The sequence below is a fragment of the Neovison vison genome, chromosome 8 (genome assembly GCF_020171115.1).
Source record: "Neovison vison isolate M4711 chromosome 8, ASM_NN_V1, whole genome shotgun sequence".
In the NCBI taxonomy this organism is placed as follows: Eukaryota; Metazoa; Chordata; class Mammalia; order Carnivora; family Mustelidae; genus Neogale; species Neogale vison.
The window spans coordinates 105952893-106241250 of NC_058098.1; the positions used below are offsets into that span (position 1 = coordinate 105952893).

At 43.7% G+C, this 288358-nt stretch overlaps 3 gene segments (V, D, J or C); 2 read left to right on the forward strand and 1 right to left on the reverse strand.

Annotated features, from left to right (window-relative positions):
- Window positions 1-32414: 32414 nt before the first annotated feature.
- Window positions 32415-221712, reverse strand: LOC122915504. The segment is given in 4 exon segments: window positions 32415-32936; window positions 35819-35856; window positions 220942-221251; window positions 221622-221712. Coding segments are annotated over 4 exon segments (723 nt in total).
- LOC122915508 lies at window positions 60627-61373 on the forward strand. The segment is given in 2 exon segments: window positions 60627-60718; window positions 60925-61373. Coding segments are annotated over 2 exon segments (483 nt in total).
- On the forward strand, window positions 208739-213924 carry LOC122915509. The segment is given in 3 exon segments: window positions 208739-208838; window positions 209046-209389; window positions 213865-213924. Coding segments are annotated over 3 exon segments (417 nt in total).
- Window positions 221713-288358: the final 66646 nt, after the last annotated feature.

A 288358-nucleotide genomic window follows, 5' to 3' on the forward strand; every position in this document is an offset into this window, starting at 1 on the left:
TCTACCACACTGTTTTGTCGTTAGTTTTTGTTGTGATAATGCACAATCCTCAGATACATATTTTAAGATGAGGTTTACAAAAGTCTGGCGAGTGGAGCAGTGTGGTGTATAGTGACTCAGAGTGTAAACTGTCAGGGAGAAGATGGGGTTCTTCCAGACGCCTGTCGTGGGAAGCAGTTGGCCAGAAACACTTGCCAGTACTGCCAAAGCACTGCTGTGAAATGTGAAATACTTTTAAATAATTGTTTTTGTTGTTAATATTTTTCCTGTTTCTTTGTTATTACTTGCATGGTTCATCGTCAGAAGTTGTCATTTCCTTACATTGTTTGAGAGTTGAAATAAAACAGTATGGTGCCGTTTTGATTCTGAGTCTTTACTGTTTGCAGTAGTTTTGCAGTAAAATAGAGATCAGTTTTGTACACCAGTTTACACTGGATCATTGACAAGGAGTGGAACTTACTCGAGAAATCTTGAGCCAAAGACTAGGTAAATATTTCCTTTATAATAGGGCTGGCTTAATGTCGGTTTTATTCCAGAGACTTTTGTCAAACAAAATGTATTTTCTTTGTTAATGGAAGATAACTCAGCTGAACAAGTCACCAGTTATCCCCAAGAGATGTATTAGTCTGACTGTTAGTCCCCGAAGCTAGTGAGCATTAAGCAGGTTCCTTGTATTCCCTCTTTATTCTCACTAATCTCCAGATTGTGTCCCCAGTGGGTATTATGCCATCCAGAAGGCCTCAGAGATGGGGAGAGGGAAGGCTATCATCAGCCCAGTGTTCATTCTGGATGGGACTGGAGTTCATGCCAAGAGCCTTCATATCCCCTGTTCCGGCCTGCACGGGCGGTCCTTGCGGTCAGCACGCCCTGGGGTCGCAGCCTTGGACTGTAGCCTCCATCCCTGCTAATCCAGGGGCCCAAATGAAAGGCAACAGCACTTTAAGGAGGCTCTCTGTTTCTTGCCAAGTTCCTTTTCTTTTTCTTCGCTCTCAAGTACTCTTTAAAAATGTTGCCTCACACTGTGTTAGGAAACCTGTTGTTAGGAGCACTTTGTTTTTGAGCCTTTTCTGGTCTAGATGATAGGTAAGCTCTGCACGAGACAGGTGCTAGATCCTAGCCAAGAGAACTTGATAGAACTAATATTTGAGATCCTTTCAAGCTCTTATGGCGTGGGTTTATGTTCAGGGATAAAGATAAACAACAGAGCTAAACTGGGTTTCTGAAAAACACCTGCACACTCCACATCACATGGACATTCTCAGTGGCTTTCAGGGGCGTTCACACCTGTGGCCAGAAAGCAGCCCCTGTGAGTGCTGACGTGAGGTTCTCCTTCTCGCGAAAAAACCCCTGCTATGCTTGAGACACACATACAGACATTTATTCTAGAGGTAAATTCTGATTGAAGGTTCTTCAATGAAATTGTTACCAAATGTGATCTTGCAGGTGATAGATGGAAGAAAATTGCAGGCACCTAGTGGATCGGGCACAGGGCAGGCCGCTGCTCATCTGGTGTTTTCGAAAGGTTATGGCCGAGTTAAACAGTCACGCTTCTGGGAGGCATCAAAGGGGGAAAATCAGATGCATTTGAATAAGATCGACTCAATTTTGGTTTCCGCTAGAGCTCAAAGTTTTGATTCATTTATCAGCCTTTCTCTGAGTTCCCATCACATGCCAATTCTAGCGGGCGCTCGTGGGAGGGAGGGGACAGGTGCTTAACATCCCTCTCGTGCTCTAGATGCTTCCACTGTGGCGGATGAGACAGGTTGACAGGAATGGTGGCGTGGAGCAGTGATGTGAAGGAATTGTCAGCATAGTGGGAAGAGGTGGGCCAGCAGGCGGGAAAAGTGGTTAGGTAACTGGCGACAGACTCGTTCCTGTTACAGCACTTGGACCCGTGTTATTCTGGGCCTTTGCCTTCATATCTTACAGCCACTCATGGTGTTTGTTCTCTTAATCTGCAGAGTGAGAAACAAGTTCGGTTTAAGTAACTTGTTCAGGTCAGACACTGGGAAGGAGGCCAGGCTTCACTGGCTCTGGGCCTTACTCCTTACTATCAGGATTCTAGATAGTTCGCATTCCTTAATTCTTGTGTCCATCATTTACAACTTGTTAAATTACTGAAGGTAATGAAATTGTGTGTGTGCGTGTGTGTCTGTGTGTCTGTCTGTCTGTGTAAGCTTATAGGTAATCCTGTAAGATTAATTTATGGTTTTGGATGAGCTACCTTTAATGGCAGCAACAAAATACACCAACCTAGAGTGAGCCATGGGAAAGGGCACTTCGGGGATGTCATCTTCTTCTGCCATGACTGACCTCTTCCCCGGTACTTGTTTCCTTTTCTCCTTCTCAGGCCTGGGGACGTAGGTAGGCACAGTGGCAACCTGAGGCTTGGCTCACTTGGGAATGGGTGCTGTTCGTGGGTAAGAACTGTGAGTTCCCTTTAGCCAGAAAGACTCTTCAGGAATGCGTAGTTGAACAGAGTTGGTTTTATTGACCCATTGCATGAGGGAAGTCACATGCCGTGTGTGGCTGTGGGGTGTCTCAGTCAGAGGGTGTTAAGGCTTTGGGGATTTGGGCTTGTGTCTGGTGCTTTGGAGGAAGGGCCAGGGAAGCAGGGCTCTGCTCTGGATTGGACTGAATTGGAAGCAGGAGAATTCTGTGATTGGGTAAGAAGAATGGAGTGAGGCTAAATCGGCTTTGTAAAGAAGCCACAGTCACTCAGCCAGAATATGGGGATGTCTGGTCCTTTTGGTGATTTGGATGCTGCTCACGTTTTGTCTGTGTTGGCATGTAATCATGGAGTCATCCGGTTTTTTGTTTTCATCCGCTATAGTCCCAGAGTGCCCATGTCCAGTGGAGTTGTGTGAAATTGTTGATGTCCCACGGGAGAACACCCCGCTGGCGGGTTCTATGAGCTAGGCCAGCTCATAGCTACACCAAGGCCTGACTATAGCTAGTACAAGGCTACACTTCTCTTTCTTAGGATACGCTCACCCCAGGACCCAGGAGGCCTGTGCATTCTATAACCAACTGTTTTCTCTGATTAAAAAGTATTAAGCACGGGGTGCCTGGGTGGCTCAGTTGGTTAAGCAGCTGCCTTCGGCTCAGGTCATGATCCCAGCGTCCTGGGATCGAGTCCCACATCGGGCTCCTTGCTCGGCAGGGAGCCTGCTTCTCCCTCTGCCTCTGCCTGCCATTCTGTCTACCTGTGCTCGCTCTCTCTCCCCCTCTCTCTCTGACAAATAAATAAAATCTTAAAAAAAAAAAAAAGTATTAAGCACTTGTTGTGTGTATTGGACTCTGGGACAAAGGAGTCAGGCCTCAGATACCCATGATGTAGCTCCAGCCTTCAAAGACCTCACTGGTGCCATGACAACCACTTCTCAGAACTCTTCTCAAATGCCCGTTTGCTCGCTTCCTCTCACACCTAGCAGCTGAGGCAGACCTATTTCGGGTTGCGTCAGCCTTCACTCTCCACTAACCCGCTAATCAGATGATGTTTTTGACATAGGTTCAGTGCCTTTGCTTTTTTAGTAACCACTTTATATCACAGGACAGCAAAACACTCCAATATAGCCTAGCATTCAAATGTGCCCAGATTGACTCTGCAGGTAAACATCCGTGATGGTACTTTGAGAAGGGGGAAGTGTGTGTGAATGTGGGAAGTCGGGGGTGTGGTGGTGGAGCGGGATGGAGAGGTCTTCCCTGGAAAGGCAATTCCCGTGTTCTGTGGACAGCACGGTATGCACACTGATGAACGGAATAAATTTAGCACTGAAGCCCATTCCCTAAGTCGGGTTGCTGAGAAGCATCTCTCGCAGCAGCGGGAGAGGATACAGCTCCATCTCTGGGAACTGGAGCCCTGGCAGCATCTAGGTCAGCTTTGCCCAGTGACAGTAAGACCACTTAGTGTCTCCCTGGTGACAGAACTACATTTGAGGGAGATCCCAGATTCCGGTGTATCCCAGTTCAGAGTTGTATTCATCCTTGTTTTATTTCAGAAGCTGTTGTGGTGGGTTGGGCCAGGCTGCAGTCACTGATGAGTTCTGAAGGTTCTAGAGCTCCGATCTGATTTTTGCTGCACTTGGCCCATGTTCTTCTGTGCCAGTGGTGCTGCCCCCAATTTCTTGGTGAATCTGCATCAGGTATTCACAAGGTAAGGGCCCACAGGGAACCGGCATCTGGAGCAGCATAGATGTTATGGTCAGGAACACCACTGCCCAATGGAAATGTGAGCCACATACGGAGTTTTAAACGTTCTAGTAGCGACACTAAAGAGGTACAAAGAGACAGATGAGATTAATTTCAGTAAAGTCCTTTATTTGACCCAACGTATCTAAAATATTAACTGTTTCAACATGTAATCAATATTTGACATTTTGTTCCAAGTCTTCAAAATACAGTATGCATTTTACTTTACATCCCATTTTGGACTAGTCACTTCTCAAGTGTTCCATGGCTGCACTGGTGAATTACTTAACTGTTGGTGAGCATGGTTCTAGAACTCCAGATAACTCTGGTGTTGTCCTTGTTCTGGCTTTCTGAAGCCTCCTTTGATTTCTTGGAACAAGCTGAGAACCTCCTGTGGCCTTGGAGATTTCTTAGAGCCCACAGAGTTGAGTCACATGGAGGGCTTCCTGGCGAGGGAGCCCCAGTTTGAACTGAGACCATCTGTACTTCGTCTATGCTTCTTACCTTGTCAGTGGCCTTAACTCCAGGAAAGAGAACACCATTCTTTCAGCTTCTAAGTTAAATGATTGTTTTAGTTGTGTTGTACTACTTTTTCTGAGATACTCACCAACCTCAGTTTAGAATTTCAGTCTGCCACTTACTAGCTTTTGGAGAAGTTATTTTACCTCTCAGCCTTGATTTCCTCGGAGTAAAATGGGCATAATAATGTTATCTCTTAGGATTGTTTTGAGGATTAATAGAGCTAATTCATGCTAAGTGCTTAGAACAGTTATAGGCCCATAACACACTTAATTAATGTCAAATTGTTGTTAGACTACTGTGGATTTAATATTTCTAGGTTCCTTGCCAAAAATAATGTGGGGGCACAGTGGTTGGGAAAACCATGAGCTAGATCACAGGTACATGGAAGTTCACTACTTTCTACTTTTATATGTATGCTATTTTCCATAACATTTTTTCTTTCTTTCTTTTTTTTTTTTTAAAGATTTATTTATTTATTTATTTGACAGACAAAGATCACAAATAGGCAGAGAGGCAGGCAGAAAAAGGAGGAAGGAGGCTCCCTGCAGAGCAGAGAGCCCAAAGCGGGGCTCGATCCCAGGACCCTGGGATCATGACCCGAGCCAAAGGCAGAGGCTTTAACCCACCGAGCCACTCAGGCGCCCCACATTTTTTCTTAAAATGGCTTGCCAACTCTTGTTCTGGAGTTTGCTGGAAAAATAAAATTGTTGCAAAAATTTTATATGTCCCAATGAAATGCCATATAGGTTCACTTGAGATAAGTGTATGTGTGTGTGTGTTCTGTTTGGAAAGTCAGGGAAACACTGGTACCGTAGGTGGTCATTTAGCTGAATCTTAAAAAAAAAAAATTTTTTTAAAGAATTTATTTATTTGACAGAGAGAGATCACAAGTAGGCAGAGAGGCAGGCAGAGAGAGAGAGAGAGGAGGAAGCAGGCTCCCCGCCGAGCAGAGAGCCCGATGCGGGACTCGATCCCAGGACCCTGGGATCATGACCTGAGCCAAAGGCAGTGGCTTAACCCACTGAGCCACTCAGGTGCCCCTGAATCTTAAAAAAAATTTTTTTTTTAAAGATTTTATTTATTTATTTGACAGAAATCACAAGTAGATGGAGAGGCGGGCAGAGAGAGAGAGGGAAGCAGGCTCCCTGCTGAGCAGAGAGCCTGATGCGGGACTTGATCCCAGGACACTGAGATCATGACCTGAGCCGAAGGCAGCGGCTCAACCCACTGAGCCACCCAGGCGCCCAATCTTAAACATTTTTAAGTTAAAAATTTTTTTCAGCCTTAGTGAGATAGAAGTTCCATTTATAAATACCCATTTAAAGTGTATAAGTCAGTGTTTTTAGTATATTCACAGTTGTGCAGCCATCACAACCAATTCTACAACATTTTTATCACCAAAGAGAAATCCCGTGTCCATTAGCAGGTACTCCCAATTTTCCCTCCCTGTACCTCCCACTCCCACTCCCAACCCTAGGCAACCATGAAATCACTTCTGTCTCTATCGATGTCCACTCTTCTGGATATTTCATGTAAATGGAATCTTACATGATCTTGTGTCTTGCTGCTTTTATTTGGCATAATGTTTTCAAGGTTCACCCATATTGTAGCATGGATCACTACTTCATTCTTTCATTGCTGAATGATGTTCCACTGTATGGCTAGACCACATTTTATTTATCCATTCACCAAATGCTGCTGTGAAGAATCATTCAGGTTTCTGTATGGACATTTTCATTGTCTTCTGTCTTTTTATTGTTGTTTTGGTCTTCCTTTACTATCTTCTTTTGATTTAAATAGATAATTTTAACATAATTTTTAAAATTCCTCTGGTCTTCTTTTGTTTGTTTCTTTTACTGTATATAGTTTACTGACTTTCTCAGTTGTTGTTCTAGTTGCAGAATCTTGAAGGAAGAGCAGAAGCCCAGCAGGCTAGAGGTGGTGGCCAGGGGAAGAGTGAGTTGGAAGGAGGCATCCTATGAAGTGGGAACAGAATGTGGGAAGACAAGGGTTATCAAGGACCTGGTGGGTACAGATAACTTCCAGGAGCTGTGTGTGGCTCACCAGGAATGCTACCTCCAGGGAGGTGTTGAGAGAAGAATGGGAGGTAGGGGACATATACTGATGGGCCATGTTCACAACAACCAAAGACTTGGGCCTTAATCCTATAGTGGGGTTTTTTAGGTAGTGGATATCAGAGTCCTTGCTGGCTTCAGAGAGGAAGGTGGGACGGATGAGTAAGAGTCCAGCCAGGGATATCAGTTATGACTCTATAAGAAGTTGTTCTGGGGAGTTTCCCAGTTTACTGGGAAAGATTTTCTTTAAGTCTGATGAAATGTTTTCTTTCCAGTGTCAGGGCACAGCAAGTCTGGGTTTGGAGAGATGCTTCCACTGCCAGGAAGCATCCTCTCCTGTGGGCATTTTGTCCCAGGCATTGGGCAGTGTCCGTAGTTACTGGAGGGCAGGAACTTTGAAACTTCCTAAATCCAGTTAACCTGAAAGTGTTTCCATCAAAGTGATCCATTGTTTAAGAATCCTACAAATACCATAAGATATAAAATGGAAGTAAGTAATATAAATTCTTTGGAAGGAGACACAATTATCAATATCTGTAGAGAAAAATCAGTATTTAAAAGCAAATAAAAAAGGTAGATACAGAGTTTAACAGATCTTTTTGGATTTTCCTATCATCTGAACCCCCTATTTCTATTTGGGGAATTCCTCACCGTTGAAACTTGCTGTGGACATATCCCTACCCCCCCACCCCCACCACTTAAGTGGAAATGTCCATTCTTCCCGCTCCCTGGCAGCCAGGGCATGGACCACGGCCTTGATAATGGGCTGTTCCTGCCCAGGTTTTGCATGTAAAGACAGCGTCTCAGTTATCTATCACTGCATAACAAACTACCACAAAACTCAGCTACTTAAAAAACCACCACCATTCATTTGCACACAGTCCTTTAAGTTGATTACAGCTTGGTGGAGATGTCCCATCTCTGCTGCACATGGCTTTAGCTGGGGCAGTTTGACTGAAGCTGAACTGTCTGGGGAATGCCTGGGCCTCTCACTCGCCATGGGATGTCTTGGGCTTCCTAACAACATGGCGGCTGGATTCTTGGAAGGGGCATTCTTGTGGAAGCTGCAAGGCTTCCTCAGAAATTGTACAATGTCAGTCTCACTTTTATTGCCTAGAGCGAGTCGAAATGCCAGCCCAGATTCAAAGAGGTGGAGAAATAGATTCCACTTCTTTTTTTTTTTTTTTTTTAAATATTTTATTTATTTATTTGACAGAGAGAGAGAGAGATCACAAGTAGGCAGAGGCAGGCAGAGAGAGAGGTGGAAGCAGGCTCCCTGCCGAGCAGAGAGTCCGATATAGGGCTCGATCCCAGGACTCTGGGATCATGACCTGAGCCGAAGGCAGAGGCTTTAACCCACTGAGCCACCCAGGCGCCCCTAGATTCCACTTCTTGAAGAGGGAAGGAATTGATGCAGAGTATGCAAGTTGTCACAGGGAATGACAAAGATACAAGAGCAGTTAAATGTTCATTCTGCTAGTAGCATCTGGAATTCGGTGGTGGGTGGCAGCAGTGCCAAGAACAACACTCAGGATAGCAGCATCAACACTAGCATTTATTCAGACTGTTTTAGGATAGGTTCTTGGTTGTATTTCCAGTTTACGAAGTTCCCTTGCTTCTATTTTTTGAACCTAATTTTCCAGCCTTCCCATCCATTTTGTAGCCACATGATACATTTTCAATAAACCCAATTTCTGCTTACTTCAGTCAGAGCCAACTCCTGTTGTTAGCATCTAAGAACACCGACTGACGCCCTAGTTGATAAGAGAATCACTAAGAACTATGTAGTAAAACAGATAATTTACAGAAGAATACACACAATTAATAAACACCTGAAAAATGTTCTGCCTCATTAACAATAAAAACAAAACACATCTAAAGTAAAACAGTAACAAGATGACTTTTTTTTAAATCTAGGAAATTATCAAATAAAGTTAATGTGATCAGATGTGTCTGGTGGCTTAGTCATTAAGCATCTGCCTTCGGCTCAGGTCATGATCCCAGGATCCTGAGATTGAGCCCCACATCGGGCTCCCTGCTCAGTGGGAAGCCTGTTTCTCCCTTTCTCACTCCCCCTGCTTGTGTTCCCTCTCTTGCTATGTCTCTCTCTGTCAAATAAATAAATAAAATCTTTAAGATAAAATAAAATAAATGTGATCAGATTTGCCAGTGGCATAGTGAGATTAACTCTTTTAGACCTCTGCTGGGTTGTAACTTTTCTTCCTGGGGATTGTTTGGGTAATATTTATCAAGAACCTTTAAATGAATCATTCCTTTTAAATCCTCCAAGAATCTAGTCGAAGCAAACACTTAGAAATGTAGATATAAATGTTGCATAAGGATTTCCATACAATGTTACATTTTAGCAGACAGTGGAAACTCAAATGTTGCAAGTCCACTCTGGTATGATGTAATATATTATGCAGCCATTAAGAAAGGTTTGTAAAGAACTAAAGATACAGTAGAACTTCTTTAGAATAATACTGGGTGATAAACTAACCCCAAATTATTATTATTTTTTTTCAATTTATTTATTTTCAGAAAAACATTATTTTTTCACCACACCCAGTGCTCCATGCAAGCCGTGCCCTCTATAGTACCCAAATTATTATTTTTTAAAGATTTTATTTATTTATTTGACACAGAGAGAGAGAGATCACAAGTAGGCAGAGAGGCAGGCAGAGAGAGAGAGGGAAGCAGGCTCCCTGCTGAGCAGAGAGCCTGATGCAGGGCTTGATCCCAGGACCCTGAGATCATGATCTGAGCTGAAGGCAGAGGCTTTAACACACTGAGCCACCCAGGTGCCCCTTAGCCCAAAATTATTGATGTGATATATAAGTCAGGATCTAACTGAGAATGTAAACCAGTCAGTATTTCGAACAAAAGGAATTTGTTAGAGGAAATGCTTCACAGGTGATGGAAAGGCAGAGAAGCCAGTCATTATGTAGAAGCAACCAGAATGAGCAACAGCAGGAGGTCACCTCATCCCCAGAGCTGGAGAAGGTGGTGTTACCAGAAGTTGGGCAGTTGGTGGAACCATAGAGGAGATAGAGCCCCTACTGGAAAGTTCCTCCTCAAACCAGAGGGAGGGACAGATATCTTGGCTTATGCCTTCTTCTCACTTTCCAGTCTTTTACCAGTGCCTCCTATTAGCCAAGTCTAGCCAGAAGGCAGTGGGCAGTGGAGCCAAGGACAGGGAACGGATCAGAGGGTAGATGGGCAATGACTCTGCTATACAGCATGATCTCGACCAGATACAAATTGTGTGTATTATATGTTGTTAAAAGTAGTTATTTTTGCTGATGGGATTACATAAGATTTATTTTCATATGTTCTTCTGTATATTCTCTAGAACCCAAGCAATATTAATAAAATAAAAAATGGCAAGTGTGTGTGTGGGAGATGCCAAATAACATTTTTTTTTAAAGTTTTTATTTTATTTATTTGACAGAGATTACAAATAGGCAGAGAGGCAGGCAGGGGGTTGGCGGGGGGGCAGGGGGCGGGGGAGTAGGCTCCCCGCTGAGCAGAGAACCCTACATGGATGGGGCTTGATCCCAGGACCCTGAGATCATGACCTGAGCGGAAGGCAGAGGCTTAACCCACTGAGCTACCCAGGCGCTCCGCCAAATAACATTTTTATGAAAATAAAAAGTATGTAAGTATGGGTCTGATACAAACAACAGAATTGTAGACATTGGGTCTCTTTCATTAAGCTCCAGACTTTTGTTGGGTCCTTCCAAGGGTTGGGTGGTCTCCCTCGGCGCGGGCCAGCAGGGGGCGCTCCATCCCAGCACAACAAGGCTTCCCTGGTTGAGACTGACAAACTGGGATTTCCACGACATTGCTAAGGGGACCATTGCCCTGTTGGCTGGCGAGGGCCCCCGGAGGTTTGCCTCTGCCAGTCTGTCTCAGAGCTGCCTCTTCTCATTAAAGGCTATTGGGAGGACTTGTGAGAAAGCCAGCCACGACCAGAACTCGTGGATCCTTCCTGTCCCTTTGGAGTGTTTCATGTGTGTCCATTGAACCTTGAGTCTTACTGTACTGGTTATGCGTACACGGAGGAACCAGGGGTCACTGGGTAGAGCTCTCAGCCCTAAGTGTCGTATATAAATAAATGCACCATGAAACCATGTTGGCTTTTTCCTGAGTGCCTCAAATTCATGAGTGCAAGACTCCACATTTTACAGTTTCTGCTGTTTCTGCAAGCCGTCTTGCCTAACGTGACCCACTCTCAGATATCATTCTGGGCCACTTAACCAGCAAAATGCCAGGAGTCGTGAAAGCTGCATTTTTCAGGACATTTCTTTGCAGTTAGATTGTGTGTCCCCACTGTTGGGTACTTCTGCTCTCTCCTCTTTGTCTGCTATCCTGGGTACACTTGGGTTTCCCAGCACTGAAGGTGCAGGCTGAGCGGGGCTGGAATTCCTGCCTCCCTGAGCTTCCTCCAGGATTTGTTTAGGCCCATAGTTTTTGCGGGACATCTCTGCACAGCCTTCAACAGTCACGGGAGATAATTTGAGGGAATGGGGAAGCTTTCCTAGGGAAAAATGGGTCTGACTTTGAGTCGTGGACATTGCAAAAATGTCATGGGGCTCTGATAAGGTGCCCAGAGCCCCGTGAGCAGCTGTCCTGGTCCCTTGACACTAGGGCCCCCACAGTGAATGCTTTCAACCTGCTGCTTGTGCAGAAACTGTGGGGGTAAGAGCTGGGTCCTGGAGTGCCCCCAGGACTGCGATGGTTTCTGGGTTGTATACCCATCACAGTTTGCTCTGTGTGTGTGTGTGTGTGTATGTGTGGTGTATTGTTGGAAAATCCAAGAGAGGCCTGGTGAAGTGGAGAAATAATTCCATGTAATTCTGGATAGTGTGTCCTTTCCTTCCCTCCCTCTCTGGGAGCATATGCTTTTATTTATTTAACCTCCCTCCCATAACTACAGAACGCTTTATAACTTTATGCTTTTCTGTTTTGGGAAATGAGATAAAACCTCTTAAAGGAAAAGATTGCTTTGGTGAAATGTAAGTAAAGAGAGTATGTAAGAAAAACACAGATACGAGGGGTAAGAGAGGGTAACAGATGTGATTTCAGTTGTAAAAATGAGCATATTTTCATCAATGTAAATTGTTTCAGGCATGAAAAATTGAGTCTCTGATTAAGTATCAACGTAGGCTGATAATGTTTGCAAGTGTTGGTCTTGGAAATTCTCAAGGTACTTTGCAGAGCCGAGGGTTGTGCTCTCTGGGTTGCTGGCTCAGATCAGCTTCTTTCTACTAAGTACAGTTTTCTTGAGTTTTATTTAATGCTTTCTTATTTTTTATTGAGCTACAATTTACATAGAGTAGAAGTCACCACAGTGCATTCTTGTTTCTAAAATAGATCACTATTTTATAAGATGTGAGTGTAGTGAGTTTTATATTTCTGTTTAAACATTTTGGGGAGAGAAGAGGAATCCTTTTTCTAAGTAACCTTACAGATTATGTGTTTAATTGTACCCATGTGGCAAGTACTCAGTATTTATAAATTCATTTCATGGGGCAAAATATATTTTTTGTGTTTTCTTTTCTGTAGGAACCCCACTGGATCATGTCTAATTCTCTATCAGAGTGTAAAGTAATGGCAGAGAGTAAATGATCCAAAATATTTATCCTAATAAAAGACTGGATTCTAGAGCTTATTTTTCTGTATAATTTTCTATAATTAAAATAACCTCTACTTTTATAATATGAATTTTATAGTAAGGACAATATTTATTTATTTATTTACTTACTTAATAGTAAGGATAATTTCAAATGAATCCTCAGATTTTTTGTTTTAGAAGTAATTCAAGGGATGCCTGGGTGGCTCAGTGAGTTAAGCCTCTGCCTTCAGCTCAGGTCATGATCTCAGGGTCTGGGAATCCAGTCCCGCATCAGGCTCTCTGCTCAGCAGGGAGCCTGCTTCCACCTCTCTCTCTGCCTGCCTCTCTGCCTACTTGTCATCTCTCTCTTTCTGTGTCAAATAAATAAATAAAATCTTTTAAAAAAAAAAGAAGTAAGTCAAGGGGTGCCCAGGTGGCTCAGTGGGTTAAAGCCTCTGCTTTTGGCTCGGGTCGTGATCCCAGGGTCTTGGGATCAAGCCCTATATCGGGCTCTCTGCTCAGCAGGGAGCCTGCTTCCTCCTCCCCTCTCTCTCTGCCTGCCTCTCTGCCTACTTGTGATCTCTATCTGTCAAATAAATAAATAAAATCTTAAAAAAAAAAAAAGTAAGTCAAGAATTATTTTTCTCTACAAGGAGAGTTTGTACCATGTCTAGCTTGATACATCTTTTCTAACATACCCGCATTTGGTTTCAGTCCATTTTTATTAAAAAACCTACATTAGAGCTAAAATACTTGATTAAGAATTTCTTAATCTAGGGGATATGGAGTGGTAAAGAGAGAATTACTTCCTATGATTATTCCTCATATTATTTGAAGATTTTACCAAGTACACTTACTACTGTTCCAAAAATAAAATGGAAAAGCTTTCAGCAGTCAAGGCAGTAAAATATTTTGATCCACTCTAGTGTTTTCATTTCTGTAACTCTTCCCCTTTTAAATACTTTCAAGAATGGAACCGGACAAATGGATGTGAGCAACTGGAGAAAAGCACCTTGATTAGATAAAGCATGGATCTGTCCCCAAATATGCCCCTTTGAATTTATTTAAGACAGCTGGTCTTCAGTCCAGAACAGCGAAACAAATGTATTTCAATGGTTCACATGTCAGTTGGCAACAAAAGATAATTTAAGATTCTGAGAAGTATTTGCTAAGTGGTAAAATTTTACCTTTGCGATCTGTTCACACTGTTGGGAAGTGGTTAGTTTTTAATATTCGTCTGGCTAAGCAACAGAACTTTACTTTGGGTGTTGGGGAGGGTCTCCACGGCTGCGGAATGATCTGACCAGGGTCTGGCACAGAGCCGGCACTCGGGAGGGGTTGGTTGAATCTGAATCTGAAAATAAGACAATGGTTTAATTCTGACTTCGTCCACGCAGCAAGTTGTTGGCAACTTGTTTCCTGCCTTTTTCTGTTCCTGAATATTACTTATGGGAAAAAAATGATATTCTTAAAAAAATTTCCAAGGAAGAGAATTCAAGTCTTGCACTTTAATACTGTAGTCTTAGCATTTTTGTTGTCCCCCACATCTTTGTTCATAAGCACGTAATTTTTTACATGAAGCTAATTGTAGGGTGTGTGGAATCCCTTGACAAATGCCTCATTGAGTTTTCCATGTTGCCACACAGACCTGAGAAGCCTCCTCCCAAATGAGTATAATTTAGCTCATTGGGTTGGCTTTCCATTATTTCCTTCACCATTTCTCCTATTGTTGAGCATGTGGGATTTTCCCAATGTTTGGTTTTTAGACTTACAATTATCGAGTTAAAGGGAGTGGAATTTCTGTGGCTTTTGCTATGTGTTACTAAATTCCTCTTCAAAAGTTTATACCAATTTATAGTGCTAATCGAGGGGTTTCACAAGTGTTATTTTTCAACCATGGGAAGGTTGTTTTACAGTTTATTTCCACACCTCTGTATCCCTCCCCTACCCAGCCAGCCAAAAAGAGAGTATCAAGGTGAGGGAGGAAATACATACATATATGCATACATGTATGTTTACTGTGAATGACCAAGCTTCACATACTAAATTCTACAGTATTATCTCATTGAGGAATACAGAAACAACTTAGCTCCAGGTCTCAAGACTGGCATTAGTTCCTCTTTGGTAGCCTGATTGTGTTAAGTTTTTGTCACAAACCCTGCATAGTAAAATGGAAACTTCGACTTTCTGTTTCTGACCGTGATTGCAGGTGTCTATCTAGAATGAGGGAGTGGAGGGAAATTGCTTGCACCAGTCCAGTTACCCAACATGGAGTCCGTAAGGAGAGCAGCCCTGTGAGCCCATCGCACGCCGACAAAACAGTTTCATTTCACATCGCTGATGAGGGCAAAAAGGTGCCCCATGTTGCTTTTCATGAAATGAAATTCAGCTTTAGCCCTGGAAGTTGTTCAGAAGGTTGCATACAGTAAGTTTCCCAAGAGTTTCCTTAAACGTTGTGTGACCACTACTCAACATGGTGTAGAGCATAAACCGATGTTTTTAATCCTCTATTTGATTTTAGATGGCAGAGACTCATTTTAGATGGGAGAAATGACTCAGTCAGCATCACGTAGGAGCAGAGCCAGAGCCAAGTGTAAGTCTGCTTTCAAATCCAATGTCATTTTACTAGGTTTTATTTCCATTTTAGACCACTTGAGTCTTGTTTTATTTTAATTAATTAGAGAAAGAGGGTGAGCAAGCATGAGCAGGGAGAGGGACAGAGGCAGAGGGAGAGAGACAAGCAGACTCCAGCTGAGCGGGGAGCCTGTTGCAGGGCTTGATCCTAGGACCCTGAGATCATGACCTGAGCTGAAGTCAGACATCCAACCAACTGAGCCACCCAGGTGCCCCAATCCACTTGACTATTTTAAAACATACCATTTGTGGTTAGACGTCTGTCTCCCAATTAAAATCTGCAGCACAGGGGTGCCTGGGTGGCTCAGTGGGTTGATCCTCTGCCTTCGGCTCAGGTCATGGTCTCAGGGTCCTGGGATCGAGCCCCGCATCGGGCTCTCTGCTTGGCAGGGGGCCTGCTTCCTCCTCTCTGCCTGTGTCTCTGCCTACTTGTGATCTCTGTCTGTCAAATAAATAAATAAAGAAAATCTTAAAAAAAAAATCCTCAGCACAGATGAAGGATAGACTAGATCAGTTGCCTTGGTGATTTTGTGCAGTGTTGACACTCAAACTAGAATACTTAGGGATTTCTAGATTTAATTTGTCCTTTCTTTGGACTATATTGTTTGTATAATCTGGATAATCTTTTAATCTTGCTCTTAGATTCTGCTGGTGTATTCTTAACATCTGTGTGGGTGAACACATGTTTTAGCAGTAAGCTCCTGAAGGTCTGTGGAGGCCTGGCACAAGGTGCACACATCTGGGGAGTCATAGGTTAATCTACATGGGGGGCCCAGTCTCTGGCAGCATATGATCTTAATTTCTCTGTGGCCAATCATCTTCTTTAGGGCCCGTATCTCTTTATATGCCTTTTCATTTGGTGAAACTTTAACAGTGTTCTCAAATGAATTTTGCTGGCCTCTTTTCATATTAAAGTGGCCATTTCCACATTGTGGATAGCAAGTAAGATTCAAAGAAAGGATCTTAAAAATTCTTTGAATTGCCATGTAGAAATCATAGCATTTTAGATCTGGAAGGGACCTCTCAGTGACTCAGTGCAACCCCTCACCTTAGGGACTGGGAGACTGAGGCCTGGTGACATGCTCAAGATTGTTAGCAAGGTGATGGCCTAGGAGGGACTCCAGTCTGCTGCTTTCAAAGACTCACAGCAAGCATCAGATGTTTGCTCTTCTACAAAAAGGGGAGCAGACAAAAGGAAAAATGCTCTAGGTCAGAAATCAGAGGCAAATAATAACTGCAGAGCTCCCTATAATTGTAAAGTCCTTTGTAGTTTATAAAGCTCTTATAGATGCAGAAGTATGAAAACATAAAATGAAATTTAGTTGACATTTTATGAAATATATTCTTAATTTGCCAACAGTTTGCCCCCTTTTCATACTTTAGTAACTTGCCATGAAGTTCTGAAGTGACTTCTGAATCATTAAAGAAAGAAAATTGCTAAAGAAAGGAAACCAGATCTACTGGCTTTATTCTACTCTAGCCATAATCTTTTAAAATCTATTCCATTTATTTTAATTAGAGTAACCCATTCCATAAGTGGGGCAGTAAACAGGGAATTTTCTGAGGTCACAACAAATTTTGGCAATTTCCTTGTTGGTATTTTTATTTTATCTTTTTCTAAAGAAATATGTTTTGTGGATTTTTAAAAAAGATTTTATTTATTTATTTGACAGAGCAAGTGAGCACAAGCAGGGGTAATGGCAGAGGGAGAGGGAGAAGCAGGCTCCACAATAAGCTGAGAGCCCGATGTGGGACTGAATCCCATGACCCTGAGCCAAAGGCAGACGCTCAACCAACTGAACCACCCAGGCATCCCATTTTGTGGATTTTGATAACTGCACACAACAGATTTTAAATCATCAAGTAGAGCAAGAGCAAGGTGGTCTGATGACATGGTTTAAACTAAAACTCACAGCATCCTTTGCACTTGAATGGCAGGTTCTTGGTGAGAGGAGGGTGCTACAGAGTGGCCTCTGTATCCTCACGGGGGATCCAAGGACAGGAATGATTGCTCATGTTCCAGAATGAAGAACTGGCAGTGGAGGGTTTTGAAAAATTAGTTAAAGCAATGTTTTCATATAGTTGGATAAAAATAACAAGAGTAGTTACCTTTACTTGGGCCCTTACTGGTGCTTTCACATTGTCATGGTCCTTACAATAACCTCCAAAGAGGTGCTATGTTATCTGAAAATTTCAGATGAGGGACGCCTGGGTGGCTCAGTTGGTTGGGCGGCTGCTTTCGGCTTGGGTCATGATCCTGGCGTTCTGGGATCGAGACCCACATTGGGCTCCTTGCTCAGCGGGGGACCTGCTTCTCTCTCTGTCTCTTCCTGCCATTCTGTCTGCATGTGCTTGCTCTCTCTCTCTCTCTCTGACAAATAAATAAATAAAATCTTAAAAAAAAAAAGATGAAAATTTCAGATGAAGAGATTGAAGTTTTGATGGTATTAGTTAGTCTCAAGGCCAGTCAAGTAAGTGGCAGAGGTGGATTCAAAGTCATGTCTACTTAGCTCTGAAGTCCATAATCTTATTATACTCAAGAAACTATGACTAAGTTTTTTCTGCTTTTTTTTTGTCAATTGATTCCAAATCAAATGATTTTCTTTTTTTGGACATGCTGAATAGGGAGTGTGCGCTTTTAACTCTTCTGCCTCTAACCTATGGCTGGACTGGACCTTTTCTTCCTTTATATTCCTCCTGCTTAATTAGCACAGAGGTGGCGGTGGAGGAATTCAGTGAGTCAGAGTATTAAACATTCCCTATCACCAACTTTGCCTTATTTTTCTACTTGGTGTTATGGGGACAACTCTGTAGTAATTGAATTCCCAGATTTAGGAGGAGATGCCCCCCACCTCTACGGGGTATGAATCAACAACATTTGGTTCCTCCACTGTGGCTGAAGCAACCTGTGACGTGGACCCTCATGCCAGCCCCGGAGTGAGAAAACCTTGTTTTCATTTCTTCTTTTGCCAAGCCCATCTGGATAGAGCAGGTGCAGGGGTGGGTTCTTAAAATAGAAGCCTGTGTTCCATGTGACGTGGCACTATGGAAGCCCCCTTGCTTCTTCACCTGTTGTTCAGATTGATGACATGATGAAGATCTGTCCCCTCATCATGGCATCTGCCAGACTTCTGTGGGACCTTTTATTTGTCAGTTGACCTCTCTACTTTCTTTACTTGGAAAATACAGGACTTGTTCTTGTCACCTCAACTAGTGCCCTTCCGAAGCTTTGATATTCTGTATCCATGTTTCTGATTAGAGCTCAGGTCTTTGAATTCACCATTTCTGTCTTATTTTGTTCTCCCAACAATATTATTCTAGCAGGAGTAGCTGGGCCTAAAAATGATTCTTGATGGTTAAAATACATCATCTCACCATCTTGACAATCCATTTACTTTCTATCAGCAACCCTCTCTAAAGAGGTGTCACATACCACTTAAGAGCTTGAATGGGTTTCCATGTATGTGTCTGGGATCACAGGAAACAGTGCGTGATTTGATTTAACATCAGGAAAGTTTATTTTCATGGTAGCTGTTCTTCTTTTTTGGGTTAAGAATTAAAGATTCCTCTCAAAGTTCTAAATCTTAAGAGACTAAATTTTAAGAAATTGGTATTTATAAAACTCCTCTGGTTTTTTTCTGAAAGTCAAACCAATCCTTGAGTCTTAGTTTTTTTTTTTTTTTTTTTTTTTTTTGTAAAGTAGGAATAATATCTCCTTCATGGGTTTGTGAGAATTAGCTGACCAAAGGATGGGGCACTGCTTGGCAAGCATCTCACACATACTAGACATTCAGAAAATGTTTGTTCACCCAGGATCATGAGTTCATTTTTTTTCTCTTCATGAGTGCTAGCTACTGATTAGCCTTGAGCCTGAAAAATCGGCCCTCTGATCTCAAGGAGCTAGCCGTGTTTTAATGAGACAAAACAAATACGTATAACACAATTAGAGAACTGCTCAAGTCAAGACATGACCAGTTGCTTCCTGGGGACAGAGTACCTAGAGACAAGGTATCCGTAGCTGGGTAGGCACATTCTCTTAGTGATGGTCTGTGAGTCCAGTTTTCAAGGAAAGTGGTATACCAGCATAGCTGGCCATCCTAAGGAAGAGTCAAGACCAAAGGTTATGGGGTCCAACAATGGGGAAAAGGCTAAGAAAATTATGTATTGTCAATAAGAGAGAATGATGCATATCATTCAAAGTGATCACTGTGACCAATATTGCACTGTGTGTTAACTAACTAAAATTTGTATTAAAAACGAAGAAAGTCATAAGGAAGAGAACATGCATATATAGTACCGTACTATATTTATATAAAAAAATTTCATATATATGTGGATCTGCATATTTCAAACCTGTGTTGTTCAAGGGTCAATTTGTACTTCTGGTGAGAATGTAAATCAGGACAGCCACTTTAGAGGATGATTAGACAACATTTGGTGAACAATATACATTCTTTATGACTTAGCAATCCTACTCGATCATATTCCATAAGGAAGTCATAAGATTTTTCACTGCCAAAATTATGGAACAATAGAAATATGGAGGTGTACCTGGGTGGCTCAGTTGGTAGAGCATGTGTCTCTTGATCTCAGAGTTGTTGAGTTCAAGCCCCACACTGGCCATAGAGTCTACTTTTAAAAATTGTGGAAATAGCCCAAAAGTCTGTTGACAGGAGAATGGTGTGGCACAGATTGTAAGTTGCCCTCTACTCCTGGGATCCATTTCCCATCCTTTTAAGACCTCTGATTTTTAATTAGATGCATAGCCACTCTGCATAAAATCTTTTTCTCAGTCTCTTGTTCAGCTAGATGTGGCCATCTGACTAAATTTTGTCCAGTTAGTTATAAGCAGAAGCTATGGGTTTAATTTCTCCTTTCCCCTTGTTTTTCTCTGTGGCTGGAAAATGTAGCTGATGGCTGGGGCTGGAGCAGCCATCTTGGCCTGTGAGGTGACTAGAGGAAATGAAGTCACTTACAGCAGAACAATAAGAAAAAGCCTGGATTCCTGTCACTATGGAGTGCCATCCCAGTTCTGGGCCACTCATCTCTGGGCTTTTACATGACAGGGAAATAAATGATCATATTGAAAAAAGAAAAACCAAAGTGGTCAATATGACATCTAAGTAGAAAAGAGAAGTGCTGTGAAATAGCGAGCAAGAGAAATTAGACACAAAATTGTGACCGTGTGGGTTACTCCATAGCTTTGTATGAAGATACATAACTATTAGACAAGAATATAATGTGAGGAATAAAAATAATAGATGTGTTAGATTATAAATTTATGGATGAATTTCAAAAACATTCCTTTTAGTAAGGATTTCACTTTTAACAGTTGACACAGACCAACTATTTTGAATAATTTCCTTCTGAATAATGTTTTGGATTGAATATCATATTAGTCCCTCGGTGAAGTTTCCATCCTTCTCTGGAGCAGGACTTCCTCTGTGATATTCATTGTGATCTCTGTCTTGAGTAGTTTGATTTTTTTTTAAAGAGAAAAAAGTACAACAAATCCAGTAAATCATGGAGTCCTCTTCCATTTACATTTCTGTAGATCTTCCTTCTCAAATTCCCTGCAACTTGATATTGAACCCAAAGGAAGGGAAAGGGCTTGGGATCTCTGATTTTGAGCTTCAGGGATTTGGCCTGCTATTTATCTACAAAATACCTGGTTTTCCCAAGCATCAGCCAGCCTTATTAGAGGCACATGTCCCTTCAAGAAAAACCAGTATACCAATAGTCAACTTGGCAAATGGGTAATTCAGGTAGGGATTTACATTTTATTTTGGCAGATGGACCCTTCATTTTCAAAATAATTCTACATGAATGCCCCTCAAAAATGTATTGACTTTTCAGGAACACATTGATTTTATGCAGTGACTTACCCTGTAGATAGTGTGTATACTTAGACTGGCTCTTCCATAGAATGAGTGAGTGGGTTCTTCTTGTGAAGGGGAAGAATCTGAGGAGATACAACACAGCTCTGACCTTCAGTGGTCTTCCAGCTTTCAATTCGATTTAGGTCACATCATTTCAACCCTGTGCAAACCAACCCAGGGCAAGCTAGTCCAATCTAACCAGTCCAGAAAGCATGTTGGTGTTTGTGTCAGTGAATCTAAGGATCGTCATCTACCTCCCCACCAACCCTGCCCCAAATTAGAAGTTAACAAAGTGGCATGGCTTAGATTGTCCTTCTAGTCTTTCTTGCACCACAGTGAAGCCTGGGGCCCTTTCCCACTCACTTCGTGTGCCAACTTCTCAAGTTCCCCTTGCCTACATTTGGTTGAGAATGTAGGCTGGAGGAAGGGAACTGGACAGTGAGCCTCGACACCTGGCTTCTAGTCCTGTCTCAACTTCAACTACTAAGAACATTGAGTATGTCAGTCAACCTCGCAAAGACTTAATCTCCTAACTTATTAAAATAAAGAGGATAGTCTGACTTTTCTGGTACTTTTTCTAGTTCTTGTAGTCCATGAATTCACCTTCAGTTCTTTTATCCAAACTTCTTGGTTAATTCAAACCAAATTCCATCCAGTCTGATACTTTTAGTTGGCACTTCTCAAAGCATCAGTGTCCAGTTTGGTGCTATTCTAATTTTTCTTTATTTGGACCCATTTTTGGGGGACAAGGATTATGTTTTTTTTCTATAGAGTTCTTGATGATTGGGCTTGTGATATTCATATCCTTGTATCTCCTCATGGTGACTCGAACTCTTGGAACCATTGTTGAAACAATATCTTCTTGGTGATTCTCTCATTTCTTTTAGGGTCTTTCTCATGTCTGTAACACATTCCTAACTCAAAAATAAGAAGTTATCAAAATTTAAAATACATTCTAGAAGTTTTATGGATTTTTTTTAAGAGTTAATGTTGGAAATAATTTCACATACACACATTTCTTTAAAAGATGTATTCTTGGGCACCTGCGTGGCTCAGTGTGTTGGGCCTCTGCCTTTGGCTCAGGTTGTGATCTCAGGGTCCTGGAATTGAGCCCTGTGTCAGGCTCTCTGCTCAGTAGGGAGCCTGCTTCTCCCCCTCTCTGCCTGCCTCTCTGTCTACTTGTGTTCTCTGTCTGTCAAATAAATAAGTAAAATCTTAAAAAAATGCATTCTTTTAACTAAATGAGGTTGTTTGATAAATGTGTCTGGACAGAAACACAGAATAATCCTTTACTGTTATGAAAGAGCAATCATTGTAAGTCATTCAGTCCAAATAAGCAGTTCTTTTCTTCAGCTCAGTGACTTCTTGCCTCTAGTCAGAGCACTGTACCCGAAAGTGGACTTATTCTTTCCACTCTGAGTAGAAGCACCCATTGTGAGCAGCCATCACTGAAGTGAGAATGGCTGTGGTGCTGGGTAGGGAATGGTGTTGGTGCAATTGGATTAGATTACCTGGGATCATAAGAAATGAAACTTCATTTGTAGCTGGCTGGCCTCAGAAGGTGCAGTCTCCTATACTCACATGCGATATGTTTGGGACTGAAGGCAATGTAGAGCAGGCATGCTGTACAAGGACACCAAAAGAATAAGAGGACCATCCTTGAAAATCATGGTTGGAAAGTGGATCACAAGCACCACAGGACCTTTCAGGAAGACCTGGGTCATCAGATCCAGTGGTGTGGTTCCAGGCAGATGGTTATGTGGAGGAAAAAGAGCAGTGTGCTTGAAATCAGAGGGCTGATAAGAAGAGTTGGCTTTTCCACTTGGGCAAGTTTCTCATTCTTTCTGGTCCTGTTTTTTCATCTGTAAATTGGGGTAGTAATGTCACACTCTGTGAGCTGGCATACCCAAATAAACAAAAACAACCAGACACACAGGAAAACAACCCCTATAATAGTTCTATAGATGTACATCAATCATCAACAATTCATTATTCATTCGCTCACTTCCTTTCACAACAAATGCTTGAATAACCACAGCACGGTTCTTTGTGCTAAACACTGCAACAAATAAGCAATTGTATAAAGACTATGGGGTAAAAATTCTAGCTCATGTCCTCAGTAAATAGTAAATGAATCATAAACTGAAGCATGGAAATAAAGAGTGATTTTGTACAGGTCTTCCAGCTGCTATTATGATTCTCAAATGTTGTTTTGGTGCACAGTTTCCAAGGAAAACATTGTTAGTTTCTTTATAATGCACAAAAGGCCCTGACTTTAAGGAGCTTAACTTTTGATGGGAAATAAAGACAGAAATACTTGGAAGTTTACGCAAATCAAACACATAAATGATAGATGGTACATACTCTGGCTGAAATCATCAGATTACCTCATTATTCACAGATGGTCTTTTAGAGGAGGTGGAATTTCTTTAGATCGGCTGGAAATAGAACAAATTTCATTAATTTTCAGACATACCTTCAGACACATAGCTAACAAGAGTTACGTGATTAATGGATTTGATGGTCTTACATTTAACATGTGACTCATTATTTTGGAGTATGTCGTGAATCTGACAACATGGATGAAAAGTTATTTGCAGCTGTCATATCAGGTGTGGTAAAAACATAAACTTTAGAAACTTGTTCAGTTTTACTTATAAACTCTTACTACAGAATACAGTAAGTGAGAAAATTATATTCCTCTTTCTTATGTTAATTATTAGGGGTTACTTTATTTTTAGGCAATGATGCATATTAAAAACCAAGTTGAGGTTGAGGGTGGAGAGAGCCAGTGGCAGGGGTGAGAGACGCTATAGTCCAAGGTGTGTATCTGGGGGCAGGTGTGTGTTGGGGTGCGGGCAGTGAGGGTTGGGTTGTGTCATTTTCCACACATGTCTATTTGCTTCTCCTGTTCTAAGAAGTTTGTCTTTTTCCCACCATCAGTTTAGGGGACACTGTCTGTGTCTTAAGGCATTTACAGTCTTAGAAGAGCGGGGAAAGTGTAGGAAGGAGAAGACACGCTAACATGAGGGCAGGAAGTCTTGGACCCATCTGGCCCTGTGGCTGATGTGGCTCTCTTCACTAGTGTTGCCATCCGAGGAAAGCATTCCATCTCTAGGTGGCTGTTCTGGGTAGTATAGTCAGTGGAGACTCACCGGAACGATATCGTCTAGCAATGAGTGCAGACCCGCTGAGTGCAGACCTGCTGAGCAGTCTCTCAACACACAGCAGTTCTCAGGAGCCCATGGTCCCAGGCCTCAGGAGCAAGACCTCTGATTAGATCTCTACAAAGCCTACCCCATTTCTCTATTTCTGTCTTCTCTTTCTTGTTATTTGCATATCTATTATCTTTTTATTTATTTATTTGTATTTCTTATTTTTTCCATCTCTATTATCTTTTGTCTTTCTTCCAGCTCTCTTCATTATCCTTTTCCCTCTAACCCTCTTATAAATGTACTTTCATAAACACACTATGGCATTAAATCACAAACATTGATTTGCTAAATAAAACGTTGCACATGCGCGCGCATGCACACACACACACATACACACTCTATTTTCTATTTCTTGAAAAAAGAGAAGGCAGAGAATGAAAAAAACCTCTCCAAAATGTAGAAGTCCAGAGCAGATTACAGTTGACCTTTGAACAACATGGGTTCAAACTGTGTGGTCCACTTATATGCAGATTTTTGGGGATGAATACAGTACAGTGCTGTAAATGTACTTTCACTTGTGCTTTTCTTAAGAATACAGTATATAATACATATAGTATACAAAATAGGTGTTAATAAGCTGTTCATGTTATCAGTAAGACTTCTGGTCAACAGTAGGCTATTAGTAGTTAAGTTTTCTAGGAGTTTAAAGTTAGACTTTTCGGAGTAGATTTTTGACTCTGTGGATGTTGGTGTCCATAGCCCTTCATGTTGTTCAAGTGTCAACTCTATTTTTTTGGATCAGTGATCTTCAATCCAGAATTTTCTCATGTCTATATTATTGTCTTTGGTGGACAACAAAAGAAAATATATTTTGGAAACCCATATGTGGAGCTTTGAGTCTGTGGAGAGTACAGTGAAAATTGAATGGGAGTAGATAGGAAGTTCTTCTCATATTATCCAGGCCCAGGGAACAGATCTGAGCATCTGTTTGGGGATGAGGCTCTTGAAGTTATCAAGGTGAGTGTTTTAAGTCATGCTGATGCCCCAGGGGACAGGGGCTTCTGTGTTCTCCTCTTCCTTGTGTACCTTCCACCATCCACCAGCACACAGACCAGGTACTCACAAATGTCTATAGAATGAAAGAATCCCAGAATACCTGTGGGATCAGAAGTTGCAAGAGACTGGGTCAAATATATTCTGATTCCCAAGTTATTTATCTTTGTGTTTTCTTATTCTCCTCTATTTATAGTTTTTTCTTTGATATTTGTCTTTTTGCACAGTAAAGGGTAACAAACCAGTTCCAGGTAGTAGAGGACTTCGGTAAATGGGCTGTTACCTGCCTGCTCTTGAACCAAGTGGGTAAGAAGGCAGGTCTCAGTTGGCATGTAGTCCAAGAAGAGTTTATGATGTCTAAGATCCCAGAGACTTCTTTCCCATAAGGATATGAGACACATGCTCAGCTCACTCTTCTTGCAGCTGGGAAGACTGCTGAATGATTGGTTCCCTTGAAATTGTATGCTGACGACAGGAGAGCACATTTCCTCTCTTCCAGTATGGAACATTGGTCTTTGGGAATTGCACCTCCCACCTGAATCCTACAAAACTTCAGCATTCCACTATGGTACTAGGCAAGCTTGGGGTAAATACACTGAACTGAACTTGATCCTTCAGCCTGTGGGTGCAATACTGTATCAACAAATAGTTCATTCACTTTGTGCCTTAGTTCCTCCATCTTTCAGATGGAGAGATTTTCCTTGCCTTGACATGTCAAATAAGTAAAGAGGAACAGAAAGGTTTTGATGTATTATTGCAAAACTGGAGGAAATGAAGGTTTCAGGCCAAATTGAAAAAGGCTTCCTTGTGGAATGACTGCAAGGAAAAAACCCATTGAGCTCAGCTATAGAATCCAATAATCTATTAATAATTGAGAAGAAAAAGAGGTCAGATTGAGCACATACTCTGCTCAATACTCTGTGGCACGCATTGTGCTAAGTGGGTTATGGACAGTGTTTCATTTAACCAACTGAGCCACCGAGGTGCTCAGGACAGTGTTTCATGTAATATTCACAGTGATGCTGAGACAGAGGTTTTACTACTGTTATTTTATTATAAAGGACGAGAGACTGAGAGGGTCTTACTTCCAACATAAGTTATACGTGATGAGTCCCCATGTCAGAGCTCACTGCTGCAAGCTGTGGCTTCCCGGGTAGAGGGCTGGAGCAATGGAGTGATTTATGAGGACACCCTTGGTGTCAGTAAGTCCACGGTTGGCTAATATTTGGGCAGGGGAGGGGGTGAAGGTATAAACCTTCCTTGACCTCCAGCATGTGTTATGTGTGCTTCCTCTGTGGTTCCATAAAGCTCTGAGACACCCCACAATTCATCCATTGCTCTGTGTTGTAATTTCTGCTAACTTGGGCTGGGACCTCCTTGACGCTGAGGGCTCTCTCTTATTCAGTGTGTTATCTGCAGAACATAGTACAGAGCCAGGTACATGAAGACGCTAATCAGTATCTGTGAATGAATGAAGGTGGGCATCCATATATCCAATCAGATAAACAAGTTTTTTCTGTAGTAGTTAGGGTTGGTTGCATGGTGTAGAGGGTGAACGACTAACACTGTCAACTTGGGTAAAGACCAGTGGATGGGTAATGGATGTGTAGATGGGTATATGCATGGGTAGAAAGGGGATCTGGTAGAAAAGAGTGCTTCTGCCATGGGTGCCAGGAAGTTTACTGAAATATGTTCTGAAATGTTGCTATGACTCATCCCTATTTTTTCCAGGCCTCCTATCCCTTAGATGCCCAAACTGTTCAACATGAATCTTTCTTGCTGCCCTCAAACACTTCCAGGACCTCTGTGGACCTCATAAAGAACCTGGTTGCTCACAATATCTCTCTTAAATGCAGCTTGTGTGGGTCCTATCACCATGTCACACCTCTGAGAGGGTGTTGCTTATTCTGGGTTGACGTTTTCCCAGGGGAGAATCCTAGCACTAGAGATGGGGCAGTGGGTTTAGGTGGAAAGATATCAAGCAAAGTTAGGGTCATTGTTACTTCCAGCCCTGTACTGGACACAGACTTGGCCAGGTGGTGTAAGGATCCAGGTGCAGCAGGCTGTAGGAACTACTGGAAGGGTGTGGAGGGCACCACCCAGCCTGTTGGAGGAGGATGGGAGTGAAACCAACAGATGTGCTCAAGGTTCTAATTTCAGTTCCCCAAAAGGTCTTCTCCTTGACCAAAGCAGTGTGACCGTTGCTATGACAGTTGCTATCTTGGTCTCTGGGACTCTCCCTCAAAAGGTGGCATTACTTTTTTAATCTTCTTAGGCCAGTCACCATGAAACTCGATACTAACCCACCTGCCGTGGGGATGGGCAGGGGGGCATGGCTGGGGCCTGAGCACTGTGATGGTCGAAGGTGCTGGAGTACTAAGAAGGACCTTTGGTTAATGAGTTATTTTTCCAAACTAGACCAATATTCCCAGTTGTCTTAGGCTTAGCAGACTCTCCATTTTTACTGAGCGTCATGGATTTGTCTCCTGAAATGTCCATATTAGCTCATTGTTGCATCTGATAACAGATGGGAAGAACTCTGGCCTTGAATCTCAGTCTGTCTCCAGGTGACCAGGCCATGCCATCCAACCTCTGCTCTTCAGTCTCCTGACCTGACTTCTGAGTTCTTTCCTCACTTAGAGACTCTTTGCCCCTGAGAATAGCAATTATGAAGGGACCACAGGGCTTTTGATCAGGCTGCCTGAGTTTAAGTCCTGATTTTTGGGATTTACTGATTGTGTGACCTTGGACACAGTATTTACATTTAGTCTTAGTTTCCTTATACTGTAGACTAGCTGCGGGGTTGTTGGAGGATTTAGTGACATGAACTCTGTAAGTGTAGACACATTGTATGCATTGCTATTATTATAGAGTAAAAGCAAGATACAAGCTGGCATGTGTTGAGCCAAAGGAGTATTCCAGAAGGTCTCTTTGTAGTTACTGTTTCCCATCTTGACCATCCATATTTTATTATGGTGTTGTAGGTTCGAGGTTGTTCTTTATCTGTTCTTTTGAGCCCATGGGAAAAATAAAAGCTTGTATATTTTCTTGAGAAAGACTCACAGAGACTGAAGACCTTTGTTCACCATCCAGTCCAATCTTTTTGTTAGTTTTAGAGTTGATTGAGGCCTATTACTGTGACAAATCGGTATTATTGAAAACCTAGACAGAACCTGCCATGTGTAAACTATGAAAAAGATGTGGTGGCTTGGGCATGATAACCCTGGTTTAAGTTACGGTTCTACCTCTTATGAGCTCTGTAATTTTAAGCATGCTACATAATCTTTCTTAGGCTCTTTCCTTATCCATGAGGCAAGGTGAAAAAAATACCTAGTGCACGGGGTGAGAATCAAGGTCATCATACAGATGACAGTACCCTAGCAAATGGCAGTACCCTCCTCTCCTCTGCTTCCTCTGCTCCATTGCCCCTGTCCTCATCATCATCCCTTTTCTTCCTCTCTGCAGAGAATGTTGCTGGCTTCAAGGACACAGAAGGTTCCAGAGTTAGGAGGCAGAACCTTCTCTTAAGAGACAAATAACCACATAGTAGGGATAGTAAGAGCTATTCAAATCCTGAGAAGAGATTGGTAGGTAAATGAAAGGATAAAAAGGCTGAGAGGAGCTAAGGGGAGAGACAGGATGGGTCTGTGGGGGGTCTTTCCCATGCCATCGTGACTAAGAATTCGGGGAAGGGGTTGGCATGTGGAGCCTAGGGGAGAGGAAGTGGCAGATGGTAAGCAGACTCCCTTGTGAACTTCATTCTTCTCCATCTTCTCTTAGTTTCCTCTGCCCAGAGCCTTTACTTGGGTACTTCGGTCCACAAAGTCTTCCTGAATTGCTAAACCTCTACAATCTAAATTCTACACATTTATTGGAGAAGTCATGAACAATTCTCAGCATGATTGAGAACCTCTCTGGTTAGTGTGCATGGACACGCCCTTCTCTTCTGTCCCTGGGTGAACCAGCCCTGTTCCCAGCAAGGAGCAGCACTTCCGCCTGTGCTCCACCCACCCCATCTCACCTACTCAAGGACATTGCTCCAGCGTTTTTCTCTTGTCTTTCTAGCAGCACGAGATTTTTCCTTTCTGCTCCTTAGCATTCAAACAGGCTGTCATTTCTCTTCCCCCTCCAGACACTGCCTCTTCCCAACTCTTTCCTCCAAAGCATTAGCCATGCACACTGCTTCCGATTTCTTCCCTCCCATTTTCCTTTGAACCCATTCTGATGTGACTTTTGCCTTTCCCATTCTATAGACGTTGCTTTTATTGAGTTCGCTAATGACCTCCACCATCTCTAAATCCAAAGGTCCATTTTTGTTCCAGTTGACACAGTTGACAACTGATCAGTTTCTCCTCCATGTAATGTTAACCTCTCTTGGATTCCAGGACAACACTGCTCTCCTGATTTTCCTCCTTCTCTGGCCAGTCTTTTTCAGTCTTCTTTCTTGGTTTTTCCTAATCTCACCAAGTTCTTAATGTTAGAGAGCCTCCCAGCTCAGTGCTTGGATTTCTCTAACCCCTTGCTTGTCAGGTATTCTTTCACAGTCTGATGGCCTTTAACACCATCTGTATGGTGATGATCCTACATTTATGCCTCAAGTACTGACTTCTCTCTCCCACATTACAGGGTCTTTTAAAAAATTAAAAAAAAAATAAATAGACAGACAGAGATCACAAGTAGGCAGAGAGGCAGGCAGAGACAAAGGGAGAAGCAGACTCCCTGCTGAGCAGATAGCCTGATTAGGGACTTGATCCCAGGACCCTGAGATCATGACCTGAGCTGAAGGCAGCGGCTTAACCCACTGAGCCACCCAGGCGCCCCCACATTACATGGTCTTATACCCAGTTGTCCACCTGTCATCTCTTCTTGGTTGTCTGATATGCATCTCAGACTTAGCCCCTCCAAAATGGAGCTTCCAAAGCTTCTGTAGTCAAGTCAGTGTCTATTGGTATAAGGATGGATGGACAGTAGGTCATGGAATGGAGTTGAAATCTTAGAAATAGACCCAACTTTGATTTTCAACAAAGGTAGCAAAGCACTCCAACTGGGGGAAGGGAAGTCTTTGGGGTTAAAATAATTATGACTGGAGAATAAGTTGAAGGAGTCCCTTGAAAGAAATCAAATAGTAGCCAAATGGAGGTACTCTTATGATGGTGACTAATGCTTGCACCGCCCTTAGTATACACTAGCCTGGGTGTTTAGCACTTCATTTGAATTTTATTTAATTTTTACAGGTCTTACAACTAAGACCTTCAGATGAGAAAACTGAGGCACAAAAGTCAAGTAACTTTCTGTTATGACTTGTGAGCATGTTTTCCCAGGAGATTATAGATGAATGATGCTGTGGGAAAATAGCATAATAATTTGTCCATTGCATCTGGCCGGGCTCCTGGTGATGGCTGACTTGGGCCCTAGTGCTAACTCACCTGTGCTCGCCCCATGAGGAGAGAGCATGGAGCCGCTGGCTTCTGTCCTTGAGATGCCTTCAGGTCCTCCAGTGGCCACTCTGACCACCCATTTAGTTCACTAGAACATTATGTCCCACCTTGTTCACTTTTATAATAACCCTCCTCCTCCTCCCTACCCACCCCAGCACAGTTTCCTAGGCTGAATGGCACCTTCTGGGAAGACGAAAAGAGAAGAGACCTCAGGAAGATGGCGTGTTTGACCCTTTGTTCTGTGCAGCACCATGAAGACTGGAAGGCAGAATTGTATAGTTTTCCAGAGAGCAGAGTTGGGGAGGTGGGGATCTGTTCCCAGGCCCACCACTGACCCACTGTGGGACTTGCCCTTAGCCTCTCTTCTCTGTAAATTGGGTATAAGATATTTCTTGATGTAAACTTATTTTGAAGTATAACATATAATATATAAAATATACAGAATATATATGTACAGAACAGTGCACAGATTGTAATATAATTGTACAGCCTGACAAATTTCCACAAAGTGGCACACTTTGGCTCTTACTTAACCAAGTTCCAGCAGCCCCTTCTAGTCTAGTCTCCTGCTAGGCACTACCTCAACCCACGCTCAAACGTAATCCCCATACCAATTTCTAATTGTATTTTTAAGTGGTTTTGAACTTTATATAAATGAAAATATATAGAATATATCTTCTGTGTTTGGTTTCTTTTGCTTATTTATTTATTATTATTATTATTTTATTATGTTCAGTTAGACATTATATAGTACATCATAAGGTTTTGATGTAGTGTTCGGTGATTCATTAGTTGCATGTAACACCCAGTGCTCATCCCAACACATGCCCTCCTTAATACCCATCACCCGGTTACCTCAACTCCCCACCCCCTCCCTCTGTAACCCTCAGTTTGTTTCCTGGAGTCCAGAGTCGCCCATGGTTTGTCTTCCTCTCCGATTTCTTCCCATTCAGGTTTACCTCCCTTCCCTGTAGTCCTCTGCTCTATTCTTTTGCTTATTGTCATGTTTGTGGGACTCATCTATGCCAGTGGGTATAGTTATAATTTAAAAAATCTCCCTCTGTAATAGTTTTTCAGTGTGTAAACACACTACAGCTTAGTGACCCATTCTGTTATTGGTCAGCATGTGGATTATTTCTTTTATAAATGAGGCTGCTCTGGAAGTTTTTACATGGGTTTTTTTGGTGGACAGAGACACAGTCACCTAGGAGTGGGATGGCTAGTTATACTGTATGGAACTCTCGCAGCCTTCTAGAACTTGCCCAACATTTTTAATGAACATTTTTAACTTTGCAGTGTAGTGAGACTCAAGTTTGTATAAAGTGCTCAGTGTGGTCTTTGGCTGATAGAGACTTATTCTATTAAGTTGAAGGGCCATAATGGAATTTAACTTTTCCTTATTGCTTGTTCATTTAGACCATTTTCATAGTCTTGTGATTTTATGTAATGTGACAGTGAATGATCTTGAGACATGTTTCTTTCTTTTGAAAAATTTGCTTTTGGTAAATTCTCCTGGTAAGTTCAGTTGGATCAAAAAATATGTTACTGTAAGGACTGTCACCCTTCAAAGGCCGCAGAGAGCCTCTGGAGAAGGGTAAAATGAGAAAGCAGGCCATTTATACCATGGCCCAGGGGAGTGGGATGTGAAGACAGGTGGCTTATAGCTTTCGCAGAGGAGTGTCTTGTCGAAGGCTGTATAGGGTAGGGTAGAATGGGGGATGAGGACTTTTATAAATGATGCCGTATTTTATAGCAACTCAATATTTAGTTTCTTAGAAGATGAACTGGGTAATTGGGAAAAAAACCCCCACCAATGTATAACAACCATTAAATCAAGAAGAACAGGGAAATCACAGGTGCAAAGATTCACTTTATTTATTCGTTCCCCCCAAATATTATTAGCATGGTTAAAGCCAAAGGGGGAGGTAGTAAGGTGGGGAGAGGGGTCTGCAACAGGGGTGGGTCTCTGATGGAGAGGACCAGAGGCCTGACAGGGAGGGCATGGAGCTGGGACTGAGGGATAGGTGGTGGGTGCTGCTAGGCCACTCATTGGCACTCGCTCCTTTGGAAGCTCTTGACAAGAGGGGAGGACAGGCTCTTGTGAGTGACCTCACAGGAGTACGTCTCATGACTTAGGTACTCCGTACTGGGAATCGTCAAGGTGCTGCTGAGGCTGTAGGTGCTGTCCTTGCTGTCTTGTTCTGTGACACTTTCCAGGATGCCTGTGTTTTTGGTAACACCATCAACCATCCATTTGACAGTGACTTCTTTGGGGTAGAAGCCATTCAGCAAGCACACGACAGAGGCACTGCCGGTATGTAACTGGTCCTGAGATGGTTGGAACAAAAAGACGGATGGCTGGGCATCATTCCCTAATGAAGGAAGCACAAAGAATGGTCTCTGAGTAACAGGGAAGTTATCCATTTGTGTCTGTTGTTAGTGGGCAGTCCCAGAGCCTGGAAGGGACAGACGGAGCAGCTTATCCTGGGTAGCCATGAGGGACGCCAGGAAGCAGACATATCATCTCCACCATCTTCAGTTTTTCTCTAGATGCTGCCTCTTAAGAAAGTTTTAAATTGTTTTGTTTGAATCTTTGCAGCCATTTTGAGGGCTTTTTGCTTTTCTGACCTCACCTTTCTGACTTCACCTTATTGCCTCCTGCAGTAAACATGAATGGTTCAGGTAGAGACGCAAAGGCCATTTCATCTGAGCCCCTCAGAATTGAGAAGTGAGAACAGGTCTTGGACACCCTCAGACACAGATCATTTCCCCCATGCCTCTCCCAGAAGTGTGCAGCGAGAGAAAGCTGCCACGGCCCTCCTTGGGTTTTCTCTGAGGGTGTTAGGGCCAGACCCACCCTGTAGAGTGGCTCCAAGCCCTGAGTCTGTGACTGGGTCGTTGCCGTCTGTGATGAGGCCGGCAACTCTCCTGCCTCTCATAGACGCCTTGAAGGAAGGCAGAGCCCCGGGCTGAAGGCTGTCATCATGTGGGGAGATAACAGACCAGACCAGGGGGGTCAACGGTAACTTTGGCCACCTGTCTACAAGGAACCGGCTAGCTTCAGTTCTGACCGTGAGCAGCTGCCAGATGGCCTCCTGGAAATCCCCGCTGTGGGCGCTCAGGCCCTCTAGTTGGAGAGCAAGAGCTACAGTAACACAGCCAGAAGCTTCGGTGGAAGAACTCTGCCGATAAGTGTGAGCAGCTTTGTGTAAAGTTAACCTTCATTAACCAAGCACTTCAACATAAGATGCTATAAACTTTTTATATGTTGATTTTTTTTCTCTTTTAACCTTCATTACTGATTTTTTTTTTCAGAGAATTTTATAAAATAGCATTGGCAGCAAAATAATATGCATTCTAGAAAAAAAGGAGGGACATATTCTATGAAAATACTCCTATCTGGGTGAATCCTTGACACCTTGAAAATATCCATCCTGCATTTAAATATTAAACAATTAGTACATTTGACATGGAAATTCTAATAAGACATTTTATTTGCTTTCCATGGAATTTAAAATTTTGTAAAAGAGTTTTTAAAAGGCTCTAAGACAGTTTTAAAACAGTTTCAAATACTTACTTAGTTTAAATAGTTCTAAAGGAGTTTTCAGAGTTTTAAAACAGCCCTAAAATGTCCTATTTAATTGTAGCAGACCAAAAATAATCTTTCTTATGCATCACTTCTGAAATCAGCTGAAGTAAACAATAATTACTAAATTACTAAACAACAATAACTAAACTTTTTAGAAGATACGGGATTAAAATATCCAGATTAATTTTCTATCACAGAAGGAAGGTATTAGGAAATATGTTTATATTAAGTTTTTATTAATGGCATTTGTGTATGATTAGATATTTTGTACAATAAAAATATAATCCTTCCTAAGCTATTACACTTTTGAAAATTAAAAACATGTCACAAATTTATCTTTTCTCTAATGGTGGTTTAATGTGACCTCAGTAAAAAGTTGATAGGTCAAATCCAGAGTGGCCAGATGGCCTTAAATTAAATTTTTGCTGGTAGGGATTTTGCCCTGAAGGAGTTACATATATTTCTTTCTTTTAGATTGCACTTTTGTCATTTAAATACATTTGATGAGAGGAGATTGAAAGGGTTACATGTCATTGAAAAAAATAGTAGCTTTAAGTTTTTTACAAAAAAATTTCATTATGAATGATATAGTAAAGAATGTGAATTTTGGTTCTGAAATCTCTGATAAATCAGATTTCTCCCTATTTTTTCTATGTGAGCTCAGAGCCCACCACGTTTCTATTCTCTTCTGTTAGTGCCTTGACTTGTATCACTGTGTTGGAAAAGCCGCCACAGTGTAGTGGAAGAGGCCGTGGCACTTAGCTTGTAGGCGCACTGCCACAAGGGCTCTGTGGCCAGGTCACAAAAGTCATTCAGTCATGACAGAAGACCACCACGATGCCTACAGACCACGCAAGTCATGCCGTGGCCTCTTCGGTGGTATTAAAAGATGGCCAGGTAGTAACGAGGGAAATAAAAGATAATAAAAAAAAATACTAAAAACTATTTAGTATTTTTCTACAAGTCCATGGGCATTTAAAACATGCAATTATTTTATTTTCCTTCATTTAAACGAATTTCTTAAAAACCGATTTTGGCGACCACCATCTTTTCACCATATATAATAAGAAATCATTTCATCGTTAGTCTAAGGTAGAAATTGGATTTTTAAAAAGGCGGTATCTCTCAAGATATAGAATCTCTGTAGAATTTCTGAATATTGGCAATTTATCACTCATTTTAGACTCTAAAGAGGACACTGCTGTTGGTTCTCAAACTGTATGTATCTTCTACACAGCAAACAAGTGTACTTTTCTAACTTCTTACTGACTTTTCATGCATTCTATTGATTTAATTGTTATCTTATAAAATAACTTATCAGAGGAGAGAAAATAGACTAAGAAATTGCTCTTCTGTATTACACATAACGAGCAAAAATCAACATAACATTTGGCAAAACTCAACAAAAATTTTGCTTTTTCTCTTGGGTGCCAAAGATTCTTTTTCTTACTATGCTAATTTTTCCCTTTTGAATCTTACAATTTAGATTAAATTAATCTTTTTGTCCACAAATCCATTTCTGCAGCTGAGTTTAACTTTGGAAATGATGATAAATTTGAAATGGTCTCATGTACTCATCTGCACAAATTTCAACCTTAAGCCTCTGAAAGTAAGTACTGGCATTTAGACCTAAATTTCAAAAAGCAATAGAGAAAAACTACTTACGTTTAATCTCCAGACGTGTCCCTGGGCCAAAGCTGTCCCACTGTATTCGTTTAATTACCTTCCCCTCAGCAAAAACCTCTATTTGCTGCTAAGCTCATTAGGTTGATGGATAGAGCAAAAATCTGGCAATTTAGATGCCATGTCAACTAACTAGCTCCTCACTCTTTGTTGAGACAAATTGATTTTCAGTACCTTACTCATCTGATTTTCGGAAGAATCCCACTCTCTTTGGAATTGGCCTCAACTCACACCGCACACATGAAAACCCCCAGATTTCACAACTCAACAAGGAAAAGGACTAGAAAAGCGTACTTACGTTTGAGCTCCACCTTGGTCCCCTGGCCGAACGTGAGCCACATTGAGGGCTCTGATGCTTACCCCTTATCAAAAACCTCCTTCTGACACCCATCATAGAAGAAAGGCCAATGCAGAGAAAAATCTAGCTCTTTCTCTCCCATTCTCCCCCGCAAAACCAATTTTCATCACAATCTCAACAGTTTGCTTGGCTGAAAAGTTGGCTATTTTCTAGTTTTCTGCTATTTTACTTTTGGGTCACCAGGAACAGCACATTTTACCAAAATGTCACAAACTTGAACAAATGATGCAACAGGACAAAAACCTCACAAAGAATTGAGGAAAAATGTACTTACGTTTGATGTCTAGTCTGGTCCCTTGGCCGAAAGTGAACCACAGTGATTTCCCTTAACCTCCCTCTGTACAAAAACCCGCCGTGAAATGGTAGCAAGCCTCTCTCCCCTGTTACCCTATTTTGATTTGGAAATCTTAAAAATGAGTCCTCAGCTAGCCTCCAGTAGAACAATTTTCCCTCCCCTGTACCTAATCTGGGAATGAAATTTGTTTTATCCCTGATTTGTAACTAATTAAAAACACATGAAAAGGAAAAAAAAAAAAGCAACAAAACAATTAGAAACAGTGAAGAACCAGTTGAAAAAAATACTTACGTTTTATCTCCAGCTTGGTCCCCTGGCTGAACGTGTACACACAATAATTCCTCCTAACTTCCCTCCTATACAAAAACTGAGTTTCGTTTTCTGACAATCATGCAAGGCTCTCTTTAGAATATGTAATTGTGTTTGCCAATAAATTTCAGAAACTATCACTTAGATGAGTTATTCTCACTCACTCACTGAATTTTGTTTTTCATAGAAAAACACGCAACCAATTTTTTGCAACCAATTTTTCAACCAATTTCAATTTTTCAACCAATTTCAAAAACACAAAACCAAATTTTTGTTTACAGATTTTATCTTTGCCCCAGAGGATGTCAGGGCCTGGTTTCAAAGAGTCAGCTTCTATAGATCCCTTCCCCGGGCATGAGAACCACAAGATACAGACAACTGAGGAAGGAAGGTTTGGATTTTACTCACGTTTGATTTCCACCTTGGTCCCTGCGCCGAACGTCCACCACAGTGACAGCTCCCCATGGTGTCCCTGTACAAAAACCCTTCTCACTGAAGGGGAACCGAGCCCTCGGTCAGCTGCTGAAGCTTCACACTTTTCCCAGCAGTTGTGGAAAGCCTAGGGCTTCCCTGACAGAGAGTGTTTCCTTAGGTGAGATCTAAAATCCTAGAAAAGGATATATTTACTTATGTCTGTGGTCTGATGGTCCCTTTCTTTAGCAATATACCATATCTGGACTGTTTCTTATCTGTCTATCTATCTATCTATTGGAAAGTAGGCTGAATGGAAATTACAAAGAAAAAAAGCAAGTTTTAAAAATTGAACTCTTTTATGCCTTCTCCTGGGGGTGAGGGAGCTGTTGCAGATGATAAACTTCATACAATGTAATTATGGGATTCTAATTTTTCTCAGTTAAGAATAATTAAAGAATGTTTTCCTATTTGAACCTCTCCTTTGCCATGATGTTGTTTCAAAAAAGGCAGACTAAATGTATATCAGATCAAGGCCCATGATTTAAAGGTATTTTGGTATTAAGCTAGAGATGACCCATGAAACTAAAACAAAGATTAATAGAGATTTTATTTATTTTAGGGTAAGATGCGAGCTGGGGGTGGGGAGAGGGGAGAAGGGCAGAGGTGCCGGGAGACGGAACACTTCTTGCTGAGCTTGGTGTGTGGAGCCCGGTGCGGAGCTTGATCCAGTGACCTCAAGACCCTGAGACCAAGCCCTGAGCTGAAATCAAGAGTCAGACACCCAACTGACTGAGCCACCTAGGTTCCCCTAAAACAAAGATCAATAGAGTAGAAAGTGAACTTTACTTAGTTGGTCATCTGTTGTTCACCATGTTCAATGAGCTGAACCAAGAACCTACTGTCTTTGGAGCTTCCAGGGAATCATGCCATGCCATGGTGTTTCCATAGTAACCCCATCAAGGACACTGAAGATCTCATTTTGTTTGAAGTGCAGCTCTACTTGTTGTAGTCCTGTTTCCCATTTAACCTTTCATCCCCACCTCAGCATACATGTCTCTTACCATCTTCAATTCCTCACCGTTCTTCTGTGGCTTCCAGCTCTTATAAAACTCTCTCTCTGCTTGGAAACACCTTTGCTCATCTGCATTAGCTTGTGAACAATGAATTCCTTCAAAACTCAACTCAAGAGACCTTCTCTTCTGCTAGGAGATAATCATCTCCTAGCAGAGCACAGAGGCAGATCTAGAAGACCTAATTGTTCTTGTCTGCTCTCAGATTCTTTCTACCTTACTGGATTTTTGAAATTGATGTTTCATTTTCTTGTATTAGGAAGACCCAGGCTGTATCTTTACTTGGCAAATGTTCAACAAACATTTGCAGAATGAAGGAGGAAAAAAACACCTAACAATGAATAGTTGAAAATCAATAATGGACCAGAGCTAATAAATTATAATAGATTAAGGACTAATACTGACCATTGCAACAGTGAGTTTTACAAGAGAAATCCTAGGTAGGTTTTTTTGATTCTGTCACTGAGAGCTTTGCTATTGTCTTTAATAGCAAAATTAGCAGCAGATCTCCCCAGATGATGAGGAAAGAGAGGACTCTTGGAGGTAGAGAGGAGAGTAACTGGCAAGTGGACATTTAATGTGCAAAATAGTTGACTGAGGACATAGTCAACATAGATCCTAAAAAAGATAGAGTGATACTCTCTGCAGACATACAAGCAATACCAGTCATTGTACTTGACATTTATGGAGTGTTTAGAAAGTGTCCGACTTTGTACATAAATCATCACGTTTAATTATCCCCCCAAATCTAGGAATTCAAAACTGGTATTTTTCCTATTCTGTAGATGAGGAAAGTTGAGTGCAGAGACTTTAAGTAACTTCACCATAGCAGTGAGTGGTAGAGCTGGGCTTTGATATCAGAGCTCATGCATTTCATTGACCCTGGGAGTAGAAACACCCAATGCAAGCAGCATGGATGGCAGAAAACCTTGGAGTGGGGGAAGGAAAAAGAAACTCCATAGCCTGTCCTAGGTTGGAAATGAGTAGATGAGTGTGCTCAAATGTGTATACAAGACTGCTCATAGAAATGTTGGTTAAAAATTGAAGAAATGGAAAATAACTGTAATCTTCATCAATGAGAATTTAATTAAACTAATTATGTTAGAGCTTTGTGATGGGACACTAAACAACCAAAGAGGATGAAGTAGGTTTCTATATGGTCACAAGGAAGGTGTTCATGAAAATATGGGCCATGGAATGGTTTATTTTGTATGATATTCTCATTCTGTTTTAATGGTTATATATATATATATATGGATAGAAAAACAGGGTAATTCCTGAAAGAAATACAATGAGCCATACTCAGTAGTTATCTGCTGGGCTTACAGAGGTGTGTTGTTCGGGAAGAGGAGAGCAGTGACACTTTCTCCCCTTTTGAATATTGTAGATTATCTTGTTTTTAGTAATTAGGTGAATACACTAATTTTGTGGTTTTTCAGGATGCAGATGCTTTTAATTAAATTTTGTGGTTTTTCAGGTTTTTTGATGCAGAAAGACTGTATAAATTTTGATAAAGAATAAACTGACTTTGCCTACTAGAATTCTCAGTATTCTTGTACAATGTATAAATATTATTTTAAGTGATATACACATTAAATGATATTCCACTGTAGAACCTAATTGCTAATTGTCAATTACACTTTTTCCTATAATATTTAGATTGAGAATGCAAAAAATGTTGTTTTCCTGGTTCTGTGTAGGAGACATTCTTACAAACATAGGAGACATATGGGTGACATAGGGGCTGGAAAATGGGAATGATAAAGATGACATGGCTCTATAAGGGATTATGTTCCTCAATGAATAATGTGAAATTGTGAAATTGATATCGAATGTGAAATTGGGATTCAGTGTGAAGAGTACAACTGAATGATTGTACTAAGAGGGTATTTGCTACTAATCGAAAGTGCTTATAAGAACCATTGTGGCAAAAACTATTTTATTGATCACATACAGTAGTGATTGATAAGAATGGCTGTTGTGATGTTGGAGCATAATGGGCATCACTGAGAAATGGTTGAGACCTTGATATGTGTATGGTTCATTATTTGAAGGCAAAGCTCGTCTTTGAAGCATCTGTGACTTTCTGTCAGGATCTACAGTTCTACAAAATGTCCGTGATGGACCTTGACAATACTGATTTTACTGAGGAAAGGCAAAGTGCCAATAAGCTAATCTGAGAGGTTCTTGGGTTTGTATATAAGAGTGATAGAAATAGAAATTTTGGGGCAGTATTCCAACAAACTCATCAATGAAGCTATTCCCCATTTGGCTCCCAAGAAAGTTAGATTCTTAGAATAAATTCTAAACTGCTTGTGGAAGAGAGAGAGAGGAGGGGATAGAGAGTGACAATGAGAGAGACACCAAATGCCCACCTGTAAGTCATCCTGAAAACTATTGGTAAACTATCTTATCAGTGTTCTTCACATCTGACATTTCAAGAAGCACCATTTTTGCTTTTCTTTTGGCATAATTAGCCAGCCTATTTGGAGTGGTCTACCTTACTTGAAGCAGCAACATATAGTAAGTCAACTAGCTTGTCAGGGACACATGGCATAATTTTGCTCTTTGCAAGACTTAATTAAGGGATGGTGGCTTCCTTACCTGGCTCTGGAATATTTGTGTCTGATAATCCATCTTGAAGTCTGTGGTTCAGTATTTTTTTCTAACTCATCAGTCACAGTAGAGTCCAAGGCAGGTGATTCTTTTTACTTCGGCTTGACTCCTCTGTAGGTTGTAATGGCTGTCATTTGTACTTGATTTATACTGATATCCCACAAGATGAAGACAAAATTCCGGAGTCCACATTCAGTGGTGCCTAGAACTTGATCGATTGCCAGTCTTCCAGCTAGAGTGCCACAGACAGACATCTGTCCTGAATTCCTAAGGGGTAAAGCTGTCCCCATAACCAAGAGGGAGAGAGGCAGAGGAGGTCACTTGAGAAATTGCTCCTTCCATGCAGCTTTGGAGCTGTGTCTGTTTCCACTCATCTCTGAAGAAAGAGGAGCTGAGAGAAGCAAAGTCCTTTGCCCAAACATGTGCACGTGTTTGTGCCATAAATATGACCCAAGATTTTGGACCTCCTCTGGAAAATGTCGGTGCTCGTGTTTTCAAGAAGACATTCAGGCTACAGATATTCTCTGACTTCCTAGAGTGAAAGAGAAAACATCAATAACAGTGCTTGGGTGTATTACCCTTGGAGAGGCTCAGCCACCCAGATTTACATATCGAGTGTTGTGGTTTCTGGTTGATTATACACAAGTGATGAGTCCTTGAACTCTGCTCTGGAGTTCCCTGTCCCCCTTTGTTTGTCCCCTTGACCCTAGCCCCGTGTCCTCTCTCATCCTGCTACTGAGAAATGCATCCTGGCAAACTACTGTGAATGGGCTAGCTCTGGATGCAGTTGTGAAATTGATGAATTCAGGCTTGAATTCATTAGGTGCTTCATACTTTCTTTTTTCTTCTCTGTTGTCAAATCTTCAGGTTCCTTATGGGCAGTCTGTTCTTCTCCCTCGTGGCTCAGGATGTGGTGTGGTATGCAACTGATGAATCACTCAGTTCTACCTCTGAAACTAATAATACAATATATGTTAATTAAATTGAATTTAAACAAAAAATAAAAAAAATAGGATTAAACTAGGCTGGCTCTTGACTCTACCTCCCATCCTAATAAGCATATACATTTAAGGGATATTAGTCTGGTGCTGGTAAAAGAGGAAGCACAGATCACTCCCTTCTCCATTGTTCTCCCTCTCGCTCCTGACCCCAGTGTCCTGATTATCCTGGCTGATACCTAGAGTTCTAAACAAGACAGAAGGATGGGAAGAGGGCAGGCCTACAGCAAAACAAATACACACAAATATCAACATGGAAACCCAACTGATTGTAACAAGGAATAATTGGACTTTTATTTTTAATATTTATTTATTTATTTATTTATAGGCTCCCTGCTCAGCAGGGACTGATGCCGGACTCGGTCCTGGGACTCCAGGATCATGACCTGAGCAGTCGTTTAACCAACTGAGCCACCCAGGTGCCCCAATAATTAGACTTTAAATTAAATATAATGCATCTGTCCACCACTCACTCAAAATCCCCCTTGTAATGACAGAAGAAATAAAAAAATGAGAATAAATTTATTTTGTTGTTGCAGAATCATGAAGGGGACTATTAGAAAAAAAGACATTTGTGGAAAAATCACAAAGATTTAAATTTTTTTTTAAAGATTTAAATTTTGAGATTGAATTGATGCAGAAACTGAAATCTAGTATCTTCCATCCCATTGCAAAAATAGGAGGGGTCCTTGACACAGCCAGTACTAATCTTCCTCACAAAGCCCCGGAAAACGCATACTTCTGAGTTATCAGAGCCTTGGTCTGGGGGTGGGATGGGTATGCCTCCCAAGGGGAGCTAACACCTGGGCTGCCTCCACTGAGCTTGCTTGCATTCACCTTTCAGGCCATGGGGATAGTGATGGAAAAATCCAAAGCAATGGGATAAAAGAAATCTTCCAGGTCACTAGAGGAAAAAGAGAAATGGACATCAGGAAAAGCAAATAAAAAAATCAAGAGGAAAGTATTTGATAAATAGAAATATAAAATAAGATGGTGGGGTGCCTGGGTGGCTTAGTGGGTAAAAGCCTCTGCCTTCGGCCCAGGTCATGATCTTAGGGTCCTGGGATTGAGCCCTGCATTGGCTCTCTGCTCGGCAGGGAGCCTGCTTCCCCCTCTCTCCCTACCTGCCTCTCTGCCTACTTGTGATCTCTGTCAAATAAATAAATAAAATCTTAAAAAAAAATAAAAAAAAATAAGATGGAAAGACTAAGTTCAAATAGAACAGTCACAGACTATAATAAATGCTAAGTTATGCAGAATTTGTAAATGAGGCGAAAAGATGACTATTGACAAAGATTCTCTCCTTGACCAGACTCTGCTCGGGCTCCTCTGAGCTCTCTTCTCAAGTGGGCTCAGAATTTTGTGTTCATCTTTGCATGGTCCAATTTTAGCAAGAATCCTGCTAAGTCAGTTTAACTAGAATCCCCCTTGTTGAAATCTGATCGCAGTCAACATCTGACGGGCTTCCTCAGCCTTCCCTGTCAGGAGACATCTGATCACCCTGGCTTGCTTTCAGCAAGAATCCTGTTAGGTCAGTTTAACCAGATCCTCCCTTAAAAGGGGTGTTTTCTCTTAGTCATTTTCTATCCACTGACCCCCACATTGCTCCCTGGCTATGACTTCCCCCTTCTCCTTGTGTTGGAGGGAGGTCCAATCTCTCCCTTCCACTGCAGAACCTCATTGCGTGGGTCCTCCCACTTTATCCTATGATCCTACTAGGTCTGCCTTTTCTTCAACTCATGTCTTGAGTAATTGTTCTTTAACACTATGTATCCTTTCAGGGTTATTTAACTTTCTAGGGAAATAAAGTTTTTTTCTTTTCTAAATACAACTGATTAATTACAACTGATTAAAAACTAGATCTCAAAAGGTTGGATCAGAGAAAATGGATGGCATGAAAATGATAAATTATTTTTGTCTGAGAGCTCTAATGCTTACAGTCTTACTGCTGTGTAAGACATTAACCAGTTTTGCATCTTATTTAGTGATCTTATTCTGTCATTGAAAGGGACGTGTGTGTCTGTGTGTGTGTCTAGACATGTCTTCCTTTGAGCCAGCTTTATCATCTGGTTTTGTCATTAATAAGTTAAGTGAATCTTTGACTCGTGTTCATAATATATATGCATGAAAACTATCTTAATTTTTTAAAAAATCTTATACCTTAAAAATATAAATGGAAAAATTTCACAATAGAAAGGCAAAGAAGAGTGATGAAAACACGCAAATCCAGTCATATGCAGTTTACCTGAGATGGAGCTCAAACAAATACATAAAATGATTGGAGCAACAAATGCAAAAGAGGAAGACATGTCGGACAAGTGCTGACAGAAGGAGGATCAATATGAGATACTGAATTAGGGGTGCCTGGATGGCTCAGTGGGTTAAGCCTCTGCCTTTGGCTCAGGTCATGATCCCAGGGTCCTGGAATCGAGCTCCACATTGGGCTCTCTGCTGAGTGGGGAGCCTGCTTCTCTGTCTCCCTCTGCCTGCTTCTCTGCCTACTTGTGATCTCTCTCTGTGTTAAATAAATAAATAAATAAAATCTTAAAAAAAAAAAAAAGAAAAAACCCCACTGAATTAGAGGAAAGAGTATTTTCAGGGACAAAATTAAACTTGGTAAGTGATACTTAAAATATGATCAATGATACGACCAAAGATCCTAGACTGTGGAAATGTATTTGCATCAGATTGATTTGTTTTTGTGAATATCTTCTGGGAGTCATGGGATCAAGGAGGTGGGTATGGTGACTGCCAGTTTGCCTAAGCAGAGGAGATGGGTGGGTCTTGGGACTCAAGGAGGGCCTGTCCCTGGGGACTCAGGGATCAGTAGGGGCTGAGAGAGAGGCTTTGGTTGTGGTGGTAGTTGGAGAGGTGGGGAGGGTGAGATCATACCTGACATCATGTTGTCACTGGAAGGGCTGTGCCTCCAAACCTCTAATTATGCTCACACCCATATATAAGTGTTCATCTAGTAGGAATAGTCTGGTCAGGTTGCTGTTGCAAAAGTGAATGAAATGCTTTCAGTCTGTGTCCATTTCCTCAAGATTCAGCAAACAGGGAAGTTTGTTGAGCCTAGCTTGGGTCAGGGTCTCACACCTGGGCTAGGAAAGGGGAGGCATCATGACATTCTCACCTGATTGTATCCAGTCAGAAAGGAGAAATTCCTCAAGAGGGGAGGCCCATGTGCTCTTAGAAAAGGTGGGGATGCAGTTAGGAGAGGGAATGTCCATTGTTCTTTGTTCCTTCTGTGTATTTTGAACCCAAAGCTGGTGAATTACAATATTTTTATTATAGATGAGTTCTTACTCACCATTGTGCTTTCAGTGACTAAAATATGTCTGGCATCCAGACACACTTACATACCTATGGAATAAATGAATGAAATGAACAAGATTGTTCAGGAGTCAGGGGAGTTTTCTCTTTGCTTTGGTGCCCTCTAGCCCTTGGTAGTTTCTGAAACCTTGGAAACTGATGGTGGTGCCTCAAACTGGGATTGTCTTCATGACAGCTGTCCCCGAAACCCTGTTAGAATGGAGTATTATGCCTCCATCAGAAAGGATGAATACCCAACTTTTGTATCAACATGGGCGGGACTGGAAGAGATTATGCGGAGTAAAATAAGTCAAGGAGAGAGAGTCAATTATCATATGGTTTCGCTTATTTGTGGAGCATAAGGAAGAACATGGAGGACATGGGGAGATGGAGAGGAGAAGGGAGTTGAGGGAAATTGGAGAGGGAGATGAGCCATGAGAGACTGTGGACTCTGAAAAACAAACTGAGGGTTTTGAAGGGGTAGGGGGTCGGAGGTTGGGTGAGCCTGGTGGTAGATATTGTGGAGAGCACATATGGCATGGAGCACTGGGTGTGGTGCATAAACAATGAATTCTGGAGCACTGAAAAGAAATTTAAAAAATAAATAAAAATAAAAAAAAGAACGAATAGAAAATAGACTTGGTGCTTCCTTGGAGGGGTTTTGTAGGTCATGGACTGTTGGAACTGGAAGAGACAAACTACGTCTAGCTCCATTCATAACAAATGGGAGAAAAGTGGGTCTCTAAAAGAGGAAGAGATTCACTCAGGGCTTACATAGGTAGGGAAGGACTGGGATGGGGGAAGAACCAGACATCTTGCCTCCCATTTAAAGCACCCCCCATTATATTTCCTGAGGCGCTTGACAAAATATTTGCAGACCAGGAAAATTCTCTGCATGGTTGCCATCTGGTCCAAGTTGGAGGGGACTTTTTAATCCATTTTCTGAAATCCAGTGAAAGAATGAAAAATGACCTCGTGCAACACAGATGTAGGTTTCTTTTTTCAGCATGACAGCTGCTCTAGGGGTCAATCAGGATACCAAACATCATTTTTAAAGCTGGAAAGAGCTCTTAACTATTTGACTTTTATAACTAAGGAAACCAAGGTGCCCTTAATGATACCAAAGTTGCAGGCATACAGTCAAGGTCTAAACCTTTGCCTTCCAAGAACCAGTTCAGTGATTTTGGCTAAATGTGGCTGATTCAGCCAGTCTGCAGAATGCTTCCAGTTGGTACGAGAATAATCATTAGGATGGTAAGTGTATTAATTAAGGGCAATAATAGCTACTCTAATGGATATGGTCACAAGCTTGAGCAATTTAATGTATTAGAAATTTATTTTTCCCTTGCATAAAGTTCTGACAGCAGAAGGTAGGGTTCACTTTCACACTGTCCCTTAGAGACTCAGGCTGACAAAGACCATCTTCAGCCCAAGGTTTCCATTGTGAGTTGCAAGACTACAGATTACGAAAGAAAAAATCAATCTCAGAGTCACTGTCACTGAATTGGGCTGGATCCAGACTGATGTGGAAGCTTGGGGGATGAGGAGCTTTATACATATAAAGTTCTCCATTGCCACCAAGGAGTTGATGGCCATTTAAGGAGAGGGTGAAAATTGAGTGAACGCAAACTTTCCGAGTGGGTTACGCAATTACTTTGCTAATGTGGTATTTACCATACTTCCTACATCCTGCGTTATTTTATGGGATTTCATGATAAGATTCTAATCTGTCTGCTAGGGGAATGAGCAACTTTGGTAAGTGACCTCTTCAGGCAAGTGACCTCAGCCAGGTGGTTTGGTATCTCCACTGTGCCTTGATATTGAGTATTCAATGATTGCTCTTTGAATTGAATTTGATAAATGTGTGTATTTGAGAATATATCACATTGAAGAATTTAATTAGGAAAAAATGAGAATTTTTAATGGATTTATCAACAAATGTCTTTTCCTTCCTTTCTTCAGCCCTCCTTTTTTCTCTTTTCTCTCTTTTTTCTCTTCTCTCTCTCTCTCTCTTATTCCCCTCTATTCTCTCTCTCTCTCTCTTTTTTCTCTCTTTTTCTCCCTCCCTCCCTCTCTTTCTTTAAAAAAAAAAAAAACTCCAGGCTGGTATCAGCTGTTCGGTGTTATGCCAATGGCAGTAACATAATATGAGCTCATGAGATATGACAAAAGTTATGACGATATGTGTCAATCCCTGAAGAAGGTGGAGAATCAGATATCTGGTGAAATATTTTCCAGATGGATTTGGAGTCTCTCCTGCTCAGTGTCATATGAACTTCATTCCAAAAGGTGCCACAGCCCATTTATATATCCCAGAGCAGTAAGACAGTGACTAAGGTGGGAGACAGGTTGTAGTATTGAGACTTACATGGAATAATCACACAGAAAGATGATAAATACAGAAAGTCCTTCCTTCTAGATGGATCTTTTCTATTCTAGCCTGAGAGATTACTGCTGAGTATTATAAGTCTTCCCACACAACTTGGACTTGACTCCTCATAATGTTGGCTTCGGGACAGTTGATCGGAGTAAAGAGGGTTGTCTAGCTGTTGTGCAGGTGCTGCATGTGGCTCATAGCCACATGCTCCAGTGAGGTTATCCCTGCTCAAGCAGAGGGAGGAAAGTTCTGGAGATCAACACTTTCAATCTAGCACTTTCCTCTGGAGATCAACACAAAGGATAATCTATACGGAAATGGCAATAGGCTCTTGGATGCATAGACTAGGAAGAAAAGTGCATTTTACTCCTAAAGTCAGAAACCAAATGGAACTGATGAAGAAATGTCCAGGATCAGATGGATTCATTGGTGAGTTTGACCACACAATTAAAGAAGAATCGATATCCAGTGTTTCCCAACTCTTTCAAAAAATAGGAGGGACTATTTTCAAACTCATTTTGAGGCCAGCAATGCCATAATACAAAAACCAGACAAACACTGCAAGAAAAGGAAATTACAGGCCAGTATCCTTGATGAATACAGATAGGGAAATCCTCAACAACCTATTAGTAAACCGAATTTCACAATATATGAAAAGCATCATGCACCAAGGCCACATGGGATTTATTCTAGCTTCTTGCTTGGAAAAGAAAGAGTAAAATTGTCTCTGTTTGCAGATGACATGGTCTTAGACAAGAAAACGCTGAAGACTCCACCAAAATACTCTTAGAGCTAATAAATGAATCTGGTAAAGTTGCTGGAAACAAAGTCAATATACAAAAGTCAGTTGTGTTTCTTTTTTTTTTTTTTCAGTTGTGTTTCTATACATTCATAATGATCTATCAGAAAGAGAAATTGAGAGAATGGTCTCATTTATAGTTGCATCAAGACGAATCAATAAAATCCAGAACTATGAGAGGATACCTTTCTGGTGTTTGAGTCAGCCGCTATGTGGCGCTTGTTATGAAAGCCCTGGGACACTCATCCTGGTGGCGAGACCATGAGGGGACTGTGGGACCTGAAGAATGACAGAAAACTGCCTGGCTTTTCTTTTTGTCTTGTAAACCACAGACCAGGCGCTGGAGCAGTTTGCAAACCAGAAACACAAATGGAGATAGATGGCTGCCAACTCTCCTGACAGAAGAGCGAGGAGAAGGGCAACCTAGAAACAGAAGACATTTAGGCAATGACCGCAGAGTCAGTCTAATGTCACAGAAAGGACTGTAGTGCCACCTTTGCCTGTGCCAGTAAAGGCCAGTGGGGAGCCTAGCTGGCTACTCTTACCAGGCCAAAAGGGCGTGCCCGATCGCCTGTGGGGGTGGTGTCTGAGAGGTCTTAGTGGGGAGCCAGGACTTTCCTCCCTCCTATGTAGTGAGGCGGCAAGGATGTCCATGCCCCAGTGTGAGCAGAAAGCACATGGGGGGTGGGGGGCTCTGGAGCCTCAACAAGGCACTCCTCCCCCTTTGTGTTAGTCCATTCTTCCTTGGGCTGCTCTAACACAATACCATAGATGGGGCGGGCGGTTTATTTTATTTTTATTTTTTTCAAAAAATTTATTTATTTATTTGTCAGAGAGAGAGAGAGAGTGAGAGCGAGAGCGAGCACAAGCAGGGGGAGCAGCATGCAGAGGGAGAGAGAGCAGCAGGCTCCCCACTGAGCAGGGAGCCTGATCCAGGACTGGATCCTCAGCCTGGGATCATGACCTGAGCTGAAGGCAGACACCTAATGTGCTGAGCCAGCCAGAGGTCCCAAGGTGGACAGTTTATAAATAACGGAAATTTAGTTCTCACAGTTCTGGAGGCTTGGAAGTCTGAGATCAAGGTCCTGGCAGATTCAGTGTCTGATGAGGTCCTACTTCTTCCTTGGCTGTGGTTTCGCTGTGCCCTCATGTGGTAGAAAAGGGATGGGAGCTCTCTGATTCTTCTCTTATAAGGGCACTAATCCCATTCTTGGGAGCTCTGCCCTTATGATGTAATCACACCCAAAGGCCTCCCTCCAAATACAGTCACCTTGGGCATTAGGTTTTCAACATAAGAATTTGTGGGTCGAGGAAGGGGATGGAGAGGAACCTGAGTCCTGGGGCAGCAGTTCCATCCCTGAACCCCTGCTCCAGGTTCTGTGTGGAAAAAAAACACTCCATCATGTCATCAGGCTTCTCTGGTTAGATTCCAACCATGGGTGGTCAGATGAAATTTCAGCTGTTACAACTTTCCTTTTTTTTTTTTTTGGAGATTTAATTTTCTTTTTTTTTTTTTAAATTGTGTTATATTAGTCACCATAAGATACATAGTCACCATAAAAATTAGTTTTTGATGCAGTATTCCAAGATTCATTGTTTATGCACCACACCCAGTGCTCCGTGCAATAGGTGCCCTCCTTAATACCCACCACTAGGCTCACCCATCCCCCACCTCCTCCCCTCTAAAACCCTCAGTTTGTTTCTTGGAGTCCACAGTCTCTCATGGTTCTTCTTCCCCTCCGATTTCACCCCCTTCATTTTTTCTTTCCTTCTCCTAATGTCCTCCGTGTTATTCCTTATGCTCCACAAGTAAGTGAAACCATAATGATAATTGACTTTCTCTGCTTGACTTACCTCACTTACCATAATCTCCTCCAGTCCTATCCATGTTGATACAAAAGTTGGGTAATCATCCTTTCTGATGGAGGCAAAATACTCCATTGTATATAAGGACCACATCTTCTTTATCCATTTGTCTGTTGAAGGGCATTTTGGCTCTTTCCACAGTTTGGCTACTGGGGACATTGCTGCTATATACATACCCCATATGTACATTGGGGTACAGATGGCCCTTCTTTTCACTACATCTGTATCTTTGGGGTAAATACTCAGCAGGGCAATTGCTGGGTCATAGGGTAGCTCTACTTTTAATTAACTTTCTAATATTTTCCTTGCATTGAGGATTGTAAGTGAGTTTCATCTCTACCTTTCTTTATGTTGAGTCTTTGATTTTGGTTTCAAGATTATCCTAGTCTCATGACATGCTTTATATTTCTAAATAATGGTGGTATTCCCTCTTTTACTATTTCCTGGGTATTTTTTTTAAAATACAGAGGGTTTGTTTGTTTATTTTAGGTTTTGGCAAAACTTAATTAACCATACATTTATCTGGATCTGGACCTTGATTTAAGCAGAGTTACTGTGACGGCAGTGTTTAGAGACAAACAAGAAAGTTTGAATAAAAACTGGCAATCAGGTAATATTAGATTTACTTTTAGTTTTGTACCATAGTAGCATAGTAGTTATTTTAAAAAGTCTTTATCAGTTAGCAATGTACTAAAATTCTTGACTTTGAAATACTCCTGTGTGTGTGTGTGTGTGTGTGTCTGTGTGTGTATGAACCCACGTGCACGGGTGTGTGTGCATGCGGGGGTGTATGTGATCTATCTTTTTATATGGTTGGCCATTTCAATAGACATTAAAAATGAAACTAAATAGAAAGAACTGTGTCACATTGTGGACTGACTCACCAAAGCCAGGGTGCAGTGGTGAAGTTCTGCCCGTAGATGGCAGTGTTGTGTAAGCCAACAAGTCTACATTCATCTGATGGGTCTTTCAGAGATCACTGTTTCTAAGTAGAAAGTATTTCTAGTATTAAAAGCCAGGCCAGATTTTATTGCTTTTAGACAAAAAGTCATGGAAATATTAGAAAAGCAAAAAAGTCAGGTATAGAACAATCATAAATGATTTTTAAAAGACGTGATTTATAAGTATTTAGAAGTCTTACAGAGAATTTAGGTAGAACAATAAAATAAAACTCCCTCTAAATATATTACCCCTATATAAACATTTGGTCTCTTTGTCTCTCTCTATTTCTTTCCTTCTTTCTATTTCCACCTCTATTTCTCCATCTCATCTACCTATCTGTATTTTTAACATACGTATTTTTTTACTTAGCATAATTGTATTGTATGTATTATATATAAAAATATATAAACATTTTTATATATGCACTTTTACCAATGCACTTTTGGGTTTGATATTTTTAAGTTCTATTTATTTATTTTAGAGAGAGAGAGAGCGCGCGCACAAGCAGAAGGGGCAGAGGGAGAGGGAGAGAATCTCAAGTAGGCTCTGTGCTCAGCACAGAGCCAGACGGTGGGCTCTATTTCAAGACCCTGAGATCATGACCTGAGTCAAAACCAAGAGTCAGATGCTTTACCAACTGTATGGCTCAGGTGCCTCTTTTGGACCTTGATTTTAGAAAAGTATATCATAAAGACCATCATTATAGTTGGTATAGTTCTATCTATAGAAAGATTAAGAGATTTTTTGACTCAAACAATAAGCTGTGTTCCTCAACCAATACCATTGTATTTTAACTTAAATTGACTTAAGTTATCTAAAATTGTTTTAAGGAGATGCTGTAGAATATGATGTATAGAAATAACACAGTCCCTGTCACTAGGCCAACTTGGGTTAGAATCCTTTCTTTTTTTTTTTTTTTTTAAAAGATTTTATTTATTTATTTATTTGAGAGAGAGACAGTGAGAGAGAGCATGAGCGAGGAGAAGGTCAGAGAGCGAAGCAGACTCCCCATGGAGCTGGGAGCCTGATGTGGGACTCGATCCCGGGACTCCAGGATCACGCCCTGAGCCGAAGGCAGTCGTCCAACCAACTGCGCCACCCAGGCGTCCCAAGAATCCTTTCTTACGTGATTATGGACATACTCTTTTTTTTTTTTTTGAGCTCCAATTTTGTTATTTTAAAAGTTCTTGTAATATGAGCGTTTTTGTGAAGTAATAAAATCTAAAATAAGACCGTCAATGTAAAAAAGCTAGTTTCCTTTCTCAGCAGGTCAAGATGACTCTAGAATCTGTGCACAAGTTACTCTATTTATACCTTGCTCCTTCTTCCCAAAATATTTGGGTTTAATTAAAAATTTGTAATGAAGTTAGAAAAATAAGAACAAAAAGGGTAGAAACCATATTGAGATAACCATAAAGATAAAACAGGTGTTTAATGATCCAAAAAGACAAGAAAAAAAGATTGGATTTCATTAAAAGTACAGTTCTGCTCTTCTAAAGACACAGGTATGGAAATGCGAAGATAAGCTGCCTGCTGAGAAACCAGTCATTAACCATAAATGTGAGGGAGAAATTGTATGCAGAATGTACAAAGAACTCTCATGGTCAACAGGAAGAAAACAAACCCGCCAACAAAAGCTGGACCAAAAATTCTGGGCAGTTTCCTATAAGCTTAAGTCTATACCCACCTTGTGACTGTAGTCCATTACTGGCTCTCTAAGCAAAATGCAATCCTAGGTTCACACGGAAACCTGGACCCAAATATCTACAGCAACTTCATTTGTAGGAGTAAACAAGGAAACAGCTCAATGTCTCTAAATTGGTAGCTGGATAGGCAAACTGAACGCAGCAGTAAAGAGAATATCCTATTGATGACACATGAAGAGCTGGGGGAATCTCAGTGCCTTCTACTAAGTGAAAGAAACCAGACTCGAAAGCCTGCACCCCATATGGTTCTGCTTCCGTGACATTCTGGAAGCGGTAAACTTCCAGCGGTAGACGACCAGAAAACAGATCAGCAGTTGACTGGGGCTGGGGAGAGGGAGGGTTGACTACAGAGGGACTCAGAGGAACTTTTAAGGGTGATCGGTCTGTTCTCTGTCTTGAACATGGTTGTGGTTACATAGCTGTGCGCTTGCCAAAATTCATAGAACCATGCACTGAAAAAGGTGTCTAGTTCTACTGTATGTAAACTCTATGTCGGTAAATGCCATTAAAATATGCATGATTGTGCATAAAAGCTGATGCTGAGTTTCTTGGAAGCCAATAAAAAAGAAGGAAATGGTCCAACTTACATGCTTCTATCTACAAAACAAATTTCCAGTTTTCAGTGTGACTCAATGTGTTCTAGTATCTAAGTTGAAGACAATTTCTCTCTTGGTGACATAGCATAGGAGTTGCACAATGTATAATATTCTAAATAACTCCATAGAAAAATAAATAAATAAATAAATAAATAACTTCATAGGAATTACAAAAGTGGAATGCATATGACTATTTCCTGTATAGCTGTTCACTGTATATAGAGGACATGAGGTGGTAAGGTTGGTGTGTGGCCTGGGAATCTGGTGCACTATCCACCCAGGGACCTTAGAGGGATTTTTTCTTGGTGAATGCCCCAGAGCCAAGGGGCCACCCCTTAGCCTTGCTTGCTTATAATCTCCTGCTGTTGTTTCAGCCCAGGATGGATTCATCCTCATGCCAGCCCAAAGGCCAATTTATTCATTTATGACCAAAACCCTAACCTTCCAGTAACCCCGATGGTGACACCTCTGGCCAACAATGGCCTGCTGGTCATTCCCAGCAGGAGGAGGCATGGTGAATTGGCATATCAACACAGAGATTTGATGAGAACACTGTATTTTCTGAGCTGACTGTGATCCTGCGTAAGCCTTAGACTTCTGAAACGTAGGAATAATACCTCTTGTTTAAAAGGTGCTGTGAGGAGTAAATAAAATAGTATATCTGAATTACTTAGCATAGTGCCTGGGCATGTAATAAGTTCTTAGCACATACTGATTTTTTTAAAAAAATTTTTAAATTTATTTATTTATTTATTTTACAGACAGAGATCACAAGTAGGCAGGCAGAGACAGAGAGAGGGGGAAGCAGGCCCCCTGCCAAGCAGAGGGCCCAACACGGGGCTCGATTCCAGGACCCTGGGACCATGACCCGAGCCGAAGGCAGAGGCCTCAACCCACTGAGCCACCCAGGCGCCCTGCACATACTGATTTTCACTGCTTAGCCTCACTTCCAGCAAATTTGCAGATAGGTGGTTGAACAATAGGTCTTTTGTATTATTCTCCTTTGTAACCAGAGTAATCTTTAAAAATGGGGGGGGGTAACTAGATGTAATTATTCCCATTTAAAACTCTTCAAAGATTTCACATTGTGGTCTCTAACTGCATGTTCTCCTAGGCCTATACCGGTGTTCTCATTTTTGGCCACCAGGGTCAGAATCTTCTGCGGAACTTTAAAAACTACTGATGACTGTTTTTCACCCTGAGAGATGCTGATGAAATTGCTCTGGGTGGTGACTGAGCATCAGGACTTTCTTGAACTCTCTAGGTGATTCCAGTGCAGTATGATCTGACCTCTCTCTACTGTCTAACTGCCTGTCTTCCCGCGCCTCCTCCCCTTCCTCTCCAACCACCAGGTTTCCTTTCCGATCTGTGTGTTGAGTTATTTCTCCCTTAGGAGGACCTAGTGCTTCCTCACTGAGCCAGATGCTACCAGCCCTTCCATGCCAACCCCAGATTCCATCTGTTAGGTCAGAACATGGCGTCCTCTTTTATATAGGGAATCTGGAAATTTGGATGGCTGGGATTTGAACAGTTAGGATCTTCTGTCACTGGTTGTACTTGGAAACTTGTGCGTCATTAGGTATCAGTCATAATAGTCACAGGGCTAATCTGGTCTTCGCAGTGAGGATGTGTAAGTCTATGGTATTCAAAATTCATCTAGCTCTTTGGAGCCCTTTATGCAGGATCGGGACCAGAGTAAGGCAGGTGAGGCACCAGCTTCAGGCACAAAATTTAAGGAGGTACCAAAAAAAAAAAAGAAAACCCTTCAGTAATTCGAATAAATAACATTTTAATGCAATGTTTAAAAGTCAAAATTTATGCAAAAAATCCACGATGAAAAAAAATACCAGAATTGAGAGGAAAGACTGGATCTATCTTGTGAATACAGAAATATCGATGGGGACTGTTTTATTTTGTGGCTGTAGTGTACTAGAGAGAAGTTGATTCTGCGTGCTTTCTTGGGTTATTTCTTAAACTAGGGTGATAGGGATTTCCAGAAGGGTAGAATTTGTGAAGAATATGTTTTGCAGTAAAACGCAAATGGACCACTTGTGGGAAGGGATGCAAAATTTCTATGAAAGATGAAAAGAAAGACTGAAAACTGAGGAAATGTTCCCTAGGAAACTTTTAGGGTGAGTCCTCAGAATCCTGGAAGATCCCCATTTTATTTATTCTGCCACTAGGTGGGGTCAGTGAGTGGGGTGATGTGATGTGGTCATAGAGCTTGTCATTAAAAAACATAGAGTACAAGACATTTGAATTGGAATAACGTGCAGATTAGCTTGTGGCTGTACTTGGTTGCAAATGGGAGGGGGACTTGAAATAATGGAAAGAACCTAAAGTCTGATGAACTTCGTATATGACCTTACGCAAAGCTTTCTTGGCCAAGCACCTAGTGAAAATGAAAATGCCGGGACAGAGGAAGTGTAAGGTTATTTCTAGGTTTAATATTCTGAGATATTTTAGGGGCACCTGGGTGGCTCAGTCGGTTAATCGCCTGACTCTGATTTCGGCTCAGGTCATAATCTTAGGGTCTGGAGATCAAGCCCTGCGTTGGACTTCCACTCAGTGCGTAGCCTGCTTGAGATTCTCTCTCCTTCTCCCTGTCTCTGCCCCTCCCTCGCCACTCATGATCTCTCTTTCTCTCTCTCCCTATTAAAAAAAAAAAAAAAAATTCTGAGATATTTTGAAAGACAAAGGCTCCTGAGCAATCTTCCTCTAATATGTAATGCATGAATACGACCAGCAGAGGGCAGCAAGTGCCCGCAACTCTCCACCACCCTCTGCCCTGTCTAGTTTTTTTCAAGTTGTAATCTTCCAAACTTTCCACCCGCCCAGGGAGGAGTTGTGGTCCTATAAGGGACACTGTGTTCAATTAATCACCTGGGTGGCTCAGTGGGATAAAGCCTCTGCCTTCAGCTCAGTTCATGGTCTTGGGATCCCGGGATGGAGCCCCACACTGGGCTCTCTGCTCAGCGGGGAGCCTGCCTCCCCAACTCTCTCTGCCTGCTTTTCTGCCTATTTGTGATCTCTGTCTGTCAAATAAATAAATAAAATCTTTGGAAAAAAAAAAGCCTGTCCTGAAAGAGATTCTCCTTTTCTTTTTTTAAGTTTTGTTTTGTTTTTACATCTGCAAAGTAAAAAGACATTTTTAAGACATTTTCTTGGCTCTGGGGTTTCACTCTCTCTTGGTTTGGCTCCTATCTCACTGGCCACTCTTCTCTGTCTCTTGTCGGTTCCTGCTCATCTCCCTCACCTCTCCACATTACCTGACAGGGCCTGGTCCCTGTTCCTCTACTTACCCTCATGGCCTCGTGACCTCACACTGGGTCTGAATTCGCATCCATATCCCCGACTGGTTCCCTGAGCTCCAGACTCTCATATCCACTTGCCCAAGGCACATCACCATCTGGAGTGCTAAGAGCACAAAATCCAGTATGTCCAAATCAAAGTCCTGATTTCTGTCTCCTCCCCCAAAGTTGCTTTTCCTCACCTTTCCCAACCTCAGTAAATGACATTTCAAATTTCTTCTTGCTCAGGTCTTTCATTTTTCTGTCACATGTCACATCCCGTATGTCATCAAAATGTATTTGTTCGACAGTTACAATATGAGCAGAATCTAACCACTCTTCCTACGGCCATGCCAGGGTCTCCTGACTAGATTACCAAGAAAGTGGACATGTCCTGGGCTGGATGCAAGTAAAAATGGATGTTAAAATTCGACTTTTTTGGCATTTGCTTTGTAAGATGCCCCAGATATCTATAATAATAAGGTAAGTATCAAGTGGGTGAGTTTCTTACATTCCCTGACTCTGAATTGCTTCATGTACCCATGGAATCCAACTGCTTCTGCTGTTCTCACCTTCTTTCCCTGACCTTGCTACTTCAGGCATCCTGAGGTGGCTGCTGAAAGGCCCTGTTTGTCTGGGGTCTCATGCTTCTCCCCTTGGCAAGCTCGATCTATGTGCCCATATGCCCTGGTGTGACTGTGGAATTTTGTGGACTGCTGGTACGATTTTCCCCACTTCTTGTTTTTTACCAAATCAATGAAGATAATAGTGAGTGTCCTAGACTCCAAGATCTTCGAAGTAAAGCATTTGTATTACACATATAGAAATTTTGATTTAAAATCTGCACTAAAATACATTCGCTCGTTCTAGAAGAGCCACTGTGCTAGTTCTAGTCATAGTTTGAGTCTATGCCTTCTTTTGTAATCCAGGCCAGACCCACTACTTCTGAGGATTCATAAATTATTCAGAAGATTATCAAAGAATAGGCACAGCTTCACGTATAAAATTGATTGGTGACCAGTTAATATGCTGGGACATCGTGTAGTAGGTAAACTTCTTCTGCATCCCCCCCTCCCTCAATGCAGAAGGGAGACATGGCGTCTCATTGGGTGGGGGAGTCATCGGGGAACCAAATCTGCCAGATTATTGACTTCAGAGATGAAAAGCCTCGTGGAGAGGCGATAGGGGAGAGGATTTCAAGCAATATTAAAAAGAGCCAATTCGATGGGCTGGCATGATTCCTTGTCCACTGGGGTTAACTATTCCAGTTTTCCTAAGAATGAGGGTTTCTCAGGGGCTGGGATTTCCGTATTAAATTCGAGAAAGTTCTGTGAAAACCGGGACACTTGGTCTTTGTACGAGTCTGTGCTCTTGTGGGGGAGGCCGAGGTTCAGGGAAGGAGAAAGAGACGGAAGTGAAGACAATCAGTTCTCTGTGACCCATAGAGAGCTTTGAGAAAGGAAGAGAAATAGTAAGAATGGTCCATTGAGAGGACTTGGAGGGGAGATAGAAATGAGTGTCATGTTTGGAATTTTTACAGTCTTCAGTGGTGGGACATGAGTTGCATGAAGAGTGTTATCAGTCCGTGTCCTCCAGAGAAACAGAACTAGTAAGTACGCATGGAGAGAGAAATTTTGAGATTTGGGTGTGTGGGGACTGGCAAATCCAAAATTGGCGGGCAGGCTGGAAATTCAGGTTAGGGTTGATATTGCAGTCTGGAGGTCGAAATCTGTATGTTGGCAGCTCGGGCCCAATTTCTGTGTTGCCTCTTGAAGAGGAATTGCTTCTCCTTTGGGAAACCTCAATCTTGGTTCTTAAAGCCTTCAACTGATTGGATGAGACCCCCCCACACACACCTTGTGGAGGTGTTCGGTATAGATAAATGTTTTTGTCATTTGTCCCGCATCACTGACCACCTGGGCCTGCATATACACAGGTGGGCTAAGGAATGTTATTTGTGACACTGGAGCTGTGTGAATGACCTTAAGAGCCAACTGTTTAAAATATATTGTCTGGTCTCCAGGAACAGCCCTTCTGTTGTGGACGTCAATAGCTATAGCCTTGTCTCCCATTCCCTCCTGCTCCAGGCAGGGCTGCCCCCCCCGCCATGGGACAAACATGCGTCATGTTTGTCACATAAAAATGACAATGTGGACATTGTCAATGTGGACATTGTGGAGCAAGCTCTTGCTCCTAACTGCACGTAGGTGAACAAATGTTTAATTTCAAACCCTATTATTTGCCCTATAAATATGGCCGTTGTGGGAATGGTCCATTGGAAGTGTCCCCTGAGGAGAGGACGCTCCGCCCAGGCCTCTCAGTCAGGACTCCGGCCTTTGTCTCCACCAGGCTTCCCAGCAGCTGAGGTGGGGTGTCGTAAGTATCCAGTATGAGGCAAAGTGGCCTTATTCTCATTTTTGCCTACTATTCTCTTCCTGTATGTGTAGATTCCTTTCCTCTTCTGTTTCTATTTTTTTCCCTGTAATAATAATAATAAAAACGTTTTCTTTCCTTTTTGAAGCAAAACAGGGCTGTGGTGAGTCTTTTCTGCAGCACGGGTGACTCTGTGTTGTGATAAGGGCTACTGATGTAGATGTTCATCACATTAAAAAATACCTTGGCAGCAACATCTAAATGGGCATTGACCACTCCACTGGGCGTCCTAGCCTACTTACGTTGACACATAAAATTAACCATCATCAGAGGTAAATGGAGGGGTGGAGTGACGGGTGAATCGACCCTTTGTGAGGGTGAGGTGTGGATCCCCAGGCAGAGTCTACTTGATACAGGCTCCGTCTGGGTTTAGGAAATGGCTCATGTCACGAAGCAGTGCAGCAGCCACGGCGACCCACGGAACAGCCAGGGTGCCACCTGACAGAGGAAGCCTCAGGCATCTGCCCCACTCAGAAAAAAGATGGCAGAAGTTCTGTAGCTGGACTTGCAGTGCGCCCGAAGCCTCCACAGCCTCTGCCCTCCTCACTGGGACTGCATGTCTTAAGGGAATCCCACCCCGGCCCCCTTCCCTCTGCTTAAGATGAAACAGTAGGAGGAGGAACAGGTGCAGCAAGTTTATATGGTGCCCAAGCAACCCTGCGCTGACTTCTCAAACCACTGGAGGGAACTGAATTTTCTTGAAGACACCTAGATTTCATTCATTGGTTAATTCAACACAAAACAGAAATATTGAACTGAAAAGACAGAATAACTGAAAATCAGGATTCAGTCTTCCCTTAGGTCCAATGAGGATCCCACATGTCTCCCCAAGGGCGGAAATTCTGGGCCTGTCTTCCATCTCTTCCATCTCCCTGGCCCTTGCACAGCTCTGGGACCCAAGCTCAAGTGTTTGCCATGTCCTTACCCATCTGCAGGAGAAAATGGCTTCAGAGCTCGATGTTCCCCTGTCAGAGATTTTATAAAAAGCTGGGCCCAAAGTTCTCCACTTTATTTTTATGTCTTCCAATTCTTTTGCCCCTCCTGCCTCCCATTATTTGTTTCCCAGCATATTTTGTTATTTTACCAGGGTTATTGATATGAAGAGCCAAGTTCATCATTTCTGGACACTGAACCCATTTAAAGATATTTTTAAATTGATAATGGAAGCTCTTCACTCGATCTTGTAGCAGTTTGTCACTTTAGAACTAAGTTGTTCTCAGAGCTTCTGAGTTGACTTTTGTGTGTTCCTGACATACAACTCTATTTTGGACTTATTGTTGGCTCCTTACATTTCCACTGGGTACTTTCACAACCCACTGCTTATGAGATTTGCTTCTGTTCCCCCTGACTGCTTTGCATAAGCCCCTCCAGGCCCAGACCAGAGGCTCAGGCTGTATAAAAGGGGCCTTTGTTACATGAGTTGAGCTGTGTCAGGCAGGCAGGGGGAGCAAGATGGCATCACAGAGGCCGGTCCTCCTCTGCTTGTTGCTGTGGGTCTCAGGTGAGAAGCTGAAAAGTGCCACAGTCCTTCTGGACTAGTGTCATTTTAAATAATTTTTTAAGATATATAATGAGAAACACTAGTTATTTCCAAAATAGACCCAATGATGTACTGCCATGTGGTACCATTAGGAAGCCCGTTTGCAATGACATATTTCAGCATGACTGGGATAAAGTGTGTCTGTATCACCATTTTTCTGATTGCAGGTTCCCATGGGGACGTCACAATGACTCAGTCTCCAGGCTCCTTGGCTGTGTCTCCAGGTCAGCGGGTCACCATGAACTGCAGAGCCAGTCAGAGTGTGAGCAACTATGTAGCCTGGTACCAGCAGAAACCTGGGCAGGTTCCCAGGGTCCTCATCTATCGTGCGTCCAACAGGGCCACGGGCATTCCAGACCGGTTCAGCGGCAGTGGGTCTGGGACAGACTTCACCCTCACCATCAGCAACCTCCAGGCCGAAGATGTGGGAAACTATTACTGCCAGCATCATTATAGCTCTCCGCCCACAGTGCTTCAGCCCCGAACACAAACCTGCTGCCCGGGACCATGGGTCAGTGAGGCTTTGCTGCACCAGCTGCTTCCTCCCCGCTCAGCCCTGAACATGTGCGTTCCCCTTTGCCTGAGAAGTCACTTCTCCTGACTTACTCCTTGCAGGGCTTGTAAGATCCCAGCAGAAAATGAAGGGAGTGGACTTCTCCTGCATCTCCCCATACCACCTTTTTTTTTTTTTTTTTAAAAAGATTTTATTTATTCATTTGCCAAAGAGAAGGAGGGAGCACAAGCAAGGGAAGCAGGCTCCCTTCTGAGCAGGGAGCCCAATGCGAGACTCCATCCCAGGATGCTGGGATCATGACCTGAGCTGAAGGCAGCCACTTAACTGACTGAGCCACCCAAGCATCCCACCTGCCTCCCTTTTGTGGGAGGTTAATGAAGACAAATGCTGTGAAGATGTCTTAGGGATGCTGCCGGGAGTTTTTGTGCCCCAGGTAGCTGGATGTTTCCCAGCGTCCCATGGCAGGAGTGAGCCAGGAAGGTCTGTCTTTGGCCTCTGACCAAGGGCCGTGAACTTCACATCCTGCGGGTCAGTTCTCCCTTCCTGCTCCTCTTGGACTCTGGGACATTTCTCTTTTATTTCCTCATTCTCTTTTCTTCACCCTCCCTCACCCTCCCACACTGAACCTTCCCAGGATGGAACCTTTGAGCTCTCCTATTCAGAGTCTCCCACGTGGAAGGAATTGTCCCTCTCGCTTTTTCCTTCCATGGGCCCTGTTTCCCAGCCTTCCTGGGCAGTGTCCTGCACATCCATTTCTGCTCCAGCTCCTTTCCTACCTCCTTCTCTCCTCCATTTCTCCCAAGTGTACTCATTCTCACAAAGGCAATTCTCTCATTTTTTTCTTTTTGATTTTATCTATCTATTTATTGCTGATGAGGAGGGGCTGAGAGAGATGGCAAGACTTTCAGGCAGACACCCTGTTGAGTCGGACCTGACGCCCGCTGTGTCTCACACGCCTGAGATCATGACCTGAGCTGAAACCAAGAGTCAGACACTCAACAGGCTGAGCCACCCAGGTGCTCTGGTTCCCTCACTCTTCAACCCTGTCACTTTAGGAACACGGGATGCTGTGCCTCAACACATTTTTCACCACTTGTCACCTTTTCCTTTAAAGTCGTCCCTTGGGCATTTGGGTCCAGGACCCCAGGACCATGGCCCGAGCTGAAGGCAGAGACTCAACAGACTGAGCCACCCAGGCGCCCCTGAGATCCCGAGATGCTCAGCATTGTAATGGTGGAGAGCTGGTCATGATTTTCTGATGGCGCACCCAAGGCATGGCCATGGACTGATCAAGATTGGGTGGGGAAGAGACGATTGGAGGAGGGTCAGCCAAACAACTGAGAGAGCAGGTATTGGAAGGTCATATACCGAATACACTGAAACCACCAGGAATTGTGACAGGTGGTGAGAGGCTCTAGGAAGCGGGAACTAAAATATTCCAGAAACCAGGAGAGACTTTGGGGCTGGTGTTTGTCTGCAATAAGGAATGATACTAGGAAGGAATGATACTAGGGTGGTGTAGTCTACTTATCATGATTTCAAACACCGTTCTTCCACTTTATGGGCAGGCCTAGAAGTCTAAAAGTGGCTGAAGGGGGCGACAGAAGCTCGGTGAGCAGGCTGCTAGGGAAACACAGAAACTCAGGGTGCTTTGAGAAGAGACAGGGTGGGGGCTGCTGTGCATGTCAGTGGTTTGGTGAGTAAGCGTCGGGGGAGAAGGTGTCCAGGTGGTGAGTCCTTTATCTCTCCCATCTTCCATATTTTTTGTTTGCCATCCTCGTATAATCTGCCTTTGCTGTTCTTTCCAAATGTAAGATGTTTTCTAGTGACAAAAGGAGCCTGCTCTTTGCTCCTGGTTTTGCACTAGAAGATTTTTTTTTAATATTAAAAATATGTTGGGAAAAGAATAATGTGCATTGGTTCCAGCACAAGGATAGACTGAGATATAGTGTTGTCTCCTTCCTGAGCTGTTTTTTTCTGGATAAAATTTGAATGGCAAAGTCAGAAAATAGGAATGCTCAGCAGATGGAGACTACAAACATCTGGTGGAGAGGAGGTTCTGCATGGGGACGGCTGTTGGAGGCAATGGGAAGCAAGGTAGGAACCTGAGTGGAGAAGGCCAGACTGTGGCTGTCATGACTAGCATGAGGGCTGAAGTCTGATGTGGGGTCCTGTCATTATGATGGTACATCCTGATGTTGTAAGACCGAAGTCAGCCATATTGTCTTCAGCTTGCAGACTGCGGATGGTATGAGTCAAGCCTGTCCTAGAGCCGCTGCCTCTGAAGGGGCGGGCACCCCCATTAACTCAGGTGGAAGGGAGGTAAATGAGGGCCTTTAACCCCTGCTGGTGCAGGCCAAGCAGTGCTTCCTGGCCGGGTTCTCACTGGTCCTGCAGCTGATGGAGACTCTCTCCTGGGGAACCACCAGGCACCTGGCAGCTTGGGAGAGTGTCATGTGCTCACCGGAAGCTGCCATCAAAAGCACACTGGGCTGATGCGGAGATGCTGTGTTTCTGTTAGAGCCAGAGTGGGCCTCCCAAGGTGAGGCCAGACCCTAAACAAGCCTGTGCAGTTGGTGGCATTCATTTCCTGTCCCCTCCCAATACCACTCTTCTCAGGGAGCACGAGGGTCCCCCTGGGGACATTTTCTCGCCTGCATCGTAAGAGCAGGAGCCTGAGGAACTGGCACCTTCAGGCTGCCCTCACCCTCCCAAGGCTGCTCATACCTTCTCTGTGGAAAAGACCCAGTGAGCAGCATCAGGCCTGTGGTGGAGGCAGTAGGGGTGGGAGGTTGATGCAAATCCCCGTGGAGGACGAAGGCAGAGCTGACAGAGTCCAAGGTCGTGGTGGTACCTGGTGGTGCTGCCTGCCGGCCACTCCCTTGGACCCCCTGCCATTGCCTGGCCCTCGCCCTGACAGATGACAACCAACTAGAATGATCCGTTAGGCGATGGTAAGTCACATGTTGCTCAGCCTGCTCCTGTCTGGGAAAAGTCACTGGGAGCCACTTGGGAGGGCATTTTGTAGAAGATGAAGAATTAGTTCATGAGAAATTGTTGAGGTGATAGAGGATGTGCTCTTGCCCTGCGAGCTGGGATTCACACAGGTTTGTCTTCTGGGCTTTGTCATGGTTCCTTCACACCACACGTCAATGTTAGAGGCAGGGTGAATGTGAGTTGGGCACAGGGGCTTCTCGACTCTGAGCGGGAATGACTGCTCTGCCTGGGAGGGCTTCAGGAAGACAGGACATTGGTTTCCAGGACTGAGCAGATAGAACCCCGTGCTTTTTCACACTCAGGCAAGTTCCTTGATTAGTGTCTGTTCCCAGCCTTCACCAAGGTTCCATGCTCAGCCCTCTCACACTTTCCAGGTCCTGAGGACATGTCAGGACTTCATTTGAAGGCCTTTTACTCAGTGGGGCTGACTTCCTCTCCCCATCGGAGCCAGGCCACCCTGGTTCACTCTTTTATAATCCCACAGCTTTCTCTTCCTGACCATAATCACAATTTGAAATAAATTCTGTGTTAATTCTAGGGATTAAGAGTGTTCCTGAAATAACCTATATCTTCACAGTGGGACAGCCCAGGGTACTCCCCAATGTGTCATCAGACTAGAAGGCAAAGTTTTAAGAAACTGGTCCCCCAATCCCTTGGGACATGCTTGTGCTATACATGGAAATTTCTTTTGACCCCAAGTCCCACAGGGCGTTCTGAGAGCACATGCCGCTTTGGGCAAAACCTCAAGCTCTTCTGAGCTGATTTGCATGTTGTGTCATTAGAAAAAACCCAGGCTGCTCTCAACATCCTTAAAAGCAGCAGTCAGGGCCTCCGAGGAGCAACCTCTGGTCCAGCTCTCCAAGATGGGGTCTGGGGCTCCCCTGCTGTGGATCCTTTGCTCTGGGCTCTGGTGAGAGGGGGGCACACAGAGAAATGGTGGGCAAACTCACTGTGGCTTTGATACTTTTGGTGTTTCTGGGTTCTTGGTGGCTGGAATTCAAGCATTTGGCGTGGGGTTCCAGTTGTCCAGGTCCCTTCCATTTTTCGGTTCCTCATAATGTTGTTCATGACCCTGACTACAAGGTCATCAGTGCTGTGGGTCTCCACTGGGATGCTCTCAGCACCTCTGTCAAATTTGTTGCGTTTCTCATTCTAGGCTGCACTGGGGACATTGTGCTGACCCAGTCTCCAGACTCTTTGACTATGTCTCCAGGGCAGAGGGCCACCATCTCTTGCAAGACCTGTCAGAAAGTCAGTGACATTTTGGACATTACACACTGTATTACATGGTATCAACAAAAATCAGGACAGCGTCCAAGAATCCTGATTTGTAAAGCATCTAGTGGAGTGTGTGGGGTCCCGGTCCGGTTCAATGGCGGTGGGTCTGGGACGGAATTCAGTCTCACGACTGGTCCGGTGGAGAATGGGGATGCTGCCAGTTATTACTGCCAGCAGAGCAAGGAGACTCCTCCCACGGTGCTCTCGTGTAAACAAAAGCCTCCACAGGTGGCTGCTCAGTGAGTCTCCATCCCTCAGGTGTTTCTCCTTATGACCCAGGGTCTCTGGGTGGTTTGGGTAAAAGGGTCAGACTATGAGAGAGGAGGATCTCGGACTGACATGTGTCTGTGTGTTTGTGTTTTCCACAGAACCTGTTTTATAATTTAATGATCATATGACTACAGGGCTCACATAGTCACCCTCCATGTTGTTCAGAAATGAAGAACTGGATGTAGTTATCTGTGCTCCTTTGATTCAGGTTTCTCTATCTCTGCGTATTTCTCAAAATGACTTCTTCTGTCCTAGATTATTTACTTGTCTTTTTCACCTTGTCTGATTATCATGTCCTTTTTCTATGAAACCCATCATGTATCTGGCCAAGGTCTTCTCTTGTCTTCCTTTTCTGTCTTCTAGAACATTACAGGTAGAGTGAACTCCAGAAGCCTGTGAGTATGCAGTGACAAGGATGAAAGGGACAGTTTTCACATCCAATTCCACCCCTACCTTGGCCTCCCTTGGGCTTCTGTATCCTCCCCAGGGGGAGCTGGGAAAACTGACAAATAGTGTCCTGTAACATGTCAGGGTCCTGAGATTCCCGTTAGTTTCTAAGCTTGTAACACTGTATCACCACATAGGAATTTTACTGTCCTATTCCTTCTTTACTGCCCCACGAAAAGTTAGCACTAACTTAGTGGCTAAAACACACATTGATCATCACATAGTGTCTAGGTGTCAGTCTTCTAGGCAGGGTTTAGCTGGGTTCTCTTCTTGAGGTCTTCCAGGATGAAACCAAGGTGTTGGCCCGACTCCCTTCTCATCCAGAGTCTTGAAGAATTTGTTTCCAAGGTCTTCTCAGGTTGTGGGAAGAATTCTTTTCTTTGTGACTATGTACTAAAGGTCCTGACCTTTGGTGCTGCAGGCCGGAGGTCACCTCAGTGTCCTAGAGGCCACTCAAAGTTCCTGACGTGTGAGATCCTTACTAATCATAGCAGCAAGGGGAAATTCATCCGCAAGGGAGAGATCTTAGTTCCTCCCTTAAGGGCTTCGTCCTGATTTAGTGAGGTCCAGCCAGCATAATCTCCATTTTAATTAACTGAGATTCAACTGATTTGGGATGGTAGTTGCATCTGTCAAATCCCTTCCGCTCTGCAAATCGCATGGGCTCGAAGGAAGTTGAGCTCTGCCCACAGTGAATGGGAGGGCATGAACCCTGGGCTGTAGGTGTCATGGCCCCCCCCACCCAAGTTGTGTCTGCTACAACTGTCACACTTACTTAAGGCTTTTTTGTTTGCTTATTTCCATTTTCTTTCTCCCAAGAGTCCCTAGTGCTGAGGACATCAAATAAAAAAATCTCCCCAGGTAATAGATCATGAAGAGCATGGGACCCACACCTCAAAACCATGTTTCAATTCTAGCTTCTCATATTTCTCCTATTGCTTCCCAGCTGAAGAAATAGCCAATGTTTCTCTCAGCTTTGTGTTTAATTTGTAATAAATTGATAAACAAATAATATTAGACATGTAATTTGAAAAATGCCTGAATTAGGAAAGAAAGAACCATCTCCTAGGAATCGCTTAAGCTCCTACCCTAAGAATCTAGAAAATAAAGAGCAAACAAAATCCAAGCAGGTAGAATGAAGGAAATATAGAAACTGGAGTGGAAATCAATGGAATTTGTATTTTAGCCCCTCAAAACTTAGGATCCTTTTAAAACCAGCATGGGGTAGAGAGCTAAATGTATTGTGCTAATGAGCCGAGGGCTGTGTATCATCCAGTTTCAGAGGGAAAGGTAAATGTTTTAGCTCAGCCTTATAGGTGGGTGGAGGGCGGTTCTCTTCTCTAGAGGGAGCCAGGGTCTGTCATTCGTTGAACATCCTTGCATATATCTAGGCTCCAGATCACACACTGGGGTTCTAGTTTCCCTCACTTTGGGGGTTCAGAGGTCTTTACAAAGACCTTAATGTATGGACAAGGGCTCAGTTCAGGATCGGCCAGGGGAAGAGAGGGCACTCCTGTGGGGGTTGGGATTTGCTGATGTAAATTATGTTCACCAGATTCTTAGCACAGAAGAAATTCACCTCCGACACTGCCCCTTTCTTTGGTAATGGGGTTGAATTAAGCTGTCTGGACAGGAAAGTGTAAGTGATGCCCTGGTCCAGAGGTCCACATGCCTCCCAGAAGCCCTTGAGAACCTTCCCTCTCCTCTGCCAGCCTAACTTCTTCAGGTGGAAGGATCACATCTAAGCCAGGACTCCCTCACCCACGAGCTGCTGATTTGCTTCTTCCTTAGCAACCACAAAACCCTCTGCATTGGATGTGGGTGGGAACTCTTAACTTGTCTTAGCATCAGAAGCCCTGGAGGCCTAAGGTGCAGCCTATTACTGTTGCCAGCAGGGGGCAGCCACCCACCCACAGTGTTGGAGACAGCAACAAAAACTCCAGCTGTGTGCCCTGCTGTGCTCCCTTGCATACCCTGAAGGTCATGGTCTCTGCTTCTTAGTCTGGGAGACCTCACTGTGGTCCTCTGTGGTGCCTGGGCATGGCTGACTGTAGAAGATGCTTGACCTTCAGAGGGAAAAGGAGGAACAGCGTCTGAGTCTCAATGGGCTCCGTTTTGGTGGCAGCCTGGGTCGTGAAGGGAAAGGTGCAGGTGTGATGCCATTCCTCCAGAGTATTACTCTTGTTTTGTTTTTGTTTGTCTGTTTAAGATTTTTATTTATTTATCTGCCAGAGAGAGAGCACAAGTAGGCAGAGGGCCAGGCAGAGGGAGAAGCGGTCTCCCCGCTGAGCAGAGAGCCAGACATGGGGCTTGATTCTAGGACCCTGGGATCATGACCTGAGTTGAAAGTGAACACTTAACTGACTGAACCACCCAGGTGCCCACCCCCCACTTAGGTCATTCTTATAACAAAGTTACTTTCTGCACTACCCCATAAGGCTTTATTTGCTAACGGGATTGGGTTAAACCTGTCTGGACAGGTACCTATAAATAATGCCCTGGACCAGATGTATACACATCACAAAAGCACTGAGAACCTTCCCTCTACTATGCCTGCCTAACTTAGACAAATGGAAGGACCGCAGGGACTTATAAGCCAGGACCTCCTCACTCACACCCTGCTGATTTGTATCTTACTCTGGAACAAATAATCCAAAAATTTATATGGAACCAGAGAAGAGCCCCAATAGCCAAAGGAATGTTGTAAAAGAAGAGCAAAGCTGGAGGCATCACAATTCCAGACTTCAAGCTCTATGTCTTCATCAAGACAGTATGGTACTGGCACAAAAACAGACCCATAGACCCACAGACCCACGGAACAGAATAGAGAAAGCAGAAGTAGACCCTCAACTCTATGGTTAACTAATCTTTGACAAAGTATGAAAGAATACCCAATGGAAAAAATGTAAATCTCTTCAACAAATGATGTTGGGAAAATTGGACATCTTCATGCAGAAGAATGAATCTGGGCCAGTTTCTTAGACTGTACACTAAAATAGACTCAAAGTGGGTGAAAGACCTCAATGTGAGACAGGAATCCATCAAAGTCCTAGAGGAGAACACAGGCAGCAACCTCTGTGACCTAGGCCACAGCAACTTCTTGCTGAATGTTTCTCCAAAGGCCAGGGAAACAAATACAAGAAATGAAGTATTGGGACTTCATTGGGATTAAAAAGATTTATGTTAGAAAAAAGTAGTGGTAGAAATACAAAATAGAGAACCATGAGAAAACAGTTATAGCCTACATTGCACCATTATTGTGCTAGTCAAGGTTGGACAACCAGCTATCCAGAAAAATAAAAGTTCAGAAAGAAGAAATATTTATTTATTTATTTAATATTTTTTAAAGTATAGGGAATTGAGTCAGTGATATTGTAATAGTACTGTATAGTGACAGATGTGGCCATAGAATAATGTATAAACTTGTTGAATCACTATGTTGTATAGATGAAATAATATAGGCCTGTGTGCCAATGAGGCTAAAACAAAAAACGAGGAAACATTTAAAATCTGTGATCCAAACATCTTCCATAAGAATCCAAAGAATAAGAAGTTCTGGTTCATGGTCGGTGTTCCAGGAGGTTTCTGAATTCACCTCCTCCTTTGGACACATGGAGCCTACAGCTGCACATGGGACAATTCCTACTGTGAGACATCCAGAAACTAGCTGAGGGACTCCTACACATTGGGTTAAAGTGGTCATACCCACATTGAAACACGTGTACAATGCTGGGACACATTCTTGCCATAAAGTCCACCTCCAACAAAACAGTATACCATTGGAAGGAAACTTGTAAACCCCAGTTTCTCCCTGAAGAGCAAAGGGTTTGGACTCAACTTCTAGTGCCCCAACTTGGCAAAACTTCCACCTGAGGAACCGGCCCCCAAACACCTCGATCTGGAAGCCAGCAGGACATGCACAAAGACGCCCCCAAGACACTAGTAAACAAAGTAACAGGGAGCAGTCAGAATGGCCCATCTCCCAGTCTTACCCTCAAAGAAGCCTATTTTCAGATCTTAAAGACTCCTGCCTAACAGTTAGGCTTCCAATTCAGAGCACATCTATGGACTGACTGCATTCCTCCCTGGAAATTGAGGAAGCCTGTGTTTGCAATCTGCATTCTCTCTCTGCCCAGCTCTAGGTCCCTGGTGTCTCCCTGGAAAGAGCTTGTGCACTTGTCTGGTGCCCCGGCAGCCCTTGACCACCTGGCTCTGTTGGCTAGCAGGGCTCAAGTTCTCAGACCTACAGGTCTAGAGCAAATAGAGACAAATAAGTATTTGCAGAAATAACACTTGCGTGTTAGAACTGGCAAAGTAATACTGGCAGTACACTTGCAAATATTACAATAAGCTCATGATAAACTTCCAAAAACATGAGCTTGCAAAAATAATATTTGTGTATTATAATTTTAAATAATACAGTAAATTTTTATAATAAATGGTAAGACTTTATTAATTTGATATCTTGACTGAGTATAAGATTTTTCTGGATTGATTTTCTGTAATTTCATTTATTATGGCATCAAAATTTGTATTTTTAGCAAAATCGATTTCCTTATGTATTTGAAAATAACGCTGTCTTTTGGCAAATACAAGACCTCAAATAATATTCGATAATTGTTTTTATTTATTTCTTTTCAGCATAACAGAATTCACTGTTTATGCACCACACCCAGTGCTCCATGCAACACGTGCCCTCCATAATACCCACTACCTGGCTCCCCCAACCTCCCACCCCCCGCCCCTTCAAAACCCTCAGATTGTTTTTCAGAGTCCACAGTCTCTCATGGTTCATCTCCCCTTCCAATTTCCCCCAACTCCCTTCTCCTCTCCATCTCCCTGTCCTCCATATTATTTGCTATGCTCCACAAATAAGTGAAACCATATGATAATTGACTCTCTCTGCTTGACTGATTTCACTCAGCATAATCTCTTCCAGTCCCGTCCATGTTGCTACAAAAGTTGGGTATTCATCCTTTCTGATGGAGGCATAATACTCCATAATGTATATGGACCACATCTTCCTTATCCATTCGTCCATTGAAGTGCATCTTGGTTCTTTCCACTGTTTGGCAACCATGGCCATTGCTTCTATAAATATTGGGGTACAGATGGCCCTTTTTTCACTACATCTGTATCTTTGGGGTAAATACCCAGTAGTGCAATTGCAGGGTGATAGGGAAGCTCTATTTTTAATTTCTTAAGGAATCACCACACTGTTCTCCAAAGTGGTTGCACCAACTTGCATTCCCACCAACAGTGTAAGAGGGTTCCCCTTTCTCCACATCCTCTCCAACACACGTTGTTTACTGTCTTGCTAATTTTGTCCATTCTAACTGGTGTAAGGTGGTATCTCAATGGTTTAATTTGGTTTTAATTTTAATTTTAATGGTTTTAATTTGAATCTCCCTGATGGCTAGTGATGATGAACATTTTTTCATGTGTCTGATAGCTATTTGTATGTCTTCATTGGAGAAGTGTCTGTTCATGTCTTCTGCCCATTTTTGGACATGATTATCTGTTTTGTGTGTGTTGATTTTGAGAAGTTCTTTATAGATCCTGGATATCAACCTTTTGCAAATATCTTCTCCCATTCCGTGGGCTGCCTCTTTGTTTTGTTGACTGTTTCCTTTGCTGTGCAGAAGCTTTTGATCTTGATGAAGTCGCAAAAGTTCATTTTCATTTTTGTTTCCTTTGCCTTTGGAGACATATCTTGAAAGAAGTTGTTGTGGCTAATATCGAAGAGGTTACTGCCTATGTTCTCTAGGATTCTAATGGATTCCTGTCTCACATTGAGGTTTTTTTTTTTTTAATCAATTTTGAGTGTATCTTTGTGTACAGTGTAAGAGAATGGTCGAGTTTCATTCTTCTACATATAGCTGTCCAATTTTCCCAGCACCATTTATTGAAGAGACTGCCTTTTTTCCACTGTATATTTCCACTGTATATTTTTTCCTGTCAAAGATTATTTGACTCTAGTGTTGAGGGTCCATACCTAGACTCTCTACTCTGTTCCACTGGTCTATGTGTCTGTTTTTAGGCCAGTACCATGCTGTTTTGGTGTAGTAAAGCTTGTAGTAAAGTAAAGCTTTACTTTACTTTACTACAAGTAAAGCTTGTAGTAAAGCTTTGCAGTAAAGCTTGAAATCAGGTAACGTGATGACCCCAGTATTGCTTTTCTTTTTCAATATTTCCTTAGCAATTTGGGGTCTCTTCTGATTCCATACAAACTTTAGAATTATTTTCTCCAGCTCTTTGAAAAATACTGGTGGAATTTTGATTGGAATGGCATTAAAAGTGTAGATTTCTCTAGGCAGTATAGACATTTTAACAATGTTTATTCTTCTGATCCAAGAGCATGGAATGGTCTTCCATCATTTTGTGTCTTCTTCAGTTTCTTTCATAAGTGCTCTGTAGTTCCTCAAGTACAGATCCTTTACCTCTTTGGTTAGTTTTATTCCCAGATATCTTATGGTTCTTGGTGCTATAGTAAATGGAATCAATTCTCTAATTTCCCTTTCTGTGTTTTCATTGTTAGTGTATAAGAAAGCCACTGATTTCTGTACATTGACTTTGTATCCTGCCACGTTGCTGAATTGCTATAAGAGTTCTAGTAGTTTGGGGGTGGAGTCTTTTGGGTTTTCCATATAAAGTATCATGTCATCTGTGAAGAGAGAGAGTTTGACTTCTTCATTGCCAATTTGAATAGCTTTTATTTTTCTTTGTTGTCTGATTGCTATTGCTAGGGCTTCTAATACTATGTTGAACAAGAGTGGTGAGAGTGGGCATCCTTGTCATGTTCCTGATCTCAACGGGAAGGCTGCGAGCTTTTTCCCATTGAGGGTGATATTTGTTGTGGGTCTTTCATAGATAGATTTTATGAAGTTCAGGAATGTTCCCTCTATCCCTATACTTTGAAGCGTTTTAATCAGGAACGGATGTTGGATTTTGTCAAATGCTTTTTCTGCATTAATTAAGAGGACCATGTGGTTCTTCTCTCTTCTTTTATTGATTTGTTCTATCACATTGATTGATTTGCGAATGTTGAACCATCCTTGTAACCCAGGTATGAATCCCACCTGGTCGTGGTGGATAATCTTTTTAATGTGCTGTTGGATCCTATTTGCTACGATCTTGTTGAGAATCTTAGCATCCATATTCATCAGTGATATTGGTCTGACATTCTCCTTTTTGGGGTGGTCTTTGCCTGGTTTGGGGATCAGTGTAATGCTGGCTTCATAAAAAGAGTCAGGAAGTTTTCTTTCTGCTTCAATTTTTTGAAACAGCTTCAAGAGAATAGGTGTTATTTCTTCTTTGAAAGTTTGTTAGAATTCTCCGGGGAATCTGTCAGGTCTTGGGCTCTTGTTTTTTGGGAGGTTTTTGATCACTGCTTCAATCTCGTTACTAGATATCGGTCTATTCAGGTTGTCAATTTCTTCCTGGTTGAATTTTGGGAGTTTATAGTTTTCCAGGAATGCATCCATTTTATCTAGGTTGCTTAACTTATTGGCATATAACTGTTGAGAATAACTTCTGATGATTGTTTCTATTTCCTTGGTGTTAGTTGTGATCTCTCCCTTTCATTCATAATTTTATTGATTTGAGCTTTCTCTCGTCTCTTTTGGATTAGTGTGTCCAATGGTTTATAGATCTTATTGATTTTTCAAAAAAAAACTGCTTCTAGTTTCATTGATATATTCTACTGTATCTCTGGTTTCTATCTCATTGATCTCTGCTCTAATATTGATTATTTCACTTCTTGCTTGTGGAGTTGGCTTAATTTGTTGTTTATTCTCCAGTTCTTTAATGTGTAGAGACAGCTGGTGTATTCTGGATTTTTCAATTTTTTTGAGGAAGGCTTGGATGGCTATGTATTTCCCCCTTAGGACTGCCTTTGCTGTATTCCATAGGTTTTGGACCGAAGTGTCTTCATTCTCATTGTTTTCCATGAATTGTTTAAGTTCTTCTTTGATCTCCTGGTTGATCCAAGCATTCTTTTTTTTTTTTTTAAGATTTTATTTACTTGACAGAGAGAAATCATAAGTAGATGGAGAGGCAGGCAGAGAGAGAGAGGGAAGCAGGCTCCCTGCCGAGCAGAGAGCCCAATGCAGGACTCGATCCCAGGACCCTGAGATCATGACCTGAGCCAAAGGCAGCGGCTCAAGCATTCTTAAGCAAGGTGGTCTTTAGCTTCCAGGTGTCTGAATTCTGTCTGAACTTTTCCTTGTGATTGAGCTCCAGTTTCAAAGCATTGTGATCTGAGAATATGCAGGGAATCATTTCAGTCTTTTGGTATCGATTGAGTCCTGATTTGTGACCCAGTATGTGGTCTATTCTTGAGAAGGTTCCACCTGCACTTGAGAAGAATGAGTATTCTGTTGTTTTAGGGTGGAATGTTCTGTATATATCTATGAGGTCCATCTGGTCCAATGTATTATTCAATGCTCTTTTTCTTTATTGATTTTCTGCTTCGATGATCTATTTCTGAGAGAGGCATGCTAAGATCTCCTACTATTAATGTATTCATATCAAAATGACTCTTTATCTTGATTAATAGCTTTATGTAATTGGCTGCTCCCATATTGGGAGCATAGATATTTACAATTGTTAGATCATCTTGGTGGATAGTCCCTTTAAGAATGATGTAGTGTCTGGGTGGCTCAGTGGGTTAAGCCGCTGCCTTCGGCTCGGGTCATGATCTCAGGGTCCTGGGGTCGAGTCCCACATCGGGCTCTCTGCTCAGCGGGGAGCCTGCTTCCTCCTCTCTCTCTCTGCCTGCCTCTCTGCCTACTTGTGATCTCTCTCTGTCAAATAAATAAATAAAATCTTTAAAAAAAAAAAGAATGATGTAGTGTCCTTCTGTATCTTTGACTATAGTCTTTAGTTTAAAATCTAATTTATCTGATATGAGAATCGCTACCCCGGCCTTCTTTTGAGGCCCATTGGCATGAAAGATGCTTCTCCATTCCTTCACTTTCAGTCTGGGTGTATCTTTAGGTTCAAAATGGGTCTCTTGTAGACAACATATGGATGGGTCCTGTCGTCTTATCCAATCTGCAACCCTGTGTCATCTTATGGGTGCATTTAGGCCATTCACATTGAAAATGATTATTGATTGATACGTTTTTATTGACATCGTGTTACCTTTGAAGTCTTCCTTTCTGTAGATTGTCTCTATATTTCTGTTCAATAATAATCCTAGGATTTTTCCTCTTTTTTAGAACCCCCCTTAATATTTCCTGCAGTGTCGGTTTGGTGGTTGCATAGTCTTTCAAGCCTTGCTGGTCTTGGAAACTCTTTATCTCTCCATCCATTTTGAATGTCAGTCTTGCTGGATAAAGTATTCTTGGCTGCATGTCCTTCTCATTTAATGCCCTGGATATATCTTGCCAGCCCTTTCTGGCTTGCCAGGTCTCTGTGAATAGGTCTGAGGTTATTCTGATGGGCTTTCCTCTGTAAGTAAGGAGCCTCTTTGTCCTAGCAGTTTTCAAGAGATTGTATTTAAAAATTATGATTCCTCAATTTGACCATAAGGTGCCTTGATTTTTTTTGGAATCTATAATATTGGGTGGAGACTGTTCAGCCTCTAGTACATGAACGCTGGTTCGATTTGTGAGATTGGGAACATTTTCATGAAGAACTTGTTCCACTATATCTTCTAGACTTTTTTTCTTTCTCCTCCCCTTCAGGGATTCCAATAATTCTGACATTGGCATGTTATGTCATCATTTATTTCTCTGATTCTGTTTTCATGGCTTCTAAGCTGTTTGTTCCAGGCTTACTCCTGATCCTTTCTCTCTATCTGTTTGTCTTCCAGATCACTAATTCTATCTTCTGTCTCAGTTCACCTAGCTTTTAGAGAATTTAGATTAGATTGGAACTCATTGAGAGCATTGTGAACACCATCCCTGGTGGCTTTCAGTTCTGCCCTAATCAATTCCATTTGGTCATCCATGGGTTTCTCCAACCTAGCTATTGCCTGGATAATTATTAGCCTGAATTCTCTTTCTGACATATTGTCTGTGTTGATAGCCATTAGTTCTGTTGCAGAAGGCCCATCCTCTGTATTTTTCTTCTGTTGGGCATTCCTCCTCCTAGTCATTTGATCAGAGATGACTGAACAGATGTAGCTGGATGTATCGACTGTGGCGCAGTCACAGTGCACCCTGGAATGCTTCTGAGAAATCAGGATTCCCCACCCACACGAGAGAAAAAAGAAAAGAAAAAGAAAAAAAGAGAGAGAGAGAGAGAGGAAAAAACAGGGAAGATAAAAGAGAAGGTTCAGCCCAAATAGGCCCCAAGGTAAGATTTATGAAGGATACAAACAAAAACAGACAAACAAAAAGACTGATAAAAGTATATGACAAGAGAATATATATATATTCTATATATATATATATATATATATATATATATATATGCAAACAAAGGAAGAACCTCGTCAAAAAGAACCCCAAGTATAAGATTTATATACTATCAGGACAAACACAAAAACACAGAAACACTGGCGGACGAGAAAGATGGGAGAGTGGTGATAAATTCTCAGTGTGGGTGAGGAAGGTTGTTTTGATTGTTGCTGGATGTATCTTGATATCTTTGTTAAAGGATTCAACTTTCTTAAAGGGGGATTAAAAATTGGTTTACCTATAGGGGTAGCATTGTTTGGGGAAAGGGGATTACCTTGAAGTTTAACTCTATATGAATATTAGAAAATAAAAATTAAAAAGGAATAAACTAGACTAAACTAAAGTAAAATTTAAAAAAAATTAAAAAAACAGAAATGCAAAAGAAAAACACAGGTGTATGTATCAAAAAGTTCAGGTTAGAAGGTTATTATGGAATTTGATGTACTGGACATCACACTGTGATGGTAAATAGGTTAATAAATTATCTATATATAAAAAATAATGAACTAGAATAGTGGGAACGAGTTAAAAATAAAAGTTGTCCTATGAAGTATTGGTGGTTGTTCTCTTATAGTCTTTTTTTTTTTTTTTTTTCTTTCCTGGTTGGTTTACTGGGGGAGGGGCCTGCCACGTGGGTTTTCAGTCAATGATGTTCCCTGAGTTAAGTCCTCTTCCCCCCTCAAGGGGATGGGCTCTGAGGAAACCATTTTTTTTTTTTTTCAGGTTTTGTTCTTTGGAGGTTTTTATGTTGGTTCACTTTTTTTTCTCTCGCCCTGACCACTTTTGATGGTTTTTGTAGGTTTAGAGGAAAGAAAACTGCACCCTGACCTCCCTCTCAGAGAGAAGTCTCAGTCTGGTCCCCTGTGGGTGCTGCAGAGCCCATATAAATTCCCCCTTTGCCGCTGGCAGAGCAGGTTCCAAGTTGTGGTCCCAGGGGACGCAGGATCTTCTGCTTGTACCCAAAACCATGACCACCAGAGAGGTTCCAAGCAGCGATTGTGCACTGAGGTTTTCCTGCTGGCCTGGGCTGGGAGTGCCTGATCTTTCTGGGTCTAAAAGCGCTGGGCTTGCGTGCACCTCTCTCAGGGGAGGGTTTGGGTCGTGCGCACATCTCAGGCTCTGATAGCAGGGCGTGGGTCCGAGAGTACCAGGCTGGGCCTTCGCACACCTCTCTCAGGGGAGGGTGAGGGGCACACGCATCTCAGGCTCTGTAGCACAGCTCAGCGTTCTGCTGTCTGGCAAGGATCCCAGCCCTGGCCCAGGAGCCGGACCCCACGCAATCTTGGGCACGCTGCAGCTCAGGGACCAAGACCTGGTTTCTCTGCTGCACTCTCTCTGGCTCAGTACCAGGGGAGGCTGTCCTGGGTCTGGGGACTTAAGACCCTGTCCCTAGCCACCCCGATTCCCATACCCACCCTCCCCACCGTGATCCTTTGCTCTTTTTGAGTGCTTTCAACCAGTCTCCAAGTTAATGCTGGTCCCCAGATGCAGGGCACTCTCGTATTAGGGGTATTACTTTCCAATCGGTCACCTCAGGTGGATCCCAACCCCCTTTTGCTTATCTTCCAATCAGTCCAATGTTCCCATTCCACTTTACCTGCCCACTGGCATCTTCTGCCCCCGTAGAGATCCAGATGTGTATAATTCTGATCTCAGGCTGATTTCATGGGTGCCTGGAGTTCTTTGGTAGGTAATAAGCTCACTTTAGGGTACAGGTTGAAATGGCACCCCTCCTACTTCCCCATCATCTTGTCTCCCCGAGTCCACTTGTTAATGTTCTGACTGGTCCGGCAGGTGATGATGACTCCTTTTTTTGGAGCCATGGACAGGATGGCAGGAGACTGGATCAGCACATTTTCTCCATGGGAGGCTGAAACCATACAGCAAACATTAGAAGAGTCTCAGGATATGTACATGGAAGTCACCAGTATCTAGTTAGGTAGGACAGAGAATACTACTTCTTTTTAAAATAAGCCAAATTCATCTGTGGAAAGATTCCCAATGAAGAAAGAAAATCAGGATGGAAAATCATAACCCCACTTTGACCTGCTTTGTCCAAATATTCTCACCTGGAACCCAGAGGGGCAGAAGGCCAAGGACTGTGATGGAGTCACCATCTTGCTGCTTTCAGTGGGTCCAGTGCGTTCATGCCACACACCCAGAGACCCTGTTATTAGACTTTGAGAGGCAGAAACACTTCAGAACTAAGAGGAAGAAGATATGCAAACTATGGGGCATTCGTATTGCTTAAATACTCAAAAATTAAGTTTGTCAGAAGAATCCCCCACTGGGTCTCATTCTTTGCTGGGTGTGTTAAGTCTCCCTCTTCTGGGCATGTGGAGGTTTTGAAAGCGCTTACCCCATGCTGGGCCAACTACAGGGTCTACCAGCAGGGGGCATGGCATACGATGTAATGCAGTCCTCTGGTGGACTTTGCTTTCACTGGCAGTGAAGAACGGGTCACATCCTCAGTCGTGGCCCAGAGCTACCTTAACCCACTGCTCTCTGCTCCAGCGTGTGGTATAACCATTCCCAGAGCATCCCGCCAAGCCATACACTATCAATTACATCCTGTTAATTGCACACGATGAGCGAGAAATGGTGAGGACTTCGCTAACTTGCAAAAACACATTTGCTCCAATAGTGGGATGCAAACCCTACAAAAATTCATGTGCCCCCCCCCCCGGTGGCTATGTAGGGGGTTCAGATATCAGAGAAATGAGGCACATCCTCTCCAAGGTAAAGGACAAGTGCTTGCATCTTGTACCTCCAACCACTGAGCTTGAAGCACAGTATCTTGTTGAGTGTCGAGTGTTGAGTGTTGAGACAACACATTACACGCTTGGGTAAGCTACACCATTCCGTTTATCAGCTAATTTTGAAGTCACCAGTGTAGAGTGGACACAGAGTCTGGTGGGACTCTGTATCAGACTTAGGTCTCGATGCGAGTGGCCCTATCATGTGGGCCCTAGGACTTCTCCTATGATTTGGTGGTACGTGCATCTGTGTCAGAAGGACGTTGTGGACACTCTGGCAAGCCCAGATGAAGACTCATCTTCATCTTGGCCCTTCTCAAGAGCAACCTCTTCACTGTTCAACAAGTAGTTCCCAGCATAGCACAGGCCCCGGTAGACCTGTCCACGGAACGTCAGTTAACTGTGTGACAGAGCTGTTTGTCCTAAACCAGAAATGTCAGACACACCAGATTTGGTGGAGCCCAGCAGCAGACAATTTCAGAAAGGAGATAGTATTTTCTTTAGTATTGGACCCAGGCAGATTCAGCAGGCACACTTAATTTATGGGACAAGAGTTTCAGATCACCACAATACTACCACTCTTGCCCAAACACCCCTGCATGAGCTCCTATTTTCAGCCTCATGAGGATTTATACTTAATCCATTTTCTTATTTCTGTATTCTTGATGCCCCAGCCACAAGGAACCTTCTGTCCCAAAATTAACTAATTCCCAGAAGGAGTAAAAGACATGCCCAAGGGCATACATTTGATATGCAAACCAGACAACCCTGAGTTCAAATCCTACTCTTTCCCTCTCAATGAGAGGTGCAATCTGTGACATTTCCCTCTAACCAAATCCTCCTGGCTACCAGAGGACAAGGGGCGCACCTATAGTCTGCAGCCTGCTGAAATTTTCGAACTCTCCAATCCTATGTGTGAGTAGCTTGTTGACTTTGCTTCTCCATTCTTCTCATGAAATACACAGTAAAAAATACAGGCCAGCAGTACTTCTCTCTGCCTGTGCGTCTCACCTTGGTACTGCCTGTGTCGCCGTGGGACATGCAGTGTGCTCTGTTCCCAGGGGACTATGCATATAATAAAAACTTCTTATTGCATTGTAATAGCTCTCCTGTCTTTGTTTCTTAGCACAACTCATTAAAGACACAGGACCTGCCAACCAGCAAATAGTGAGAAAGGACTCCAGGATCAGCCTTGGTTCGAATCATATGTTGATGTAAGTTAAACTGAACAGCTCCCATACCATTCTGTAATGAAATAAGATTTTTTTTAGTAGGTGCTCAAAGAGCACAAATGGTCATTGACTTAATGTGGCTGGGGAAGTGGCCTGAAGTAAGGACATGGATGCGCTATGGCGTGACTGGCTAAGAAAGGTCTGGAAGGAAGAGAGTGGAAGGATAAAGGAGGAAAGATCAGAGGCAGAATTATGCACTCCATATCCTCTTCCTCCATATCCTTTATAACCTTTGGTATTTTTTTTATAAATAGATACTGAATTTTATTAAATACTTTTTCTGCATCTGTTGAGACAATCCTATGATTTTTACCCTTAAGTTTGTTAATGTGACATTCATGCTGATTGATTTATTGATATTAAAGGATCCTTGCATCTCTGGAATAAATCCTACTTGATCATGGTGTATGATCCTTTAAATATATTGTTGAATTTGGTTTGCTAACATTTGGTGGAGGATTTTTGCATCTATGTTCATCAGGAATATGGCCTCCAGGCAGGCCTGGCACCCCAGAATGGGATCTGGGAGGGGAGGCAGATGCACATAGCTTAGGCTGCTTGAAAATACAGAAACATGATCATGTGGACATGCAACTTGCTCCAAACTGCACATAGGTGAACAAATGTTTCATTTCAAACCCTGTTATTTGCCTTATAAGTATGGTCCTGTGGGGATTCCACTGCAAGTGTCCCCTGAGGGGAGGAAGCTCCACCCAGGCCTCTCGGTCGGGACTATATCCTGTCTGTCTCCGGGCTTTCCCAGCTGGTGAGGTGGGGTGTTGTAAGTACCTCATATGAGGAGAAGTGGCCTTATTCTCATTCCTGCCTACTATTCCCTTCCTGTATGTGCATATTCCTTTCCTCTTCTGTTTCTATTAGATTTTCTATAATAATAATAAAGTTTTCTTTCCTTTTTGAAGTTGAAACAGGGCTGTGGTGAATCTTTTGTGCAGCATAGGGATGAGGGCTACTGATGTAAATGTTCATCACTCTAAAAAATACCTTGGCAGCAACATCTAAACTGGCATTGACCACTCCACTAGGCGCCCTAGCCTACTTCCCTTGACACATAAAATTAACCATCATCTAGAGCAAATTCAGGAGCAGAGCGATGGGAGAATCGACCCTTTGTGAGGGGGAGGTGTGGATCCCCAGGCAGGGGTACTTGATATAGGCTCTGTCTGGGTTCAGGAAATGGCTCATGTCAGGAAGCAGTGCAGCAGCCACGGGACCCATGGAACAGCCAGAGTGCCACCTGTCAGAGGAAGACTCAGGCATGTGCCCCACTCAGAGGAAAGATGGCTGAAGTGTTGAGGTTGGACTTGCAGTGAGCCCGAAGCCTCCACAGACTGCCCTCCTCACCAGGACTGCACGCTCGTTGTTTTAGAGAACCCCACCCCTGCCCCCTTACTTCTGTTTGAGAAGGAACGCAGAATGAGGGACAGATGCAGGACATTTATATGGTGCCCAAGCAACCCTGCCCTGACTTCTCAAACCCCTGGAGGGAACTGAATTTTCTTGAAGGCACCTAGATTTCATTCATTGGTTAATTCAACATGAAACAGAAATATTGAACTGAAAAGATGGAATAACTGAAAATCAGGATTCAGACTTCTCCTAGGTCCAATGAGGGTCCCACATGTCTCTCGAGTGAGGAAATTCTGGGCCTGTTTTCCATCTATTCCATCTCTCTGGCCCTTGCACAGTTCCAGGACCGAGGTCAAGTATTTGCCACATCCTCACTCATCTGCAGGAGAAAATGGCTTCAGAGCTTGATGTTCTGAAGTCAGAGGTTTTATAAAAAGTTTGGCCCAAAGTTCTCCATTTTCTTTTTGTGACTTCCAATTCTCTTGCCTCTTCCTGCCTCCCATTATTTGTTTTCCAGCAAATTTTGTTATTTTACCATGGTTATTGATATGAAGAGTCAAGTAAATCTTTTCTGGAAATTGAACCCATTTAAAGACATTTTTCAATTGAAAAAGGAAGCTTTTCATTTGATCTTGTAGCACATTGTCATTTTAGAACTCCTAAGATGTTCCCAGAGCTTCTGAGTTGACTTTTGTGTGTTCCTGTCATACAACTCTATTTTGGAGTTATTTTTGGCTCCTTACATTTCCACTGGGTACTTTCACAACTCACTGCTTATGAGATTTGCTTCTGTTCCCCCAGACTGCTTTGCATAAGCCCCTCCAGGGCCAGACCAGCGGCTCAGGCTGTATAAAAGGGGCCTTTACTATGTGAGCTGAGCTGTGTCGGGCAGGCAGGGGCAGAAAGATGGCGTCACAGAGGCAGGTCCTCCTATCCTTGTTGCTGTGGGTCTCAGGTGAGATGCTGCAAAGTGCCATAGTCCTTCTGGAGTAATGTCATTTTAAACAACTTTCTAAGATACATAATGAGAAACACTCGTTATTTCCAAAATAGACCCAACGATGTACTGCCATGTGGTACCATTAGGAAGCACGTTTGCAATGACATATTTCAGTGTGACTGGGATAAAGTGTGTCTGTATCACCATTTTTCTGATTGCAGGTGCCCATGGGGACATCACGATGACTCAGTCTCCAGGCTCGTTGGCTGTGTCTCCAGGTCAGCGGGTCACCATGAACTGCAGAGCCAGTCAGGGTGTTTATAGCAATGTAGCCTGGTACCAGCAGAAACCTGGTCAGGCTCCCAGGCTCCTCATCTATGCTGCATCCAGCAGGGCCATGGGCATCCCAGACCGGTTCAGTGGCAGTGGGTCTGGGACAGACTTCACCCTCACCATCAGCAACCTCCAGACTGAAGATGTGGGAAACTACTACTGCCAGCAGGTTTATAGCTCTCCACCCACAGTGCTTCAGCCTCGAACAGAAACCTGCTCCCCGGGGCTGAGGGTCAGGGAGAATTTGCTGCATCAGCTGCTTCCTCCCCACTCAGCCCTGAACATGTGAATTCCCTTATCTGCCTGAGAAGTCACTTCTCCTGACATACTCCTTGCAGAGCTTGTAAGGCCCACCAGAAAATGAAAAGAGCTGACTTTTCCTGCATCCTCCAACCTTTTAAAAAGGATTTTATTTATTCATTTGCCAGAGAGAGGGAGAGCACAAGCGGGGGGAGCAGGAGGCAGAGGGAGAAGCAGGCTCCCTTCTGAGCAGGGAGCCCAATGCAGGACTCTTTCCCAGGATGCTGGGATTATGACCTGAGCTGAAGGCAGCCATTTAACCAATTGAACCACCCAGGCATCCCTCCTGCATCCCTTTTTGTGGGAGGTTAGTGAAGACAAATGCTGTGAAGATGTCTTAGGGATTTTGTTGGGAGATTTTGTGCCCCAGGAAGCTGCGTTTTTCCCAGGGTCCCATGGCAGGAGTGAGCCAGGAAGGTCTGTCTTTTGCCTCTGACAAAGGGCTGTGAACTTTCCACCTGGCAGATCAGTTCTCCCTTTCTGCTCCTCTTGGACTCTGGGACATTTCTCTTTTATTTCCTTATTCTCTTTTCTTCACCCTCCATTACCCTCCCACTCTGAACCTTTCCAGGATGGAACCTTTGAGCTCTCCTATTCAGAATCTCCCACGTGGAAGGTAGTGTCCCTCTCACTTTTTCCTTCCATGGGCCCTGTTTCCCAGCCTTCCTGGGCAGTGTCCTGGACATTCATTTCTGCTCCAGCTCCTTTCCTACCTCCCTTCTCTCTCTTCTCCTTTTCTCCCAGTTGTACTCATTCTCACAATGGCAATTCTCTTATTATTTTTTAATTAAGATTTTATCTATCTATTTATTTCTGGGGAGGAGTGGCCCAGGGCGATGGAGAGAATCTCAGGCAGACACCCTGTTGAGTTGGGAACCTGTCACCTGCTCCATCTCACATGCCTGAGATCATGACCTGAGCCGAAACCAAGAGTCGGACCCTCAACAGACTGAGCCACCAGGAGCTCTGATGCCTTCGTCTTCAGTCCTATCACTTTAGGAACACGGGATGCTGTGCCTCAGCACCTTTTTCCAACCTTATCACCTTTTTCTTTAAAGTCGTCGTTTGGGCATTCAGGTGTAATCTCAGGACTGAAGGAAATCATGGCTCTAAGTGTGACATAACTTGAGTCCCTTGGAAAACATTTCATGAACATGTCCAATTCTGTGTGGAAATGGAGAATTTCTGAGCATCTTATTATTTCGTCACCTTCTTCTGAAATGCATGGGTTGATGCACTTTAGCTCAGGAATGACCACAGCAAACCTGGTCAGTGTGCTCCAAATGCCGTACTCCAAATTACGTACAAAACAGCTTCTCTTAAAAATTAGAAATCTACTTCAAGGATTGCTATTAATGGATCCATTTTTCTCATCCAAGTATGTTTTCCGAGGGATTCCTCTGTGACCAGAGCAAAGACATGTGGTTTCACCCCAGGTGGGAGAACCAGGCGATAATCAATGGCATCAGTAAACTTTTACTACATTTTGTTGGAGGGGCTATAAAGAAAAGTAAAGAGAGAAAGTAAATAAAAGCTTGCCGAGTACGCATGACCAGAAACTTAAAATCAGATGATGTATTCATTAGCTAGTGTCATGTGATAAATCACCCTCAAAATAAAGTGGCTTAAAATGGTAACATGTTTGTTGCTGTCATGTTTATTGGTTGGCTGCGCAGTTCTGTTAATATGGGCCCAGGCTTGATTGATCTTGATTGATCTTGGCTGGCTTGCTCCTGTGCTTAAAGTTGTCAGACTGATGCTCCTGATGTAGAAAGGCTCACATTTCTTTCCTCTCTTTCACATTTCTGTTGGGGGTGCTGACCATCTTAACCTAGGAAATAGGAAATGGCATACTTAACTTTAAGTGAGGATGGAGGAGAAGCTGTTAGAACCTGAAGAAGGAAAGAGAAAGAGTGAAGACTGACGAGACCAGGGAAGTGAAGTATGATTGTGGGGCAGAGTGAAGGGCCTCAGGAGGTGAGTGGTCATGAATCAAAGTTGGAGCCGTGGGGATTGCTGTTTGTTTTCCTCCAGCAGGTATGGGGAGGTTTGGGACTTTGTACATGAAATGAAACAATGGAAGGCTGAGGAAGATCTTGCGTATAGGGAGTTGTTATAAAGAAGAATTATGGAATTCAGCTGAGAAAGGAGGGAAATGAGACTATGAAGGGCTTAAAGACAAGAAAATATAGGAAGGCCAATAGATTCACTAAAAGTTAATTTTCAGAAAACAGTAAAATTATGACTCTCATCAAGAGATAGTAATGATGAACAGGAGTTGATTTATTTTACTCATATGCTATGAGGGAACTAGGAAGATGTAACTGGTTCAAAGGAAAAGTCAAAGACACAGATATATATGGAGTAAAGGAATGAACTGCAGAGAGAGGCTGGTTCTCCAAGGTGAGGTAAGATGTCAGTTAAGTCACTACCAGACAATACAGAATCATCCATCTTTCACTTACCAACAGTTTCTAAAGAGTTGCAAGATAGCTCAAAGACAATGACCAGGGTTGGACCCTGATTATCTGGAAAGGTAGGTACGCTACAGAGATGCCAAAATTTCTATGGAAACACAACATACATTTTTCCTATAGATTTTAGGTCTTACTGTAATGAAAGCCAGAAATTATTGTTGGTGGCATACCCAGTGGATTGCGCTGCAGAGTTCTTAGAATGGGTCAAGGCTGAGATACTCAACATTTTTAAAAAACCTTTACTTATTTATTTATTTATTTATTTGAGAGAGAGAGAGAGAGACTGAGCGAGCATACCTGTGCTCATGAGCAGGGGGAGATGCAAAGGGAGAGAGAGAAGCAGACTCCCCGCTGAGCAGGGCTCCATCCCAGGACCCCGGGATCATGGCCTGAGCTGAAGGCAGAGGCTCAACTGACTGAGCCACCCAGGTGCCCCCGAGATGCTCAGCATTGTATTGTTGGAGAACTTGTCATGATTTTCTGATGGTGCACCTAAGGCATGGCCACAAGAGTGACTGATCAAGATTGGGTGGGGAAGACACAATTGAGGAGAATCAGCCAAACAACTGAGAGAGCAGGTAATGGAAGGTCATATACTGAAACCACCGGGAACTGTGACAGGCCATGAGAGGCTCTAGGAGGCGGGAGCTAAAATATTCCAGAAACCAGGAGAGACTTTGGGGCTGGTGTTTGTCTGCTGTAGGGGTGATCCTAGAGTGGCATAGTCTACCTATTTTGATTTCAAACACTGTTCTTCCACTTTTTAGGCAGGCCTAGAAGTCTAGAAGAGGCAGAAGGGGGCGACAGAAGCTCAGTGAGCAGGCTGCCAGGGAAACACAGAAGCTCAGCGCACTTTCAGAAGAGACAGGGTCTACTGTGCATCTCAGTGGTTTGGAGGGCGAGTGTTGAGGGAGAAGGTGTCCAGGTGGTGAGTTTTATCTCTCCTGTGTTCCATATTTTTTGTTTGCCTCACTCTTATAATCTGTTTTGCTGTTCTTTCCAAATTTAAAATGTTTTCTAGTGACTAAAGCAGCCTGCTCTTTGCTCCTGGTTTTGCACTAGAAGTCTTTTTTTTTTTATAATGTTAAAAATACGTTGGGGAAAAAATGATGTGCATTGGTTCCAGCACAAGGATAGACCGAGATCTAGTGTTTTCTCCTTTATGATATTTTTTCTCTGGATTAAAATTTGAATACTAAAGTCAGGACATCGATCTGGAAGCCAGATTTCTACATATTTCTACATCTTTCTACATATAAATGAAATCATATGATGTTTGCCTTTCTCTGGACTTATCGCACCTCACAATACCCTATTGGTCCATCCATGTTGTGCCAAATGGCTAAATTTCATTCTTTATGGCTGAGTAAAATTTCATTGTATATACGGACATCGTCTTTACAGGATTAGGAGCTTATACCTGATATGGGTTTACAAGTCTGGGAGCTTGAAGAAAAAGTTTACTAATCATTCTCAGCCATATTTCCTTTGAGGTTAGTGTGTATAGAATGTTATCAAAAGAATACAGCACAAAGACAGTTAGTGTAACTGGGAAAGAAGAAATTCAAAGAGTGGGAAAATAAGCAATAATAAATCATGAACAATATCAAATATTATCCTACTGAAAATATCACAAACTTTGTTAGCTCAAAAATGTATGTAATTGTGTTGCCACAAATATGCCTCAGGTTTCTGACCCTCAGGCTGAGTAATTGTTCCCAACCCCTACACACAAGCCAGGAGTGTCAGGTTAAGGTTCATGGCAGCTCTGCCTGCCAGCTCACTGCTCAGCCCACAGGATGATCATGTCCCTTCCACAGCTGGTTGTGCCCCGCTGAGACTGTTGCTGCCAAGGGGCCAGGACTCGGTCCAGAGCACTCAGCTGCATGTTACTGCCCTGAGTTCCCCAGCACCTGCCTCTGATGCCAGCTCAGAGCCTCTGCTGTGCCCGCTCCCTGCTCAGGCAACACACGTGCCCAGTGGGGACCACCAAACAGAGAGGTTTGTGTTCGGGCCTGAACCACTGTGGGAGGAGCATGTGTATCTTGCCCACAGTAATAAACTCCCATATCGTCAGCCTCCACCCTGCTGATTCTCAGGGTGAAATCTGTCCCTGATCCGCTGCCACTGAACCTGTCTGGGACTCCAGTGAAACGGTTGGAAACCTTGTAGATCAGGCACTGTGGGGACTGGCCTGGCTTCTGCAGGTACCAGTGCAAATAGGTGTTTCCATCACTGTGTACGAGGCTCTGACTGGCCCTGCAGGAGATGGAGGCCGGCTCTCCGGGGGTGACGGACAGCGAGAGTGGAGTCTGTGTCAGCATGACCTCCCCACTGGATCCTACAACAATGAAAGATAAGTACAGGTTATGGAGAAACATTATGAGCCATTATTATGAATTAAGATTTCATTTATATTAGGCTAAATCTTATTTTGTGATTGGATTCCTACAGTAAATATATCCAGTTTCCATGGATAACCCGAGAATTGCAGGGCACTGAGTGGCCACAATTTTTTTTTTTCAGCATCTCACTAAAACATTGTTCTTTGTTCCCTTTAATTTCTCATAATTTTCACGGATTTCAAAACTAAATTCCCCTCTTAGAGGGCAATCTCACCCCTAGACAGAGCACAGAGAGGGAGTAACAGCACCCAGTCAGCTCACCCTCCCCACTGCAATCTCCCATTTCCTCCCTCCTCTGCTCTTACCTGGGACCCAGAGCATCAGCAGCCCCAGGAGCTGAGAAGGGAACCTCATTTTGAGATTCTGAACTGATGAGTCCTAGTAAGTAAACACAAGGTCAGAGCTGACCTTTATGTCCGGCTTCCAAGGTAAGGTCCTCCCCAGGATACAATATGCAAATCCCCTGGTGGGTGTGGCAGAGTGGAAAGGGCCAAAGGCAGGGCGCAGGTCCCTCTCCTGGGAGAGCAGTAACTTCTGTGTTTTGAGGAAGCATAACAGAGACAAATTCCCTACTGCCTTCATGGGAAGCAGGATCTCCCTGTGATAACTGGAATCTGTGGCAGGACACAGTGCTCATACCCCTTCCTTCTGAGAAAGCTCCAGAGAGACCCTGATGATACAGGCAGGTGTGTCCAGAGTCCATTCTTGGAAGTGAATGGCCATCCTGCTTGGATTCCTGTGAGCTAAGGACCAGGAGGAAACAGGTCCCAGTCCTTCTCCTGCTGATTGACCGGCAATCTCCAGATCCCAGGATGAACTGGAGATGGTTCAGAAGTCTCTGGGATTTGGTGCTTTCAGGTTAATGGTTTAAAACAATTCAGTTATGATTTAAAATGAATTAAACTCATCCTGGACTTCCTGTATTATACTCCATGTGAAGATGAATGTAAAAAACCTACAGGGGTAGGAAGGAATCTCTCACATGCAAGTAGGGATCTCATAGTCCTGGGGAAGAGAATAGGGACAAAGACAGAATTTATGCTTTTGGCAGTGAGGATGCCCTTTGTGGTAACCATTTGTTACAATCTGGTGAGTATCGATCATACTTCTCTCTCTCTCCCGACAAAGAACACACAGAGAGACATTCAGACGAGTAGATACACACACATACTCCATAACAATAAAGAAATTTCTTAGAGAAGCACTTCAAAGAGGATGGGACAGAAGAATGTTTCATTTTGTAATGTTTCCTTTACATTATCTTTTTCCTATGATGCACAGAAGACCCCTTCCCATATAGAGGCTTCCTCATGATGTGTAAACAGCTGCTATCAGGGGTTCTGGTTCCCTGTTAGCTCTGTGTGAGAAGTTGTGTCTCTCCCTTGGGTTTTATGCTTGGCATCCACAGCCATGACTCTGTAGTTCAAGAAGAGATTCTGTAGGTGAGAATAGCAAGAACTGGGTAACCATTTGAATGTCTAGAGGTCACCTATACCTATGACAGACATTTCCTGGGGTCTTTGTTGAATCACAGTCACTGTGGAGTAGGGTGCAGGGTCAGAGCTGCTTGGGGCATCAGTTTACAAAGTGCAGGGACATAACCTGACAATTCTGCGTGTGTCAGCCTGATGGAGGTGTTAGTCAGTTGATTGTGAGAATTGTATCTACATGTATGTATATTGTACATATATATACATATGGACATACATTCACATATATATGAATGAACTTCAGATTTAATCACATTTGATAAGTCTGAATGATCTACACAATTTGTCACTATTACTCAAAGTAATCTCAGTTAGATGTTTCTACAATGGGGTGTATTTTACACCTTTAATTCAAATATTTTTAAGAACATTTCATTGTTTTGTACCTTCTTATGAATGGATTTCCAAGTATTCCTTTTTATGCCATTGTGTTTAATAAAAGCTGTCAATTTCTTTGTGAAGATGTGTAAAAATTGTACTAGTGTGATTTTACACACCATTTTAACAAACCAGTAAAAACTCAGTGGCTTGTCATACTAAGCATTTGTGTCTATAGTCATGGACGTTCATGTTGACAGTAATTTGGATAATGCACACAGGGTTCAGCTCTGAGGTTCTTGTGCAGGGAGATGAATGGTTCTCCAGCCAAGGACAGTGGTTGACCTGGGGCCAGGACAGAGTGTGGTGACTCCCATGGCACATCATTCTCATGGCAAGCTGTAGGAGGGTACAGAAGCCAGAAAACTAGCAAATCTAAGTCCAGTTATCCTGCCAGATCTGCATATAATTTTGATTTATTCTTACTGTGGTCTTTGTAATTCTTGAATTTCTACAAATCACTAATTCTATTTAATTTTTCAGATACACGGTCATGTTGTTTCCAAATATTTGTATTTTTCAATATTTTCAGTCTACAAAGAAGTTTGTAATCTAATTTTGTATGAATTAGAAAGTTAAATTGGAGGGGTTTTCAATGTGTGGCTTTAATTGAACAGGTAGCTTTCAATAGAAATGTCTTTAATGAGGGGGGACAAGATGGCGGGGTACTAGGAAGAGGCGTCTTTTCAGCTGGTACCCCAAAGTGAGCTGATTACCTACCAAAGAACTCTGATCACCCATGAAATCAGCCTGAGATCAGAATTATACACGTCTGGATCTCTACAGGGGCAGAAGACGCCAGTGAGCAGGTAAAGCGGAATGGGAACAGCGGACTGATATCGGAAGATAAACAAAAGGGGGAGGGAGCCACCAGAGGCGACCGGTGCAAAAGTAATACCCCAATACGAGCGAGAGTGCCCTGCGTCTGGGGACCAGCATTAACTCGGAGACTGGTTGAAAGCACTCCAAAAGAGCAAAGGATCGCGGGGGCAAACTGTGGGAATCGGGGCGGCTAGGGACAGGGGCTTGAGTCCCCGGTCCCAGACGGCCTCCCCGGCGCGGAGGCAGAGAGAGTGCGGCGGAGAAACCGGCTCCTGGTCCCTAAGCCGCCAGCGTGCCCCAGAGCGCGGGGTTCCGGCTCCTGTGAGGGGATGGGAGCCGGTCTGCAGAACGCGCGCTAGCCCTACCACAAAGCTTGAGATGCGCGTGCACGTCGCTCCAGCTCTCCTGGGTTTCTAAGGCCCTGGGGCGCTTCTTGACCCGGGCCATTGTTTCAAAGTCTAAGCCTCGCGCCCCGCGAAACTCTTCCCCGGACAGAGGCGCGCAAAAGCCCAGCCTGCGGCTTACGGACCAGCGCCCCGTTCTCAGTGCCCCAGACACGCGCCCGACCCACAGCCGCCTCTGAAAAGAGGTGCGCGCAAGCCGGGCACTCACAGCCCCGGCCGGCGGCAAAATCTCAGTGTGCGATCGCTGCTTGGAACCTCTCTGGCGGTCAGGAGCTCCCAGACAGCCGCCACTGCCTTGGCTTTGGGGACGAGCAAAAGATCCTGCGCCCCCAGGGTCTTTAACTTGGAACCTGCACTGCCAGCATCCAAGGGGGAATTTATTCAGCTTCTGCACCCAGACTGAGGCTTCTGAGACGGAGATCAGGAAGTGTTCCAGGGTGCACCTTGACTGCACCAGAGTTGATACATCCAGCTACATCTGTTCAGTCTTCTCCCACCAAAATGACTAGGAGGAGGAATGCCCAACAGAAGAAAAATACAGAGGATGGACCTTCCGCAACAGAGCTAACGGCTATCAACATAGACAATATGTCGGAAAGAGAATTCAGGCTAACAATTATCCAGGCAATAGCTAGGTTGGAGAAAGCCATGGATGACCAAACAGAATTGATTAGAGCCGAACTGAAAGCGACCAGACAGGATGTTCACAATGTTAGGGCGGAGCTTAAAGCTACCAGGGAGGAGGTCCACAATGCTCTCAATGAGTTCCAATCCAATCTAAACTCTCTCAAAGCTAGGGTAACTGAGACAGAAGATAGAATTAGTGATCTGGAAGACAAACAGATAGAGAGAAAGGATCAGGAGGAAGCCTGGAACAAACAGCTTAGATCCCACGAAAGCAGAATTAGGGAAATAAGTGATGCCATGAAGCGTTCCAACGTCAGAATTATTGGAATTCCTGAAGGGGAGGAGAAAGAAAGAAGTCTAGAAGATGTCGTGGAACAAGTCCTTCATGAAAACTTTCCGAATCTCGCGAATGAAACCAGCGTTCATGTACTAGAGGCTGAACGGTCTCCACCCAAGATTATACACTCCAAAAAAACATCACGACACCTGATAGTCAAATTGAGAAATTATAATTGTAGGTATAATCTCTTGAAAGCTGCCAGGGCAAAGAGGCTCCTTACTTACAGAGGGAAGCCCATCAGAATAACGTCAGACCTGTCCACAGAGACCTGGCAAGCCAGAAGAGGCTGGCAAGATATATTCAGGGCACTAAATGAGAAGAACATGCAGCCAAGAATACTTTATCCAGCAAGACTGACATTCAAAATGGATGGAGAGATAAAGAGTTTCCAAGACCGGCAAGACTTAAAAGACTATGCAACCACCAAGCCGATACTGCAGGAAATATTAAGGGGGGTTCTATAAAAGAGGAAAAATCCCAAGAATAGCATTGAACAGAAATATAGAGACAGTCTACAGAAAGAAAGACTTCAAAGGTAACTCGATGTCAATAAAAACGTATCTATCAATAATCACTCTCAATGTGAATGGCCTCAATGCACCCATAAAACGGCACAGGGTTGCAGATTGGATAAAACGACAGGACCCATCCATATGCTGTCTACAAGAGACCCATTTTGAACCTAAAGATACACGCAGACTGAAAGTGAAGGGGTGGAGAAGCATCTTTCATGCCAATGGGACTCAAAAGAAGGCTGGGGTAGCGATTCTCATATCAGATAAATTAGACTTCAAACTAAAGACTGTAGTCAGAGATACAGAAGGACACTACATAATCCTTAAAGGGACTATCCACCAAGATGATCTAACAATTGTAAATATCTATGCTCCCAATATGGGAGCAGCCAATTACTTAAGAAAACTGTTAATCAAGATAAAGAGTCATATTGATATGAATACACTAATCGTAGGTGATCTTAACACGCCTCTTTCAGAATTAGACAGATCATCGAAGCAGAAAATCAATAAAGAAACAAGAGCATTGAACGACACATTGGACCAGATGGACCTCATAGATATATACAGAACATTCCACCCTAAAACAGCAGAATACTCATTCTTCTCAAGTGCACACGGAACCTTCTCCAGAATAGACCACATACTGGGTCACAAATCAGGACTCAGCCGATACCAAAAGACTGAGATTATTCCCTGCATATTCTCAGATCACAATGCTTTGAAACTGGAGCTCAATCACAAGGAAAAGTTCCGAAGGAACTCAAACACCTGGAAGCTAAAGACCACCTTGCTTAAGAATGCTTGGATCAACCAGGAGATCAAAGAAGAACTGAAACAATTCATGGAAACCAATGAGAATGAAGACACTTCGGTCCAAAACCTATGGGATACAGCAAAGGCGGTCCTAAGGGGAAAATATATAGCCATCCAAGCCTTGCTCAAAAAAAATTGAAAAATCCAGAACACACCAGCTGTCTCTACACCTTAAAGAACTGGAGGATCAACAACAAATCAAACCAACTCCACACATAAGAAGGGAAATCATCAAGATTAGAGCTGAGATCAATGAGGGAGAAACCAGAGATACAGTAGAACGTATCAATGAAACTAGAAGCTGGTTTTTTGAAAGAATCAATAAGATCGATAAGCCACTGGCTACACTAATCCAAAAGAAAAGAGAGAAATCCCAAATTCATAAAATTATGAATGAAAGGGGAGAGATCACAACTAACACCAAGGAAGTAGAAACAATCATCAGAAGTTACTACGAACAGTTATATGCCAATAAGCTTAGCAACCTTGATGAAATGGATGCATTCCTGGAAAAATATAAACTACCAAAATTGAACCAGGAAGAAATCGACAACCTGAATAGACCGATATCTAATAACGAGATTGAAGCAGTGATCAAAAATCTCCCAAAAAACAAGAGCCCAGGACCTGACGGATTCCCTGGGGAATTCTACCAAACCTTCCAAGAAGAAATAACACCTATTCTCCTGAAGCTGTTTCAAAAAATTGAAGCAGAAGGAAAACTTCCAGACTCTTTCTATGAAGCCAGCATTACCCTGATCCCCAAACCAGGCAAGGACCATACCAAAAAGGAGAATTTCAGACCAATATCACTGATGAATATGGATGCTAAGATTCTCAACAAGATCCTAGCCAACAGGATCCAACAACACATTAAAAAGATTATCCACCATGATCAGGTGGGATTCATCCCTGGGCTACAAGGATGGTTCAACATTCGTAAATCAATCAATGTGATACAACAAATTAATAGGAGAAGAGAGAAGAACCACATGGTCCTCTCAATTGATGCAGAAAAAGCATTTGACAAAATCCAACATCCGTTCCTGATTAAAACGCTTCAAAGTATAGGGATAGAGGGAACATTCCTGAACCTCATCAAATCTATCTATGAAAGACCCACAGCAAATATCATCCTCAATGGGAAAAAGCTTGCAGCCTTCCCGTTGAGATCAGGAACAAGACAAGGATGCCCACTTTCACCACTCTTGTTCAACATAGTATTAGAAGTCCTAGCAACAGCAATCAGACAACAGAGAGAAATAAAAGGTATCCAAATTGGTAATGAAGAAGTCAAACTCTCTCTCTTCGCAGATGACATGATTCTTTATATGGAAAACCCAAAAGACTCCACCCCCAAACTACTAGAACTCATACAGCAATTCAGCAGCGTGGCAGGATACAAAGTCAATGTGCAGAAATCAGTGGCTTTCTTATACACTAACAAGGAAAATACAGAAAGGGAAATTAGAGAATCGATTCCATTTACTATAGCACCAAGAACCATAAGATACCTGGGAATAAACCTAACTAAAGAGGTAAAGGATCTATACTTGAGGAACTATAGAACACTCATGAAAGAAATTGAAGAAGACACAAAAAGATGGAAGACCATTCCATGCTCTTGGATCGGAAGAATAAACATCGTTAAAATGTCTATACTTCCTAGAGCAATCTATACTTTTAATGCCATTCCGATCAAAATTCCACCGGCATTCTTCAAAGAGCTGGAGCAAATAATCCAAAAATTTGTATGGAATCAGAAGAGACCCCGAATCGCTAAGGAAACGTTGAAAAACAAAAATAAAGCTGGCGGCATCACCTTACCTGATTTCAAGCTTTATTACAAAGCTGTGATCACCAAGACAGCATGGTACTGGCATAAAAACAGACACATAGACCAGTGGAACAGAGTAGAGAGCCCTGATATGGACCCTCAACTCTATGGTCAATTAATCTTCGACAAAACAGGAAAAAATATACAGTGGAAAAAAGACAGTCTCTTCAATAAATGGTGCTGGGAAAACTGGACAGCTATATGTAGAAGAATGAAACTCGACCATTCTCTTACACCGTACACAAAGATCAACTCAAAATGGATAAAAGACCTCAACGTGAGACAGGAATCTATCAGAATCTTAGAGGAGAACATAGGCAGTAATCTCTTCGATATCAGCCACAGCAACTTCTTTCAAGATACGTCTCCAAAGGCAAAGGAAACAAAAGCGAAAATAGACTTCTGGGACTTCATCAAAATCAAAAGCTTCTGCACAGCAAAGGAAACAGTCAAAAAAACAAAGAGGCAACCCACGGAATGGGAGAAGATATTTGCAAATGACAGTACAGACAAAAGGTTGATATCCAGGATCTATAATGAACTCCTCAAACTCAACCCACACGAAACAGACAAACACATCAAAAAATGGGCAGAAGATATGAACAGACACTTCTCCAATCAAGAAATACAAATGGCTATCAGACACATGAAAAAATGCTCATCATCATTAGCCCTCAGGGAGATTCAAATTAAAACCACATTGAGATATCACCTTACACCAGTTAGAATGGCCAAAATTAACAAAACAGGAAACAACATGTGTTGGAGAGGATGTGGAGAAAGGGGAACCCTCTTACACTGTTGGTGGGAATGCAAGTTGGTGCAGCCTCTTTGGAGAACAGTGTGGAGATTCCTCAAGAAATTAAAAATAGAGCTTCCCTACGACCCTGCAATTGCACTCCTGGGTATTTACCCCAAAGATACAGATGTCGTGAAAAGAAGGGCCATCTGTACCCCAATGTTTATAGCAGCAATGGCCACAGTCGCCAAACTATGGAAAGAACCAAGATGCCCTTCAACGGATGAATGGATAAGGAAGATGTGGTCCATATACACTATGGAGTATTATGCCTCCATCAGAAAGGACGAATATCCAACTTTTGTAGCAACATGGACGGGACTGGAAGAGATTATGCTGAGTGAAATCAGTCAAGCAGAGAGAGTCAATTATCATATGGTTTCACTCATTTGTGGAGCATAACCAATAGCATGGAGGACAAGGGGCGTTAGAGAGTAGTAGGGAATTTGGGTAAATTGGAAGGGGAGGTGAACCATGAGAGACTATGGACTCTGAAAAACAGTCTGAGGGGTTTGAAGTGGCGGGGGGGTGGGAGGTTGGGGTACCAGGTGGTGGGTATTATAGAGGGCACAGCTTGCATGGAGCACTGGGTGTGGTGAAAAAATAATGAATACTGTTTTTCTGAAAATAAATAAATTGGGAAGAAAAAAAAAAAAAAAAAAAAGAAATGTCTTTAATGAAAATAGAAAATTAAAGAGAGCCTACTTTAGGATAAGTAAAAATGCTGCACAACAGAGCATCTTAAAGCTTACACAGCTCCCTGCCATCTTGTTAAAATGGAGAGCCATGTGAGTAGGTGTCAGGTGGAGACGGCTATTTTGCATTTGTCACAAGCCTTCAGCGTTGTTGATGATGTTCTCATTAACATAGAATTTAAAACAGCAAGGTATTCCTATACTAAGAAAAAACAATGCTTCATCCACATTTAGTTTTTTTTTTTGATCATGGAAGTCATTCATTGTCAAGTTATTTCTATGTACATGACACAATTTCCTCATTCTTCTGTGCCCTCAGTCACTTAACAAAATCTCCTTGTTATGAATTCAGCCTAATGATGGTAGCTAGAAGCATATTCAAACATATTCTGTGGCCTTCCCCTAACTGGCCAACTTCTGAGAGGTAAAAACAGTGACCATCCCAGGCTGTCTTCGGTCAGATTCCCGTCACCACCCTCACTTCTGGAAGCACATTTCCCAGAGCCTCCTTTCCTCTATGGTTCCCTAGGGAGTTGCTCATGAGGCACCTTACCCTAGATCTGGAGGTCAGAAGAGGAGGATTCAATGCCTTCCGTCAGCACCTGCAGGCAGGTGAGTGATAATTGAGGGACCAGAGGATCACCTGGGGACGGGTTGCAGTGGCTAGAGCATCAACCACTTCATCCCTGGCCCTCCTAGACAGGCCTGAGGACCACATGGTTAGGCAGCCTGTATCTCCAATGGTATAAATTCTCTGACTTATGGGGGATCACTGAGGAATCAATGTTTCTAGTGTCTATCTCTCTTATTATATCCCCAGGCCTTTGAAAGAGTGATCTTTAAACATTACATCCTTATAGGAAGCAATTCCTGCTTGGAATATCTAGAGTGGCCTCTCTTTTGCTGCATAAAACCCAACTGATGCCTTGACCCACACTCCTTGGGTGTAATGATCTGGGGGAAAGGGAGTCAGTCAGGAGGCCAAGGATCCTCCTTGCCCTTCTCCCAAAGCCCCAGTGACCTCCAAAGTGGGGCTGCCTCTGACAAACTGAGCAGGTGCAGGCATCGGAGGAGCAGCGGGGGCAGCCCCGCCCCTCACATCTGCTGTCCTGGTGGTTTATGCTCTGACCTGTAACACTGTGGGTGGGTAGCTGTTAGACTGCAGGCAGTAGTAGGTCCCAGCATCTTCAGGCTCCAGGCTGCTGATGGTGAGGGTGATTCTGTCCCAGACCCACTGCTGCTGAACCACGATGGGACCCCAGTTTCCAACTTGGATGCTGCATAGATCAGGAGCTTAGGAGCTCTCCCTGGCTCCTGCTGATACCAGGCTAACCACTTGTTAATGTTCTGACTGGCCCAGCAGGTGATGGTGACTCCTTCTTTTGGAGCCATGGACAGGATGGCAGGAGACTGGGTCAGCACAACCTCACCACGGGAGGCTGAAACCACACAGGAAACATCAGCAGCATCTCAGGATATGTACATGGAAGTCACCAGTATCTAGTTAGGTAGGACAGAGGATACTACTTATTTTTAAAATAAGCCAAATTCATCTGTGGAAAGATTCCCAATGAAGAAAGAAAATTGGGGATGGAAAATCATACCCCACTTTAACCTGCTTTGTCCAAATATTCTCACTGTAACCCAGAGGAGCAAAAGGCCAAGAACTGTGTAGGAGTTACCATCTTGCTGCTTTTGATGGGTCCAGTGTGTTCATGCCACATACCCAGAGACTCTGGTATAAGATTCTGAGAGGTGGAAACACTTCAGATCTAAGAGGATGAAAATATGCAAATTATGGGGCATTTGTATTGCCTAAGTACTCAAAAATTAAGTTTGTCAAAAGAATCTCCCCACTGGTCCCCATTCTTCTCTGGGTGTATTAAGTCTCCCTCTTCTGGCCAGGTGGAGGTTTTGAAAGCCCTTACCCCATGCTGGGCCAACTACAAGGTCTACCAGCAGGGGGCATGGCATGTGATATAATGTAGTCCTCTGGTGGAATTCCCTTTCACAGGCAGTGAAGAGGGGGTCACATCCTCTGTCTTGGCCCAGCGCTCTGTTAACTCCCTGCTCTCTGCTACAGTGTGTTGTATAAACATCCCCCAGAGCAAGCCGCCAGGCCATACTCTATCAATTACATTCTGTTAATTGCACACCATGAATGAGAAATGGTGAGAACTTCCCTAACTTGCAAAAATACAAGTGCTCCAACAGTGGGATACAAACCCTACAAAAATTCATGTGGTCCCCTTCCCTGGTGGCTATGTCGGGGGTCCAGATATCTGAAGAATGTGGGTACATCCTCTCTGAGGTAAAGGACAAGTACTTGTAACTTGTATCTCTGACCACTGAGGTTAAAGCACAGCACCTTGTTGGTAAAGGACAAGTACTTGAATCTTGTACCTCTGACCACTGAGGGTGAAACACAGCACCTTGTTGAGTGTTGAGACAACACAATCCAAACTTGGATAAGCCACACCATTCTGTTTTTCAGCTAGTTTTGGAGTCACTAGTATAGAGTGGGTGCAGAGCCAGGAGGGACTCTGTATTGGGTTTAGATCACGATGGAAGTGGCCCTATCGCGTGGGCCCTATGACCTCTCCTACTGTTGGTTTTATGTGCGTCTGTGTCCAGGAAGGACGTTGTGGACACTCTGGCAAGACCAGATGAAGCCTAGCCTTCCGGGTTCTTCGGCAAGACTTGGCCCTTCTCAAAAGCAACCTATTCACTCTTCAACAAGTAGTTCCCAGCATAGCTTAGGCCCCAGTAGACCTGTCCACAGCACATCAATTAACTGTGTGACAGAGCTGTTCTTCCTAAACCAGAAGTGCCACGCCAGATTGTAAGAATTGGTGGAGACCAGCAGCAGTCAACCTCAGAAAGAAGAAAGTATTTTCTTTACTACTGGACCCAAGCAGATTCAGCAGGCACACTTAATTTATGGGACAAAAATTTCAGATCACCATAATACTCACCACTTTTGCTCAAACACCCCTGCACAAGCTCCTATTTTCAGCCTCATGAGACTTTGTATCTAATGCATTTTCTTATTTCTTATTTTCTTATTTCTGCATTCTTACTGCTCCAGCCAGGAAGGGACGGTCTCTTCCAAAATTCCTTAATTCTCAGAGGCAGTAAAAGACTTGCCCAAGGACATATGCTTGATATGCAAACCAGACAATCCTGAGCCCCAATCCTTACTCTCTTCCTTTCAATGAGACCAGCAATCTGTGACATCTCCCTCTACCCACATCCCCCTGGGTACCAGAGGACAAGGGGCACAGCTATAGTCTGCAGCCTGCTGAAATTTTCAAACTCTCCAATCTTATGTCTAAGTAGCTTGTTGACTTTGCTTCTCCATTACTTCTCATGAAATATGCAGTAAAAAATATAGGCCAGCATTATTTCTCTCTGTCTGCTCTTTTCACCTCAGTACTACCCGCATGGTCGCTTGGCATGCTGTGTGTTCTGTTTCCAGGGGAATATGCGTATAACAAAAACTTTTTACTGCATAGTAATAGCTTCCTTGTCTTTGTTTCCTAAGACATCTGATTAAAGACACAGGGCCTGCCAACCAGCTAATAGCAGAGAAAGGACTCCAGGTTCTGCCCAGGTTGGCATCATATGTTGATGTAAGTTAAACTGGACAGCTCCCATACCATCCCGCAATGAAATAAGATGTTTTTTAGGTAGATGCTCAAAGAGCAGAAATGGTCATTGACTTAATGTGGCTGGGGAAGTGGCCTGAAGTAATAATATGGATGCCCTATGGGGTGGCTGGCTAGGAAGGGTCTGGAAGGAGAAGAGTGGAAGGATAAAGGAGGAAAGATCAGTCACAAGAAATTACCCAGTCTAAACCAAAAAGAGAAACTAAGCTAAAAACAAAACAAAACAAAACAAAACCCCCAATTCAAAAATCAACAATAACAAAACCCACAGTATCTGGGATACATGGGACCAAACAAAAGATCTAACGATTGTGCCACTGAAATCCTAGAAAGAGTGGGGAGAGAGGATGGAGATGAAAAATATTTTGATCAAGTAATTGCTGAAAATTTTCACATTTACCAGACACCCAACAGCATAAACCTGAAGAAATATATGTCAAGACACATCGAATTATCATTTCTGAGCACTAAAGAAATAGGAAGAATAGTATAGGATGAAAGAGAAAAATCACACCTCCTCAGAGAGGAATACACCTTGAATGACAGAGGATTTCTATTCAGAAACCATGGGGGCCAGAAGGAAATGATGTCAACGTTTTTTTTTTTTTAGTTGTTGTTGTTGTTCTAGATAGAATTGACAAATAACATTGTGTAAGTTTAAGTTTTACATAATGTGATAATTTGATCTACGTTTATATTGTGAAATGGTTACCAACATAAGGAGAGTTAGTGCAACCGTCACTTCACATAATTATCCTTTTTGTTTTACTTATTTACTTTTCTGTGGTGAGAACATTGATGGTCTAGTCTCTTAGTAACCTTCCAGTACAATATAATACTGTTACCTACAGTCACCATGCTGTACATGAGATCAGCAGAAATTATGTCATATGCAGAAGTTTGTACCCTGTGATCAAATCTCTCCTACCTACCTCACCACCCAGCCCCTGGCAACCACAAATCTAGTCTCTGTTTCTATGTATTTGGCTTTTTCAGATTCCACATGGAAGTGAAATCATACATAATGGCTTTCTCTGTCTTCTTATTTCACTTAGCATATAACTTTCACGTTTCATCCATGTTGTCTCAAATGGCAAGATTCCCTTCCCTTTCACGGCTGAGTAGTATTTCATTGTGTGCGTACACATGTATAGCACAGCTTCTTTATCCATTTATCCATCAGTGGACACTTAGGTTGTTTCCATATCGTGGCTGTTTTAAATAATGCTGCAATGGACTCAGTGGTGCATATATATTTTAAAATACCCAGTAGTGGAATAGCTGGATCATAGGGTAGCTCTACTGTTAAGTTTTTGAGGAACTCCATACTGTTTTCCATAGTGACTGCACCAATTTACATCCCCAACAACAACACATGAGGGCATTTCTCCTTATCCACTCCATATCCTCTTTCTTCATATCCTCTATAACCCTTGGTATTTCTTGGGTTTCTTTTTTTTTTTTTTTTGTTAGTAGGTACTGAATTTTGCATCTGCTAAGACAATCTTATGATTTTTACCCTTAATTTTGTTAATGTGATATATCATGCTGATTGATTTATGGATACTCAACGATCCTTGAGTCTCTGGAATAAATCCTTCTTGATCATGCTGTATGATCCTTTTAATGTATTGTTGAATTTGGTTTGCTAATATTTTGTAGAGGATTTTTCATCTATGTTCATCAGGGATATGGCCCTTCTGTTCTGGACGCCAAGAGCAACAGCCTCACCTCCCATCCCCTTCTTCTCCAGGCTGGGCTGGCCCCCAGAATGGGATCTGGGAGGGGAGGCAGATGCACATAACTCGGGCTCCTTGAAATTACAGAAACAGGATAATGTGGACATGCAGCTTGCTCCAAACTGTACCTAGGTGAATAAATGTTTTATTTCAAACTCTATTATTTGCCCTGTAAATATGGCCCTTGTGGGGATGGTCCACTGGAAGTGTTCCCTGAGAGGAGGACGCTCCACCCAGGCCTCTCAGTCAGGACTCGGGCATGTCTGTCTCCACGGGGCTTCCCCAGCTGCTGAGGTGGGGTGTTGTAAGTACCCGCTACGAGGTAAAGTGGCCTTATACTCATTTGTTGCATACTATTCCCTTCCTGTATGTGTAGATTCCTTTCCTCTTCTGTTTCTATTGGTTGTTCTATATTAATAATAAAGTCTTCTTTCCTTTTTGAAGTTGAAACAGGGCTGTGGTGAATCTTCTGTGCAGCACAGAAGGAGACTCTGTGTAATCACAAGGGCTACTGATGCAGATGTTCATCACACTAAAAAATACCTTGGCAAGAACATCTAAATGGGCACTGACCACTCCACTTGGCACCCTAGCTTACTTAAGTTGACACATAAAACTAACCACCATCAGAGGCAAATTGAGGGGCCGAGAGATGGGCAAACAGACTCTTTGTGAGGGTGAGGTGTGTATCCCCAGGTAGGGTTTACTTGATACAGGCTCTACCTGGGTTTAGGAAAAGGCTGCATCAGGCAGGCAAGGGCAGCAAGATGGCATCAGAGAGGTAGGTCCTCCTCTGCTTGTTGCTGTGGGTCTCAGGTGAGAGGCTGAAAAGTGCCATAATCCCTCTGAAGTAGTGTCAACTTAAACAACTTTTTAAGATACATAATGGGAAACAGTGGTTATTTCCTGTGAGGGTCAGGCTCACAGTCAGGGTCAGGGTTAGGTTTAGGGTCAGGGCCGTGGTTAGTGTTATGGTCAGGGTCAGGGTTAGGGTCAGGGTCAGGTTAGGTTGAGGTTGAGGGTCAGGGTTACGTTTAGGGATAGGGTTAGGGTCAGGCTCACAGTCAGAGTTACGGTTAGTGTTAGGGTTAGAATTAGGGTTAGGGTCATGCTCACAGTCAGGGTCAGGGTTAGGTTTAGGGACAGGGTCAGGGTTAGGGTCAGGGTCAGTGTAAGGGTCCATGTAGGATCAGGGTTAGGGTCAGGGTCAGGGTCAGGGTAGGGTTAGGGTTTGAGTCAGGCTCACAGTCAGGATCCGGGTCAGTGTTAGGCGTTAGTGTTAGGGTTAGGGTTAGCGGTAGGGTTAGTTTTAGGTTTCGGGTGAGGTTCGGGTTTGAGGTTAGGGTTCGGGGTTAGGATTTGAGGTTAGAGTTTGGGTTTGCATTCAGGTTCAGGGTTAGGGTTAGGGGTTATGGTTCGGGTTCCGGTTCAGATTCGGCTTAGTATTAGGATTCTGGTTCGGGTTAGGATTAGGCCCTGACTGGTGGCCCGGGGCTGGTCCATCTGTCCTCCCAGTGCTGACCTTCCTTCTCACTGGCCCTCTGTCATCCTGGATCCTCTCCACCTCCTCCTGAAAGTATTACGAATGTCCCTAGGAGTAGGGTGGCAGGAGTGGGGCTCAGGAGGGCCTGCCGCGATCCTGTGCCCCAGATAACACTGAGAAAGTAGCCCAAGGACACTGTGTCAGTAGGACGGGAATGAGGATCCCCTCCATCTCCTTGGGCATGAACACTGTTCCATTGCGTGCTGTCGCCAGCACTGCTGTGCCAACGACTACTGAAAACACATCTGTGATGAACCGAGCCAGAGTTTCTAGGGGTGAGTCCCAGGCTGAGTCCTGCTAGGTGATAGGTGCCTCTGTGGCCTGGAATGGGTGCAGCTCACTGTTATCCCAGACAGGGAAGCCTGTCGTCATTCTCGCCAGGGGGTTTGCATTGGACCTCTGCTTCCTCACATTCTCCCCAGGGCTGTTGGTCCCCAGACTAGACACCTGCCAGTCTGAGGGTGACCAACACTGCCTCCCCAGGGTTTCCTTTGCCTGCGTCCTTCCCCGGGAGCTCCTGCATCTCCTGACACATACTCCCTGTGTGCCTCTCCTCCCCCTTGAACTTGCACGTGCTTAGTCTCTGTCCCTGTGGGACCCAGTGACTTGGAGCATGGATTGGAGCAGACCCATGGGAGACCTTTCTCTGGCCTAGGGTTGTGAGTGATGCTTCTGCCCTCTGCGGTATGTCTTCCAGCTTTCTGCATTTCCCTGGTTCCTGTGTGGGCCAGAGGAGGAAACAGCCGTGTCCTGCCTGGGGACCGACTGTGGAGTCCCAGCAGGAAAAGAGGCCTTGGGCCCGAGACTGTGCCCAGAATTCCTAAAGGGGTCCCTAGGATGACACCTCCTCTGTAATCCACTGGGCGTCTCAACATCCAATAAGGGAAATTCTATGTCCAACAGACAGAAGAAACAAAAACCAAACCAAAACAAACCCAACCCCAAACAAGGGCCCTTCAAAATAGGTGCAGACACAAAGGCACCTATTGAGGGATTCCACTACCAGAAACCTCCAGAACACGTGCAGGAACAGAAAAGAGAAAGCAGCTTGGGGTTGCGAGGGGCCAGGCTGGGGGCACAATGGGCAGGAGGGCTTGGGCTCAGGGTCGCCTTTGGGGAAGGAGATAACCTGCAACGATGTTCTGTGGCATGGTGGCACAGCGTTGGGAATGCACTTCATGCTCACGACGTGTTCAAGGGCAAAGAAGAACTTTTATTTAAATAAATAATACACAGCATAGAGGAGATGGACGGCGACTAGAACGGTGACTAGGGGAGGGGATGAAACATTTGGGGGGATGTCGGGGTCAGGGGATAGAACTGACGGCATTTTTATGGGGAGATCTCCCCACAGAGTTGTGGGCTCTGGATGCGGGTCTGCGATCCCCGCAAGAGAAGGTGTAGGGGCAGGGGTTGGGCTAGGGGTGGGGAGAGGGTCAGCAGTAGTGGCCAGTGAAGGATCCAGAGCAGGAGCTGGGTCAGAGACAGGGATAGGAGCACAGGCAAGGGCAGGGAAAGGAGCAGGAGCCAATGATAGGAACTGGGTCTGGGATGGGAACAGGGGCCTAGGCAGGGGCAGGGGAAGGGGTAGGGGTCCTGGCAGGTCCAGGGCAAGTGATGGCGTCAATTGAAGGGGAAGACGCAGGGGCAGGGGCTGGGTCTGGGTCAGGACCAGCGGCACATGCAGGGAAAGTGGAGGCCTTCCTGGCAGGGGCAGGGGCAGGAGCAAGGAGAGGGTTAGGACCTGGGTCTGGGGCAGGTGCAGGGGCAGTGTCCCTGGCAGGGAAAGGAGAAGGGATAGGGACAGGGGCAGGGGCAGGTGCAGGGGCAGGAGCTGGGACAAGTGCAGAGGTGATGGCAGGTGTGAGGTCAAAGGCAGGAGCTGGGTCTGGGGTAGGAACAGGGGCACAGGGAGGGGTCGTGGAAGGGGTGGGACCAAGGGAGCATCTGGGTCAAGGGCCAGAACAGGAGCACAGGCAGGGGCAGGGCAAGTGGGAGCAGCGGGAGCAGGGGTGGGGGCAGGAGCAGGAGTCAGCTCTCCCTGGACAGCATCAGCATCTCCGTGGGCAGGCGCCCAGGCACCTGTCGGCTCCCGGCCTCCTGCTGAAGTGACTCCAGACACCATCTCCCCCTCCGGAGTTGCTGAAGTTGGGAGTGGGTCTAGCTCCTCCGCTGGAGTAGCTGTGAGAGGACACAAGGTCACCCGCGGGCCTGCCTCTCCCTGTGGCTTTGCAGAGACGGAACACAGCCCAGGGCCTCCCGGAGAAGCCGCAGCCACCAAGGAACCCTCCCCGGGACGTCTCCCCGACTGCAGCCCACCGTCTGGGTGCTCCGAGCCAAGTCGTGGCTCCTGGCACCACACCAGCCTGTGGGGGCTTCTCCCTGTGGGACCCAGCACCTACCCATCCCCACACAGCCACAGGCACCCCATCCCAGCCTTCTCACCCTCGGACTTGGCCTCCGTGGGCTCTGAGTCCAGGACCGCAGTCGAATGGAGTAGCGCGGGCAGTGGTCTGGGAGGTAGCGGAGGCCTTCCCAGGACCGGGGACTCCGGGGTCAGGGAGGAGTGCGTGTCTTCCTGCCTCCTTCCTCGTTCATCCGTGTCCTGCCACGGCAGACACGGGGAGTGTGCAAGAGGCCTCAGAGCCCTGCCCGGCCATACCCACCGTCGTCCTGCCCAGTGCCCTTGCTTCTGCCAGGTCCCACGCAGACTGTGTGTGCACAGCCCCGCACCTGGGTCAGTGGCCCGTCCCTGCAGGGTTTCAGGATAAACACTGGGCAGAAGGGTGCAGCCCCCACACCCCGTCCCACCAACCAGCCTTAACCTGGGGTGTGAACTTGACCTGCCCACCAGGCATCTGACCCCTCATCACTCTGCTCCTGCTCGGGGCGTCTCCACCCCCGATGAGCCCTCCTTTCACACACACACACACTACACACACACACACACACACACACACACACAGACACACACACACACACAAACACGGGGTTGAGACGTGGGCCTACACGGGTCGGTCAGAAGGTGTGGGCTGTCTGACTCTGAGCCTCCCGGTGTCACCTTTTTATTCTTTTTGCCAAAGGGCCAGAGGCGTCGGGGCAGCCTGACACGACCTGCCCAGGGAGGGGACGTGTTTGGCGGGCGAGCTCTCCTCTGCCTGCATCCTGTGGGCTTCGGTAGGCAGCACCAGAACATGTCGCTTCCTTCAGGATCTGCCCAGAAATGAGCTGGGCAGGGGGGTTTACTCTGGAATGTGGGTGCCTGGATACGTGGGTTCCAATTCTGTTGGTCTCTGTCGTCAGGGAAGTGAGGTCACCACTGCCTGGGGGCTCCTTACCCGACTTCCTGCTCCCACCAGAGCTCCCTGAGGGCGCCCCTCCCCCCGCTGCTCAAGGCTCACCCTCCACCCCATGCCCTGTCCAATCAGTGACCCCCACTCAGCCTCCACACAGCCCCTGGGAGGCCTGGGTGCACCTGTTGTTCCCGCTTGGAGGGCACAGAGCTGGGTTCAGACTGGGCTCCTGCTCCTGCCCAGGCCTGTGAGCCCGCATACACCCTGGGCCTCTCAGGGCCTCCCCAGTCTCCCCGTCTGCACGCTGGGGGTGTTCTGGCTTCTCCTTCTAGGGATGCCATCAGGGATAGGACCTCTGCATACATTCCATCCCCGCTCTCCCAGGAGGCTGGTGCACACTCTTGGCTAGGCACGGCTGAGCCAGGGGCTGGGCGGGGGCATGGTACTAAGCCCAGAGGGGCCGGGGTCTGCTCCTGGATCCAGGGAAAGCCACCCCCTCCTGCCAGTGTCCCATCCCCCATGGCAAGGTTGCAATGCATGGCTTCTGACCTTGACGACACAGACTTCCCGGGGCTCCCATTAGGTTGAGGTCCAAGGGCCTCGTCTGCGCCCATGTGCTGGCCAGCCCCCACAGGGGTTCCCGGGCATTCCCGAATCCATCCTCCCAGGATGGATGGTCCGTGGGACTGAGAAGGGGACAAAATGTTTGGCTGTCATTTCCCAGCTGATAGGGGAAAGTCTGGGAATTCTCCTGGTTCTGTCTCTGCTGTGTTCAGTGTCTGTCTCTGTCTTTGTCTTTGTGTGCTTGCATCTGTCTCTGTTTATGTGTGTCTCACAGGAGCAGGATCTGTGGGCTCCAGGGGTGATGGGAGAAACCTCCGAAGTCTGCCTTGTCCAGGTTTCCCTCTCCTGTGCTGGTGCTTGGTTCCTTGCTAAGGAAGGCCTTCTCACCCTGAGCAGAGCACTGACTCTGGAACCTCTTCCCAATGGGGACCCTGAGGCTGCAACAAGGAGGGTCCTGACCTTGGTCCCCAGGCCAGGGGTCTAGTGCTCTGCCACATTCTGCAAGCCCACAATGTCAGCCCCCCGAGCCCCCTGGCTGTCTTCTGCTCAGACGGACCTCGAGGGAGTAGAAAGCATTTCCCCAAGACTGGGAGCACAGTGGGTCAGGGATAGCGATTCAAGGCCAACAGGCTCTTCTCCAAGCCTGTGGGAGACTCGGGACACCCTGTCTCTAGGGCCCCACCGAAAGAAGAGGAAGGGGAGGCCTTCGGTGTTGTAGCCCTGTCCACACTGGGGGGTACCTCTTCCTACTTCCAGGAGTCCACGGTGGTGATGGGCACCAGGCCCCAGACTCTGTCCCCACCCCGTGCCCTGGCACAGCCCCTGGGCCCCTTGGGGACCCCTTGACCATCAGCCTGTCCTGTCTCCCCTCCCCATGCTTTGGATCTCGGTCCTTGCCAGGAGTCCTGATGCCCCTGACTCCATGGCCCAGCTGTCTCCAACCTCTTTCTTCTTTCCCCCTGGTTACCCACCATTTTCCCGGGTGTCTCCCCCTCTGACCTCTAGCTTGGCAGGGTGGGGTGTGTGTGTGTGTGTGTGTGTGTGTGTGTGAGTGAGGGTGTATGTATGCACATGCACGCTCAAACACATATGCCTCTAGATGTCTGGGGATGCCCGTGGTCATGTCCCCACATGGCATGGAGTGGGTAGCTCTCCCCAAGGATCTGAGGAGCTCTCCCCCTCAAAGCAAACCTCATGGGAGGGTCAGGGATTGCCTAGGACTGGACAGAAGCTCTGCTCCTTGGACTCTGTACCTGTCTTTTGTCATGGGCCAGTCTCTGCCTCCCTTGAGCCCAGGTTCCCAACTGTCCCTGAGGGTGGACATGGAAATTGTTGAACCTGGCCATTCCTCCAGGGGTAGGTGGAGGTGGAGGAAAGGTGCACCAGGCACACAGACCTCCATTCCGAGAGGGCCAGGTGTGCACAGGAGACCTGCACACAGCACCTGTACCGTGACCCAGCCTTGTGGTGGATGTGTCCGCGACCACGGCACTGTCCCTGACTGGTCCCCCATGTTCCCTCACCACTGCCAAGTGCTCCGTGGCCCCAAAGTCTGCTGAGCACCAGAACCGTGCCTCTTCTGGGAAGCAAGGCTTAGGGTTCAAGGCCAGGCGGGTTGGACATCCGGAGATGCAAACATCATCGAGTACCCTCCACCCAGCTGACCTGGAATTTAGAATCCCTCCCAGGGTCCCGCTCAAGGCGGGGTTGAGCCATAGGACTTGGAGAAATCAGTGGAGGCCAAATCAGGGCAGGGAGATCTGCCGGCCCCTTCAACTTCTCTCTCCCTCTGCTTGGTCTTCCTGGTTTTTCCCTGGACAGAGGTCCAGCCTGTCCTTGGAAAGAGCCCTGGCTTGAGTCAGTGGGTGGGATGGAGGACAGGGAAAATTAGGGTTTGAGTGAGGCGTTTGGGTTAGGTTGAGCATGATAGTTAGGGTTAGGGTTAGGGACAGGGTTAGGGTCAGGGTCAGGGCCACGGTTAGGGTTAGGGTCAGGGTTAGGTTTAGGGCCAGGGTTAGGGTTAGGGTCAGGGTTCAGGTCAGGGTCAGGTTTAGGTTTAGGGTCGGGTTCAGGGTTCACTTTAGGTTCAAGTTTAGGGTCAGGGTCAGGGTTAGGGTTAGGGTCAGGGTCAGGGTTAGTGTCAGGATCAGGCCAGGGTTAGGGTTAGGGTCAGGGTTACGTCTAGTGTCTGGGGCAGGGTCAGGGTTCAGTTTAGGTTCAAGTTTAGGGTCAGGTTCAGGGTTAGGGTCAGGGTTAGGGTTTGGGGTTAGGGTTAGGGTTAGGGCTGGGGTTAGGGTAGGGTTATACAGGGTTAGGGTCAGGGTTAGGGTAAGGGTAGGGGTTAGGGTTAGGTTTAGAGTCAGGGTTAGGTTTAGGGTCCGGTTCCGTGTTAGGGTCAGGGTCCGGGTTAGGTTTAGGTTTAGTGTTAGGTTCAGCCTCACAGTCAGTGTCAGGGTTAGGTTTGGGTCAGGGGCGTGGTCAGTGTTACGGTCAGCATAAGGGTTAGTGTTAGGGTCAGGGTCAGGGTTAGGGTCAGGGACAGGTTAGGTTGAGGTTCAGGTTTAGAGTCAGGCACACGGTCAAGGTCAGGATTAGGTTTAGGGTCAGGGTCAGGGATCGGGTCAGCCTCAGTGTTAGTGTCAGGGTCAGGATTAGGGTTAGGGTCAGGCTTACAGTCAGGGTTAGGGTTAGGGTTAGGTGTACGGTTAGGATTAGGGTCCGGGCCATGCTCACTGTTAGGGATAGTGTTAGGTTTAGGGTCAGGGTCAGCGTTCGGTCAGGGTCAGTGTTAGGGTCTGTGTATGGTCAGGGTTAGGGACAGGGTCAGGGTAGGGTTAGGGTTCGAGTCAGGCTCACAATCAGGGTCCGGGTCAGGGTTAGGCGTTAGTGTTAGGGTTAGGGTTATGGTTAGGGTTAGCGGTAGGGGTTGTTTTAGGGTTAGGGTGAGGTTTCGGGTTAGGGTTCAGGGATAGGATTTGAGGTTAGGGTTCGGGTTCGCATTCAGGTTCAGGGTTAGGGTTCGGGTTCCGGTTCAGATTCGGCTTAGTATTAGGGTTCTGGTTCGAGTTAGGATTAGGCCCTGACTGGTGGCCCGGGGCTGGTCCATCTGTCCTCCCAGTGCTGACCTTCCTTCTCCTTGGCCCTCTGTCATCCTGGATCCTCTCCACCTCCTCCTGAAAGTATTACGAATGTCCCTAGGAGTAGGGTGGCAGGAGTGGGGTTCAGGAGGGCTTGCCGCGATCCTGTTCCCCAGACAACACTGAGAAAGTAGCCCCAGGAGACTGTGTCAGTAGGACGGGAATGGGGATCCCCTCCATCTCCTTGGGCATGAACACTGTTCCATTCCGTGCTGTCTCCACCACTGCTGTGCCAACGACTACTGAAAACACATCTGTGACCCGCCGAGCCAGAGTTCCTGGGGGTGAGTCCCAGGCAGAGCCCTGCTAGGTGACAGGTGGCCCTGTGGCCTGGGATGAGTGGCGCTCACTGTTGTACCAGACAGGGGTGCCTGTCCCCCTTCTCTCCAGGGGGCCTGCATTGGACCTCTGCTTCCTCACGTTCTCCCCAGGCCTACTGGTCCCCAGACCAGACACCTGCCAGTCTGAGGGTGACCAGCACTGCCTCCCCAGGGTTTCCTTTGCCTGCGTCCTTCCCCGGCAGCTCCTGCATCTCCTGACACATACTCCCTGTGTGCCTCTCCTCCCCCTTGAACTTGCACGTGCTTAGTCTCTGTCCCTGTGGGACCCAGTGACTTGGAGCATGGATTGGAGCAGACCCATGGGAGACCTTTCTCTGGCCTAGGGTTGTGAGTGATGCTTCTGGCCTCTGCGGTATGTCTTCCAGCTTTCTGCATTTCCCTGGTTCCTGTGTGGGCCAGAGGAGGAAACAGCCGTGTCCTGCCTGGGGTGGCAGGACACGGCTGTGTCCACGACTGTGGTGTCCCAGCAGGAAAAGAGGCCTTGGCCCCGAGACTGTGCCCAGAATTCCTAAAGGGGTCCCTAGGATGACACCTCCTCTGTAATCCACTGGGCGTCTCAACATCCAATAAGGGAAATTCTATGTCCAACAGACAGAAGAAACAAAAACCAAACCAAAACAAACCCAACCCCAAACAAGGGCCCTTCAAAATAGGTGCAGACACAAAGGCACCTATTGAGGGATTCCACTACCAGAAACCTCCAGAACACGTGCAGGAACAGAAAAGAGAAAGCAGCTTGGGGTTGCGAGGGGCCAGGCTGGGGGCACAATGGGCAGGAGGGCTTGGGCTCAGGGTCGCCTTTGGGGAAGGAGATAACCTGCAACGATGTTCTGTGGCATGGTGGCACAGCGTTGGGAATGCACTTCATGCTCACGACGTGTTCAAGGGCAAACAAGAACTTTTATTTAAATAAATAATACACAGCATAGAGGAGATGGACGGCGGCTAGAACGGTGACTAGGGGAGGGGATGAAACATTTGGGGGGATGTCGGGGTCAGGGGATAGAACTGACGGCATTTTTATGGGGAGATCTCCCCACAGAGTTGTGGGCTCTGGATGCGGGTCTGCGATCCCCGCAAGAGAAGGTGTAGGGGCAGGGGTTGGGCTAGGGGTGGGGAGAGGGTCAGCAGTAGTGGCCAGTGAAGGATCCAGAGCAGGAGCTGGGTCAGAGACAGGAACAGGAGCACAGGCAAGGGCAGGGAAAGGAGCAGGAGCCAATGATAGGAACTGGGTCTGGGATGGGAACAGGGGCCTAGGCAGGGGCAGGGGAAGGGGTAGGGGTCCTGGCAGGTCCAGGGCAAGTGATGGCGTCAATTGAAGGGGAAGACGCAGGGGCAGGGGCTGGGTCTGGGTCAGGACCAGCGGCACATGCAGGGAAAGTGGAGGCCTTCCTGGCAGGGGCAGGGGCAGGAGCAAGGAGAGGGTTAGGACCTGGGTCTGGGGCAGGTGCAGGGGCAGTGTCCCTGGCAGGGAAAGGAGAAGGGATAGGGACAGGGGCAGGGGCAGGTGCAGGGGCAGGAGCTGGGACAAGTGCAGAGGTGATGGCAGGTGTGAGGTCAAAGGCAGGAGCTGGGTCTGGGGTAGGAACAGGGGCACAGGGAGGGGTCGTGGAAGGGGTGGGACCAAGGGAGGATCTGGGTCAAGGGCCAGAACAGGAGCACAGGCAGGGGCAGGGCAAGTGGGAGCAGCAGGAGCAGGGGTGGGGGCAAGAGCAGGAGTCAGCTCTCCCTGGACAGCATCAGCATCTCCGTGGGCAGGCGCCCAGGCACCTGTCGGCTCCCGGCCTCCTGCTGAAGTGACTCCAGACACCATCTCCCCCTCCGGAGTTGCTGAAGTTGGGAGTGGGTCTAGCTCCTCCGCTGGAGTAGCTGTGAGAGGACACAAGGTCACCCGCGGGCCTGCCTCTCCCTGTGGCTTTGCAGAGACGGAACACAGCCCAGGGCCTCCCGGAGAAGCCGCAGCCACCAAGGAACCCTCCCCGGGACGTCTCCCCGACTGCAGCCCACCGTCTGGGTGCTCCGAGCCAAGTCGTGGCTCCTGGCACCACACCAGCCTGTGGGGGCTTCTCCCTGTGGGACCCAGCACCTACCCATCCCCACACAGCCACAGGCACCCCATCCCAGCCTTCTCACCCTCGGACTTGGCCTCCGTGGGCTCTGTGTCCAGGACCGCAGTCGAATGGAGTAGCGCGGGCAGTGGTCTGGGAGGTAGCGGAGGCCTTCCCAGGACCGGGGACTCCGGGGTCAGGGAGGAGTGCGTGTCTTCCTGCCTCCTTCCTCGTTCATCCGTGTCCTGCCACGGCAGACACGGGGAGTGTGCAAGAGGCCTCAGAGCCCTGCCCGGCCATACCCACCGTCGTCCTGCCCATTGCCCTTGCTTCTCCCAGATCCCACGCAGACTGTGTGTGCACAGCCCCGCACCTGGGTCAGTGGCCCGTCCCTGCAGGGTTTCAGGATAAACACTGGGCAGAAGCGTGCAGCCCCCACACCCCGTCCCAACAACCAGCCTTCACCTGGGGTGTGAACATGACCTGCCCACCAGGCATCTGACCCCTCATCACTCTGCTCCTGCTCGGGGCGTCTCCACCCCCGGTGAGCCCTCCTTTCACACACACACACACACACACACACACACACACACACACACACACAGGGGGTTGAGACGTGGGCCTACACGGGTCGGTCAGAAGTGTGGGCTGTCTGACTCTGAGCCTCCCGGTGTCACCTTTTTATTCTTTTTGCCAAAGGGCCAGAGGCGACGGGGCAGCCTGACACGACCTGCCCAGTGAGGGGACGTGTTTGGCGGGCGAGCTCTCCTCTGCCTGCTTCCTGTGGGCTTCGGTAGGCAGCACCAGAACATGTCGCTTCCTTCAGGATCTGCCCAGAAATGAGCTGGGCAGGGGGGTTTACTCTGGAATGTGGGTGCCTGGATACGTGGGTTCCAATTCTGTTGGTCTCTGTCGTCAGGGAAGTGAGGTCACCACTGCCTGGGGGCTCCTTACCCGACTTCCTGCTCCCACCAGAGCTCCCTGAGGGCGCCCCTCCCCCCGCTGCTCAAGGCTCACCCTCCACCCCATGCCCTGTCCATCCAGTGACCCCCACACAGCCTCCACACAGCCCCTGGGAGGCCTGGGTGCACCTGTTGTTCCCGCTTGGAGGGCACAGAGCTGGGTTCAGACTGGGCTCCTGCTCCTGCCCAGGACTGTGAGCCCGCACACACCCTGGGCCTCTCAGGGCCTCCCCAGTCTCCCCGTCTGCACACTGGGGGTGTTCTGGCTTCTCCTTCTAGGGATGCCATCAGGGATAGGACCTCTGCATACATTACATCCCACTCTCCCAGGAGGCTGGTGCACACTCTTGGCCAGGCACGGCTGAGCCAGGGGCTGGGCGGGGGCGTGGAACTCAGCCCAGAGGTGCGGGGTCTGCTCCTGGATCCAGGCAAAGCCACCCCCCTCCTGCCAGTGTCCCATCCCCCATGGCAAGGTTGCAATGCATGGCTTCTGACCTTGGTGACACAGACTTCCCGGGGCTCCCATTAGGTTGAGGTCCAAGGGCCTCGTCTGCGCCCATGTGCTGGCCAGCCCCCACAGGGGTTCCCGGGCATTCCCGAATCCATCCTCCCAGGATGGATGGTCCGTGGGACTGAGAAGGGGACAAAATGTTTGGCTGTCATTTCCCAGCTGATTGGGGAAAGTCTGGGACTTCTCCTGGTTCCGTCTCTCCTGTGTTCAGTGTCTGTCTCTGTCTCTGTCTTTGTGTTTCTGCGTCTGTCTCTGTTTGTGTGTGTCTCACAGGAGCAGGATCTGTGGGCTCCAGAGGTGATTGGAGAAACCTCCGAAGTCTGCCTTGTCCTGGTTTCCCTCTCCTGTGCTGGTGCTTGGTTCCTTGCTAAGGAAGGCCTTCTCACCCTGAGCAGAGCACTGACTCTGGTACCTCTTGCCAATGGGGACCCTGAGGCTGCAACAAGGAGGGTCCTGACCTTGGTCCCCAGGCCAGGGTTCTAGTGCTCTGCCACATTCTGCAAGCACACAATATCAGCCCCCCGAACCCCCAGGCTGTCTTCTGCTCAGAAATACCTTGAGGGAGAAGAAAGCATTTCCCCAAGACTGGGAGCACAGTGGGTCAGGGATAGCGATTCAAGGCCAACAGGCTCTTCTCCAAGCCTGTGGGAGACTCGGGACACCCTGTCTCTAGGGCCCCACCGAAAGAAGAGGAAGGGGAGGCCTTCGGTGTTGTAGCCCTGTCCACACTGGGGGGTACCTCTTCCTACTTCCAGGAGTCCACGGTGGTGATGGGCACCAGGCCCCAGACCCTGTCCCTACCCAGTGCCCTGACACAGCCCCTGGGCCCCTTGGGGACCCCTTGACCATCAGCCTGTCCTGTCTCCCCTCCCCGTGCTTTGGATCTCGGTCTTTGCCACGAGTCCTGATGCCCCTGACCCCATGGCCCAGCTGTCTCCAACCTCTTTTTCTTTCCCCCTGGTTACCCACCATTTTCCCGGGTGTCTCCCCCTCTGACCCCTAGCTTGGCAGAGTGGGGTGTGTGTTTGTGCGTGTGTGTGTGTGTGTATGTGTGTGAGTGTGAGTGAGGGTGTATGTGTGCACATGCACGCTCAAACACATATGCCTCTAGATGTCTGGGGTTGCCCGAGGTCATGTCCCCACATGGCATGGGGTGGGTAGCTCTCCCCAAGGATCTGAGGAGCTCTCCCCCTCAAAGCAAACCTCATGGGAGGGTCAGGGATTGCCTAGGACTGGACAGAAGCTCTGCTCCTTGGACTCTGTACCTGTCTTTTGTCATGGGCCAGTCTCTGCCTCTCTTGAGCCCAGGTTCCCCACTGTCCCTGAGGGTTGGACATGGAAATTCTTGAACCTGTCCGTTCCTCCAGGGGTAGATGGAGGTGGAGAAAAGGTGCACCAGGCACACAGACCTCCATTCCGAGAGGGCCAGGTGTGCACAGGAGACCTGCACAACGCATCTGTACCGTGACCCAGCCTTGTGGTGGATGTGTACGCGACCACGGCACTGTCCCTGACTGGTCCCTCATGTTCCCTCACCACTGCCAAGTGCTCCGTGGCCCCAAAGTCTGCTGAGCACCAGAACCGTGCCTCTTCTGGGAAGCAAGGCTTAGGGTTCAAGGCCAGGCGGGTTGGACATCCGGGGATGCAAACATCATCGAGTACCCCCCACCCAGCTGACCTGGAATTTAGAATCCCTCCCAGGGTCCCGCTCAAAGCGGGGTTGAGCCATAGGACTTGGAGAAATCAGTGGAGGACAAATCAGGGCAGGGAGATCTGCCGGCCCCTTCAACTTCTCTCTCCCTCTGCTTGGTCTTCCTGGTTTTTCCCTGGACAGAGGTCCAGCCTGTCCTTGGATAGAGCCCTGGCTTGAGTCAGTGGGTGGGATGGAGGACAGGGAAAATTAGGGTTTGAGTGAGGCGTTTGGGTTAGGGTGAGCATGATAGTTAGGATTAGGGTTAGGGACAGGGTTAGGTTCAGGGTCAGGGCCAGGGTTAGGGTTAGGGTCAGGGTTAGGTTTAGGGACTGGGGCAGGGTTAGGGCCAGGGTTCAGGTCAGGGTCAGGTTTAGGTTTAGGGTCGGTTCAGGGTTCACTTTAGGTTCAAGTTTAGGGCCAGGGTCAGGGTTAGGGTTAGGGTCAGGGTCAGGGTTAGTGTCAGGATCAGGCCAGGGTTAGGGTTAGGTTCAGGGTTAAGATTAGGGTCTGGGGCAGGGTCAGGGTTCAGTTTAGATTCAAGTTAAGGGTCAGGTTCAGGGTTAGGGTTAGGGTCAGTGTCAGGGTTAGGGTCAGGGTTAGGGTTTGGGGTTAGGGTTAGGGTTAGGTTTAGTGTTAGGGCTGGGGTTTGGGTAGGGTTATACATGGTTAGGCTCAGGGTTAGGGTAAGGGTAGGGGTTAGGGTTAGGTTTAGAGTCAGGGTTAGGTTTAGCGTCCCGTTCCGTGTTAGGGTCAGGGTCTGGGTTAGGTTTAGGTTTAGTGTTAGGTTCAACCTCACAGTCAGTGTCAGGGTTAGGTTTGGGTCAGGGGCGTACTCAGTGTAATGGTCAGCATCAGGGTTAGTGTTAGGGTCAGTGTCAGGGTTAGGGTCAGGGACAGGTTAGGTTGAGGTTCAGGATTAGAGTTACGTTAGGCTTAGGGTTAGGGTCAGGCACACGGTCAGGTCAGGATTAGGTTTAGGGTCAGGGTCAGGGATCGGGCCAGCCTCAGTGTTAGTGTCAGGGTCAGGATTAGGGTTAGGGTCAGGCTTACAGTCAGGGTTATTGTTAGGTTTAGGTGTACGGTTAGGATTAGGGTCCGGGCCATGCTCACTGTTAGGGTTAGTGTTAGGTTTAGGGTCAGGGTCAGGGTTCGGTCAGGGTCAGTGTTAGGGTATGTGTATGGTCAGGGTTAGGGACAGGGTCAGGGTAGGGTTAGGGTTCGAGTCAGGCTCACAATCAGGGTCCGGGTCAGGGTTAGGCGTTAGTGTTAGGGTTAGGGTTATGGTTAGGGTTAGCGGTAGGGGTTGTTTTAGGGTTCGGGTGAGGTTTCGGGTTAGGGTTCAGGGATAGGATTTGAGGTTAGGGTTCGGGTTCGCATTAAGGTTCAGGGTTAGGGTTCGGGTTCCGGTTCAGATTCGGCTTAGTATTAGGGTTCTGGTTCGAGTTAGGATTAGGCCCTGACTGGTGGCCCGGGGCTGGTCCATCTGTCCTCCCAGTGCTGACCTTCCTTCTCCTTGGCCCTCTGTCATCCTGGATCCTCTCCACCTCCTCCTGAAAGTATTACGAATGTCCCTAGGAGTAGGGTGGCAGGAGTGGGGTTCAGGAGGGCTTGCCGCGATCCTGTTCCCCAGACAACACTGAGAAAGTAGTCCTAGGACATTGTGTCAGGAGGACTGGGATGAGGATCCCCTATATCTCCTTGGGCATGAACACTGTTCCATTCCGTGCTGTCTCCACCACTGCTGTGCCAACGACTACTGAAAACACATCTGTGACCCGCCGAGCCAGAGTTCCTGGGGGTGAGTCCCAGGCAGAGCCCTGCTAGGTGACAGGTGGCCCTGTGGCCTGGGATGAGTGGCGCTCACTGTTGTACCAGACAGGGGTGCCTGTCCCCCTTCTCTCCAGGGGGCCTGCATTGGACCTCTGCTTCCTCACGTTCTCCCCAGGCCTACTGGTCCCCAGACCAGACACCTGCCAGTCTGAGGGTGACCAGCACTGCCTCCCCAGGGTTTCCTTTGCCTGCGTCCTTCCCCGGCAGCTCCTGCATCTCCTGACACATACTCCCTGTGTGCCTCTCCTCCCCCTTGAACTTGCACGTGCTTATTCTCTGTACCTGTGGGACCCAGTGACTTGGAGCATGGATTGGAGCAGACCCATGGGAGACCTTTCTCTGGCCTAGGGTTGTGAGCGATGCTTCTGGCCTCTGCGGTATGTCTTCCAGCTTTCTGCATTTCCCTGGTTCCTGTGTGGGCCAGAGGAGGAAACAGCCTTGTCCTGCCTGGGGACCGACTGTGGTATCCCAGCAGGAAAAGAGGCCTTGGCCCCGAGTCTGTGCCCAGAATTCCTAAAGGGGTCCCTAGGATGACACCTCCTCTGTAATCCACTGGGCGTCTCAACATCCAATAAGGGAAATTCTATGTCCAACAGACAGAAGAAACAAAAACCAAACCAAACCAAACCCAACCCCAAACAAGGGCCCTTTATTTTTTTTTTCATTTTTTTTCAATTTATTTATCTTCAGAAAAACAGTATTCATTATTTTTTCACCACACCCAGTGCTCCACGCAAGCCGTGCCCTCTATAATACCCACCACCTGGTACCCCAACCTCCCACCACCCCGCCACTTCAAACCCCTCAGACTGTTTTTCAGAGTCCATAGTCTCTCATGGTTCACCTCCCCTTCCAATTTACCCCCTTTAAAATAGGTGCAGACACAAAGGCACCTATTGAGGGATTCCACTACCAGAAACCTCCAGAACACGTGCAAGAACATAAAGAGAAAGCAGCTTGGGGTAGCGAAGGGCCAGGCTGGGGGCACAATGGGCAGGAGGGCTTGGGCTCAGGGTCGCCTTTGGGGAAGGAGATAACCTGCAACGATGTTCTGTGGCGTGGTGGCACAGCGTTGGGAATGCACTTCATGCTCACGACGTGTTCAAGGGCAAAGAAGAACTTTTATTTAAATAAATAATACACAGCATAGAGGAGATGGACGGCGGCTAGAACGGTGACTAGGGGAGGGGATGAAACATTTGGGGGGATGTCGGGGTCAGGGGATAGAACTGACGGCATTTTTATGGGGAGATATCCACACAGAGTTGTGGGTTCTGGATGCGGGTCTGCGATCCCCGCAAGAGAAGGTGTAGGGGCAGGGGTTGGGCTAGGGGTGGGGAGAGGGTCAGCAGTAGTGGCCAGTGAAGGATCCAGAGCAGGAGCTGGGTCAGAGACAGGAACAGGAGCACAGGCAAGGGCAGGGAAAGGAGCAGGAGCCAATGATAGGAACTGGGTCTGGGATGGGAACAGGGGCCTAGGCAGGGGCAGGGGAAGGGGTAGGGGTCCTGGCAGGTCCAGGGCAAGTGATGGCGGCAATCGAAGTGGAAGACGCAGGGGCAGGGGCTGGGTCTGGGTCAGGACCAGCGGCACATGCAGGGAAAGTGGAGGCCTTCCTGGCAGGGGCAGGGGCAGGAGCAAGGAGACGGTTAGGACCTGGGTGTGGGGCAGGTGCAGGGGCAGTGTCCCTGGCAGGGAAAGGAGAAGGGATAGGGACAGGGGCAGGGGCAGGTGCAGGGGCAGGAGCTGGGACAAGTGCAGGGGTGATGGCAGGTGTGAGGTCAAAGGCAGGAGCTGGGTCTGGGGCAGGAACAGGGGCACAGGGAGGGGTCGTGGAAGGGGTGGGACCAAGGGAGCATCTGGGTCAAGGTTCAAAACAGGAGCACAGGCAGGGGCAGGGCAAGTGGGAGCAGCAGGAGCAGGGGTGGGGGCAGGAGCAGGAGTCAGCTCTCCCTGGACAGCATCAGCATCTCCGTGGGCAGGCGCCCAGGCACCTGTCGGCTCCCGGCCTCCTGCTGAAGTGACTCCAGACACCATCTCCCCCTCCGGAGTTGCTGAAGTTGGGAGTGGGTCTAGCTCCTCCGCTGGAGTAGCTGTGAGAGGACACAAGGTCACCCGCGGGCCTGCCTCTCCCTGTGGCTTTGCAGAGACGGAACACAGCCCAGGGCCTCCCGGAGAAGCCGCAGCCACCAAGGAACCCTCCCCGGGACGTCTCCCCGACTGCAGCCCACCGTCTGGGTGCTCCGAGCCAAGTCGTGGCTCCTGGCACCACACCAGCCTGTGGGGGCTTCTCCCTGTGGGACCCAGCACCTACCCATCCCCACACAGCCACAGGCACCCCATCCCAGCCTTCTCACCCTCGGACTTGGCCTCCGTGGGCTCTGTGTCCAGGACCGCAGTCGAATGGAGTAGCGCGGGCAGTGGTCTGGGAGGTAGCGGAGGCCTTCCCAGGACCGGGGACTCCGGGGTCAGGGAGGAGTGCGTGTCTTCCTGCCTCCTTCCTCGTTCATCCGTGTCCTGCCACGGCAGACACGGGGAGTGTGCAAGAGGCCTCAGAGCCCTGCCCGGCCATACCCACCGTCGTCCTGCCCAGTGCCCCTGCTTCTCCCAGATCCCACGCAGACTGTGTGTGCACAGCCCCGCACCTGGGTCAGTGGCCCGTCCCTGCAGGGTTTCAGGATAAACACTGGGCAGAAGGGTGCAGCCCCCACACCCCGTCCCACCAACCAGCCTTAACCTGGGGTGTGAACTTGACCTGCCCACCAGGCTTCTGACCCCTCATCACTCTGCTCCTGCTCGGGGCGTCTCCACCCCCGATGAGCCCTCCTTTCACACACACACACACTGCACACACACACACACACACACACAGACACACACACACACACAAACACGGGGTTGAGACGTGGGCCTACACGGGTCGGTCAGAAGGTGTGGGCTGTCTGACTCTGAGCCTCCCGGTGTCACCTTTTTATTCTTTTTGCCAAAGGGCCAGAGGCGTCGGGGCAGCCCCGCATGACCTGCCCAGGGAGGGGACGTGTCTGGCGGGCGAGCTCTCCTCTGCCTGCATCCTGTGGGCTTCGGTAGGCAGCACCAGAACATGTCGCTTCCTTCAGGATCTGCCCAGAAATGAGCTGGGCAGGGGGGTTTACTCTGGAATGTGGGTGCCTGGATACGTGGGTTCCAATTCTGTTGGTCTCTGTCGTCAGGGAAGTGAGGTCACCACTGCCTGGGGGCTCCTTACCCGACTTCCTGCTCCCACCAGAGCTCCCTGAGGGCGCCCCTCCCCCCGCTGCTCAAGGCTCACCCTCCACCCCATGCCCTGTCCAATCAGTGACCCCCACTCAGCCTCCACACAGCCCCTGGGAGGCCTGGGTGCACCTGTTGTTCCCGCTTGGAGGGCACAGAGCTGGGTTCAGACTGGGCTCCTGCTCCTGCCCAGGACTGTGAGCCCGCACACACCCTGGGCCTCTCAGGGCCTCCCCAGTCTCCCAGTCTGCACACTGGGGGTGTTCTGGCTTCTCCTTCTAGGGATGCCATCAGGGATAGGACCTCTGCATACATTCCATCCCCGCTCTCCCAGGAGGCTGGTGCACACTCTTGGCCAGGCACGGCTGAGCCAGGGGCTGGGCGGGGGCGTGGAACTAAGCCCAGAGGGGCCGGGTTCTGCTCCTGGATCCAGGCAAAGCCACCCCCCTCCTGCCAGTGTCCCATCCCCCATGGCAAGGTTGCAATGCATGGCTTCTGACCTTGGCGAAACAGACTTCCCGGGGCTCCCATTAGGTTGAGGTCCAAGGGCCTCGTCTGCGCCCATGTGCTGGCCAGCCCCCACAGGGGTTCCCGGGCATTCCCGAATCCATCCTCCCAGGATGGATGGTCCGTGGGACTGAGAAGGGGACAAAATGTTTGGCTGTCATTTCCCAGCTGATTGGGAATGTCTGGGAATTCTCCTGGTTCCGTCTCTCCTGTGTTCAGTGTCTGTCTCTGTCTTTGTCTTTGTGTGCTTGCATCTGTCTCTGTTTATGTGTGTCTCACAGGAGCAGGATCTGTGGGCTCCAGGGGTGATGGGAGAAACCTCCGAAGTCTGCCTTGTCCAGGTTTCCCTCTCCTGTGCTGGTGCTTGGTTCCTTGCTAAGGAAGGCCTTCTCACCCTGAGCAGAGCACTGACTCTGGAACCTCTTGCCAATGGGGACCCTGAGGCTGCATCAAGGAGGGTCCTGACCTTGGTCCCCAGGCCAGGGGTCTAGTGCTCTGCCACATTCTGCAAGCCCACAATGTCAGCCCCCCGAGCCCCAGGCTGTCTTCTGCTCAGACGGACCTCGAGGGAGTAGAAAGCATTTCCCCAAGACTGGGAGCACAGTGGGTCAGGGATAGCGATTCAAGGCCAACAGGCTCTTCTCCAAGCCTGTGGGAGACTCGGGACACCCTGTCTCTAGGGCCCCACCGAAAGAAGAGGAAGGGGAGGCCTTCGGTGTTGTAGCCCTGTCCACACTGGGGGGTACCTCTTCCTACTTCCAGGAGTCCATGGTGGTGATGGGCACCAGGCCCCAGACCCTGTCCCCACCCAGTGCCCTGACACAGCCCCTGGGCCCCTTGGGGACCCCTTGACCATCAGCCTGTCCTGTCTCCCCTCCCCATGCTTTGGATCTCGGTCCTTGCCAGGAGTCCTGATGCCCCTGACTCCATGGCCCAGCTGTCTCCAACCTCTTTCTTCTTTCCCCCTGGTTACCCACCATTTTCCCGGGTGTCTCCCCCTCTGACCCCTAGCTTCGCAGAGTGGGGTGTGTGTGTGTGTGTGTGTGTGTGTGAGTGAGGGTGTATGTATGCACATGCACGCTCAAACACATATGCCTCTAGATGTCTGGGGATGCCCGTGGTCATGTCCCCACATGGCATGGGGTGGGTAGCTCTCCCCAGGGATCTGAGGAGCTCTCCGCCTCAAAGCAAACCTCATGGGAGGGTCAGGGATTGCCTAGGACTGGACAGAAGCTCTGCTCCTTGGACTCTGTACCTGTCTTTTGTCATGGGCCAGTCTCTGCCTCCCTTGAGCCCAGGTTCCCAACTGTCCCTGAGGGTTGGACATGGAAATTGTTGAACCTGGCCATTCCTCCAGGGGTAGGTGGAGGTGGAGGAAAGGTGCACCAGGCACACAGACCTCCATTCCGAGAGGGCCAGGTGTGCACAGGAGACCTGCACACAGCACCTGTACCGTGACCCAGTCTTGTGGTGGATGTGTACGCAACCACGGCACTGTCCCTGACTGGTCCCCCATGTTCCCTCACCACTGCCAAGTGCTCCGTGGCCCCAAAGTCTGCTGAGCACCAGAACCGTGCCTCTTCTGGGAAGCAAGGCTTAGGGTTCAAGGCCAGGCGGGTTGGACATCCGGAGATGCAAACATCATCGAGTACCCTCCACCCAGCTGACCTGGAATTTAAAATCCCTCCCAGGGTCCCGCTCAAGGCGGGGTTGAGCCATAGGACTTGGAGACATCAGTGGAGTTTAAATCAGGGCTGGGAGATCTGTCGGCCCCTTCAACTTCTCTCTCCCTCTGCTTGGTCTTCCTGGTTTTCCCCTGGGACTGAGGTCCTGCCTGGCCTTGGATATAGCCCTGGCTTGAGTCAGTGGGTGGGATGGTTAGGTTTTGAGTTAGGGATTTGTGTTAGTGTGTGCATTATAATTAAGGTTAGGGTCAGGGTCAGGGTCAGTTGGGTTCAGGGCCAGGGTTATGGTTAGGGTCAGGGTTAGGTTCGGTACTGGGTCAGGGTCAGGGTCAGGGTTCCGTTTAGGTTCAAGTTTAGGGTCAGCGTCAGGGTCAGGGATAGGGTCAGGGTCAGGGTTAGGGTCAGGGTTAGGTTTTGGGGTTAGGGTTAGTGTTAGGGTTAGGGTTAGGGAGGGGGTTAGGGTAGGGTTAGACAGGGTTAGTGTCAGGTTTAGGGTAAGATTAGGGGTTAGGGTTAGGGTTAGAGTCAGGGTTAGGTTTAGGGTCAGTGTCCTTGTTAGGGTCAGGGTCAGGGTTAGGTTTAGGGTGAGTTTCGTTGTCACTGCTACGGTCAGTGTCAGGGTTAGTGCTAGGGTCAGGGTCAGGGTTAGAATCAGGGTCAGGTTTAGATTTAGGGTTAGTGCGTTACCATTAGGAAGCATGTTTGCAATGACAGATTTCAATGTGACTGGGATAAATTGTGTCTGTATCACCATTTTTCTGATTGCAGGTGCCCTTGGGGATATCAGGATGATCTAGTCTCTAGGCGTGCTGGCTGTGTCTCCAGGTCAACGGGTCAGCATGAACTGCAGAGCCAGTCAGAGTGTTAACAACTATGTAGCCTGGTACCATCCGAAACCTGGGCAGGTTCCCAGGCTCCTCATCTGTGTTGCATCCAGCAGGGCCGTGGGCATCCCAGACCAGTTCAGTGGCTTTGGGTCTGGGACAGACTTCACCCTCACCATCAGCAACCTCCAGGCCGAAGATGTGGGAAACTATTACTGCATGCAGCAGTATACCTTTCCAACCACAATGCTTCAGCCTCGAACACAAACCTGATCCCCGGGGCCGAGGGTCAGGGAGGCTTTGCTGCACCAGCTGTTTCCTCCCCACTCAGTCCTGAACATATGCATTCCCCTATTTGCCTGAGAAGTCACGTCTCCTAACTTACTCCTTCAAGTGTTTCTAAGGCCCAGCAAAAAAGAAGAGATCAGACTTTTCCTGTATACCCACCCCTTTTTAAAATAAAGATTTTATTAATTTGACAGAGATAGAGAGAGAACACAAGCACAGGGAGCAGGAGGCAGAGGGAGAAGCGGGCTCCCTTCTGAGCCGGGAGCCCAATGGGAGACTTCATCCCAGGATCATGACCTGAGCTGAAGGCAGCCACTTAACCAACTAAGCCACCCAGGTATCCCTCTTGCATCCGTTTTTGTGGGAGGTTAGGGAAGACAAAGGCTGTGAAGATGTCTTAGGGATGCTGTTGGGAGTTTTTGTGCCCCAGGAAGCTGTGTGTTTCCCAGGATCCCATGGCAGGTGTGAGCCAGGAAGGTCTCTCTTTAGCCTCTGACAAAGGACCGTGAATGTTACACCCTGTGGGTCAGTTCTCCCTTCCTGCTCCTCTTGGACTCTGGGACATTTCTCTTTTATTTCCTTATTCTCTTTTCTTCACCCTCCATCACCCTCCCACTCTGAACCGTCCCAGGATGAAACCTTTGAGCTCCCCTATTCAGAATCTCCCATGGGGAAGGTAGTGTCCCTCTTGCTTTTTCTTTCCTTGGACCCTGTTTCCCAGCCTTCCTGGGGGTGTCCTGGACATTCATTTCTGCTCCAGCTCCTTTCCTACCTCCCTTCTCTCTCTTCTCCATTTCTCCCAGGTGTACTCATTCTCACAAAGGTCATTCTCTCATTTTTTAAATAATGATTTTATCTCTCTTTTTACTGCTGGTGGGGAGGGGCCGAGGGAGATGGTGAGACTTTCAGGCAGACACTCTGTGGTGGGGGGACCTGATGCTCGCTCCATCTCACACACCTGAGATCAGGACCTGACCAGAAACCAAGAGTCAGAAGCTCAAAAGTCTGGGCCATGCAGCCACTCTGATTCCCTCACTCATTTTAACCATGTCACTTTCAGGCAGACACTCTGTGGAGTGGGGACCTGATGACTGCTCCGTCTCACCTGCTTAAGATCATGACCTGAGCTGAAACCAAGAGTCAGACGACCAACAGGCTGAGCCACCCAGGTGCTCTGGTTCCCTCACTCTTCAACCCTGTCACTTTAGGAACACGGGATGCTGGGCCTCAGCATCTTTTTTCACCACTTGTCACCTTTTTCTTTAAAGTCATCCCTTGGGCATTCGGGTCCGGACCCCAGGACCATGGCCCGAGCTGAAGGCAGAGGCTCAACTGACTGAGCCACCCAGGCGCCCCTGAGATGCTCAGCATTGTAATGGTGGAGAACTTGTCATGATTTTCTGATGGTGCACCTAAGGCATGGCCATGGGAGCAACTGATCAAGATTGGGTGGGGAAGAGACAATTGGAGGAGGATCAGTCAAACAACTGAGAGAGCAGGTAATGGAAGGTCATATACTGAGTACACTGAAACCACCAGGAATTGTGACAGGCTGTGAGAGGCTGTACAAGGCGGGAACTAAAATATTCCAGAAACCAGTAGAGACCTTGGGGCGGGTGTTAGTATGCAATAAGATACTAGAGTGGCATTGTCTACCTATCTTGATTTCAAACAAACAATGTTTTTCCAGCTTTTAGGCAGGCCTAGAAGTCTAGAAGTATCTGAAGGGGGCTACAGAAGCTCGGTGAGCAGGCTGCCGGGGAAACACAAAAACTCAGCGTGCTTTAGAAGAGACACGGGCTACTGTGCATGTCAGCGGTTCAGTGGGGAGCGTCGGGGGAGAAGCTCTGGTGGTGAGTCCTTTATCTGTCCCGTGTTGCATATTTTTTGTTTGCCACCTTAATCTGCTTTGCTTTCTTTCCAAATTTGAAATGTTTTCTAGTGAGAAAAAGGGCCTGCTCTTTGCTCCTGCATTTGCACTAGAAGACTTTTTTTTTTTTAATGTTAAAAATATGTTGGCGGGGGGGTGGGAGGTTGGGGTACCAGGTGGTGGGTATTATAGAGGGCACGGCTTGCATGGAACACTGGGTGTGGTGAAAAAATAATGAATAATGTTTTTCTGAAAATAAATAAATTGAAAAAAAAATTAAAATAAAATTTTTTTAAAAATGAATTAAAAAAATATGTTGGGAAAAGAATAATGTGCACTGGTTCCAGCACAAGGATAAACCAAGATCTAGTGTTTTCTCCTTCGTGAGATGTTTTTTCTGGATTAGAATTTGAAAGGCAAAGTTAGGAAATAGGAGTGACAGCCTAGGATGACTAAAATCTTCCAGCAGAGAGGAGATTCTGCATGGGGACAGCTGTTGGAGGCAATGGGAAGCAAGGTAGGGACCTGAGTGAAGAGGGCCAGCCTGGGGCTCTCATGACTAGCAGCAGACCCAGAGAGAGGGCTGAAATCTGATGTGGGGTCCTGTCACTATGACAGTACATCCTGATGTTCTACGACCGAAGTCAGCCATATTGTCTTCAGCTTGCAGGCTGCGGATGGTATGAGTCAAGTCTGTCCTAGAGCCGCTGCCTCTGAACGGGCGGGCACACCATTAACTCAGGTGGAAGGGAGGTAAATGAGGGTCTTCAGTCCATTCTGGTGTAGGATAAGCAGTGCTTCCTGGCCGTGTGGAGGGGGCTCTCACTGGTCCTGCAGTTGATGGAGACTCTTTCCTGGGGAACGTCCAGGGACCTGGCAGCTTGGGAGAGTGTCATGTGCCCACCAGAAGCTGCCATCAGAGGCACACTGGGCTGATGTGGAGATGCTGTCTTTCTGTTAGAGCCAGAGTGGGCCTCCCAAGGTGAGGCCAGGCCCTAAGCAAGCCGGCGTGGTTGGTGGCATTCATTTCCTGTCCCCTCCCAATACCAGTCTTCTCAGGAAGCAGGAGGTTCACCCCTGAGGGAACTCTCAACTTGGTTCTCTCACCTGGACCATATGAGAAGGAGCCTGAGGATCTGGCACCATCGGGCTGCCTCTCGCCCTCCCAAGGACGCTCAGACCCTCTTTGTGGAAAAGACCCAGTGAGCAGCATCACGCCTGTGGTGGACGCAATAGAGGTGGGAGGTTAATGTAAATCCCCAGCTGGCAGAGTTGGCAGAGTCCGAGGTCGTGGTGAAACCTGGTGATGCTGTCTGCCAGTCACTCCCCTGAGCCGCCTGCACTTACCTGGCCCTCCACCTGACAGACGACAAACAACTAGAATGATCCATTAGGCTATGGTATGTCCCATGTGGCTCAGCCTGCTCCTGTCTGGGAAAAGTCACTGGGAGTCACTTTGAGGGCATTTTGAAGAAGATGAAGAATTAGTTCATGAGAAATTGTTGAGGTGTTAGAGGATGTGCTCTTGCCCTGCGAGCTGGGATTCACATGGTTTTGTCTTCTGGGCTTTGTCACAGTGCCTGCACACAACACGTCAATGCTAGAGGCAGGCTGAACATGAAGTTGGGCACAGGGAGTTCTCCACTCTGAGCAGGAGTGACTGCTCTGCCTGGGAGGGCTTCAGGAAGACAGGACATTGGTTTCTAGGACTGAGCTGACAGAGAGTCCTGGGCTTCTCCACACCAAGGCAAGTTCCTTGGTTAGTGTCTGTTCCCAGCCTTCACGAAGGTTCCATGCTTAGCCCTCTCACCCTTTCCAGGTCCTGAGGACATGTCAGGACTTCATTTAAAGGCCTTTTTTACTCCATGAAGCCAACTTCCTCTCCCCATTGGAACAAGGCAACTCCGGTTCACGCATTTATGACCCCATGGTTTTCTGTGCCAGACAATAATTACAACTTGAAATACATTATTGTGGTAATTCTAGGGATTAAAAGTGTTCCTGAAATAACCTATATCCTCACAGTAAGAGAGCCCAGGACACTCCCCCCATGTGGCATCAAACTAGACGGTCAAGATTTAAGAAACAGGTCCCCTAATCCCTTGGGACATGCTTGAGCTATACTTGGAAATTTCTGGTGACCCCAAGTCCCACAGGGTGTTCTGAGAGCAGGTGTCTCCTTTGGGCACAACCTCAAGCTCTTCTGAGCAGATTTGCATGTTGTGTCATTGGACAAAACCTTAAGCTGCTCTCAACAACCTTAAAGGCAACTGGTCAGGGCCCCCATGGAACAACCTCTGGTCCGGCTTTTTGAGATGGGGTCTGGGGTTCCCCTGCTGTGGATCCTGCTGCTCTGAGCTCAAGGTGAGAGGGGTACATAGGGAGAAATGGTGGGCAAAGTTACTGTGGCCACCATGCTTTTGGTGTTTCTGGGTTCTTGGTGGTTGGAATTCAAGCAGTTGGTGTGGGGTTCCAGTTTCCCACTTCCCTTCGTTTTCTGGTTCCTCAGAGTGTTGTCCATGACTTTGACTACAAGGTCATCAGTGCTGTGGGCCTCCACTGGGATGTTCTCAGTACCTCTGTCATATTTGTTGTGTTTCTCATTCTAGGCTGCACTGGGGACATTGTGCTGACCTAGTCTCCAGGCTCTTTGACCGTGTCTCCAGGGCAGAGGGCCACCATCTCTTGCAAGACCTGTCAGAAAGTCGGTGACATTTTGGGCATTACCCACTTTATTATATGGTATCAACAAAAATCAGGACAGTGTCCAAGAATCCTGACTTATAAAGCATCCAGTCGAGTGTCAGGGGTTCCGGCCTGGTTCAGCGGCGGTGGGTCTGGGACTGAATTCAGTCTCACAATCGATCCCGTGGAGGATGGCGATGCTGCCAGTTATTACTGCCAGCAGAGCAAGGAGACTCCTCCCACAGTGCTCTGGGTGTAAACAAAAGCCTCCCCAGGTGGCTGCTCAGTGAGTCTCAACTCCCTCACCTGTTCCTCCTCATGACCCAGGGTCTCTGTGTGGTTTGGGTAAGAGGGTCAGACTATGAGAGAAGAAGATCTCCAACTGACATGTGTCTGTGTGTGTGTTTTCCACATAAACTGTTTTATAATTTAATGATCATATGACTATGGGGCTCACATAGTCACTCTCCATGTTGTTCAGAAACTAAGAGCTGGATGTAGTTATCTGTGCTCCTTTGAATCAGGTTTCTCCATCTCTGTGTCTTTCTCAAAATGACTTCTTCTGTCCTAGATATATTTACTTGTCCTTTTCTCCTTGTCCAATTATGATACCCATTATGTATCTGGCCAAGGTCTTCTCTTGTCTTCCTTTTCTGTTTTCTTGAACATTACAGGTAGAGTGAACTCCAGAAGAAGCCTGAGTGTGCACAGTGACAAGGATGAAAGGGTCAGTTTTCACCTCTAACTCCACCTCTACCTTGGCCTCCCTTGGGCTTCTGTATCCTCCCCAAGGGGAGCTGGGAAACTGACAAATAGTGCCCTGTAACATGTCAGTGTCCTCAGATTCCCATTAGTTTCTATGATTGGAAAGATGTGTCACCACATAGAAATTTTATTGTCGTATTCTTTTTTATTGCCCCACATAAAGCACAAACTTAGTGGCTAAAACACCTGTTGATCATCACATAGTTTCTAAAAGTCAGGTTTCTGTGCAGGGTTTAGCTGGGTTCTCTTTTTGGGGTGTTCTAGGATGAAACCAAGGTGTTAGCCAGACTCCCTTCTCATCCAAAGGGTTGAAGAATCTGTTTCCAAGGTCATTTCAGGTTGCGGGAAAAATTCTTTTCTTTGTGACTATGTGACTAAAGGTCCTTACCTTTGGTGGCTGCAGGCCGGAGGTCACATCAATGTCCTGAGGCCACTCCAAGTTCCTGACATGTGAGATAATAACTAATCATACCAGCAATGGGAAATCCATCCAGAAGAGAGAGAGCTTACTTCCTCCCTTAAGGGCTTCATTTTGATTTAGTGAGGTCCCACCAGCATAATCTCCATTTTAATTAACCCAGAATCAGCTGATTTGGGATGGTAGTTACATCTGCAAATCCCTTCCCCTCTGCAAGATTGCATGGGCTCGAAGGAGGCCACAGGCTCTTCCCACACTGAATGGGAGGGCATGAACCCTGGGCTGTAGGTGTCATGGGCCCCCCCACAAAGGTCTGTCTGCTACAACTGTCCCACTTACATAAGACTTTTTTGTTTGCTTATTTCCGTTCTCTTTCTCCCAAGAGTCTCTGGTGCCTAGGACATCAAATACAAAATCTCCCCAGGTAATGGATGATGAATAGCATCAGACCCACCCCTCAGGGCCATGTTTCCCTTCTACCTTCTCATATTTCTCCTGTTGCTTCCCAACTGAAGAAATAGCCAATGTTTTCCTCGGCTTCGTGTGAAATTTGTAATAAATTGATAAACAAATAATATTAAACATGTAATTTGAAAAATGCCTGAATTAGGAAAGAAAGAACTATCTCATAGGAATGACTAAGCTCCTACCCTAAGAACCTAGAAAATAAAGAGCAAACAAAATCCAAGCAGGTAGAATGAAGGAAATATAAAAATTAAAGTGGAAATCAATGGAATATATATTCTAGCCCCTCAAAACTTAGGATCCTTTTAAAACCAGCATGGTGTAGAGAGCTAAATGTATTGTCGTGCTGATGAGCCAAGGGCTGTGTATCATTCAGTTTCAGAGGGAAAGGTAAATGTTTAAGCTCTGTCTTATAAGTGGGTGGAGGCAGGTTCTTTTCTGTAGAGGGAATCAGTGCCTGTCATTCATGGAACATCCTTGCATATATCTAGGCTCCAGATCACACAATGGGATTCTAGTTTTCCTATGCTTTGGGAGTCAGAGGTCTTTAGAGAGACCTTAATGTATGGACAAGAGCTCAGTTCAGCAGCGGCCAGGGAAAGAGGAGGTGCACCTGTGGGGTTTGGGATTTGCCGATGGAAATGATGTACAGCAGATTCTTACCACAGAGGAAACTCACTCCCACACTGCCCCTTTCTTTGGCATTGGGGTTGAATTACGCTGTCTGGACAGGAACGTGTAAGTGATGTCCTGGTCCAGAGGTCCACCCACCTCCTACAGGCCCTAAGAACATTCCCCCTCCTCTGCCTGCCTAGCTTCTACAGGTGGAAGGACCACAGGGACTTCTCAGCCAGGACCTCCTCACCCACCCGCTGCTGAATTGCTTCTTCCTCTGCAATCTCAAAACCCTCGGAATTGGATCTGGGTGGGAGTTCTAAACTGTCTCACCATCAGAGACCCTGGAGGCCTAAGGTGCAGCCCATTACTATTACCAGCAGTGGGTAGCTACCCACCCACAGTGTTAGGGACAGCAAGGAAAACTCCAGCTGTGGGCCCAGCTGTGCTCCATCAGATACCCTGAAGATCATGGTCTCTGCTTCTGAGTCTGGAAGACCTCACTGTGGCCCTCTGTGGTGCCTGGGCATGGCTGACTGTAGAAGATGCTTGGCTTTCAGAGGGAAGAGGAGGAACAGGGTCTGGAGAATGAGTCCGTTCTCAATGGGCTCCGTTTTGGTGGCAGCCTGGGTCGTGAAGGGAAAGGTGTGGGTGTGAAGTCATTCCTCCAGAGCATTACTCTGGCTTTGTTTTTGTTCTTTTGTGTAAGATTTTTATTTATTTATCTGTCAGAGAGAAAGAGAGAGCATAAGAAGGCAGAGGGGCAGGCAGAGGGAGGAGCGGTCTCCCCGCTGAGCAGAGAGCCAGACATGGGGCTCGATCCTAGGACCCTGGGATCATGACCTGAGTTGAAAGTGAACACTTAACTGACTGAACTACCCAGGTGCCCACCCCCACTTAGATCATTCTTAAAACAAAGTTACTTTCTGCACTGCCCTGTAAGGCTTTCTTTGCTAAAGGGATTGAATTAAACCTGTTTGGACAGGAACCGACAAATAACACCCTGGACCAGATGTACACACACCTCCTAAAAGCACTGAGAACCTTCCCTCTATTATGCCCTCCTAACTTACACAAATGGAAGGACTGCAGAGACTTATAAGTCAAAACGTCCTCACTCACACCCTGCTGATTTGTATCTTCCTCTGGAACAACTAATCCAAAAATTTATATGGAACCAGAAAAGACCCCTAATAGCCAAAGGAATGTTGTAAAAGAAAAGCGAAGCTGGCGGCATCACAATTCCAGACTCTAAGCTCTATTACAAAGCTGTCATCATCAAGACAGTATGGTACTGGCACAAAAACAGACATATAGATCCATGGAACAGAATACAGAAACAGAAATGGACCCTTTACTCTATGGTCAAGGAATCTTCGATGAAGCATGAAAGAATACCCATTAGAAAAAATGAAAATCTCTTTAGTGAAAGATGTTGGGTAAATTGGACAGCCACATGCAGAAGAATGAAACTGGGCCAGTTTCTTAGACTGTACGCAAAAATAGACTCAAAATGGATGAAAGACCTCAGTGTGAGACAGGAATCCATCAACATCCTAGAGGAGAACACAGGCAGCAACTTCTGTGACCTCAGGCAACAGCAACTTCTTGGGGAATGTTTCTCCAAAGGCCAGGGAAACAAAAGCAAAACGTGAACTATTGGGACATCATTGGGATTAAAAATCTTTCTGGTAGAAATAAAGTAGTGGTAGAAACAGAAAAAAGGGAACCATGAAAAAACAGGGATAGCCTACATTGCACCATTATTGTCTAGTCAGTTTTGGACAACCAGCTCTCCAGAGAAATGAAAGTTCAGAATCAAGAAATATTTATTTATTTAATATTTTTACAGCATAAGGAATGGAGTCAACGGTACTGTAATAATAATGTATGGTGACAGATATGGCCATAGAATAATGTAGAAACTTGTTGAATCACTAAGTTGTACAACTGAAAAAGGATAGCCCTATGTATTAATGATGCTAAAACAAGAAAGGAGAGAATTTTTAGAATCCTTGATCCAAACATCTTCCATAGGAATCCAAAGAAAAAGAAGTTCTGGTTCAGGATCAGTGTTCCAGGAAGCTTCTGAATTCACCTCCTCCCATGGACACGTGGAACCTACAGCTACACATGGGACAACTCCCACTGTGAGACATCCAGAAACTAGCCGAGGGACTCCTACACATTGGGTTAAAGAAGTCATACCCACGTTGAAACACGTGCACAATGCTGGGGCACATTCTTGCCATGAAATCCACCACTGACAGAATAGTATACCATTGGAAAGAAACTTGTAACTCCCAGCTTCTCCCTGAAGAGCAAAGGGTTTGGACCCAACTTCTAGTGCCCCAACTTGCAAAACTTCCACCTGAGGAACGAGCCCCAAAACACCTCGATCTGGAAGCCAGCGGGGCAGTGCATGGAGACTCCCCAAGGGAACAGTAAACAAAGAAACAGGGAGCAGACGGAACCACTCACCTCCCAGTCTTTCCCTCAAAGAAGCCTATTTTCAGATCTTAAAGGCTGCTGCCTGACAGGCTTCCAATTCAGTACACGCCCATGAGCTGACTGCATTCCTCCCTGAAAATCGAGGAAGCCTGTGTTTCCACTCTGCATTTTCTCTCTGTCCAGGTCCCTGGTGTCTCCCTGGAAAGAGCTTGTGCACTTGTCTGGTGCCCAGGCCGCCCTTCACCACCTGGCTCTGTTGCCAGTAGGGCTGAAGTTCTCGGATCCACAGGACTAGAGCAAATAGAGACAAATAAATATTTGCAGAAATAATACTTGCGTGTTAGAATTGCAAATAATACTGGCAATAAAGTTGCAAATATTACCATAAGCTTGTGATAAAGTTCCAGACAGATGAACATGCAAGAATAATATTTGTATATTATAATTTTAAATAATACAACAAATATGTATAATAGATGGTAAGACTTTATTAATTTGATATTTTAACTGAGTATAAGATCTTTCTGGATTGCTTTTCTGCAATTTCATTTATTATGGTATCAAAATTTGTACTTTTAGCAAACTCTCTTTCCATATATAATTGCAAATAACACTGTCTTTTGTCAAATACAAGACCTGAAATATTTTTCAATAAGTTTTAATTTTGAAAAGTTTTTTTCTGATGTAAAAGAAAAAAAACCCTGAGTTGTTCGGAATATTTTAAAGTCTGTGGTGACATTACGATGCCTTTCTTATTAATTATTTGAAGTATACATTTTAATATGTGTAGACATGATGAACCATTTCTAAAAAAAATGACAACTCTTCACACAAATTAGTTTTGTGTAAATCTGATTTAATATTCGATACAAATGTATACAATGATATCTTAATGTTTCTTCGGACATTTCTTGCAATATATAGATATAAAACATGAAACTGAAAGTAGCTCCATAATTTGCATGCACTTCAAAACACCTGTTTTTTACATTCCACCTCTATCCCTTCAATTACAACTAATCCTAAAATTGTCCCATTAAAGATTGTTCAGTATGAAGCTTCCTATAAAACAGAGCTCTTCATCAAATCTGACAATATTTAAATTTAACATTTACTTCTAGGACTGTGGCTACTTAGTTTACATTGCCATAGCAGTTTCCAAAACCGAGATCCTAAATTCCCTGAAGCATTCTCATACCTCTTTTTTGACACATCGGTATGCTATGCTCTGCTTATTGCAAGTGTAGCTACCGTCTCTCTCTGCACAACACTGTTCGAAAATCATAAGGTACATTCTTTTCTTGTACCTTTCATCCCTGTGACCTACTCAGTCCATAACTGGAAGCAGGTTCCTCCCAATCTCCTTCACACATTCTTCCCCTCCTGCCTGTTCCCTTCCCCTCACACACCACCAGTTTGGTCTCTGTATTCACAGGTCTTTCTGCCTTTTTTGTTTGTTTGTTTTGCTTTCTGTTTTAGATTCTACATATAAATGAAATCATATGCTGTTTGTCTTTCTCTGGACTTACTTCACCTCCTTCACCACCTTCACATAATACCCTACTGGTCCATCCATGTTGTCCCAAAAGGCTAGATTTCATTCTTCTTATGGCTGAGTAAAATTTCATTGCATATATGGACATTGTCTTTACAGGATTAGGAGCTTATATCTGCTATGGGTTTACAAGTCTTTTTGGGAGCTTGAAAAAAAAGGTTTACTAATCGTTCTCAGCCATATTTCCTGTGGAGGTAGTGTATACAGAATGTTATTTAGAGAACATAGCACAAAAACAGTTAGTATAACTGGGAAAGAAGAACTTCAGAAAGTGGGAAAATAAGCAATAATAAATTGTGAATGATATCAAATACCATCCTACTGAAAATATCACAAACTTTGTTAGCTCAAAAATGTATGTAATTGTGTTGCCACAAATCTGCCTCAGGTTTCTGACGCTCAGGCTGAGTAATTGTCCCTGACCCATGCACACAAGCCAGGAGGGTCAGGGTGAGGTTCAGGGTGGCTGTGCCTGCCTGCTCACTGCTCAGCCCACAGGATGATCATGTCCCTTCCACAGCTGGTTGTGCCCCGCTGAGCCTGTTGGCGCCCAGGGGTCGGGATTCTGTTCAGAGCACTCAGCTGCATGTTACTGCCCTGACTTCCCCAGCACCTGCCTCTGATGCAAGCTCAGGGCCTCTGCTGTGCCCGCTCCCTGCTCAGGCATCACACGTGCCCAGTGGGGGCTGCCAAACAGAGAGGTTTTTGTTCGGGCCTGAACCACTGTGAGAGGATACTGTGTACCTTGCTGACAGTAATAAACTCCCACATCATCAGCCTCCACCCTGTTGATTCTCAGGGTGAAATCTGTCCCTGACCCGCTGCCACTGAACCTGTCTGGGACCCCAGTGAAACGGTTGGACACCCTGTAGATCAGGAGCTGTGGGGACTGGCCTGGCTTCTGCAGGTACCAATGCAAATAGGTGTTTCCATCACTGTGTACAAGGCTCTGACTGGCCCTGCAGGAGATGGAGGCCGACTCTCCGGGTGTGACAGGGAGAGTGGGGTCTGTGTCATCACAACCTCCCCACTGGATCCTATAATAATGAGAAAGATTATGGAGACACATTATAAGCCATTTTCATGATTTTAAATATCATTTATATTAGGCTAAATCATATTTTGTAATTGGATTCCTAGTCTAGGGCTAATTTCCATGGATAACCCAGGAATTGCAGGGCACAGAGTGGCCACGTTTTTTTCCTTCAGCATCTCACTAAAACACTGTTCTTTGTTCCTGTAGCATCTTCGTAATTTTAACAGATCTCAATATTTAATACCACTTGTTGGAGGGCAATCTCAATTCTGGACAGAGCACACATAGAGAGTAATAGCACCCAGAGAGCTCACCCTCCCCACCCCAATCTCCCATCTCATTCTCCTTCTGCTCTTACCTGGGACCCAGAGCATTAGCAGCCCCAGGAGCTGAGAAGGGAACCTCATTTTGAGAAGCTGAGCTGATGAGTCCTAGTAAGTAAGCAAGCTAGGAGCTGACCTTTATGTCAGACTTCCAAGGCAAGGTCCTCCCCAGGGGACAATATGCAAATCCCATAGTGGGTGTGGCAGAGTGGAAAGAGCCAAAGGCAGGGCTCAGGTCCCTCTCCTGGGAGAGCAGCAACTTAAAATGTCTTCTGTGTTTGGAGGAAACCTAACAGAGACAAATTCCCTACTGCCTGCACAGGAAACAGGATCTCCCTGTGATAATCAGGATCTGTGGCAGGACACAGTGCTCATAGCTCTGCCTTCTGAGAAAACTCCAGAGACCCTGATGATACAGGCATGAGTGTTCAGAGCCCATTTCTGGCAGGTGTATGGCCATCCTGTTTGGATTCCTGTCAGCTAATGTCCAGGAGGAAACAGGTCCCACTTCCGCTTTAGCTGATTGTCTGGCGACTTCCAGATCCCAGGATGAACTAGAGTCTCTGGGATCTGCTGTTTCCAGGTTAATGGTTTTAGACAATTTAATAATGATTTAAAATGAATTAAACTCATGCTAACACCTCTTGAATTATCTACTCTTTGAGAAGATGAAAGTGAGAGGAACGTGACAGGTAGAAAAGAATCTCTCTTATGCAAGAGAACTCATGGTCCTGCAGAAGAGAATAGGAGGGAAGACAGAAGTGTATACTTCAGACATTGAGTATGAATTTTGTGGCAACAAATTGTTATAATGTGCTGTGTATCCTGTCATACTTCTGTCTTTCTCCTCAGAGAGACTGATAGGTGGATAGGAGAATAGTAGGCAAAGCAGACAGATGATAGACACATACATTACCATTTGGTGCATATTAGTTAAGGTACACACACACACACACACACACACATATCGTATATCAAAGAGATTTCTCAAGTCATTATTGTCTAAGGGGATGGACAGAATGAATAATGTTTCCCATTTCTCAGAAAACAATGTTTTCCCTTCCCACACAGAGGCTTCCTCATCTCGTGTAACCAATTTCTGTTAGGGGGTCTCGTTCCTTGTTAGTTAGCTCTATGTCAGAAGCTGTGTCTCTCACGTAGAGATTCTGTAGGTGAGAATAGTGAGGACTGGGATAAAAATTCTAATAATTTGTTGTCACCCATATCTATGATGGACTTTTTCTGGGGTCTTCGGTGAACCACAGTTACTGTGGAACAGGGTGTGGGGTCAGAGCTGCTCGGGGCATCAGTTTACCAACCATCCTTCATTAAGGCTGGGGCATAACCTGATGATTCTGCCTGTGTCAGCCTGATGTAGGTGTTAGTTGATAGTGAGAATTGTGTCAACTTCAAATTATCTCTCAACTCAAGTCACTGCCAGGCAATCAAAACCCTGGAGAAACTGAACGAATAGTTTGTAGTTCCACTAAATCTCAGGTAATTTAAACCAGATATCACACAGAATTTTAAAAAAACTCCTGAATATATGCAATTTTAGGCATGATTCACAAAATGCTTGATCTGAATATGTTTGGCAGGTGGTGGTCCCTGACCAGCTGTGTGGAGGACACCAAGCACTTTCAAGAGGGAGTTTCCTCACGGGCACAGCCTCCTGGCTCTGGGTCTGCTCTCAGTAGTTTTGTATTTCCAGTTCATCCTCCAGAGCAGCTGCCCTTGGCTCTACAGGGCAGTGTGGAGGCCCCGCTGGAGAAGGACTAGCCCATCAGGTGTATGGCCATCATCTAATGGGAGTGAAGGGCACAGAGAAGGAGCCCTTGTCCTTGACCACTTGTGGGTGGGGTTCCCATGGACCTATCCTCAAGTGTTTTCCTCAGGTGTTTTCCAGAGGAGCTCACAGAACTCAGAGAATCACCAACTTGTGTTTACGAGTTTACTCAGGGATATGAGAAAGGATCAGATGGAGAGCTAGATGGAGAGATTCACAGGGCCGAGACTGGGAGGATCAATAGATTATGTCCCCATGACTTTGGGGTGTGTCACCCCCAAGCTGGGTGTGTTCAAGAATATGGGAGCTTTCTGAACCCTGCCCTGTAGGGATATAACAGAGGCTTCCTCACGTAGACATGAACAATTATTACCTCCATTTTAGCCCCTTTCCTTTCTCTAGAGGATGGGTGACGTGGCTGCAAGTTCCAAGCTTGTAATCATGGCTTGGTCTTTCTGGTGCCCAGTGGCCACCCAGGAGCCCACTCGGGGTCCTCTTCACAGAATAAAAGATGCTCCTAGTGTTTTTATGTCCTAGGAGATGACAAAGGTTTTGGGAGCCCTGGGCCAGGAACTTTGGACTGAGACAAATATATATATTTTCTATTATCTCACAGGCATAAATCAGGAATTGTGGGAACAAGCATCCTTATAGAGGCTGGGGGGTCTGGTGTTCCTGCTGGAAGGGAGCCCGTCCTCTACCACAGACTCCAGGGCTCCATGCAGTGCCTGTTTTAAAGGACACTCAGCTGAGCTGATGTGCAAGCTGTTGGGGAAGTTTTTAGAACAGAGGGCAGGACTTTGGCATCTGTAGCCCTCCTTCCTTTCGGCCTGCCTGGGAGGGACAGGGCTGTCCTAGGCCTCTCCTCACTCTGAGTGCTTTTTGGCCATATAAATGGATTTACCTACTAAGAGAAGATAAAGCAGAGAATATGAAGATTACATCTAAGCGAAGAGTATTAATTGAATTATACAGGTTTTTGTAGGAAATAAGGAAGTTTTTCTTGGATGAGAAACATGCTCAAATCCCTTTTTCCTTTGAAATAGACTTCTGCTTCCAAAGTGCAGTAAAGAAATGGAAAAGGGATGATCAGTATCATTTGTATGTCATCTTCCATGAGAAAGCAGAGAAACTTTATGTGGGGCTTTCATTATATAGGCATCAGGTGAAAATAGCAGGAATCGTTTAGAAAATTTTGTCTCTTGTAGTACAATTTCTGTTGCCTTCCCGAGTGACCCATGACAGTCTACTTTCTGAACCCTAGATATATTTTTCCCTGCTTAAGTGAGGGCAATGATGTTCGTAGTTTCTAGTGTCCCTTTGAGTCCCCCAGGGGGAGACCATGAATTTCAAGGGACAGCACTTTTTAGGTACCTTAATATTGTACTAAAGTACTATGTCCCAGCCCAAAATTCTCCTCCAATCTCTCTATCAATGTGTGATGGCTATGTCCTCCTTCTTTCCCACTCCCACCATAGGATCACAGAATGTTTTGTCACTTTGTTTTGACATCTTCAAATTGTCCACCTTTGACCTACCTTTAAGGACAAGGAGGAGTTGTTGTGAGTCTCAAGGCTCCACCTTGTGCTGAGACAAGGACACTAGGAGTACCCTCAGCAGGGAGATGTGCTGTGTGTGGTGCAGAAATGTGCCCTTCCCTGCACTGCTGACACAGAAAAGGGAGGTGAGTATCATAGATTCATGTCTGGAGCTCAGAAAACTCTGTGAATCCAGGCTGTGGAAGAAGGACCCTAGCAGTTATATTTCTACAATTGACGGCTAGTTGATATTATGTTGTTTTTTTATTTGTGTTTTTGCTCATCATGAGAAAATCTAGCTACCCCCATAGTGACTTATCTTCTTTATGAGAAATGCCTAGATCCACGTTTGTCTGACAGTCCAGTATTTCATTCAGTGTTTCTAACTGAGGGCAGGTTGGAAGAATTTCTCGGTATTTAGCATGTCCACAGTGTCAAAAGGCCAACATAAATTTCCTTTTATTAATGAGGAAGCTGTAAACCAACAGAGTTGAAAAGGATCCCAGTGCCCTTTTTTGGAATTTGGAATCAGACGTGGTCAGTGTGTGACTCCCTTTTGTGATACAAGCGTAGATCATTTATTGACAAAATCGGAAAGGAGGGAATGAGAGAGAGTTCTGAATGCAAAATCATTAGACAGAAGACTCATAACTGAGATAACCTTGGATGGAGAAAGAATTTGGGACCACAAACCGGCTCTAGTGTGCCTCAGAGAAATGCAGTCTCCTCCACTAGTGTCCTCCAAGACATGTTGCAGAGAAAGAACTCAGCCGTGTGAGACTGACACTCTTTCACTCATGCTTTACACTCTAGTTTCATGAAAATGAGGAATGAGGCACCAAACTGCTGCTTGCATCTTCTATTATGACACCTCTTTTCATACATTTCTAGTATATCGTGTTCTCATGTCTCCAGGATTTTCCCAGTCTCCCCCCGGGACATCCCTGGCTTATTTGCAACAGCTTAATGGTATAAGCCGTGGCCATCTTCTCCACGTCCCAGTCAGCTTGGCCAAGGTTGTCACTGTGCAGGAATGACTACACGTGTCTTCAACCCTATCCAATCCTATGGCTGACATGGAAAAAGCAGAAAGAACACGTCTGCCCCCTGACTGTGCAGTTTCTGCTCTAAGTGAATCTGCTTTCCACAGAGTTCTCTTCTTGCTGAGCGGCTATTAATGCATCCCTGAGGGAGGAGACAGCTCTAAGAATTCAAGCTGGTTCTAAAGAAAAAAGATTTCAGAGGAGCAGACAGGTCAGGAGAAAAGTGCTGGTACATTCCCACCTGAAGCTCTAGTTCTTTGTCGCCAAGACTAGGCTGGAAGAGTGCCTAAGCTTTGCTCTGTTCTCCAAAGCTGGATGGGGGAGGCAAACAAGTAGAGGTGAGAGGCAGAGGGCAGGTTACCTGGGCAAAGAATTTGCTTTTTATAGGCAATCTAGGTGACTGATCCTTGGGTGGATTCTAGTAAAGAACATGGAGACAAATTTGAACATCTTAGACCGTTCACAGTCTAAGCTCTCTCTTCCATTCTTATCCTAGCAACTAAGTTCTCAGGGATCCATCGATCACATGCTATGAGCTACTCAGGCTTGATTGTGGGGTGGTCGTAGGGGAGGATAATGATAAAATGTATCCAGAAAGGTTGGGAGAAATGATGAGGAACTCAACTATATGATGGTTTTACAAATAAAAGACTGAAGTTGATCAAACACATAAGAAAAAATCAAATGTCCTGATGTTCCATGTCTCCCAGACATTTTGGTAGAGTGTCTTCTGTCCAGGCTTTAGAGTTAATATGGTGTAAGATCTCACTGTGTACACTGACAATAGAACCCTCCATGTGCCCCCACCCCATCCCCAACCCCAAACCCCCAGAGATAGGGACTGGTGAGATCTCCCTTTGTCAGACAGACAGAAAGATTTTATATCACAAATAGCATCTTTCAGGGTCAGTGGGGTAGGGAAATGGGAGGTGGAGATGTCGTGGGGAAGTCTCCCAGGTCCTTATTCCAACTACGGGTTTCTAATCTCTTTGTGCACGGACTTCCACGTGGTCCCATAAAATCTATGGTACTTCTCACAAAAAGGTTTTTAAGAACAAAAAATGAAGAAACATAAGCATAGTAAGGAATTAAATCTTATTTATATACAAACAGCAAAGTATTTTAAAAATTAATGATACAGTAATATACTTTTTATTAATATATGAAATAAGAAGATACAGTGGCAAAAAAGGAAAAGTACTCTGTGACAGACATTATCCGGGGTAAAAGGAGACAGATCACAGACTGGGACAAAATATTTGCAAAAACACATCTAACAAAGAACATTTCAAACTCAACAACAGGAAATGATGCAATTACAAAGTGGGCAAAGGATCTGAACAGACACCACATCAGCAAAGATAAGACAGGTGTCAAATAGGCATCGGAAAGATGTTCAACATTATAGGTCATTAAGGAAATGCAAATCAGAGAAGACATTACATACCCATTGTAGTGGCCAAAATCCAGAACACAGTGCCAAATTCTGGTGAGGAAAGGGAGGAATAGAAATGCCATTCACTGCTGGTAGAGATGAAAAAGGGAGTAGCCATTTCGGCAAACACTTTTGGCAGTTTTGTATGGAACTAAGCTTACTCTTACCATATCATTCAGCAATCATACTTTTTGGTATTTGCCCAAAGGAGTTGAAAACTTATGTCCACAGGAAAACCTGCACACTAATGCATATAGGAGATTGACTCATACATTGCAAAACTTGTATTTAACCAGATGCCCTTCCCAAGGCAAAAGGCTAAATAAACTGTGGTGCATCCAGGCGATGGAATATTATTCAGCTCGAAAAGGCATAATCCACTGTCCATAGAGATGGTAAAAAGTTGAATGGTTGCCAGGGGTTAGAGCGGAGGGAGGGATAAATAGGCAGAGCGCCATGGGGTTTTGGACAGTGAGAGTATTCTGTATGATACTCTAATAGTTGCACTTGGTAGATTTGTCCAAACCCACAGATTTATCCACAGCAGGAGCGAACTGTCCTGTAAACTGTACATTTGGGGTGGAAATGATGGGTCAGTGTGGGTTCACTGATTGCAACAAATGTATCACTCTGGAAAGGGATGTTGATGATGGCAGGGCTGTGCATATGAGGAGGCGGGGGTATATGGAATTATCTGAATTTTGATTACATATACTATGGAATCCAATATCTTGGACTAGCATGTATAGGCCATAAATAAACCTATTTACTCAGCCAGAAACAGGGTCACAGTGTTGTGTGGATTCAATCACTCTTTTACTTCTTTCACACCGTGTTAGGACAGGTAATCGACATGACCCCAAATTAGGCCACCTGTAATTTGGTGGCACTATTTGAATTGAGATGTCCTCAAAGCCTATAATTTCTATGCATTTCAACAGAATGTACAATTCCACTTCCTTTTCAGGCAAGATCATGTTCTGTAACAATAACAAATTTGTCTATTGAACCTTGAAACCTTTTTGGCAATGTAGTAACAGAATTGTCATCTCCCAAATATATTTAGGCCAAATGGTATAAGAGGTTACCTTTGTGAAGAAGTTCATACCATCGGTGTCTAGCTATGCTAGGGCATTCTATGCTCTACAGCTTTCAGATTGTGTTGTCTTTTCAGAATCACTTCAACATTCCAAAAACTGCCTTCCTCTTATAGAAAAAGGTAGTGGAGGCAAACATAAATCTTTTAGGATTACCTTCTTCCACGTGTCTCTCTGTGTCTGTTGTGGTTGTTGCTTTTTTTTTCCTTCCACCATTGTAAACTTTATTTTTTTTCATTTATTTATTTTCAGCATAACAGTATCATTATTTTTTCACCACACCCAGTGCTCCATGCAATCCATGCCCTCTATAATACCCATCACCTGGTACCCCAACCTCCTACCCCCCCTGCCACTTCAGACCCCTCAGATTGTTTTTCAGAGTCCATAGTCTCTCATGATTCACCTCCCCTTCCAATGTACCTCAACCCTCTTCTCTCTAACTCCCTTTCTGTATTTTCATTGTTAGTGTATAAGAAAGCTGTCTCTACACCTTAAAGAACTGGAGAATCAACAACAAATCAAACCAACTCCACACATAAGAAGGGAAATCATCAAGATTAGAGCTGAGATCAATGAGGTAGAATCCAGAGATACAGTAGAACGTATCAATGAAACTAGAAGCTGGTTTTTTGAAAGAATCAATAAGATCAATAAAGCATTGGCCACACTAATCCAAAAGAAAAGAGAGAAAGCCCAAATTCATAAAATTATGAATGAAAAGGGAGAGATCACAACTAACACCAAGGAAGTAGAAACAATCATCAGAAGTTATTATCAACAGTTATATGCCAATAAGCTTAGCAACTAGATGAAATGGATGCGTTCCTGGAAAACTATAAACTCCCAAAATTGAACCAGGAAGAAATCGACAACCTGAATAGACTGATATCTAGTAACGAGATTGAAGCAGTGGTCAAAAACCTCCCAAAAAACAAGAGCCCAGGACCTGACAGATTCCCTGGGGAATTCTACCAAACCTTCAAAGAAGAAATAACACCTATTCTCCTGAAGCTGTTTCAAAAAATTGAAGCAGAAGGAAAACTTCCTGACTCCTTCTATGAAGCAAGCATTACCCTGATCCCCAAACCAGGCAAAGACCCTACCAAAAAGGAGAATTTCAGACCAATATCACTGATGAATATGGATGCTAAGATTCTCAACAAGATCCTAGCCAACAGGATCCAACAGCACACTAAAAAGATTATCCACCATGACCAGGTGGGATTCATCCCTGGGCTACGAGGATGGTTCAACATTCGCAAATCAATCAATGTGATAGAACAAATTAATATGAGAAGAGAGAAGAAACACATGGTCCTCTCAATTGATGCAGAAAAAGCATTTGACAAAATCCAGCATCCGTTCCTGATTAAAACGCTTCGAAGTATAGGGATAGAGGGAACATTCCTGAACCTCATCAAATCTATCTATGAAAGACCCACAGCAAATACCACCTCAATGGGAAAAAGCTTGCAGCCTTCCCGTTGAGATCAGCAAAAAGACAAGAATGCCCACTTTCACCACTCTTGTTCAACATAGTATTAGAAATCCTAGCAACAGCAATCAGACAACAGAGAGAAATAAAAGGTATCCAAATTGGTAATGAAGAAGTCAAACTCTCTCTCTTCGCAGATGACATGATTCTTTATATGGAAAACCCAAAAGACTCCACCCCCAAACTACTAGAACTCATACAGCAATTCAGCAACGTGGCAGGATACAAAGTCAATGTGCAGAAATCAGTGGCTGTTGCTTTTTTGAAACAACAGCCACAACACACACTAATGCCTTAGTATATATTGTAACATTGGCTTCAGGTGTGCCACCTGGAAATCTGCCATGTGTATAAGTTATGCCTGCTCTCACCAAGTGTAACTGCATCTGTGCTCATGCAACAATTATAACACCATTGACTATCTTCCCTCCGCTGGACATTTCAACCCTGTGATTTATTCATTCTGTACCCGAAACCCTGTACTTCCCACTCCCTTTCCCCATTTTCCCATCCCTTGCTGCCCCCTTCCCCTCCAGCCATCACCTGTGGGTTTTCTGTATTCATGGGTCTCTTTGTGTTTGTTTCTGTTTTCTTGTGTGATTGTTTGCTTTGTTTGTAGATTCCACATATACATCATATCACCACATACTTGTCTTTCTCTGTGTGACTTATTTCACTTAGCATTATAGTTTCTAGGTCCAACCACATTTTTGTAAAAAATAAGATATCCTCATTTCTTTGTCAATATAATTTTTCAGTATGTGCGTATATCTATGTATATTGAATGTACACTATTTTATTTCTTTATGGAATTAGGAGTTCATATGTTCTATGAATTTACAAAGGTCTGCTTCGGTGTTTGACCACCACTAACCATTTTCAGCCATATTTCTTGTGGGGAGAGGACATATAGAATGCTACCCAAGGAACGTGATTACAGAACAATTAGTCTAACTTGGAAAGGAGGTTCAGAAAGTGGGACAATAGCAAATAATACATTCTGAAGATACCAAATATTCTCTTATTGAAAATATGGCAAAATTTGTTTTCTCAAAATTGTATTTAATTTGCATTGTCATCAATAAGCCTCAGGTTTTTGACTCTCATGTGAGTAACTCTCCCTGACCCCTACACACAGGCTGGGAGGGGCAGGGTGAGGTTCAGGGCGGCTCTTCCTGGCAGCTCACTGCTCAGCCCACAGCCCGATTATGTCCCTTTTGGTTGGTAGTGCCCTACTGAGGCTGTTGGCACCCAGGGGCCCGGACTCAGTCCAGAGCACTCAGCTGCACATTACTGCCCTGAGTTCCCCAGCACCTGCCTCTGACACCAGCTTAGAGCCTCTGCAGTGCCTGCTCTCCACTCAGGCAACACACGTGCCCAGTGGGGACCGCCAGAGAGGTTTGCGTTCAGGGTTGAACCACTGTGGGAGGATACTGCATACGATGCTGACAGTAATAAACTCCCACATCGTCAGCCTTCACCCTGCTGATTGTCAGGGTGAAATCTGTCCCTGACCCACTGCCACTGAACCTGTCTGGGACCCCAGTGAAACAGTTGGAAACCTTGTAGATTAGGCCTTGTGGGGACTGGCCTGGCTTCTGCAGGTACCAATACAGATAGGTGTTTCCATTACTGTGTAGGAGGCTCTGACTGGCCCTGCAGGAGATGGAGGCCGGCTCTCCGGGGCTGACGGACAGGGACAGTGGGGTTTGTGTCAGCACGATATCCCCGCTGGATCCTAAAATAATGAGAGATAAGTACAGGTTTGAGAAATATTATAAGTCATTTTTATGATTTTAAATTTCATTTATATTAGGCTAAATCATACTTCGTGATTTGATTCTTACGTTAAATATATCCAGTCTTCATGGATAACCCAAGAACTGCAGGGCACAGAGTGGCCACAATTTTTTCTTTCAACATCTCACTAAAGCACTGTTCTTCATTCCCTTTAGTTTCCTCATAGCTTTCATTATCTCAAAACTAAACTGACCTATTGGAGGGCAATCTCACCCTGGACAGAAGACACATAGGGACTACTAGCACCTAGACAGCTCACCCTCCCCACCCCAATCTCTCATCTCCTCCTCCCTCTGCTCTTACCTGGGACCCAGAGCATCAGCAGCCCCAGGAGTTGAGATGGGAACTTCATTTTGAGAAGCTGAACTGATGAGTCCTAGTCAGTAAACACAAGCTGAGAGCTGACCTTTATGTCAGACTTCCAAGGCAAGGTCCTCCCCAGAGGACAATATGCAAATCTCGTGTTGGGTGTGGCAGAGTGGAAAGAGCCAAAGGCAGAGTGCAGGTCCCTCTCCTGGGAGAGCAGTACTTAAAATGATGTCTTGTACTTAAAATGAATCAAATTCCCTTTGGCCTGCATGGGAAGTGGGATCTCCCTGTGAAAATCAGGATCTGTGGCAGGACACAGTGCTCATAGCCCTGCCTTCTGAGAAACCTCCAGAGACCCTGATGATACAGGCAGGCATGTCCAGAGTCCATTTCTGGCAGGTGAATGGCCATCCTGCTTGGATTCTTGTCAGCTAATGTCCAGGAGGAAACAGGTCCCATTCCCACTCCTGCTGAAAGGCCATCAATTTCCAAATCCCAGGATGAACTAGAGTATCTGGGATATGCTGTTTACAAGTTAATGGTTTAGGCAATTTATTAATGATTTATTAATGAATTAAACTAACCCTGAGACCTCGTGAATTATCTAATCTTTAAGAAAATGAATATGAGAAGAATGTGACAGGTAGAGAAGAATCTCTTACTTACAGGAGGAGAGCTCATAGTCCTCCAGAAGAGAATAGGAGAGAAGACAGAATTATATGCTTGAGACAGTGAGTATGAAGTTTGTGGTAACCGTTTTTTACAACCTGGTGTGTATCCTGTCATAATTCTCTCTCTCTTCCCAGAGAGACAGATAGATGGATATATAGACAAGACACACAGATGATAGACACATACATACCATATGGTGCATATTAGGTAAGTTTCACACACACACACACCCATATCAAACAAAGAGATTTCTTTTTTTTTTCAAAGAGATTTCTTAAGTCAACATGTTCTAAGAGGATGGACAGAATGAATAATGTTTCCCATTTCACAGAAAACAATGTTTCCTCCTCCCATACAGAGGCTTCCTCATTATGTGTAAGCAGTTTCTGTCGGGGGGTCTGGTTCCTTGTTAGCTCTAAGTGGGAAGTTGTTGTCTCTCACTTGGCGTCTGAAGCTCTGAGTCTGTAGTTCAAAATGAGATACCGTAGGTGAGAATGGAAAGACTGGAATAAAACTTCTAATAATTTGGCATCACCCACACCTATGATGGACATTTTCTGAGGTCTTCGGTGAAACATAGTCACTGTGGAACAGGGTGCGGGATCAGAGCTGCCCGGGGCATCAGTTTACCAACCATCCTTCATTAAAGTAGGGACATAGTCTGATGCTTCTGTGTGTGTCAGCCTGATGTAGGTATTAGTCAGGTGTTGGTGCAAATTGTGTCAACCTCCAATTACCTTACAACTCAAGTCACGGTTGGGCAAACAAAATCCTGGAGAAACTGAAGGAATAGAATTTGTAATTCTGTTAGATCTCAGGTAAATCAAATCCAAGGTCATACTGAATTGAAGAGTTACTGAATACATGCAACTCCAGGCAAGGTTACACAAAAATCTCGGTCTGAATATCATCTAGGAAATCCTCCTAGAGTGCGATTTTGTACCATAGTTGGAAGAATTATTATGTAAAAATGATACTGAAAGTAAACCCTGAACTCTATGGAGGGACTTGGGTGCTGATGACAAGTTGTGATAGAATTAGGACTAATAGCCCATGTCCTGTATGTTACTAATTGTCATTTTATTTACTCTTTCATGTGTTTTTTCCCTTGATCTTTATTAAATTGCTAGTCATGCAGTCCTGAATCTTACTCTTGAATATGCCGGCCCACCTAATGAATCCTGCTGGTGAATGATTCAGAAAGTTAAACCACTGGAAATGAAAAAAAAAATCAGGAAAAAACAAAAAAATAAAATATAAGATAACATTCTAAATTGTAAGAGGAGTTTGAAAAACTATTCAGTACACATGTTAAATTAAGAATCACAGTATGTAACACTATGTGTCAAATATAATAAAAAAAGGTCACAATAACATTAGCTATTATCATGTGTGAAACCTTAGTGCATGGAAGTTTGGCTGGAAGTTATTCAAGCATCATGTTTATTTACTGTGTATCAGTTTCGAAGCTATTTTTTGTATAACGTATTCCTAAAAATGCTTGAACTTCAAAATATTATTATTTCCTACAAAGCTTAACATGAAAACTTTAAAAGTCTCCTTTTGTGTTTGGTTGTTTATCTCATAATTTCTTACCCTGAAATACCTAAAAAATGCAAAACTTTCTAAAAGTTCTTTCTTGACAGTAAAGGTTTTGAAATTTTCCTCTGCTACCTGTAGACTGAAGAAAGACTGTTCCTAATTCCAAACAGGGGGCTTTATCTCCTGTGTATGTAGGGACCTTGTTGTACCCTGGACAATAAAAGTGACTTCATCACTGTTGGTCACTGCACACCACACAGAAATCATCGGCATCTGCAAGGGATGTAAGAAGAACCTCCATGAGGTCCAGGTGGGGACCAGGACTCTAGGAGTCTCTAATCTAGACCACTGTCACCTCAATGAGCAAGGACTTATGCAGATGGGTTTTGTTGTACTTTTGTCTCTTTGCCAGGGGACGTCCCTGGAATCTATAAAACTGGAAGCCAGTGTGTGATTTGTGTCCCTTGGGGTGGTTCTCTTGCTGCTTTGGTTATGTGAGTCCATTATTCTGGGTTCATGGTGTGTGGGTGGTGATTGTGATGCTGTTATACATTCTGTAGGACTTGATCTATACATTTTCTCAGCCAAACAGCACAAACTTATATTGCTTTGGCCAAGCTAATGAACAACTGAGTTGTGTCCGGACTGAATCCAAACAGGTTCTCTCTGCCACCCAGCAGAGGGAGTGTCCGCAACAGGAGGTGTTGGGTAGATTCTTGGGACCTGTGACTGAAATGGGTCACCTTTTCTAAAGAACTGCAAATATTCACCCACTAGAGGATGAACTCACAGAGAATAGTTTTGGCTCCAGGTGACTCCCATATATATGTGAATGTGTTGATCTTCTGACTTTATAAGTTATTTGAAAGCCCTGATCTCTGTATACATAATCTGAATTCCTTCCCAATATTGTCATTTCTTTTCTTTGCACTTTTTAAAATAAATAAATAAGTAAAAAATTTTCTAGAGTTGAGATTCATGTGAGTCCTGTGAAGAAATGGGAGCAATGTTATTTTGGCTGCAAAGGGTATTGCTGTATCGATACTAATCCTTTGGCAGGGTCCCCAGTCACCACACTCTAATCAGGGAAGGAGAGACGGAGGTTCAGAAGTTCCTTCTGAACACAGGCCCCCTCATAATCCCTCATTTTAATAAACTCTTAACACTTTGTAGCAATTTGCATCCCCAACTCCAAAGTGTCTCCTGTGAGGGATGGAACTTCTGTCCTGAGGAGTTCTCATGGACTCCTACAGCTTTCTTGTCAGTTAACAAATATTCTTCCACTGCTTTAATTTGAGATGGATTGTTTCTTTGCTTGTGTGTTTGCTTTTTCTCTGTGGACATCTTGTTCCTTGTCTCCTCCACTAGAGCACGGCCTTCCCCCATGTGTCCTTCTAACAGAGAGTTCTCTCATCAGGGCAGAGGACACATTCAGAGCTCAAGCCTTAAGCCCAGAGTTCCTTAGGGAAAATAAGGAAGCCAGATTTTCTCAATACAGCTATGGAAAAACCTTAGTGTCTTTCCTTTGTGACATGGCCTTCCCCTGAGTCAATGTGCTTGAGAATAGGAACTGACTTAGGTCCAGGAACTGAGTCAGAAGCTGTGACTTTGGGCTTGAGGAACCCTGAGCTAGAGTTTTCCAATTAGAGAGATAAAATACTCTTAGGGTCAGCACATTGAATTAATTTCTCATAACATGTGCTCAATTCTACTGCCACATTCTCTCTTTCGGACATCATTCTCTCCCTGTGCATTTTCGAAAATGGACAGCTTCTGCCTATGGAGGTTATTTGGAACATCTGGTCTGTGCTACTCTTCAACGTCAGGGGTCACAGGCATTGTTTCCTGGAAAGCAGACTCACTATAGCATGTGTGACACTGGCTGGGGAATGTTCTTGATATCACCACCTATGGATAGAGAATGCTGGATTGAGCAGAGGGGGAGTAGGGCTAGGATGCAGTAGAACAAAAGCCTAAGCCAGCCCCCTGCGGGGGGAATGCAGCCCTGTGGTCGCCCTCCAGAGTGGATCTGACTGGGACACAAAGGTCAGATCCTTACCCGGGATATCATCGCTTCCTCTCTTCCTGTACCTTCAGGCAGGCGTGATGCACCTGCCAGTGGTGCAGGCCTTTTCATAGTGGTTACTCCTTTCTCCTCAGATTCACTCACTTTCACCTTTATTTTTGTTCTTTATGGAATGTATGAGGAGTCTATCACATTATTTTTGTCCTCACTCTGGGACTTTCTATTTTTAATGAAGGAATTTTTAAAGTTTGTGACAGGAAAGAAGAATGACTTTAGCTTTTTTTCAGGGAAGACCTGAAATCTAGGTCTATATCCATCCCATGTGTATGTTTTGGGAGGAGACTGATGTCCCCACACATTGTGGAGAAGGTGTCACCACTGTCACAGACACTGGGCACAAAGAGCCATGCAGGGGTGGACAAGCTCCAGTGTACAGAATCCAGGTGGCAGTCCCTGACCAGCTGTGTGGAGGACACCTAACACTTTCAAGGGGACTTTCCTCAGGGCACAGCCTCCTGGCTCTGGGTCTGCTCTCAGTGGCTTCATGTCCACACTTCATCCTCCAGAGCAGCTGCTTGTGGCTCTGCAGGATGGCATGGAGACCCCCAATTGAGAGGGACTAGCCCATTGGGAGTGTCATCATCTAATGGGAGTGAAGAAGGGACCTCTGTCTCTGACCAGCTATAGACATGGGGTTCCATGATTCCCTCCTCAGAGGTGATTAGTTTGCTAGAGCAGCTCACATCACTTTGAGATATACTTAGTTATGTTTATCAGATTATTAAAAAATATGATAAAGACTCAGTTGAAGAGCTTGATGGAAAGATACACAGCGGGGACTGGGAGGATCCTGAATGCAGCAGCTTCTGTCCCCATGGAGCTGGGATGTGTCACCCTCCCTGTGTGGATGTGTTCACCAGCCTGGGGAGCTCTCTGAACCCAGCTCTATTGAGATCTTAGGGAGCCTGTGCCAAAGAAAGAAGTAGGCTTTGTTTATATTCAAATAATGACCTTCACAGTTCTTCATTCAGGGCTTTACACTCTAATTTCTTTGTGATAGGAATAATGGCAGGAGATTGAAATCTTATATTTTGGCACCCCTTTAAGTACATTTCTGGTTTGCAGTATTCTCATGCCTCTAGGATTTTTCCAGCCTTGCTTCTAGGATGGTTCCAGCTTCATTTGCAGCCACTAGAATGGTGCAGGATGGGGACCATCCTGTCCGTGTCCTGGTCAGCTTGGCCGAGGTTGTCACTGTGCAGGAAATGACTACATGTGTCTTCAGCACATGCAATCCTATGGCTGACATGGAATAAGGAGGAAGAGCATGCCTGTGTCTGGACCGTGCAGTTTCTGCTCTAAGTGAATCTGCTTTGGTCCTCAACTTGCTGAGCGACTCTTCATGCATCCCGGCCAGAGCAGACTGGTGAGGTGGGGCAGGTCGGATCTCAGATCTCTGTCTCTGCTGTTGTGCTTTCTGCTGCTCTGTGACCCGCCTGAGAAGAGGAAGGTGGAAGGGAAATGATACTCTGAGCGTCCTTGCCATGGAAGCTTGGATTGAGATTCACAGAGGGTCTCATGACATTAGACATGTGCTGAGAGAATCTTTCTCCAAGAAACTGATTCTTCATTCCAAAGTACCTCCTCTGAAAATCCAAATATACACACACATTCGGTGGATTAGATTAAGTCCTGTATTTGAGTTGAGTTTTGCATAGCTAATGCAATCACAGTTTGTCCAAATGGGAAATTGAATTTTAGTAATGGAGACAGACATAGAGCAAACATTTTTTAAGGATAATTTACTGCATTGGCAATTAGAAATAATTTGTAAATATCTTCTCCCATTCCGTGGGTTGCCTCTTTGTTTTTTTGACTGTTTCCTTTGCTGTGCAGAAGCTTTTGATTTTGATGAAGTCCCAAAAGTTTATTTTCGCTTTTGTTTCCTTTGCCTTTGGAGACGTATCTTGAAAGAAGTTGCTGTGGCTGATATCGAAGAGATTACTGCCTATGTTCTCCTCTAGGATTCTGATGGATTCCTGTCTCACATTGAGGTCTTTTATCCATTTTGAGTTTATCTTTGTGTACGGTGTAAGAGAATGGTCGAGTTTCATTCTTCTACCTATAGCTGTCCAGTTTTCCCAGCACCATTTATTGAAGAGACTGTCTTTTTTCCACTGTATATTTTTTCCTGTTTTGTCCACGGAATGGGAGAAGATATTTGCAAATGACAGTACAGACAAAAGGTTGATATCCAGGATCTATAATGAACTCCTCAAACTCAACACACACGAAATAGGCAAACACATCAAAAAATGGGCAGAAGATATGAACAGACACTTGTCCAATCAAGACATACAAATTAATGGCTATCAGACACATGAAAAAATGTTCATCATCATTAGCCCTCAGGGAGTTTCAAATTAAAACCATATTGAGATATCACCTTACACCAGTTAGAATGGCCAAAATTAACAAAACAGGAAACAACATGTGTTGGAGAGGATGTGGAGAAACGGGAACTTTCTTCCACTGTTGGTGGGAATGCAAGTTGGTACAGTCTCTTTGGAGAACAGTGTGGAGATTCCTCAAGAAATTAAAAATAGAGCTTCCCTATGACCCTGCAATTGCACTCCTGGGTATTTACCCCAAAGACACAGATGTCGTGAAAAGAAGGGCCATCTGTACCCCAATGTTTATAGCAGCAATGGCCACGGTCGCCAAACTATGGAAAGAACCAAGATGCCCTTCAACGGATGAATGGATAAAGAAGATGTGGTCCATATACACTATGGAGTATTATGCCTCCATCAGAAAGGATGAATACCCGGGGAGGAGTCAAGATGGCGGAGAAGTAGCAGGCTGAGACTACCTCAGCTAGCAGGAGATCAGCTAGAGAGCTTATCTAAAGATTGCAAACACCTGCAAATCCATCGGCAGATCGAAGAAAAGAAGAACAGCAATTCTAGAAACAGAAAAACAACCACTTTCTGAAAGGTAGGACTGGCGGAGAAGTGAATCCAAAGCGACGGGAAGATAGACCCCGGGGGGGAGGGGCCGGCTCCTGGCAAGCGGCGGAGCAACGGAGCACAGAATCAGGACTTTTAAAAGTCTGTTCCGCTGAGGGACATCGCTCCGGAGGCTAAACCGGGGCGAAGCCCACACGGGGTCCGCGTGACCTCAGGTCCCGCGGGGTCACAGAAGGATCGGGGGTGTCTGAGTGTCGCAAAGCTTGTGGATATTGGAACGGGAAAGCCGGCTGCAGAGACAGAGCCGACAGTAAGCTCGCAGCTCGGAGTTGCCTTGAACCGGTCGCAAGCTTGGTGAGCTCGGAGCGCGGCCGGAGGTTAGGCAGACGCGAGTTACCAGGAGCAGTTCGCTGAGGGCGCACAGGGGAGCGGGGCCCTGGGCTCTCGGCTCCTCCGGGCCGGAGACCAGGAGGCCGCCATTTGTATTCCCGTCCTCCGGAACTCTACGGAAAGCGCTCAGGGAACAAAAGCTCCTGAAAGCAAAGCCGAGCAGATCACTCAGCCCCGGCCCCTGGTAAGGGCGGTGTAATTCCGCCTGGAGCAAAGACACTTGAGAGTCACTACACCAGGCCCCTCCCCCAGAAGATCAACAAGAAATCCAGGCAAGACCAAGTTCACCTACCAAGGAGTGCAGTTTCAATACCAAGGAGAGAGCAGCAGAATTCCAGAGGAGGAGAAAACAAACCACGGAATTCATGGCTTTCTGCCGGTGATTTTTTAGTCTTGCAGTTAATTTATTTTTTTTTCTTTTTTTTTTTTTTTTTCTTTTTCATTTTTTTCTCTTCTTCTGCTAAAATTTTTTGTAATTTTACCCTTTTCTTTTTTAATGTTTTTTAACTAGATTATCTAATATACATATATTTTGCTTTTTTATACTTTTCTTTATTCATTTTCTTTTTTTTTTTAATTCTTTTTTTTTCTTTCTTTCTTTTTGAACCTCTTTTTATCCCCAAATCAGAAGAGATCCTAATCTCTTCAATCTTTTTTTTTCTTAACTCTTTTTTAAATTCTTGATTGAATTTTTAATTCAATCTCTTTTTTTTTAATTCTTTTTTACTTTTTTTCTTTCTTTCTTTTTGAACCTCTTTTTATCCCCAAATCAGAAGAGATCCCAAACAGAAGAGATTGGGAGATCCCAGTCAGAAGAGATTGGGAGATCCCAATCAGAAGAGATTGGGAGATCCCAAACAAAGGAGATCCCAATCAGAGGAGATCCCTCACCCAATCATGAGGGGGGAGAAATCCCCCCGCATGATTTGGGATCTCTTCTGATTTGGTTAAAGCATATTTTCCTGGGATTGTTGCCACCCTTTTAGTATTTTACTTGCTCCCTCATATACTCTTAGCTGGACAAAATGACAAGGCGGAAAAATTCACAACAAAAAAAAGAACAAGAGGCAGTACCGAAGGCTAGGGACCTAATCAATACAGACATTGGTAATATGTCAGATCTAGAGTTCAAAATGACAATTCTCAAGGTTATAGCCGGGCTTGAAAAAGGCATGGAAGATATTAGAGAAACCCTCTCCAGAGATATAAAAGCCCTTTCTGGAGAAATAAAAGAACTAAAATCTAACCAAGTTGAAATCAAAAAGGCTATTAATGAAGTCCAATCAAAAATGGAGGCTCTCACTGCTAGGATAAATGAGGCAGAAGAAAGAATTAGCGATATAGAAGACCAAATGACAGAGAATAAAGAAGCTGAGCAAAAGAGGGACAAACAGCTACTGGACCATGAGGGGAGAATTCGAGAGATAAGTGACACCTTAAGACGAAACAACATTAGAATAATTGGGATTCCAGAAGAAGAAGAAAGAGAGAGGGGAGCAGAAGGTATACTGGAGAGAATTATTGGGGAGAATTTCCCCAATATGGCAAAGGGAACGAGCATCAAAATTCAGGAGGTTCAGAGAACGCCCCTCAAAATCAATAAGAATAGGCCCACACCCCGTCACCTAATAGTAAAACTTACAAGCCTTAGTGACAAAGAGAAAATCTTGAAAGCAGCCCGGGAAAAGAAGTCTGTAACATACAATGGTAAAAGTATTAGATTGGCAGCTGACTTATCCACAGAGACCTGGCAGGCCAGAAAGAGCTGGCATGACATTTTCAGAGCACTAAACGAGAAAAACATGCAGCCAAGAATACTATATCCAGCTAGGCTATCATTGAAAATAGAAGGAGAGATTAAAAGCTTCCAGGACAAACAAAAACTGAAAGAATTTGCAAACACCAAACCAGCTCTACAGGAAATACTGAAAGGGGTCCTCTAAGCAAAGAGAGAGCCTACAAGTGGTAGATCAGAAAGGAACAGAGACAATATACAGTAACAGTCACCTTACAGGCAATACAATGGCACTAAAATCATATCTCTCAATAGTTACCCTGAATGTTAATGGGCTAAATGCCCCAATCAAAAGACACAGGGTATCAGAATGGATAAAAAAACAAAACCCATCTATATGTTGCCTCCAAGAAACTCATTTTAAACCCGAAGACACCTCCAGACTTAAAGTGAGGGGGTGGAAAAGAATTTACCATGCTAATGGACATCAGAAAAAAGCAGGAGTGGCAATCCTTATATCAGATCAATTAGATTTTAAGCCAAAGACTATAATAAGAGATGAGGAAGGACACTATATCATACTCAAAGGGTCTGTCCAACAAGAAGATCTAACAATTTTAAATATCTATGCCCCCAACGTGGGCGCAGCCAACTATATAAACCAATTAATAACAAAATCAAAGAAACACATCAACAATAATACAATAATAGTAGGGGACTTTAACACTCCCCTCACTGAAATGGACAGATCATCCAAGCAAAAGATCAACAGGGAAATAAAGGCCTTAAATGATACACTGGATGAGATGGACATCACAGATATATTCAGAACATTTCATCCCAAAGCAACAGAATACACATTCTTCTCTAGTGCACATGGAACATTCTCCAGAATAGATCACATCCTCGGTCCTAAATCAGGACTCAACCGGTATCAAAAGATTGGGATCATTCCCTGCATATTTTCAGACCACAATGCTCTGAAGCTAGAACTCAACCACAAGAGGAAGTTTGGAAAGAACACAAATACATGGAGACTAAACAGCATCCTTCTAAAGAATGAATGGGTCAACCGGGAAATTAAAGAAGAATTGAAAAAAATCATGGAAACAAATGATAATGAAAATACAACGGTTCAAAATCTGTGGGACACAACAAAGGCAGTCCTGAGAGGAAAATATATAGCGGTACAAGCTTTTCTCAAGAAACAAGAAAGGTCTCAGGTACACAACCTAACCCTACACCTAAAGGAGCTGGAGAAAGAACAAGAAAGAAACCCTAAGCCCAGCAGGAGAAGAGAAATCATAAAGATCAGAGCAGAAATCAATGAAATAGAAACCAAAAAAACAATAGAACAAATCAACCAAACTAGGAGCTGGTTCTTTGAAAGAATTAATAAAATTGATAAACCCTTGGCCAGACTTATCAAAAAGAAAAGAGAAAGGACCCAAATAAATAAAATCATGAATGAAAGAGGAGAGATCACAACTAACACCAAAGAAATACAAACTATTATAAGAACATACTATGAGCAACTCTATGCCAACAAATTTGACAATCTGGAAGAAATGGATGCATTCCTAGAAACATATAAACTACCAAAATTGAACCAGGAAGAAATAGAAAGCCTGAACAGACCCATAACCAGTAAGGAGATTGAAACAGTCATTAAAAATCTCCAAACAAACAAAAGCCCAGGGCCAGATGGCTTCCCGGGGGAATTCTACCAAACATTTAAAGAAGAACTAATTCCTATTCTCCTGAAACTGTTCCAAAAAATAGAAATGGAAGGAAAACTCCCAAACTCATTTTATGAGGCCAGCATCACCTTGATCCCCAAACCAGACAAGGATCCCATCAAAAAAGAGAGCTATAGACCAATATCCTTGATGAACACAGATGTGAAAATTCTCACCAAAATACTAGCCAATAGGATTCAACAGTACATTAAAAGGATTATTCACCACGACCAAGTGGGATTTATCCCAGGGCTGCAAGGTTGGTTCAACATCCGCAAATCAGTCAATGTGATACAACACATCAATAAAAGAAAGAACAAGAACCATATGATACTCTCAATAGATGCTGAAAAAGCATTTGACAAAGTACAGCATCCCTTCCTGATCAAAACCCTTCAAAGTGTAGGGATAGAGGGCACATACCTCAATATCATCAAAGCCATCTATGAAAAACCCACTGCAAATATCATTCTCAATGGAGAAAAACTGAAAGCTTTTCCACTAAGGTCAGGAACACGGCAGGGATGTCCATTATCACCACTGCTATTCAACATAGTACTAGAAGTCCTAGCCTCAGCAATCAGACAACAAAAGGAAATTAAAGGCATCCAAATCGGCAAAGAAGAAGTCAAATTATCACTCTTCGCGGATGATATGATACTCTATGTGGAAAACCCAAAAGACTCCACTCCAAAACTGCTAGAACTTATACAGGAATTCAGTAAAGTGTCAGGATATAAGATCAATGCACAGAAATCAGTTGCATTTCTCTACACCAACAACAAGACAGAAGAAAGAGAAATTAAGGAGTCAATCCCATTTACAATTGCACCCCAAACCATAAGATACCTAGGAATAAACCTAACCAAAGAGCCTAAGAATCTATACTCAGAAAACTATAAAGTACTCATGAAAGAAATTGAGGAAGACACAAAGAAATGGAAAAATGTTCCATGCTCCTGGATTGGAAGAATAAATATTGTGAAAATGTCTATGTTACCTAGAGCAATCTACACATTTAATGCAATTCCTATCAAAGTACCATCCATCTTCTTCAAAGAAATGGAACAAATAATTTTAAAATTTATATGGAACCAGAAAAGACCTCGAATAGCCAAAGGGATATTGAAAAACAAAGCCAAAGTTGGTGGCATCACAATTCCGGACTTCAAGCTTTATTACAAAGCTGTCATCATCAAGACAGCATGGTACTGGCACAAAAACAGACACATAGACCAATGGAACAGAATAGAGAGCCCAGAAATAGACCCTCAACTCTATGGTCAACTAATCTTCGACAAAGCAGGAAAGAATGTCCAATGGAAAAAAGACAGCCTCTTCAATAAATGGTGTTGGGAAAATTGGACAGCCACGTGCAGAAAAATGAAATTGGACCATTTCCTTACACCACACACAAAAATAGATTCAAAATGGATGAAGGACCTCAATGTGAGAAAGGAATCCATCAAAATCCTTGAGGAGAACACAGGCAGCAACCTCTTCGACCTCAGCCGCAGCAACATCTTCCTAGGAACATCGCCAAAGGCAAGGGAAGCAAGGGCAAAAATGAACTTTTGGGATTTCATCAAAATCAAAAGCTTTTGCACAGCAAAGGAAACAGTTAACAAAACCAAAAGACAACTGACAGAATGGGAGAAGATATTTGCAAACGACATATCAGATAAAGGACTAGTGTCCAAAATCTATAAAGAACTTAACAAACTCAACACCCAAAGAACAAATAATCCAATCAAGAAATGGGCAGAGGACATGAACAGACGTTTCTGCAAAGAAGACATCCAGATGGCCAACAGACACATGAAAAAGTGCTCCATATCACTCGGCATCAGGGAAATACAAATCAAAACCACAATGAGATATCACCTCACACCAGTCAGAATGGCTAAAATCAACAAGTCAGGAAATGACAGATGCTGGCGAGGATGCGGAGAAAGGGGAACCCTCCTACACTGTTGGTGGGAATGCAAGCTGGTGCAACCACTCTGGAAAACAGCATGGAGGTTCCTCAAAATGTTGAAAATAGAACTGCCCTATGACCCAGCAATTGCACTACTGGGAATTTACCCTAAAGATACAAACGTAGTGATCCAAAGGGGCACGTGCACCCGAATGTTTATAGCAGCAATGTCCACAATAGCCAAACTATGGAAAGAACCTAGATGTCCATCAACAGATGAATGGATCAAGAAGATGTGGTATATATACACAATGGAATACTATGCAGCCATCAAAAGAAACGAAATCTTGCCATTTGCGACAACATGGATGGAACTAGAGCGTATCATGCTTAGCGAAATAAGTCAAGCGGAGAAAGACAACTATCATATGATCTCCCTGATATGAGGGAGTGGTGATGCAACATGGGGGCTTAAGTGGGTAGGAGAAGAATCCATGAAACAAGATGGGATAGGGAGGGAGAGAAACCATAAGTGACTCTTAATCTCACGAAACAAACTGTGGGTTGCTGGGGGGAGGGGGGTTGGGAGAAGGGGGGTAGGGTTATGGACATTGGGGAGGGTATGTGCTTTTGGGTAAATTGGAAGGGGAGATGAACCATGAGAGACTATGGACTCTGAAAAACAATCTGAGGGGTTTGAAGTGGCAGGGGGGTGGGAGGTTGGGGTACCAGGTGGTGGGTATTATAGAGGGCACAGCTTGCATGGAGCACTGGGTGTGGTGACAAAATAATGAATACTGTTTTTCTGAAAATAAATAAATTGGGAAAAAAAATAAAAATAAAAAATAAAAAATAAAAAATAAAAAGAAAGGATGAATACCCAACTTTTGTAGCAACATGGACGGGACTGGAAGAGATTATGCTGAGTGAAATAAGTCAAGCAGAGAGAGTCAATTATCATATGGTTTCACTTATTTGTGGAGCATAGCAAATAGCATGGAGGACAAGAGGTGTTAGAGAGGAGAAGGAAATTTGGGTAAATTGGAAGGGGAGGTGAACCATGAGAGACTATGGACTTTGAAAAACAATCTGAGGGGTTTGAAGTGGCGGGGGGGGGGTGGGAGGTTAGGGTACCAGGTTGTTGGTATTATAGAGGGCACGGCTTGCATGGAGCACTGGGTGTGGTGAAAAAATAATAAATACTGTTTTTCTGAAAATAAATAAATTGAAAAAAAATTCAAAAAAAAAAAAGAAATAATTTGTAAGCTGAGCATGCATATGAGAGGACATGCATTGTTACCTACCAGGGTCCATGCACCATACAGACCCAAAGATAATAAAACTTTGGTAAGAGAAAGTAAAGGAGACCTGAATAATTGGAGAAATATTACACTTTCATGCATCCAAAGACTCAATATGTCTGTCTCAAGAAACTGATCCTTAGTTTCAATGTACTTCCAATAAACACCCAGTTACTTTTTTTGCACATTATAAAACGTATAGGGAATTCTGAGCTAAAAAGAACGAAGACAATTCTGAAAAATAACAATGTTGAGAGAATACTCTATTGACTAATAAGACACATTTAAATACTCATGGGGCTCCTGGGTGGCTCAGCTGGTTAAGCATCTGCCTTTTTGCTCAGGTCCTGGGAAGGAGAACTGGGTCTGGCTCCCTGCTCAGTGGGGAGTCTGCTTCTCCCTCTCCCTCTGCCCCTCCCCCGCCAGCTCTTGTTCACTCATTCTCAAATAAACAAATGAAATCTCTTTTTGAAAAGATGTATTTATAGTCACAGTGATCAGGGCACTGTAGTATGCAACAAAGATATAAGAGAGACCAGGGGAATGAAACATAGTCCATGAACAGAAATATATCTATGGGGATGCTTAATTTGTGACACGTGACTCCTAGGACAATTAACAAAGGAACATTCTTTCTAATATAGTGGGATGGTTCAATTGGACATTCATACTGAAAGAGAAATGAAATCTGATCCCATACTCTTATCATGTCCAAGAACCCAATCCAGCTAGTTTATAAAACTAAAGTACAGTGATAAAGCTTAGAAAAATAGTAAGTAGTAATGTATTCATCAATTTGAGGTATGAAATGGCTTTTCAGATAAGACATGAAGGGTACTCCATATGAAAGATTGGTAATTTGGGTAGCATCAAAATTATCACAGGTTTCAAAACTACCACTCAGATAAAGCAGAAAGAGGATAAAGATGTTTGCAAATACCATAACTGAAGCATCCTTCTAGATCAGTAACTGGTTGTTTCCAGTTTGGAGTTGTCATAAGCAATGCTGTCATGTCATTCCTTGAGCACGTACACTCTCAATTCTGTTGGGTATATCAGAGTTAAAAAGTACTGAGTACTGGTATGTGCATGGGGGGTGGGAATGGAATTGACAGGGAAGGAGACCAAGGGAGATTTTGGGATGCTAGAGACAGTCTCTGTCTTGACCTGTTTTTAGTTGTACTAATTTTTTTTTAATGAATGTAGTTATTAATGAGTAGAAAGGAGTCAAAATAACAGATTCTTCTTTTGTCTAATTCCTTTAGAACCACTGGCATGTTGAGTAATGTGAACTCCGAGAACCCGTGATTTCTCATCTCTAGAGGATTATTGTGAGATGCATTGCAGTAGATGAATGAGTTCTTTGTACAGTATTTGATACATAGTAAATCCTCAAGATTTTTCTCAATGGCAGCTGACAGTGTAGTTGTTGATGTTTATTAGTTTTATTAGTTGTAGTAGCATGACAGTAGTAGTGCCTGAAGTATTAGTACTAACGTTCATAGTACTAGTATTTGCAATACTAGTATTAGTCATAGCAGTATTAGTAACATTAGTAGGGTTTGCTTGGATGTGGGTTCCCTTTTTTTGCCTACTTCACAGAGTGTTTATTAGAGATAGGATTCAAGGTCCATCCCATGGATGAATTCCATTGCAAGCCTACAAGAGAAATTTCATTTTTAGAATTCCTGAGGTTTGGGATTTGTGTCATCAGAAAAGGAAGCTTTCGAAGGACAAAGTCCCTTGATCATTGAGACCTGCAAGCCCTTCCCCAAAGCAGCTCCTGCCGGGATGATCAGACCCAGAGCAGAACGCAGCTGCTGTAACCGCAGTGAGCACAGCCCTCTGCTCCCCTCACCATCACCACCCATGCTGGGGACGGTTTCTGCACAGGGCTATGGCACGGTGGGAGGTAGGGTATAATCCTGCTGGCAGTAATAACTGGCAGCATCCTCAGCCTCTACTGCGCTGATATTGAGGATGAATTCTCTGTCCAACTGAATCGCAGAGAACTGGTCTGGGGCACCAAACTTGAGGTTATCAGCATCATAGATGAGAAGCTGAGAAGCCTGGCGTGGTTTCTGCTGATACCAGCTGAAGTAATCGCTGACACTCTCGTTGGCCCTGCAGGTGATGGACACGCCCTCTCTGAGGGACACCGAGAGGAAGGCTGGAGACTGGGTCAGCCCTGTGTGCCTGCGGACAGCTGTGTTGGAAGCAAAACACAAAGTCACCATTGTTTACCAGGTCCCACCCCATGTTCCTCCAGGAAGATTCTGGTGGCCTTGGTCCCCTAATCTGAGAGCACCTGGGTATCTGAGTGGAGGGGAGATCCTGGGTCTGGGATCCACAGGGAGGATCCCTGGGGAGATCCCACCATCTGGAGGACAGGACTCCCACCATCTTGGGGATGTTCCCTGCACTCCCGTCCTCACCTGGGATGCAGGCCAGCAGAACACAGAGGAGTTGGGTCAGGACTCCCATGTTTGATCCAAGGCCCAGCCTATGGCTCTTTTTTGCCCTCAATGTCTGAGTAGCCTCTTCGTGAGGATGCCCAGGAGCAGAAATGGGCCCTGGGGGAAACATGCAAATCACTGAGGAGTTGGGCAGGTCCTAGGCAGGTGCAGAACCAGTGCCTCTTGGGGGATCACACAGATGCAGGGCTCGTGTCCTGATCCTGAGGAGTTCTCTGGGCTGTTTGTCAGAAAAAGACCATCTCTGTATTTTGTGATCCTTGTTTGTCCTCAGAGTCCAAGAGTTTTTTATTTGAACAGTAGGTCTTCCTCCTAAGAATGAGGAGAGAAAAGTAGATGACTCTCCACGACCTAAACTTTCCTATGAGTACACATTTTTGACTGTGGGTTACCCAGGACATCAAGCTCTAGAAAGCCCAGTGAGGCTCCATCTTCATACCTTACCTCAGATCGATGCTGTGAGCCCCAGGGGAGAAGAGGGGAAGAGTTGATACTTGGGAAACAAACCCCCCAACCCCATACAGATCCAGAGTTATCCTTAATACCATTCCTTTTTTATTCTCATAAATGACCCTAAGTTTTGGTGAAATGTATCTGGCAAAACCTAGATTATGACTCTATTCTTAGTCTATGAACTATTTTTACCTGAAAATTAGAAATGTGTTTAAAAGTGTGTTACATATATTTATTTCATCTGCCTTTGTGATTGAAAGGTTTTATTGGAACCCCTTATATTACCATTACAATAGTACATCATCTGGGCTAACTGGGGCTCCCAGGATCATCACTCACTTGGTCCAACATAAAATGCCCCAGAGCTGCTTTTCCCAGAAGACATCTACAGGGTTGTCCAGGTGGGAAGTGGGTTACTATAAATCACCTTCAATCCTGAGTACCTTGTGATTTTTTATTGGAGCTGTACATCGTCAGCCTGTGGGATTCTTTGGAGTGAGAGGGGTCTGTTTGTCTAATTTTTTTTTAGGTCAAGATCCACAGCACCTCAGATGTCCCCTCTCCCACTGGCAGCCTCTCAGGAACCACAGTTGCAACCACGGTTGCTCAGAGGGTGACTATAAAGGTCCCTGTGTCCAGACACAGCCCTGAAGGTGAATTCCCATCATAGCACACAACCAGCACTGGGGGATGAACCTTTACACTCCCAACCTCAGAACGTCAGGGAAATCTGTCCTCCCTCTCAGCAGTTCTAGGGCTGAGAGGACCAGTGCTCTCTGTTCTGTCACTGCATGTCACTCATGAGTCAGAGGCTGTATTGTGTTCAACCTTCCCAAGAATTCCCCACACAAATGCCAGGCTCTGTTAATTATGTCCACATGATTTAAAATCAGGCAAAAAGAAAACCACAATTTTATTCATATAAACTACCTAATGTTGAAGTTATTTTTACCTTCTTGCTAATTCTTAATATTCTTGAAATTTACTATATCTTGTGACCACATTTTTATTATAGAAGAGGAATAAAATATTAAAATTTTATCTACATTTATGCATTTATGTTTATAGGTGACATTGATCTATTTATTCTTTTCCATGTTATCTTTTCATATCTTCATATCAACATTAACTTTTTATAAAAAATATTGAAAGATCCTTTACCTCTTTGGTTAGTTTTATTCCCAGATATCTTATGGTTCTTGGTGCTAGAGTAAATGGAATCGATTCTCTAATTTCCCTTTCTGTATTTTCATTATTAGTGTATAAGAAAGTCACTGATTTCTGCACATTGACTTTGTATCCTGCCACGTTGCTGAATTGTTGTATGAGTTCTAGTAGTTTGGGGGTGGAGTCTTTTGGGTTTTCCATATAAAGAATCATGTCATCTGCAAAGAGAGAGAGTTTGACTTCTTCATTACCAGTTTGGATACGTTTTATTTCTCTTTGTTGTCTGATTGCTGTTGCTAGGACTTCTAATACTATGTTGAACAAGAGTGGTGAGAGTGGGCATCCTTGTCGTATTCATGATCTCAATGGGAAGGCTGCAAGCTTTTTCCCATTGAGGATGATATTTGCTGTGGGTCTTTCATAGATAGATTTGATGAAGTTCAGGAATGTTCCCTCTATCCCTATACTTTGAAGTGTTTTAATCAGGAACGGAGGCTGGATTTTGTCAAATGCTTTTTCTGCATCAATTGAGAGGACCATGTGTTTCTTCTCTCTTCTCTTATTAACTTGTTCTATCATATTGATTGATTTGTGAATGTTGAACCATCCTTGTAACCCAGGGATGAATCCCACCTGGTCATGGTGGATAATCTTTTGAATGTGCTGTTGGATCCTGTTTGCTAGGATCTCGTTGAGAATCTTAGCATCCATGAAAGATTATTCTCCATATTATCTAATCTAAAAGAAATAGTTCATGGGAATCAAACATATTTGTGAAGCAAATGTATACCACACAGAACATTTTATTCACACTGTGATGCACTTAAGGGGAAAGAGCTGGTCAAAGAGTAGGTAATATTTCCAGTTGTAAAATAAGTCATGGGGATGTAAGGTACAGCATAGAGAATATAGCCAATGATATTTAATAACTTTGTATGGTGACACATGGTGGTTATCGTGGTAAGCATTTCATAAGGTATAGAATTATTCAATCACTACGTTGTATACTTGAAACTAACATTGTATGTTAACCATAAATTAATAATAAATAAATAAAATAGGTAATAGATTTTTGCTTTTTAGATTTCTGTGGCTGTTTTAGTTCTACAACTTTGTTCTTAAATGCTGCCTTTACTTTTATTTGTCCATTAAACTTCCAAAAAAGTTTTAAAATCAACTTATTTCTAATAGGTTAAAAAAATTAAAAAAATGAATGACCAAATTATGCCTCCATCAAAGACAGTGTTTTGTCCTTCTCTTTGCTTCTGTGATACTGAAAACCTATGGAATTGTATAGGGTTTTAGGAACCAAAGAACTAAATCAGGGCTCCTTCCTTATCATATAATGGTGGATTCATATCCCTGACCAGGGTCCTTATAGATGTCATATAATGGTCGATTCATATCCCTGACCAGGGCTTTACTGAAGTGTTGACATTAAAAAAGAAGGGTCATCTGTACCCCAATGTTTATAGCAGCAATGGACACGGTCACCAAACTATGGAAAGAACCAAGATGCCCTTCAACGGACGAATGGATAAGGAAGATGTGGTCCATATACACTATGGAGTATTATGCCTCCATCAGAAAGGATGAATACCCAACTTTTGTAGCAACATGGACAGGACTGGAAGAGATTATGCTGAGTGAAATAAGTCAAGCAGAGAGAGTCAATTATCATATGGTTTCACTTATTTGTGGAGCATAACAAATAGCATGGAGGACAAGGGGTGTTAGAGAGGAGAAGGGAGTTGGAGTAAATTGGAAGGGGATGTGAACCACCAGAGACTATGGACTCTGAAAAACAATCTGAAGGGTTTGAAGTGGCAGGGAGATGGGAGGTTGGGGTACCAGGTGGTGGGTATTATAGAGGGCACGGATTGCATGGAGCACTGGGTGTGGTGAAAAAATAATGAATACTGTTTTTCTGAAAATAAATAAATTGGAAAAAAAATCAGCAGTGATGCGGTGCCTGGGTGGCTCAATCTGTTCAGTGTCAGACTCTTGATTTCAGCTCAGGTCAAAATCTCAGGGACCTGACATCAAGCTCTGCATGGGACTCTGCATGAAGTGTGGAGACGGCTTAAGATTCTCTCTCCCCCTCTCCCTCTGCCCTTCTCCCTGGCCCCCTACTAAGAATTTTTAATTTTATCATTATTCTGAATTAATAATTCTATTAGTGCACTTGTCAAACTTAAAAAATAGCTAGTTATTTTATTAGCAAAATAAGCTTACTTGAGAAAAGGAGAAGAATTGCAATTTGGGTCAAAGCAAATTATGGCAAACCACCGCTGAGTCTGAAGAGGCAAAAGGAAGGTTGGCATTTATCATGCTTAGGAGTAGATTGGGGAGGATTGTTTTGAACAAATGCTCGCTGGAGAAGGACAGTTTGAGGTTGTGGTGGTTTCTCTTTGGCTGCAAGCAATGGTTGTTGCTTGCAGGGTGAGATCATCCTTCTTTTTCTTAAAAGCAGGAAGTGAATTCCTACATGAAAAATGTCCTCCATTGTTGAGAGAATTCTTACATTTCTTCCTGTTGGTTACCCAGACTCTAACCATGGAATGGTATGTGTAAGAAAACTTCCCAGCTTAGATGAGGTTTCCTTTATTCTTTTTTAATCCAAAAAAGTCAATATTGTTTGTCAAGGAGAATAACAGGAGGGTAGGTGCATCTGGGACTACCATTGGTAGCAGCCTCCTGTTAACAAACACGTAATAGCTGTGTTCTTCTCAATGACAGCAGGGCATTACAGTTGTCATTGTTCTGTCCTTGTTACCATGTCACCTTTTTACAGAGTCACATGGAAAACCTGAATATAGAGTATCTTCTTTGTCATGATTAGGAGATTCCATATTTCTTCCTCCCCCTTTTTTTTTTTCTTTGTTTGAAGCTATTCTTCAATGGAGATCATGAGCAGAGCTACTATTTGAGGACTCTGAGCATTAGGGATGAAATCAAGAGATATTTGTTAAGAATCAGAGGCTGGGGATTCAGGAGTGCTCTGTAGAGTGGCACAGTTTGTGCACTGCTAAAGGGAATTAATGTGCCCAGATAAAGGGAATTAATAGGGCTGAATGGTAGCTTTGCATATTTGTTTGCTGAGCCATGTGAATAGAATTTTGTTAGTAGGATGTGCATCCATATGGTTCATTAGTACATGGACAGTTCTTCTCTTGGTGAGCCTGTGGAATTGGACAGATGTCATCCTCAAAGCACTGACTCTTTCTTTTGTGATAGGATATTCACTACAGCTTAGCACCAATCTCCCCTCAGGCTTGTACAACTCCATATGAGATTTGAGGGGGACAATGGGACAGAAAGAAGTCTGCTTATCTTCAAACTCTGTCTTTAAAACAGAAAGAAGCACTTCATGGTTTTACCACAGTGACAGGAAACTCGACATTTAGAAGCAGGGCATCTGAATTCTAGCTGGAGAGTCACATACAGCGTATCATATAGGAAGCCAGTCTTAGTATTGTGTTTGTTCTGAATCTGATTGTAAGAAGAAGTCTCATAGCTGAGACTCTGAATTCAGCCTGGCTAGAAAAGCAAAATCAGGAATTGGCAAACTATGGTTCATGGACTCCATCAGGCCCACTGCCCGCTTTTAAGGGGCTTCTATGCTAAAAATTGCTTTTTCATTTAAATGGTTGAGAAGAGCGAAAAGCAGATTAATATTATGTGACACAAGAAAAGTAGGTAAAATTCAAATTCAGGGCCTTATGTGTGGATACAGTTATTCTCTTTCACATTAGTATTGACTAAGACTACTCTTATAATGTAAAGGTGCATTGACTCTCAGACACCAGTTTCTAAAATGTGGAAAGTACCTTAAGGAGAAGACAGGGATGTGGGCATTTCCATCTAGCTGCTAGTCACATTTGCCAATTCTCAAAAGTTAAAGAAGGATGTGAGATCTTATTCTCCCATAAATTTGCAGGGAATATATAGTCTGTTGGAACTTGAGGCAAATGAGAATGAACTTGCCATTTTCCAAAGTTCTGTACAATTGAGGAGCTTCCATGTAATATTCAATGCAAATGAATTAACTCTCAATGTCATAGTAAGCTAAGTCTTCCTTTGGCTCACACTGTGAACCCAGGGTCCTGGGATTGAGCCCCACATCCCACTGAGCAGGGAGCCTACTTCTCCCTCTTTCCCCTGCTCATGTTCTCCTTTGCTCTTTTTGTCTCTAATAAATAAATAAAATCTTAAAAAATAGTGAGCTAAAATACACATCTCAACAGACTTTCCCAAATTCTATTGTGAGGCCAGGAGTGGCTTAGTTGGTTAAGCGTCTGTCTTCAGCTCAGCTCATGATCCCAGGGTCCTGGAATCAAGCCCTGCATTAAGCTTCCTGTTTGGTGGAGAGCCTGCTTCTCCCTCTCCCTCTGCCTGCCACTCTACCTGCTTGTGCTCTCTCTCTCTGTCAAATAAATAAAATTTTTAAAAAAGATTCTGTACATGACTTCCGGTGATACATGTGCTCAATTTATCATGTGAACTTGTGTCAGTATTTGGCAGTACCAATCTGTGTGCAAGATATTTATAAAGATATTTGAACGGCAGAGAGAGAGAGCAGAAAAAGAAAATTATTAGCAAAGAATGCATTGTTTTAGGGAAAGTTGCTCTCCTAAAAGGAATGAAAGGGGTCTATCAGTGAATTGGCTACTAGTTTTGACCAGGAAATTCCAGTTCAACTGGTTAAAGATCGCATTCCTGGGAGTGAAGTTGCATTTAGTTGTGGAGTTAAGTCTAGGTTTGCTAATACAGAGCCTTAATATAAGTGACACCATTTTGGTCCTGTGGGCTTTTTGTTTTGTTTTGTTTTGCTTAACAATTTTTTTATAAAGAAAGAATAGAGAAAGCAAAATTATCTAAGAGCCATAAATGTATGCCTGACTTGTGTAGTTATTGTGAAAAAGCTTCCTCAGTATTTCTGTCCTCAGGGTTCCCTCAGGTCTTTTTGTGTGGAAGGTTCTGGAAAGGCTAAACCACATTGCCTTGGCACTTTTTGCTGCAGGTGCCATTAAGACTCTGACTATCCAATGCGTTCCTGTAGAGTGGTTCTTGGTACAGAGAGAGGGGAGGAGCAACATACATCCAGAGGGGCTCACATCTCTGGAGTGGGGTCCAGGCAGCACTGTCTGAAGCACATAGCTTTCTGATTTGCCAGATGGCCTTTGCCAGAGCAATAGCTTTACTGATTATGGAAAATGCTAGGGTATTTGAGGGACTGAAACAGGAAGTTGCCTGAGCCTGCTCATCTGGTCTTTCTACACATTTTTGATTTACCCAATTCGTGATAATAAATACCTTTCTGCTCAAATTAGCCCTAATGTCTTCCTTTATCAAATGGCTCAATCCCAGAACTTGTGCTAGTAAGACCACCACCTTTCATTATATGAATCTGTACCCTTGAGCCTACACATGGACTTCCATCTCTGATGTCATGATGTTTGTTCTTTAGGCTTCCTGGGAAAGCTGGGAAGAGTGACTGTCCTAGTCTGTTTGGGTTGTTACACCAGAAAAAACCTTAGCCTTGGCAGCTTGTAAACAACAAAAATATATTTCTCACAGTTCTGGAGACTGTGGAGTCCAAGATCAGGTTGCTGGCCAATTTAGTATATGGTGAGGACTCACATTCTCCTTCTCAGATGGTGCCTTCCTGCTGTGTCTGGACATGGTTGAAGGGATCAGGGAGATCTGTGGGGTCTCTTTTTAAAGTGATAATCCCATCATGTGTGCTCCATCCTCATGACCTAATCACCTACCAAAGGCCCAACTGCTTAATATGATCACCTTGGAATTTAAGATTTCAACATATGCATCTGTGGGGAACAGATCATCAGACCATACCAGGAACCAACATCTACCTATAGGGTCACGTAATTATTGACAGCCTTCTGTTTGAATATGGCCCTTTGATCAGCAGTCACTGGGAAGCTATTATTTTCAATCCTGGCCCATTTTTCTGCTCTTTCCAAAATGACTTTGACTTTAATCTTTTGCTCTTATTTTTTTCCAGGTCTGATAATTTGTCAAAACCAGTAGTCTATGGCAGTGAATTGACTATTTCTGCTGTCATCAAACATAACCTTTGAATTTAATGTACTGTTGTGATTTCCTTTTCTCAAAATCATCCTTGGGAAGAGCAGCAAAGTGGCATCATACCAGCAAAATTCTCTGACAAACCTCAGGCATAAATTTGTCCCCAATTCCAGAAATATTTCATAAAAATAAGGAAATATTTGGGTTCATCTGGAACTGAAAGCTCTTGTTTTTGTATCTCTAAGGTAACTGAGTAGTCATTATTTCACTCCTGGTAATAAATGTTTCATTCTGTCTCCATGTCTTTTTCCTTACCTGGGAAAGTGGGAAATGAGGTAGTTCATATATGCCTCGAAGGTCTGTACACTGGGGTTCTCTGTTAAAAGTTCTTAGGACATCGGTTGACTTGTTTGCCCCTTGGTTTCTTTTGGCTATGAAGCAACCTGTTAAATTGTTCCAATTTCATCCAAGTTTCTTCAGTGTAAATTACGTATAAAAAAGGGGGGGGTGATTACCTAAGGAACATTCTAAAATATTTAACACATTGACTATGCATCTCTAAATTGTAAATTTATCCTCTAATTCACCAACAAGGCCAAAGAAATCATTCAACTGATATTTTAGAGACATGCCAACTGTTAATGAAACAAATAATAAGGGGTGCCTGGGTGGCTCAGTGGGTTAAAGCCTCTGCCTTTGGCTCAGAGGTCATGATCCCAGGGTGCTGGGATCGAGCCCCACATCAGGCTCTCTGCTCAGCAGGGAGCCTGCTTCCCTTCCTCTCTCTCTGTCTGTATCTCTGACTACTTGTGATTCTGTCAAATAAATAAATAAAATCTTTAAAATAATAATAATAATATTTGTAAGATGAAATTGAGATAGTAGCACGTATTGTTAAATGATCAAACTTGATAACTGTCCCTCCCCAAGATTCTGATATGCTTCCTCTCAGAAGGCTGAGTTCTGCTCCTTATGCCCCACTTGAGGACAAGTGATATTACCCATGAATTTATTTTTCAGTCAGTTTAATGTTTAATGTTGGTAGTTTCATTTAGTTGTTTTTTTCTCTGTAAATTACAAGAGCTCTGACCTATGTTATGAGAGTATTAATAGATTTCACCATAAAATGAAAAAAAAAAGATTGGATAATATCTCATACCCGGAATTCATCACATGAATGTGGATGTAGAAATAATAGGGCTTTCATGGGCTGTAATGGTTTGTAGGAAGAAATAACCCCATTCAAACCATTGGGACCTTCACTGAGTGAGAAAACAGTTCAGATAAGTATAACAATTCAGATAAGTATAACAATTAGTATATGATTTAGAAACAAAGATTTTAAGGAAAATTCCTCAAGCCGGGTTAGTACTATATCTGGTCCTGGACACCAGTTAGTTATTTATGTGGAATTACTGGACTCATATTGATTCATTTAATTCATAAGATAATTGTATAAACACATCAAAAATTGTATCTACATGTATGTATACTATACATATATGCATATATATGCATAGTGACATATACAATTTTATTCAGATACTTTAGATTTAATCACACCTAATAATTCTGAATGATCTAAAGAACTTTTCATCATTAATCAAAGTAATCTTAGATGTTTCTACAATGGGGTGAATTTTACACTTTTAATTGAAATATTTTTAAAACATTTCTTTGTTTTGTATCTTCTTATAAATGGATTCCCAAGTATTCCTTTTATAAATGCCATTGTGTTTAATAAAAACCTATCAATTTCTATGAGAAGATGTGTAAAATCTGTATTAATCAGATAAAATATGAGTAATACAGATTTTATACACTATTTTAACAAGCCAGTCAAAAACTCAGTGGCTTGTCATACTAAGTATTTGTTTCTATAGTCATGGATGTTCATGTTGACAATAATTTCAATAATGCACACAGGTCTCAGTTGTGTGTTTGTTCTGCAGAGAGAATAGACTGGAGACTGGTTCTCCAGTCTACGGATTGAGGTTGATCTGGGGCCAAGACAGAGTGTGATGACTACCCATGGCACATCGTTCTCATGGAAAGCTGTAGGAGGGTAGAGAAACCACAAAACAAGCAAATCTAAGTCCAGTTATTCTGACAGAATTGTATATAATTTTGCTTTATTCTTACTGTAGTCTTTGTAACTCTTTAAGTTTCTACAAATCATTATTCTATTTAATGTTTAAGATACATGATCATGTTATTTCCAAATAATTATATTTTTCCAAATTTACAGTCTAAAAAGAATTTTTTAATTCAATTTTGTATGATTTTGAATGTAAAATTGGAGGTGTTTTCAACATGTGGCTCTAATTCAACAGGTGGCTTTCAATAGAAATGTCTTAAATGAAAATAGAAAATTAAAGACTACTTTAGGGAAAGTAAAAATGCTCTGCAACAGAGCATCTAAACCTTACTCAGCTCCTGCTATCTTGTTAAAATGGAGAGCCTTGTGAATAGGTATCAGGTGGAGACAGCTATTTCACATTTGCCACAAGCTTTCAGGGTTGTTGATGATGCTCTGGCTTATAGAGAATTTTAAGACACAAGATATTTTTATATAAGAAAAAAGTGCTTCATCCACATTTAGTTGTTTTTTTTTTATCATGAAATTCCTTCATTGTCTAGTTATTTCTATATACATGATACAATTACCTCATTCTTCTGTTCCCTCAGTCACTTAACAAAATCTCCTTGTTATGACCTAATGACGATAGCTAGAAGCATATTCAAACATGTTCTGGGGCCTTCCCCTAACTGGCCAACTTCTGAGAGATGTAAAAACAGTGACCATCCCAGGCTGTCTTCTGTCAGTTCCCCGTCACCACCGTCACTTCTGGAAGCACATTTCACAGAGCCCTCTTTCCTCTATGGTGCCCTATGGAGTTGCTCAGGAGGCACCTTACCCTAGAACTGGAGGTTAGATGATGAGGATTCAATGCTCTCCATCAGCACCTGCAGGAAGGTAAGTGGTAAGTGAGGGACCGGAGACTAGAGCATCAGCCGCTCCATCCCTGGCCCTCCTAGACAGGCCTGAGGACCACGTGGTTAGGCAGCCTGTATCTCCAATGGTATAAATTCTCTGACTTATGGTGGATCATCAAGGATCACTGTTTCTAGTGTCTGCTTCCTTTATTACTATATCCCCAGGCTTTTGAAAGAGTGACATTTAGACATTACTTCCCTAGAGGAAGCAATTCCTGCTTGGAATACCTAGAGTGGCTTCTCTTTTGCTGTACAAACCCCGGCGGATGCCATCACCCACACTCCTCAGGTGTAATGATCTGGGGGAAAGGGAGTCAGTCAGGAGACCGGGGATCCTCCTTGCCCTTCTCCCAAAGCCCCCATGACATTCAAATTGTGGCTGCCTCTGAGAAACTGTCTGAACATGTGCAGGCATCAGAGGAGCAGTGGGGGCAGCCCAGCCCCTCACATCTGCTTCCCTGGTGGTTTATGCCCTGACCTGTAACACTGTGAGTGAGTAACTGTTAGACTGTATGCAGTAGTAGGTCCCAGCATATTCAGGCTCCAGGCTGCTGATGGTAAAATGAAGTGTGCCCCACCACTGCCACTGAACCATGACAGGACCCCAGTTTCCAGCTTGGATGCTTCATAGATGAGGAGGTTAGGATCTCTCCCTGGCTCCTGCTGATACCAGGCTAGCCACTTGTTAATATTCTAACTGGCCCAGCAGTTGATGGTGACTCCCTCTTTTGGAGCCATGGACAGGATGGCAGGAGACTGGGTCAGCACATTCTCTCCATGGGAGGCTGAAACCACACAGGAAACATCAGCAGAGGTTCAGGATATGTACATGGAAGTCACCAGTATCTAGTTAGGTAGGACAGAGAATACTACCTATTTTTAAAATAAGCCAAATTCATCTGTGGAAAGATTCCCAATGAAGAAAGAAAATCAGGATGGAAAATCATACCCCAACTTTAACCTGCCTGTCCAAATATTCTCACCAGGATCCAGAGGAGCAGAAGGCCAAGAACTGTAATGGAATCACCATCTTGCTGCTTTCGATGGGTGCCAGTGTGTTCATGCCACATACCCAGAGACCCTGTTATTAGACTCTGAGAGGCAGCAACACTTCAGATCTAAGAGGAAGTAGATACGGAAATTATGGGACATTCTTATTGCTTAAGTACTCAAAAATTAAGTTTGTCAAAAGAATCCCCCCACTGGGCCCCATTCTTCTCTGGGTGTGTTAAGTCTCCTTCTGGCCATGTGGAGGTTTTGAAAGTACTTACCCCATGCTGGGCCAACTACAAGGTCTACCAGCAGGGGGCATGGCATATAATGTAAAGCAGTCCTCTGGTGACTTCGCTTTTACTGCAGGGAAGAGCAGGTCATATCCTCAGACTCAGCCCAGGGTTCCGCTGACTCCCTGCTCTCTGCTACCGTGCATTGTATAACCATCCCCCAGAGCATCCCGCCAGACCATACTCTATCAATTAGATCCTATTAATTGCACACAATGAGCAAGAAATGGTGAGGACTTCACTAACTTGCAAAAATACTTATGCTCCAACAATGGGATGCAAACCCTACTAAAATTCATGTGGCTCCCAACCCTGGTGGCTATGTCGGGGTCCAGATATCTGAGGAATGTGGGCACATTCTCTCCAAGTTAAAGGACAAGTGATTGTATCTTGTACCTCCAACTACTGAGGTTGAAGCACAGTATCTTGTTGAGTGTCATGTGTTGAGTGTTGAGACAACACATTCCACACTTGGATAAGCTACACCATTCCATTTATCAGCTAATTTTGAAGTCACCAGTGTAGAGTGGATGCAGAGTCAGGAGGGACTCTGTATCAGGCTTAGGTCTCCATGCAAGTGGCCCTATCATGTGGTCCCTATGACCTCTCCTATCATTTGGTGGTACATGCATCCGTGTCCAGGAAGGACGTTGTGGATACTCTGGCAAGCCCAGATGAAGACTCGCAGATAGCACAGACTTATCAGTTCTTCGTCAAGACTTGGCCCTTCTCACAAACGCCTTATTCACTGTCCAATGAGTAGTTCCCAGCATAGCACAGGCCCCGGTATACCTGTCCACAGAACATCAGTTAACTGTGTGACAGAGTTGTTCATCCTAAACCAGAAACGTCAGACACACCAGATTGGGTGGAGCCCAGCAGCAGATAATCTCAGAAAGGAGATAGTATTTTCTTTAGTATTGGACCCAACCAGATCCAGCGGGCACACAATTTATGGGACAAGTGTTTCAGATCATCACAATACTCACCACTCTTCCCAAACACCCCTGCATGACCTTATTTTCAGCCACACGAGACTTTATACTTAATCCATTTTCTTTTTTTTTAAAGATTTTATTTATTTATTTGACAGAGGTCACAAGTAGGCAGACAGGAAGGCAGAGAGAGAGAGTGAGAGAGCAAGAGAGAGATAGAGAGAGTGGAAGAGGAAGCAGGCTCTCCACTGAGTAGAGATCCAGATGCAGGGTTCGATCCCAGGACCCCGGGATCATGACCTGCGAAAGGCAGAGGCTTTAACTCCCTGAGCCACCTAGGCACCCCCTTAATTCATTTTCTTATTTCTGCATTCTTGCTGCCCCAGCCACAAAGGGACCTCCTCTCCTAATATTATCTAATTCCCAGAGGCAATAAAAGACTTGCCCAAGGGCATATGTTTGATATGCAAGCCAGACAATTCTGAGTCCAAATCCTACTCCTTTCCTTTCAATGAGAGGTGCAATTATGACATTTCCCTCTACCCAAATCCCTGTGGGTACCAGAGGACAAGGGGCACACCTAGAGTCTGCAGCCTGCTGAAATTTTCAAACTCTCCAATCTTATGTGTGAGTAGCTTGTTGACTTTGCTTCTCCACTACTTCTCATGAAATGCACAGCAACAATACAGGCCAGCAATAGTTCTCTCTGCCTGTGCATCTCACCTCGGTACTACCTGTGTCGCCGTGGGGCATGCTGTGTGTTCTGTTCCCAGGGGACAATGCATATAATAAAAACTTCTTACTGCATTGTAATAGCTCTGCTGTCTTTGTTTCTTACCACAACTCATTAAAAACACAGGGCCTCCCAACCAGGAAATAGAGAGAAAGGACTCCAGGATCAGCCCTGGTTCGAATCATATGTCGATGAAAGTTAAACTGAACAGCTCCCATACCACTGTGTAATGAAATAAGATGTTTTTTTAGCAGACTTTCAAAGAGCACAAATGGTCATTGACTTAATGTGGCTGGGGAAGTAAGGACACGGATGGCCTTTAGGGTGGCTGGCTAGGAAAGGTCTGGAAGGAAGAGAGTGGAAGGATAAAGGAGGAAAGATCAGAGGCAAGAAATTATCCACTCCATATCCTCTTTCTCCATATCCTTATAACTTTGGTATTTCTTGCGTTTATTTATTTATTTATAAATAGATACTGAATTTTATCAAATAATTTTTCTGCATCTGTTGAGACAATCCTATGATTTTTACCCTTAAGTTTGTTCATATGACATTCATGCTAAATGATTTATGGATATTGAATGATCCTTGCATCTCAGGAATAAATCCTACTTGATCATGGTGTATGATCCTTTTAATGTATTGTTGAATTTGGTTTGCTAATATTTGGTGGAGGATTTTTGCATCTATCTTCATCAGGGATTTCAGCCTCCAGATACAGCCTTTCTGTTCTGGATGCCAAGAGCTACAGCCTTGTCTCCCATCCCCTCCCACTCCAGGCAGGGCTGGCCCCCCAGAATGGGATCCAGGAGGGGAGGCAGATGCACATAGCTTGGGCTACTTGAAAATACAGACACATGACAATGTGGACATGCAGCTTGTTCCAAACTGCATGTACGTGAACAAATGCTTAATTTCAAACCCTGTTATTTGCCCTATAAATATGGCCCTTGTGGGGATTCCATTGGATGTGTCCCCTGAGGGGAGCACACTTTGCTCAGGCCTCTCAGTCAGGACTCCAGCCTGGCTGTCTCCACGGGTGACGTGGGGTGTTGTAAGTGCCCAATAGGAGGTGAAGTGGCCTTATTCTCATTTCTTGCCTACTGTTACCTCCCTGTATGTGCATATTCCTTTCCTCTTCTGTTTCTGTTAGTTTTTCTATAATAATAATAAAGTTTTCTTTCCTTTTTGAAGCCGAAACAGGGCTGTGGTGAATCTTTTGTGAGCATGGGAGATAAGGGCTCCTGATGTAAATGTTAATCACGCTAAAAAATACCTTGGCAGCAACATCTAAACTGGCATTGACCACGCCACTAGGCACCCGAGCGTACTTTTGTTGACACAAAAAATTATCCATCATCTAGAACAAATTCAGGAGCGGAGTGATGGGTGAATCGACCCTTTGTGAGGGGGAGGTGTGGATCCCCAGGCAGGGTCTACTTGATAGAGGCTCTGTCTGGGTTTAGGAAATGGCTCATGTCATGAAGCAGTGCAGCAGCTATGGGGACCCATGGAACAGCCAGGGTGCCACCCGACAGAGGAAGCCTTAGGCACCTGCCCCACTGAGAGGAAAGATGGCAGAAGTGTTGTGGTTGGACTTGCAGTGCGCCTGAAGCCTCCACAGCCTCTGCCCTCCTCACTGGGACTGCATGCTCGTTGTCTTAAGGGAATCCCACCCCTGCCCCCTTCCCTCTGTTTAAGAAGGAACAGCAGGACTAGGAACAGGTGCAGAGAAGTTTATATGATACCCAAGCCACATTGTGCTGACTACTCAAACCACTGCAGGGAACTGAGTTTTCTTGAAGGCACCTAGATTTCATTCATTGGTTAATTCAACACAAAACAGAAATATTGAATTGAAAAGATAGAATAACTAAAATTCAAGATTCAGTCTTCCCGTAGGCCCAATGAGGGTCCCACATGTCTCCCCGAGTGAGGAAATTCTGGCCTGTCTTCCATCACTCATCTCTCCGGATCTTGCACAGCTCCGGGACCCGAGGTCAAGTGTTTGCCGCATCCTTACCCATCTGCAGGAGAAAAATGGCTTCAGAGCTAGTTTTTTTTCCAGTCAGATTTTTTATAAAAAGTTGGGCCCAAAGATCTCCACTTTCTTTTTGTGCCTTCCAATTCTTTTGCCCCTCCCTGCCTCCCATTATTTGTTTCCCAGCATGCTTTTTTATTTACCTCAGTTACTGAAATGAAGAGCCAAGCTCACCATTTCTGGAAACTGAACCCATTTAAAGATATTTTTAAATTGAAAATGGAAGCTCTTCATTCGATCTTGTAGCAGTTTTTCATTTTAGAACTTGTAATTTGTTCTCAGAGCTTCGAAGTTGACTTTTGTGTGTTCCTGTCATACAACTCTATTTTGGAGTTATTTTTGGCTCCTTACATTTCCACTGGGTACTTTCACAACCCACTGCTTATGAGATTTGCTTCTGTTCCCCCAGACTGCTTTGCATAAGCCCCTGCAGGCCCAGACCAGTGGCTCAGGCTATATAAAAGAGGCCTTTGTTACATGAGCTGAGCTGCACTGGGCAGGCAGGGGCAGCAAGATGACAACACAGAGGCAGGTCCTTCTCTGCTTGTTGCTGTGGGTCTCAGGTGAGAAGCTGAAAAGTGCCATAATCCTTCTGGAGTAGTGTCATTTTAAACAACTTTTAAAGATACATAATGAGAAACAGTGGTTATTTCCAAAATAGACCCAATGATGTACTGCTATGTGGTATCATTAGGAAGCACGTTTGCAATGACATATTTCAGCATGAGGGGGATAAATTGCGTCTGTATTACCATTTTTCTGATTGCAGGTTCCCATGGGCAAATCACGATGACTCAGTCTCCAGGCTCCCTGGCTGTGTCTCCAGGTCAACGGGTCACCATGAACTGCAGAGCTAGTCAGAGTGTTAATAAATATGTATCCTGGTACCAGCAGAAACCTGGGCAGTCTCCCAGGCGCCTCATCTATTATGCATCCAAAAGGGCCACGGGCATCCCAGACCGGTTCAGTGGCAGTGGGTCTGGGACAGACTACACCCTCACCATCAGCAACCTCCAGGCCGAAGATGTGGGAAACTATTACTGCCAGCAGGGTAATAGCTATCCACCCACAGTGCTTCAGCCTCGAACACAAACCTGCTCCTCAGGGCCGCAGGTCAGGGAGGCTTTGCTGCAACAGCTGCTTCTTCTTCGCTCAGCCCTGAACAAGTGCGTTCCACTATCTGCTTGAGAAGTCACTTCTCCTGACTTACTCCTTGCAGGGCTTGTATGGCCCAGCATAAAATGAAGAGATCGGGCTTTTCCTGCATCCCCTACCCCTTAAAAAAAGATTTTATTTATTAATTTGTCAGACAGAGAGGGTGCACAAGCAGGGGAAGAGGGAGGCAGAGGGAGAAGCAGGCTCCCTTCTGAGCAGGGAACCCAATGTGGGACTCCATCCCAGGATGCTGGGATCATGACCTGAGCTGAAGGCAGCCACTTAACCAACTGAGCCACCCAGGCATCCCTCCTGCATCCCTTTATGTGGGAGGTTAGTGAAGACAAATGCTGTGAAGATGTCTTAGGGATGGTGCCAGGAGGTTTTGTGCCCCAGGAAGCTGCATGTTTTCCAGGGTCCCATGGCAGGAGTGAGCCAGGAAGGTCTGTCTTTAGCCTCTGACAAAGGGCCATGAATGTTACACCCTGCGGGTCAGTTCTCCATTCCTGCTCCTCTTGGACTCTGGGATATTTCTCTTTCATTTCCTCATTCTCTTTTCTTCACCCTCCATCACCCTCCCACTCTGAACCTTCCCAGGATGAAACCTTTGAGCTCTCCTATTCAGAATCTCCCACGTGGAAGCAGTGTCCCTCTCACTCTTTCCTTCCATGGGCCCTGTTTCCCAGTCTTCCTGGGCAGTGTCCTGAACGTTCATTTCTGTACCAGCTCCTTTCCTATCTCCCTTCTCTCTCTTCTCCGTTTCTCCCAGGCATACTCATTCTCACAAAGGTATTTCTCTCATTTTTCAAAAACTATTTTGTCTATCTATTTAATGTGGGGTGGTCGTGGCCGAGGGAGATGGTGAGACTCTCAGGCAGACTCCCTGTCCAGTGGGGACCTGTGGGTGGGAACCCTTAACTGTCTCACCATCAGAGGCCTGTAGGCCAAAGGTACAGTCCATTAATGCTGCCAGCAGGGGGCAGCCACCCACCCACAATGTTAGAAACAGTAGCAATAACTCCATCTGTGGGCCCAGCTGTGCTCCCTTGGATACCCTGAATGTCATGGGCTCTGCTTCTGAATCTGGGAGACCTCACTGTGGCCCTCTGTGGTGTTTGGGCTTGGCTGACTGTCGAAGATGCTTGGCTTTCAGAGGGAAGAGGAGGAACAGGTTCTGGAGAATGAGTCTGTTCTCAGTGGTCTCAGTTTTGGGGGCAGTCTGGGTCGTGAAAGGGAAGGTGCAGGTGTGATGCCATTCTTCCAGAGCATTACTCTTTTTTTTTGTTTTTGCTTGCTTGTTTAAGATTTTTTTTTTCTGTCAGAGAGAGAGTACAAGTGAGCAGAGCAGCAGGAAGAGGGAGAAGCAGGCTCCCCGCTGAGCAGAGATCCAGACATGGGGATTGATCCTGGGACCCTGGGATCATGACCTGAGCTGAAAGTGGGCACTTAACTGACTGAACCACCCTTGTGCCCACCCCCCCACTTAGGTCATCCTTGTAGCAAAGTTACTTTCTGCACTACCCCATAAGGCTTTCTTTGCTAATGAGATTGAATTAAGCCTGTCTGGACAGAGACCCATAAATAATGCCCTGGACCAGATGTACACACATCTCACAAAAGCACAAAAGCACTGAGAACCTTCCCTCTCCTCTGCTCAACTTCCTTATACAAATGGAAGGACTGCAGAGACTTATAAGCCAGGGCCTCCTGGCTTATAAGTATCTTCCTCTTGAACAAATAATCCTAAAATTTATATGGAACCAGAGAAGACCCCCAATAGCCAAAGCAATGTTGAAAAAGAAAACCAAAGCTGGTGGCATCACAATTCCAGACTTCAAGCTGTATTACAAGGCTGTCATCATCAAGACAGTATGGTACTGGCACAAAAACAGACACAGATACTCATTAACAGAATAGAGAAACCAGAAATGCCCCTCAACTTTATGATCAAGTAATCTTCAACAAAGCCAGAAAGAATACCCAATAGAAAAAGAGAAAATCTCTTCAACAAATGGTGTTGGGAAAATTGGACAGACACATGCAGAAGAATGAAACAGGACCAGTTTCCTAGACCGTACACAAAAATGGACTCAGAAATGGGTGAATGACTTCAATGTGAGGCAGGAACCCATCAAAATCATAGAGGAGAACACAGGAAGCAACTTCTGTGACCTCGACCACAGCAACTTCTTGCTAGATGTATCTCTAAAGACCAGGGAAACAATGGCAAAAAATCAACTATTGGGACTTCATCGGGATTAAAAATCTTTTTGGTAGAAAAAAGTGGTGGTAGAAATACAAAACAAGGAACCATGAGAAAAAAGTTAAAGCCTACTTTGTACCATTATTGTGCTAGTCAAGGTCGGACAACCAGCTATCCAGAAAAATAAAAGTTCATAAAGAAGAAATATTTATTTATCTATCTATCTATCATCTATCTATCTATCTATCTATCTATTTAATATTTTTAAAGCACAAGGAATCGAGTCAGTGATATTGTAATAGTACTGTATGGTGAAAGATGTGGTCATAGAATAATGTAGAAACTTGTTGAATCACTTGTTGTGTAGACGAAATAGTAGAGCCCTGTGTGTCAATGAGGCTAAAACAAAAAATGAGGAAATGCTTAAAATCTGTGATCCAAACATCTTCCATAGGAATCCAAAGATAAAGAAGTTCTTGTTCAGCGTCTATGTTCCAGGAGGTTTCTGAATTCACCTCCTCCTATGGACACATGGAACCTACAGCTACACATGGGACAACTTCCACTGTGAGACATCCAGAAACTAGCCAAGGGACTCCTACACATTGGGTTAAAGAGGTCATAGCCACATTGATCACGTGCACAATGCTGGGACACATTTTTGCCATAAAGTCCACCTCCAACAGAACAGTATACCATTGGAAGGGAACTTGTAACTCCCAGTTTCTCTCTGAAGAGCAAAGGGTTTGGACCCAACTTCTATCGCCCCAACTTGAAAAACTTCCACCTGAGGAACCAGCCCCAAAACACCTCGATCTGGAAGCCAGAGGTGCAGTACATAAAGACCCCCCAAGACAATAGTAAAGAAAAAACTAGGGAGCAGATGGAACCACCCAACTCCCAGTCTTATCCTCAAAGAAGCCTATTTTTAGATCTTAAAGGCTCCTGCCTAACAGTTAGGCTTCCAATTCAGAACACATCTATGGACTGACTGCATTCCTCCCTGGAAATTGAGGAAGCCTGTGTTTGTACTCTGCATTCACTCTCTGCCCAGCTCCAGGTCCCTGGTGTCTCCCTGGAAAGAGCTTGTGCACTTGTCCGGTGCCCTGGCAGCCCTTGACCACCTGGCTCTGTTGGCCAGCAGGGCTGAAGTTCTCAGACCCACAGGGCTAGAGCAAATAGAGACAAATAAGTATTTGCAGAAATAATACTTGTGTGTTAGAACTGGCAAAGTAATACTGGCAATAAACTTGCAAATATTGCAGTAAGCTCACTATAAACTTCCAAACAGATGAACTTGCAAGAATAATATTTGTGTATTATAATTTTAATTAATACAATAAATGTGTATAATAGATGGTAAGACTTTATTAATTTGATATATTGACTGAGTATACGATTTTTCTGGATTGCTTTTCTGCAATTTCATTTATTATGGCATCAAAATTTGTACTTTTAGCAAACTCAATTTTCATATGTATTTGAAAATAACAGTATCTTTTGGCAGATACAAGAACTCAAATAATATTCAATAATTTTTAATTTTGAAAAGAAGATGGAAAAAAAGATAAAACCCTGAGTTTGGAATATTTTATTGCCTGTGACATTATGATGTCTTCTGATTAATTATTTTGAACTATAAATTTTGATATGTCTAGACATGATGAACCACTTCTAAAAAAATGACTTAACTCTTCACACCAATTATGATTGTGTAAATCTGACTTAATGTTAGATACAAATATGTACAATATCTTAATGTTTCTACTGACATTTCTTGCAATATGTAGATATAAAACATGAAACTTACAGTAGCTCCATAATTATCATACACTTCAAAATACCTGTTTCATGCATTCTATCTCTGTTCCTTCAATTACAACTAATCTTAAAATTGTCTTATTAGATTGTTTTGTATGAAGTGTCATATAAAATAATGCTCTTCATCAAATGCGACAATACTCAAATTTAACATTTACTTCTAGGACTGTGGCTACTTAGTTTACATTGCCATAGCAGTTTTGAAAACTGAGATCCTAAATTCCCTGAAGAATTCTCATAATTCTTCTTTTTAAAAGATTCTGTTTATTTATGAAGTATACAAACAAAACAGACAAACACAAAGACTGATAAAAGTATATGACAAGAGAAAAAAATATCCAAATAAAAGGAAGAACCTCGTCAAAAACAACCCCAAGTGTAAGATTTATATACTGAATAGACCTATACCTAGTAATGAGATTGAAGCAGTGATCAAAAATCTCCCAAAAAGCAAGAGCCCAGGAACTGATGGATTCCCCGGGGAATTCTACCAAACTTTTAAAGAAGAAATAACACCTATTCTCCTGAAGCTGTTTCAAAAATAAAGAAGAAATAACACCTATTCTCCTGAAGCTGTTTCAAAAATTGAAGCAGAAGGAAAACTTCCAGACTCTTTCTATGAAGCCAAAATTACCCTGATCCCCAAAACAGGCAAAGACCCTACCAAAAAGGAGAATTTCAGACCAATATCACTAATGAATATGGATGCTAAGATTCTCAACAAGATCCTAGCAAACAGGATCAATAGCACATTAAAAAGATTATGCACCATGACCAGGTGGGATTCATCCTTGGGCTACAAGGATGGTTCAACATTCGCAAATCAATCAATGTGATGGAACAAATTAATAAAAGAAGAGAGAAGAACCATACGTTTCTCTCAATCGATGCAGATAAAGCATTTGACAAAATCCAGCATCTGTTCCTGATTAAAACGCTTGAATGTATAGGGATAGAGGGAACATTCCTGAACATCATAAAATGTATCTATGAATGACCCACAGCAAATATCATCCTCAATGGGAAAAAGCTTGCAGCCTTCCCATTGAGATCAGGAACGCAACAAGGATGCCCACTCTCACCACTCTTGTTCAACATAGTATTAGAAGTCCTAGCAACAGCAATCAGACAACAAAGAGAAATAAAAGGTATCCAAACTGGTAATGAAGAAGTCAAACTCTCTCTCTTCACAGATGACATGATTCTTTATATGGAAAACCCAAAAGACTCCACCCCCAAACTACTAGAACTCATACAGCAATTCAGCAACGTGGCAGGATACAAAGTCAATGTACAGAAAACAGTGGCTTTCTTATACACTAACAATGAAAATACAGAAAGGGAAATTAGAGAATCGATTCCATTTACTCTAGAACCAGAACCATAAGATACCTGGGAATAAACCTAACCAAAGAGGTAAAGGATCTATATTCGAACAACTACAGAACACTCATGAAAGAAATTGAAGAAGACACAAAAAGATGGAAGACCATTCCATGCTCTTGGATAGGAAGAATAAACATTGTTAAACTGTCTATACTGCCTAGAGCAATCTACACTTTTAATGCAATTCCAATCAAAATTCCACCAGTATTCTTCAAAGAACTGGAGTAAATAACCCAAAAATTTGTATGGAATCAGAAGAGACCCCAAATCGCTAAGGAAATGTTGAAAAACAAAAATAAAACTGGGGGAATCATGCTACCTGATTTCAAGCTTTACTACAAAGCTGTGATCACCAAGACAGCATGGTACTGGCATTAAAAACAGACACATAGACCAGTGGAACAGAGTAGAGAGCCCAGATATGGACCCTCAACTCTATGGTCAAATAATCTTCGACAAAACAGGAAAAAATATACAGTGGAGAAAAAGACTGTCTCTTCAATAAATGGTGCTGGGAAAACTGGGCAGCTATATGTAGAAGAATGAAACTCAACCATTCTCTTACACCATACACAAGGATAAACTCAAAATGGATAAAAGACCTCAATGTGAGACAGGAATCCATCAGAATCCTAGAGGAGAACATAGGCAGTAATCTCTTCGATATCAGCCACAGCAACTTCTTTCAAGATATGTGTCCAAAGGCAAAGGAAACAAAAGTGAAAATAATCTTTTGGGACTTCATCAAAATCAAAAGCTTCTGCACAGCAAAGGAAACAGTCATGAAAACAAAGAGGCAACCCACGGAATGGGAGAAGGTATTTGCAAATGACAGCACAGACAAAAGGTTGATATCCAGGACCTATAAAGAACTCCTCAAACTCAACACACACAAAACAGACAATCATATAAAAAAATGGGCAGAAGACATGAAAAGACACTTCTCCAATGAAGACCTACAAATGGCCACCAGTCACATGAAAAAATGTTCATCATCACTAGCCCTCAGGGAGATTCCAATTAAAACCACATTGAGATATCACCTTACACCAGTTAGAATGGCCAAAATTAGCAAGACAGGAAACAACATGTGTTGGAGGGGATGTGGAGGAAGGGGAACCCTCTTACACTGTTGGTGGGAATGCAAGTTGGTGCAGCCTCTTTGGAGAACAGTGTGGAGATTCCTCAAGAAATTAAAAATAGAACTTCCCTATGACCCTGCAATTGCACTACTGGGTATTTACCCCAAAAATACAGATGTAGTGAAAAGAAGGGCCATCTGTACCCCAATGTTTATAGCAGCAATGGCCACAGTTGCCAAACTGTGGAGAGAACCAAGACGCCCTTCAATGGACGAATGATTAAGGAAGATGTGGTCCATATACACTATGAAGTATTATGCCTCCATCAGAAAGGATGAATACCCAATTTTTGTAGCAACATGGATGGGAGTGGAAGAGATTATGCTGAGTGAAATAAGTCAAGCAGAGAGAGTCAATTATCATATGGTTTCACTTATTTGTGGAGCATAACAAATAGCATGGAGGACATGGGGAGTTAGAGAGGAGAAGGGAGTTGGGGGAAATTGGAGGGGGAGATGAACCATGAGAAACTATGGACTCTGAAAAACAATCTGAGGGTTTTGAAGGGCTGGGGGTGTGAGGTCGGGGTACCAGGTGGTGGGTATTATAGAGGGCACAGATTGCATGGAGCACTGGGTGTGGTGCAAAAATAATGAATACTGTTATGCTGAAAAAAAATAAAAAATAAACTTTAAAAAAGATTTTGTTTATTTATTTGACAGAGATCACAAGTAGGCATCGGCAGGCAGAGAGAGAGAGGAGGAAGCAGGCTCCCCACTGAGCAGAGAACCCGAAGCAGGACTCCATCCCAGGACCCAGGGATCATGACCTGAGCTGAAGGCAGAGGCTTTAACCCATGGAGCCACCCAGGCGCCCCATCATAATTCTTTTTTGACATATCGGTATGCTATGCTATGCTCATTGCAAGTGTAGCCACCGTCTCTCTCCTCACAACACTGTTGTAATATTATAGACTATATTCCCTTCATTTACCTTCATCCCTGTGACTTACTCATTCCATAACTGGAAGCGGGTTCCTCCCAATCTCCTTCACACATTGGACCCCTCCTGCCTGTTCCCTTCCCCTCAGACAACCACCAGTTTGGTCTCCTAATTTACAGGGCTTTCTGCTTTTGTTTTATCTTTGTTTTGCTTTCTGTTTTAGATTCTACGTATAAATTAAATCATATGATGTTTTCCTTTCTCTCAACTTACTTCACCTCACTTAATACCCTACTGGCCCATCCATGTTGTCCCATATGGCTAGATTTCATCCTTCTTATGGCTGAGTAAAATTTCATTGTATATATGGACATTGTCTTTACAGGTTTAGGAACTTATATCTGCTATGGGCTTCCAAGTTTGTTCGGGAGCTTGAAGAATAAAGTTTACTAATCGTTCTCAGCCATATTTCCTGTGGGTTTAGTGTATACAGAATGTTACCTAGAGAACATAGTAGAAAAACAGTTAGTATAACTTGGAAAGAAGAAATTCAGAGAGTGGGAAAATAAGCAATAATAAATTATGAAGGATGTCAAATATTATCCTACTGAAAATATTAAAAACTTTGTTAGGTCAAAATATATGTAATTGTTGCCACAAAATATGCCTCAGGTTTCTGATGTTCAGGCTGAGTAATTGTTCCTGACCCATGCACACAAGCCAGGAGGGTCAGGGTGAGGTTCAGGGCATCTCTCTTGCAGTTCACCGCTCAGCCATCCAGGTGATCACATCCCTCTGGAGCTGATTGTGCCCTGCTGAGGGTGTTGGTGCCCAGAGGACAGGACTCGGTCCAGAGTACTCAGCTGTACCTTACTGCCCTGACTTCCCCAGCACCTGCCTCTGACACTAGCTCAGAGCCTCTGCTGTGCTGGCTCCCTGCTCAGGCAACACATGTGCTCATTGGGGATCCCCAAACAGAGAGATTTGTGTTCGGGCCTGAACCACTATGGGAGGATCATGTGTAACTTGCTCACAGTAATAAACTCCCACATCAGAAGCGTCCAACCTGCTGATTCTCAGGGTGAAATCTGTCCCTGACTCGCTGCCATTGAACCTCTGGGACTCCAGTGAAATGTTTGGAAATCTCATAGACGAGGAGTTGTGGGGACTGGTCTGGCTTCTGCAGGTACCAGCTCAAATAGGTGTTTCCATTATTGTGTACGAGGCTCTGACTGGCCCTGCAGGAGATAGAGACTGGCTCTCTGGGGGTGATGGGCAGCAAGAGTGGAGTCCATGTCAGCACGACCTCCCCATTGGATCCTAAAATAATGAGAGGTAAGTACAGTTTGTGGAGAAACATTATGAGCCATTATTATGATTTTAACTTTCATGTATATTCGGCCAAATCGTATTTAGTGATTGGAATCCTACTCTAAATATATCTGAATTCCATGGATAATCCAAGAATTTCAGGACACAGAGTAGCCACAATTTTTTTTTTTCAGCATCTCACTAAAGCACTGTTCTTTGTTCCTAGCTTTCTTCATGGTTTCCATGTGTCTCAAAATTAAATACCTTTAGCTGGAGGGCAATCTCACCCCTGGACAGAGCACAGATAGGGATTAACAGCTCCCAGACAGCTCACCTTTCCCACCGCAGTCTCCCATCTCCTCCCCCTCTCTGCTCTTACCTGTGACCCAGAGCATCAGCAGCCCTAGGAGCTGAGAAGGGAACCTCATTTTGAGAAGCTGAACTGATGAGTCCTAGTAAGTAAACACAAGCTCAGAGCTAACCTTTATGTCAGCTTTCCAAGGCAAGGTCCTCCCCAGGAGATAATATGCAAATCCCGAGGTAGGTGTTACAGAGAGGAAAGAGCCAAAGGCAGGGTGCAGGTCCCTCTCCTGGGAAAGCAGTAAGTTAAAGTGGGTTCTGTGTTTGGAGGGATACTAACAGAGACAAGTTCCTTTCTGCCTTGGTGGGAAGCAGTATCTCCCTGCGACAATCGGGATCTTTGGCAGGACACAGTGCTCATAGCCTTGCCTTGAGAAAGCCCCAAGGACCCTGACGATAAAGACATGCATGTCCAGAATCTGTTTCCGACAGGTGAATGGCCATCCTGCCTGGATCTTGTCAACTAATGATCAGGAGGAAACAGGTCCCACTCCCACTCCAGCTGATTTTCCAGCGATCTCCAGATCTCAGGATGAACTGCAGATAGAACAGGAGTCTCTGGGCTCTGCTGTTTCCAGGTTAATGGTCTTGGACAATTTAGTAATGATTTAATAAAGAATCAATCTCACCCCGGGGCTTCATGAATTACACTCTATTAGAAAGATGAATGTGAGAAGAACTTGAGAGGATCAAAAGAATCGCTCACAGGAGGAGAACTCATAGTCCAGCAGAAAAGAGTAGGAGAGAAGACAGAATTTTATGTCAGGCAGTGAGTAGGAGTGTGATAACCATTTGTTATGACCTGTGTGTATCCTTTCATGTTTCTCTCTCTCCCCACAGAGAGATAGATAGATAGATATAGAGATAGGCAGATAGTCAGGGACACACACACTGTATGGCATATGTGAGACCTTTTACTAAAATAGGAACATAAACTGATGGTTCTTCATAGGTCAGCTTGACGTTATGTCATATTGAATCATTTGTGAGAATTGTATCAAATTAAATTTATCTCAGAACTCAGGTCACAATTCTGCAAACAAAATCCTAGAGAAACTAAAGAATACAGTTTTTATTTCTACTAGATCATCCATAATTTAAATCTGAAGTCATACTGAAGTGAAAAATAACTGAATACATATAGTTTCAGGCTTGATTAACAATAAAGCTCAGTCTGAATATCTTCTAGGAAACCCTTCAAGAGTTAGATTTTTTTGGTAAAATCTAAACGAGCTATTGTGTAAAAATGGTATCAAAAGGAAAGCCCGGGGCGCCTGGGTGGCTCAGTGGGTTAAGCTGCTGCCTTTGGCTCAGGTCATGATCTCAGGGTCCTGGGATCAAGTCCCACATCGGGCTCTCTGCTCAGCAGGGAGCCTGCTTCCCTCTCTCTCTAAGCCTGCCTCTCCGTATACTTGTGATTTCTCTCTGTCAAATAAATAAATAAATAAATAAAATCTAAAAAAAAAAAAAGAAAAGAAAAAAAGGAAAGCCTGATCTCAGGATGGAGACTTGGGCATTGAAGACAAATCATAGAAGAAGTAGAAGTAGAAAAGCCCATGTCCCATAGTTGACTAGCTAGCATTTTATTTGTCCTTTATTTGTGATTTCTGTGCTAGTCAGTGCAATCCTGAATCTTACTCTTGAAAATGCCAGTCTTCCTAATGAATCCTGCTAGTGAGTGAATTCAGGAAGATAAGCCAGTGAAGATGAAAATAAAATCATGACAAAAGCAAATGGAAAATACAAGACAGTATTGTAAATCTTAGGGTGAGTTTGAAAAACGATTATTACAGATGTTAAAGTAAGAATTACATTATCTAGTGCTGTGTGTCAAGTACAGTAAAAGAAATCATCAGAATCACATTACCCACTATGGTATGTGAAACCTCAATGTGTGGATATATGGGCAGAAATTATTCATCTGTCATGTTTATTTTTAGTGTATCAGGTGAAAGTTTTTTTTCCCCCCACAAAGTATTCTTAAGAATGCCTCAATTTCAAACATATAAATATTTCCTATAAAACATGACGTGAAAATGTTACAAGTCTCCTTTTATGTTTGGTTACATATCTCATAATGCCTTGCCTAAAATATCTAGAAAATGCAAATTCTTATAAAGATTTCTTTTTCATCTAAAGTCTTTGACATTTTCCTATACTCCCTGTAGACTGAAGGAAGAACATTCCTAATTCTGACCAGTAGTGTTTGTGCTCCTCATGTTTACAAACTAGGTTGTATCCTGGACAGTAAAATGGACCTGCAGTGAGCAGGTTGTGGCATACCACACAGAAATTAAAGCATTTATAAGGAGTGCACGATGAACCTCCATGAGGTCCAGGTGGGGAAAATGACTCTAGAGTCTCTAATCTTGACCACCATCACTTGAATGAGGAAGGACTTACACAGGTGGGTTTTATTGCACTTTGGTCTCTATGCCCAGGGATGTCTCTTTGGAATCTATAAAACTGGACGCCAGGGTGTGGTTGGTGTCCCTTGGGTGGTTCCCTTGCTGCTTCTTATGTGAGTCCATTATTCTTGAGTCAGGGTTTGTGGGTGGGGCGTGTTTCTATTATATGTTCTGTAGAACTGTTGGGTCCATTATCAAAGGATCAAGACTGAGACAAAGTGAAAGTTATGCAAAGCCTTATTCAACAAAATCTAGAACTTAATATTCACAAAGGTATGTTACTGAAACATAATTTTTTTCTAGAATAACCCCCATTTTCAGAGAGAGCCAAATCAGGACTAATTTATTTGAAAAACAATTCCAGTTTTAACAAAATTGGCCTAATTATTTACATAAGCTCAGCAAGAACAGTGAGCGATCACATAGATTTTTTAGAATATGCTTTGCTGGAACTTTTTATAAGGAATCTCTAGGTTGAAATTGTAATAGCCTCTCCAGGCCAGAAGACAAGCCAATTACTTGCCATCAGATATGCCTGCAATACCAGTCAATTTAGGTGAATCCTCTTTCTGATGTCCCCAAAGTATCTTGAGTTTTTTGCACCTGCCAGGAAGTGACATTCTTTACTCACCTGGTGAGGCTGCTGGGAACTCTGTAAGCAAGGTATCAGGCCAACAGTTTCAAGGGGTTTATGGCTCCAGGTTTTGTAAAGTCAACCTTAGTTCCTTTAAGCTATCTGGTCATATCTGAGTCTTTCTCAAATATGATGTTCCAGTCAAAGCCTTGGTAAAATAACCAGCATTTCCAATGGTGTCCTGCTACAAGGAGAACAGATTCTTATTGAACTTATGCAAATGACTGATTGTCATGGAAGAAAGAATACTTGCTTAGACCTTTTGAGCTTTAGAGGGTTCAGATAGAGAAAAAAGTTGAATGCTTTGATTTGTTTACAAATGAATATTTTTACATCTCTGTTCCACCATTTTTCATTGTCCTCTTTTAAACCTATAAACCAAGGCAAATAAAGGACACTTTCCCCAAGCCTTCTATGACTTACTAAAGACTCTCAAGTTTAGTTTTTATTGTTTTCTTTCAAGTTCTGGTGCAACAAGACATTTTTATTTTAAGACAAAACTACTTATTCTCTTAGGCCCCATTTTTTTTGTGTGTGTGTACAGGTTTTCTAAACTTACTCAGTTATCAGTCAACTGCCCATTTTTTTTAGACAACATTAAAACTTTTAATAAAAACTTAAAGGCATTTTTCTTTTGGTAGTCTAGAATACATGAAGTCATTTCATGTATTTATCATTCTGATGTGCTACATTTTAAAATTCATTTTAATCTTAGTCCTAAAATTTCTTTTTTGAAGATTTCCCTTCACAGAACTTTTACAACGTTTTTTTCATCTAAGTTTTGTCCCAAGCCTTTTGTTGTTGTTGTTCAAAACAATTATCTCAATTAGGAAAAAATACCTTTTATCTTTAACAAAATGTATTTCCATTTCTTTTTTTTTTGGTCTCCTACTTTTTACATATAAGGTTGTTTTTCTTACTTCCATCAGTCTTAGTGACAGCAGAATTTTTTATTCTTAGAAAAATTTTAGTCTCTAGTGATTGCTAAGTATTAACCAATTGTGAACACTTACAATAGAATTCTGTAGATGGCAAATTCATGAATCAGTTAATCAGAAAACATGTTTACCAATAGAATTAAATATTTTTTTTTTTCAGTGAGAAGTCAAAAGCACAAACCTGGTTTCAGTAATTAATGCTTTAGTATTTTATCCTATTTGGTTAAGACCTAGATGTCCAACAAATTTAATTCCATTTGTCATCCAAGCAAGCCTTTAAAGTTTCAGGTTACCAAAGACTTTGATAGCTACCCAAAACAATTACCCATTAAAACTTTGAGACAATTAATCATCAGTTATTTATTTGCTAACAGTTCAGTTATTTCTTTGTTAACAGATTTTAACAAATAGCATGAGCTTATTTGACCTTCAGTTAGCTTTGATTGAAGTTTCACATTTACTGCTGTAACTTTAAAGACATGTCTACCTTAATTAAACCAACAAACTTAACTTAGTTTAAATACTGATTTATGTTTCATCTGGACCCACCCCACTTTGAATGTTTACCTGAGATATGGGTGGGAAGATCTGGAGTGGGGGGTGTTAGGTCCAGAGGGTGCTCTTTCTGTTCCTTGATAGTGAAGAGAGAAGGAGCCATGGTGCAAGAAGCACCAAGGATGGTGTAGCGGTCAGTTATGCAGACTGCACCCAAGCTAGTGTAGAAATAGAAGGGGGAGACAGAAGAACAAAGTGCTGACAGAAGGCCCTGCCAGCAAGGGGGAGGGGCTGGGTAGTCTAGGTAGGGTCAGAGAAGGCAAGGAACTTCCCTGAAAGAAAGGGAGTTTTGGAAGCTGCTTGGGAATATTCCTTAAAGTTTCTGTCTCGAGTTAGACTAACCACAGTTGGCTCCAGTTATAGCCATTAACACAAGAAATTTTTAAGGAAGAAGTCCCACATCTATTAGGAGGAACGGAGAGATGAAAGTCAGAATCCCCTTACTCTCTGTTTGCTCCATGTCTTCAAACACAACAAACAACACAACAGACAAAAAAAGACAAGACACGGACAACCACAGACCCAGCAGCCCTTACCCAGAACCTGCTGTTGGTGGAGATTTTCTCGGTCCCCTACAAACATTCGCCAGTGGGGATTGTCTCGGTCCCCTAGAAATGCTCGATGGTGGAGATTTTCTTGGTTCCCTAGAAACGGGCAACAACAGACAACAAAAAGACAAGACAAATACACAGACCCAGTGGCCCTTATGCAGAACCTGCCACTGGTGGGGATTTTCTCAGTCCCCTGACCGCCTAGGGGGACTCAAACCCTTGGTGATCTACCAGAAGAGGGATGGCGCATCCCCGCATCGAATCCAGCCCTGGGGAGCATGGCTGCGTCCAGCTTCTCCCCGGTGGACCATACCCTGGAACTCTACAACCAGACAGACAGACCGAATATCACAATAAAATCTGGAGATCTTACCTCCGGAGGCTTTTCCCAGAAATTCTGATGCTGGCTCAATTCTCGTCATTTGAATCCAGACGAGCCCCCAAATGTTGGGTTCGTTATCAAAGGAATGAGACTGAGACAAAGTGAAAGTTATGCAAAGCCTTATTCTATGCCAAACATTAGAAGTTAGACTGAGACTGGCCAGGGGAACGAGACAGAGACAAAGTGAAAGTTATGTAATGGTTTATTCTATGCCAAACATTAGAAGTCAGACTGACTGGCCAGGGCCGCCTCTGAAGAGAGTGACGACCCCTTGGTCTTACAGGCTAGTTTTTATAGGGCACCACCACAGACCTCTACATATGTGGCTTTGGCTGATTTGATGTCTCATACCTGTGTGTTTTAGAAATGGTTACCCAGAACCGATACAACAAAATGGCCTTGTTTTAGGTATGTGTTTAAGCAATGGTTATCCGGAACTGGTATCAGTAACTGCTGAGTCATTTATTAAACAATAAAATGGCTACCAAGGGAACATGGAGTCACTATGGCTAAGTAGGCACAGGCAGGCCTTAGGAGTTTAACAGGTTTTAGTGTGGAATCGGCCCCAACAGAACTTGATCTGTAAATTTTCTCAAGCCAAACCACTCAAACTCATAGTGCTTTGGCCACGTTAATGGACAACAGACATGTATCCTGACTGAGCCCAAATGAAGGTCTTTCTGAGAAAAGATGAGCTTATCCTTGCCTGCGAACTGAGATGAAGCCATCCAACAGAGGGAGCTTCCCAACATGAGGTCTGTTGAGCAGCTTTTTGGGACCTGTGACTGTAATAGATTCCCTTTTCCAAAGAACTGCAAATTATTGCCCTCTAGAGGATAAACTCACAGAGAATAATTTTGGTGCCAGGCAGCTCATGTATACATATGAATGTGTTGATCTTCTGACTTTAAAAGTCATTTCTCAACCATGGGAAGCAGGTCATTTCTGAGCTTCAATGATATCGATCCTTCAAAGTCCTGATCTCTGTGTGTGTAATTTGAAATCCTTCTGAATATCATTTCTTTTCTTTGTTTTTCCTTGGAATAAATGTATATGTAAATACTTTTTGTAGAGCTGTCTGACATTCTCCTGAGTCCTGGGGAGAAATGGGAGCAATGTCTTAAGTTGACTGTATCAGTTATTCTCGTATCAGTTGCAATCCTTGGGCAGGACTCCCAATCACCCCAGTCTAATGGAAAGTGAGACAGATTATGAGGTGGCCTGTTGTCAGATGGCCTGACAACAGGCCACCTCATAATCCCTTCATTGTAATGAACTCTTTCCTTTGTGTAGCAATTTGCATCCCCAACCCCAAAGTGTCTTCTGTGAGGGATGGAATTTCTGTCCTGAGGAGTTCTCATGAAGTCCTACAGATTTCTCATCAGTTAAAATATCTTTCCACTGCTTAAATGTGAGATAGCTTGATTATTTATTTATGTGTTTGCTTTTTCTCTGTGGAAGTTTGATGCACATGAGAGATAAAGAGGAAAGAAGACTAAAAGGGGCAGGAAAATGTATGATCCTTATTGAAACTGTCTGTTCTGTACATAGAGAGTTATGAGTTGAGTGCACATTTGCACAATGTTAACGTATTGTATCAATGTTCTCTTTATTCATGGGTCAGTTCGTGTTTGTGGGTTTTTTATTTGTTTGTTTGTTTGTAGATTCTACATAAAAATGAAGACATATGGTATTTGTCTTTCTCTGTCTGACTTGTTTTGCTTAGCATTATACTTTTTAGGTCCATCCATGTTGTTGCAAATAACAAGATGTCATTTCCTTGGCTGAGTAGTGTATATATATATATATATATATATATATATATACACATGTATATGCCACCTATTCTTTACAGAATTTGGAGCTTATATTTGCTATGAATTTACAACAACAGTCTATTTGGGTGCTTGACTACCAAACAATTTTTTTTGAAGGTTATATTTTAATACTATTTTTTATCTTTATTTTTTTATTTTTTATTTTTTTATAAACATATAATGTATTTGTATCCCCAGGGGTACAAGTCTGTGAATCACCAGGTTTACACACTTCACAGCACTCACCATAGCACATACCCTCCCCAATGTCCATAATCCCACCCCCTCTCCCAAACCCCTTCCCCCGAGCAACCCTAAATTTGTTTTGTGAGATTAAGAGTCACTTATGGTTTGTCTCCCTCCCAATCCCATCTTGTTTCATTCATTCTTCTCCTACTCCTTTAACCCCCCCTGATGCATCTCCACTGCCTCATATCAGGGAGATCATATGATAGTTGTCTTTCTCCGACTGACTTATTTCACTAAGCATGATACGCTCTAGTTCCATCCACATCGTTGCAAATGGCACGATTTCATTTCTTTTGATGGCTGCATAGTATTCCATTGTGTATATATACCACATCTTCTTTATCCATTCATCTGTTGATGGACATCTAGGTTCTTTCCATAGTTTGGCTATTGTGGACATTGCTGCTATAAACATTCGGGTGCATGTGCCCCTTCGGATCACTGCGTTTGTATCTTTAGGGTAAATACCCAGTAGTGCATTTTCTGGGTCATAGGGTAGTTCTATTTTCAACATTTTGAGGAAGCTCCAAACTGTTTTCCAGAGTGGTTGCACCAGCTTGCATTCCCACCAACAGTGTAGGAGGGTTCCCCTTTCTCTGCTTCCTTGCCAGCATCTGTCATTTACTGACTTGTTAATTTTAGCCATTCTGACTGGTGTGAGGTGATATCTCATTGTGGTTTTGATTTGTATTTCCCTGATGCCGAGTGATGTGGAGCACTTTTTCATGTGTCTGTTGGCCATCTGGATGTCTTCTTTGCAGAAATGTCTGTTCATGTTTTCTGCCCATTTCTTGATTGGATTATTTGTTCTTTGGGTGTTGAGTTTGCTAAGTTCTTTATAGATTTTGGACACTAGCCCTTTATCTGATATGTCGTTTGCAAATATCTTCTCCCATTCTGTTGGTTGTCTTTTGGTTTTTTTAACTGTTTCCTTTGCTGTGCAAAAGCTTTTGATCTTGATAAAATCCCAATAGTTCATTTTTGCCCTTGCTTCCCTTGCTTTTGGCAATGTTCCTAGGAAGATGTTGTTGCAGCTGAGGTCAAAGAGGTTGCTGCCTGTGTCTCCTCAAGGATTTTGATGGAGTCCTTTCTCACATTGAGGTCCTTCATCCATTTTGAGTCTATTTTTGTGTGTGGTGTAAAGAAATGGTCCAATTTCATTTTTCTGCATGTCGCTGTCCAATTTTCCCAACACCATTTATTGAAGAGGCTGTCTTTTTTCCATTGGACATTCTTTCCTGATTTGTCAAAGATTAGTTGACCATAGAGTTGAGGGTCTATTTCTGGGCTCTCTATTCTGTTCCATTGATCTATGTGCCTGTTTTTGTGCCAGTACCATGCTGTCTTGATTATGACAGCTTTGTAGTAGAGCTTGAAGTCTAGAATTGTGATGCCACCAACTTTGGCTTTCTTTTTCAATATGCCTTTGGATATACAAGGTCTTTTCTCATTCCATATAAATTTTAGGATTATTTGTTCCATTTCTTTGAAAAAAAATGGATGGTATTTTGATAGGAATTGCATTAAATATGTAGATTGCTTTAGGTAGCATAGACATTTTCACAATATTTGTTCTTCCAATCCAGGAGCATGGAACATTTTTCCATTTCTTTGTGTCTTCCTCAATTTCTTTCATGAGTACTGTATAGGTTTCTGAGCATAGATTCTTAGCCTCTTTGGTTAGGTTTATTCCTAGTTTTCTTATAGTTTTGGGAGCAATTGTAAATGGGATTGACTCCTTAATTTATCTTTCTTCTGTCTTGTTGTTGGTGTAGAGAAATGCAACTGATTTCTGTGCATTGATTTTATATCCTGACACTTTACTGAATTCCTGTATAAGTTCTAGCAGTTTTCGAGTGGAGTCTTTTTGCTTTTGCACATGTAGTATCATATCATCTGCGAAGAGTGATAGCTTGACTTCTTTGCTGATTTGGATGCTTTTAATTTCTCTTTGTTGTCTGATTGCTGAGGCTAGGACTTCTAGTACTATGTTGAATAGCAGTGGTGATAATGGACATCCCTGCTGTGTTCCTGACCTTAGCAGAAAAGCTTTCTGTTTTTCTTCATTGAGAATGATATTTGTGGTGGGTTTCTCATAGATGGCTTTGATAATATTGAGGTATGTGCCCTCTATCCCTACACTTTGCAGAGTTTTGTTCAGGAAGGGATGCTGTACTTTGTCCACTGCTTTTTCAGCGTCTATTGAGATTATCATATGGTTCTTGTTCTTTCTTTTATTAATGGATTGTATCACATTGATTGATTTGCGGGTGTTGAACCAACCTTGCAGCCCTGGAATAAATCCCACTTTGTCGTGGTGAATAATCTCTTTAATGTACTGTTGAATCCTATTGGCTAGTATTTTGGTGAGAATTTTCGCATCTGTGTTCATCAAGGATATTGGTCTGTAGTTCTCTTTTTTGTTGGAATCCTTGTCTGGTTTTGGGATCAAGGTGATGCTGGCCCCTTAAAATGAGTTTGGAAGTTTCCCCTCCATTTCTATTTTTTGGAACAGTTTCAGGGGAATAGGAATTAGTTCTTCTTTAAACGTTTGGCAGAATTCGCCTGGGAGGCCGTCTGGCCCTGGGCTTTTGTTTGTTTGGAGATTTTTGGTGACTGTTTCAATTTCCTTACTGGTTGTAGGTCTGTTCAGGTTTTCTATTTATTCCTGGTTCAGTTGTGTTAGTTTATATGTCTCTAGAAATGCATCCATTTCTTCCATTTTGTCAAATTTGTTTGCATATAGTTGCTCATAGTATGTTTTTATAATTGTTTGTATTTCTTTGGTGTTAGTTGTGATCTCTCCTCTTTCATTCATGATTTTATTTATTTGGGTCCTTTCTCTTTTCTTTTTGATAAGTGTGGCCAGGGGTTTGTCAATCTTATTAATTCTTTCAAAGAGCCAGGTCCTAGTTTCATTGATTTGTTCTATTGGTTTTTTTTTTTTTTTGTTTCTATTTCACTGATTTCTGCTCTGATCTTTATTATTTCTCTTCTCCTGCTGGGTTTAGGGTTTCTTTCTTGTTCTTCCTCCAGCTCCTTTATGTGTAGGTTTAGGTTGTGTACTTGAGTCCTTTCTTGTTGAAAGGCTTGTATCACTATATATTTTCCTCTCAGGACTGCCTTTGCTGTGTCTCACAAATTTTGAACCGTTGTGTTTTCATTATCATTTGTTCCATGAATTTTTTCAATTCTTCTTTAATTTCCTGGTTGACCCATTCGTTCTTTAGAAAAATGCTGTTTAGTCTCCCTGTATTTGGGTTCTTTCCAAATTTCCTCTTTTTTTTTTCTTTTCCAATTTATTTATTTTCAGAAAAACAGTATTATTTTTTCACCACACCCAGTGCTCCATGCAAGCTGTGCCCTCTATAATACCCACCACCTGGTACCCCAACCTCCCACCCCCCCGCCACTTCAAACCCCTCAGATTGTGAAAAACAAATTTCCTCTTTTGATTGAGTTCTAGCTTCAGAGCATTGTGGTCTGAGACTATGCAGGGAATGATCCCAATCTTGATACCAGTTGAGACCTGATTTAGGACCCAGGATGTGATCTATTCTGGAAAATGTTCCATGTGCACCAGAGAAGAATGTATATCCTGTTGCTTTGGGATGAAATGTTCTGAATATATCTGTGATGTCTATCTATCCAGTGTGTCATTTAAGGCCTTTATTTTCTTGTTGATCTTTTGTTTGGATGATCTGTCCATTTCAGTGAGGGGAGTGTTAAAGTCCCCTACTATTATTGTATTATTGTTGATTTGTTTCTTTGATTTTGTTATTAATTGGTTTATATAGTTGGCTGCTCCCATGTTAGGGGCATAGATATTTAAAATGGTTAGATCTTCTTGTTGGATAGATCCTTTGAGTATGATATAATGTCCTTCCTCATCTCTTACTATAGTCTTTGGCTTAAAGTCTAATTGATCTGATATAAGGATTGCCACTCCTGCTTTCTTCTGATGTCCATTAGCATGGTGGGTTGTTTTTCACTTTAAATCTGGAGGTGTCTTTGGGTCTGAAATGAGTTTCTTGTAGGCAACATATAGATGGGTTTTGTTTTTTAATCCATTCTGATACCCTGTGTCTTTTGATTGGGGGCATTTAGCCCATTATCATTCAGGGCAATTATTGAGAGATATGAATTTAGTGCCATTGTATTGCCTGTAAGGTGACTGTTACTGTATATTGTCTCTGTTCCTTTCTGACCTACTACTTTTAGGCTCTCTCTTTGCTTAGAGGACCCCTTTCAATATTTCCTGTAAAGTTGGTTTGGTGTTTTCAAATTCTTTCAGTTTTTGTTTGTCTTGGAAGCTTTTTATCTCTCCTTCTACTTTCAATGATAGCCTAGCTGGATATAGTATTCTTGGCTGCATGTTTTTCTCGTTTAGTGCTCTGAATATATAATGCCAGTTCTTTCTGGCCTGCCAGGTCTCTGTGGATAAGTCTGCTGCCAACCCAATATTTTTACCATTGTATGTTATAGTCTCCTTGTCCTGGGCCACTTTCAGGATTTTCTCTTTGTCACTAAGATTTGTAAATTTTAGTATTAGGTGATAGGGTGTGTGACCTATTCTTGTTGATTTTGAGGTGGGTTCTCTGTGTCTCCTGGATTTTGATGCTTGTTCCCTTTGCCATATTAGGGATATTCTCTCTAATAATTCTCTCCAATATACCTTCTGCTCCCCTCTCTCTTTCTTCTTCTTCTGGAATCCCAATTATTCTAATGTTGTTTCATCTTATGGTGTCACTTATCTCTTGAATTCATCCCTCATGGTCCAGTAGCTGTTTATCCCTGTTTTCCTCAGCTTCTTTATTCTCTGTCATTTGGTCTTCTATATCACTAATTCTTTCCTCTGCCTCATTTATCCTAGCAGTGAGAGCCTTCATTTTTGATTGCACCTCATTAATAGCTTTTTTGATTTCAACTTGGTTATATTTCAGTTCTTTTATTTCTCCAGAAAGGGCTTTTATATCTCTGGAGAGAGTTTCTCTAATATCTTCCATGCCTTTTTTGAGCCCAGCTAGATCCTTGATCGTCATTCTGAACTCTATATCTGACATATTACCAATGTCTGTATTGATTAAGTCCCTAGCCTTCGGTACTGCGCCTTGTTCTTTCTTTTTTTTTTTTTTTTTTGTGGTGAATTTTTCTGCTTTGTCATTTTGTCCAGATAAAAGTATATGAAGGAGCAAGTAAAATACTAAAAGGGTGGCAAAGACCCCAGGAAAATATGCTTTGACCAAATCAGAAGAGACCCCAAATCATGGGTGGGGGAGAAAGGGGATGAAAAGAGGTTCAGAAAAAAAAATTAAAAAAAGAAAACGAATAAAGAAAAAATATAAAAAAGAATATATATATATTTATATTAGATAAACTAGTTAAAAATGTTAAAAAATAAAAGGGTAAAAGTTAAAAAAATTAGCAGAAGAAGAAGAAAAAAATTGAAAAAAAAAAAACCAAATTAAGTTAACTGTAAGACTAATGAATCATGGGGAGAAAGCCATGAGTTCATTGCTTTGCTTTCTCCTCCTCTGGAATTCCGCTGCTCTCCTTGGTATTGAACCTGCACTCGTTGGTAGGTGAACTTGGTCCTGGCTGGATTTCTTGTTGATCTTCTGGGGGAGGGGCCTGTTGTAGTGATTCTCAAGTGTCTTTGCCCCAGGCGGAATTGTACCACCCTTACCAGGGACCGGGCTGAGATATCCACTGGGGTTCGCTTTCGGGAGTTTTTGTTCCCTGAACACTTTCCGTAGAGTTCCAGAGGATGGGAATGAAAATGTCGGCCTCCTAGTCTCCCGCCTAGAGGAGCTGAGAGCTCGGGGCCCCACTCAGTGCGCCCTCAGAGAATAGCGCCCTATAAGTCCTGTCTCCCTGGACTCTGGTCACACTCTGAGCTCACCCAGGCTGCGATCAGCTCAAGGTAACCCAAGCTGAGAGCTCACTCCTTGGCTCTGTCTCTGTAGCTGGCTTCCCCGTTCTAATACCTACAAGTTCTTGGACACTCAGACACCCCAGATCCTTCTGTGACCCTGCGGGACCTGGGGCCACGCTGAACCCACGTGGGCTTCACCCCGGTTTAGCCTCTGGAGCGATTCCTCAGCAGAACAGACTTTTAAAAGTCCTGATTTTGTGCTCCGTTGCTCCGCTGCTTCCTGGGAGCCGGCCCCTCCCGCTGCGGTCTATCTTCCCGTCACTTTGGATTCACTTCTCCACCAGTCCTACCTTTCAGAAAGTGGTCATTTTCTGTTTCTAGAGTTGCTGTTCTTCTTCTCTTTGATCTCCCATTGGATTTGTAGGTGTTTGCAATGTTTAGATAAGATATCTAGCTGATCTCCTGCTACCTGATGTAGCCTCAGCCTGCTACTTCTCCGCCATCTTGACTCCTCCCTCCTTAATGCATTTTCTTATTTCTGCATTCTTGCTGCCCCAGCCAGGAAGGGACTTCCTCTCCCAAAACTAGCTAATTCCCAGAGGCAGTAAAAGACTTGCCCAAGGGCATACATTTGATATGCAAACTCGACAATCCTGAGCCCCAATCCTTACTCTCTTCCTTTCAATGAGACCAGCAATTTGTGACATTTCCCTCTACCCAAATCCCCCCTGGGTACCAGAGGACAAGGGTCACACCTATAGTCTGCAGCCTGCTGAAATTTTCAAACTCTCCAATCTTATGTCTAAGTAGCTTGTTGACTTTGTTTCTCCATTACTTCTCATGAAATATGCAGTAAAAAAATACAGGCCAGCAGTACTTCACTCTGTATGCTCTTTTCACCTCGGTACTATCTGTGTCGCTGGGTGGCATGCTGTGTGTTCTGTTTCCAGGGGACTATGCGTATAATAAAAACTTTTACTGCATTGTAATAGCTTTCCTGTCTTTGTTTCTTACCACATCTGATTAAAGACACAGGGCCTGCCAACCAGCTAATAACAGAGAAAGGATTCCAGGTCCTGTCCAGGTTCGCATGATATGTTGATGTAAGTTAACCTGGACAGCTCCCATACCATCCTGCAATGAAATAAGATGTTTGGTTAGCAGATGCTCAAAGAGTCCAAATGGTCTTTGACTTAATGTGGCTGGAGAAGTGGCCTGAAATAAGGACAAGGATGCCCTATGGGGTGCCTGGCTAGGAAGGCTCTGGAAGGAGGAGAGTGGAAGGATAATGGAGGAAAGATCAGAGGCAAGAAATTACCCAGCCTAAACCAAAAAGAGAAACTAAGATAAAAACAAAACAAAACAAAAGCCTCAATTCAAAACCACCAACAACAAAACCCCACAGTATCTGGGATACATGGGACCAAAAAAAAGATCCAACATTTGTGCCACTGGAATCCTAGAAAAGGGGAAGAAAGAATGGAGACAAAAAATATTTTGAACAAGTGATTGCTGAAAAATTTTCACATTTATCAGACCCCCAATGGCATAATTCTGAAGAAATATATGTCCAGACACATCTTACTAAAATTTCTGAGCACTAAAGGAAAAGGGAAACATATCACAGGCTGAACGAGAAAAACCACACTTACCCAGAGAGGAAAACACCTTGAATGACAGAGGATTTCTATTCAGAAACCATGGGGGCCAGATGGAAATGACATCAACATTTTTTTCTAGATATAATTGACATATAATATTGTGCAAGTCTAAGTTTTACACAATGTGATAATTTGATCTATGTTTATATTGTGAAATGGTTACCAACATAAGGATCGTTAATGCAACCTTCATTTCACATAATTATCCTTCTTGCTTTACTTATTTACTTTTTTGTGGTGTGATCATTGAAGTTCTGGTCTCTTAGTCACCTTCAAGTACAATATAATGCTGTTAACTACAGTCTCCATGCTGTATAAGAGACCATCAGACCATTATTATATTTTTTTCTTAAGATTTTATTTGTTTGACAGAGAGAGATCATAAGTAGGCAGAGAGGCAAGCAGAGAGAGAGAGAGAGAGAGAGAGAGAGAGGAGGAGGAAGCAGGCTCCCTGTCTAGCAGAGAGCCCGATGTGGGACTTGATCCCAGGACCCTGAGATCATGACCTGAGCTGAAGGCAGAGGCTTTAACCCACTGAGCCTCCCAGGCAGCCCCAGAAATTATTTTATATATAGAAGTTTGTACCCTGTGATCAACATCTTCTCTATGTATCTCACCACCCAACCCCTGGCAACCACCCATCTATTCTCTGTTTCTATGTATTTGGGTTTTTTAGATTCTACATGGAAGTGATAATATACATAATATCTTTCTCTGTCTTCCTTATTTCACTGAGCATATTACTTTCAAGTTTCATCCATGTTGTCCCAAATGGCAAGATTCCCTTCCCTTTCATGGCTGAGTAGTATTTCATTGTGTGTGTACACATGTATAACACATCTTCTTTATCTATTTATCCATCAGTGAACATTAGGTTGTTTCCATATCGTGGCTGTTTTAATAATGCTGCAATGGACCCAGTGGTGCATATATATTTTTAAATACCAAGAAGTGGAATAGCTGGGTCATAGGGTGGTTCTATTTTTAAGTTTCTGAGGAAACTCCATACTGTTTTCCATAGTGGCTGCACCAATTTTCATCCCCAGCAACAATACCCGAGGGTATTTCTTTTTATCCTCTCCATATCCTCTTTCTCTTATCCTCTATAATACTTGGTATTTCTTGTTGTGGTGGTGGTTGTTGTTTTTGTCAATACATATTGAATTTTATCAAATAGTCTTTCCGCATCTGTTGAGAAAAATCTTATGATTTTTACCCTTAATTTTGTTAATGTGACATATCATGCTGATTGATTTATGGATATTGAAACATTCTTGCATCTCTGGAATAAATCCTTCTTGATCATGATATATGATCCTTTTAACGTATTGTTGAATTTGGTTTGGTAAAATTTTATGGGGGATTTTTGCCTCTATGTTCATCAGGAATATGGCTCTTCTGTTCTGGACGCCAAGAGCTACAGCCTTGTCTCCCAACCCCTCTTTCTCCAGGCAGGGCTGGCCCCCCAGAATGGGATCTGGGAGGGGAGGCAGATGCACATAGCTTGGGCTCCTTGAATATACAGAAAATGACAATTTGGACAAGCAGCTTGCTCCAAACTGCACGTAGGTGAACAAATGTTTAATTTCAAACCCTATTATTTGCCCTATAAATATGGCCCTTGTGGGGATGATCCACTGGAAGTGTCCCCTGAGGGGAGAATGCTCCACCCAGGCCTCTCAGTTGGGACTCCAGCCTGGCTGTCTCTACGGGGCTTTCCCAGCTGGTGAGGTGGGGTGTTGTAAGTACCTGATATGAGGTCAAGTGTCCTTATTCTCATTTCCTGCCTACCATTCCCTTCCTGTATGTGTAGATTCCTTTTGTCTTCTGTTTCTATTGGTTTTTCTATAATAATAATAAAGTTTTCTTTCCTTTTTGAGCCAAAATAGGGCTGTGGTGAATCTTTTGTTCAGCATGAGCAGGGACTCTGTGTTGTGATAAGAGCTACTGATGTAGATGTTCATCACACTAAAAAATACCTTGGCAGCAACATCTCAATGGGCATTGACTGCTTCACTGGGCGCCCTAGCCTACTTAAGTTGACACATAAAATTAACCATCATCAGAGGCAAATTGAGGGGAGATGGGGAAATCTACACATTGTGAGGGTGAGGTGTGGATCACCAGGTAGGGTCTGCTTGATACAGACTCTATCTGTGTTTAGGAAATGGCTCATGTCACGAAGAGGTGCAGTGGCCACGGGGACCCATGGAACAGCCAGGGTGCCACCTGACAGAGGAAGACTCAGGCATCTGCCCGACTCAGAGGAAAGATGGCAGAAGTGTTGTGGTTGGACTTGCAGTGCGCTTGAAGCCTGCACAGCCTCTGACCTCCTCACCGGGGCTGCATGCTCAGCGTCTTAAGGGAATCCCCCTCCTGCCCCCTTCTCTCTGTTTAAAAAGGAACAGCAGGACAAGAAACAGGTGCAGAGACGTTTATATGGTGCCCATGCAGCACTGCGCTGACTTCTCAAACCCCTGGAGGGAGCTGAATTTTCTTGAAAGCACCTAGATTTCACTCATTGGTTAATTCAACACAAAACAGAAATATTGAACTGAAATATTGAGCTTTAAAGATAGAATAATGAAAATTCAAGATTCAGTCTTCCCTTAGGTCCAATGAGGGTCCCACATGTTTCCCTGAGTGAGGAAATTCTGGGCCTGTCTTCCATCTCTAAGCTCTCTGGTCCTTGCACAGCCTAGGACCAAGATCAAGTATTTGCCTCATTCTTACCCATCTGCAGGAGAAAAATGGCTTCAGAGCTTGCTGTTTTCCAGTCAGAGGTTTTATAAAAAGTTGGGCCCAAAGTTCTCCACTTTCTCTTTGTACCTTCCAATTCTTTTGCCCCTCCCTGTCTCCCATTATTTGTTTCCCAGCATATTTTGTTACTTTATCAGGGTTATTGATATGAACAGCGAAGCTCATCATTTCTGGACACTGAATCCATTTAAAGACATTTTAAAATTGAAAATGGAAGCTCTTCATTTGATCTTGTAGCAGTTTGTCATTTTAGAACTAAGTTGTTCTCAGAGCTTCTAAGTTGACTTTTGTGTGTTCCTGTCATAAAACTCTATTTTGAAGTTATTTTTGGTTCCTTACATTTCCACTGGGTACTTTCACAATCCACTGCTTATGAGATTTGCTTCTGTTCCCCCTGACTGCTTTGCATAATCCCCTCCATGCCCAGACCAGAGGCTCAGGCTGTATAAAAGGGGCCTTTGCTGTGTGAGGTGAGCTGTGTCGGGCAGGCAGGTGCAGCAAGATGGCGTCACAGAGGCAGGTCCTCCTATCCTTGTTGCTGTGGGTCTCAGGTGAGAAGCTGAAATATGCCATAATCCTTCTGGAGTAGTGTGATTTTAAACAACCTTTTTCAGAAAATTAATGAGAAACACTCTTTTTTTCCAAAATAGACCCAACGATGTATTGCCATGTGGTACCATTAGGAAGCACGTTTGCAATGACATATTTCAGTGTGACTGGGATAAAGTGTGTCTGTATCACCATTTTTCTGATTGCAGGTGCCCATGGGCAAATCACAATGACTCAGTCTCCAGGCTCCCTGGCTGTGTCTCCAGGTCAGCGGGTCACCATGAACTGCAGAGCCAGTCAGGGTGTTTATAGCAATGTAGCCTGGTACCAGCAGAAACCTGGTCAGGCTCCCAGGCTCCTCATCTATGCTGCATCCAGCAGGGCCACGGGCATCCCAGACCGGTTCAGCGGCAGTGGGTCTGGGACAGACTACACCCTCACCATCAGCAGCCTCCAGGCCGAAGATGTGGGAAACTATTACTGCCAGCATTATTATAGCTATCCGCCCACAGTGCTTCAGCCTCGAACACAAACCTGCTCCCTGTGGCCGCGGGTCAGTGAGGCTTTGCTGCAGCAGCTGCTTCCTCTTAGCTTAGCCCTGAATATGCGTGTTCCCCTATCTGAATGAGAAGTCACTTCTCCTGACTTACTCCTTGTAGAGCTGTAAGGCCCAGCAGAAAATGACGGGGTCAGACTTTTCCTGCATCCCCCACTCCTTTTTTAAAAAAGATTTTATTTATTAATTTGCCAGAAAGAGAGAGAGAGCTAAAGCAGGGGAAGCAGGAGGCAGAGGGAGAAGCAGGCTCCCCACTGAGCAGGGAGCCCAATGTGGGACTCAATTCTAGGATGCTGGGATCATGACCTGAGCTGAAGACAGACACTTAATGGACTGAGGCACCCAAGCATCCCTTTTTGTGGGACATTAGGATGACAAATGCTGTGAAGATGTCTTAGTAATGCTGTCAGGAGTTTTTGTGCTTCAGGAAGCTTCATGTTTCCCAGGGTCCCACGACAGAAGTGAGCCAGGAAAGTCAGACTTTAGCCTCTGACAAAGGGCCATGAACTTTCTACCTGGCAGATCAGTTCTCCCTTCCTGCTCCTCTTGGCTCTGGGACATTTCTCTTCTATTTCCTTATTCCCTTTTCTTCACCCTCCAACACCTTCCCACTCTGAACCTCCCAGGATGAAACCTTTGAGCTCTCCTATTCAGAATCTCCCACGTGGAAGGTAGTGTCCCTCTCGCTTTTTCCTTCCATGGGCCCTGTTTCCCAGCCTTCCTGGGCAGTGTCCTGGACATTCATTTCTGCTCCAGCTCCTTTCCTACCTCCCTTCTCTCTCTTCTCCATTTCTCCCAGGCTTACTCATTCTTACAAAGGCAATTCTCTCATTCTTTTTTTTTTTTTTTTTTGAGATTTTATCTATCTATTTATTGCTGGTGGAGAAGGGCCATGGGAGATGGCGAGACTTTCAGACAGACACCCTGTTGAGTGGGGACCTGATGCCTGTTCCATCTCACATGCCTGAAATTATGACCTGAGCCAAAACCAAGAGTCAGATGCTAAAAAGACTGAGCGACACAGGTGCTCTGATTCCCTCACTCGTTTTAACCCTGTAACTTTAGGAACATGGGATACTGTGCCTCAGCACCTTTTTTTTTTTTTTCACCACTTGTCACCTTTTTCTTTAAAGTCATCCCCTGGGTATTCAGGCCCAGGACCCCAGGACCATGGCCTGAGCTGAAGCAGAGCCTCACCCGACTGAGCCACCTAGGTGCCCCTGAGATACTCAGCATTGTAATGATGGAGAACTTGTTATGATTTTCTGATGGCACACCTAAGGCATGGCCATGAGCATGACTGATCAAGATTGGGTGGGGAAGAGACAATTGGAGAAGGGTCAGCCAAACAATGGAAGGGTCATATACTGAACACAGTGAAACCACCAAAATTGTGACAGGCTGTGAGCGGCTGCATGAGGTGGGTGCTAAAATATTCCAGAAACCAGGAGAGACCATGGGGGCTGGTGTTTGTCTGCAATAAGGAGTGATACTAGAGTGGCGTAGTCTACCTATCTTGATTTTAAACAAACTTCCAGTTTCTAGGCAGACCTAGAAGTCTCTAGAAGTGGCTGAAGGGGGCGATGGAAGCTCGGTGAGCAGGCTGTTGGGGAAACAAAGAAGCTCAGGTCACTATTAGAAGAGATGTGGGCTACAGCGCATCTCAGTGGTTTTGTGGGGAGCGTCAGGGGAGAATGTGTTCAGGTGGTGAGTCCTTTATCTCTCCTGTCTTCCATATTTTTTGTTTGCCTCCCTCTTAAATCTGGTTTGCTCTTCTTTCCAAATTTAAAACGTTTGCTAGTGACAAAAGGAACCTGCTCTTGCTCCTGGTTTTGCACTAGAAGTCTTTTCTTTTAATGTTAAAAATATGTTGGGAAAAAAATGATGTGCATTGCTTCCAGCACAAGGATAGGCTGAGATCTAGTGTTTTCTCCTTTGTGAGATGTTTTTTCTGGATTAAAATTTGAATGGCAAAGTCAGGAAATAGGAATGCACAGCATATGGTGACTACAAACTTCAAGTAGATAGGAGGTTCTGTGTAGGGATGGCTGTTGGAGGTGATGGGAAACATCATAAGGACCTGAGTGGAGAGGGCCAGACTAGGGCTGTCATGACTAGCAGGAGACTCAGAGAGGGCTGAATTCTGATGTGGGGTCCTGTCATTATGACGGTACATCCTGATGTTCTAGGAACGAAGTCAGTCATATTGTCATTAGCATGCAGGCTGTGGATGGTATGAGTCAAGTCTGTCCTAGAGCTGCTGCCTCTGAAGGGGCAGGCACACCATTAACTGAGGTGAAAGGGCAGTAAGTGAGGGCCATCTGTCTGTGCTGGTGTAGGCTAAGCAGTGCTTCCTGGCCATGTGGAGGGCGCTCTCACTGGCCTTGCACCTGATGGAGACTCTCTCCTGGGGAACGGCTAGGGACCTGGCAGCTTGGGAGCGTGTCATGTGCTCACCGGAAGCTGCCATCATAGGTGCACTGGGCTGTTGTGGAGATGCTGTGTTTCTGTTAGAGCTAGAGTGGGCCTCCCAAGGTGAGGCCAGGCCCTAAACAAGCCTGTGTGGTTGGTGGCATTCATTTCCTGTCCCCTCCCAATACCATTCTTCTCAGGAGCATGACGTTTAACCCTGAGGGAACTCTCAACTTGGGGACATTCTTTCACCTGGACCGTAAGGGCAAGAGCCTGAGGATCTGGCACCATCAGGCTGCCTCTTGCCCTCCCAAGGCTGCTCATACCCTGTCCATGGAAAAGACCCAGTGAGCAGCATCAGGCCTGTAGTGGAGGCAATAGGGGTGGGAGGTTGATGCAAATCCCCGTGGAGGATGAAGGCAGAACTGGCAGAGTCCAAAGTCGTGTTGGTACCTGGTGATGCTGCCACCAGCCACTCTCCTGAGCTGCCTGCCCTTGTCTGGCCCTCCCCCTGACAGATGACAAACAACTAGAATGTTCCATTAGGCGATGGTAAGTCACATGTTGCTCAGCCTGCTCCTGTCTGGGAAAAGTCACTGGGAGCCACTTGGGAGGGCATTTTGTAGAAGATGAAGAATAAGTTCATGAGAATGTGTTGAGCTGCTATAGGATGTGCTCTTGTGCTGGGACCTGGAATTCACATGATTTTGTCTTCCAGGCTTTGTTATGGTGCCTGCACATGACACATCAATGTTAGAGGCAGGGTGAAGGAGAAGTTGGGCACAGGGGCTTCTCCACTCTGAGCAGGAATGACTGCTCTGCCTGGGAGGGCTTCGAGGGGGAATGACATTGGTTTCCAGGACTGTGCAGATACAGTCCTGGGCTTCTCCACACCAAGGCAAGTTCCTTGATTAGTGTCTGTTCCCAGCCTTCACCAAGGTTCCATGCTCAGCCCTCTCACCCTTTCCAGGTCCTGAGGACATGTCAGGACTTCATTTGAAATTTTTTTACTCAGTGGGGCCGACTTCCTTGCCCTATCAGAACCAGGCCACCCCGGTTCATTCTTTTATAATCTCATGGCTTTCTGTTCCAGACAATAATCACAACTTGAAATACATTATTGTGGTAATTCTAGGGATTATGAGTGTTTCTGAAATAACCTGTATCCTCACAGTAATGGAGCCCAGGGCACTGTCCCACGTGGCATCTCAGACTAGAAGGCAAAGATTTAAGAAACTGTTCCCCAAATCCCTTGGGACATGCTTGAGCTATACATGGAAATTTCTGGCAACCCAAAGTCCCACAGGGTATTCTGTGAGCAGGTGTCCCCTTTGCGCACAACCTCAAGCTCTTCTGAGCAATTTTGCATGTTGTGTCATTAGACAAAACCACAGGCTGCTCTCAGCATCCTTAAAGGCATCTGGTTTGGGCCCTGGAGTAGCAGCCTCTGGTTCAGCTCTCTGACATGGTGTCCGGGGCTCCCCTGCTATGGATCCTGCTCCAGGTGAGAGGAGGGCACTCGGAGAAATGGTGGGCAAACTCACTGGGGCCACGATGATTATGGTGTCTCTCAGTTCTTGGTGGCTGGAATTCAAGCATTTGGTGTGGGGTTCCACTGCCCAGTTACCTTTCGTTTTCTGGTTCCTCAGAGTGTTGTCCATGACTTTGACTACAAGGTCATCAGTGCTGTGGGCCTCTGTTGGGGACCGCCTGTGGCCAAGGAAGTTCCCACCATTGCAAGATGGTACCTGGCCAGGTGCCAAAACAGACCTCCATGTAAACAAGTCAATATCAGCGGTAGCCCATGTGGGGGAGGAAAAGCAGACCCTGGATAGACTAACTGGGGAAGCCTAGCAGCAGGTCTGTGATTGGATGTCTTGAGAATATCTGTCTTCTGATAGGGTGCCCTACTGCATATAAGCAAGTGTGGTATGAGGAATAAATAAGAGCAACATTAACAAGAGACCAGGCTATGTGTCGTTCTTGCGGGTCGAGAGCAACAGGTCTCCACTAGGATGCTCTCAGTATGTCTGTCAAATTTGTTGTGTTTCTCATTCCAGGTTGCACTGGGGACATTGTGCTGACCCAGTCTCCAGGCTCTCCAGGGCAGAGGGCCACCATCTCTTGCAAGACCAGCCAGAAAGTCGGTGACATTTTGGGCATTACACACTGTATTACATGGTATCAATAAAAATCAAGACAGTGTCTGAGAATCCTGACTTATAAAGCATCCAATCGAGTGTCAGGGGTCCCAGCCCAGTTCAGTGGCAGTGGGTCTGGCACTGAGATCAGTTTTATGATTGATCCCATGGAGGATGGCAATGCTGCCAGTTATTACTGCCAGCAGAGCAAGGACACTCATCCCACAGTGCTCTGGGTGTAAACAAAACCCTCCCTAGGCGGCTGCTCAGTGAGGCTCCATCCCTCAGGGTGTCCCTCCTCATGACCCAGGGTCTCTGGGCAGTTTGGGTAAAAGGGTCAGACTATGAGAGAGGAAGGTCTCAGACTGACATGTGTCTGTGTGTTTGCGTTTTCCTCATAACCTGTTGTATAATTTAATGATCATATGACTATGGGGCTCACATAGTCACCCCTCCATGTTGTTCAGAAACTAAGAACTGGATGTAGTTGTCTGTGCTCCTTTGATTCAGGTTTCTCCATCTCTGTGTCTTTCTCAAAAATGACTTCTTCTGTCCTAGATATATTTACTTGTCCTTTTCTCCTTGTCTGATTTTTATGTCCTTTTTCTATGATACCCATCATGTATCTGGCCAAGGTCTTCTCTTGTCTCCTTTTTCTGCTTTCTAGAACATTACAGGTGGAGTGAACTCCAGAAGCCTGAGTGTGCACAGTGACAAAGATTGAAGTGTCAGTTTTCATATCTGTCTCCACCCCTACCTTGCCTCCCTTGGGCTTCTGTATCCTCCCCAAGGGGAGCTGGGGAAACTGACAAATAGTGCCCTGTAACATGTCAGTGTTCTCAGATTCCCATTAGTTTCTAAGTTTGTAAGAGTGTGTCACCACATAAAAATTTTACTGTCCTATTCCTTTTATATTGCCCCGCAAAAAGTTAGCACAATCTCAGTGGATAAAACACACATTGATCATCACATAGTTTCTAGGAGTCAGGCTTCTGGGCAGGGTTTAGCTGGGTTCTCTTCTTAGGGTCTTCCAGAATGAAACAATGTGTTGACTAAACTCTCTTCTCATCCAGAGGCTTGAAGAATCTGTTTCCAAGGTCATTTCAAGGTGTGGGAAGGATTCTTTTTTTTGTGACTATCTGACTAAAGGTCCTGAACTTTGGTGGCTGCAGGCCGGTGGTCACACCAATGTCCTAGAGGCCACTCAAAGTTCCTGACATGTGAGATCCTAACTAATCATAGCAGCAAGGGGAAATCCATTCTCAAGAGAGAGAGCTCTTAGTTCCTCCCTTAAGGGCTTTGTCTTGATTTAGTGAGGTCCACCCAGCATAATCTCCATTTTAATTAACTCAGAATCAACTGATTTGAGATGGTAGTTACATCTGCCAATTCTCTTTCCCTCTGCAATATTGCATGGGCTAGGAGGAATTCACAAGCTCTGCCCACACTGAATGGGAGGGCATGTAGTTGTCATGTCCCCCTCTTCCCCAGTCTGTCTGCTACAACTGTTGCACTGACATAAGGCTTTTTGTTTGTTTATTTCCAAATTCTTTCTTCTAAGAGTCTGTGGTGCCTAGGACATCAAGTACAAAATGTCCCCAGGTAATGGATCATGAATAGCCTCAGACCCACCCTTCAGGGCCATGTTTCCCTTCTAGCTTCTCATATTTCTCCTGTTGCTTCCCAATGGAAGAAATATCCAATGTTTCTCTTTTGTGTTTAATTTGTAATAAATTGATAAACAAAGAATATTAGACATGTATTTTGAAAAATGCCTGAATTAGGAAAGAAAGAACCATCTCATACGAATAGCCTAAGCTCCTACCCTAAGAACCTAGAAAATAAAGAGCAAACAAAATCCAAGCAGGTAGAATAAAAGAAATACAAGAATTAGAGTGGAAATCAATGGAATATATATTTTAACCCCTCAAAACTTAAGATCCTTTTAAAACCAGCATGGGGTAGAGACTTAAATGTATTGTCGTGCTAATGAGCCAAGGGCTGTGTATCATTCAGTATCAGAGGGAAAGGTAAATGTTTTAGTTCAGTCTTATAGGTAGGTGGAGGCCAGTTCTCTTCTCTAGAGGGATCCAGGGTCTGTCATTCGCTGAACATCCTTACATATATCTAGGCTCCAGATCACACACTGAGGTTCTAGTTTCCCTACACTTTGGGAGGTTCAGAGGTCTTTACAGAGACCTTAATGTATGGATAAGGGCTCAGTTTGGCAGCGGGCAGGGAAAGAGAGGGCACCCCTGTGGGGGTTGGGATTTGCTGATGGAAATCATGTACAGCAGATTCTTACCACAGAGGTAATTCACCTCCCACAGTGCCCCTTTCTTTGGTAATGGGGTTGAATTAAGCTGTCTGGACAGGAACGTGTAAGTGATGTCCTGGTGCAGAGGTCCACACAACTCCCAAAAGCCCTGAGAACCTCTCCTCTCCTCTGCCCGCCCAGCTTCTACAGGTGGAAGGACCACAGGGACTTCTAAGCCAGGACTCGCTCACCCACCTGCTGCTGATTTGCTTCTTTCTCTGCAACCACAAAACCCTGGGAACTGGATGTGGCTGGGAACTCTTAACTGTCTCACCATCAGAGGCTCTGGAGACCCAAGGTGCAGCCCATTACTATTGCCAGCAGGGGGCAGCCACCCACCCACACTGTTAGAGACAGCAACAAAAACTCCAGCTGTGTGCCCTGCTGTGCTCCCTTGGATACCCTGAAGGTCATGGTCTCTGCTTCTGAGTCTGGAAGACCTCACTGTGGCCCTCTGAGGTGCCTGGGCTTGACTGGCTGTAGAAGATGCTTGACTTTCAGAGGGAAGAGGAGGAACAGTGTCTGGAGAATGAGTCGGAACTCAGTGGGCTCTGTTTTGGCAGTAGTCTCGGTCATGAAGGGAAAGGTGCAGGTGTGATGCCATTCCTCCAGAGCATTTCTCTTTTTTTTTGTTTTTGTTGTTTGTTTAAGATTTTTATTTATTTATCTGTCAGAGAGAGCAGAGTAGGCAGAGAGGCAGGCAGAGGGAGAAACAAGCTTCCTGCTGAACAGAGAGCCAGACATGGGGCTCAATCCTAGGACCTTGGGATCATGACCTGAGCTGAAAGCAGACACTTAACTGACTAAACCACCCAGCTGCCCACCCCCCAATTAGTTCACTTTTAAAACAAAGTTACTTTCTGTACTGCCCCATAAGGCTTTCTTTGCTAATGGGATGAATTAAACCTATCTGGACAGGAACCCATAAGTAATGCCCTGGACCAGATGTACACACACCTCACAAAAGCACTGAGAACCTTCCCTCTCCTATGCCTGCCTAATTTACACAAATGGAAGGACCACAGAGACTTATAAGCCAGGATCTCCTCACTCACACTCTGCTGATTTGTATCTTCCTTTGGAACAAATAATCCAAAAATTTATATGGAACCAGAAAAGATCCCCAATAGCCAAAGGAATATTGAAAAAGAAAACCAAAGCTGGCGGCATCACAATTCCAGACTTCTAGCTCTATTTCAAAGCTGTCATTATCAAGACAGTGTGGTACTGGCACAAAAACAGACACATCGACCCACAGAACAGAACAGAGAAAGCAGAAATGGACCCTCAACTCTATAGTCAAGTAATCTTTGACAAAGATGAAAGAATACCCAATGAAAAAATGAAAATCTCTTCAACAAATGATGTTGGGAAAATTGGACATCTTCTTGCAGAAGAATGAAACTGGACCAGTTTTTTAGACAGTATACAAAAATAGACTCAAAATGGATGAAAGACCTCAGTGTGAGACAAGAATCCATCAAAATCCTAGAGGAGAACACAGGCAGCAACCTCTGTGACCTCAGCCACAGCAACTTCTTGCTGAATGTTTCTCCAAAGGCCAGGGAAACAAAGGCAAAAAAAAAAAAGAACTATTGGGACTTCATCAGGATTAAAGATCTTTTTGGTAGAAATAAAGTAGTGGTAGAGATAGAAAAAAGGGAACCATGACAAAACAGCGATAGCCTACATTGCACCATTATTGTGTTGTCAGTGTTGGACAACCAGCTCTCCAGAAAATGAAAGTTCAGAAAGAAGAAATATTTATTTATTTACTTATTTGATATTTTTACAGCATAAGGAATCAAATCAATGGTATTGTAATAGTACTGTATGGTGACAGATGTGGCCATAGAATAATGTATAAACTTGTTGAATCACTATGTTGTACAGCTGAAATATGATAGCCCTATGTGTCAATGATGCTAAAACAAAGAAAGAGGAAATATTTAAAATCAATGGTCAAATATCTTCCATAGGAGTCCAAAGAAGAAGAAGTTCTTGTTCAGAGTCGGTGCTCCAGAACGCTTCTGAATTCACCTTCTCCCATGGACACGTGGAACCTACAGCTACACATGGGACAACTCCCACCCTGAGATATACAGAAACTAGCCGAGGGACTCCTACACATTTGGTTAAAGAGGTCATACCCACATTGAGACATGTGCACAAAGCTGGGACACATTCTTGCCATAAAGTCCACCTCCAACAGAACAGTATATCATTGGAAGGAAACTTGTAACTTCTGGCCTCTCCCTGAAGAGTGAAGGGTTTGGACCCAACTTCAAGTTCCCCAACTTGCAAAACTTCCACCTGAGGAACCGGCCCCAAAATACCTCGATCCGGAAGCCAGCGGGGCAGTGCATGGAGACTCCCCAAGAGAACAGTAAACAAAGAAACAGGGAGCAGACGGAATCACCCACCTCCCAGTCTTTACCCTCAAAGAAGCCTATTTTCAGATCTTAAGGACTCGTGCCTGACAGGCTTCCAGTTCAGATCACATCTATGGGCTGACTGCATTCCTCCCTGGAAATCGGGGAAGCCTGTGTTTGCTCTCTGCATTCTCTCTCTGCCCAGCTCCAGGTTCCTGGTGTCTCCCTGGAAAGAGATTGTGCACTTGTCCGGTGCCCTGGCACCCCTTGACCACCTGGCTCTGTTGGCCAGCAGGGCTGAAGTTCTCGGACCCCAGGGCTAGAACAAATAGAGACAAATAAATATTTGCAGAAATAATACTTGTGTGTTAAACTGGCAAAGTAATACTGGCAATAAACTTGAAAATATTACAATAAGCTCATGATAAAGTTCCACACAGATGAACTTACAAGAATAATATTTGTGTATTATAATTTAAAATAATACAACAAATATGTATAATAGATGGTAAGACTTTATTGGTTTGATATATTGACTGAATATAAGATTTTTCTGGATTGCTTTTCTGCAAGTTCATTTATTATGGCATCAAAATTTGTACTTTTAGCAAATTCAATTTCCATACATAATTGAAAATAACAGTGTCTTTTGGTAAATACAAGACCTCAAATATTTTTCCAAAATTTCTAATTTTGAAAAGGTTTTTACTGATGGAAAAGAAGATAAAACCCTGAGTTTGGAATATTTTATTTATAATGTCGATGTGATGACATTATGATGCCTTCTGATTAATTATTTTAACTATAAATTTTGATATGTCTAGACTTGATGAACCATTTCTAAAAAAAGGACTTAACTCTTCCCACAAATTAGTTTTCTGTAAATCTGATTTAATGTTAGATACATATGTATACAATATCTTAATATTTCTTCTGACATTTCTTGCAATATGTAGATATAAAACATGAAACTGACAATAGCTCCATAATTTGCATACACTTCAAAACATCTGTTTATTACCTCCTATCTCTGTTCCTTCAATTACAATTAATCTTAAAATTGTCTTATTAGATTGTTTAGTATGAAGCTTCATATGAAATAATGCTCTTCATCAAATGCGACAATATTTAAATTTACCATTTACTTCTAGGACTGTGGCTACTTAGCTTTCATTGCTATAGCTGTTTTCAAAACTGAGATCCTAAATTCCCTGAAGAATTCTCATAATTCTTTTTTTGACCCATCGATATGCTCTGCTCTTCTCATTGCAAGTGTAGCTGCCGTCTCTCTCCCCACAACACTGTTGCACTGTCATAGAATATATTCCCTTCCTTGTACCTTCATCCCTGTGACCTGCTCATTCCATAACTGGAAGTGGGTTCCTCCCAACTCCTTCACACATTCTTCCCCTCCTGCCTGTTCCCTTCCCCTCAGGCAAACACCAGTTTAGTCTCTGTATTCATGGGTCTTTCTGCTTTTGATTGTTTGTTTGTTTGTTTTGATTTCTGTTTTAGATTCTACATATAAATGAAATCATATGATGTTTGCCTTTCTCTCAACTTGCTTCACCTCCCATAATACCCTACTAGTCCATCCATGTTGCCCCATACGGCTAGATTTCATTCGAATTATGGCTGAGTAAAATTTCATTGTATATATGGACATTGTCTTTACAGGATCAGGAGCTTATATCTGCTATGGGTTTGGAAGTCTGTTTGAAAGCTTGAAGAAAAATGTTTACTAATCGTTCTCAGCCATATTTCCTGTGGGGTTAGTGTGTATAGAATGTTACCTAGAGAGCATAGTACGAGAACAGTTAGTATAATTGGGAAAGAAGAAATTCAGAGAGTGGGAAAATAAGCAATAATAAATTCTGAAGGATATCAAATATTATCCTACTGAAAATATCACAAACTTTGTTACCTCAAAAATGTATGTAATTAGTTGCCACAAAATATCCCTCAGGTTTTTGACATTCAGGCTGAATAACTGTCCCTGACCCATGCACACAAGCCAGGAGAGTCAGGGTGAGTTTCAGGGTGGCTTTCCCTTGCAGTTCACTGCTTAGCCCTCAGGATGATCACCTCCTTCTGGAGCTGGTTGTGCCCCACTGAGGCTGTTGGCACCCAGAGGTCAGGACTCGGTTCAGAGCACTCAGCTGCACGTTACTGCCCTGACTTCCCCACACCTGCCTCTGACACCAGCTCAGAGCCTTTGCTGCACCAGCTCCCTGCTCAGGGAACACACGTGCCCAGAGGAGACCTTCAAACAGAGAGGTTTGTGTTTAGGCCTGAACCACTGTGGGAGGAAAATGTAGACGTTGCCCGCAGTAATAAACTCCCACATCATCAGCCTCCACCCTGCTGATTCTCAGGGTGAAATCTGTCCCTGATCCGCTGCCACTGAACCTGTCTGGGACCCCAGTGAAACGGTTGGAAACCTCATAGATGAGGAGCTGTGGGGACTGGCCTGGCTTCTGCAGGTACCAATCCAAATAGGTATTTCCATTACTGTGTACGAGGCTCTGACTGGCCTTGCAGGAGATGGAGGCCGGTTCTCCCGGGGTGACGAGCAGCAAGAGCGGGGTCTGGGTCATCACGATCTCCCCATTGGATCCTAAAATAATGAGAGATAAGTACAGGTTGTGGAGAAACATTACAAACCATTATTATGATTTTAAATTTCATGTATATTAGGCTAAATCATATTTTGTGATTGGATTCCTACACTAAATATATCCGAATTCCATGGATAACCCAAGAATTTCAGGGCACAGAGTGGCCACAATTTTTTTTTTTAAGCATCTCACTAAAGAACTGTTCTTTGTTCCTAGCAATTTCTTCATGGTTTTCACAGATCTCAAAATTAAATACCTCTTGCTGGAGGGCAATCTCACCCCTGGACAGAGCACCCATAGGGAGTGACAGCACCCAGACAGCTCACCCTCCCCACCCCATCTCCTTCCTCATCCACCCTTTGCTCTTACCTGGGACCCAGAGCATCAGCAGCCCCAGGAGCTGAGAAGGGAACCTCATTTTGAGAAGCTGAGCTGATAAGTCCTAGTAAGTAAATAAAAGCTCAGAGCTGACCTTTATGTTAGACTTCCAAGGCAAGGTCCTCCCCAGGCAATGATATGCAAATCCTGTGGTGGGTGCAGCAGAGTGGAAAGAGCCAAAGGCTGGGTGCAGGTCCCTCTCCTGGGAGAGCAGTAACTTAAAGTGGTTTCTGTGTTTGGACGGAAACTAACACAGACAAATTCTTTTCTGCCTTGGTGGGAGCAGGATCTCCCTGCAATAATCAGGATCTGTGGCAGGACACAGAGCCCATAGCCCTGCCTTCTTAGAAAGCTCCAGAGACCCTGACGATAAAGACACGCATGTCCAGAATCCATTTCTGGCAGGTGAATGGCCATCCTGCCTGGATTCCTGTCAACTAATGACCAGGAGGAAAGAGGTCCCACTTGCACTCCAGTTGATTTTCCGGCAATCTCCAGATCTCAGGATGAACTGAGATAGATCAGGAGTCTCTGAGATTTGCTGTTTCCAGGTTAATGGTTTTAGACAATTTAGTAATGATTTAATAAAGAATCCATCTCACCCTCGGGTTTCGTGAATTCTACTCTATTAGAAGATGAATGTGAGAAGGATCAAAAGAATCTTTTGAGAGGATCAAAAGAATCTCTTACAGGAGGAGAACTCATAGTCCAGCAGAAAAAAGTAGGAGAGAAGACAGAATTTTATGCTTCAAACAGTGAGTAGGAATGTGGTAACCATTTGTTACAACCTGGTGTATATCCTGTACTCTTTCTCTCTCTCTCTCTCTCTCTCGAGAGAGAGATAGAGAGGTAGGCAGATAGGGACACATACACCATATGGCATATGTGAGACCCTTCACTAAAATAGGGACATAAACTGATGGTTCTTCATGTGTCAGCTTGACATTATGTTATATTGAATCATTTGTGAGAATTTTATCGAGTTCAATTTACCTCAGAACTCAAGTCATCATTCTGCAAACAAAATCCTAGAGAAACTATAGATTTCAGTTTGTACTTCTATTAGATCAACCGTAATTTAAATCTGAAGTCATACCGAACTGAAAAATAACTGAATACACAGTTTCAGGCTTGATTAACAATAAAGCTCAGTCTGAATATCTTCTAGGAAATCTTCCAAGAGTTAGATTTTGTGTAAAATCTAAATGAGCTGTTGTGTAAAAATGGTATCAAAAGCAAAGTCTGATCTCAGCATGGAGACTTGGGTGTTGAAGACAAACCATGGAAGAAGTAAAGTAGAAGAGCCCATGTCCCATAGTTGACCAGCTAGCATTTTATTTGCCCTTTTGTGATTTCTGTGCTAGCCAGTGCAATCCTGAATCTTACTCTTGAAAATGCCAGCCTTCCGAAGGAATCCTGCTAGTGAATGAATTCAGAAAGATAAGCCAGTGAAAATGAAAAAAGCACGACAAAAACAAATGGAAAATACAAGACAGTATTGTAAATCTTAAGATGAGTTTGAAAAACTATTCATTACAGATGTTAATTAACAATTACATTATCTACCACTGTGTGTCAAGTACACTAAAAAAAAAGAATCAAAATCACATTACTCATTATGGTATGTGAAACCTCAATGTGTGGATATATGGCCAGAAATTTTTCATCTGTCATGTTTATTTTCTGTGTATCAGTTGAAAGTTTCCCCCCCACACAAAGTATTCTTAAGAATGCTTGAATTTTGGGGCGCCTAGGTTTCTCAATGGGTTAAGCCTTTGCCTTCAGCTCAGGTCATGATCCCAGGGTGCAGGAGTCCATCAAAGTGGAAGCCAAGGTGTGAGTTGTGTCCCTTAGGGTGATGCTCTTGCTGCTTCAGTTATGTGAGTCCATTATTCTTGGGTCAGGGAGTGTGAGTGGGGAGTGTGATCCTGTTGTACGTACTGTAGAACTTGATCTACAAATTTTCTCAAAAACTCATAGTGCTTTGGCCAAGTTGATGGACAACAGACCTGTATCCTGACTGAGCCCAAATGAGGTTCTTTCTGAGAAAAAATGAACTTATCCTTGCCTGAGAACTGAGATGAAACCATCCAGCAGAGGGAGCTTCCCCAACAGGAGGTCTGTTGAGTAGCTTCTTGGGACCCGTGACTGAAATGGGTCCCCTTTTCTAAAGAACTGCAAATTATCACCCTCTAGAGGATGATCTCACAGAGAATAATTTTGGTGCCAGGCAGCTCATGTATACATATGAATGTGCTGATCTATGTTGACTGTGAAGGTTATTCTTGTATCAGTTGTAATCCTTGGGAAGGACCCCCAATCACCCCAGTCTAATGTGGAAAATGACACAGAAGTTCCCTCTGACCACAGGCCACCTCATAATCCCTCCACTGTAATGAACTCTTTCCTTTGTGTAGCAGTTTGCATCCCCAACCCCAAAGTGTCTCCTGTGAGGGATGGAACTTCTGTCCTGAGGAGTTCTCATGAAGTCCTACAGCTTTCTCATCAGTTAAAATATCCTTCCACTGCTTCAATGTGAGATAGCTTGATTATTTATTTATGCATTTGCTTTTTCTCTGTTTGATGCACGTGAGAGATGGAGAGGAAAGAAGACTACAGGGGACACGAAAATGTATAATCCTTTCATCTGTACTGTACATAAGAGAGGTATGAGTTGGGTGCACATTTGCACAATGTTAATGTGTCGTGTCCATGTTCTCTTTATTCATGGGTCAGTTCATGTTTGTGGGCTTTTTATTTGTTTGTTTTGTTTGTAGATTCTACATAAAAATGAAGACATATAGTATTTGTCTTTCTCTGTCTGAATTGTTCTGCTTAGCATTATACTTTCTAGGTCCATCCATGTTGTTGCAAATAACAAGATATCATTTCCCTGGTTGAGTAGTATTTCAATATATATATGAATATGCCACCTATTCTTTATAGAATTCAGAGTTTATATTTGCTATGAATTTACAACAACAGTCTATTTGGGTGCTTGACCACCAAACAGTTTTACTAATTTTTCTCACGTGTATTTCTTATGGGGAAAGCATGTATGGAATGATATCCAGATCACATTGTAACAGAGCTGTTAGTTTAACTGGGAAAGCAGATGTCATAAAGTTTTGCTGCAAGTGTATGTAATTGTGTTTTCAAATAAATGGCTCAGGTTTCTAATGCTCAGGCTGAGTCACCATCCCTGAGCCATCTACAGGGCAGGAGGGTCAGGGTGAGGTTCAGGGCCATTGTCCCTGGCAGCTTACTGCTCAGCCCGTAGGTGATCATGTCCCTTCTGGAGCTGGTTGTGCCCCGTTGAGGCTGTTGCTGCCCAGGGGCTGGGACTCGTCCAGAGTACTCAGCTGTGTGTTACTTCCCTGACATCCCCAGCACCTGCCTTTGATGCCAGTTCAGAGCCTCTGCTATGCCGGCTCCCTGCTCAGGCAACACACGTGCCCAGAAGGGACCGCCAAAAAGAGAGATTTGTGTTTGGGCCTGAACCACTGTGGAGGAACACGTGTACCTTGCTCGCAGTAATAAACTCCCACATCATCATCCTCCACCTTGCTGATTCTCAGGGTGAAATCTGTCCTGACCCACTGCCACTGAACCTGTCTGGGACCCCAGATTTATGGATGAAAACCTCATAGATCAGGAGCTGTGGGGACTGGCCTGGTTTCTGCAGGTACCAGTACAAATAGATGTTTCCATCTCTGTGCAGGAGGCTCTGACTGGCTCTGCAGGAAATGGAGGCCAGCTCTCTGGGGGTGATGGACAGGGACAGTGGGGTCTGTGTCAGCACAATATCCCCACTGGATCCTAAAATAATGAGAGATAAGTACAGGTTAATTTGACACCTTATAAGCCATTTTTATGATTTTAAATGTCACTTACATTAGGCTAAATCATATTTTGTGATTTGATTCGTACTCTAAATATATCCAATTCCCATGGATCACCCAAGAAGTGCAGAGCACAGAGTAGCCACATATTTTTTTTCAGCATCTCACTAAAACACTGTTCTTTGTTCCCTTTAATTTCCTCATAATTTTCACAGATCTCAAATTAAGTTCCCCTCATGGAGGGCAATCTCTCCCCTGGACAGATCACATATAGGAAGGAAGAGCACCCAGATAGCTCACCCTCCCCACCCCAATCTCCCATCTCCTCCCCCCTCTATGCTATTACCTGGGACCCAGAGCATCAGTAGCCCCAGGAGTTGAGAAGGGAACCTCATTTTGAGAACCTGACCTGATGAGTCCTAGTAAGTAAACACAAGCTCAGAGCTGACCTTTATGTCAGACTTCCAAGACAAGGTCCTCCCCAGGGGACAATACGCAAATATTGTGGTGGGTGTGCCAGAGTGGAAAGAGTCAAAGGCAGGGTGCAGGTACCTCTCCTGGGAGTGTAGTAACTTAAAATGGCTTCTGAGTTTGGTGGAAAACTGACAGAGACAAATGCCCTACTGCCTATATGGGAAGCAGGATCTCCCTGTGGTAATTAGGATCTGTGGTAGGACACAGCGCTCATAGCCCTGCCTTCTGAGAAAGCTCCAGAGACTCTGAGGATACAGGCATGTGTGTCCAAAGCCCATTTCTGGCAGGTGAATGGCCATCCCGTTTGGATTCCTGTCAACTAATGCCTAGGAGGAAACAGGTCCCATTCTCACTCTAGCTGACTGGCTGGTGATCTCAAAATCCCAGGATGAACTCGAGTCTCTGGGATCTGCTCTTTCCAGGTTAGTGGTTTTAGACAATTTCATAATGGTTTAAAATGAATTAAACTCACCCTGGGACCTTGTGAGTTATCTACTCTTTGAAAAGTTGAAGCTTAGAAGAATGGGACAGGTAGAGAAGAATCTCAAATTACAGGAGGAGAACTCCTAGTCCTGCAGCAGAAAATAGGAAAGAAGACAGAATGTTATGCTTCAGACAGTGAATATGAAGTTTGTGGTAACAGTTTGTTACAACCTGGTGTGTATCCTGCCATACTTCTCTCTCTCTTCCCAGAGAGACAGATAGATGGATAGATACATAGACAGACAAGACAGACAGATGATCGACACATACACACTATATGGTGCATATTAGATAAGGTAAACACACACACACACACACACACACACACACACACACCCCATATCAAAGAAAGAGATTTCTTAAGTCAACATGTTCTAAGAGGATGGACCGAATAGATAATGTTCCCATATCCCAGAAAACAATGTTTCCCCTTCCCATACAGAAGCTTTCTCGTCATGTGAAAGCAGTTTCTGTCAGGGTTCCGGTTCCTTGTTAGTTCTGTGTGAGAAGTTTTTTTCTCTCACTTTGATTTTATGTTCAGGATCCATAGCTCTGAGTCTGTGGTTCACAATGAGATTCTGTAGGTGAGAATAGCAAGGACTGGGATAAAACTTCTAATAATTTGAGGTCACCTGTACCTATGACAGACATTTCCTGGGGTCTTGGGTGAACCACAGTCACCATGGTCAGAGCTGGTTGGAGCATCAGTTTACCAAACATCCTTCAGTAAAGTCGGGACATAGCCTGATGATTCTGCCTGTGTCAGCCTGTTGCAGGTGTTAGTCAATTGTTGGTGAGATTTGTGTCAACCTCAAAGTACCTGACAACTCAAGTCACTGTCGTGCAAACAAAATCCTGGAGAAACTGAAGGAATAGAATTTGTAGTTCTGTTAGATCTCAGGTAAATCAAATCCAAGGTCATACTGAATTGAAGAGTTACTGAATACATGCAAGTCCAGGCAAGATTACACAACAAATCTTGGTCTGAATATCTTCTAGGAAATCCTCCTAGAGTGTGATTTTGTAACATAGTGGGAAGAATTATTATGTAACAATGGTAGTGTTTGTAAACCCTGAACTCTGTGGAGGGACTTGGGTGCTGATGACAAGTTGGGATAGAAGTAGGACTAATAGCCCATGTCCTGTATGTTACTAGTTGTCATTTTATTTACTCTTTTGTGTGTTTTTCCCCTTGATCTTTTCATAGCTTGCTAGCCAGTGCAATCCTGACTCTTATTTTGAAGATGCCAGCCCTCCTAACGAATCCTGCTGGTGAATGACTCAGAAAGTTAAACCACTGGAAATGAAAAAAATCAGGGAATACACAAAAAGAAAAAAATATGATAATATTTTAAATCTTAAGATGAGTTTGAAAACTATTCATTTTACATGTTAAATTAAGAATCACAATATCTAACAGTGTGTGTGTCAAATATACTAAAGAAAATCAGAATCACTTAACCAATTATCATGTGTGATACCTGAATGTGTGGAAATTTGGCTGAAAGTTATTCATCTGTTATGTTTATTTACTGTGTATCAGTTTTGAAATCTTTGATTTCAAAAATACTAACATTTCATACAAAACTTAATAGGAAAACTTTAAGTCTTCTTTTATGTTTGATTGTTTATCTCATAATTTCTTGCCCCGAAATACCTAAAAAATGCAAAACCTTCTAAAAGTTCTTTCTTGACAGTAAAGGCTTTGAAATTTTCCTCTTCTACCTGTAGACTGAAGAAAGACTGTTCCTAATTCCTAAGAGGAATCGTTATCTCCTGTGTATGTAGGAACGTTGTTGTACCCTGGACAGTAAAAGTGACTTTATCACCGTTGGTCATTGTACCCCACACAAAAATCAACAGTCTGTGTAAGGGATTTAAGAAGAACCTCCATGAGGTCCAGGTGGGGAACAGGACTCTAGCAGTCTCTAATCTTGACCACCATCCCCTCAACCAGCAAGGACTTACACAGGTGGGTTTTGTTTCACTTTTGTCTCTTTGCCAGGGAAGACCTTTTGAAACCCATAAAACTGGAAGCCAGTGTGTCATTTGTGTCCCTTGGGATTATTCTGTTGTTGCTTTGGTTACGTGAGTCCATTATTCTGAGGTCAGAGTGTGTGGGTGGGGAGTGTGATGCTGTTATATGTTCTGTAGATCTTGATCTATACATTTTCTCAAGCCAAACAGCACAAACTTATAATGCTTTGGTGAATTGAGAGACAATAGACCTGTGTCCTGACTGAGCCCAAATGGAAGTTCTCTCTGCCACGCAGCAGAGGGAGGGTCTCCAACAGCAGGTCTGTTGGGTAGATTCTTGGGACCTGTGACTGGAATGGGTCACATTTTCTAAATAACTGCCAATATTCACCCACTAGAGAATGAACTCACAGAGAATAGTTTTGGCTCCAGGTGGCTCCCATATATATGTGAATGTGTTGATCTTCTGACTTTATAAGTTATTTGAAAGCCCTGATCTTTGTATACATAATCTGAATTCCTTCCCAATATTGTCATTTCTTTTATTTGCGCTTTTTGGAATAAGTAAGTAAGTAAATAAATTTTCTAGAGCTGAGATTCATGTGAGTCCTGTGAAGAAATGGGATCAATGTCTTATGTCAGCTATGAAGGATATTCCTGAATCGATGCTAATTCTTGGGCAAGGCCCCCAGTTACCACCCTCTAACTGGGGAAAGTTAGACAGAAGTTCCCTTTGACCACAGGCCACCTCATAATTCCTCTATTTAATAAAATTTTAACTCTATGTAGCACTTTGCATCTCCAGCCCCAAAGCGTTTCCTGTGAGGGTGGACATCTGTCCTGAGGAGATCTCATGAAGTCGTACAGCTTTCTTGTCAGTTAACAAATACTCTTCCACTGCTTTAATTTGAGATGGATTGTTTCTTTGTCTGTTGCTTTTTCTCTTTGGAGAGCTTGTTCCCTTGTCTCCTCCACCAGAGCACTGCCATCCCCCATGTGTCCTTCTAACTACAGCTTTCTCATCAGGGCAGGGAGGACACATTCTGAGCTCAAGCTCTAAGCCCCAAGTTCTGTAGGGAGAAGAAGGAAGCAAGATTTTATCAATACATCTATGGCAAAACCTTAAGGTCTTTCCTTTGAGACCTGACCTTCCCCTGAGTCAATGTGCTTGAGAGTAGGAACTGACTTAGGTCTAGGAACTGAGTCAGAAGCTGTGACCAAGCTAGAGTTTTCCAGTGAGAGAGACAGAATACTCTAAAGGGTCAGCACTTTGAGTCAATTTCTCATAACATGTGCTCAATTTTCCACTGCCAAATTCTCTTTCTGAGATCATTCTGTCCCTGTCCATTTTGGAAGATGGAGAAAATGGACAGCTTCTGCCTATGAGGGTTATTCTGACCATGTGGTCTATGCTACTCTCTGATGTCACTGGTCACAGGTGTTGTTCCCTGGAAAGCAGACTCACATTGCGTATAGCATGTGTGACACTGGGTGGGGAATGTTCTTGACATCACCACCTCTGGAAAGAGAAAGCAGGATTGGCAGAGGGGAGTGGAGATGGGATGCAATAGAATGAAAGTCTAAGCCAGCCCCCCGAGGCATGCAGCCCTGTGGTTGCCCTGCAGAGTGGACCTGACTGGGGGCACACGGGTCAGATCCTTACCTGGGATATCATCACCTCCTCTTCTGCTCTACCATCATGCACGTGTGATGCACCTGCCAGAGAACCAGGCCTTTTCACAGTTCCTCCTTTCTCCTCAGATTCCCTCACTTTCACTTTTATTTTTGTTCTTTATGGAATGTATGGAGAGTCTATCACATGATTTTTGTCATCACTTTTGGATTTTGGTTTTTTATTAGAGGAATTTTTAAGTTTTTGACAGGAAAGAAAAAGGACTTTAGCTTTGTTCAGGGAAGACCTCAAATCTAGGTCTATATCCATCCCATGTGTATGTTTAGGGAGGAGAGTGATGTCCCTGCATATTGTGGAGAAGATGTCAGCACTGTCACAGACCCTGGGCATAAGGAGCCACCCGGGGTTGGAGAAGCTCCAGTGCACAGAACCCAGATGGCGGTCCCTGATCACCTGTGTGGAGGACACCAAGCACTTTCAAGATGGAGTTTCCTCAGGGGCACAGCCTCCTGGCCCTGGGTCTGTTCTCAGCAGCTTCATGTCCACATTTCATCCCCCAGAGCAGCTCCCTGTGGCTCTGCAGGATGGCATGGAGACTACCACTTGAGAAAGACTAGCCCATTGGGAGTGTCATCATCTAATGGGAGTGAAGAAGGGACCTCTGTCTCTGACCAACCGTAGACATTGGGTTCCATTATTCCCTCCTCAGGTGTGATTAGTTTGTTAAAGCAGCTCACATCACTTCGAGATACACCTACTTATGATTCCCAGGTTATGAAAAAATGTGGTAAAGGTCCAGAGGAAGAACTAGATGGAGAGATACACAGCAGGGACTGGGAAGATCCTGAGTGCAGCATCTTCTGCCCCCATGGTGCTTGGATGTGTCACCCACCCAGTGTGGATGTGTTCACCAACCTGGGAGCTCTCTGTACCTTGCTCTATTGAGATTTTATGGATCCTATGCCAACAAAAGAAGTAGGCTTTGTTTATATTCAAATAATCAGCTTCACACTTCTTCATTCAGGCTTTACACTCTAATTTCTTTGTGATAAGGAATAATGGCAGGAGATTGAAATCTTATATTTTGGCGCCTCTTTAAGTACATTTCTGGTGTGCAGTATTCTTGTGCCTCTAGGATTTTCCCAGCCTTGCTTCTAGGATGGCTCCAGCTTCATTTGCAGCCACTAGAATGGTGTAGGGAGGGGCCATCCTGTCCGTGACCCAGTCAGGTGGGTCGAGGTTGTCACTGTGCAGGAAACAACTACATGTGTCTTCAAGCATATCCAATCCTCTGGCATGGAAGAAGGAAGAAGAACATGCCTGTGTCTGGATCGTGCAGTTTCTGCTCTAAGTGAATCTGCTTTGGTCCTCATCTTGCTGAGCAGCTCTTCATGCATCCCAGCCAGAGAGGACTGGTGAGGTGGGGCAGGTCGGGTCTCAGAGCAAGATGGGATCTCTGTCTCTACTGTTGTACTTTCTGCTGCTCTGTGCCCCGCCTGAGAAGAGGAAGGTGGAAGGAAATGATTCTCCGAATGTCCTTGCCACGGAAGCTGGGATTGGGAGTCACAGAGGGTCTCATGACGTTAGACGTGTGCCTGAGAGAATCATTCTCCAGGAAACTGATCCTTCATCCCAAAGTACCTCCTCTGAACATCCAAATACAAGCACACATTCATGTGGATTAAATTAAGTCCTGTATTTGTGTTGAGTTTTGCATGGCTAATGCAATCTCAGATTGTCCAAATGGAAAATTGAATTTTATTAATGGAGACAGACCGAGAGCAAACATTTTTCAAGGATAATTTATTGTCTTGGCAATTACAAATAAATTTTAAGCTGAACATAGATATGAGAGGACATGCATTATTACCTATCAGGGGCCATGCACCATCCAGACCCAAGGATAATAAAACTTTGCTAAGAGAAACTAAAAGAGACCTGAATAAATGGAGAAATATTCCATTTTCATGCATCTGAAGACTCAATATGTCTATCTCAGCACATTGATCCTTAGTTTCAATGTGCTTCCAATAAAATCCAGTTGCTTTTTTTGCACATTGTAAAATGTATGGGGAATTCTGAGCGGAAAAGAATAAGACAATTCTGAAAAGCAACAACATTGAGAGAATACCCTATTGACTATTAAGACTTATTTAAATACACATAGGGCTCCTGGGTGGCTCAGTTGGTTAAGCATCTGCCTTTTTGCTCAGGTCCTGGGAAGGAGAATTGGGTCTGGCTCCCTGCTCAGTGGGGAGTCTGCTTCTCCCTCTCCCTCTGCCCCTCCCCTGCCAGCTCATGTTCACTCATTCTCAAATAAATAAATGAATTCTCTTTTTGAAAAGACGTATTTATAGTCACAGTGATTAGGGCACTGTAGTATGCAACAAAGATAGAAGAGAGACCAGGGGAATGAAACATAGTCCAGGAACAGACATATATCTATGGAGACACTTAATTTGTGACACGTGACTCCTAGGACAATTAACAAAGAATGTTCTTTCTAATATAGTGTGATGGTTCAAGTGGACCTTCATACTGAAAGAGAAATGAAATCTGATCCCCTACTCTTATCATGTCCAAGAACCCAATCCAGCTAGATTATAGAACTAAAGTACAGTGATAAAGCTGAGAAAAATAGTAGTAATATATTCATCAATTTGAGGTATGAAATGGCTTTTCAGATAAGACATGAAGGGTACTCCGTATGACAGATTGGTAATTTGGGCAGCATCGAAATTATCACAGGTTTCAAAACTACCACTCAGATAAAGCACAGAGAGGATAAAGATGTTTGCAAATACCATAATTGAAGCATCCATTCCATTCTAGATCAGTAACTGGTTGTTTCCAGTTTGGAATTGTCATAAGCAACGCTGTCATGACATTCCTTGAGCATGTACACTCTCAATTCTGCTGGGTATATCAGAGTAAAAAAGTACTGAACTGGTATGTGCATGGGGGGTGGGCATGGAATTGACAGGGAAGGAGACTGAGGGAGGTTTGGGGATGCTAGAGACATTCTGTCTTGACCCGTTTTTAGTTGTACTATTTTTTTTTTAATGAATGTAGTTAAATAATGAGTAGAAATTATGGAGTCAAAATAACAGATTCTTCTGTCTCCTTCCTTTAGAACCACTGGCATGTTGAGTAATGTGACCTCTGAGAACCCATGATTTATCATCTCTAGAGGATTATTGTGAGATGAATTGTGGTAGATGAATGAGTCCTTCGTACAGTATTAGATACATAGTAAGTCCTCAAGATTTCACTCGATGGCAGCTGAAAGTGTAGTTGTTGATGTTTATTAGTTTCATTAGTGGTAGTAGCATGACAGTAGTAGTGCCTGAAGTATTAGTACTAACATTCATAGTACTAGTATTTGCAATACTAGTATTAGTCATAGCAGTATTAGTAGTATTAGTAGTGTTTGCTTGGGTGTGGGTTCCCTTTTTTTGCTACTTCACAAAGTGTTTATCAGAGATAGGATTCAAGGTCCATCCCGTGGATGAATTCCTTTGCAGGCCTGCAAGAGAAATTTCATTTTTAGAATTTCTGAGGTTTGGGATTTGTGTCACCAGGAAAGGAAGCTTTCAAAGGTCAAAGTCCCTTGATTGTTGAGACCTGCAAGCCCTTCCCCAAACCAGCTCTTGCCAGGATGATCAGATCCAGAGCAGAACGCGGCTGCTGGAACCACAGTGAGCACAGCCCACTGCTCCCCTCACCAGCACAACCCACCCTGGGGACAGTTTCTGCACGGGGCTATGGCACAGTGGGAGGAAGGATATAGTCCTGCTGGCAGTAATAACTGGCAGCATCCTCAGCCTCGACTGTGTGATTTTTTTTTTTTAAAGATTTTATTTATTTATTTGACAGAGCGAGATCACAAGTAGGCAGAGAGGCAGGCAGAGAGAGAGGAGGAAGCAGGCTCCCTGCTGAGCAGAGAGCCCGATGTGGGCCTCGATCCCAGGACCCTGAGATCATGACCTGAGCCGAAGGCAGCGGCTTAACCCACTGAGCCACGCAGGCGCCCCTCTACTGTGTGATTTTGAGGATGAATTCTCTGCCTGACTGAATCACTTAACCGACTGAGCCACCCAAGCATCCCACCTGCATCCATTTTCGTGGGAGGTTAGTGAAAACAAATGCTGTGAAGATGTCTTGGGGATGCTCTTGGGAATTTTTGTGCCCCAGGATGCTGCGTGTTTCCCAGCGTCTCAAAGCAGGAGTGAGCCAGGAAGGTCTGTCTTAAGCCTCTGACAAAGGGCCATGAACTTCACATCCTGTGGATCAGTTCTCCATTCCTGCTTCTCTTGGACTCTGGGACATTTCTTTTTTATTTCCTCATTTTCTTTTCTTCACCCTCCCTCACCTTCCCACTCTGAACCTTCCTAGGATGAAACCTTGAGCTCTCCTATTCAGAATCTCCCACGTGGAAGGTAGTGTCCCTCTCGTTTTTTCCTTCCATGGGCCCTGTTTCACAGCCTTCCTGGACAGTGCCCTGGACATTCATTTCTGCTCCAGCTCCTTTCCTACCTCCCTTCTCTCTCTTCTCCATTTTTCCCAGGCTTACTCATTCTCACAAATGTTATTCTCTCATTCTTTTTTATTAAGATTATATCTCTCTATTTATTTCTGGGGAGGAGTGGCCCAGGGAGATGGCAAGACTCTTAGGTAAATACCCTGTTGAGTGGGAAACCTGATGCCCGTTCCATCTCACATACCTGAGATCATGACCTGAGCCAAAACCAATAGTTGAACGCTCAACAGACTGAGCCACCCAGGTGCTTTGATTCCCTCACTCTTCAACCCTGTCATTTTAGGAACATGGGATACTGTGCCTCAGCACATTTTTTCACCACTCGTCACCTTTTTCTTTAAAGTCGTCCCTTGGGCATTCAGATCTAATCTTGTGACTGAAGGAAATCACGGCTCTAAGTGTGACATAACTTGAATCCCTTGGAAAACATTTCAAGATCATGTCCAATTCTGTGGGAAAATGGAGAAATTCTGAGCATCTTAGTATTATTTCCTCACCTCCTTCTAAAATACATGGGTTGATGTACTATAGCGTTGGGAAAGATCGCAGCAAACCTGCTCAGTGTGGTGAAACGCGTTTGCCTACAAAACAGCTTCTCTTAATAATTAGAAACCTACTTCAAGGATTGCAATTAAGGGATCCATTTCTCTCATTCAAGGTATGTTTTATGAGGGCTTCCTCTGTGTACAGAGCAAATACATCTCCTTTCACCCCAGCTGGGAGAGCCAGGCGATAATCAATGGCATCAGTAAACATTTACTGCGTTCTGTTGGAGGGGCTATAAAGAAAAGTAAAGGAAGGAAGGGAATAAAAACTTGCTGAGTAAGAGTGTGCAGAAACTTAAAATCAGATCATGTATTAATTAGCTATTGTCATGTGATAAATCACCCACAAAATACAGTGGCTTAAAATGGTAGCATGTTCATGGCTATCATGTTTATTGGTTGACTGCGCAGTTCTGTTAATATGGGCCCAGGCTTGATTGATCTTGATTGATCTTGGCTAACTTGCTCGTGTGCTTAAAGTTGGCTGAACCAGGAAGGTCAACGAATGCTCCTGATGTAGAGAGGCTAACATTTCTTTCCTCTCTTTCACATTTCTGTTGAGGGGGTTGCTGACCATCTTGACCTAGGAAATAGGAAATAACATACTTGCCTTTAAGTGAGGATGGAGGAGGAGCTGTTAGAACCTGAAGAAGGAAAGAGAAAGAGTGAAGACTGACGAGACCAGGGAAGTAAAGTATGATTGTGGGGCAGGGTGAAGAGCCTCAGGAGGTGAGTGGTCATGAATCGAAGTTGGAGAGTCAGGATTGCTGTGTGTTTTCCTTCAGCAGGTATGTGGAGGGTTGGGACTTTGTACATGAAATGAAACAATGGAAGGCTGAGGAAGATCTGGCATATAGGGACTTCTTATAAAGAAGGATCATGGAATTTCAGCTGAGGAAGGAGGGAAATGAAACTATGAAGGGCTTAGAGACAAGAAAATATAGAAAGGTCAATAGATTCACTAAAAGCTAATTTTCAGAATTAGCTTTAGAAAACAGGAAAATTATGACTGCATCGAGAGATAATAATGATGAACACGTATTGAATGATTTTACTCTATGCTGTGAAGGAACTAGGAAGATGTAAGTGGGTCAAAGGAAAAGTCAAAACACACACAGGTATATTTGGAGTAAAGGAATGAACTGCTGAGAGAGGCAAGCTAGTTCTCCAAGGTGAGGTAAGACATCAGTGAAGTCACTACCAGACAGTACAGAATCATCCATCTATCAGTTACCAACAGTTTATAATGAATTGCAAGATAGCTCAAAGACAATGACCAGGGTTGGACCCTGATGACCTGGAAAGGTACGCTACAGAGATGCCATATTTTCCATGGAAACACAACATACATTTTTCCTATAGACTTCAGGTCTTACTATGATGAAAGCCAGAAATTATTGGCGGTGGCATACCCAGTGCATTGAGCTTCAGAGTTCTTAGAATGGGTCAAGGATGAGATACTCAAGTATTAAAAAAAAATTATTTATTTATTTGAGAGAGAGAGGGAGAACACCTAAGGGCATGGGCAGGGGAGTGGCAAAGGGAGAAGGAGAAGCAGACTCCCCACTGAGCCGAGCTCCATCCCAGTACCCCAGGATCATGGCCTGAGCTGAAGGCATAGGCTAAACCCACTGAACCACCCAGGTGCCCCTGACATGCTCAGCATTGTAATGATGGAGAACTTGTCATGATTTTCTGATGGGGCACCTAAGGCATGGCCATGAGCGTGACTGATCAAGATTGGGTGGGGAAGAGTTGATTGGAGGAGGGTCAGCCAAACAACTAAGAGAGCAGGTAATGGAAGGGTCATATACTGAATACACTGAAACCACCAGGAATTGTAAAGGGCTGAGAGAAGCTGTAGAAGGCAGATACTAAAATATTCCAGAGACCAGGAGAAACTTTGGGGCTGGTGTTTGTCTGCAATAAGGAGTGATCCTAGAGTGGTGTGATTGATTTCAAACACTAGTCTTCCACTTTCTAGGCAGGCCTAGAAGTTTATAAGAGACAGAAGGGGGCAACAGAAGGTCCCTGAGCAGGCTGCCAGGGAAAAACAGAAGCTCAGGGCACTTTTAGAAGTGAGGCAGGCTATTGCCCATCTCTGTGGTTCTGAGGGTGAGGGTTGAGGGAGAAGGCATCCGGGTGGTGAGTCCTTTTTCTTTCCCATCTTCCATATATTTTGTTTGCCCACAGGTTGATCATGTCCCTTCTGGAGTTGGTTGTGCCCTGCTGAGGCTGTTGTTGCCAAGGGGCCAGGATTCTGTCTAGAGCATTCCCCTGCATGTTACTGCCCTGAGTTCCTCAGCACCTGCCTCTGATGCCAGATCAGAGCCTCTGCTGTGCCCATTCCCCACTCAGGCACACACATGCCCAGCAGGGACCGGCAAACAGAGAGGTTTGTGTTCAGGCTTGAAGCACTATGGGAGGCTCATGTGTACCTTGCTCGCGGTAGTAAACTCCCACATCATCAGCCTCCACCCTGCTGATGGTCAGAATGAAATCTGTCCCTGACCCACTGCCCCTGAACCTGTCTGGGACTCCAGTGAAATTGGTGGAACCCTTGTAGATCAGGCCCTGTGGGGCCTGCCCTGGCTTCTACCAGAACCAACTCAAATAGATGTTTCCATTACTGTGTAGGAGGCTCTGACTGGTCCTATAGGAGATGGAGGCCAGCTCTTCGGGGTGAAGAATTATTATGTAACAATGGTAGTGTTAGTAAACCCTGAACTCTATGGAGGGACTTGGGTGCTGGTGACAAGTTGTGATAGAACTAGGACTAATAGCCCATGTCCTGTATGTTACTAGCTGTCATTTTATTTACTCTTTCATGTGTTTTCTCCCTTGGTCTTTTCTTTGCTTGCTAGCCAAGCAATCTTGAATCATACTCTTGAAAATGCTGGCCCTCCTAACAAATCCTGCTAGTGAATGATTCAGGAAGTTACACCACTGGAAATGAATACAATCAGGAAAAAACCAAATAGGTCAATATAAGATAATATAAATCTTAAGATGAGTTTGAAAACTATTCATTACACATGTTAAATTAAGAATCACAATATCTAACACTGTGTGTCAAATATACTAAGGAAATCAGAATCACATTACCCATTACCATATGTGAAACCTCAATGTGTGGAAATTTGGCTGAAAATTATTCATCCACCATGTTTATTTACTATATATCAGTTTTGAAATTATTCTTTGTACAATGTTTTCCTATGAGTGCTTGAACTTCAAAAATATTACTACTTTCTACAAAACTTAACATGAAAACTTGAAAAGTCTCCTTCTGTGTTTGGTTGTTCAACTCAGAATTTCTTGCCATGGAATACCTAAAAAATGCAAAAACCTTCTATGGTTTCTTTCTTGATAGAGAAGACTTTGAAATTTTCCTCTGTTTCCTGTAGACTGAAGAAAGACTATTCCTAATTCCTAAGAGGAGTCTTTATCTCCTGTGTATGTAGGAAATTTGTTGTCCCCTGTACAATAAAAGTGACTTCATCAATGTTGGTCACTGCACACCACACAGAAATCATCAGCATCTGTAAGGGTTGTAAGGAGACCCTCCATGAGGTCCAGGTGTGGAACAGGACTCTAGGAGTCTCTAATCTTGACCAATGTCACCTCAAGGAGCAAGGACTTACACAGGGGGGTTTCATTGCACTTTTGTTTCTTTGCCAGGGGACGTCCCTCTGGCAACTATAAAACTGGAAGCCAGTGTGTCATTTGTGTCCCTTGGAACAATTCTCCTGCTGCTTTGTTTATGTGAGTCCATTATTCTGGGGTCAGGGTGTGTGGGTGGAGAGTGTGAGGCTGTTATACATTCTGTAGGATTTGATCTATACATTTTCTCAGCCAAACAACACAAACTTAAAATGCTTTGGTGAAGTTGAGAGACAACACTCCTGTATCCTGCCCAAGCCCATATGGAAGTTCTTTCTGCTACGCAGCAGAGGGAGTGCCCCCAACAGGAGGTCTGTTGGGTAGATTCTTGGGACCTGTGACTGAAATGGGTCCCCTTTTCTAAATAACTTCATATACTCACCCACTGGAGGATGAACGCACAGAGAATAGTTTTGGCTCCAGGCAGCTCACATATATATGTGATTGTGTTGATCTTCTGACTTTTTAAGATATTTCTGAACCTTGTGAAGCAGGTCATTTATGAGATTCAGTGATCTAGATATTTCAAAGCCCTGATCTCCATATATATAATCTGAATTCCTTCCCAATATTATCATTTCTCTTCTTTGTTCTTTTGGAAGAAGTAAATAACTAAATGACTTGTGTAGGACCAAGATTCATGTGAGTCTTTTGAAGAAATGGGAGCAATGTCTTATGTCGGCTGTGAAGGTTATTCTTGTATCGATGCTAATCCTTAGTCAGGGCCCCCAGTCCCCACACTCTATCAGGGAAAGAGAGACAGAAGTTCCCTTTCACCACAGGCCACCTCATAATCCCTCTATTTAATAAACACTTAACTCTTTGTAGCAATTTGCCTCCCCAACCCCAAATTGTCTCCTGTGAAGGATGGAACTTCTGTCCTGAGGTGTTCTCATGGACTCCTACAGCTTTCTTGTCAGTTAACAAATATTCTTCCACTGCTTTAATTTGAGATGGACTGTTTGTTTGTTGTGTGTTTGCTTTTTCCCTGTGGAAGGTTTGCTCCCTTGTCTCCTACACCAGAGCTCTGCTTTCCCCCATGTGTCCTTCTAATAGAGAGCTCTCTCATCACGGCAAGAGGACACCTTCTGAGCTAAAGCCCTAAGCCCCCTGTTCCTTAGGGAAAATATGGAAGCCAGATTTTCTCAAAATATCTATGGCAAAATCTTTCCTTTGAGACCTGGCCTTCCCCTGAGTCAATGTGCTTGAGAGTAGACACTGACTTAGGTCCAGGAACTGAGTCAGAAGCTGTGACTTTAGGTTTCAGCAACCCTGAGCTAGTTTTCCGGTTAGAGAGACAACATACCCTGAGGGTCAGCACAATGACTTAATTTCTCCTAACATGTGCTCAATTATCTACTGCCACATTCTCTCTTTCTGACATCATTCTGTCCCTGTGTATTTTGGAAAATGGACAGCGTCTGCCTGTGCAGGTTATTCTGACCATGTGGTCTGTGCTACTCTCTGACGTCACTATTCACAGACATTGTTCCCTGGAGAGCAGACTCACATAGAGTATAGCATGTGCGACATGGCTGGGGAATGTTCCTGACATTACCACCTCCGGAAAGAGAAGGCAGGATTGGCCAGATGCGGAGTGGAACTTGGATGCAGTAGAACTAAAGACTAAGCCAGCTCCCTGGGGGGTGTGCCCTGTGGTCACCCTCCAGAGTGGACCAGACCAGGACACATGGGTAAGATCCATACCCAGGATATCATTGCTTCCTCTCCTGCTGTACCATCATGCACATGTGATGTACCTTCCAGAGATGCCAGTCTTTTCATAGTGGTCCCTCCTTTCTTTCCAGATTCCCTCACTTTCACTTTTATTTTACTTTTATTTTTATTTTCACATACATTATTATGGAATGTATAGAAAGTCTGTCATATTATTTTTGTCATCACTCTGGGATTTTGAGGGATTGTTTAAAGTTTGTGACAAGAAAGAAATATGACTTTAGCTTTGTTAAGGGAAGGCTTCCAATCTGGGTATATATCCATCCCATGTGTATGTTTAGAGAGGAGACTGCTGTCCTTGCACATTGTGGAGAAGGTGTCTCCACTGTCCCAGACACTGGGCACAAGGAACCACCCGGGGATGGAGAAGCTCTAGTGCACAGTAGCCAAGTGTGGAGGACACCAAGTACTTTCAAGAAGGAGTTTTCTCAGGGGCACAGCCTCATGGCTCTGGGTCTGCTTGCAGTGGCTTCATGTCCACACTTCATCCTCCAGAGCAGCTCTACAGAGTGGCTCTACAGAGTGGCATGGAGACCCTAGGTTGAGAAGGACTAGCCCATCAAGAGTGTCATCATCTAATGGGAGAGCGGACACTGAGAAGGAGCCCCTGTCCTCGACCAGCTGCAGACACAGGTTCCATGATTCCCTCCTCAGGTGTGATTAGGTTCCTAAAGCAGCTCACAGAACTCAGAGAATCACCTACTTGTGTTTACCAGTTTACTAAGGGATATGAGAGGGGATCCAGTTGAAGAGCTAGATGGAGGGATTCACAGGGTGAGGACTGGGAGGATCCTGAGAAATGGTGAGAAGGAATTTGGTAGTTTTTAGGATCCCTTTGAGCCCCCAATGGGAAGAATTTCCAGGGACAGCAACTTTAAGTAACTGAATGCCAGACTTCCTAAGAATCCTTCTAGTGAGTGAATTCAGAAAGATAAGTCAGTGAAAAAAAAAATCAAAACAAAATAAAACAAAACAAAACAAAACAAAACAGGACAAAACCAAATGGAAAATACAAGGCAGTACTGTAAATCTTAAGGTGAGTTTGAAAAACCATTCATTACAGATGTTAAAGTAAGAATTCCATTATCTACCACTGTGTGTCAAGTACATTAAAAAAAAAAAGAAGTCAGAATCCCATTTCCCCTTATCGAGTGTGAATATATGGCCAGAAATTATTCATCTGTGATGTTTATTTACTGTGTATCAGTTGAAAGTTTTCTTCTTTTTTTTTTACAGGTATTCCTAAGAATTCTTGAATTTCAAAAATATTACTATTTCCTACAAAATGACATGAAAACTTTGTAAGTCTCCTTTTCTTTTTGGTTACATATCTCATAATGCCTTGCCTTAAAACATCCAGAAAATGCAAAATCTTATAAAGATTTCTTTCTCATCTAAAGGCTTTGAAGTTTTCCTGTACTCCTTGTAGACTGAAGGAAGAGTATTCCTAATTCTGACCAGGAGTGTTTGTGTCCTTCATGTTTACAAACTAGGTTGTATCCTGGACAGTAAAATGGACCCTATTGAGCAGGTCAGGGTACACCACACAGAAGTCACTGGCATCTGTAAGGGGTGTAAGAAGAACATCCATGATGTCCAGGTGGGGAAAAGGACTCTGGAGTCTCTAAGCTTGACCAATGTCACCTGAATGAGCAAGGACTCACACAGGTGGGTTTTATTGCACTTTTGTCTCATTGCCAGAGGGATATCCATTTGGATCCATAAAACTGGAAGCCAGGGTATGAGTTGTGTCCCTTGGGGCAATTGTTTTGATGCTTCAGTTGTGTGAGTCCATTATTCTGGGGTCAGGGTGTGTGGGTGGGGAGTGTGATTCTGTTACACATTCTGAAGGACTTGATCTATAAATTTTCTCAAGCCAAATAGCTCAAACTCATAGTGCTTTGGCCAAGTTGATGGACAACAGACCTGTATCCTGACTGAGCCCAAATGGAAGTTCTTTCTGAAAAAAAGATGAGCTTATGGACCACATCTTCCTTATCCATTCATCTGTTGAAGGACATCTTGGTTCTTTCCACAGTTTGGCGACCGTGGCCATTGCTCCTATAAACACTGGGGTACAGATGGCCCTTCTTTTCACTACATCTGTATCTTTGGGGTAAATACCCAGGAGTGCAATGGCAGGGTCATAGGGAAATTCTATTTTTAATTTCTTGAGGAATAAACTATGGAGTATTATGCCTCCATCAGAAAGGACGAATACCCAACTTTTGTAGCAACATGGATGGGACTGGAAGAGATTATGCTGAGTGAAATAAGTCAAGGAGAGAGAGTCAATTATCATATGGTTTCACTTATTTGTGGAGCATAAAAAAAAGCATGGAGGACATGGGGAGTTAGAGAGAAGGGGGTTGGGGTAAATTGGAAGGGGAGGTGAATCATGAGAGACTATGGACTCTGAAAAACAATCTGAGGGGTTTGAAGTGGTGGGGGGGTGCGAGGTCGGGGTACCAGGTGGTGGGTATTATAGAGGGCACGGATTGCATGGAGCACTGGGTGTGGTGAAAAAATAATGATACTGTTATGCTGAAAATAAATAAATTTAAAAAAATATATGTTTATCCTTTGCTGAGAACTGAGATGAAGCTATCCAGCAGAGAGAGCTTCCCCAACGGGAGGTCTGTTGAGTAGCTTCTTTGAACGTGTAACTGAAATGAGTCACCTTTTCTTTGTGTTTGTCTTTCTTTCTTTCTTTTTTTTTTTTAAGATTTTTATTTTATTTATTTAACAAACAGAGATCACATGTAGGCAGAGAGGCAGGCAGAGAGAAAGGGGAAGCAAGCTCTCTGCTGAGCAGAGATTCCAACGTGGGGCTCAATCCCAGGACCCTGAGATCATGACCTGAGCTGAAAGCAGAGGCTTAACCCACTGAGCTACCCAGGTTCCCCAATTGGTCCCCTTTTCTAAAGAACTGGAAATTATCACCTTATAGAGGATGAACTCACAGAGAATAATTTCGGCGCCAGGCGTCTCACAAATACATATGAATGTGTTGATCTTCTGACTTTATAAGTTACTTCTCAATGACGTGAAGCAGGTCATTTCTGAACTTCAATGATCTAGATCCTTCTAGAGCCCTGATTTCCATATGTGTAATCTGAATTCCTTCCCAATATCATCATTTCTTTTCTTTGTTTATCCTTGGAATAAATATATATGTAAATACATTTTGTAGAGCTGTCTGAGATTCTGCTGAGCCCTGGGGAGAAATGGGAGCAATGTCTTATGTTGACTGTGAAGGGTATTCTTGTATCATTGTAATCCTTGGGCTGTAGCCCCAGTTATCCCAGTCTGATTGGGAAAAGTTGAGACAGAAGTTCCCTTTGACTCATAATCCCTCCATTGTAATGAACTCCTTACTTTGTGTAGAAATTTGCATCCCCAACCCCAAAGTGTCTCCTGTGAGGGATGGAACTTCTGTCCTGAGGATTTCTCATAAACTCCTACAGCTTTCTCATCAGTTAAAATATCCTTCCACTACTTAAATGTGAGATAGCTTGGTTGTTTATTTATTTATATGTTTGCTTTTTCTCTGGAAAATTTGATGCACATGAGAGATGAAGAGGAAAGAAAACTAAAGGGAATATTAATATCTTTGATCCTTATTGAAATTGTCTGTTCTGTGCATGAGAGACGTAACATTTGAGTGCACATTTGAAAAATGTTAATGTATCGTGTCAAGGTTCTATTTATTCATGGGTCAGTTGTGTTTGTGGGTTTTTTATTTGTTTGTTTTGTTTGTAGATTCTACATATAAATAAAGACATATGGTATTTGTTTTCTCTGTCTGACTTGTTTTGCTTAGCATTATAGTTTCTAGGTCCATTCATGTTGTTGCAAATAACAAAATACCATTTCCTTGGCTGAGTAGTATTTCAATGTAAATGCCAACTACTTCTCAACAGAAGGAGGAGTTTATATTTGCTATGAATTTACTACGATAGTCTATTTGGGTGCTTGACCACCAAACAATTTTATTAAGTTTTCTCATGCATATTTCCTGTGGGGATAGCGTGTATAGAATACTATCTAGATAACATCGTAACAGAGCCATTAGTCAAACTGGGAAAGGGGAGGTTCATAAAGTGGGAAAATAAAAAATAATAAATTCCGAACAACACTGAATAGTCTCTCACCGACAATATGGCAAACATGTTTAGCTCCAAATGTATATAGATGTGCTTTCACATAAATGGCTCAGGTTTCTTATGCTCAGCCTGAGTCTCCATCCCTGACACATGCACACAGGCTGGGAGGGCCATGGTGAGGTTCAGGGCGGCTCTCTCTGGCAGGTCACCACCACTCAGCCCACAGGCTGCTCACGTCCTTTCCAGAGCTGGTTATACCCCACTGAGGACGTTGCCTCCCAGGACCCAGGATTCGGTCCAGAGCACTCAGCTGCACGTTACTGCCCTGAGTTCCCCAGCACCTGCCTCTGATGCCAGCTCAGAGCCTCTACTGTGCCGACTCCCTGCTCAGGCAACACACGTGCCCAGTGGGGACTGCCAAACAGAGAGGTTTGTGTTCGGGCCTGAACCACTGTGGGCGGTTTGTGTGTATGTTGTCCACAGTAATAAACTCCCACATCATCAGCCTCCACTCTGCTGATTCTCAGGGTGAAATCTGTCCCTGACCCGCTGCCACTGAACCTGTCTGGGACCCCAGAGTAACGGTTGGAAACCTTGTAGATCAGGCCCTGTGGGGATTGGCCTGGCTTCTGCCGGAACCAGCTCAAATATGTGTTTCCATTACTGTGTACAAGGCTCTGACTGGCCCTGCAGGAGATGGATGCCGGCTCTCCAGGGGTGACGGACAGCGAGAGTGGGGTCTGTGTCAGCACGACCTCCCCGCTGGATCCTAAAATAATGAGAGATAAGAACAAGTTATGGAGAATCATTATGAGCTATTATTAAGAATTTAAATTTCATTTATGATAGGCTAAATCATATTTTGTGATTTGATTCTTGCTCTAAATATGTCCAAATTCCATGGATAACCCAAGAATTGCAGGGCACAGAGTGGCCACATTTTTTTCTTTCATCATCTCACTAAAGCACTATTCTTCATTCCCTTTAGTTTCCTCATAGCTTTCATTATCTCAGAACTAATTCCCCTATTTGAGGATAATCTCACCCCTGGACAGAACACACATAGGGACTAATAGCACCCAGACAGCTCACCTTCCCCACCCCAAACTCCTTCCTCATCCTCCTTCTGCTCTTACCTGGGACCCAGAACATCAATAGCCCCAGGAGCTGAGAAGGGAACCTCATTTTGAGAAGCTGAACTGATGAGTCCTAGTAAGTAAACACAAGGTCAGAGCTGACCTTTATGTCAGACTTCCAAGGCAAGGTCCTCCCCAGGGGACAATATGCAAATCCCATGGTGGGTGTGGCCAAGTGGAAAGAATCAAAGGCAGGGTGCAGGTCCCCCTCCTGGGAGTGCAGAAACTTCTGTGTTTGGAGGGAAACTAACAGAGACAAATCCCCTACTGCCTTCATGGGAAGCAGGTTCTCCCTGCGATGATCAGCATCTGTGGCAGGACACACTGCTCATAGACCTGCCTTCTGAGAAAGCTCCAGAGATTCTGATGATACAGGCACGTGTGTCCAGAGTTCATTCTGGGCGGTGAATGGCCATCCTGCTTGGATTCCTGTCAGCTAATGACCAGGAGGAAACAAATCCCAGTCCCTCTCCAGCTGATTGACCAGTGATCTCCAGATCCCACGATGAACTGGAGATGGTTCAGGAGTCTCTGGGACTTGGTGCTTTCAAATTAATGGTTTAAAACAATTCAATAAAGATTTAAAATGAATTGAACCCATCCTGGGACCTCCTGTATTATTCTGTATGTGAAGATGAATGTAAAAAACCTACAGGGGTTGGAAAGAATCTCTCACTCGAAAGTCGAGAACTCATAGTCCTGGGGAAGAGAATAGGGACAAAGACAGAATTTATGCTTCTGGCAGTGAGGATGCCCTTTGTGGTGACCATTTGTTACAATCTGGTGAGTATCGATCATACTTCTCTCTCTCTCCCCAGAAAGACACACAGACAGACATTCAGATGAATAGATACGAACACATACTCCATAACAATAAAGAAATTCCTTAGAGAAGCACTTCCTAAGAGGATGGGACAGAAGAATAATGTTTCATTTTGTAATGTTTCCTCTCAATTATCTTTTTCCTATGATGCTCAGAAGACCCCTTCCCATATAGAGGCTTCCTCATGATGTGTAAGCAGTTGCTATCAGGGGTTCTGGTTCCTTGTTAACTCTGTTTGGAGTTGTGTCTCTCCCATGGGTTTTATGCTTGGCATCCACAGCCATGACTCTGCAGTTCAAGAAGAGGTTCTATAGGTGAGAATAGCAAGAGCTGGGTAACAGTTTGAATGTCTAAAGGTCACCTATACTTATGACAGACATTTTCTGGGGTCTTCAGTGAACCACAGTTCTATGGAAGAGGGTGTGGGGTCAGAGCTACTTGGGGCATCAGTTTATCAACCATCCTTCATTACAGCTGGGACATAACCTGACAATTCTGCCTGTGTCAGCCTGATGGAGGGTTGGTTGTTTGTGAGAATTGTATCTACATATATGTATACCATACATATATATGCATATAGACATACATTCACATATATATGAATGAACATTAGACGAGATCGGGCGCATTCAGGGTGGTATGGCCGTAGACACATTAGATTTAATCACATTTAATAAGTCTGAATGATCTACACAATTTTTCACTGTTACTCAAAGTAATCTCAGTTAGATGTTTCTACAGTGGGGTGAATTTTACACTTTTAATTCAAATATTTTTAAAAACATTTCTTTGTTTTGCATCTTTTTATAATGGATTTCCAAGTATTCCTTTTTATGCCTTTGGATTTAATAAAAGTTGTCAATTTCCTTGTGAAGATGTGTAAAAATTGCATTAGTCAGATTTTACACACTATTTTAACAAACCAGTCAAATACTCAGTGACTTGTCATACCAAGCATTTGTTTCTATAGTCATGGATCTTCATGTTGATGATAATTTGGATAATGCACTCAGGGCTCAGCTGCGTGGTTCTTGTGCAAGGAGATGAATGGCTCGCCAGCCTATGGATTGTGGTTGATCTGGAGCCAAGACAGAGTGTGGTGACTACCCATGGCACATCATTCTCATGGCAAGCTGTAGAGGGTACAGAAGCCACAAAACAAACAAATCCAAGTCCAGTTATTCTGACCAAACTGCATATAATTTTGATTTATTCTTACTGTAGTCTTTTTAATTCTTTAAATTTCTACAAATCATTATTCTATTTAATTTTTAAGATACGTGGTCTTGTTTTTTCCAAATAATTATATTTTTCAATATTTTCAGTCTACAAAGAAGTTTGTAATTTAATTTTGTATGAGGTAGAAAGTTAAATTGGAGGGGTTTTCCAACTGTGACTTTAATTGAACAGGTGGCTTTCAATAGAAATGTCTTAAACGAAAATAGAAAATTAAAGAGAGCCTACTAGAGGATAAGTAAAAATGTTGTACAGCAGAGCATCTTAAAGCTTACACAGCTCTCCTGCCATCTTGTTAAAATGGAGAGCCATGTGAGTAGGTATCAGGTGGAGACAGCTATTTTGCATTTGTCACAAGCTTTCAGGGTTTTCGATGATGCTCTCATTAATAGAGAGTAGCAACAACATATTCTTATATTAAGAAAAAACAATGCTTGACCCACATTTAGTTTTTTTTTTAATCTCGGAAGTCCGTCACTGTCACGTTATTTCTATATACATGGCACAATTTCCTCATTCTTCTCTTTCCTTAGTCATTTAACAAAATCTCCTTGTTATGAATTCAGAACTAATGATGATAGCTAGAAGCATATTCAAACATATGCTGTGGCCTTCCCCTAACTGACCAACTTCTGAGAGATGTAAAAACAGTGACCATCCCAGGCTGTCTTCTGTCAGCTCCCCATCACCACCGTCACTTCTGGAAGCACATTTCCCAGAGCCCCCTTTCCTCTCTGGCTCCTTATGGAGTTGCTCATGAGGCACCATACCCTAGATCTGGAGGTCAGAAGAGGAGGATCCAATGCCTTCCATCAGCACCTGCAGGCAGGTGAGTGATAAGTGGGGCACCAGAGAATCACCTGGGGATGGACTGCGGTGGCTAGAGCATCAGCCCCTTCATCCCTGGCCCTCCTAGACAGGCCTGAGGACCATGTGGTTAGGCAGCCTGTATCTCCAATGGTATAAATTCTCTGACTTATGGTGGATCATCAAGGATCACTGTTTCTAGTGTCTGCTTCCCTTATTACTATATCCCCAGGCCTTTGAAAGAGACATTACTTCCTTATAGGAAGCAATTCCTGCTTGGAATACCTAGAGTGGCTTCTCTTTTGCTGTATAAACCCCAGCAGATGCCACATCCCACACTCCTCAGGTGTAATGATCTGGGGGAAAGGGAGTCAGTCAGGGGGCTGAGGATCCTCCTTGCCCTTCTCCCAAAGCCCCCAGTGATGACTAAAGTGGGGCTGCCTCTGAGAAACTGTCTGAGTGGGTACAGGCATCAGAGGAGCAGCGGGAACAGCCCAGCCCCTCACATCTGCTTCCCTGGTGGTTTATGTTCTGACCTGTAAGACTGTGGGCAGGTAGCTGTTAGACTGCAGGCAGTAGTAGGTCCCAGCATCTTCAGGCTCCAGGCTGCTGGTGGTGATGGTGAAGTTTGTCCCAGACCCACTGCCGCTGAACCATGACGGGACCCCAGTTTCCAACTTGGATGCTGCACAGATCAGGAGCTTAAGAGCTCTCCCTGGCTCCTACTGATACCAGGCTAAACACTTGTTAATGTTCTCACTGGCCCATCAGGTGATGGTGACTCCTTCCTTTTGGAGTCATGGACAGGACGGCAAGAGACTGGGTCAGCACAATCTCACCATGGGAGGCTGAAACCACACAGGAAACATCAGCAGAGTCTCAGGATATATGTACATGGAAGTCACCAGCATCTAGTTAGGTAGGAGAGAATACTACTTTTTTATTTTAAGACTTTATTTATTTATTTGACAGACAGAGATTACAAGTAGGCAGAGAGAGAGAGGGAAGCAAGCTTCCTGCTGAGCAGGAAGCCCAATGCGGGGCTCAATCCCAGGACCCTGGGATCATGACCTGAGCCGAAGGCAGAGGCTTTAACCCACTGAGCCACCCAGGTGCCCCAATACTACTTATTTTTAAAATAAGCCAAATTCATCTGTGGAAGGATTCCCAATGAAGAAAGAAAATCAGGGATGGAAAATCATACCCCCACTTTTATCCAAGTATTCTCACCTGGAACCCAGATGAGCAGAAGGCCAAGAACTGTGATGGAGTCACCATCTTGCTACTTTCAATGGGTCCAGTGTATTCATGCCACACACCCAGAGACTCTGGTATAAGACTGAATGGCAGAAACACTTCAGATCTAAGAGGAAGAAGATATGCAAATTATGGGACATTCCTTTTGCTTACGCACTCAAAAATTAAGTTTGCCAAAAAAATTCCCCCAAGGTGTCCCATTCTTCACTAGCTGTGTTAAGTCTCCCTCTTCTGGCCATGTGGAGGTTTTTGAAAGCGCTTACCCCATGCTGGGCCAACTACAAAGTCTACCAGTAAGGGGTATGGCCTATGATCTAATGCATTCCTCTGGTGAAATTCCCTTTTGCTGCAGTGAAGAGGGGGTCACATCCTGAGACTCGGCCAGGTCTATATTAACTCCCTGCTCTCTGCTACAGTGCATTGTATAAACATCCTCCAAAGCATCCCACCAGGCCATACTCTATCAATTGCATTCTGTTAATTGCACACCATGAGTGAGATATGGTGAAGACTTTCCTAACTTGCAAAAAAACACATGTGTTCCAACAGTGGAATGCAAATTCATGTGGCCCCCTTCCCTGGTGGCTATGTCGGGGGTCTAGATATCTGAGGAATGCGGGCACATCCTCTCCAAGGTAAAGGACAAGTACTTGTAGCTTGTACCTCTGACCACTGAGGTTGAAACACAGCACCCTTAAGTGTTGAGTGTTGAGACAACACAATCCACACTTAGAAAAGCTACATCATTCTGTTTTTAACCACTTTTGAAGTCACTAGTGTAGAGTGGGTGCAGAGCCAGGAAGGACTCTGTATCAGGTTTAGATCACAACGCACGTGCCCTATTACGTGGGCCCTAAGACCTCTCCCATTGTTGGTTTTATGTGCATTTGTGTCCAGGAAGGATGGTGTGGACACTCTGGCAAGACCAGTTGAAGACTCATAGCATAGACTTCCGGGTTCTTTGGCAAGACTTGGCCCTTCTCTAAAACAACCTATTCACTGTTCCCAGCAGTTCCCAGCATAGCTTAGGCCCTGGTAGACCTGTCCATGGCACATCAAATAACTGTGTGACAGAACTGTTCCTCCTAAACCATAAATGTCACACCATATTGTAAGACTGGGAGCCCAGCAGCAGTCAACCTCAGAAAAGAGATAGTATTTTCTTTAGTATTGGACCCAAGCAGATTTAGTAGGCAAACTTAATTTATGGGACAAGAGTTTCAGATCACCACAATACTCACCACTCTTGCCCAAACACCCCTGAACAAGCTCCTATTTTCAGCCTCATGAGACTTTATATCTAATGCATTTTCTTATTTCTTATTTTCTTATTTCTGCATTCTTGTTGCTCCAGCCAGGAAGGGACTGCCTGTTCCATAATTAGCTAATTCCCAGAGGCAGTAAAAGACTTTCCCAAAGGCATACATTTGATATGCAAGCCAGACAATCCTGAGCCCCAATCCTTACTCTCTTCCTTTCAATGAGACCAGCAATTTGTGACATTTCCCTCTACCCAAATTCCCCCTGGGTACCAGAGGACAAGGGGCACACTTATAGTCTGTAGCCAAACTCTCCAGTGTTATGTCTAAGTAGTTTTTTGACTTTCCTTCTCCATTAGTTCTCATGAAATACGCAGCAAAATATATAGGCAAGTAGTACTTTTCTCTGTCTGCTCTTTTCACCTCGGTACTACCTGTACTGCCGGGTGGTATGCTGTGTATTCTGTTTCCAGAGGGCTATGTGTATGATAAAAACTTCTTACTGCATTGTAATAGCTTTCCTGTCTTTGTTTCTTACCACATCTGATTAAAGACACAGGGCCTGCCAAGCAGCTAATAGCAGAGAAAGGACTCCAGGTTCTGCCCAGGTTCACATTTACGTTGATGTAAGTTAAACCAGACAGCTCCCATACTATCCCGTAATGAAATAAGATGTTTGGTTAGTAGACGCTCAAAGAGCCCAAATGGTCATTGACATAATGAGGCTGGGAAGGTGGCCTGAAGTAAGGACAAGGATGTCCTATGGGGTGCCTGGCTAGGAAGGGTCTGGATGGAGGGGAGTGGAAGGATAAAGAGGAAAGATAGGAGGCAAGAAATGACCCAGTCTAAACCAAAAAGAGAAAGTAAGCTAAAAACAGTACAAAATAAAATAAAACCCCCAATTCAAACCACCAACAACAAAACCTCACAGTATTTGGAATACGTGGGACCAAACAAAAGATCTGACATTTATGCCACTGGAATCCTAGAAAGAGTGGGGAGAGAGGATGGAGATAAAAAATATTTTGAACAAGTAATTGCTGAAAATTTTTCACATTTAGCAGACCCCCAACAGCATAAACCTGAAGAAATACATGTCAAGACACATCGTACTAAAATTTCTGAGCACAAAAGGAAAATGACAAAAAATATCATAGGTTGAAAGAGAAAAATCATACTTAACCTAGAAAGGAAAACACCTTGAATGACAGAGGATTTCTATTCAGAAACCATGGGGTCCAGAAGGAAATGATATCAACATTTTTTTTCTAGATAGAATTGACATATAACATTGTGTAAGTTTAAGTTTTACACAATGTGATAATTTGATCTACGTTTATATTGTGAAATGGTTACCAACATAAGGAGAGTTAATGCAACCTTCACTTCACATAATTATCCTTCTTGTTTTACTTATTTACTTTTTAGTTGTGAGAACACTGAAGATCTAGTCTCTTAGTAACTTTCAAGTACAATATAATACTGTTAACTATGGTCACCCTGCTGTACATGAGACCATCAGAATTTATTTTATATGCAGAGTTTGTACCCTGTGTTGAACATCTCCCCTATTTATCTCACCACCCAGCCCCTGGCAACCACCCAATCTATCTTCTGTTTCTATGTATTTGGCTTTTTTAGATTCCAAATGGAAGTGATATTATACATAATATCTTTCTCTGTCTTCCTTATTTCACTTAGCATATTACTTTCAAGTTACATCCATGTTGTCCCAAATGGCAAATTCCCTTCCCTTTCATGGCTGAGTAGTATTTCATTGTGTGTGTACACATGTTTAACACATCTTCTTTATCCATTTATCCATCAGTGGACACTTAGGTTTTTTCCATATCTTGGCTGTTTTAATAATGCTGCAATGCACCCAGTGATGTATATATATTTTCAAATACCTAGCAGTGGAATTGCTGGATCATAGGGTAGTTCTATTGTTAAGTTTCTGAGGAAACTCCATACTGTTTTCCATAGTGACTGCACCAATTTTCATCCCCAGCAACAAAACCTGAGGGTATTTCTCCTTATCCTCTTCATATCCTCTTTCTCTTATCCTCTATAATACTTTGTATTTTTTTTCTTTTCTTTTCTTTTTTTTTTGTCAATACATACTGAATTTTATCAAATAGTTTTTCTGCATCTGTTGAGAAAATCTTATGAGTTTTACACTTAATTTTGTTAATGTGATATATCATGCTGATTGATTTATGGATATTGAACAATCCTTGCATCTCTGGGATAAATCCTACTTGATCATGGTATCTGATCCTTTTAACGTATTATTGAATTTGGTTTGCTAATATTTTTTTCCCTTTTCCTGATTTCTTTTTTTTTTCAATTTATTTATTTTTAGAAAAACAGTATTCGCTAATATTTTGTGGAGGATTTTTGCATATATGTTCATCAGGAATATGACCCTTCTGTTCTGGACGCCAAGAGCTACAGCCTTGTCTCCCATCCCCTCCTTCTCCAGTCAGGGCTGGCCCCCTGGAATGGGATCCAGGAGGGCAGGCAGGTGCGCATAGCTCGGGCTCCTTGAAAATACAGAAAATGTCAATGTGGACATGTGGCTTGCTCCAAACTGCATGTAGGTGAACAATATTTAATTTAAAACCCTATTATTTGCCCTATAAATATGGCCCTTGTAGGGATGGTCCACTGGAAGTGTCCCCTGAGGGGAGGTTGCTCTACCCAGGCCTCTCAGTTGGGACTCCAGCCTGGCTGTCTTCACAGGGTTTCCCCAGCTGATGAGGTGGGGGGTTGTAAGTACTCATTATGAGGTAAAGTGGCCTTAGTCTCATTTCTTGCCTAGTATTCCCTTCCTGTATGTGCAGATTCCTTTCCTCTTCTGTTTCTATTGGTTTTTCTATAATAATAATAAATTTTCTTTCTTTTTTGAAGCCAAAATAGGGCTGTGGTGAATTTTTTGTGCAGCATGAGAGGGGACTCTGTGTTGTGATAAGGGCTACTGATGTAGATGCTCATCACACTAAAAAATACGTTAGCAGCAACAACTAAATGGGCATTGACCACTCCACTGGACGCCCTAGCCTACTTAAGTTGACACATAAAACTAACCATCATGAGAGGCAAATGGCGGGGCGGAACGATGGGTGAATCGACACTTTGTGAGGGTGAGGTGTGGATCCCCAGGTAGGGTCTGCTTGATACAGGCTCTATCTGGGTTTAGGAAATGGCTCATGTCACAAAATGGTACAGTGGCTATGGGGAGCCACAGAACAGCCAGGGTGCCGCCTGCCAGAAGACGACTCGGGCATCTGCCCCACTCGGAGGAAAGGTGGCAGAAGTGTTGTGTTTGGACTTGCAGTGTTCCCGAAGCCTCCACAACCTCTGTCCTCCTCACCGGGACTGTGTCTTAAGGGAACCCCACCCTTGCCCCCTTCCCTCTGTTTAAGAAGGAACAGCAGGACGAGGAACAGGTGCAGGGACGTTTATATGGTGCCCAAGCAACATTGTACTGACTTCTCAAACCACTGGAGGGAACTGAATTTTCTTGAAAGCACCTAGATTTCATTCATTGGTTAATTCAACACAAAACAGAAATATTGAGCTGTAAAGATGGAATAATGAAAATTCAAGATTCAGCCTTCCCTTAGGTCCAACAGGGTCCCACATATCTCCCCGAGTGAGGAAATTCTCTGCCTGTCTTCCATCTCTCATCTCTCTGGTCCTAGTACAGGCCCGGGAACTGAAGTCAAGTGTTTGCCTCAACCTTACCCATCTGCAGGAGAAAAATGGCTTTCAGAGCTTGATGTTTTCCAGTCATAGGTTTTAGAAAAAGTTGGGACCAAAGTTCTCCTCTTTATTTTTGTGCCTTCCAATTCTTTTGCCCTTCCCTGCCTCCCTTTATTTGTTTCCCAGCATATTTTGTTATTTTACCAGAGTAAGTGTATGAACGGTGAACCTCATCATTTCTGGAAACTAAACCCATTTAAAGACATTTTTAAATTGAAAATGGAAGCTCTTCATTTGATCTTGTAGCAGTTTGTCATTTTAGAACTTCTTAGTTGTTCTCAGAGCTTCTAAGTAGACTTCTGTGTGTTCCTTCATACAAGTCTATTTTGGAGTTATTTTTGGCTCCTTACATTTCCACTGGGTACTTTCACAACCCACTGCTTATGAGATTTGCTTCTGTTCCCCCAGACTGCTTTGCATAAGCCCCTCCAGGCCCAGATCAGTGGCTCAGGCTGTATAAAAGGGGTCTTTGCTATGTGAGCTGAGCTGCGTCAGGCAGGCAGGGGCAGCAAGATGGCATCACAGAGGCAGGTCCTCCTATCCTTGTTGCTGTGGGTCTCAGGTGAGAAGCTGCAAAGTGCCATAATCCTTCTGGAGTAGTGTCATTTTAATCAACTTTTTAAGATATATAATGAGAAACACTGGTTATTTCCAAAATTGACCCAATGATGTACTGCCATGTGGTACCATTAGGAAGCACGTTTGCATGACATATTTCAGTGTGACTGGGATAAAGTGTGTCTGTAACACCATTTTTCTGATTGCAGGTGCCTGTGGGGATGTCACGATGACTCAGTCTCCAGGCTCGCTGGCTGTGTCTCCAGGTCAACGGGTCACCATGAACTGCAGAGCCAGTCAGAGTGTTAATAAATATGTAGCCTGGTACCAGCAGAAACCTGGGCAGTCTCCCAGGCTCCTCATCTATTATGCATCCAACAGGGCCACGGGCATCCCAGACCGGTTCAGTGGCAGTGGGTCTGGGACGGACTTCACCCTCACCATCAGCAACCTCCAGGCCGAAGATGTGGGAAACTATTACTGTCAGCAGTATAATAACTATTCACCCACAGTGTTTCAGCCTCGAACACAAACCTGCTCCCCGGGGCCGAGGGTCAGGCAGGCTTTGCTGCACCAGCTGCTTCCTCTTCGCTCAGCCCTGAACATGTGTGTTCTGCTATCTGCCTGAGAAGTCACGTCTCCTGACTTACTCCTTGAAGGGTTTGTAAGGCATAGCAGAAAATGAAGTGTTCTGACTTTTCCTGCATCCCCCACACTTTAAAAAAAAAAAAAGATTTTTTTTATTTATTTGCCAAAGAGAGAGAGAGCGCACAAGCGGGGGGAGCAGGAGGCAGAGGGAGAAGCAGGCTCCCTTCTGAGTATGGAGACCAATGTGGGACTCCATCCCAGGATGCTGGGATCATGAGCTGAGCTGAAGGCAGCCACTTAACCGACTGAGCCACCCAAGCATTCCACCTGCATCCTTTTTGTAGGAGGTTAATGAAGACAAATGCTGTGAAGATGTGTTAGGGATGCTCTTGGGAGTTTTTGTGCCCTAAGAAGTTGTGTGTTTCCCAGGGTCCCATGGCAGGAGTGAGCCAAGAATGTCTGTCTTTAGCCTCTGACAAAGGGCTGTGAACTTTACAGCCAGCGGGTCAGTTCTCCCTTCCAGCTCCTCTTGGACTTTGGGACATTTCTCTTTTCTTCACCCTCCATCACCCTCCCACTCTGAAACTTCCTAGGATGAAACCTTTGAGCTCTCCTATTCAGAATCTCCCACGTGGAAGGTAGTGTCCCTCTCACTTTTTCCTTCCACGGGTCCTGTTTCCCAGCCTTCCTGGGCAGTGTCCTGCACGTTCATTTCTCCTCCATCTCCTTTCCTTCCACCCTTCTCTCTACTCTCTATTTCTCCGAGGTGTACTCATTCTCACAAAGGCAATTCTCTCATTTTTTAAAAAAGATTTTATCTATCTACTTATTGCTGGGGGTAGTGGCCAAGGGAGATGGTGAGACTCTCAGGCAGACACCCTGTTGAGTGGGGACCTGTGGGTGGGAACCCTTAACTGTCTCACCATCAGTGGCCTGGAGGCCAAAGGTGCAGCCCATTACTGTTGCCAGCAGGGGGCAGCCACCCACCTACAGTGTTAGAGACAGCAGCAAAAACTCCAGTTGTGGCCCCAGCTGTGCTCCCTTGGATACCCTGAAGGTCATGGTCTCTGCTTCTGAGTCTGGGAGAATCATCATTGCCCTCTGTGGTACCTGGGCTTGGCTGACTGTCGAAGAGGCTTGGCTTTCAGAGGGAAGAGGAAAGCAGGGTCTTGAGAATGAGTCAGTTCTCAATGGGCTCCGTTTTGGCAGCAGCCTGTGTCATGAAGGGAAAAATGCACATGTGATGCCATTCCTTCAGAGCATTACTCTTTTTTTGTTTTTGTTTGTTTGTTTAAGAGTTTTATTTATTTATCTGTCAGAGAGAGAGAACACAAGTAAGCAGAGCAGGGAGGGAGAAGCAGGGTCCCTACTGAGCAGAGAACCAGATATGGTGCCTGATCCTAGAACCCTGGGATCATGACCTGAGCTGAAAGCGAAAACTTAACTGACTGAACCACCCAGGTCTCACCCCCCACTTAGGTCATTCTTATAACAAAGTAACTGTCTGCACTGCTCTATAAGGCTTTCTTTACTAATGGGATTGAATTAAGACTGTCTGAACAGGAAGCCATAAATAATGCCCTGGACCAGCTGTACACACCTCTTCACTCTCCTACGCCTGCCTAACTTAGACAAATGGAAGGACTGCAGAGATTTATAAGCCAGGACCTCCTCACTCACACCCTGCTGATTTGTATCTTCCTCTGGAACAAATAATCCTAAAATTTATATGGAACCAGAAAAGACTCCCAATAGCCAAAGGAATGTTGTAAAAGGAAACCAAAGCTGGGGGCATCAAAATTCCAGACTTCAAGCTCGATTACAAAGTTGTCATCATTAAGACAATATGGTGCTGGCACAAAAACAGACACATAGACCCATGGAACAGAATAGAGAAACCAGAAATGGACCCTCAACTCTACAGTTAATTAATTTTCGACAAAGCATGAAAGAATACCCACTGGAAAAAATGAAAATCTCTCAATGAATGATGTTCTGTAAATTGGATATCTTCATGCAAAAGAATGAAACTGGACCAGTTTCTTAGACTGTACACTAAAATAGACTCAAAATGGATGAAAGACCTCAATGTGAGAAAGGAATCCATCAAAATCCTTGAGGAGAACACAGGCAGCAACCTCTGTGACCTTGACCTCAGTTAATTCTTGCTAGATGTGTCTCCAAAAGCCAGGGAAACAAAGACAAAAAATGAACTATTGGGACTTCATTGGAATTAAAAAGCTTTTTGGTAGAAATAAAGTGGTGGTAGAAATAGAAAAAAGGGAACCATGAGAAAACAGTGATAGCCTACATTGCATCATTATTATACTAGTCAGTGTCAGACAACAAGCTCTCCAGAAAAATAAAAGTTCAGAAAGAAGAAGTATTTATTTATTTATTTAATATTTTTACAGCATAAGGAATTGAGTCGATGGTATTTTAATAGTACTGTATGGTGACAGATGTGGCCATAGAATAATGTATGAACTTGTTGAATCACTATGCTGTATAGATGAAATAGTAGAGCCCTGTGTGCCAACGAGGCTAAAACCAAAAAAGAGGAAACATTTAAAATTATGATCCAAACATCTTCCATAGGAATCCAAAGAAGAAGAAGTTCTGGTTCAGAGTCGGTGTTCCAGGAAGCTTCTGAATTCACCTCCTCCCATGGACACATGGAACCTACAGCTACACATGGGACAACTCCCACTGTGAGACATTTAAAAACTAGCCAAGGGACTCCTACACTTTGTGTTTAAGAGGTCATACCCACACTGAAACCCGTCCACAAAGCTGGGACACATTCTTGCATGAAATCCACCTCCAACAGAACCCTACACCATTGGAAGGGAACTTGTAACTCCCGGCTTCTCCCTGAAGAGCAAAGGGTTTGGACCCAACTTCTAGTGTCCCAGCTTGAAAAAATTCCATCTGAGGAAACAGCCCCCAAACAACTCTTGATCTGGAAACCAGCAGGGCTGTGTATGGAGACCCTCCAGGACAACAGTAAACAAAGAAACAGGGAGCAGATGGAACCGCCCACCTCCCAGTCTTAACCTCAAAGAAGCCTATTTTCAGATCTTAAAGGCTGCTACCTGACAGTTAGGCTTCTAATTCAGCACACATCTATGGACTGACTGCATTCCTCCTTGGAAATCAAGGAAGACTGTGTTTGCGCTCTGCATTCTCTGTCTGCTGAGCTCCAGATCCCTGGTGTCTCCCTGCAAAGAGATTGTGCACTTGTCTGGTGCCCCAGCTGCCCTAGACCACCTGGTTTTGTTGGCCAGCAGGGCTGAAGTTCTCAGACCCACAGGACTAGAGCAAATAGAGACAAATAAATATTTGCAGAAGTAATATTTGTGTGTTAGAACTGGCAAAGTAATACTGGCAATAAACTTGCAAATATTACAATAAGCTTGTGATAAGCTTACAAACAGATGAACTTGCAAGAATGATATTTGTGTATTATAATTTCAAATAATAATAAATATGTATAATAGATGGTAAGACTTTATTAATCCGATATTTTGACTGAATATAAGATTTTTCTGGATTGATTTTGGCAATTTCATTTCTTATGGCATCAAATTTTGTACTTTTAGCAAACTCAATTTTTATATGTATTTGAAAATAACACTGTTTTTTGGCAAATACAAGATCTCAAATATTTTTCTATAATTTTTAATTTTGAAAATGTTTTTTCTGATGGAAAAGAAAAAAAAACCTTGAATTGTTTGGAATATTTTATAGTCTGCGACAACATTATAATGCCTTTCTGATTAAGTAATTGAACTATAAATTTTAATGTATCTAAACATGATGAACCATTTCTTAAAAAATGACTTAACTCTTCACAAAAGTAGTTTTGTGTATATTTAATTTAATGTTAGATACAAATGTATATAATGATATCTTTTTTTAAATTTTATTTAATTTCTTTTCAGTGTAACAGAATTCATTGTTTATGCATGACACGCAGTGCTCCATGCAATACGTACCCTCCATAATACCCTCCACCTAGCTCCCCCAACCTCCTACCCCCCACCCATTCAAAACCCTCCGATTGTCTTTTTCAGAGTCCATAGTCTCTCATGGTTCATCTCCCCCTCCAATTTCCCTCAACTCCCTTCTCCTCTCCATCTCCTTATGTCCTCCGTGTTATTTCTTATGCTCCACAAATAAGTGAAACCGTATGATAATTGACTCTCTCTGCTTGACTTCATTCACTCAGCATAATCTCTTTTAGTCCCATCCATGTTGCTACAGAAGGTGGGTATTCATCCTTTCTGATGGAGGCATAATACTCCAGGAGATAGAGAGAAGGGAGTTGGGGGAAATTGGAAGGGGAGATGAACCATGAGAGACTATGGACTCTGAAAAACAATCTGAGGGTTTTGAAGGGGCAGGGGGTGGGAGGTCGGGGTACCAGGTGGTGGGTCTTGGAGAGGGCACGGATTGCATTGAGCACTGGGTGTGGTGCAAAAATAATGAATACTGTTATGCTGAAAATAAAAAATAAATTAAAAAAAAAGAATGTGAAAGTGAAAAAAAAATATTCCATAGTATATATGGACCACAACTTCCTTATGCATTTGTCCGTTGAAGGGCATTTTGGTTCCTTCTACAGTTTGGCGACCGTGGCCATTGCTGCTACGAACATTGGGGTACAGATGGCCCTTCTTTTCACTACATCTGTATCTTTGGGGTAGATACCCAGTAGTGCAATTGCAGGGTCATAGGGAAGCTCTATTTTTAATTTCTTAAGGAATCTCCACACTGTTCTCCAAAGTGGCTGCACCAACTTGCATTCTCACCAACAGTGTAAGAGGGTTCCCCTTTCTCCACATCCTCTCCAACACATGTTGTTTCCTGTCTTGCTCATTTTTGCCATTCTAACTGGTGTTAGGTGGTATCTCAATGTGGTTTTAATTTTAATCTCCCTGATGGCTCTTGATGATGAACATTTTTTCATGTGTCTAGTAGCCATTTGTATGTCTTCATTGGGGAAATGTCTGTTCATGTCTTCTGCCCCATTTTTTTTTTTTGACATGATTATCTGTTTTGTGTGTGTTGAGTTTGAGAAGTTCTTTATAGATCCTGGGTATCAGCCTTTTGTCTGCATTGTCATTTGCAAATATCTTCTCCCATTCCGTGGGTTGCCTCTTTGTTTTGTTGACTGTTTCCTTTGCTGTGCAGAAGCTTTTGATCTTTATGAAGTCCCAAAAATTCATTTTTGCTCTTGTGTCCTTTGCCTTTGGAGACATATCTTGAAATAAGTTGCTGTGGCTGATATCGAAGAGGTTACTGCCTATGTTCTCCTCTAGGATTCTGATGGATTCTCCTCTAGGATTCTTGTCTCACATTGAGGTCTTTTATCCATTTCAAGTTTATCTTTGTGTACAGTGTAAGAGAATGGTCAAGTTTCATTCTTCCAAATATAGCTGTCCAGTTTTCACAGCACCATTTATTGAAGAGACTGTCTTTTTTTCCACTGTATATTTTTTCCTGCTTTGTCGAAGATTATTTGATCATAGAGTTGAGGGTCCATATCTTCGCAAATGAATCAATGTGATAGAACAAACCAATAAGAGAAGAGAGAAGAACCACATGGTCCTCTCAATTGATGCAGAAAAAGCATTTGAAAAAATCCAGCATCCGTTCCTGATTAAAACGCTTCAAAGTATAGGGATAGAGGGAACATTCCTGAACTTCATGAAATCTATACAATGATATCTTAATATTTCTTCTGACATTTCTCACAGCATGTAGATAAAAAACATGAAACTGACAGTAGCTCCATAATTTCATACACTTCAAAACACCTGTTTATTATATTCTACCTGTCCCTTCAATTACAACTAATCTTGAAATTGTCTTATTAAAGATTGTTTAGTATGAAGCTTCATATAAAATAGTGGTCTTCATCAAATGTGACAATATTTAAATTTGACATTTACTGCTAGGACTGTGGCTACTTAGCTTACGTTGCTGTAGCAGTTTTCAAAACCAAGATCCTAAATTCCCTGAAGAATTCTCATAATTCTTTTTTGACACATCGGTATGCTATGCTCTGCTCATTTCAAGTGTAGCTACTGTATCTCTCCACACAACACTGTAGCAATCTCATAGACTATATTCCCTTGCTTGTACTTTTCATCCCTGTGACTTACTCTTTCCATAACTGGAAGCTGGTTCCTCCCAATCTCCTTCACACATTCTTCCCCTCCTGCCTGTTCCCTTCCCCTCAGACAACCACCAGTTTGGTCTCTGTATTCATGGGTCTTTATGCTTTTTTTTGTTTGTTTTTTTGTTTTGCTTTCTGTTTTAGATTCCATATATAAATGAAATCATATGATGTTTGCCGTTCTCTGGACTTACTTCACCTCCCATAATACCCTACTGGGTCATGTTGTCCCAAACGGCTAGATTTCATTCTTTTTATGGCTGAGTAAAATTTCATTGTATATATGGACATAATCTCTACAGGATTAGGAGGCTATATGTGCTATGGGTTTACCAGTCTGTTTGGGAGCTTGAAGAGAAAGGTATACTAATGGTTCTCAGCCATATTTCCTGTGGGGTTAGTGTGTATAGAATGTTATCTAGAGAATATAGCAAAAAAACAGAGTAATGCAGAGTAATGGGGAAAGAAGAAATTCAGAGAGTGGGAAAATAAGCAATAATAAATTCTGAAGGATATCAAATATTATCCTACTGAAAATATAACAGAATTTCTTAGCTCAAAAACGGAGAACTGGGTGTGGTGCAAAAAACGATGATTACTGTTACGCTGAAAATAAATTTTAAAAAATGTATATAATTGTGTTGCCACAAATATGCCTCAGGTTTCTGACTCTCAGGCTGAGTAATTGTCCCTCATCCATGCACACAAGCCAGGACGGTCAGGGTGAGGTTCCCGGTGGCTTTCTCTGGCAGTTTACTGCTCAGCAGATGGGCTGATCATGTCCCTTCTGGAGCTTGTTGTTCCCCACTGAGGCAGTTTTCTCCCAGGGATCCGGACTCAATCCAGAGCACTCAGCTTCAAGTTACTGCCCTGAGTTCCCCAGCACCTGCCTCTGATGCCAGCTCAGACTCTCTGCTGGGCCAGCTCCCTGCTCAGGCAACACACATGCCCAGTGGGAACCACCAAACTGAGAGGTTTGTGTTTGGGCCTGAACCACTGTGAGAGGATACTGTATACTTTGTTGACAGTAATAAATTCCCACATCGTCATCCTCCACCCTGCTGATTCTCAGGGTGAAATCTGTCCCTGACCCACTGCCACTGAACCTATCTGGGACCCCAGTGAAATGGTTGGAAACCTTATAGATGAGGAGCTGTGGGGACTGGCTTCTGCTGGAACCAATGCAAATAGGTGTTTCCATGACTGTGTACGAGGCTCTGACCGGCCCTGCAGGAGATGGAGGCCGGCTCTCCGGGGGTGACCTACAGGGGCAGTGGGATCTGTGTCAGCATGATAACCCCGCTGGATCCTAAAATATTGGTAGATAAGTATAGGTTGTGGAGAAACTTTATAAGCCATTTTAATGATTGTAGATTTCATTGGTGATAGGCTAAATAATATTTTGTGAGTTGATTCCTACTCTAAATATTTCCAATATCCATGGATAATCCAATATTTGCTGGACACAGAGTGACCTCATTTTTTTTTTCTTCAGTTTCTCACTAAAGTACTGTTCTTCATTCCCTTTAGTTTCCTCATAATTTTCACTGATCTCAAAACCAAATTCCCCTATTGGAGGTCAACCTCACTTCTGGACAGAGCACACATAGGGACTAACAGCACCCAGACAGCTCACCCTCCTCACCACAATCTCCTTACTCATCCTCCCTCTCATCTTACCTGGGACGCAGAGCATCAGCAGCCCCAGGAGCTGAAAAGGGAACCTCATTTTGAGAATCTGACCTGATGACTCCTAATAAGTAAACACAAGCTCAGAGCTGACCTTTATGTCAGACTTCCAAGGCAAGGTCCTCCCCAGGGGACAATATGCAAATCCTGTGGTGGGTGTGGCAGAGTGGAAAGGGCCAAAGGCAGGGTGCAGGTCCCTCTCCTGGGAGAGCAGTAACTTCAAATGTCTTCTGTGTTTGGAGGGAAACTAACAGAGACAAATTCCCTAGTACCTGTGTGGGAAGCAGGATCTCCCTGTGATAATCAGGATCTGTAGCAGGACACAGTGCTCCTAGCCCTGCCTTCTGAGAAAGCTCCAGAGACCCTGATGATACAGGCATGTGTTTCCAGAGTCCATTTCTGGCAGGTGAAAGGCCATTCTGCCTGGATTCCTGTCAGCTAATGTCCAGGAGGAAACAGGTCCCACTCCCTTTCCAGCTGATTGTCCAGCGATTTCCAGATCCCAGGATAAACTAAAGTCTCTGGGATCTGCTGTTTCCTGGTTAATGGTTTTAGACAATTTAATAATGATTTAAAATGAATTAAACTCATGCTAGAATCTTGTGAATTATCTACTCTTTGAAAAGATGAAAGTGAGAGGAACTTGGCAGATAGAAAAGAATCTCTTACACAAAGAGAACTCATAATCCTGGAGAAGAGAATAGGAGAGAAGACAGGATTGTATGCTTCAAACAGTGAATACGATGTGTGTGGCAACTGACTGTTACAATGTGGTGTGTATCCTGTCATACATCTGTCTCTCTTTCTCCAGAGAGACTGTTAGATGGATAGGTGGATAGTAGGCAAGACAGACCATTGATAGACACATATACCATATAGTGCATATTAGATAGCACACACACCATATCAAACAAAGAGATTTCTCATGATTAAGAAGATGGACAGAATGAATGAATAATGTTTCCCATTTCCCAGAAAACAATGTTTTCCCTTCCCACACAGAGGCTTCCTCATCATGTGTAACCAATTTCTGTTAGGAGGACTGGTTCCTTCTTAGCTCTAAGTGAAAAGCTGTGTCTTTCACTTGGCTTTTATGTTCAGCATTCCTATATCTGAGTCTATAGTTGAAAATGAGATTCTAGGGGTGCCTGGGTGGCTCAGCGGGTTAAAGCCTCTGCCTTCGGCCGAGGTCATGATCCCAGGACCCTGGGATCGAGCCCTGCATCGGGCCCTCTGCTCAATGCAGAGCCTGCTTCTCTCTCTCTCTCTCTCTGCCTGCCTCTCTGCTACTTGTGTTCTCTGTCAAATAAATAAATAAAATCTTTAAAAAAAGAAAATGAGATTCTGTAGGTGAGAATAGCAAGGACTGGGATAAAACTTTTAACAATTTGGTGTCACCTGTACCTATGATGGACAATTTCAGAGGTCTTTGGTGAACCACAGTTACTGCGGAACAGGTTGCAGGGTCAGAGCTTCTTGGGGCATCAGTTTACCAACCATCCTGCATTAAAGTAGGGACATAACCTGATGATTCTGCATGTTTCAGCCTGATGTAGGTGTTAGTTGTTGGTGAGAATTATGTCAACCTCAAATTACCTCACAACTCAAGTCACTGTCAGACAAAAACTGGAGAAACTGAATGAATAGAGTTTGTAGTTCTGTTAGACCTTAGGTAATTTAAATCAGATCACACATAATTAAAAAAAGCAATCTTTGCAATATATATGCAATTTTAGGCATGATTCACAAAATGTTTGATCTGAATATCTTTCACAGGTGGTGGTACCAGACCAGCTGTGTGGAGGACACCAAGCACTTTCATGATGGAGTTTCCTTAGGGGCACAGTCTCCTGGCTCTGGGTCTGCTCTCAGTGGCTTCACGTCCACACTTCATCCTCCACAGCAGCTGCCCATGGCTCTACAGGGCAGTGTGGAGGCCCCGCCTGAGAAGGACAGAAGTTCCGTCATCTAATGGGAGTGAAAGGTGCAAAGAAGGAGCCCCTGCCCTTGACCAGTGGTGGGTGGGGGTTCCCATGAATGAGTTCTCAGGTGTGATACATTTTCCAGAGCAGCTCACAGAACTCAGAGAATCACCTACTTGTGTTTACTAGTTTACTAAGGGATATGAGAAAGGATCAGATGAAGAGCTAGATGGAGAGATTCACAGGGTCGAGACTGGGAGAATCAATGTTTTCTGTCCCCATGGCATTGGGCTGTGTCATCTGCAGCTGGATGTGCTCACCAATATGGGAACTGTCTGAACCCTGCTCTGTAGGGATATAATGGAGGCTTCATCATGTAGACATGATCAATTATTACCTCTGTTTTAGCCCCTTTCCTTTCTCTAGAAAATAGGTGATGTGTCTGCAAGTTCTAACCTTGTAATCATGGCTTGGTCTTTCTGGGACCCGTGGCCAACCAAGAGCCCACTTGGGGTCCTCTTCACAGAATAAAAGATGCTCCTAGTGCTTTTATGTCCTAGGAGATGACAGGGTTTTGTCCCTGGGCCAGGAACTTTGGACAGAGACGAATATATATATTTTCTATTATCTCACAGGCATATATCAGGAATTCTGGGAACCAGCATCCTTATAGAGGCTGGGGGGGTCTGGTGTTCCTGCTGGAAGGGAGACCATCCTCTACCCACAGACTCCAGAGCTCCAAGCAGTGCCTGTTTTAAAGGACACTCAGCTGAGCTAATGAGCAAGCTGTTGGGGAAGTTTTTAGAACAGAGAGCAGGACTTTGGCATCTGTAGCCCTCCTTCCTTTCGGCCTGCCTGGGAGGGACAGGGCTGTCCTAGGCCTTTCCTCACTCTGAGTGCTTTTTGGCCATATAAATGGATTTACCTACTAAGAGAAGATAAAGTAGAGAATATGAAGTTTACATCTACGTGAAGATTATTAATTGGATTATACAGGTTTTTGTAGGAAATAAGGAAGTTGTTCTTGGATGAGAAACCTGCTCAAATCCCTTTTTCCTTTGAAATAGACTTCTGCTTCCAACGTGCAGTAAAGGAAAAGAAAAGGGATGATCAATATCATTTGTATGTCGTCTTCTGTGAGAAAGCAGAGAAACTTTACATGGAGTTTTCATTTTATAGGCATCAGGTGAAAACTACAAGAATCTTGTAGTACAATTTCTGTTGCCTTCCCAGGTGACCCATGACAGTCTAATTTCTGAACCTCAGATATATTTTTCCCTGCTTAAGTGAGGACAATGAAGTTGGTAGTTTCTAGGATCACTTTGAGCCCCCAGGGGGGAGACCATGAATTTAAGGGACAGCACTTAAGGTACCTTAATACTATACTAATATACTATATCCCAGCCTGAAATTCTTCTCCAATGTCTCGATCAGTGTGTGATGGTTATGTCCTCCTTCTTTCCCACTCCCACCACAGGACCACAGAAAGTCTTGTCACTTTGTTTTGACATCTTCAAATTGTCTACCTTTGACCTACCTTTAAGGACAAGGAAGGGTTGTTGTGAGTCTCAAGGCTCCACCTTGTGCTGAGACAAGGACACTAGGAGTAGCCTCAGCAGGGAGATGTGCTGTGTGTGGTGCAGGAATGCACCCTTCCCTCCACTGCTAACACAGAAAAGGGAGGTGAGTGTCATAGATTCATGTCTGAAGCTCAGAAAACTCTGTGAATCCAGCTTGTGGAAGAGGGACCCCAGCAGTTATATTTCTACAATTGATGGCTGGTTGATTTGGTTTTGTTTTTTGTTTGTTTATTGTTTGTATTTTTGCTCGTCATGAGAAAATCTAGCTACCCCCATAATGACTTATCTTCTTTATGAGAAATGCCTAGATCCACGTTTTTCTGACGGTCCAGTATTTCATGCAGTGTTTCTAACTGAGGGCAGATTGGAAGAATTTCCTAACAACTCTCGGTATTTAGCATGTCCACAGTATCAAAAAGTCAACATGAATTTCCTTTTATTAATGAGGAAGGTGTAATCCAACAGAGTTGAAAAGGATCCCAATGTCCTGTTTTCAATTTGGAATCAGACGTGGTCAGTGTGTGACTTCCTTTCGTGATACAAGCATAGGTCATTTATTGACAAAATCAGAAAGGAGGGAATGAGAGAGAGTTCTGAATGCAAAATCATTAGAATATATAGTTCAACAGAAGACTCATAACTGACATAACCTTGGATGGTGAAAGAATTTGGAACCACAAACTGGCTCTAGTGTGCCTCAGAGAAATACAGCCTCCTCCCATCCCCTCAGTGCCCTCCAAGACATGTAGCAGAGAAAGAACCCAGCAGTGTGAGACTCACACTCTTTCACTCATGCTTTACACTCTAGTTTCATGAAAATGAGGAATGGAGCACCAGACTGCTGCTTGCATCTTCAATTCTGACACCTCTTTTCATACATTTCTAGTATATCGTGTTCTCATGTCCCCAGGATTATTCCAGCCTCCTCCCTGGGACAGCCCTGGCTTCATTTGCAGTAGCTAGAATGGTGCAGGGAGGGGCCAACCTGTCCATGTCCTGGTCAGCATGGGCAAGGTTGTCACCGTGCAGGAAATGACTACACGTGTCTTCAACCATATCCAATGCTATGGCTGACATGGAAGAAGCAGAAAGAGCACGTCTGCCCACTGCCCGTGCAATTTCTGCTCTAAGTGAATTTGCTTTCCACAGAGTTCTCATCTTGCTGAGTGGCTATTAATGCATCCCTGTGGGAGGAGACAGCTCTAAGAATTCAAGCTGGTTCTAAAGAAAAAAGATTTCAGAGGAGCAGACAGGCCAGGGGAAAAGTGCTGGTACATTCCCACCTGAAGCTCTAGTTCTTTGTGGCCAAGACCAGACTAGAAGAGTCCCTAAGTTTTGCTCCGTTCTCCAAGGCTGGATGGGGGAGGCAAATAAACAGAGATGGGAGGCAAAAAGCAGGACTGGGGGAAAGAATTTGCTCTTTATTAGGCAATCTAGGTGACTGATCCTTGGGTGGATTCTTGTAAGGAACATGGAGACAAATTTGAACATCTTAGACCTTTCACAGTCCAAGCTCTCTCTTCCACTCTTATCCTAGCAACTAAGTTCTCAGAGATCCATCGATCACATGCTCTGAGCTACTCAGGCTTAAATGTGGGGTGGTCCTAAGGGGGGATAATGACAAAATGTACCAAGAAAGGTGATGAGGAAGTCAACTACACAATGTTTTTGCAAATAAGACTTAGTTGATCAAACACCTAAAAAATGAAAGATGAAATGCCTTTGATTTTCCATGTCTCCCTGCCATTTTGGCAGATTGTCTCCTGTGCAGGCTTTAGAGTTAATATGGTATAAGATCTCACTCTGTAAACTGACGGCAGAACCCTCCGTGTGCCCCCACAACCTGAACCCCAAACCCGGAAGGAAAGGGACTGGTTGGATCTCCCTCTGTCAGACAGACAGAAAGAATTTATATCACAAATAACATCTTTCATGGTCGGTGGGGTGGGGAAATGGGAGGTGGAGGTGTGGTGGGGAAGTTTCCCAGGTCCTTACTTCAACTAAGGTTTTCTAATCTCTTTATGCTCAGACCTCTGGGTGGTCCAATGAAATCTATGGTGCCTTTTCACAAAAAGGTTTTTAAAAACAAAAAATGAAGAAACATAAGCATAGTAAGGAACTTAATTATATTTATATACATATATCAATGTATTTTAAAAATCAGTGATACAGTAATCTACTCTTTATTAATATATGAAATAACAAGATGCAGTGGCAAAAAAAGAAAAGTACTCTGTGACAGACATTATCCCGTGTATAAGGAGACAAATCACAGACTGGGACAAAATATTTGCAAAAACACATCTAACAAAGAACATTTCAAACTCAACAACAGGAAATGATGCAATTAAAAAATGGGCAAAGGATCTGAACAGACACCTCATCAGCAAAGATAAGATAGGTATCAAACAGGCATCAGAAAGATGTTCAACATTATAGGTCATTAAGGAAATGCAAATCAGAGATGACACTACATACCCATTGTTGTGGCCAAAATCCAGAACACAGACAGTGCCAAATGCTGGTGAGGATGTGGAGGAACAGAACTAGCATTCACTGCTGGTAGAGATGCAAAAAGGGAGTAGCCGTTTTGGGAAACATTTTTGGCAGTTTCGTATGGAACTAAGCTTACTCTTACCATCTCATTCAGCGATCATACTTTTTGGTAATTGCTCAAAGGAGTTGAAAACTTACGTCCACAGGAAAACCTACACAGCAATGTATGTAGGAGATAGACTCATACATTGCAAAACTTGTATTTAACCGATGTCCTTCCCAAGGTAAATGTCTAAATAAACTGTGGTGCATCCAGACTATGATATATTATTCAGCTCAAAAAGGCATAATCCACTGTCCATGGAGATGGTAAAAAGTTGAATGGTTGCCAGTGATTAGAGCGGAGGGAGGGGTGAATAGGCAGAGCGCCGCCGGGTTTTGGACAGTAAGAGTATTCTGTGTGATACTCTCATGGTTGCACTTGGTAGATTTGTCCAAACCCACAGATTTATCCACAACAGGAGCGAACTGTACTGTAAACTGTACATTTGGGGTGATAATGATGGGTCAGTGTGGGTTCACTGATTGCAACAAATGTATCACTCTGGAAAGGGATGTTGATGATGGCAGGGCTGTGCATATGAGGAGGCGGGGGTATATGGAATTATCTGAATTTTGATTACATATACCATGGAATCCAGTATCTTGGACTAGGCACAGATAGGCTATAAATTCTTATTTAATCAGCCAGAAACAAGATCACATTGTTGTGTGGATTCAATCACTCTTTTACTTCTTTCACACCGTGTTATGACAGGTAATTGACATGACCCCAATTAGGCCATCTGTAATTTGGGGTCACTATTTGAATTGAGATGTCCTCAAAGCCTATAATTTCTATGCATTTCAACGGAATGTACAATTCGGCTTCCTTTTCAGGCAAGACCATGTTCTGTAACAATAACAAATCTGTCTATTAAACCTTGATTTTGGCAATGTAGTACCAGAATTGTCATCTCCCAAATATATTTAGGCCAAATGGTATAAGAGGATACCTTTGTGAAGAAGTTCATACCATCGGTGCTAGCTGTGGTGTGTGAAGAGCATTCTATGCTCTACAGCTTTCAGCTTGTGTTGTCTTCTCAGAACCTACTTTGACATTCCAAGAACTGCCTTCCTCTTTTAGAAAAAAGTAATGGAGGCAAACATAAAACTTTTAGGATTACCTTCTTTCATGTGTCTCTCTTTGTGTTGTTGCTGTTGCTTTTTTGAAGTATAGTTAGTACGTAATGTAACATTGGCTTCAGGTGTGCAACCTGGAAATCTGCCATGTGTATATGTTATGCCTGCTCTCACCAAGTGTAGCTACATCTGTGCTCCTGCAACTATTACAATACCATTGACTATCTTCCCTCCGCTGGACATTTCAACCCTGTGATTTATTCATTTTGCACCTGAAACCCTGTACTTCCCACTCCCTTCCCCCATTTTCCCATCCTTCCCTGCCCCCTTCCCCTCCAGCCATCACCTGTGTATTTTCTGTATTCATGGATCTCTTTGTTTCTGTTTTCTTTTGTGATTGTTTGTTTTGTTTGTAGATTACACATATACATGATATCACTGCGTATTTGTCTTGCTCTGTGTGATTTATTTCACTTATCATTATAGTTTCTAGGTCCATCCACATTTTTGTAAAAAATAAGATATCCTCATTTCTTTGTCAGCATAATAATTCAGTATGTGTGTATATCTACGTATACTGAATGTACACTATTTTATTTCTTTATGGAATTAGGAGTTTATATGTTCTATGAATTTACAAAGGTCTGTTTGGGTGTTTGACCACCAAACAATTTTATCAATCATTCTCAGTCATATTTCCTGTGGTGAGAGGAAATATAGAATGCTATCCAAGGAACATGATAACAGAACAATTAGTCTAACTTGGAAAGGAGGTTCAGAAAGTGGGACAATAGCAAATAATAAATTCTGAATGATACCAAATATTCTCTTATTGAAAATACAACAAAATTTGTTTGTTCCAAATTGCATTTCATTTGCATTTTCACCAATATGCCTCAGGGTTCTGACTCTCAGGCTGAGTAATTGTCCCTGATCCCCACACACAGGCCAGGAGGGGTAGGGTGAGGTTCAGGGCTGCTCTCCCTGACAGCTCACTGCTAAGCCCACAGGCTGATTTTGTCCCTTTTGTTTGGTTGTGCCCTACTGAGGCTGCTGGTGCCCAGGGGCCTGGACTCGGTCCAGAGCACTCAGCTGCACGTTACTGCCCTGAGTTCCCCGGCACCTGCCTCTGACAACAGTTCAGAGCCTCTGCTGGGCCAGCTCCCCGCTCAGGCAACACACATGCCCAGTGGGGACCGCCAAACAGAGAGGTTTGTGTTCAGGGATGAACCACGGTGGGAGAATTTTGTATAGTACCTTGCCCACAGTAATAAACTCCCACATCATCAGCCTCCACCCTGCTGATTGTCAGGGTGAAATCTGTCCCTGATCCACTGCCACTGAACCTGTCTGGGACCCCAGTGTAACAGTTGGAAACCCTGTAGATCAGGCCCTGTGGGGACTGGCTTGGCTTCTGCAGGTACCAATGCAGATAGGTGTTTCCATTACTGTGTACGAGGCTCTGACTGGCCCTGCAGGAGATGGAGGCCGGCTCTCCCGGGGAGACAGACAGGGTGAGTGGGGATTGTGTCAGCACAGTTTCCCCACTGGATCCTAAAATAATGAGAAATAAGTACAGGTTATAGAGCAACAGAATGAGCCATTTTTATGATTTCATATTTCAATTGTATTAGGCTAAATCATATTTCATGTTTGGATTCCTACTCTAAACCTATCCAATTTCTATGGATAACCCATGAATTGCAGAGTGACCTCATTTTTTTTTTTCAGCATCTCACTAAAGTTCTTTGTTCTTAGAAGTTTCTTCATGGTTTTCATAGATCTCAAGATTAAATACTTCTTTCTAGAGGGGAATCTCGCCCCTAGACAGAGCACACATAGGAAGTAACAGCACCCAGACAGCTCACTCTCCCCACCCCAATCTCTCATCTCCTCCTCCCTCTGTTCTTACCTACGACCCAGAGCATCAGCAGCCCCAGGAGCTGAGAAGGGAATCTCATTTTGAGAAGCTGAACTGCTGAGTCCCAGTAAGTAAACACAAGCTCAGATCTGACTTTTATGTCAGACTTCCAAGGCAAGGTCCTCCCCAGGGGACAAGATGCAAATCCTGTGGTGGGTGTGGCAGAGAGGAAAAAGCCAAAGGCAGGGTGCAAGTCCCTCTCCTGGGAGTGCAGTAACTTAAAATGTCTTCTGTGTTTGGAGGGATACTAACAGAGACAAATTTCTTTCTGCCTGTGTGGGAAGCAGGATCTCCCTGTGGTAATCAGGATCTATGGCAGGACACAGTGTTCAGAGCCCTGCCTTCTGAGAAACCTCCAGAGACCCTGACGATAAAGACACACATGTCCAGAATCCATTTCTGGCAGGTGAATGGCCATTCTGCTTGGATTCCTGTCAGCTAATGTCCAGAAGGAAAAAGGTCCCACTTCCACTCCAGATGATTGACCGGTGATCTCCAGATCTCAGGATGAACTTGAAATAGATCAGGAGTCTCTGGGATCTGCTGTTTCCAGGTTTTGGTTTTACACAATTTAGTAAAGATTTAATAAAGAATTAATATCACCCTGGGGCTTTGTGAATTATACTCTATTAGAAGATGAATGTGAGAAGAACTTGAGAGGATCAAAAAAATCTCTCACAGGAGGAGAACTCATAGTCCAGCAGAAAAGAGTAGGAGAGAAGACAGAATTTTATGCTTCAGGCAGTGAGTAGAAATGTGGTAACCATTTGTTACAAACTGGTATGTATCCTTTCATTTTTCTCTCTCTCTAGAGAGAGATAGATAGAGAGCTAGGCAGATAGTCAGGGACACACACACCATATGACATATGTGAGACCCTTCACTAAAATAGGGACATAAACTGATGGTTTATAAACTGATAGCTTGATGTTATGTCATATTGAATCATTTGTGAGAATTGCATCAAGTTCAAATTAGCTCAGAACTCAAGTCACCGTTCTGCAAACAAAATCTTAGAGAAACTAAAGAATACAGTTTGTACTTCTATTAGATCAACTGTAATTTAAATCCAAAGTCATACCAAACTGAAAAATACCGGAATGCATACAGTTTCAGGCTTGATTAAAAATAAAGCTTAGTCTGAATTTCTAGTAAATCCTCCAAGAGTTAGATTTTGTGTAAAATCTAAATGAGCTGTTGTGTAAAAATGATATCGAAAGCAAAGCTTGATCTCAGCATGGAGACTTGGGTGTTGAAGACAAACCATGAAAAAGTAGAAGTAGAGGTAGAAGAGCCCATGTCTCATAGTTAACTAGCTAGCATTTTATTTCCCCTTCTTTGTGATTCCTGTGCTAGCTAGTGCAATCCTGAATATTACTCTTGAAAATGCCAGCCTTTTTAAGGATTCTTGCTAGTGAATGAATTCTGAAAGATAAGCCAGTGAAAATGAAAAAAGCACGACAAAAGCAAATGGAAAATATAAGACAGTACTATAAATATTAAGGTGAGTTTGGAAAATGATTCATTATAGATGTTAAATTAAGAATTACATTATCGGGGCACCTGGGTGGCTCAGTGGGTTAAAGCCTCTGCCTTTGGCTCAGGTCATGACCCCAGGGTCCTGGGATTGAGCCCCACATCGGGCTCTCTGCTCAGCAGGGAGCCTGCTTCCTCCTCTCTCTCTCTCTCTGCCTGTCTCTCTGCCTGCTTGTGATCTCTATCTGTCAAATAAATAAATAAAATCTTTAAAAAAAAAAAAAAGAATTACATTATCTACCACTGTGTGTCAAGTACTCTAAAAAAAAAGAATTGGAATCACATTACCCATTATGGTATGTGAAACCTCAATATATGGATATATGGCCAGAAATTATTCATTTGTCGTGTTTATTTTATGTGTATCTGTTGAAAGGTTTTTTTTTCCCTACAAACTATTCTTAAGAATGCTTAAAAAAAATGCTTAAAATTCAAACATATAACTATTTCCTACAAAACATGGCATGAAAACTTTACAAGTCTCCTTTTCTGTTTGGTTACATATCTCATACTGTCTTACCCTAAAATATCTAGAAAATGCAAAATCTTATGAAGAATTCTTTCTCGTCTAAAGGCTTTGGAGTTTTCCTGTACTCCCTGTAGGCTGAAGGAAGAGCATTCCTAATTCTAACCAGGAGTGTTTGTGTCCTATGTTGTAACCTGGACAGCAAAACAGACCCCATCAAGCGGGTCATGGCACACCACACAGAAATCACCAGCGTCTGTAAGGAGTGTAAGAAGATCCTCCATGAGATCCACGTGGGGAAAAGGACTCTAGAGTCTCTTATCTTGACCACAGTCACCTGAATGAGCAAGGACTTATACAGGTGGGTTTTATTGCACTTTTGTCTCTGTGCCAGGAGACATCTCTTTGGAGTCTATAAAACTGGAAGCCAGGGTGTTATTGGTGTCCCTTGGGTGGTTCTTTTTCTGCTTCAGTTATGTGAGTCCATTATTCATGGGTCAGGGTGTGTGGGTGTAGTGTGTGATCCTCTTATACATTCTTTAGAACTTGATCTATAAATTTTCTCAAGCCAAAACACTCAAACTCATAGTGCTTTGGCCAAGTTGATGGACAACAGACCCGTATCCTGACTGAGCCCGAGTGAGGTTCTTTCTGAGAAAAGATGAGCTTATCCTTGCCTGAGAATTGAGAGGAAGCCATCCAGCTGAGCGAGCTTCCCCAAAATGAGGTCTGTTGAGCAGCTTCTTGGAACCTGTGACTGAAATGGGTCCCCTTTTCCAAAGAACTGCAAATTATCACCCTCTAGAGGATGAACTCAAAGAGAATAATTTTGGCGCCAGGCGGCTCACATATATATATGAATGTGTTGATCTTCTGACTTTAAAAATTATTTCTCAACCATGTGAAGCAGGTCATTTCTGAGCTTCAATGATCTAGATCCTTCAAAGTCCTGATCTCCATATGTATAATTTGAATTCCTTTCCAATATCATCATTTCTTTTCTTTGTTTTCCCTTGGAATAAATGTATATGTAAATACATTTTGTAGAGCTGTCTGAGAGTCTGCTGAGTCCTGTGGAGAAATGGGAGCAATGTCTTACGTTGACTTTGAAGGTTATTCTTGTATCCTTGTAATTGTAATCCTTGGGCAGGATCCCCAATTTCCCCGGTCTAATCATGGAAAGTGAGGCAGAATTTCCCTCTGACCACATGCCACCTCATAATCCCTCCATTGTAATGAACTGTTTCCTTTGTGTAGCAATTTGCATCCCCAACCCCAAAGTGTCTCCTGTGAGGGATGGAACTTCTGTCCTGAGGAGTTCTCATGAAGTCCTACAGCTTTCTCATCAGTTAAAATAGCCTTCCACTGCTTAAATTTGAGATAGCTTGATTATTTATTTATGTGTTTGCTTTTTCTCTGTGGAAGTTTGATGCACGTGAGAGATGGAGAGGACAGAAGACTAAAGGGGGCATGAGAATGTATGATCCTTATTGAAATGTCTGTTCTCTACATAAGAGAGGTATCAGTTGAGTGGATATTTGCACAATGTTAATGTATTGTGTCAATGTTCTCTTTATTCATGGGTCATTTTGTGTTTGTGGTTTTCTATTAGTTTGTTTTGTTTGTAGATTCTACATAAAAATGAAGACATATGGTATTTGTTTTTCTCTGTCTGAATTGTTTTGCTTAGCATTTTACTTTCTAGGTCCATCCATGTTGTTGCAAATAACAAGATACCATTTCCTTGGCTGAGTAGTATTTTAATATATATATGTATATGCCACCTATTATTTATAGAATTCGGAGCTTATATTTGCTCTGAATTTACAACAACAGTCTTTTTGGGTGCTTGACCACCAAACAATTTTACTAATTATTCTTACGTGTATTTCTTATGGGAAAGCATGTATAGAATGATAACCACATTGTAACAGAGCCATTACTTTAACTGGGAAAGCAGGTGTCATAAAGTGGGAAAATAAAAAATAATAAATTCTGAATGATACCAATAGCCTCTTAATGAAAATATAGGAAATATATTTAGCTCCAAATGTATGTAATTGTGTTTTCACATAAATGGCTCAGGTTTCTGACGCTCAGGCTGAGTCACCATCCCGGAGCCATCCACAGGGCAGGAGGGTCAGGGTGAGGTTCAGGGTGGTTGTCCCTGCCAGCTCACTGCTGAGCCCTTAGGTGATCATGTCCCTTCTGGAACTGGTTGTGCCCCACTGAGACTGTTGCTGCCCAGGGCCAGGACTCAGTTCAGAGCACTCAGCTGCATGTTATTGCCCTGAGTTCCCCAGCACCTGATTCTGACGCCAGCTCAGAGCCTTTGCTGTGCTGGCTCCCTACTCAGGCAACACACATGCCCAGTGGAGACCACCAAACAGAGAGGTTTGTGTCCGTGCCTGAACCACTGGGGGAGGAACATGTGTACCTTGCTGGCAGTAATAAGCTCCCACATCATCAGCCTCCACCCTGCTGATTATCAAGGTGAAATCTGTCCCTGATCCGCTGCCACTGAACCTGTCCAGGACCCCAGATTTATGGATGGAAACCTCATAGATCAGGAGCTGTGGGGACTGGCCTGGTTTCTGCAGGTACCAATACAAATAGGTGTTTCCATCTCTGTGCAGGAGGCTTTCACTGGCCCTACAGGAGATGGAGGCCAGCTCTCTGGGGGTGACGGATAGGGACAGTGGGGTCTGTGTCAGCAAGATATCCCCGCTGGATCCTAAAATAATGAGAGATAAGTTCAGGTGAGTTTGACACATTATAAGCCATTTTTATGATTTTAAGTTTAATTTACATTAGGTTAAATCATATTTTGTGATTTGATTTGTACTCTAAATATATCCAATTCCCATGGATAACCCAAGAACTGCAGAGCACAGAGTAGCCACATATTTTTTTTCAGCATCTCACTAAAACACTGTTCTTTGTTCCCTTTAATTTCCTCATAATTTTCACAGATCTCAAAATTAAATTCCCCTCATGGAGGGCAATCTCACCCCTGGACAGATCACACATAGGAAGGAAGAGCACCCAGACAGCTCACCCTCCCCACTCAATCTCCCATCTCCTCCCCCCTCTATGTTATTACCTGGGATCCAGAGCATCATTAGCCCCAGGAGCTGAGAAGGGAACCTCATTTTGAGAAGCTGAACTGCTGAGTCCTAATAAGTAAACACAGGCTCAGAGCTGACCTTTATGTCAGACTTCCAAGGCAAGGTCCTCCCCAGGGGACAATATGTAAATCCTGTGGTGGGTGTGGCAGAGTGGAAAGAGTCAAAGGCAGGGTGCAGGTCCCTCTCCTGGGAGTGCAGTAACTTAATGGCTTCTGTGTTTGGAAGAAAAGTAACAGAGACAAATTCCCTACTGCCTGTGTTGGAAGCAGGATCTCCCTATGGTAATCAGGATCTGTGGCAGGACACAGTGCTCATAGCCCTGCCTTCCAAGAAAGATCCAGAGACCCTGAGGATACAGGCATGTGTGTCCAGAGTCCATTTCTGGCAGGTGAAAGGCCATCCTGTTTGGATTCCTGTCAGCTAATGTCCAGGAGGAAACTGGTCCCATTCAAACTCCAGCTGATTGGCCAGCAATCTCCAAATTCCAGGATGAACTAGAGTCTCTGGGATCTGCTGTTTCCAGGTTAATGGCTTTAGACAATTTAATAATGATTTAAAATGAAATAAACTCACCCTGGGACCTTGTGAGTTATCTACTCTTTGAGAAGATGAAGCTGAGAAGAATGGGGCAGGTAGAGAATAATCTCAAACTTACAGGAGGAGAACTCCTAGTCCTGCAGCAGAGAATAGGAGAGAAGACAAAATGTTATGCTTCAGGCAGTGAACATGAAGTTTGGGGCAACAGTTTGTTACAACCTGGTGTGTATCCTGCCATACTTCTCTCTCTCTTCCCAGAGAGACAGATAGATGGATAGATAGATAAGACCAACAGGTGATAGACACAAGCATACCATTTGGTGGTATTAGATAAGGTATATTAGATAAGGTAAATACACACACACCACATATCAAAAAAGAGATTTCTTAAGTCAACATGTTCTAAGAGGAAGGACAGAATAAATAATGTTTCCCATATACCAGAAAACAATGTTTCCCCTTCCTCAGAGGCTTCCTCATCATGTGTAAGCAGTTTCTGTCAGGGGTCCAGTTCTTTGTTAGTTCTGTGTGAGAAGTTGTTGTCTCTCACTTGGCTTTTCTACTCAGCGTCTGCAGCTCTGAGTCTGTGGTTCACAATGAGATTCTGTAGGTGAGAATAGCAAGGACTGGGATAAAACTTCTAATAATTTGAGGTCACCTGTACCTATGACGGATATTTTCTGATGTCTTGGGTTAACCACAGTCACTGTGGAAGGGGTGCAGGGTCAGAGCTTCTTGGGGCTTCAGTTTACCAACCATCCTTCTTTAAGGCTGGGGCATAATCTGATGATTCTGCCTGTGTCAGCCTGATGTAGGTGTTAGTCAATGGTTGGTGAGAATTGTGTCAACATCAAAGTACCTGACAACTCAAGTCACTGTCAGGCAAACAAAATCCTGGAGAAACTGAAGGAATAGAATTAGTAGTTCTGTTCGATCTCAGGTAATTCAAGTCCAAGTTCATACTGAATTGAAGAGTTACTGAATACATGCAAGGCCAGGCAAGATTACACAACAAATCTTGGTCTGAATATCTTCCAGAATATCCTCCTAGAGTGCAATTTTGTACCATAGTTGGAAGAGTGATTATGTAACAATGGTAGTGCTAATAAACCCTGAACTCAATGGAGGGACTTGGGTGTTGATGACAAGTTGTGATAGAACTAGGACTAATAGCCCATGTCCTATATGGTACTAATTGTCATTTTATTTAATCTTTCATGTGTTTTATCTCTTGAACTTTTCTTAGAGTACTAGACAAGAAATCCTGAATCTTACTCTTGAAAATGCTGGAGTGATTCAGAAAGTTATACCATTGGAAATGAAAAAAAAAATCAGGAAAAAAACAAAGGGATAAATATAAGATAATATTATAAATCTTAAGATGAGTTTGAAAACTATTCTTACACATGTTAAATTAAGAATCACAATATCTAACACTGTGTGTCAAATATACTAAAGAAGATCAGAATCACATTACATATTATCATATGCAAAACCTCAATGTGTGGAAATTTGGCTGAAATTTATTCATACATCATGTTCATTTACTGTGCATCAGTTTTGAAACTATGTTTTTTAATAATGTATTTCTAAGAATTTCTAAGATTGCTTGAACTTCAAAATTATTACTATTTCTTACAAAAGTGGGTTTCATTGTGTTTTTGTCTTTTTGCCAGGGGACATCACTTTGGAATCCATAAAACGGGAAGCCAGTGTGTCAGTTGTGCTCCTTGGGATCACTCTGTTGCTGCTTTGGTTATGTGAGTCCATTATTCTGGGGTCAGGGTGTGTGGGTGGGGAGTGTGATGCTGTTATACATTGTGTAGAACTCAATGTATAAATTTTCTCAAGGCAAGCAGCTCAAACTTATAATGCTTTGGTGAAGTTGAGAGACAACAGATCTGGGTCCTGACTGAGCCCAAATGGAAGTTCTCTCTGCCACCCAGCAGAGGGAGTGCCCCCAAGAGTGTGCTGAGTAGATTTTTGGGAACTGTGACTGAAATGGGTCACCTTTTCTAAAGAACTGCAAATATTCACCCACTAGAGGATAAACTCACAGAGAATAATTCTGGCTCCAAGTAGCTCCCATATGTATGTTAATGCTTTAATCTTCTGACTTTATATGTTAATTGAAAACCCTGATCTCCATATACATAATCTGAATTCCTTCCCAATATTGCTATTTCTTTTCTTTGCACTTTTTAGAATAAGTAAATAAGTAAATAAATTTTCTAGAGCTGAGATTCATGTGAGTCCTGTGAAGAAATGAGAGCAATGTCTTATGTCGGATGTGAAGGTTATTCCTGCATTGATGCTAATCCTTGGGCAGGGCCCCCAGTCACCACACTCTAATCAAGGAAAGTGACACAAAAGTTCCCTTTCACCACAGGGATCCTCAAAATCCCTCGTTTTAATAAACTCTTAACTCTGTGTAGCAGTGTGCATCCCCAACCCCAAAGTGTCTCCTGTGAGGGATGGAACTTCTGTCCTGAGGAGTTCTCACGAAGTCCTACATCTTTCTTGTCAGTTAAAAAAATATTCTTCCACTGCTTTAATTTGAGATGGATTGTTTCTTTGTCTGTGTGTTTGCTTTTTCTCTGTGGAAAGATTGTTCACATGTCTCTTCCACCAGAGCACTGCCTTCCCCCATGTGTCCTTCTAACAGAGAGAACACATTCTGAGCTCAAGTCTTAAGCCCTGAGTTCCTTAGGGAAAATAAGGAAGCAAGATTTTATCCATACATTTATGTCAAATCCTGAGTCCTGGGGTGTGCGTATATTCCTCATTTGTAGATAATTACAAACAATTTTCCGACACGAATGTGCCAATACACATTTCAGCAGCAACACGTGAAATGTCCACTAGTTTTTCAGCCTCACCACAATTTAACCTTGGAAGTTTGCTCAACATTAGCCCATCTGGTTGTGATGTAGCAACAGCACAGTGAGATTTTCATGGACAGTTCCTTCATTACTGATCAAATTTATCCCCTTTGTATGTAATTACTTAGCATCTTTGCACAAATAATTGCTTATTGTGGTTCTTTTTTTCCCCCTTGTACTAGTTATTTTTCTAGGCTTATTAGAAGCTATATGATTATTGTATGTGTTGCAGATATCTGGGGCTTCCCTGGTTCGATCTGTGTCCAAATTGAGGCAGATCTCCCTCCAGAGCACGGACCCAGGTATTGACATGGACTTGGGACAGCAGGGTAGGCTGCAAAGGGCCAACTGGGCTTCCAGCTCCCAAGACCATTCACTTCCTCTTCTCTGCCCTTGAGCAACCCATACTCAGGTGGTCATGGCGGAGGATGCCGAGGCCTCAGCTTGAGGGAAGGGTTTCTTTCCTGTGTCCTCCTGCCTTACCTATCACTTAAACTCCTTCAGATGGTGTTTGGCACAAGCCCATTGAGAAGAAAACAGAAGCCATTCAACTCTCGCTTTCCCAAATTTCTTGTACATTTCAAGGAAGCAGTTTTATCATTGCTACTCCAACTTACACATAAATGGTCATCACATCAGGAGTTAGAGCTTACTGACAGTCAGACATTATCCATCCCAAGGTCCTGATATTATCAGAGAAGTCCCTGAAGTTACCCAATTTGGGCTGGGGACAAAGCTGCATTGCTTATGGAAGTGTGACATTGACCTCATTCACTTAACTTCCCTTTGTCTCAGTTTCCATGTCTTTGAAACTGTGACAACAATGGTTCTGTTTGCAGTTTAAATGAAGTAAGGTATTTGGCACTCTATCAAACACATATTTTATCTTTTATTTTATTATTATCACTTCTGTGTTCAGTGTTCCCATAATCATGGTCATCATAGGTGTACTGAGGAACCTCATAGAGAGACACATGGAAGATAAACTTAGAACTAATCCAAGTATGTCTCATCCACAGTCACCTTAAGATTTAGGGCTGTTTTTCAGCAACCAAGTCACTATTTCTAAACATAGAATTATTTTGTCTTGATCTATACTAATTGCTCATGGGTTCCATCAAGACTACCAGACCTGTGCATTGTGTTTTTTTACCACCCAGTATCAAAACCTCACCCAAAAGAGGTTAAAACATCATGGATTGTTCTTCTTTCTTTCATAATCCTTATATGGTCTTTTTCTTCTTTTTTGTAATTCTTTAATACTTGACCCATGACTCACAGGAAAGAAAAATTACCCCCATCACGTTGGGGGACCTGCTGTAGGATACTTTCAAGTTTCCAGGCCTCAGGCCTCTATAAAATGTCACACTGAGAAATATCCCCCAGGTCAGTATTTTATAAAATGAAGAATTTTTTCTGTTCATGGGCTAAGGAATTAGTATCATGATTGTATGTTTTAATAATAAAAGCTAAAGTAATAGATTAAAACAGAGTATAATATAATAAAATAGAAAACAAAAGTATGTTGTATGCATTGATGATAAGAATAGCTTCATGGATATTTTCTTTATTAGACACATATTGTGTAATGTGTGCAAAGATGATCCAAAAATAAAAGGGACACTGTCTTAAGCAATGCCTGAAATACTCTGAGGCTTGCCCACTTTTCCTATAATGTCACAAGACTTCATACTATTCCTATGAATAAAAATATTAATTGTGATGTATTTATGTAATAGTAAACTACTCAGCAGGAAAAAATGAATTATGGCCACACTAACAACAGTTGAAGTTCAGAGAACATGTTGATCAAAAGAAGCAAGACATTAAAAAAAAAGTGCGTACTGTATAATTCCACTTATATGAAGTTCAACATCAGAGAATATCTGCTCAATGTGGAAAGAAAACAGAAGAGGAGTGGCCTCTTGTGGTATGTGTGTGAGGGATGGGCATGGCATTGACAGGGAAGGAGACTGAGGGAGCTTTTTGATGCTAGAAACAGTCTCTGCTTGACCTGTTTTTAGTTGTACTATTTTTTTTAAATGAATGTAGTTAAATAATGAGTAGAAATTTTGGAGTCAAAATAACAGGTTATTTTTCCATCTTCTTCCTTTACAAGCACTGGCATGTTGAGTAACGTAAACTCTGAGAGCCCCTGACTGCTCACCTCTAGAGGATTATTATGAGATGAATTGCGGTAGATGAATGAGTCCTTCATATGGTATTCAATGCACAGTAAGTCCTCAAGATTTCACTCGATGGCAGTTGATAGTGTAGTTGTTGATGTTTATTAGTTTTATTAGTAGTAGTAGCATTACAGTAGTAGTGCCTGAAGTATTAGTACTAACGTTAGTAGTACTCGTATTTGCAATACTAGTATTCATCATAGCAGTATTAGGAGGAGGAGGAGTATTTGCTTGGATGTGGGTTCCCTTTTTTTTTTTAAAGATTTTATTTATTTATTTGGCAGACAAAGATCACAAGTAGGCAGAGAGGCAGGCAGAGAGAGAGGAAGAAGCAGGCTCTCTGCTTCAATGCGGGGCTCGATCCCAGGACCTTGGGACTATGACCCAAGCTGAAAGCAGAGGCTTTAACCCACTGAGCCACCCAGGCACCCCGAGACATTATTCTTTAATTTTCTTTTCTTTTTTTTTCCAATTTATTTATATTCAGAAAAACAGTATTCATTATTTTTTCACCACACCCAGTGCTCCATGCAAGCCGTGCCCTCTATAATACCCACCACCTGGTACCCCAACCTCCCACCCCCCCCGCCACTTCAAACCCCTCAGACTGTTTTTCAGAGTCCATAGTCTCTCATGGTTCACCTCCCCTTCCAATTTACCCAAATTCCCTACTCCTCTCTAATGCCCCTTGTCCTCCATGCTATTGGTTATGCTCCACAAATAAGTGAAACCATATGATAATTGACTCTCTCTGCTTGACTTATTTCACTCAGCATAATCTCTTCCAGTCCCGTCCATGTTGCTACAAAAGTTGGGTATTCATCCTTTCTGATGGAGGCATAATACTCCATAGTGTATATGAACCACATCTTCCTTATCCATTCATCCGTTGAAGGGCATCTTGGTTCTTTCCATAGTTTGGCGACTGTGGCCATTGCTGCTATAAACATTGGGGTACAGATGGCCCTTCTTTTCACGACATCTGTATCTTTGGGGTAAATACCCAGGAGTGCAATTGCAGGGACGTAGGGAAGCTCTATTTTTAATTTCTTGAGGAATCTCCACACTGTTCTCCAAAGAGGCTGCACCAACTTGCATTCCCACCAACAGTGTAAGAGGGTTCCCCTTTCTCCACATCCTCTCCAACACATGTTGTTTCCTGTTTTGTTAATTTTGGCCATTCTAACTGGTGTAAGGTGATATCTCAATGTGGTTTTAATTTGGTTCCCTTTTTTTGCCTACTTCACAGAGTGTTCATCAGAGGTAGGATTCAAGGTCCATCCCGTGGATGAATTCCATTGCAGGTGTGCAAGAGAAATTTCATTTTAGAATTCCTTAGGTTTTGAATTTGTGTCATCAAGAAAGGAAGCTTTCAAAGGACAAAGTCCCTTGATCCTTCAGCCCTGCTAGCCCTTCCCCAAAGCAGCTCTTGCCCAGATGAACAGACCCAGGGTAGAACTGAGCTGCTGGAACCACAGTGATCATAGCCCACGATCCCCCATGTTTAAAAGTGTGTTACTTATCTGTATCTTATCTGCCTTTGTGATTGAAAGGTTTTATTTGGAACCCTTTATATTACCATTACATCAGTAGATCATCTGGGCTCAGTGGGGCTTTCAGGATCATCACCCACTTGGTTCAACATAAAATGCCTCAGAGCTGCTCTTCCCAGAAGACATTTACAGGGTTGCCCAGGTGGGAAGCAGGTTATTGTGAATCAACTTCAATTCCAAGAACCTTGTGATTTTTTACTTGAGCTTTACATTGTAAGCCTGTGGGATTCCTTGGAGTGAGAGGGGTCGGCTTGTCCTATTTTTTCTTAGATCAAGATCCACAACACCTCAGATGTCCCCTCTCCCACTGTGGTTCTCAGGAACTATAGTTCCTCCCATACAGTTGCTCAGAATGTGACTGTCCATGTCTCTGTGTCCAGACACAGCCCTCACCATAGCACACAACCAGCACTTGGAGATAAACCTTTAGACTCTAGACCTCAGAACGTCAGGGAAATCTGTCTTCCCTCTCAGCGGCTCTGGGGCCAAGAGGACCTGTGCTCTGCTTTCTGTGGGTACATTTCGCACATGAGTCAGAAGCTGTATCATGTTCAACCTTCCCAAGAATTCCCTGCACAAATGCTAAGCTCTGTTAACTATGTCCACGTGATTTAAATCAGACAAAAAGAAAACCACCATTTTATTCACATAAACTTCGTAATGTTGAAGTATTTTTACATTCTTGCTAATTCCTAATATTCTTGAAATTTACTGTATCTTGTCACCATATTTTATAAGGGGAAAAAGATATTAAAATTTTATCTACATTTATGCATTTATGTTTGTAGGTGACATTGATCTATTTATTCTTTTTCATGTTATCTTTTCATATCTTCATATCAACATTAACTTTTTGTAAGAAATGTAGAGAGATTATTTTCCATATGATCTAATCTAAAATAAATAGTTTGTGGGATTCAAACGTATTTGTAAGCCAATGTATATAATACAGAAACATTTTCATTCATACTGTGATGCACATAAGGGAAAAAATTGTTACAAAGAATAAGTAATACTTCCAGTTCTAAAATAAATAATTCATGGGGTATTCATCCTTTCTGATGGAGGTATAATACTCCATAGTGTATACGAATGAAATAAGTCAAGCAGAGAGAGTCAGTTATCATATGGTTTCACTTATTTGTGGAGCATAACCAAGGGGCGTTAGAGAGGAGTAGGGAATTTGGGTAAATTGGAAGGAGAGGTGAACCATGAGAGACTATGGACTCTGAAAAACAGTCTGGGGGGTTTGAAGTGGCGGGGGGGGTGGGAGGTTGGGGTACCAGGTGGTGGATATTATAGAGGGCACGGCTTGCATGGAGCACTGGATGTGGTGAAAAAATAATGAATAATGTTTTTCTGAAAATAAATAAACTGGAAAAAAAAAGCCAATGAAACTAAAAAAAAAAAAAATAATTCATGGGGATGTAAGGTAGAGCATAGAGAATATAGTCAATGATATTTAATAACTTTGTATGGTGACAGATGGTAACTCTTATCGTGGTGAGCACTGATTGCATAAGGTATAGAAATGTACAATCATTACATTTTATACCTGAAACTAATGTTGTATCTTAACCATAAATAAATAATTTAAAAAATAGGTAATAGATTTTTGCTCATTTTGTGGCTGTAGTAATTCTACAGCTTTGTTCTTTAATGTTGCTTTTACTTTTATTTGTCCATTAAAATTCTATAAAAGTTTTAAAATCAACTTGTTCCTAGTAGGTTAAGAAAATTTTAAAAAATGAATGACCAAATTATGTTTCCGTCAAAGACAGTATTTTGTCATTCGCTTTGCTTTCTATGATACTGAAAACCTATGGAATTGTATAGGGCTATAGGAACCAAGGAGCTAAACCAGGCACCCTTCCTTATAGATGTCATACAATGGTAGATTCATATCCCTGGAGAGGTTGCTTTACTGACATGTTGACATTAAAAATCAGCAGTAATGCACCACCTGGGTGGCTCAGTCAGTTAAGCATCAGACTCTTGATTTCAGCTCAGGTCAAGATCTCAGGGACGTGACACCAAGCTCTGCATCAGGCTCTACATGGAGTTCAGAGACTGCTTAAGATCCCCTCTTCCCCTCTCCCTTCGCTCCCTCCCTTCTCCATGGCCCCCTACTAAGAGTATTTAATTTTATCATTATTCTGAATTAATAATTCTATTAGTGCACTTGTCAACCTTAAACAAAAAATAGCCAGTTATTTTACTAGCAAAAGAAACTTACTTGAGAAAGGAGAAAAATTGCAATTCTGGACAAAGCAAACTATGGCAAACTGCTGCCTAGTCTGAAGAGGCAAAAGGGAGGTCCACTTTTATTGTGCATTAAGAAGATTTTGGGGAGGATTGTTTTGAAAAAATGCTCACTGGAGAAGGACAGTTTGAGGTTGTGGTGGTTTCTCATTGGATGCAAGTGGTGGTTGTTGCTTGCAGGAAGAGATCATTCTTTTTCTTAAAAGCAGGAAGTGAATTCTTATGTGGAAAATGTCCTCCCTTGTCGAGGGAATTCTTACATTTTCTTGCCGTTGGTTATGCAGTCCCTAACCATGGAATGGTATGTGTAGGAGAACTTCCCATTATAGATGAGGTTTTCTTTACTCTTTTTTACCCAACTAAGTCAATATTGTTTGTCAAGGAGAATAACTACAGGGCAGGTGCATCTATGACTACCGTTGGTAGCACCCTCCTGTTGACAAACATGTAATAGCTGTGCTCTTCTCAATGGCATCAGGGCATTACCATTCTCATTGCCCTGTCCTTGTTGTCATGTGACCTCTTTACAGAGTCATGTGGAAAACCTGAATATAGAATATCATCTTTGTCACAATTAGGAGATATCATATTTCTTCCTCCCTTTTTCTGTTTGAAGCTATTCTTCAATGGAGGTCATGATGAGAGTTCCTATTTGAAGGCTCTGAGCAATAGGGATAAAATCAAGAGATATTTGTTAAGAAGGAGAGGCTGGGAACTCAGGAGTTCTTTGTAGAGTAGCTCGGTTTGTGCTCTGCACAATTGTGCCCAGCTA